Source organism: Centruroides vittatus, unplaced genomic scaffold (assembly GCF_030686945.1).
Source record: "Centruroides vittatus isolate TY-2023 unplaced genomic scaffold, ASM3068694v2 scaffold_464, whole genome shotgun sequence".
In the NCBI taxonomy this organism is placed as follows: Eukaryota; Metazoa; Arthropoda; class Arachnida; order Scorpiones; family Buthidae; genus Centruroides; species Centruroides vittatus.
Window position 1 is genome coordinate 577526 of NW_027122710.1, and position 288358 is coordinate 865883.

Below are 288358 nucleotides of genomic sequence, written 5' to 3' on the forward strand. Positions count from 1 at the left end.
TTAAGAAATTATTAAGTAACCGTTTAAAATTATATACTTTAAAATATAGAAAAGGTATTATCTAAAAGATTGATGATATTTTCTATCTAGGTACTAAATTCCCTAAAGTAAATACCTTTTTCGTGTTACTTACAGTTAGTTTCACTTTAGCAGCTAAATATATTCAGAAGCTTATGTATTATATAGTTACAAATTCTCCCTCTCCCACTGTTTATACGTGTTACATATTAAAGTAACGTTGCCAACATCGTTAAAGTTAGCAAACAATGAATGATTTTGTAAAAGACTAACAAATAAAATGTAAAGAAAAAAAAGTAAAACTGCTTTTCGTCATTGAAGTGAGGGGGGATGAATGTTGATGTCATCGATGTGAACCAGGGAAACTGTATGTACTGTCAAGGGAGAGCAAGCAGATTTCTGAGCGCCCACCAATTGCAGTTAATCTCATTAACTGACAGAGAAAGTAATGGTCCCTACAGGGTTTTAAAGTACTAAGGAATCCCATTATTCTCTTCTCTGCATAAAAGGAGACTCGTTGTTATTGTTCGTAAGTACATTATCGTCGCACTAGAGAACACGATAGAAGCATTTTTCGGTGACTTCTGCCAAAAACTTTGACTCTTATATATCTCTTGTACGTCTTTCATTTATGGGGTATTGTATAAATTTAGAACAACGACTTTATATATATTCTGTAGTAAAATATTTAATTACTTACAGATTTCTTTTCTTCACTCCACTTACTTATACATTTATTGTAAATTTTACAATTAATTTTTTTTTTAAATAAAATTCTAAATGGAATAAGTAATTTATTTTATAATTTAAATATTTGTTTACAATAAAATTATAATTTGTGTTTATTCTTGTTATAAATTTTAAGAACTGTTATTCAATTAAACATATAAAGTACATATAATTTACTTTTGATTTATTATTTGTACTTTAATAATTATATTATTTCAAGTAAATTAACTATTAATTTTGTAATTTAACTACAAAAATTATGAATTTAATTAAACATAATTGTTTATTAAAATATAACTTTAATATAAGAGACAGAACGTTATTATATAAATTATTTCTTATTTCTTAATCGAATAATATTTATTTTATTTTAAAATTAATTCAATTTTATCACTTTAAATAGCTTTAATTTATTTATTATTAACATTTTGAGATAAGTTTTGCTTGCTGAAGAATGTAAATAAGATATTTTTCTATAAAGTAAACTCAGTTTGACACTTCATATAAATATTTTTATGAATAAATGAAGCAAAAATTATTATATAAATATTTAAATTTATTATTATGATTAATCTTATTACCTAATTTAATGATCTTTGAACCCAAAATAGCAATTTCAGGAAAAATAAATATGTTATAATTGAATATCTGAGGTAAATTCATGTAAAAATGAATTACTAATTAATCAAAAATTTTAATTTTTCATAATAATATTTACAAGAAACAACATTTATCATTGATAATTCCCTATACAGTCGATGAGATTAAATACCTAAGATTTAAATTTGCTTGAATGGATCATTTAAATGTCATTTAAAGCATTTAATCTTTATAATCACCCACTTAATTAACAATTTAATAAACTTATATCATATATTAAAGATAAAATATATATTTATTTAACCAAATCTCTCTTCATACAACTGAAAGTCGTCTACAGTTTTAGGATGCCAAAAGGACCAGAAATTAAAGGGCAACTGAAATTAAATAAACACTCGATAATTATTAACGATGCGCACTTCTATTCTCCGATTTAAAAAAAACGTCATTCGTGAACAATTCTTTCTAATCAGCATCTTACGATCTTGGATCAAGAAGTGAGATGCAGAGGAACTTCAGAGAAAATAAATTCAATATTTAATATTAATACTGAAAATAATGATAGAAATCGCCTATAAATATGCAATCTATATAATTTTTTCTTTGTATCGATAAAATTTATAATTTATCACTGTAATTTTGGATTAACTCCCTCTAACAGGATGAAAAACAACCCTATATGATGTTACTCACGAGTAATTGGATTTAAAATGTCTTCACAATGTTTCCATACATGTTTATAATTAATACTATTTATTTACATAATGCTTCCTTTATAAACCTATAAACCTTGATAATAATATTTAAATGTCTTGCGAAACTTATAGTATATATTTTCAATTTAGGTAAAAGAAAAAAGCATCTAAACTTGAATGTAACACATTTTTGAATATGAAAGAATAGTGAATAAAGTTTTACTTTTTTATATTTCGAACAGAAATTTTAGTTTTTTTTTCTTTTTTCTTTTATTCGGAGTTAATAAAAAAAGAAAAAAACCAATGATGTTTTTGGAAAAGGAACAACAACGTTATAACAAAGGATTTCAAATGTAACGGTTGTAACGATTTTTCTCAAGAGGGAAAAAGAGGGCCATTTATTGGAGATTCTTTACAAAAATTTAACAATACATATTATTATTTTATTAATTATATTCATAAAAGACACCTTTTCTACAATAATAACATCACGCTTTTTATAATATAATTATAAAAGGAAGAAGAAAATCTTTACAAGGTACGCACTACAGAAACAGAATTTATGATAGAAATTAATCAAAAAAATTATTTTAAAATTCTTGAATTATTTTAAAAATTTTCTATATTGATTTTTCTTATAAAAACTTTGTTCAATTTTTCACGTATAAGATAAAAATCATTATGTTTTATTTCATTTGTTTACAATCTTCCATCAACGTAATTACCATTTATTGTATGAGCAGATATAAATAAACGAAATACATGTATTAAATTCTTGATTTTTATATGAATTAAGTATTTAATTCTAAATTTATAATATTTAAAACTAAATTTCCTAATTTCCTATCTGAAATAATATTCTAGATAAAAATGATTAGTTTGCTTTAGTAACTCGAAACATTATTTCCATACAGACTATAGCATGAAAAATTCTCTTTGGTATTGATTTTTCTAGTTAAATATGTTTATAGATCCAGTGTAAATTTCCAAAATTTTAATCTGTTCAGCTACTAAATTATCAATGTAATCAGCAGTTGTATAACCGAATAGATAACACATTTTGAATGTTATCAGCACAATCGATATAAACCTTAAAAAAATTATTTATAAAATATTTTATAGTTTTGAAAAAAATCTTAAAATAGAATAAATATAAAAAATTAAATAATAAAATAACTGCAGCATTAGTTTCTTTTCATACTTACAAATGTAACTATCTAAATTATAAGTATTTACATTTATATTATTAAAAATTATCTTTAATTACGTTTAAATTGAAGAAAAATAGGCAAATCCTATACTTAATAGTTGGCATCTGGTTAAAATTTGTTCAATTAATTAAAAGCTAACGATGAAAAATGCACTAATTGAAACGATAAGCTAATGACTATCTTTGCTTCCTTCAGCGAATTCTTTTTATTATTATTTTTTAAAATTATTTCTATTAAATTTAATAGATTATCCTATTTATGTGATTGTAAAAATCTCAACAGTTTATATTTTAATTTAAAATATTAAGAATATTAAAATAAAAGACAAAAACATTAATTAAATTGCATTTTATTCAGTTATTCTCCACTTTATAATATAATAATTATCATTTTTATATGATTATTAAACTTTTAACACCATTTAAATATTAAATCACTTATTCTTTATTTTTTTTTACGTTCATAAACATTGATTTTAAAAGACGTTTTACTAAAAAAATCATAATTTATCCTTCATAAATATGTGATTCTTTTGCTTAAAAATTTACATTAATTCTTATAAGAATGTAAAAAATATTGATTTTTTAAAAGCGATATTTTAAATATTTAAAATTTTATTTACGGTTTTAAGTATTTATAAATATTTAACATATTTTTTTAAAAAATATTTATGTCAATTAAAACAGAGCATTGCTAATAAAATTTCCGAGAAAACCCGTTATACATCAAGATCTTGATAGCTTTAGTCTAAGCTCATAAGCTTTTGTTTAAATTAGCTTTTAACTTTACTTTGTCTTATCTTTCTTTATGTTTTTTAATTTTTTTAAGGATTAAAAAATAAGAATAAAAAATATATATTTTTATCATCCACATGTTCTGTACATAAAATTGCAAATTACAAGAGTCTAAATATTCTTAAATGTAAAATAAAAACTCGTTTAACAATGGTTTCAGATGAGTTAAATTCTTAAAAATTTCTGTAAATACCCACAAATACTCAATATTTTAAAATTTTATTAAAATTCGAAGAAATTAATTTTAAATGGTTTAAAATTAATAATAAATTGATGTTTTTTATGATATAGTTTCAATGCTTGACTGTAATCTGGACTAACTTAATGAAATTATATTTAAAAATAATAATAATATTTTACAATCGAAATATAGAAAATTTAAAAATTTTTTCTGATTTTTATTTATTTTTTCTAAGGTATATTTATTTTATTTCTGGTCAGATGTTTATTTTGGGAGTTACGATATTGATATATACATATATATCGCATTTTGTATGTCTCACTTACAGAATAATATTGACACAAACAAAGCTATTGAGGTATATATTTGAATATTATAAGCATAAATTTGTTTTTCTTTTTATAAAATTTTATAAAACAGAACTTTATATTCCTTTAAAAGTGGCAATTTTTACAAGAACGTATTCTTTACATAAATTACACGTTATAAAATAATGTATAATAATTATACAAATTTAATTAATATAGTACACATAAGGTTTGTGTAATTTTAATCTAATTAAAATATTTTTATTAATATTATTATAATTTATAAAATTAATTTATATCCATCTAACTTTCCTCATTCCCTTGTTTTCTTCAGTCTAGATCCTTGAGTAGGTAGCTCTACCCCCTAATAATGTTTGATTATTTCTGTTCACATTTTATTTCCAATTATTTTAATTTATACTACATTTACAAATTGTAAGTTATGTAAATATGAGTCCACTTGGCTTATACATATACCCTTCAATCATGCTTTAATAGTTCAATAAAAAAACTTTTACTAACTATTAAAGCATGTCTCATTGATAATAAATAATTACCAAATTTTGGCATTACTGTATCTAGATTATAGATTATGGCATAGTAAATTTAATAAAATGAATTTGTTAAATTATTAGGGCGTTCTTTATTCATAATAAATACAGATATTTGTAAAATTTTTCTAATAAATTTAATATATGTAAGCATTAATTAATATGCTTTTATGCAATTTGTAAAGAGGAAAAATGAGTAAAGAAATGGAGAATATATGCCATTTATCGTGAATAAGCCACTTTGCATTCTCATTTTATTGATAAGACTGCATATTTAATATAAAGTTATTTATTATACTATAATAATAATTTTTATACTTTCTCATTCTTCTATCTGCTCAGACCCAACTAAGATTACGTCTCTCCTTACTCTCTTTCTTCATTCTCTCTACACTCTTTAGCATGCTCTACCCTATAATAACAATAAACACTAACAGATTTTATTAAATAATTATAATAAATATAAACATAAATTAATATACTATACTTGTATACAGTTTCTGATCATTTAGGGCATTAGGATAACACAAAAATATTCCCTAATCCTTCCAGTTAAATACGTCATTGAATTATTAGAACACAATATATTAATAATGATAATATATAAATAAAAATTGATGGGCTCACTCCTATACAGGGTGTCCACTTAAACATATATTCAGGGGCAAAAGAGGTCTTTCCAGCATTGCAGAAATATGTAGATATGGTGCATACTTGTTCTAGCTCTAAAATTTCACTGTTTTGTATGAATTCATGCAATGTTGTTTTTATGTTATGTTAAATCGTCTTAAATGGATTCCTTCAATTATTTTAGCGCTGGAACAAGTATACATCACATGCATACACTAGAGCATTGCTAGAAAGATGTCTTTTGCCTCTGGATGTTTAAGTAAACACCATATATACAATTTATCGCCTTCATACTTAGGGCATTATGATAAGCATTGAGTAATACCCAAAATGTTCATTATTTAGGTATAAATTACTGACAATAACACATTTCATTAAACAGTTATTCTTAATGCATAAATTGATGCGATACAAATAATTACATTTAATTTATTTCATTCAACAATTATAATTTATTACATATAACCCATAAAAAAATCTTACGAAGAGTTAAAGAATTTTGTTTTTTATTATTGATTACCTCCTCCATTCTTAGAATTAAATATAATTTAATGAAAGATAGAGTATACTGTCACTTTTATAATTATATTATCATTTTTTTAAATATAATTTTTTTCTCATTGAAGTGTTTTTAATTCATTCAAGGTTTGCTTGATTCACTTAATCGATTATTTCTTCTATTATTTTGATCAGGAAATTATTTTTTCTAGTAATTGATCAATGACAATCTGCAGCTGATTAAAAATTTTTCTTAAGAAATTACAAAAAATGATGTATTGCTTATAACTAATTAACTTTCTATGCTGGTTAGCAGACATTTTAGTAATTTAATATTGAATAATAAATAAATTATATAGAATTAACCATGTACAAGGACACTTCCATGAATTAGAGACTTATATTTTACATAAGAATTTATTTTAATACAATATTTTAATATAATACTAATATTAAATTGTATTATTACTTTAAAAAAAACTATACAATTTTATAAATTTAAATTATATTTTTTTAAATTTATTTAATGAAAAGTTGATTAAAATCTACATAAATAAAATTGAAAAATTAATTACATTTAAATTTAATTCTGTTATGTAAAAAGGATGTTATGATAATTTTTATTTTGAAAAATTTTTAATTAAAACTTTTTTTTCTTTTTTATTTTCATAAAATTTAAATTGCTTTTTTAAAATTGTAATATTGATAATATTTTTATTTTAATCAGCGTTTACTTAACATTATTAATTCAAATGTAATAAATTGTATAAGAAATGGTTGATGTAATGAAGATGAACATAAATTTCCATGAATAATTCATATTTTGACAAAGAATTAAATTTGTAATACACAAATTTTAAATATTCATAAAATAAATATTATAAAATCAAAATAAAAAATTAAATAAGTTAATACGATTTCAATTATGAAAATAAATTTTAAAAAACAAATTAATACTCAAATTACACTCGAAGAACACAAAACAAATGATTTTAAATATAGTGAAATAATTATAAATTTAAAATAATTTTTTTTAAATTTATTCTTATAAAATTTTAAAAAAGAATATTTGATTTTTAATATAACGTTTAAATGAAATGTAAACGAAATAATGATTGTAACTCATAAAACAAATATTTATTGTATATATACAATATATAATAAAATATATATATACAATATACATATAATATACATATATATACAGAGGTATTCTGTACTGAGATACAGTATATTTATGCTATATATCGGTAGAATATAAACATATGAAATATGTATGTATATAGATACATACATGAGATGTTTATGTGTATATATATATATGTATGCATGAAGAGTTCGACTATAAAGGATGGTAAACAACATATTGAAAGTTCAGAGAAAATGGAAAAATTAATTCGAACGTCTAAAGAAGTTTTCTGCTTTAGTTTCTTTCATCAGAATGAGCTGAAAGTCATATTTAAAAAGTACAGTACATATCAACTATTGTCCGTCTGTCGGTCTGTCTTTCACGATAATGGCGTTAAATAGATGAAAATCGAGATCAGATATGGAATGCGTAGGAATCGGAGGCCTTGATTAACTAAACACAAAATTCCGGTCTGAACCGGAAGTCACATGATTTCAATTCAAAATTTTCTCGAGAACAATCGAGTATGCTTCGATTGTTATCAGGAAATGTATGATGTACAGGGACAAAACACCACTTAATTCTAGATCCGGTATGTTAAACTTAGGGGATGGAAACCCTGCTTAACTGTATACGAATTTCCGGTGTGGCCGGAGGGTCGCGTAATTTTTTAAATTGAAATATGATTAAAAATTGCAGCTCGATATTGTGAATGTATCACAATAAATAATTGTTTCTATTTAAATTGAAACGCATTATTGTTTAATTGTTTAGATGTTAGCACACATTAATGTACTAATATAAAAGATGGTAAGTGCCATTTTATATATAACGGTATATATACAGTTATTAATTTTATATATGCAATTCATATAAATAATTAAAACATTTAAGAATGTATATACATTTCTTAAATGTTTTAATTAATGTTTTTATTTGAATTGCATTTATAAAATTAATAATAATACTGAGACATAATAGAAAAAATACAATTCAAAATTAACTTTTTTAATAAAAGAATTCATTTTCACCTTCTAAAGTCACAAAGTATGGTAAAAATATTCTTAATTTTGTAATTTATCAAAAATATACATAAAAATTTATTAAATAAATTTAATTTTTAAAGATAACTCTAAGTGGATTATTTTGTACATTTACTGTAAATATAAAGTTTGTGTTTTTCGTCAACCGACTGAGTGGTTATTTTGAACATTACTCTTTACATAAGTTTCCTTCAGAAATAAAGGCATATAAAATACACAAATAACATAATATATATGCTAGTATATCGTTACAGCTTAAAATTAATTAGAGCATCTACTTATTTAGAGAGAATATCCTTCAAATGTACTTGAACAGTACATATAAACACAAAATAAAGTCTTAAAATATTATTTATTTACACATATATAAGAAGAAAATTGCATAAGCACAATTAATATCTGCCCCAAAATAAAAAATATAAATATAACAAACAAATAAAATAAAAAAGTGCACAACGCGTTTTTACATTTTAATTTAAAATGAAAAATTATCTGTTAATTGTATAATATATAATCTTCACCAGTAAAAAATTTTAGTTAAGAATTTAAATATTTTCGCCTGTACTAGCAGCTTTGATTAGGATATCACAAAATAGAACGATATGTTTCGTTAAAATATAAGTGGAATATAGCTATTGTTTAAACATTTAAAACAAAAATACATAAAACATAAGCCCATAGAATTAAATGTAATAAATAAATAAAAGAAAATCCAGTTAATACTACACGATATTAGACCTGCGTGTCCTATACCAGCTTATAAAAGCATTTCCATGCCTCTGATAAGCGACTTTATCCTTACGATTTATGCACAAGTGATCTTTTGCATGCTTATAAACAGTCGATTTTTTTGGCAAATCTACCAGCATTCGTGACCCTGGCAATTTTGAAAAGTTTGGCATAAGCAAAGATCTCTATTTTTGTTTGTGCCAAACTCTCGAAAAGCCTATTCTTGAGGGGGCATAACGTAAAGATAGGGAGTAAGAATTGGAAGCCTGTACTGCCAATGCGATCTGCCAAGGGAATGCCTCCTGGGAAGACTTTCTACAGGAAACTGACCCCTGTTTACGTGTTACATACGCGAAGAAAACCCAGATAACTCAATGGTTTATTCACTCGGCCACTAGTGAGGCACTTAGTTGCTTCACAATGTGAATTAGTTTACATTTCGAATAAACCAAGAACCATTAAAAGAAACCAGATAAGAATAAGCTTTTTCCTATTTATTGAATTAATCATTCAGTAAATTAGTAGTATAATGGCAAACATTTCATGGTTTTTTCAAGCAATTGCCGCTTAGTCTATTCTATTTCTTATATACTTATTATATTCGTACCTATTTGAATGAACATAGAAATTTTTACAGTGATCAAAAGGAAAAAATCACGTTTAAATTATCAGATGGAAAGAGCTCAGAAGAAATTAAAACATTTCTATACACAAAAAGGCTACAATAAAAGCAAAATTATGTAATAAATTCTCTTATAAATTCACATTTTTGGACAGTGAAATATACTGTATTCAGTGTTGGTACGATTATTAAAAACTATCGTTGTGTATATTACATAGAAATCATGAACACAATAAACAAGACAATGTAAAAGATTGCTTGAGGCTTGATGTTGATAAAATACATCATATTCTTTACTTATTTACAGGAAAAAATTATTTATAATTGCAATTTAAGAACAAATGACAGATACAGATAATACTGAAAAACATATTTTACAGGATATGACATTAGTTATAGTTGAGTGCGATTTTGTCACATGATTAGTGAGACAATAATTCACATCATATAGCTTGCAATCTTTTTAATCAGATTGATTTTCTTTATAGAAATAAAATACAATAATAAAGTATGCTCATAAAGTATTGGAAACACAATGAGAAATTTAATCTCACAAAGTACATTATGTACAACTGTATAACTGAAATATATATATATATATACAATTTATGAGAATAAAGTGGACAGCGTCAATTTTCATTAAAACGACAAGACAATATATGTAATTAGTCAGATACTGTAAACAAAGTATCGTATGACATCATTTTGTTCGTAATATCTCTGAAACACAGCTGACCATTGATCAATTTAAAATATTATATAATCCTGATTGCCTTCTAAATTTATTAAAAATTTTATAGAAGATAAAAGCACCCTATTTTCTTAAATATTCTTATATTTAGATGCAAAAGCCACTTAAATTCAGATAAAACAGGCATTGATACATGAAAAAGCCCACACTTTATACACTGCACGTGTTAATTGATAATTAAATTTTGATTATTTGACTTTAAAAAGCTTATTTTACAACATATAGTAAAAATTACTTAATTATATTTAATATATTTATATAATTAAGGAAAAAATTAACAGAAAAACAATATAAGATAAAGCGTGTGGAGGCTTTGAAAGTAGACATTCATTTATTTTTTTAAAATTACAGAATTTTATTATTATGAGTGTTTATCGTTATTATACTCATGGAAAACAATGAAGATATATTTTAAATATCCTTCTATAATTTTAATTACAGTTTATTTACATTGATTCATGTACAATTTTTGATATTTAAGTCAATAAAACATGTACAATATGAAATGACTAATTATAAATTCCTAAAAACTTTATCAGATTAATTAATTAATATATTGAAATAATAGAATAATGAATTACTTTAATTGCTATATTAATGCATTAAAAACTTAGCTTGGTAATTTATAAAACTTATCACCATAATAATACATAAATATAGTAAACACCGATTAGTTCAGGAAGTGAAAAGCTAATAGATCGAATGATTTTACGACTATTTTCAGCAAAAAATATCATTAAAGTATTATTCTGTTGAAGGACTGTTTACATGCTTCAACAAAAGAAAGTTCAACTGAAGAGCGCCTCAGAGAGGAACCAGGAAGAACAATTTCTCCTCGTAACATTTCTTTTATTTTATCATTTTTTCTTTTTGCTTTTGCAAAAGTATTTTATTTTTGCAAAAGTATTTTATAAGAGTAAATTAATTTTAATAAATTGTTACACAGAAGTTACTAAAAATCTACGATAACAAATCCCCCATTTAGTTTTCCTTTAAGCAGTATGCAGCAATGTACTATTTGGGAGGCACGTTATACAGGATAGTTATAATTTTTGCTGATTTTTTGCATGTAAATCTCATAGTAATATTATAAATAAAACCAAATCTGTTTAAGTAATCATTTTAGTTAATCAGTTATCCCTCCTGAGACAAAATTTTATGAACATTCTTAGTCGAAAGTATATTGGTATGCCAAATCTATGTTATATCTTAAGCATTTAAAGATGCTCCCAACTTCAACTTTCAGTTCTAACAAAAGAAAGTTCAGAGCATAATGGGTTTGCTGAACATTTTTGAATATGAATATTAGAAGCCATGCTTCTGTTGAAACTATGTTTGAATTCCAAAAATGGTCATATTAATCCAAAAAAGTGTTTCATTTATTGAAGTTTTCTAACTTTTTGAACTAAGAAGATAACTCGTTTAATTACTTGTGTGAAATCTCAGTTAATATTGGCGAAATTAAACCACAATTTCATGAAATCCAAAAAATAGATCTCACAACGTAATAATAACGAGCAAAAATGTTTAGGTTGCAATTTTTAATCATATTTTTAATTTATTTAATATAAAATATATGCTCTCGATCTCAAATCAGTAGTGTCTTGCCCCTACACATCATACTTTTCCTGACAACAGAGTCCTGCCTGTGATCAACGTAACTTCATTCTGTGAAAATTTTTCGAATTGAAATCACCTGACGTCCGGTTTAGACCGTAAGTTCATATATAGTAAATGAAAGCCTTCTGCCCCTAAGCTTTCCATATCTGATATCGATTTTTATCTATCTAACACCGTCCAGTGTCCAATCTTTAAATCCTCACCGTCCGAAACAGTGAGGATTTAAAGATTAATAATTTTTTTTCAATTTGCAACCCGAAAAATGTGAAGATTTTCTTAAACAATTACGAAACTTTGTTTTTTCACTTGTTTCTAATAATATATCAACAATTATTTTAATATAATATACAGTCAAACCTTGATATAGCGCCATTCTCGTAAAGTGACAGTAAATACGCGTAAACGGATCTACTTCATAAACATTAAACGGGGGACTCCATGAATTACTAAACACGTAATTTTGCATTGCAAACGACATTGTTATCACCAAATTACGTGACGTTCAATCCCTTAAATTCAAACTTGTGTGTAGACCTGATTACTGTATATAATTTATATTGTTTGAAGTTCTTCATTTAGCGCTACAGGTGATTTAGTGCAAATTTCAGAGCGATGATAAATGGGGGTTTGAGCATTAATAACGCTATTATCAACTTATTCTTTCATTTATTCCAAAATAAAAAATAATTTTGTGGGAAATTCGGAGAAAAATTTTTATTTAACCAAAGGCAAATTATAGATTTAAAGATCATTTTAGAACACATCCTTAGGCGTTTAATAATTATTCAATAGACTATAATAGATTATAATTCTCTTCTATTAATTCCTTAATTAGAAAGAAAATTAATATTTTCTTTCTAATTACCAAAGATGAAAGTTATTTAATAAGTGTTAAGAGAGATTTTGAGAACTTATAAGATATGAAAAATAAAGAAAATAAAATTCATAAGCAATAAATTAAATAAATAATTCTTTTCTATCACTTTTATATTTATTTAACTCTTTTAAAATATGTAAATTTAAAATTAAATTGCATAAAATGTTATAAAGCATGAAGAAAATAATTTATAAATGCTTTTAAAAAGATTTACTTACTGTAAATCTACTTTATTAGTATGTGAGCTATTATAATTAATTTTAATTATAATAGTTTATAATTGTAATTATTACAAGTAATTACAGAAATGATCCCTTTAAACGTAATTGCTTTTATTTTGTGTTACAAACTGCAATATTCATATACCGTATTTTATGGACTATAAGACGATACGGACTATAAGACGCACCTGAATATTTAAGCAATTTTTCGAAGAAAAAAGTGTGTTATAGTCCGTAAAATACGGTATATTTTTCAACATTATTATTATTATTATATGTTTCTTTATTTTTAAGAGCATTTAGAGTGTATAAACCGTTAAGATCATTTAATAATCATGAAATGCTAAGAGAAAAATACCTCCAAAAACACCTCTGTTTTCTCGTCTTCTCACTTTCTTCCTTTATTATGGACTTTTTATTATTAAAAAGTAAGCTCTACTCTTTAATAATAATAATGATAATAATAAAACAGTGGACTCTCGATATAGTGAATGCTTATGGGAAAGAGCTATATAAAAAGTTCCTCTAAATACATAGAATATTCTAACAAGAGTCTACTGTATTTAAACAATTTACTTAATTATAGAATGAAATTAAATCTTCTTAGATCATAAGAAATTCCCGTAATTGACTTCAATGTTTTAACTTTTTAATTATGCGAAGATTTTAACAAAATCACTTCAATTTTATACAAGGGGGTCCACAAAGTTTTGACTATTATTTTGAGCAATACAATTTTTTCCCAAAGAAATGACTAAATTATTATAAAATTGGAAATGCTCAAAACGCTAGCCCAAATATAATGGGCTATAATGGGGCTTCCTGCTTAATTTTATAGATAATTAAAGCTCTTAAACAATTTTGAAATATTCATATTTAATTAAGTAATTGTTATCGTTTTCTAGATGAACAAATTTTCTTATTTTCTAACAAGAATAGTCTCAAGGTAAGCTGTTTCTCTTTTATTTAAGAATAGTTATGAAACAATACTTTGGAACAATTCTTAACCCCTTAAGCAGCGAGAATCTTAAATTCTTAAGAAAATTTTTAAAGAAAAGCTTAAGAGCTGTTTCAAAGAACTGTCCTTAAGAATTTATATTTGGAATTGTTCTTTCAAATGCTCTTATTCTTAAAGGAAGACAGTTTTAATGATTCAAAAGGTTCTAAATAATTTATTTTCCAAAGAATTTGTCCGACTCTGAACTGTGTTTTCAAAATTAAAAAATACATTCAAATAATTTTATTTGTAAAATTAGCTTTTATGAATGATACACAGAATCCAGAATTCCTAAATAAAATAAAATCAAACGAAATATTTTATTCATGTGGAAAAGATGGAGATTAAAATTCATAGAAAAGACGTTTCTAATAGATCTTTGAAAGAAAATGAATCCAAATGAATTTTCTCTACATCTTCTCATATCCATTCCTATATTTTCCTTATATTCATTGACTTGTTTCTCATATATTTTTCAATATATTAGAGTTTCATTTCTAAAAATATAAATAAAACTAGCATATAAAGAGTTATAATAAAATCAAAATTTTTTTGTATATAATACATCAAAGTAATAATAAAAATGTATTCACTTTCCAATAATAATTCTACAAAAAATATAATTTAAAATTTTTTTTATATAAGAACAAAGAATTTAAATATAAAAATGATTATTTTTCCGAAAAATTTAAAATTATTCTTAAATTCTTCCAATATGTCTCATAGTACAGTAGAACCTCCAATAACGGTCACCTTTAAATAACGGCCATTTTGGGGGAACGTATTTTTATGAGGGGGAAACAAAATCGCATAATAAATAATCTCCAAACAATGACTACTTTCAAAAAACGTCCAGTTTTCATGTTCTCCTCAGTGGCCTTTGTTCAGAGGTTTGACTGAATTATTAAAACTTTTACATCATAGTTCAATAGATTTTTGATTGGGCTACAATTTTGAAAAAAATATAGACATATAAATTCCCACTGTCCCAATTCTGTCTGTCCTTTCTTAATGTCGAGAAGGATGTTAGATATATGAAAGTCGAGACCAAATATTGGAAAGACTGGAGGCAGGAGACTATATACTATTATACGGTAACTATATATACTATAGTTTCTATATATGATTAACTATATACGAACTTCCGTTACAGTCCGGAAGTCAGGTGATACAATTCTAAAGTTTTATTCATAACGGATTTTAAAAGATTTAGATAATAGAGCCGGAGTTAAATAGATGACCGACATGACTCTGTTGTTATCAGGAAAACTATCATCTACAGGGGCAAGACACTACTTTGAGATCGAGAGCATATATTTTAAATTAAATAAATTAAAAATATGATTAGAAATTGCAGCAATTTTTGCTGTTTACTTTAGAAAAATAATTTTATACAATTATTCCATTGAATGTATAATTACTTTTAATCAGAATGCTGATTTATAGTACACCAAACATTAATTTATTTGAATAGTTTAAATAGAAAAACTGAAATGTAATTAAACATTTTGATTTTTCTATATTAAGAATGACCCAAAAAATTACCAAAAACGTTTAAAAATGACAGAAATTATTCTATTATTTTAAATTTTAAAATATTTTACAAATTATATATTAATTCCTCTAGAGCTAAGTGTAGCACGCATGCTACACTTTGGAAAACTTTGGTCTAGAACAATACTTTCTATCAGAAATTTCGATAGATAAAGCTTAGAAAAATCTAAATTTCCAGCATTCAGATAACAAATTTTAAATTATAAACAACAGTTTATTCTCGTATCGATGTTATTTCCTTGCCTCATATTTAAAACAGTAAATACATAAATATTGATCAGTTTGTTGCATCACTTGTATTAATTTTTAAGAAATGTATTTATAAATTAATAAAGAATATATTTGATCATTTACATTATTTAATCTTTAGATATTACAGAATTAAATTTGATTTGTATTTATAAAAATTGCATGCGAATCAATAGAGTGTTGGCAATTTTCTATTTGTCTCTATATTTTTATGCCACTTAATTCAATTTTTAATTACTTTTCCTAATTTTATTTGAAGAGTAAAATGCCAAAAATAAATATTAATTTAATTTTCTTGAAGATTTTACTTAAATACTTTATATATTCTGTTTATTTCATAGCAGACAGCACGTATTACACTTAAACTTCGATATAACGCACTTTTAAATAGCGCCACTTCCGTAAAGCTTAATTAATATTTGTCTGCAGATCTTATTATCGCATTGCTTGAGATACTTCGATTTAGCGCCACGTTCATTTTCGAAAAGAGAACAAATAGTGGCGCTAAATCGAGGTTTGACCTTTCAATGAAAAGTAATTATATTTTTGAAGTTTCTGCAGCAAAGAGCTTCATAATACACGAACGTATTCTCCACAAGGAAGAACTCATGTCAACTTTAACATGGACGAAATCCATATTTCAGCTAATTTAAGAAAGTTATTGGAGGATTTTTTTAATATTTATTTATTGTCTTCCAGCATTTATAGATGTATGATAAATCGAATTTTCTACTTGAATTCAATCTGGATTTCTTGACTTTATCTATTTCTTGTTATATTACATGTTAGGTGATGCGAACAGTGATTTTTCTTGAAGGGATAATCCAGAATGACGATAATTCAATAGTTTCTTTGGTACAAATAGTGGTTATCAGAACATTTTAATTTGTTATTTATCTTCATATTTTGTTTTATGACTTCACTATCGATGATATTCTTGAGTAATGTAGTATGTATTTTTCATATGCTGTCTTCTAAGGTTTTATTCTTACATTTTTTTTATTTAAAATTTCTTTATTGTAGTAGAACAAAGTGAAGTTCATGATTAATGAGATGAAGAAAGAAACGTCATTAAACTTGTATTGAACTGAATACAATCAATTAAAAACGAATATAAGCAATTAAGTATGATTCTTTACTTAAAATAAGAACTCTTATCAATTTAATTAGTATTAAATAATTATATAAAATGGCTACTTCATAAATTTTAAAAATTTCAAAGAGAATTGACTGAAGAGCAATGGAGGGGTTCGGAATTCTAACAAGAAGAATATATTTTTCTACTTTGTCGCACTTACAACAACAATACTTATATTTGATGCTAGTTATTCTTAACTTTTAGTGAGAGATAATCTACTTTTAATGGTTACAAGCTCTTCAAACAATGTTTTTTTATTAAGATCTAACAAGTCTAAATTCAAGCTTAAACTTGGATTCTTAAGAGAAAGAGTATTTTTGAGAATTACATATTTTTTTCCTACGCTTCTGACAAAGATTTATTTCATAAAAATAACATTAAATCTTCCTAATTCTTGCTTGTCGTACAGTAAAAAAAAAAAAAATCTCATTAAGCGCACGTTGATGCGAAAATGCTCTGTTAACACATGTAAAGAACTGAAATGAAATTTCTATCGAAAATTTAATTATTTTTCTTCGTGTTTAGATACAGAATTCTATCTATACAAATAATATTGAACTTAAAATGTATAGTTTAATTCAAGTTTATGCTTGAAATCTCCATAAAATTGAAAGGCACAATATCATCATAGAAAGGTAGGAGTCCTTCTATTTTCGATTAAAGTAGATACACCATGTTAAATCAGTTTCATAGTAGCCGAAGTTATTGCTTAACAGTCGGAAGCAACTTCAATATAACTGGAAGGAAATATCTAAGAATAACAAATACAATTACTAGATTTCCCATTCTGCTTATATATATATTTCATGGGTAAACATCTTCATATACTTAAAGTAATTTATTAAAATAAGAAATAATATGTATTTTTATAACTAATTTTTAAATATATTTTCATATTATACAAATTATAAAATGTAGATTTAATTTTATGTATATATATATTTAAAATTAGATATTAGATGAAGAAAGGCATCTTTTTAATTGTAAATAGTTCATCGGTTGTGTAATTGGACAGTAATTACTTATAATTATTAATTTAATTTTTAAAATAATTAAAGATATAAATTATTTAAAATTTTTTTTTAAAAAAAAATTAAACATTCTTGAAATACAAACAAACAAAAATTAATCAAAATTGAAGGCGGCTCAAAAATTTAACAAAAATTTTAAAAATTTAGATTTTTTCAAACTTGAAATATCATTTTTCTAAGCTCAAAAAATTTAATTTAAAAAATTCTAATAACTTTTTTGAGTTTGTTTTTTAAATTTGAATTTTTTTAAAGCTCAAAACAATCAAAACGTTTTTATTTTTAAAGTTGTTTTCAATTTTTTGGAATTTTTTTAAATTTTAGTTTGTTTTGAAATTTTTAAATTTTTTAAAGGATAAAACAATGAAAAAAATCTAAATTTTACACGAAAATTTTACGATTTACTCAAACAAAAATTTAAGAAATACATAAAAATATTAATTTTTTTTAAATTACAGCAAAACCTCGAATTAACAGACCTTGATTTAACGGATATCCATTTTCCAATTTTTCTGTTAAATCGAAGTTTGACTGAAGAGTTTGACCGAAGAGAGAAGTTTGACCGAAGTTTAAATAATATAATTATTTAATAAAAAATATATATTAAATTATAAAAATGTCAAAATAATTTACTTTTAATTTGATCTAAAGCTTGAGAAACTATTTAATTAGATACACACTTTAATGATTTATTAATATAGTTTCATATAAATAATTTAATTTTTCCATAATTACTTTCATAATTACATAAAATATTAATCTGATTTATTGCATTATAACTGTCAATATATAATTTTATTATTAAAATATAATAATAATTTATGTTGTAAACATTATATTATATTATTTTATTTAGAAAATTAAATACAAAATATTCTATTACGTTATAACACTATATGCTGTATATATTTTTTCTTATTATATACAGCAAAAGCCTGTTTAAAACAGAAACCTGTAAAGCCGGAAAAATATTCAGTACCGCGAGATTCCGGTTTAAACAGGTTTTACTGTATAATATATTTAATTAAATCTACAGTAAAACCTTTCTAAAGCATTATGAAATATTCTGTTTTCTACCGTCCGTTTTAAACAGGTTTTACCGTATTTTGTCATTATAAAAATAAATTTTATACATTTATATTAATGAATACAGTTTTAAAATTTATATTCGATTTTTTTAAGTAAATTTTATATTAAAATTTATTTTTAAGAATTCCCTGTAATTATATTCATAAATTTTATATTATTTGATTTTAAATATTTATTATTTATGTTATAAAATGATTTTATTTTGAGGAAAAATTTGACTAAAATGATTAAAATTAGTTATTAATTAATATAAAATTCATTATTTCAAAATATATTAAAATATTAATTCTAATTTATATTAAAGTTTCTAATTTTCAGTTTTAATTAATTTTAAAATTAATTTTATAAGATTTTGAACACTTTTAAATATAAACAAATTAATAATTTTATTTTGTATTATTTCTAGAGCTTTGTTTTGATAGAATTTTATATATTATTATTGGAGTTTCTACACTATAAGTTAAATCTCTTCAATAACATCATTCGTGATATTTAATAGGATTAAAATATTTAAGATTTAATTTTACGTTTTATATATTTTGATAATTATTTTTAATTATTTAAATGCTATTACAAATTGTAATAAGTTGAATTGAATATTTTTACTAAATATTATTAAATAATCCCATAAATTAGGAAAATGAAGTAATGATATTCTTATTTAAAATTTATGTCTTTTACATTAATTTTTATATGAATTTGAATTATTTATGTGAAAATATTCTCCTTTAAACATATTTTTAAATAGAAACAACATTTAGAAATGGCAAAATTGAAGCCTATCCAATATTATGTTTGTTATCTTCAGACTTTCTGGAAGATTATCCTTGTGCAAATTTCCTAATCCAGATAAAATTAATTATATAAATATCTAAACAATATATAAAATAATAAAAATAGCATTAAATGAAAAATCTCTGAGAGAATTGTAAATATAAACATTACTAATTATTGGTAAAGAATGGAAGAATAAGATGAGAAGAAAGGAATCAATATTTTCATCAAGAGAGAAACAGGCTGTTTGTAATAATAAAAGATGTTAATTATTACACAGATTTGTTAATTCTTGAATTGAAAATATCTCTTAATAATGGAAAAAATGATGCACATCTCATGTCAGTAATGTTTATCTGTTGGAACTGACATTCTCTTTAATAGAATTGAAATAATTTCCTGCTCTGTGGAGAAGTTAATGATTTTAATATCTAAATAATGTCTAAGATGTTAAATAAGATTAAATAAAACAACTATAAAATTTTAAGTGAAAATCAAACTAATATTTACAAACTTTAAAGAATTTAACAAAAGGCTATTTGGAAGATTCTTTTTAAAAGAATTCCAATCAAAGATAATTCCAGTTAACTTGAAAGTAAAGCTTAATTATTATTTAACTAGTTACTTGTTTTAAAGTTACTTTAGAAAGAAAGTAAAATAAATAATACTTATCACATTTTCTCATCAAAATTTAGCATAAGTATTCAAAAGTTTTATATGCTAATTTAATTTTTATATATTTTATTTGTTTCTTATCTATAGATACAATTTGAGAAAGTTTAAGAATGTTTTTCCATATTTTTATCAATATATTTGCTATAGAACAGACCATAAAATATATCTTCCATAACAATATACCATTAACTCAAAAACGCTCTCTACCTTATTAAATAAGTTACTAAATAATATGAGATTATTTAAAATAATCCAGTAAAAATAATAATAAAATAATGATTTTATATAAACAATCAGGATATATCAGATATATATCTTTTTAATCTTTTAAATTCATTTTAAATTAAATTTATCTTAAAAATAAGTTAATATTTAACAAGAAAATGAATTTTAGATGAAAATTTTCTTTAAAATTTCTTCCTTTATTTATGTATCAATAATTATTCACTATAACTTTTATACATATTCCTTTCTGTAAATGATAATATCCATATAAGATTTTACTTTCTATACGTTTTTACATTAAACTGAAGTAATATAATATAAAATTTGTATTATAAAAACATTAAAAAGTTTTAATATTATAAAAAAGTAACAAAATTAAATATATTATAATATTAATTAAGAAAAAATTCATAATTTTAAATAATTAATTATTATTATTATTATTAATATAAATGTTTATATGTAAAAAATACAGAAAATTTATTCAAGAAATAAAACTTAAAAGTTAATATTTTATCAAGTAAATTTATGAATATCTTTAACATCAATTTAATTCAATAATTTATATTAAATAGCTTAAAATTATCTATTTACAAGATATTTTATAATAAATGATATCTTGATATTATAGCATATGTATATTTTATAAATGATAAAAAATATTTAAAAGTTCTTCATCATTTAGTTTTTTTTATATTATTTAAAGTATCTTGATTCACCTTTTAAACTTTTTTATTTAAGTAAGTTATTTATTTAATTCTAAAATTTTAGATTTTATTTCTAGGCATTAGATGAATTAAATATTGAAAATACTCTAAATAAATTAAAACTTATTGCAGAAATGATATGTTTTATTTATAAAATTAATTTTTAAATTGGAAAACTTTCATTTTATTTTAAACTTTGTAAAAATTTAATTAATAACTGTTAATTTTATATATATTACAACATACTTTTCTCTAGCTGTAATTAATTTGTTCTAAATTAAACTTAAAAAAAACAATAATAATAATAATTTTTAAAAATTCCTTGCACTTTATTTAATTTTTCACAAGTTAACTTGCTGATGAAATTTGCAAATATTTATTTTAAAAATATTTTTTTTATATATGTTTGCAACCGAATCAAATGAGTTACTTAATTATTATATGTTCACACTGTAATCAATGATTATGCAACAAATTCTCCAAAAAAATAGCTAAGTTTATTAAATTAAATCATTAAATCTAATCAAAAATTACCACATTTACTTACTAAATCCTTCTACTAAGATTGTTAAAAGGATTTTCTCAGGTTTTAACAGTTAATATTATAATTCACTTCATTATAAGTTAATGATATTAGTTACGAAAAAATAAATAATTTCATTAAAAAATAATAGAAAAAAGGGTGATTTTTAGTAAATATTATTATATATTTTGAAATTTTCATTAAGGGTTGGTTTTATTTGTAAATAGCAACGCAATCTGCTGAGGGGAATGTTTCCTGGGACGTCTTTTATGGGAAACTGAGCCCTATTTAGGCGTTGCTAACATGAAGAAAACTTGGTAAACTACACGTGACTAGCCCGTTGGCGAGGTACGAACCCACGATCAACTATCAGTGTTCAGTGGTTTTTTCCACTCGGCCATTGTTGGGTCAAATTCTCACTAAGAAAATCTATAAAACTTATTCAATATATAACTTATTGAACTAAAAACAGGGTCAAAATAAAATATATTTTTAAGAACAATACTCAAATTGTTTTGTTTGACGAACTAATCACTTAAATTAATAATTTTTTATTTATTTACAGAGTTATGTTTCGATCTAATTTTTAATACAAACGTTATCTTTACTTCAAATCCAATTAAAAATATACAGTTTTAGAACTTAAATTATTTCTTAACTCTTTTAAATACATTGCCTATATTTTAAGCATAAATTACATCGTGAATAGGATTTAATGACAGTAATGACAATGCAGATATATAGATCAACGAGATAGATAGATCGATGATATAGATTCCAAGTAGATATGTCTTATACCTACTTGGAATCTATCATCGATGAAGGAGATAAATCCTTTCAATTATACACAATTTTTCTAATTGGACAAGCTTGAAATGATCAGTAACATGAGAAAAATCAGAAATTTAGAGAATGCAGAACATGTTTATCATATTTTATCCTTGATACTTATTCCACCATGAAGACAACACCTTGAAACATAATCTTCTTTTATGAATATCCTTCAAATATTATTTAAATTATATGGAAATAAGTCTTTTACTGAATTATTAACATTATTTTCTCAATATAAATATTCCAAATTAATGTATTAGAAATTTTATTGATTATCAAAATCAATTCAGATCATGGAACTAAAGAAGATGGAGAAGAAATTCATCCCAATTCATCATTTAGCTTATACTTATCAATAATTATCTATTAATTTAAGTTACTATATCAATTATAATTTATATATAAATCTAATTTCTAATTTTTACTAAGAAATTTAAGAATTTTTAATATATTTTTTTAATATTTTTATGCTTAAAATAATTATACACTGCTGCAATTTTTATAAGTCAATAAATATATTTGTAACAACAATTTATTTAGTTTTTTAAAATAATAGTTTATTATTTTACTTTTTTAAAACTTTATTTATAAATTTTTAATTATTTTATTATTTAAAATACAGTTATAATTATAAAAATTATATTTATATTTTAATATAATTTACTGTAAAATTTTAATTAATTTACGCTCTTTTTCCATTTAAAAAATATATATTTATATTAATTAAAATTTCCATTTTATAAAATTACTGTATTTTAATATTTTTAATTTAATTTGTAATTACTGTATATTAATTAAATATAATTTAATTAATATACAAATATTTATATATAATTATTAATTTTATTCTAATTATTACAATTTAAAATATAATTAATTAATCAATTAAAATATAACAATTCTATAAAAAGGAAATAAAATATATTTAAATAAATTACAATTTTATAATGTAAATAACTCAATAAATTTTCAAAATAAAATAAAATTTAATATTTATTTTAAGAACAATTTTAAAAAACAATTAAATTTCATTAAGTTATAAATGAATATTATCTTATATACTTTTAAAACTAAACTGTAATTATGATATTGTTATTGTTATTATTACTATTTAAAATAAAAGAAAAATTTAACGAAATTATAATTTTATGATTTCTTAAAATGATTGAAATTTCAATATAATAATAGTTTAAAGTTATATTTAAAATTTACTGTATTCTTTTAAAGATAGCATAGATTAAGTAAAGTGTGTTTACAAGAATAAAATGGATAAAGCGCACCTATCTAACAGAGAATACGAGAATAAGAAACAAAGTTGTTTCACAAAGATACTTATCCTTAAGTGCATTTGCATACACTCAAAAAACAAAACAAGGAAAAAAATAAAGGCTAAACTTTTACACAAATAATACTAAAAAATCTTTTTTTCTTCTTCTTTTCTAATTTTCAAATTCAATAAACTTAAAATTTGTTACTTAAACTTGATTAAAAGACATTATTTTATTCAATTTTTACTATAATTTTTACTTTCCTGATGTTATATATAACAGAGTGAAGTGTGGCGATCGGTCAAAAATGACCCCCCTCAAATGTTTACATTTTTGTACTCTGGTCCTTGAAACGTCGAGAAATGTAAAATTCTAAAATTTTACAGGGAAGTTTGTATGTTAAAGCCTTCATGTTATTAAATATTAAATTTTGGAGTTAAAGGTCACGAAGGAGGGGGAGATAGGAGAAATCAAGTGTTATATCTCGAATGGGGTCGAATTTAATAAATATTTTTACTCGTTATTGGCATTTACAATTTTTTTAAAATATAAAACGCATCTTTGCCATCAAAATTAAGCTTTTTGCTGTTTTATACTAATTAATAATATTTAAAAAAATTGAAAATAAATTCTCGAAACAGATGGCACCACATACAATTTTAATTCTTGCCGGGAAAGTTACGCAACTTGTTGCTTGATTTTTCATTACAAATTCACTACTTTTTCTTTATTAGAATAAAAGAGATTAATATTTACTCCTTGTCATTTATATATATGTATATATATATTTATATTTATGTATTTACACGATTTAACTTTCTAACTATTTAAAAATAAATTAAACTTTATTAAAACTTCAGTATTGGTCGATAGAAAAGCAATAAAATTTTAAATTAGAATATTAACTTAAAATATTAATTTTGTCAGCAATTTAATGAATATAGAATGAAAAATAATTAATATAAATGCAAATTAAACTGTTAATATATATTTATACTACTTAAAAATAACATTTTTAGTAGTAAAATTATAAAAAAAATCATGAAAAAATTAGTGTTTTGATGATTATTACATTGTTACCTTAGAATTAATTGTTCTAGTGTAGTAACAGTCTAAACCCTTCTAATCTAGCACTAGATTAGACCATAGAGGAATGCTTTAACCCAAAATATCTTAAATTAAACTAGCCAATAACATAATGTAATATAATTTACCGTAACATCATTTTGAGAATATCATTAAATGATTTTTGAAAATATTAAATGTTTACATGCGTAAATCCTTAACTTGACAGTTATCTGGTAGCACAGATGCTACAGAATCCAGGCAATAATCCAATAACGATCTGACTTTATATTGGAATATGATAAGTCTGCATCTTTAACGTGTATCGTGAGCAAATTGTTAAACAAGTAGCATCCATAATATAACTGTTCGTGCTAATATCAATATAATAAAAAATAATATAAATTAAACTGTAAATTTTTATACTAATTTTATAGCTGTTGATGATAAAAAGAAGGGAAAAAATACCTCAATCAATATTAAAATTATTACTTAAAACCACTTATCAATCACTCAATTATCATTAATTATTCAAGTATAGTTATTAAGACCATAATATATAATTTTTAGACCTTTAGACGTGTAATTTCACTTTGACATTATTGAATCATACAGAAGAAAATGTTTTAAAGTAAAAAAATTAAGAAAAAATAGTCAATTATTTAAACTTAAAAATATATTTCTTGTATATATTAATTTTAAATAAAATCATTAAATTTTACGATTTATTTTATTGTATAATAAAATAAATCATTCAAATTAATAATTTAACCCCATCAATGTAGTTTAATAATATCAGCCTAACCGTCTTCTAGTATAGTTTAATGGTAGTAACAATTTAATCCCTTCTAGTTTATTAATAATTTAGTAAATATAATAAATAAACTATAAAATAACTCAATAATTTATAAGGGAAAAAAATACCTTAAAAATTATTATTTCTACCCTAAAATAACTTAAATATAAATAATTAAAACTATATAAATTTATATTTTTTAGTTTCACCCCTTTGAATTGGTTAAAAATATTTAATTAAACCTTTTTCTTTTTCGAATTACTCAAATATAATTAAGAAAATTTATAAACTGATAAATGTGCTCCTGTTTATTATTATTTAATAAATAAGTGGTGGGTATGTTTAAAATAAATAAATAAGAAAGGGTTGTATATCTTGTAAATGTGCTACTCGTAAAGGTAATGAATTATAAGCTATAAATTACAGTTGAATTTACAGAATAAACGAAAACAAAGAGCAATTTTATATAAACAAATCCATATTTTTATTGGATAATAAAGTATTTAAGCAAACGAGCCCCAAAGTGATCTTTTACATCACAACAAACGTGACAAATATATAAAAGAAGCCATTTATTCAGCAATAAAATACATAGATGCAATCAATATTTAAGATATTTTTAATTAACTTTCTTAAACTTTTTTTTAATTTTTTTGAAAATGCAAGAGCTTCTACTATTCATTTTCGAAGGCATCGAGTGTTAATAAACCAAAATTTCCATACACTAACCCATTACGTGTAAGAGCTTTATTTTTTAAGTGATTTATTAATCCTAGAAGGAGTGAAATTTAAAAGAAAAAAGTATAAGGAAAAATAATTATTATAATTTATCTGGATGAAGGAGAAATATATATATTAAGAATTTATTAACGAAGAGGAGGGTGGTAAGATTGTATTCTTGTATAGTGAGTGCCTAAAGGGGGCGCCACATGTCGGTGAAAACGTGTGAGGGTAGATTTGCGGTCAATAGTAGATCCAATAGCGCAGAGCGAAGTAGAACATGATGCGTGTTGTTCGATCAGTCTTTGTTGACTTGTGTCAGAATTCCAGGGATATGTAAGTGGAAGAGAAATCCTGTTAATTGGTGTGTGTCGTAACACATCTGGCAGGTTCGTCCGTTACAACAAGCAAATGGACACTGCTAGTGTGGAAATGAGAATCAGGCTGCAGCACAGAATAGAATCTCCGTTGGTAGTGTTGGTTGTGCTAGTGGTCTACCTGACTGGACTCGGAAAATGCCTCATTGATATTGCAGGTATGTCAATTAAGTATATCCCGTTTCGGACACTACATAATTCTTGCATATATACGAACTCGAGACGAAATTGAGAGATTTAATATAAATTAAGTAATTTTTATATCGTTTAAAAATGCTAACTGTGGTCTAATTTACGTGTCCCAACTAATTTTACACAGTTCTAAGTCGTAGTATATATTATAGGAGTGCGGATATACTGTTATTAAGTACAGTTACTAGTAACAAGATTCGCGTGTTGTGTTGATGAACTTATTTGAACCTAATAATCTATATGAAAAATTGATGTAAAGATCGTCAGAAATGGTTATTTATTATAAAATATTGTCAAATAATTGGCAAGAATTGAATAATTTGTAAATATTTTTGAAATATTATTTGTAAACTTCCAGAAAATAACACCTGTTGCGGACTTTAGGATATTGGATATCTTGTAAATAATAACTTAAATTTTGTATATATTTTTTAAAAAAATAGTTGAAAAAATAGAAATTATATGTTTGAACTTTTCAAAAATAAACAATGAAATATATATATAAAAAATAATGTTTTTATTGTAATATTAAACGAAGCATAGAGATATAAACGCACCATTTACTGCAGATGTTCTGTCTGGACAAATTTGATTCTTGAATGCTTCGTAATAGTTACGAAATTAATCTTATTTGTTTCGTTGCTATAAAATTTCAAATTATTTTCCTTTTATGTGAACACAAAATTTATAAAATAAATTCTCTTCCCTAAAAGAAAAATAAATAATAAATTAAATTATTATTATTGTGCTTAATAGAATACTTATACTTAATTTCATTATTTTAATCATCCCATTATTTTAAAAGCCAAGTTATTATATATATGAAGTTTGCCATATGGTATTCATTATGTATAGCATAAAATAATATATTATTACTTGGTACAGTGTTTTATTTTATAATAAATTTAATACTTTTTACTGTTTTTCTTATATTTTTAAGTTTTTTTGAATGAAGTCAGGTTGTGTTAGAATGATTTCAGATTTAGTTCTTGTTCGACATTATCAGTGTCAAGCTCAATTGTGATCTCTCATCATCATCTGACACATGTCACTCCGACAAACGGAATTAATGTCAACAACATCTGTCCACTAGAAAATGTTTTAAATCCATAGAAAGTATGAGAAAGTTAATCCTCCTTGGCTCTATACATTGCATATAACCATTCATAGGCACTTTTCCAACAAAATTCATTCTATTTTATTTGTTTGTCTTTTAAAAAATAAAATAAAAAGTATATTTAACGTAATTTATATTAATTATACTTTTGAAGGGATTATATAACTTCAATTAGATTTTTATCTTTATATATTTTTCAGTAAAAAGTAATTGATAATATATTGGGGGACGAGTGGAAACGATCGTATATTATCGTTTTATTAAACTGCATATAAAATTTAATATAATAATTTTTTGTATACATATATATACAGTTAAATTGTAGCAAGTAAAATTATTTTTTAAAAATTCAATTTTTCTTTTAAAAAAACTGTAGAAAAATTTCATATAGATTATCTATAAAATTTTTAGATGATGCTACTGCTGCTGTTTGATTTTTCTTCTTCTTCGTTTTCCTTAAAGATTTTTGAAAAATTTTATTCTAATGTAGAACTATAACAAAAGTAGAGTGGCTCAAAGGCCAATTAACCATTTAAAAGACTAAACTTTCCAACTAAACACATCAATTTTGTGCAATTCAAATTAACGAGCTACTTAGAATTTTCCCCGTGTATACATATATATATATATACACACACACACACACATACACGTACTGTACATAACATACGATAAACTGACTTTCGGGCCATTCTGTGTATGCTTTATTTCTTTTTCTGCACGGAATATAAGATTAATCGAAGAGATTTTCGAATCTTAACAATATTTTGAAAGGTATAAAGAAAGAAAGAGAGAAAGAAAGAAGTTTGAAGTTATTGTTTTCAGCGGAAATATGAATTTCCAAATATGAGTTTATATCAAGTTTTGTTTTCTTTCTAGTCAGTTTGTATCTTCTTTTGGAGGAAAAGATATTGAATATAACTGCACTGGATAGAAAATTTTATCTTATTGCAAATTTATCTAAAAATAAACATTGCTCTTTTTAAATAAATTTTAGTAGTATGAACATATGTTTGATATTTCTATTTATAAAAGCATACGTATATATATACGTATATAATATAATATTATATATATATATATAATATATATATATATATATATAATAAATATTATTATTTTGCTGAAATAACCATTAAGTTTTACTTTGTTTAATACTTTACCTCTAAGGGTCTCTACTGTTCGTAAACAAATATTGATTATTTAATTTTCTTATCTTAATATGGTCTGCCTTTTGTCTTGGAAGGAATGGAAAACGTTTTCTTGTATCTTATTTCCTACAAAATATGTATTAATAATATACCATAACATCATTGAAAAAGATTATCTTAAACTAAGAGAAAAAATTATTTGTTAAAATTAATCTTTAATTTAAAATTTAATCATAATTATTAAATACATTTGATTGTTATAATTTAATACGGGGGATTACATTGTGGCTTTTTATTTATTTTAATTCTTTCAGATTTTTCGTGTAATAATTAAAATAATCCTACCAAAAATTTTGTATTTTTATTAAATTTTTTCAACAATTTCAATTAAAGAACTAATACTTCAGAAATTTATATTTTTTAATATAACAGATTAACCTTTAATATTATAAACTATCCATTAATTTTACAAAAAATAGATAAAACCATCGATAAAACAATAAAAAATATCATTTATTTTATTAATAAAAGCATAAAGTAAATTAATATAATTAAATTAAATATCTGGAGTATTAAATGTAAAAACATTTATTTGTTTTTTTAAACTTATTAATATTATAATAATTTAGTTTTATTTTAGGTATTCAAATTTTTTCGAATTTCGAATTGTGATTTAAAATCTATAAAATAATTTAATTAGGTGTAATTTAAAGTCAGTTAAGAAGAAGAGTTTAAAGCGGAAATGTTTACAATCAGTTGTTCGTTTACTATAGAAATTCAAGTGAAAAGTCTCTTGGATGTTGATTCTTAGAAGTTGACGATTCATTTCGAATCAAATGTCAATTGTAACAGCTTGCTATGGACATGTGAACGTTTGCAGAAAAAATCAGGAAGTAGTGCTTTGTGTATTTTTAGTATCTATTGTACACATTAACAATGAAAAGATTACAATAACAATTTATACTATAAAACATTCTATACATTTCATACAATAACTGTATTGTTCCATTTTTATTACTAAACCTTACCTATATGTATATATATATATTGCTAAAGAAGATATAAAAACAATCTCGGAAGAAAAAGGAATCCTCTTAGAAAAAATCTCCTTCTAAGAGGTTTTCTTATCTTTATATTTGGTAATCTGTAACTCTTTATTCCTCAGCTGTAGAAACTGTCTGATGATCAACTCTATCAACTTTACAATTACTGGTTTCTACAAGAGATTAGCTTTATAGCTCTCATACAATTGTACATTACGTATATATATATTTCAATCCCTGGCAGAGACCTAAGAAATTCTTGCATCGAAAATTCTATATAAATATATAGAAGTTGAATGAAAAGAAAGCCTTTTTAATAACTAATATTTAATTTTTTAAAGATATATTTAGCACAGAAATAAGAATTTTCATAACTTTTGATCCATTTCTCTTATTAGATTTTAATATTTGATTGACGCAAAGTATTTATCGAACGTATCCACGTGAATTTAAATACAAGAAGAAAATATTTTGCTATGACACTAAATCAATCCAAACACTGTTAGACTTTAAAAAGAAAGAGGGGAAAAAGTGTTCGATACAAGTTCCATCGCTGATCATTCATGCATTCTGTTATTCAACATTGCCAAGTTTACAAACGGCAACAAATATTTTGATTCACGCTTCACTACATATTGACCTCTTGTAGAGAGCTCTTACAAGTTTATGGTGAAATCGTTTACACCCATCTCAAAGTGTTGTAAAAGCAATAATGGTTTGAAGAAGCATGATATTCGATAAAATTTTTCTGCTATTATTTAAATCTATCATATTTTTTATGTATATATAAGCGAATTTGGCCATTATGTTTACTGTTCCTTCCGGAATTTGTTTAACAACCTTTTTTCTTACACACAGTTTTTGACTGTATGGTGTTACTTCTAAATATTTGTTGTAAAACATTAATATACACACACGTACTATATAAATACTTGTTACTGAATATTAATTTGATGAGTAAATATTTACACGTGAAAGATACGAAAGTAAGTGTGAATGATATATTCATCAGAAAATACTTCATATGTTACTTGTTCTTAAAAAATCCTTGCGCTTAAACAGTACCTGTACATGAAAATATTTCAAATTTGAGTAAAATTTGCGTATTAAAATGCGTGTAAACATTTATGCAAGAGTAAAATATGTAAAATATTTTAGAACTCGTGTAATTTTCTTTTTTAATTATTGACTCTATGCTCTATGGACACTAATAGACCTTTTAATTGTATCTGTTATGGGTTCAGCCAGGCCCACAATGAGAATGGCCGGCTGGCAAAGATCGGGCTTCTATGTATTTGGGATAGTCAGATCATTTCCAAAATTTCTGGTGTTGTGCGCACGTATTTGATCCCTGGTTCTTCATAATGATACACTACTACATTATATTATAGTATAGTGGTATAGTATTACTATGAAGTACAATACAGTCCAGTAGTATAGTAGTATAGTAGTATACTACTATTTTCAAATATCTTAAACCTTGCAAGAAAATATTTGCATGTCAAAATGCTACAGTAGAATTCAAATGAAGTAGTACTTGTATATATAAAAGATAAATGTGCATGAAAGTGTTTTTATATAAATACGAACTGCAAAATATATAATAATTGCATGTGAAAAGTTATTCGAGCGTAATTATTTTCACTCGAATGATACTTTCAGTTGTTAAGTTCTTCAGCAAAAATAATAAATAATAATAATTAAAATATAGAAAATTTGTAGGCGATAATTTTTTGTTAAACGAGAGTTTTCAAGAAAGTTTTCTAACATTTCCATTCTTTGTAATTTCTTGTTTTCCAAGAATTTTAATTTTACAAGAATTTTCAGGGTAACAACCATGAATTTACTCTAGTTGAAAATTATAATTCTAAACGAGATTTCTCATTTGATACCTTGTGTGTTGTAAGATTTCACTTTAAAATCAAACTTTAACTCTTGATCAAGAGAAAATTTAATCAAACATAGTTCTAATGGTGAAATCGATATGAATGCAAATTGCTGTGCAAGTGATTGACTGGTAGAGAGCTGCTGAAGATTAGTGTTCTTGTGGTACTCAATTAGCTTAATATTGTTTAAAATATTTGTTAATTGATGAATTGTAAACATAATTAATTTAAGGCATTGAATAAATTCTTGAAATGTATTGTTATTATAAAATTACATGTACTGTACATTTTATACAAGAAAAGTTGTACAAACTTTGAAAATTGCTAAAACTGCGTTTTTATTGTTAAAACAAAATTTTATTCAAGTTTTAAATAATTAATAAAATATTTTATTAATTATTTATAAATGTTTTTTGTTCTATTTAAAGCATATAAACATATTTAACTTTTATAGAATAATATAAAATTTTTATTTCTTTAAACAAAGTAATTGTTTAAACTAGAAATTATTGTTATTATTTATTATAATAATTAACTTTATACTTAGATAAACATAAGTTATTTTTTAATAAAAGTATTAAAATAAATATTTTATAAATATATAATTATAAATTATTTTAAAAATTCGAAATTTATTTGTATTATTTAAGCTATTAACTTTTACAGTTAAAATTAGTAAATTTTTATTATATAATTTATGAAATAAATAATATAAGTCGAGTAGAATTTATAAATTACAATTTAATATAGTCTGGATGGCTGTCTGCATCTGTGTTTGTATAGGTGTGGAAGTATTAGTAGATAACAGTACGTGTATGTATAATACACAGACAAACCTGCCCAAAACGGAACCTCAATAAGAAGAAACCTGCCTAAACGAGAACAATTCATCCGACTGGAGTGATTTTGCTTTAAAAAAAAAAAAACTGTTTAGAACGGAAACCTGCCAAACCGGAAAAATATTTGGTACCAATTTACACAGGTTTTACTGTATATACATATAAAACACACACACGCACAGACACACACACTCATATGTATATATATATATATATATATATATATAAATAATTTACAGCATTTTGCATTAAATTTTTTATTACTTAATTATAAATTTCATCAAGGATTTTTGCCCTATAAATCAAAATATAGCTTTCCGCTATAATTTAAACTTTAAACAATTATTTTTCAATTAATATATATATATATATATATATATATATATATATATAATTTTACATTCTTAGGAGACGTGTACATTATGGATTATCGGTAATAGTTATTCTTGAAGTATTTTATGATACGAGCTTTATATAATAAGAAATTCAAAATTAACCTGTAAAATATTATCATGTATAAAGTTCAAATTTTAATTTACAAGTTTTATTTTATTTTATTTTTTTACGTTATATTATCCTTTATTTAAAGAAAGCAGGTAACCATCGACCGTTTCTTGTTGTGGTCATCGTATGTGGGATGCACCGCACTCTTGGCTTAATCTCTTGGGATATTGAAACTTCCTCTTAACAAAGTTGTTACCTAAAGAACTTATAACGAACAATATATATATATATATATATTGTTACATTTATGCTGCATTAAACAATTAGCTAATGAATTAGTTCTGTACTCTAGAATATTACAGTTTTATACCTTGTTAAGTTAATAAAAAACTTATCTAAAATATTTATTAAGCAATAAGATTAAGTATTTTAAATGTGATATTACATAAAATATTTTTAGATTTTTCAACATGTTTTCTATAAAATATTTAGAGAATTACTCTTTTTTTATTTTAATAAAAAACTTAAAAATCTTTCGTTTAAACATTTTTATAATAAAATTTTGTGAATTTTACCGAAATTAAGAAAATTTTTTAATAATATTCAATATATTTCTGTAATTACATTCCAGAATTAATACAATTCACTTTGTTGTGTATAATATAATAACTTTCTATCTTATTCAGATATTTAAATAATTATTTAAATATTTTTAAACTAATGTTTTTACCAATTTTATTAAAGAAAATTACATTCTAAACTTAGTTTACAATTCATATTCATTAGTAAGTGTTTTTTAATACATACTAAACAAAGCACGGTTAAATGAGTTCTAGACCACTCTATTTAAAAAAAGGAATAAATATTATATGCTTCATACTAAGAATATTTCATATAAAAATATATAAAATTCGATTTAAATTATAAATTTAAAATTTAAAAAATGTATTATTCTCTGTAGATTAATTGTTATATTGAATTTACTGATATAATCATGCAAGGTTTATTATTATTATCTTTATTTTTATTTATTATAAAATATATATTTTAAAATTCAATCACAAAATTTGTTTGTTTAAACTTGGAAGTAAACATTTTGTTTCGCTTCAAGGTATTAAAAAAAAATATTGTTTTATTATAAAAAATTCAATAGTTTCAAAACAATAAATTTTTTTGGAGTTACGATTGTCTATACAACACATCAAACTGACATTTTTTAAATTAAAAAATGGATAAATCTTGAATAAAATTAATTAAAATTGTTTTCTGCTTTAAGAAATTTTATAAAAACGAACGAATTTATTTGTATTTGCAGGCGTTTATTTGATGATTTTGCGAATTTCCTTTTAATCGTTTTCTATGAAATACAATAAAATATCGAACCACATAAATTTATTGGTTAAAGAAAATCTTTTTCTTCTGGTAGCTGTCTTTATATACTATACTTACTACAAGCTTTCACATCATAAACACTTTGCCATTAACCACCCTGCGTTTGGCACAGCGTGTTCTTTCAACACCTAGTGCCAATAATATTCAATTGTCATTCATCTTACTATTTGACAAGAAAATAAAAATTTATAAATTAAAATGAAAATTTGTATTTGACGTTGATTTATTAAAATTTTTAATTTTTTTAAAATAAAACTTAATTATTAATTGGTTTATCAACTTAAATTAAATTAAATATATAGTGGTTATAAATAAAATAAAATAAACGAGCAAAAATTGCAATTTTTAATTATATTCCTAATTTTTTTAATTTAAAATATACGCTTCCCACCTCAAATTAGTAGTTGCTTGCCCCTGTACATCATACTTTTTTTGATAACACCAGAACCACGCCGGTCATCTAACTCCGTTGTGGATAAAGATTTTAATTAAAATCACGTGACTTCCGTTCTAGCCCGGAAGATATGATATAGTTAATCGGGCCTCCCTCCCGTCACCTTTCTTTCCACTTCTGGTCTAGACTTTCATATATCTGAAACCATTCTCGAGATTAAGGAAGGACAGAGACAAACAGTGGAAATTTATGTTTTCAATTTTTTTTCAAATTACAGCTCAAGTAATTAAAAACTATATTTGTTGATTAATTTAACGTGTTTTAGTTCTTTTGTTAATTAAATTACATTAATTTTATATCAAGTAAATTTTTTATTGTAATTTTTTTAATATATAAAGCTATTTTATGTATACTTTTATATATAAAACAAAGCTGTGTTCAATTAAACTAATAAGATTTTATAATAATTTGATGGATAAAATATTAATGGTCATTAATTTAAAAACAGTAGTTTAAGTATAAATAAAGGAAAATCACATTTAGCCACAGGTAGTGAGAAAATCTCGAATCGTCATTAATATTTCATTCGCATTAGGAAGACGAAGAGAATTCATGTCAAGATGCAATCTCTCTCTCTCTCTCTATGCTACCTGTATACATAGAAGGAGAATTACAGTAGAAGAGGAGTGTTTCCTGCAATTTTACGATGCAGGAAACACTCGAATAACATTACTACCATCATATTACTCTATAGTAACTACATATAATGGACAGGCATTATAAACTATCCAACTAATTTTCTATACTTTTCGAATGTAATTATTATATTCTATACTTAAATTATATTTATATTAATTTTATATACAGTTGTATTTAATATTTAAGTGTTATTTCCGCACGATTATATTTTAAAATAACTTATAAATTATTTATGAAGTACAGCTTATTGTAGACAATTAAAATATTGACACGAGGATTAGAAATAGTGTAAAAAGTAAACAGAATGTAGGTACAATATTAACACCTATTTACTAAAAGTATTTTGTAGATTATATGCTAAATATAATGTAAATTTTATAGTACAGTATACAGAGCTTTGATGACAACTCAATAAATATTATGGTAATCTTTGAAATATTTTCTAACAGTTTAATGTAATCTTCATTGTTTCTGCTCAAAACAACCTATAATATAAAATATTTACTTTTACAATATAAACCCTTATCAAGCGCCCTAAAACGGAGATAAAACCTGTATTATGAATAAATATTACAGCTGTATTAATAGTGGTAATGCTAGTAGATACCATTCTCAATTTCTTCACCTTAAGTAACAATTATGAGCTTTAAACGTATAACAATATTTACAAACGAGACCACCGCTGAGCACTGGTAGTCGGTCATAGGAAAGCATTTAGCCAACAGACTAGTCACGTGTTGTTTTCTGTGTTTTCTTCCCATGTCTAACAACCAAATAGGGCCAGATCCCAAAGGCATTTAGCCAACAAAAGGCACGTGGAATTTTCTGCTTTTTTCACATGTCTATATAAGGACCAGATTCCCATAGAAGTCTTCTAGGAAGACAGTCCTCCCTAACAGATTGCCCATATCTTGCATTGCCTTATCCCATCAATTCAATCCAATTTAATTAACATATATGTAACTATTTTAATTAAATTTACTTAAAAATTAGCTATTAATAAACTTTTAAGCAGAATCATACTTTATTCCCTCCGAGTTTATATATTCCTACAGGAGGGTTCAGAAGTTATTTATCCACCAAGTTTCTCTTATTTAAACAGTTTATTACTTAAAAATTGTTTGAAATAAGTTCTTCCTTACTCAATACACGTTTCAAAATCCTTTAAGAGTATGTCCTAGCCATTCACACGGTTAACCGACTTTTGTATACTGATTAATCAAGCAATCAAATTTTCACGAAATCTTTAAATTTTCGTAACGTATTCACTATAAAATAAATTTAATATAAACAAAATACGATTTAAAATAATTCCATTAAGCAAACAGGAAAAAAGAATGCATTTTTTAGTGTATAAGTACCAAAAAATCGTTTGACGTAAGGTAAAAAAAAAGAAGCTACTCCCTATTGAATATTGAAGTATATCCTTACCTAAATCCTTATATTTTTTAAAATTGGTGATCAGGAATATTTTATTCTTGATCGTCTAATCTTTTCTAATACAATCCCGTTTTACGATTAGAGTATAAATGAGATTAAGTTAGATTTTAATGCGCATCTAATATTTTAATAGGATTAAGAAAATCTCTCTTTCACCTGACTGAATAATCGTAAAATCAATTTGAACCTATAATTTATGTTTCTATTTACGAGAAAGTCAATGAAAAAAATATATAAAAAACAGTTATTATATATATAAAAAAAAGGAAGATATCGATGGATAGAACCATTGGGAATCTCAGTACTTAGAGCATCTCAATTATCTTTGATCCTCTTTGGAGTTGTTATATCTAGCCTCAATTTAAAGTTTTAAATTTGTAAACAAGTCATGATACTTCAAACAAGAAAAGAAAATCATTCTCAATTTAAAAAAGATGAAGAAGAAGAATTAAAGAATGTGAGGAATTTAAATGTTTTATACAGAATTCAGTATGAAAATCATTACTTAAATGTATTAACAATTCATTATTCAATGAATAATGCTTTTAATTTCTGTTTAAATAGTTTACAGGAATTTTAAAATAATTTATAAAATTAAAATACATTCTTTTCTAAAGTGTATTTATTTTGTTTTATTTTTTTACTAAAATATGGTAATTAAAATTAAATTAAATTTATATTTTTTATATTAAACTACTGTTATGTTGAGTTATTTATATTGAAATTCCGATTATAATTAGTATAAAATGATGTTAAATTGCATTGACAAATAAGTTTTAAAATAGCTTAAAATAGAATTTCAATTTCATAAGGTAAAATTGCTGAAATTATTTTATTATTTTGTAATTGTTATATATATATATATATGTAACAGAGTAAAATAGAGCAGAACCTCCAAAAACGGCCACCTCGAAATGGCGGTCATTTTTATGTTTCCGTCTGTGGTCGTTGTTCAGACGTTGAGTATATTTATGAAAAAAAATTTAATTTATTCTTTTATTGGAAAAATTGATATATAAATATATTATTTTCTATAATTATAAAAAATCTATTTTTCTAGTTTTATATTTTTGAATAATTTATGTATTTATAATATAATTAAATAAGTAAAATCAATTTTTTAAAAAGTAAAAGTAATCAAAATACAGTTATTTCGTGAAAGTTTTCTATGCTCTTGTTGCATTGATTCTTCCAAAATCAATACTGCATCATCGTACAAAACTTCAAAAACTTAAAGAATTTTACTTAAAATATTTTAAATAATTAAAAATTAATTTTAATTATAATTTTTATCAATAAATAATAAGTTGTTAAATTGTTTTTACTTAATTATTCACTTTCTTCACGAACATAATAGCATTTACGATGTTAAAAATAAGATAAAATATATATTAAATTAATTAATATGTTATAAAAATATTCATTTATAAGTAATATATTTTATAATTATAATTATAATTAAATAAACAACGTTTAATGCATAAATTATTAAGGAAAAATGCGTGTTTTGAATTAATATTTTATAACGAATTAGTTTATTTTTGAAGAAAATAATTAACGGAAAATATTTTTTATAATTAATTAAGTAAATATAACAATTAATTTAAAAAAAATTACGTCATAAACGCATTATAAATCATTATTCGATCACACAAAGGTCATTTGTAAATTAACAACTTACGTATTGACATATATCAATAATACGTTTTCATGATAATTACTTGATGTATTCGAGTTTCGAAGACAATTCGTATGGAAAATTAGTTATCATTCGTCGTCAGGAAACAAAAAAAGATTGACACAAAGATGTATTGGTTGTACAGAATGAGAAATTGTCCATCACAACCAATCGTCAACCCTTTGGTTTGGTTTCAGTTCTTGTTCCTGGTCGATAAAGAGAAGAAAATCTAACACAGCCTTTACGTAATTAATCAGTGTCAAAGGAGAACGTTTGTCGAAAGACACAACTCAATGGCGCCTTCTCTGCTTATCTAACTTTAACTAATCAATGTAAACCTCTACAATTGGGATATACAGATTAGAAATGACTTCCTTACTATCTCCTCTATGATAAGAAAAGTAAAGGAAAAAGAATTCCTAGATATATTCTAATTTTATTTACATACTAAATTAGAATCATCCCTCTCTTAGAGTAGCTTAATTTAACGTTTAGACACACACAAACACATACACACTTTGCATATAAACTTTTATAATATGATACGTATAGAATAGCATACAGGTCTTAAAATAAAATAAATTCATTTGTATAAAGATTATTTCTAAAGTAAAAATATTTGATTGAAATATATTTTATATTAAAAGAAGTAGAATTCTCTTTATAGCTATCCAGATGCTATCTGAAATATATAATGCACGATATTTTTTTTGATGCTGAAGAGAAGACCACATCCTAATGTTTCGCCACACCATAAAAATATTTACGATCCTTTTATCTAGATTGATAGTGCCCTTATTACTTTCGTATGCTTTTAAGTTTAATAGTAGTAGTAGTACTAGTACTATTACTACTACTGCTACTACTACTACTGCTACTAGTTTTAAAATAGCATCGTGTTTTCTTTAAGTATTGAGGTTATAAAATAAAATTAAAAGGTTCTGAAGCAGTCAACAGATTTCACAGAATAGTAAAATCATCTCTGTTTTGTCCTTCTCCCAGAAAATGTTAAATAGCTACAATTCACTTGTTTCCATTTGTTACATTATTACCTTAAGTAAACGTAAATTGCTTCGAAATCTAAGATTCTTAAGATATACATTTTAATAATGGTTATTAGGAATTCTATTGTACGATTTCCATTTTAAGTTGTCATTTTTTTAAATAAAAGGATGATTTTTTTATAATTTATTTTTCGTTAAATATGTCGATAATCTTTGCATAATTAATTGTATATTCTTTTCATCTTTTTTATTAAATACATTTAAATTTTTTGTGTGAAATTAGTTGTATATATATATATATATATATATTGTCTTTCCTTCTTTAAATATATTGAAGGTTTCTGTAAAATTAACTGTACATATTTACAGCTTTCTTTTGTAAGTTTCCTTGTGACTACTTGTATATATTTTAATATTTTTCATCAAAAACATTGAAGAGTATTTATATTTAAATGTATAAATTTTTTAATTGTGTACATTTAATTATTTACGATTACTTTTCAAATGAAAGTAAAGCAAAATCCTTACTTTTATTGAAATTTCTCTTACAGTTAATTGCGTAAATATTCACTTTTTTTCTTTTAAAAACACGTTAAATTTTTTCCAATTAATACTTTTATAATTGTGAATTAAAAAACTATTAAACTTAATTTATAAAATGAATAAATATTGATAAAAAAATTTTAAAAAAGCTTCAATGTATGATATATAACAACTTCCAATTTTCCCAAAATTTAAACAAATAAATTTAATTACAAATATATTTTTACACTTATTTTAAATTAAAATTAAATATTTTTACAGTATATTGGATATACATATATATAGACACACATTATTAAAAATTCTACTATAATATTTAAATTTTATTTAAAATTCAAGCTTATATTTAAAATAAAAAAGAAGCTATTTTTGTTATAAAAGTATTTATTATTTTTGTATAAAAATTAATATATCACTTATTCTTTTCACCTGTTTTTTATTTTTAAATTTTAAAATCTTTCAACTGAAGTTTATTTTATATAGCTATTGCGTTTATTTTGATTTTACAATAACCAAATATATAAAAATCGAAAATTTTACTTGGTTAAAAAATCGACAGGAATAATATATTTTATTAGATTTTGTTTCGAAATTTTCTTTTATTTATTTTTAAACAATTCAAATAATACTATTTACATGCAAAGTAAAAGTTTTTAGTAGAATTAAAATGCATAATTCATAAAAATTTCTTGTTTTATAATTTAAAATTTTAAAGTATAAATAACAATTTTTTGATAAATATAAAAACAATTTAAAATTTAAATACACTATTGTATAAGAACGAATAATAAATATTCAAATTAAATTTATGTTTGATGATGATAATGATGATGATGATTTCGTTAGGTTATTATTATTAAATTTTATTGAATAAAAGGTAACAAAATGCATTATCATCATCGTCATCATCAAGGCATTTTTGAATTAAAAAATGTCTTGATTATTATTAATTTTTCGATTAAATAAATCAGAATTTGTTTATTGGAAGAAATAAGGAAAAAGTATCATCATCATCATTTTTTCTTTTAAAAATATGATGATAGTAACAATTAATAATAATTCTTTTATTTAAAAAATATAATCAACATCATCATCAAGCTGTATTAAGTAAAAAAGAAACAGAATTTATCATCGTATGTCCTTTACTTGAAAAAAATAATAAAAAATCAAAATCGCATCATCATTAAATTTTATTTAATTTGAATTTAAATTTCTTAATAAAAATTAAATATTATATACAATAAGTAACTAAAATACAGTATTTACAATTACAAAGAAAGAAAAATATTTACATACAGTAAAACTTGTGTAAACCGGAATGGCGCGGTAACGAATTATATTTTTTGTTTAAGAAAGCTTCCGTGTTAGACAGGTTACACTGTATTATAAAGTATTAATAGAAGAGATAAACAGAAAATAACGATTTGGGCTTTTGATTAAATGTCAGATCCATTTGTTAATTAATGTAGCTATAAATGATTGTGTTATAATACCATAAATAGTCTTATTTCTCTCATTTATGATGATCCAATGGATAAATTCTGAAAGCTCTGATACCCGATTACAATAAACGTTCGCAACCATCTGGGATGCTTTATGTAGGGATATATCCCCCAGTTATTGATGGAAGTTCAATCGACATACAGGTCTTACCACAATCCTCCCCCATAAACAATTAGTAACAGATATGTTACTGACACTATATAAATAATTTATTTTGTTTTATTTCTTAAAAATAAATTCATTATTAAAGTGTGATTTTATTATATTATACAATCTTGAGTCATTTTGTAAAGTTTTCAAACTTAATTAACTACATTTTCTTATAAAATGGTGTAATAAGGTGTTTCACAACCCGAAGCATCAACTTTAAAGATCAATTAAGTTTTATCTCAATTGTGTATTCTTTCGTCTTTCGTGTACTCTAGAAAATTAAATATTAAAGAATGAAATATTTCTCTACACTTTTACTTCAGTTTTATTTAATAATAGCCTAAATGTCAAATTTATTATTCTAGTTTGGCGAATAAAGCCAGCTTTTACTTGTTTAAATTTCTATCTTTTACATGCTTGCATACTGCTTAAATTACGTGTTATACGCGGTTTAAATCCATAGATTATATATGTTTATACGCTACTAAAATCGTCAGTTTTTATATACTAAATGCCACTTTAAATTCTGAGCTTTTACATATTTTTACTCTGTTTAAATTATGAGTTTTGCATATTTTATGACACTTAAGTTGAGAGCTTTTGTGTTTTTATATGATGCTTAAATTATAAATTTTTCACATGTTATATGTGGCTTAAATTTCGAGCTTTTGTACGGTGCTTACCACTTAAATTCCGTACTCTTGCACGCTTATTTACTTTATAAATCACAAGTTTTTACATGTTTTCTTGCCACATAAATCCGAGCATTTCTTTGGCGAAATGTTTTTTGAATCGCATCTTTTTACATGTTATACATCGCTTGAATACTCAGCTTTTACATGTATGTTCCAGTTGAATTCCCTTACGTTACATCACTCTTAAGTTCAAAGTTTTTCACCTTTTAAAGCCATTTAAATTTCATATAAAATTCAAAAATTAAATTTAAAAAAAGCGAAAAAAAGCCAGAACTACAGAAAATATTTTAAAAAGTTTCTTTTCTTCTTCTTCTATAAAGAAGCACGATATATAAGTGATGATAAATGGACAAACTGCCAAATTCTGAATAGTTTCTTAAGGTCTAACGATCCCAATTAATCCCATTCTTTTCATGGCTATTGGCTGCATTGTTTCTATCGAGATGTGAAAAAATAACAGTGTCATTATATCATCCTATTACTTCTGGGCTATCATTTGTTCTAAACATAGGGCTTCACAATAGGCGCCATCAGTGGAGTTAATCGAGGCATGGATCTTAGCTGTCCATCACTCCTACTCTAGACGTGTGTGTTAGACATGCTCCTATGCTACTACCTATTTTGCTCTACACAGAACATATTTGACATTCGTTTGACATATTTCATTTTCAGAATTTAATGTCCAAGATATTTCTACTTTTTCTTCTTCATTTAACTAACTTCTAAATCAACGATAAAGTAACCTTTCACTTCTTTAATTTACTTTTGTGTTTGCCTAGAATAAAAATCAATATGTAAAATTAAAGGAAAAATATATATGTGTATTTTTATTATTAAATTAATAAATGCTTTCATTAATTTTATCATTTCTTCATTTATTACGTAGGAATTTTAATTAAAACGAATTATCGCATGTACGAAGTTCATCTTTTCTTTCTTAAAAATTCGACGTTTATAATTATTTATAATAATATAAATGTTTAAAAATTGTTTCGATGTTAATAAATTAATCACTCATAATTAATAAATTAATTTATTATTTATATGTATATATTTTTTTCCAAAAATCGGACAGACATGCGGTAAACAATGTAAATTTCTGTTATTTTTTAATTAGTTTTTCGGATATCAGTTTATAAATAGGAGTAAAATTTAGTAGGATTAATACGGAAATTTTTAAATCTAGAAGATTTTGCTGGTTAAATTTAGGGGTTTTAAACGTTAAATTTAGGGGATTTTAGGGCTTTTTAGAGATGTTAAATTTTAGGATTTTAAAAGGTTAACTTTAGTGTTTTTACGGATTAAATTTAGAAGATTTTAGGATTATTTACACTTATAATACTTAAAATACTATTTAAATAAAAATGTTTTCTTAATAATCAAAGAAATAAATTAACAAATAATTCCAGGAAGTAATTTTTGTTTTTTTTAATAGTTATAATTTCTGTTTTATTAAATTTATCAAAAAAATAAATAAATACATAAATTTTGAAAAAATATAAATCCAATTTATTTCAATAAATTTGTAAACACGGAATTAATTTCAAAGTTTCGAAAGTAATTAAAAGTTCGAAAAGATTTAATAATAAAATGTATTTTAAGAGATATTGAAATCTTTACGTTATCCTCTTTAAGATGAAGTAAAGACTGCAGTTTAACTAAAATTCAATAATTCTATTTTCATGAATTGCTCTACTTCATTTTTAACTGATAATTTAATTACAACAATATTGTATTTTTTATTTTATTTTATTTTATTTTAGAAATATATCCGATTAGCATTCATTATAACTTTGATTTTCTTCGTATAAAAAGAGGCTTTAACTGTATAATAAAACAATTAAAAAGTGACATTTAAGTAAATGGATTTTGATGGTTTTATCATCATGATTTCACATATTTTTTGTAAGATAAGAATCCTCTCCTATAAAATAACAGTGGCGCGTTATAGCTTCATGGCCCAGAAGAACTTGAATTAGAGGGCCCACGAATAATTAAAGTTTTATTTCGGGGGATATATTTTCTTATAAAAGATTAGTTTGGAGCCCCTATTTGGGGGCCCCAGGAAATTGTCCTTTTTGCACGTAGGATAACGCGCCACCGTAAAATAATATATTCTATAATAATTATACTAATTCTGTATCTAATTACAATAATTAGAATTATTTTAATTGTCTTTCTGATTTTTTAATTTAAATCCTGTTTGAAAATTTTCTTTAGAACACTCTTTTTCTACAGTTAAGTCTAAAATCAATTAGAGTTAGATACATAATTATAAAGTAATTAAAAAATTTCTAATTGTCTTTACACGTAAGCTTCATAACATTTCATAATTAAATGTTTTCATAACTCTAAAAATTATAAAAACAAAATTATAATAAGAAACACTTAATTATTCTTAAAACATGATTTTTAGTTAAAAAATTAATAATTTTCTCATTATTTTAACAAACGTTCCTTTCCTTTGGCATGCGAATAGAAGCATTTACACGAGTCTATAAATTATTAAAAGTTGGTAAATTCTTATTTGCAACAGGAATTATTTTTGATTTAAAAAATTATATAATATTAAATTCGATTTTTATAATAATTAAAAATATATGAATTCTTTTCTAAATATAGAAAAAAAATATTAACTCTATTTATATGTGATATTCTTGTTTGATGCGGTTAATCATATTTTCATCATTTGGTGGAAAGGGATGTATCGAATTTTTCGAAACCATTTTTCATCCATCTAACATCTTTTTGCTTTCAGAATTTGATTCTTAGAAAATGTCTTTTAACAGAAAAAAGAAAAAAGAAACCCGGTTCCAAATCCCAATAAAGAAAATCATTTACTACCTTCATCTAAGATTTTTATTTTTAGTTTTTCATGTCTGTACTGAGTAAACGTGTTATTGTCTCAACAAGGGAACTCTTCTGTATTTTGTCATTTTATTTTATTTTTTGTTACACATGGCATCTTTGAAAAGTTGACCTAACATGATTTCTTCCAAAAAATTATATATATATATATAAAGATATAAAGTAGAAAAATTTTCTAATTATTTATAAAAATACTCAAGATAATAGAAGAAAGTTATGTTACTTTAATTACTTAACATTAATATTACACGTAAATAACATTATATATTATTTAATTTAATTTATATAATGTATTTTTAGATAAAATATAATTCTTTTAATACAGGAAAACTTCTGAATAACAGACACTGAAGTAAACATAAGAAATGGTTGTTGTGTGGTGATTTCTATGCATTTCAAAAAATGCTCTTGAAAAACATGGCCGCCGTTTAGAGGTGGCCGTTATTCGAAGTTCGACTGCATTAAAAAATTTTAATATATAACCTATATTTTTAAATATTCAAATAAATTAATAAAAAATTAATTAATTTGATAAGTTAAATTTTATAAAGTAAATAAAAATTTATATATTAAATTCAAGTTAAACGTAATCTGATCAGATTACTTTCATTGCTTCGAATAAAAATACTATCAGATATTTTAGAAAGAAAAAAATATATATATTTTTAAAACTTGACTTTAAAAAATATTGATTTAACATACTAAAAACATGATTATTCAATCAGATTTTCGAATTTATCCAGAAGTGTAATTTGTTACCGTGATAGAATTTACATAGAAATTTCATATTTACATGATAATTTGATTCAAGTTTAACTTTATAAAAGTTTCATTATATATAATTTATATTCTGATTTATACAATAAAAATAAAAGTAAATAACATATTAAATAAAAATATTCTATTTTTTTCCTTAAATTTAAACCAGAAAGAATTTTTTTAAAATAAATTTCATGTAATTCTTCACTACAGTTTATCTTTGGAATGATGCAATTACCTCTTCACACAGTTTCCATTTAATTTTTTTTAAAGTAAAGATGATTTTTAGATGATGATTCTTTTCAAAATTAAAGAAGAATATATTTATTTTATTATTTTATTATTATTTTTTAAAATTTTACTCGAATTATTTTTATAGTAAGTTGCCATCAAAAAGTATTATTTCTTCTTGTAAGATGGATCTTGAATTTCAAGTGGTATTTTGTTAATTAAATAATTTCGACATAAAAATAATGGGAATTAATTTTTTAAATTGTAAATTTAATGATGATAATTATGAAAGTTTTTCAAATCATCATTTTTATATTTTTCAGATTAATTTCCAATTAATTCACATCGGAAATGATGATAATTTCTTAATCTTAAGAACGATGTTAAGGAAATAATATTTAAGATTAGTTTAATTTATCATTATTATAAATATCTTCATTTATACATTCGTCATCATCAATTAATTTTAAAACTATAAAAGTAATGATGGCAATGATAGTAATTTGAAACTTATTTTTATAATCAGCATCATCATATTTATAATTTTTAGAATTACTTCTACCAGTTTTATAATTTCAAAATTAATTGATAAATATGTGGGAAAGAAAACGAATTTTTTTTACATTTTATTCTAAGAATAACAATGAGAGATAATGATCATGGATTATTATTAAAGATTAGTGTAAAATAAATCAGCTCAGCTTTATTATCATCATCGTTTTTATTCTTAAAATTGTGAATTAAAAATAAATAAATTAGAATCTTGATAATCATCATCTATTCTCGTCACTTCATTTACCAATTTTAAGATGAATAAATTAAAAAATAATGTTTTATTTATAAGACCAAGAAAATATTTCTAATATATTTATCGCTTTTACCTTAAATTATGTTCATAAATGGATTTACTAACAGAATGTTAATAGATATATTCAATTCCAAAATTGCAAGCAATAAAGCTTTCATTTTATTGCTTCATAAAGGTTAATTATCTTCTGCTTAAAAAGAATAAAAGGAATTAAGTTAATTAACTGTATACGATTAAAATATAAAATATATATAAAAGTGTTAGAAAGCGAATTAAAAAAATAAATTCACATAAAAATGTTGAATTGAGCTTTAAAAAAATTGTTAAGTAATTAAAATGTAATGCAGAAACGTAGAAATGAAACAATATAAATTTTTAAATTTAATTTAAAAATTCTACGGTAAATGTAAAATAAATAAAATTGCAATACATTTAAAGATTTTTTTATTTTGAAAATTTACAGCTTAAATAACTTGGCTATGAGCGTATGATATAGGTCCTTCTTCTGGGACACTCACAGCTAAATTGGTAGCGTGAGGCCCGAAGCTGTACTTTGTGTAGTTGATGTATAAATAAACTAGCTTATCAATCCATAGATATCATTTGTTTCTGATATCCTTGGTATATTATTTGCTCATAGAAGGCCCCACGACTAGTTCTAAGGAAGGGAAGATCTTGGATTGATAACATAAGAAGAGCAATTGCATATTTACTAGCCAGCTGACTAGACAACAGAAAAATCACGCATACTAATATTAAAATAATAAGCAATGATGGCCCCAAATAGAAAAGATTTTTAAGGGAACTAAAAGGAGACGATTCTTAAACTAGCAACAATATAGGATAATAATATAATTTTATATTAAACTTTTTAATTCAGTTTTTATTTATTTTACAAAAATCTTGACAGAAACAGTCTAAGAAGAACAAAACACAAATACTTCTCTTCAAAACAATATGACCAGGATAAAAAAAAAAGAAACAAAAGAACAACGAAGAGTAAAACACAATGACACAATGAAGTAATTAATATGTGTAAAGATTTTTTACACCTTTGTTTAAAATCAGAAAAAAAAAAATCGAATCCTCGACTCCATCCATTAGTAACACGGCTGGAATAAATATTTATTATTTGTGACAATTTTTGCATTTTGTATTTTATATATATTATTATATATATATATATTTATATATATAATTTATGAAGGTTTCGAGCAATGCTTTTTATACGATTGGAAAGGCATTCGGTACTGGTGCAGTTCCCATCATTTATCTGGATTTATGTAGGAAGATTAGGATGATCCAGAAGATGTCAGATAGCAATTTACTAGATTTTACATTGTCGTCACTAACAAAGCAGTAGAATTATTAAATATATTTATTTTCTCTATAAATGATAGCGTTTAAAATATATAAATTAAGTTAAAAATAATGACTTTTTTTAGATATTTTTATATGAAAATTTGAAATAATTTCTAATAAATATTCTAAAAATAAATCGAAAAAAAGAACTTAATTAATAATTAAATATTTAAAAATAAGTTTAAAATTCGCAGCTATTATTATACACAATTTTTTTATTTTATTATTTAAAAAAATTTCTAAATTATTTAATTAAAAACTTTACTCTTAAATGTTAAGTTCAGAAAGACAATTGAAAATTTCTATTTTGTACTTTAGTAATTATTTTAATTGCAAAAATTATTAAAACGGAAACTTCAAAAACATTTTTAGAAAATTTTTAAAGTCATACATAATTATATAAAAGTAAACTGTAGATTAGTTATCAGCAATAAATTATTCCTTTACTGTTTTTAATTACATTTCATTTTTTCTCCTTACGCAAAGGTAAACTATATTAAAGTGAGGAGAGATGAATAAAATAAAGGAAAAAAAAATACAAATTTTTATGATGTCACGTAGAAAACAATAACGTTAGCTTCATCATAAAAATTTATCTTAAAAAAAATAATAATAAATTCAATAACAAATGGAATACTAATGTACAGGTTGATGTAAACATTTACTATAAGAATATCTGTAGTTAAAACAGTAGATGTTATATTTATATTTCTAAATACACTTCAAAGAATTTAATTATTTACAAACATGCTCAAAAAGATTTTATCTTTAAATATTATTTATACATATTCGAAAACTTGTAATGTTCATTAAAAATTTATCCATAAACAGACGTTTTCGATTAAGAAAAACAACGTAATGCGTAACTAAAGCTTATTATTTATTTATAATTTATAAATATATTCTATAAAATCTCACTTTAAAATTTAAAATTTATTAAATTTTATGATTATTTTTATTATTTAATGTTTTAACGCAAAGAATTTATTTTTGCATTTTTTTTTGTTGTTGTTGTTGTTTTGCGTATTTTTATTTTAATGTCTCCGTTCTCCATCTATTTTTGCAGAATTTTTATTATTTTTTTTTTTAATCTTAAATTTTTGAAAAATTCTGAGGTAAAAGTATATTTTTAAATATTATTTTACTATATTCCATATAATCATATGATCGACTAATCACCGTTAAGAATTTTATTTTAAATATTTTCTTAAAAGTGATTAGTGGGTAATTTGGTAAAAAATTCGTATTAAAGAGAAATATCTTTTGTTTAATACATATTTTTTTACCAAATTACCCACTAATCATCTTTAAGAAAATATTTAAAATAAAATTCTTAATGGTGATTAGTCGATCATATGGTTATCTTAACAAGTGATTGGTTAACAGTTTAAACGTGACAGGTGAAACGAATTCTTAATAAGTAGAATATTCCTGTATATATATTGAATAAGAAATAAATTTTGGTATGAAAATTCGTAAAAGTTTAACTTTCTTTCAGGAAATTTCAAGAAAAAAGCCAAATTTCTTATAAATTTTTAAATTAAATAGCTTTGTGTATCGACTGATGTTTTATTTTTATTTTTTTATTATAAGAGAAGTTTGGGATTATGGGTTATAGACCTTTTTCCTCTCAGAGAGTACATAATTAAAATGTTATTACGTACTTGATTTTTAATAAGTATTCTAAATATACATTTTATAATACAAGTTTTGAGATATATCATTTATTTTTATTTAAAAAAATAATAAAAATAAAATATACAATTGCAATAGAGTGAAGAATGTTCTAAAAATTTTTATATAATGTTATGAAATAAAATCCTCGCTTCGTCAATAAAATGCCTATTACAGCGTTAAATTGTTATATAAAATTGATAGACATAAATGAAATTTATTTTCTTGGTATATTCTAAACAATTTTAAAAAATTATTTCTTCCTTTCCTTTAAATTTTCGGTAATTTATTGTTAAGATAACTGTACTTCCAAATTACCATTAACATTTTGCAGCATAAATTAAATAATTAGCACAAATTTTGCATCAGAATTTTCTGTTTTCCATAACATTCAAGGCAAAATATAATTAATCTTCATTTATTAAAATTAATTATTCAATTATTATGCTGGCAATATGATTGAAACACGATTATGTTGTAAACAATTGCTGAATGGAACCATAACAGAATAAATGCTAATGCAGCCCTGTTTATAGCATCATTATATTAGTCGAATATATGAAATAAATTGTGTGTATGCAGTACAAATAGTTATGGATTAAACTGTTGTTACGTTCATTGCAAATAATAAATTAGATCAATAAATGTATACTTTAGTAATAAAATATATTTAAATCATTTTAAAATTTAAAAAGTATTTTTAAATATTAAAAAATTCAGGATATTTTTAAATGCATAAAAAACTATTTTTGAAAATTTGAAATTGTTTCTATTCACATTTTTAAAGTTTTAACCAATCACTGTTAAGATAACCATACTACTGACCAATCAGTTTCAAATTTTGAAAATTTTGAAATTCTCTGAAAACTTCCTTTTTTTAATTTAATTTAATTTATTTTTTTAAAATATTAATATTTAGCTAGTTTGTATTTTTAATTATCAAATATATGAGAAAACAGGATTACAGGCCTGTTCAGTCAGAATATAAATTTTAATTAAATATCAGATATTTATATTTAAATATTTTCTATTATTTTTAGTTCAGATTATGACAAAACTGTATTTATAGTTCAATTTTAACAAATGATTATTAACTTAATGTAATAATTCACTATAATAAAAGAAATATGTGCATTCAAAGTGCCTTAATATGGAAACACCCACGTATATAAATCTAATTATATTAAAGGGAAATTATATTCATTACATTAAAACTACTTTAACGTCAAAAATGTTATTTTTGCTTTCAACTATCGGAAATATATGTTTGTAATTTTTTACGATTTATTTTGTTATAAAATAATTTTTTTATTTTTAAATTAAAAACAATTTTTTTCCTCTCTAAGCTGATTTTTATATGAACGATGTTGGAAATTATTATTTTGTTTTTTCTAAAATCGAAGCGAGTTTATTTTTATTTTAATTTATTTTATTAATATATGTTAAAATTATTTACATGATATAAAAATGAACTGCATATGGATATATAGGATGATCCAAAAGTCAATTAACCATTATAAATATTAAATTGTTGTTTTTTAAAAACTACTACAGTACTTAATCATGCTTTTTTCATGCTAACATTAATTTTATAAAAGAACAAAACATAACCAAAACATGGTCAACTGACTTTGGGCCATCGTGTAAATTAATTTTCTAAAGTTCATAAATAATGTTTAAGCAACTTTATAAATTAATTTTACTTTAATGTAATTACATTCATATATACGAGTGTTTTCATTTTAAGATACTTATTAAAAATTTATGTTTAATATAGAAACATTTATAATTACACTAAAAATAATTATATTTTTGATTTATTTTATATAATATTTATTAAACAGAAAGATCATAAAGTTACCCTGTATATGTAATATATATTCTTAAACTGCTGTTGCATTTATTATAAATAATAAACTAAAAGTAAATAAATAAACGTATTCTGTAATAATAAACTATGTTTTAATTAAAGTGTATTTAAGAGCTTCCGTAAGCCAAAAATATTCTAACTTATTGAAAGAATATTTTCAAGATATTGTAAAATGTTAAAAAAAACTGTTAAAAAATTTATAATTGTTTCTCCGCCCATTTTGAACTTCTAACCAATCATTGTTAAATTAACCATATTATCGACCAATCAATCTTATGAATGTATTTTGAACAATATTTATCATAAATTTTACAGTAAACCACTTATACGTTTACATTTTGTAATTATGTTATTTATTTTCTTCAAAAATATTTATTATCAATCAATCAATAACTTTATTCATAATAGGCATTTGCCTGTTACAGTAGGGTGTTTTAATTATTAATAAAAATCCATAACTGATTTAAACATAATATAGTTGATCATAAACATAACGGTTTAGTAATATTATTGCCATTAACACATATTATTACTCGATTACAAAGGATTTTTGCGCATAATTATATAAATTACAAATTGTTACACTTTTTGCCGCATGGAAAATATACGTAGTGTTTTCATTGGTAATACTGCTCAATGCACAGAGATTGTATCTAAAAAATATTTATTAGTTTTAGCAGGTTAATATTTTTAATTATCAAGTAACTAAACAATGGAATATAAGTAGATGATGATTTTGATCACTTTTTAATAAATGAAATTTATGATTATTGGTAACTTTAAAATTAAAACTCGTATTTTTAGAAACTAAAAAAAATAAAATAACTTGTTTTTTGCTTTTATACACATATATAATAATAAATATACATAAAAACACTATAAAATTTTAATATTTTTTCAAATTAACTTTTTTATATAAAAACGTAAACTGCATTACTTTAATAATGTTTTCTTTTTCATCTTTTTTAAATGGCAAAATGCCCAAAAATTGTAAATAATCATTACGCTACGTTTTAACATAAAATATATGTTTACTTCTCCATTTAAATTTAAAAATAAATAAATATTAATCATTACCTGAATGCAAATACATTTTCAAAAATTAATTGTATATATTAAACATTATTTTATATAACAAATTTCAAAACTTCAATTTATTAATAATATAAATTTTCATTAAAATGATACATATCTGGATATGTTTAATAATTTTAAAATTATTATTCAATAATAAATTTTTTAAAAACTATATATTAATGCAGATCATTAGCAATTTTTTTTTTAATGAGAATTATTATATATATATATATATAATATATATATATATATATATATATATATATTTTATTGATAAAATGTAAGTCGTTAAGGATAAGACAGGCAATTTAATGTAAATTGTGGATTTTAGTAATAACATTTTTAAAATTTAAAAAATAAATAAATCTTACTCGGAGATTTTAATGATTAATTTTTTTAAAAAATGCAACAAATTTAAAAAATTTGTATTTAGATAATTTTTCAACGCTTTTATTTTTAAATTTTTATCTTTTAAGAAACAACAAAACCGTTTATCCAGAAAATTTATAGAAAATCTATTAAAAATTTATTGAAAAAATTTCGAAAGAATGTTACTTTTTATTTTATTTTATTTTTTTTAAAAGAAAATATAACAATTCGTAAAGATTTTAACAACTTTTCTTATGTCATACGAATATAAAATCCGAATGTAGCTACTTTTTAATAAGTAATTAGGATATAAATAATTTTTCAAAAATAAATAATTAATCAGTGTTAAGAATTTTTATAAAACATTTTACTTTTTTATATTATTTTTAAAATATTTTAAATAAAAAAATTTAGATTAAAAATGTGAAAAATAGACTAAATAATTATTTATATATCGATTTAAAAAAATTAATTATACATTATTTTTGTATCATTATAATTTTATACAAGTTAATATATATATATATATTTCTGACTTATGTTAAATTGAATATATTTACTTTAGTATTAAAGTAAAAAATTATTGAGCCAGACAGCATTATAGTAAATATATATTTTTATTATTATTTTCTGAAAAATAAAATGCACTAAAATGCGGTAATATAGTTTTTATTCACTTTACTTTATTGTAAAGTCCAAGGAAATATCAAAGTTTTCGTTGATGTGTGGTGAGAGAAGTCATAATTTGGCCATAGTCGTCGACGTTTGCGATTTTACAGAAACGTGTGTGGCCTAGATTCTAGAAAATTCAACTTGAAACTACTAAATTGAACTGTCTATTATAGTACATACCTTTCTTTTCCTTTTTTTCTTTCTTTCTCTGCTTTTTCAATCTGATGTGAGATCTAGAAAAGAATATTATCTGTTTCTTCAACGATAGTATAGAAATGGTTCAACTAATACAAATGATGAGTAGATTTTCGATTGTAAATGTGATAATTTATAACTGTCCAAGACAGGTGTGCATAAAGTTGACACTTTTATGAACTGTAATAATCTCAGATATATTTAAAACTAGAAATGTGCCATGAATTTATAAATGTTTATTATCTTGTATCTGTAAATCGTGTTGTGGAATTATATTAATGGATTAAATTTTCTTACCCAAAGTTTATCTATTTATTTACTTTTAAGAATAAAAAAACGTATATATAGAAATTATTTTAAATTTAAACAATTATCTAAATTAAAAATTGTGATTAATTTATGCAGTGAAGTTTTGTATGGATGCCATCTGTATTTGAATTTATAAAACGTTTAAATTTTAAACAAGTTTAAATACTTAATTCATTAGAAAATTATTATTTCTTGTTTTCTGATGGAAATTTAATAAAAAAAAAATTTCTAATTTTTCTTCTAAAATTCTTTCAAATTAATAGAATTTTCAACGTGTAACAGTAGAATTCTTTTCTAGAGGAATAGATTCTTCGTAGCTTTAGTTCAGTTCTTCGAAGAATAAGAAGAAGAATTCAAATTTTGTTATTTCTGTAAGCTTACATGCTTTGTAATTTGTTTACCTCGCTAATTACTAGTAGAAGAACTATGATACACAACAAGATACTCGAGAAACCGCAGAAGTTTCAATGTGAATAATTATATTTCTTACTAAATAATAGTTGAATGTAATTACTTATCTTCTTTACAATAGATAATGGTAAAAAATCTTAAGAGTTTATTAAAACATTACATCATTCGTGTCTGAATTTTATATTTTAGTCATTTATTTCAATTTAAAATGATTTTTAAGTTATTAAGAAATTGAAATTATCATATAAAAGTTCATAAATTTTTCAATATTTAAAAAAAATCGCAGGTTTTTTTTTACTATCATCTTTCAGTTTTGTGTCATATCACGATTCTCTTAGCAGACAATTTTGAAAGATAAAAGAAAAAAAATTTCAAGAAAGTCTTGGAAGAACGAAAGCTGACATCTGCTTGTCAAAGTTAAATGTAACCTTTTGAGTAGAGACAAGAAAAACTTTGAAAATTCTTTGTTAACTTCAAAAAGTACTTACTTGTTTAATATTACTCTCAGTTAATCGATCGAGTCATTTACTTATGATTGAGAATAAGATATTTGTACTCTTTACACGTAGATTCATAAAGACAACCATTACTTTACTTGCTAAGTTATCATTAAAGCTATTTGCAAAAATACTTCGCGTATAGAATATAATATTAGTTGATTTAGAGACTAATTTTCTAAGCATTTAGAAAAATATTTTTAAAATTTAACTTAAAAACAATGCGAATTTTTACCAAAAAGAATTATTTTATGGAATCTTCACATGGCCGGGCTGCAATTTTCAGTCATATTTTTAATTTAAAATATGTGCTTTCGATTTTAAATTTATAGTCTTACCTCTGTACATCATACTTTTCCTGATATCAACAGAGACATGCCGGTTCGTCTTTTATGTACCTAACATCGTTCCCGAGATTAAGGAAGGACGGAGAGACAGACAGAAAGACAGACGACAGTGGACTTTTAAATTTTACATTTATTAAGCTACAATTTTTTCAAATTGCAGTTTAAAAAATTTTTAAACATAAAACTACTTAATGTTTTATGATAAATCTATAGGTTGTTATAAAATTTAAAGATGTAGAAAATAAATTTTAACTTTCTATAATTAAAATTAATTATAGAAAGTTAAAATAATCTACATTTAATTATATTTACAGAATGAAATTTTATATTGTTTACATAGGAAAAACGTTAAAGTTTGGTAAAAGATAAATTCTTATTCATGAACCACCTCGGCTCTTTAATTTAATATAAAATTTAAGATAAAAAACAGAACTTTTTATACTTCTTATTAATTTTAATCAATTTTTTAATATATTCAATCACATTTATACTTGTTAAATAATGAATTTTTATAATATTTGAAAGAGAAAAATGTTAGATAAAGTTGCTATAGTAAACTATAAACATCAGAAATTGTATCAATTGAGAAGAGGGAGAATAAGCATTGCATCTCACTTGGAAAGTGAATTGACATGTCTCTTCAATGTACTTTCATACTAGTAACGAGAGATACTCTTAAAGATGCTTTCTCCATTCTAAAGGGAATTGGCCAAGAAAATGGCATTTATTTCAAGCTACTACTACTGCTGCTACCAATCTATTCACAAAACATTGAAATTTTAGCATGGAGAATTTTGAAATTCAGTAGAATTCAGAAATTCACTTTAGTACTTAATTTTAAAAAAAATAAAAGAAAATTCTATAATTTTTTTCGTACGATTTATGTATGTATATACATTTTTTTGAATTAAATTCTTTTATAACTGAATTAAATAGGTTTAAAATTGAAAAATATAATTTTTAAACACCCTTATTGTCTTTCGATATTAATTTTCCTTCTAAAATTTTATTTTTTTTTCTACACTAAACCTACATAAAAATAATATAAATTATAATTTTAAAAGAAATGTTGCAAATTTGGTCTTAAAAAATTAACTTTAAACATTTAAAAATAAAATTCAGTTAGTAGAGATTTTATCAGATAAAGAGTAACATAAAATATAAATTAATATATTTTTATTTATTAAGGTTATGATACTTATTCGCAGTTATTATTTATGTAAATTAATAAATATATAAAGTCGTAAAATCAATTTAACTGAAAATCTTTTTAAAATGTGTATATAAATTCTAAAAATAGCATAAAAATGTTAAATCTCAGGAATTTTTGATGACAGCAACCTGTGTAGGGAAAAAATCTGTTATTTTTATTAAATATAAATTTATATATTAACAATTATATTATTATTATTATGTGTTATAGCTTAATCAAAGGTCTAGGCTTAAGAAAGGAAGTGTGGATGAGAAAGGATAACAAAGAGTGTTGAGCAGATAAGATGAATGAGAAACTATAAAAAATAGATACGATATTATTGTTGAGAAATTTATCAATAATATTAATACATATGTTAAAAAATTAATTTAAAATATATAAATTAAGTATTTTAATTTAATTTTATCAGAAGTCAGATATATTCTATGCAAAATTTTCTTTTAAAATATTATTTAAATTCGATAATATTAATTATCGGTAATGGGATGCTTTTATCATATTTTTACTCCCAAAAAATATTTAATTTTTAATTTTAATTACTATACTTTTACTGCAATTTTCATTAAAAAACTATCAACCTGTTATCAGCATTGATATTCTACACGTGATTAAAAAACATAGCAATTTTTAGAATAATAAAAATTTCGAACTATAATTTAACTTTTCCTTTTTTTAAATAATTTAATTTCTGTAGATGATGAATGGAAATTTATTTTTATTTTTAACTTTTTAAATTTTATTTACAAATCCAACTTGTTATCTGCCCTACAATATTGAAACTTAAGTTGCATGAGAGTAAATAATCTTACTTTGTATGCAAATAAAAAATTCAATCTTGAATTTTTTCTGATAAAAAAATATCTTCATGTAGATTATTCTAGAATATTGCAGATATATAAATATTTATATATATATAAATCTATATTTTCTGATATTTTATATAAATGCCATAGATTTATATCATATTGAAGTAAATCATAAATCTCTTCTATATAAAATACGGTGATATTTTCTTATATCCATCACATAGATTATCATAAAAACTATAAAAATTTCTAGAATTTATATTCTTATTTATTTATATAAAGCAATAAAGAATTTATATAAGTACAACGATTGTTTGTGTGTTAGATAATAAAATCTCCTTTATTATAAGTGAGCTTAATTAATTAATTTTAAAATTTGTAAAGAATTTTTTTTTATAATTCTTTGATAAAGATGGAAATAAAACATAGAAAGAGCTTAAATAAATTTATTTTATAGAGATATGTAATTTTTATTTATATAAAATTAAGATTTTTAATTAGGAATTCATGTTAAATTATGTTAAGTTTATAAATATTTTTTTTAAATAGAAAATTTTATTAACAATTTTATTATTAACAGGAAAGTAGATTATTTAATTGGTTGTTTTCTAATTATTGACTTGTTTATTTAAAAATATGCAAAATTTTTCCCTTTTTATAGGTAAATTAAGTTGTATTGATTGATCTATTTTTTATTTTTTAAGCTAGTTTAAAAAGGAAATTATCAATATTTTCTTTTAAAATGTTAAAATTTACTTCTGATGAATTCTTATATTCATTTCTAGTGAATAATTAAGCGAGTGAAGACTCCCTAATATGACATTCTGGTGGTTCTTTAAATACAAAATTCAAAAACTATTCTTTATAAGAAAGAAACCATTCATAAGACATTTTTAAATAAGAAATAAAAAGTTTTTTTTTAAATTTTCCTTTATATATATATATATATATATATTTCTTTTAGGAAATGCAGTAGTTCAATGTTTTGGAGTTTCCAATTTAAACATTTAGAAAATTTTAATATTAATCTTGAATATATTTTTAATTTTTTAAAAAGTAATTAAAGATAATATATAATTTAGAATTTCTATATAAATACATAAATAAAAGTAGAAAATATAGAAGAATAATAGACATTTTTGCCATTATTAACTAAATAATTCGCTTGGATTTCATACAATTCTGTTATATTTCAAATGAATTCTTTCATCAGATTTAAATTTTTATTCACTTTTTAGTTTTTGAGTGGATTCTAAGGAATATAAAATATTGGAATTAATGAAAACTCATTTTCAGATAAATATACCTATTAGGCATTTACATTAAAATCCTATATTTTAATGTTGTTAACGATGCTAATTAGAAGAAACACTTTAAAAATGCATCATTAACATCTTAATTGAATAGTATGGAGGGAAATTTTGCTTTCTGGCATGATGTTTTTCTTTATATAGAGAAAGAATCAGGTGGCTCTTACCTGATAAGGATAAGGATCTGATACAATTGGGATAGGGATAAGTAGATCGTTTATATGGAATTATATCAGCGCAACATGGTTGAAGTTCACATGAGTTTCTAATAACGTAATGGAATAATTTTATAGATTAAATCACGTTATCATGATATTAAATTAAGGTACAATTCTAATGATGATAAGATCCTTAATTTCAATTTTAAGTCGTATTTAAGATAACATTGTACTGTACAATTGATTCGTTCCTTAAAGGAAAAGTGATTAACATTAAATAATAGCTAAATTATTCTAGCCAATTACACAGAAATAAATGATGTGGTTTCACATCACTCTTACATAATATATATATATATTATCGAGAATTTAAGATTTTGGAAAATTAAATTGGGGGTTAATTAACACTGTTATTTAAAAAAAAAATATACAAAATAATTTTCAAAAACAGCAAATTTTCGCCTAATTAAATGACAATTTACTACAAATTAAATAAAATTAAAAAATTTTGTTATGGCTCTTTGAGGAATAATTTAGATTTTAAATTGAATTAAGAATGTTTCTTCTTGACTTTTTAATGATTGTTCAGGTTAATGATCACATTTATAGGCTAAATATTATTTTTAAATAATAAAAATGTGTTTTATATAACATAAATGTGGCAATGAGTTGAATTTTTTCTTCTCATTCTATATTCATGCAAAATAAACTCATATTTTAAGAGCTCTTCTTGCCGTGTTGTGACGAATTATACGATAATACAGATTTGCATCAGGCAAGTATAAATAAGTTTTAATTCTTGTATTCAACAATTTTAATAAACTTTGTATATAAGAAAGTATTTGAATAAGAAAAATTTAAGCTTCATAAACTAACTTTGGTTAACTGAATTTTGGACCACCCTGTATCAATTAATACGCTCTTTTCTCAACAAATTTTACTACTGATAACGATTAAAAGTATGTTTAATAATTTTTAAAAAGTGTCGCGGCTTATTTATGTGCTTCTAATTTCCTATAATAAGATATTTTGAATCTTTAAAAACAAAAATTTCTCAAATGAATCATTAGTTTATCAAACTTATGAATCATTTATTTAGTGTATATTTGTCTATTCAAGATTTTTCAAGTCTCGAAACTTAAAATTTTCTGATGAATGATGTCATTATGACACTGATGACTTTATCTCGAAATGAATGGTTTCAAAACTGTTTTTTTTTTTTTTTAAATCACGTCGCTTGATATAATAAAACGAGATATAATAATTTACATATGAAAATTGATATTTGCATATTTAATTTGATTTTTAACTTTATATTGGGGTATTAGAATGTATTAATTTTGCCTTTAACTTCCTCAAAATAATCCTTTTTTCTTTAAAAAATTAAATAATGATGTCAAATAGTTGTGGAAAGTACTTTCCACTTTTCTAGCTATTAACAATTTAATTAAATTATTAGAAATAAATTATTGAATTAAAGTATATTTTATAAAATATTTCTTGAAGGTTAGAAACGTTTTGAAGTAAATTAATAACACAGATTCTATAAACAAGAGTAAGATAGAAAAGTTGAAACAATACATAAAATAAACAGAACTTCAGAAAAGTTTATTATCTCAACTAATCCCTCTATAATCAGAATCTTGGATTATTGAGGATTTCTCTTAGAAACATCAAACAATTCTAGCTACTAATAATCTAAACTTTTACCTGCTCTTACTTCTATTTATAAAAATCTTATATTATTTTGACAATTCACTCATTTTATAAATTCGTCATTACCCAAATTAAGGAGTATATTAAGAACATAATTATTTCATAAATTGTTGAATTATATACTTCAGATTATACCAGCTACAGACATGTATACAAGCAATAAGGATTTATACAGTATACACAAGGTTTGTATATGTATATTATATAAAACGTATTCAAGCTGTAAAAACTTGTATATAAGTTGTAAAAACTTGTTTATAATGTGTAATGTATTGTACACATTGTCGATGCTACATTCTTTTAGCGTTTTATATATACCTATATATGTGCTTATACATGTATACAAACTGTAAATGACGTGTAGCTATACAGTTACATATGTATCTAGTCAATTATAAATGAATTTTGTAGATTATATACTTGTATGTACTGTACTTGTAGGCAATTATTAAATATACATATTTAATTAATATATTTGTGTGTATATTATTAATTTGCATTATACTATATAGTTATTAACATTCAATATTATATTTTACGTGTATCCTATACTATACGTGAACGTTTTATTTGATTTTTAAAATTATATATTGATTTATATTTATCAAAAATTTGAAATGCTTTGTTAATTTATCCAGTTAAAAATATCCTTAATGTATACATAAAGGAATGTAATGAAAATGATAATTTATCCAACGATCAATGCAATTTTCTCAGCAAATTTTTTAAAAAAAATTTGACATTCTCATAAAGTGTTATAGATTCTAGAAAAAATTGGAGGAAAAAATGAAGGACATCGTCTAATATGAGGTTGACATTTCAGTCAAGAGGATTTTTTCTATTTATTTATTTTTATTTTTTATTTTTACTTACACGCTTTTCATAAAGACCGTTTGTATAAAAACGGATCCCTGAAGTCTTAATTTTCTAATGGAAAATATAAGTTTAAATTATACATAAATGTATAATGAATTAAATAAATTTTCAATTTTCACTATGATTTTATAAAATAAAATTTGCTATTTTACGAATAATTTTAGAAATCTCTCACTATTAAATATATATAAACCGAAATTAAAATAATTAATTTCTATACAAAAATTAATTTTATTAATTAAAATACAACTAAAGACAATAATTCCATTTATCCAGGACTTTAATTAGTTACGTCACGAATTACCTCATTTCTAATAACTTCTTTCCTCAACAAAAAAATTAAAAAATAAATAAATCTGTGATGTTTGATGCACTAAATACAAAATACAATTATGTAGATTAATGTATACATACAACTTCAAACATCCATTAAACTACAGCAATAAAAAATTTTCATTAATTACTTTAGTAAGAACAACAATGTTCTTAATGTTAACGTGTTTAAGATTGTTTAAATTTTCAATTTTAAAGATGAATAATTTAATAATTGATTTTGGGAAAATTTAAATTATGAATTCGTTAAACAAAATAAAAAAATTTATATTAAAGATATTCTAAGGGAAGAAGAGCTTAATTTAACGATATTTTTGAAAATTAGCTGAAGAATTTTTCGAAAGATTTTCTCAAGAATTGTAAGAATTTTTGAGGATTTCTTTGAACTTTATAGATTTTTTTTCAGCAGTTTTTGAGGATTCTGAAAAATTCCTTTTGATAGATTTTCGGGGGATATTTTGACAATCTTTAACAATCTCGGGGATGTTTTGAAAAATTCTATTTTTGATAGATTTCTCTGGGAATTTGAGGATTCTTAAAGATTATTTCTGATAGATTTCCTTAGGATCTCTTCGTGGAGAGTGCCTAACGGTGGTCGAGAGAAAAAATCACTGAATTCAGTAGTTGGTTCGTACCTCTCCAATGGCCACGTGGTTTTCCGAGTTTTCTTCACCTGTGTAACACTTAAATGGGGAAAACCCTTCCATAGAAAAATTTCTTCCTGGCAAATCGCCCAAGTGTTCCTTATACCATTATCCTCTCCTCTTCTTTTGGAAGATCCTAACCTTCTTCAGAATATTCAAGATAACAATTTACATTAAGAATTTCATAATGTATCGATTTTTTTTAAAGGATCCTCAAAAATTCTTGACAAACCGTAAGAATTTCTGAGTGTTCTAAAGACATGTATATTGATTTATACTGCAGGCATATGTCTAAGATCGTGTCCAATGACATCCTGATATTATACTCAACTTTAAAAATCATAAATAGATCCTGATATAAATTTTTAAATACGCTGTAAGTAGAGTTTCGTTTATATAATATTCCAATTTATATAGACGTACAGTTTTTTATTTTATAAAATAAAAATATATAATATTAAATTTTATATATGTATATTTATAAGCAACCTTATTTTGTTTGACTTTATAACACGAAAAAAAGTAATTTTAAAGCAGCTTAATATTTCGTTTAGTTGACAAAATTCTTTTTTAGAATATTCAAATGATAAATGTATCTCCTGTTGCCAATTTTATTTTCAATTTAGAGAAGGAAGAAAAAAAAATGTCTACTGACTGTGCTCCATTTTCTTTTTATTCATAAAATTTTTAGTAGTTAGAAAGGTGTATTTTTAGATTATTTATTTATTTTTATATAAATTATATCTAAAATAAAAAAAATTTATAAAAATAAAATGTGTTTTAAATTAACAATTTCATTAATTATTTTAAAATTATTTAAAAATTACTTAGAAATAAATTAAAATAAATTTTTGTAATTTAATCTGAATGTTTATTTTTTTATCATTAAACTTAAATATTTTATATAATTTTTTAAAAAGCGAATTTAAAAAAATATATAGCAAAAATATAGCAAAAGAATTTTTTAAATGAAATGAATTACATTATCATTTTATTTATTTTTTAAATATATATTTTAGCTAAAAATTAAACAATTTAAAAAATATATATCTTTAATAAACTCGATCATAAATTGTAAGAAAGTAATTTAATAAATATATTTTTTTATTATTAAATAAATATTTCTTCGAAAAAGTTCGATCAAATCGCTTCAAAATAAATAAATTTTTATATAGTTTTCCTCTCAAATCTCTATAATTTTTTTTTTATTTTATCCAATATCAAATAATAATAATTTTTTTAAAATTGAATTTCAAGTATATAAATTTTATAAAATATTGTATTTACTCGTATTAAACTTTTATTCATTTAAAAATATTTTTTAATTGTTTATTTTCTATTTTAAGTGTTTTATTTTTAATTTTTAACATACATTTTTATAATTATAAAATATTTTAAAATAATTTCATTATAAGCAGATACTACTGAGAATCTCTCTCCTCCTCCTCATTTTTTTTTTTTTTTCATCCTTTCACTCTCTTCCTTCCTACAATCTGAACCCCTGAGTAGGTTCTACTCCTAAAAAGAATTTTACATAGTTAATAAATATTAAATTACACACTTTTAATTGAAAAATACTTTTTAAATTAAATTTTTTTGCATTAATAAACATGACATTCACTTAGAAGGTGTGATTATTTTTTAGTAAATATTGTATTATTTATTTAATTATTATTAAAAAATTTAAATAAATATTAGTCTTAATAAAATTTAAAAAATGTAATTGAAGCAAAACTTAATAATATTTATTTAGTTTTTTATTTGTGTTTAACTGTATTAAATTATTTTAATAAGTAATCAAAGAATTATTCAAATTCGTTTTCGTAATTGTCTGCAAATTACAAATACAGTTTCATTTAATTTTCTGCTTTATTACATTTATGAAAGATAAATGAAATAAAATTAGAATATTGTCAATTTATTTTTCTGTCAAAAATTTCTTAAATTAGAAATCACAATCTGCTAGAATTCATGCAATTCCTTATCAGCCTGTAGACGTTTGTGAATGATTATTAAATGTGTTTATTTATTATTTAAAATAAATTTATAAATTGTAACAGAATATTATTATTTTATTCTTTAAATATATTTAAGTTTGATGAAAACTCGATCATTTTAATATTTAATGAAGTTTTTATTTTTTTTTTTTTTTGGTTTGTCGTTTCTTTAAGTAGTTAGGATACTTCGAAAATTATTAGGTTTCTCGGTCACTGATTGGTTGGAAACTTACAATACGTAATAATAGATTGATGATCACAGATGCTGATCACGTTGCGATTGGTTGACAAGAGATTCAATCGTTCGAAACACAATCCACATTCGCTATAAACACGCTTATTGTTACGTGTTTCTCGCTTTCAACCAATCAATAGAAAGAACGGATATCAATTTTTAACGTGCCTTAACTTTGTGTAGAAAGTACCAACCAAAAAAATTCTTTAAGGGAAATTATTGCGCTTCATTACTCACTCGCTAAAGATATGGAATGTTGCAATACTTTAAATAATTTTTGCATAAAAAGTAATTATAAACTATCATTTAAATTACTGAAAAATATTTATAGAAATTTGCTGTGATTCTTTGAATTATTCTATTGTAAGAAAATTTAAAATGCTTCTTTTCTTTCTCAGAAAACAATTGCTTTGTTTTATATTACACAACATTATATGTTATAAATTATTAAAATTGGAACCCATAAATTTCAATTTTTCTTGGTATAACTTATAAATTAATGCAGTGATGCATGGTATAACATAATAGATAAAATAGAAGGATATCGTAAAAGTTGGGATTTATAAATTGAATTTTCATGTTATATTAATGATAAAAAGCGTGAAAATTGGAACATATAAATTCCAATTTTCATGATGATCTTCAGCACTGTTTTATAGTGCTAAAGTCAATGATGAAACTTGCCCAGTTATAAAATCCAGCAACTGGTTGCGTATCTTTCCAGGCAAAAAAGATAAAATTATGTCTGACGCCATCTATTATGAGATTTTATTTTAAAAGCTTTTTATATTTTTAATTATTTTTAAATGGCAAAACGATTAATTTTGAGGATAGAGATAAATTTTATAAAAATTGTTAATGCTAAACATATATAAAATTTTCTTGTCCGACCGCATTCGAAATATGACACATGATTCCCTCTATCTCCTCACTTCCTTGACCTTTAACCACCAAAATTTAGTAGCATCAATGCCCTAATACACAAACCCCCTTGCACAATTTCAGAAAGTTTAGACAAAGGGAATTAGAGTTATTAAGCTTTAAATTTGGTGAACAAAATCGTTCTCAATTTTTCATTTATTTATTCTTTATTTTTGCATTTCTCGACGTTTCAAAGTCCTTCAGTCCCAAAATGTAAAAATTTTTGAGGGTCATTTTTTGACTGATGGCCATACTTTCTCTCTATTATATATAACAGTTTATTTTACTCTCCTCTTATATTGATTAGTCTCAGACAAATTTTTATATTAAAAAAAGAAATTAAAGAAAAAATATTAAAAATTCAAAATAAATTTTTAAATTTGAACAAAGTTTAAATAACTTTTTTTCAATATCTAAAAATAGGATTATGAGAAAGAATAACTTGTGAAATTTTTGATTGGCATCACAATCTGTAGTTCGCGATCTATCGATTAGAATTGCTTATGGTGATGTAATTGTAGAGGTTGGGAGATTCAGCTCTAGGTTATCAAATAAAGGAAGTGATACGACTAAGATAACAAGAATCTATCCGTAATTTTCACATTTTATAATGATTTAATCTTAATTAAACAATTAATCGCTTTAATTACATTAGTGGTGACATATAATTTTCAACAAATTATTTGCCTGTGATGTTAAAAGTAAAATCGAATATAACATTTGTATTCTCTAAAGGCATGTTATTTTACTTCTACTAAATAATTTAACGAATTTTTCAATTAATAAATCGTTAATTAATGTAAAATTTAGAATGTAATACTCCCTTTATCATTATTTTTTCCTTACTTATATAACGTTACAACAATTCTTTAATATGAATTTCTTATATTGAGGCCTACTTAAGGCATAAAAATAGTTATAAATATCAAAAATATGTAGTCAAACCTCTAAATAACAGCCACTAAAGGGGAAAAAATAACCACTGCTTAGAGATGGTCTTTATTAAAAGTTCTGCTGTATCAATATATATATATATATATTATGCCTTAGCAAAGTAAAGAAATTAAATAACAGTAATTAAATTTCAAACTAATTATAAATTAAAATCAAAATTTAGACTTTGTATTTATTAAAAGAATATTTTAAATTATTTAATAAATTTTTTAAATGTAAGTTATCTAATGTTAAAGTTCAGCGTAATGTACTCTTATATTTTCTTAAGACCCCATAATAAAGTAATGCTAATATCTAGATAACTGTAGAGATTTGTTATATTTAGTTACATGTATATTTACTTAAGTAAAATTTTAGAGAATACATAAATAGTATGAAGCTACCTGGAGAAAATGTAACTGTAGCAAGGATTTTTAGTTGTGATCATTATCTAATTATATTGCGAGTAAAAAAATAAAAATAAAAAATATTTAAAAAGCAATAGGATAATTTATAAATGAGAAATCGCTTTAATAATTATTGTTTTTCCAATTTTAAATTCATTTCTGATGTTAGAAAATTAATATTTCTACTTAAATATTGGTAAGCTTTCAAGTACTTGTCACGCATTTGTGGTAAGTGTATGAGATTATTTTTAATAATTTTTTTAAAGTTCTTCTGTTTAAAGAAAGCTTAATAAATAAGAATAACATACAATGAATAGAGTGGTTTGTAATATACAATTAAACCTCGATATAGCGCCCTTCTAAACAGCGCCAATTTCGTGAACGAATTATCTTCATAACTATTTAACATACAATTTTGCCATTATTATCACTAAATCGAGAGAGTTTCAAACTCAAACTTTTCTATACCTCGTTATTACATATAATTTTTATTACTTCACTACTTTAGTTTAGCGTTACATTCGAATTAGTGACAAGTTTAGAGACTAGCAAACATGACGCTACATCAAAGTGATATTGAATTATAGGCTACATGTTTAATTTATAATTTTAAAGCGTATAAACGTTAAACTGTACATTTTCTTAAATTTAATTTATATTACCCACAATATTTTTAGAAATTTACAACAAATTACAAGCAACTCACTAAAAATAACCACATTTAAAACTCAGAAACATGTTAATTATTTTAAAATGGCGATGGGTTAAAGAGATTTATAATTAAGTCGATGTTGAACTTTACTTATAACCGCGATAATGTGTAACAATTTTTTTTTTATTTTTAATTTTAAAATAAGATAAGTGCATTACTTTTCTACGTCATAAAAAATATACAGTTTTTTTCCTTTTTTTCCCCTTCTAAATAATTTCTCATAACTAATTTTTTAAAAAAAGAGAGAGATTATCTTTGAATTAAATCAATGCTTTTTATTCAGTAGTCATTAATTGTCTCCATAATTAGTTTCTAGAAACTCTTTCTTAAAGAACTAAGAAATTTTCCAATATTCAATTAAAACAAAAATTTATAAACAAGTATTATACAGGATCAAATAATATTTTTTTAAAAAAATCGATTAAAGTTAATTATAATTAATGATAAATTAAAGTAAAATTGATCAAATCGATAGTAATATTTAGAAGATTTTAATTATTTTTTCTAGTTTTTGGGGATAAAAAGAGTATAATTATGTACATGATAATGTAAAAAATAGATTTTTTTAATGAATTTTATTTTTTAAAATATATAAATGAAGTTTATTCATACTTTCTTATTCATCCTTTCTGCTTACTACCCTACTGGGACCTTCTCTCTTCCTTCTTCTCCTTTTATTTTCTTCCACATCTTTCTCTCTCTCTTCCTTTCTTCAGTCTATACATTCGAGTAGGCTCTACCTGCTAATAATAATGTATAATGAAGTAAAATTGCTATATTTATGATAAAAAAATATAATATAAAAATCAAATATGAAAAATATGAATATTCAGCAATTTTTGTATATAAAATATAAGAAATTTAAAGTGTCTTGTATCCACAAATCTGTTGATTGTTGTGTGAAAAATGCTCCTCTACACTGATTTATATATAAAAAATACAAATGTTTAACATCATATATATGTAAAATAGCTATGCGAGTGTCTACTGTATTAAAATATATGAATATTTAATTAGTTCTATAAGGAAAATATGAATATACAGTGATTTATTATGTAAAAACACGGATATTTAATGAATTCTATATAAAATGCATACACTTTATAAAACTATAAATACTTGTATATAAAAAATAGATGTTTAACAGTTAATACATCAAGTAAATGAATTATATATATAAAAATATGAATATTTAACGGTTTTTATTTTAAAAAAATATGAATAATCAGAGCTTCTTCCTACGTATGAAATATAAATATCCAGTAGTTTCAAAGTAAAAATACCGATTTTACTATGGAAAAATATGGATATTTAACGATTGATGTGTTAAAAAGTGATAAATAACAATTCTTAAATGCAAAATATTGACGATAACATTTATTTTCTCATCAGTATTTGACGACATAGAACGAAAAATATATAGAAGGTAGCCTATCGATTGAAAATCTAACCTCGATCCTCTTACAAGTTGCACAGAGTGCATTGACCAATTACACTCTCTGTTAACTAAATTCAAGGATTTTAAGTTTTATTCTAAATTAAAGGAATTAATTAATTTAAATCGTTCACACTATATAAACATTAGAATAAATACAGCATGTGCTTTATTCATTTAAATGTATAAAAAATCTGACGAAAGATATTTTAGTTAAGTAGAGTACATTGTGTTGTAAACATTTCATTTAAAGAAACGTTATATTTTTTATAAAAATAATTTAAATATTTCATAAATATTTCATTATTGTAAGAGGAGAAGAATGACAAGAAGATTGAGAAGAAATATGTAGACTTGAAAGTAGAATGTTCAATATAAAATGTTATATATATATATATATATGTAATATAGTAGGAAGAAACTTTATAAATTAAAGATTTCTGTTAAAATTTTAAAATATTTCTTATACACGATAAAATTTAAATATTGCAAACAGTTATATAAAGACACAAACACATACACACACACACATAAACGTATACCGTTGTATGTATAAAACGTTATAAAATACTCTTTTCATCTCAGAAGAGTCATCTAAAACTTCTTAAATAGACTTTTATTCATGTATTTTATTATATTTAAAAGTCTTTTATTCAGAATTCACTCTGTAGATAATTTATGAGCCGTTATTCCTCTGGCATCAATGACTCTCTTCAAAAATTAAGGAAAAAAACTATTCATGGATGAAACGTTTTTAGGAAACTTATTCTTTGACTAAAAATAGAAATTTGCCATGTTTAAAATAGATTAACATGATACCATTATAATAAAATATAGAAATTCTTTTGACTTAAATAATTTACAGAGTAACAATTTTATGGCATAGTAAATTTACAAAATGGAGAATTATTCCCTTGTTACAATTTTATTTTCTTTATTACTATTTATTTATGTACTCTTAATTTTTAAATTTATTCGTGTCTATTATTTATTTGGGTGTTTTATTTGTAAGGGTGATAATCTGTTTGAAACATGTCAAACATCACCCCATACGATAGTATATAATATATAGTCAAACCTCTGAACAACGGACACTTACAACAACATAAAACAATGGCCATTGTTCGGAGGTGGTCGTTTTGGAAGATGCGACTGTACTTTTACTATTATATATTATATTTTTAGGAATATTTAATCAAATTAATTTCTTAATTTTAAAATAATTGCTTATAAAACTGGCTTTAAAAAATTATATTTTATCAAGTAAAATTTAATTAATTAATTTAATTGTGATTAATTAAAATTTAATGTTAAAAAGTGAAAGTTTTAGTGTAAATTAATAATTTTATATTAATATTTTTAAAAATTTAATTTATTTATTTTATGTTTTTATCAGTTAAATCTAATTAAAATTGTTATTCCTATTCATGGAAAAAAAAAACATGTTCGCCCTGAAGATGTAGGAAAAAATAGTTTTACTCCATCAAGCACAAAACTATAAAGAAAAAATCAATTTTTATACATTTAATACAAATTTTCAATATTTTTAATTGATTTTCATTCTATATTTTTCCTTACACAATCAATAGAACTTAAGTAAAATAAACATTAAAAAAAAAAAATAAAAATACAGTTGACTTTTAATATCCTCGAACGTTATTCATTTACAAAAAGCAGATAAAAAAAATGTAATTACTTTTGATGGAAATTAGATTTTTTTGAATTTGAAGTATTTCGTAATATTCTGAATTATAAATATAAATTTAAAATTAATATTAATTTTTTTATGGTTTTTGTTTGTTTTAAATCTTTACTAAAATTAAATTTATATTCTTTATATTTTTTTCTTTAATTTTCTTAAATGAATCTTGTACTTTCGAGTTTAAAATCTTAATCGCGTAGCTGAGATAATATAATATAGCCAAGGAAAAGACGATATTGCTGTTATATTTTATGAAAAAAATTGTAATTATACGATTGATTATGCTAAAAATTAAAATTAAAATTATATTTTTATGTATAAATATATAAAATCAAACCTCTTTACTGATGGAAAGATAAAAAAAATATGGGTGAAGTTGACCTCTGTTTAAAGGTGGTTTGACTGTATACTCTTATGCTAATAATATAATTAATATTGTAATATTAACTATTTAATTCATTTAATAAAAATTAGAATTGTTAGTAAAATTTGTTGTAATTATTATATTTATCTTGATCTGTAGAGGATTTATTAAATTTATCTTTCTGTATACTTGATTCAGGCATGAATTAATTTTATTATTATTCTACATATAATATTGGAACGTTTTTCTATATTTAGAGCACTTTTTACGTTTCTTGAAACATAATTTCACTATTTTTACTATTTTGTAGATGGAAAACTATTTTTATAAAATTCCTTATATTCAGTACTTATATTTTTTTTTTTACTTTTCTTAACAATTGCTGTTTTCCAACATTGACTAGACAGTCAAGGTATTTGTCTAGTTCTGTGAGGGATTCGTGTTCGAACCCTGTTTAAATCCTATTATTTATTACGGGAAAGATGATTCGTCACAGCATTTCCCATTCCTCAATCATGCTGATCGATTCCCTTGTAGGTTTAGCCTGTACGTAATGGGCGTAATTGTGGTCAGTTATATAGCTTAAATGAACTGTTGTCTGGCGTTAATTCATCAATCAATCAATCAATGTTTAGCTCATCTATTGTAAAACCCCATAAAAATGGTGTTTCCAAGCTATTTAATTCATTTACCAGGCACATAAAAGTAATTAAAAGATTACTTTTCAATCTTACTAACATTACTAATTACTTTTTCTTCTTAATTAACATTAAAGAAAAGCCATTTTTATGCTGTGTTGTTGATATTTTGCTCTTTGTTTATTCTTTTATGATTAATTTACTAATCTGTAGATTATATTCTGAAAATAATTCATTAGTTTCTATCAAACTTATGAGGAATCGTTTAATTCCCCTGTTTCTGTGAACAACAAACAATAACATTCTTACATGAAGAAGGACAAGAAGAAGAATTCTTCCTTCTGAACGATCTATTGTTATAAGTGACTTTTGAAATTGCACATAGAACGATATAACCCTTATGGAATCTTGACATTATTGACATTTCTGATGTTAAAATATTACATTCTTTACTTGAGCTTAAAATAAGCATCACATCTGTAAGGTTTCAGGAAGAATATATTGTCCAAATATATTTTGGAAGAATATATTTAGAAAGTAACTGGAAAAGTATAAGTAACTAGAAATGTTAGAAAGAACTTTTAGATATATTTATATTTAGAAAGTACATAATATAGGATTACGAGGATTACGTTCTTCTGCTACATTTCTTTAAACTGTATAAGAATACAAAAGACACTGTCTAAAATATATACCTTCAATATGAATATACTTTGAGAATATGGTACATGGTAAATTCTCAGAATATATTTATATATTCTTACAAATTTAGTCGATTCGTATGTTACAAGGAGAAGTGGATTCGGATATCATTAAAGCCCTTTCTAAAATGGGCTTTCAATACGAATATTCTTCGAAGATTTACTGTACAAAAAATTCTCAAAATGCATTCTTATAATACACGAATTCAATGAATTTATACCATATAAGAAGTCATGGGTTCGAATACCACGTAAGCCATAACTGTACTTTTCTTCACTGGATCTGTCTAAGATCTAGAGAAGTGTAATTATGGCTTAAAATATGTCATCAGTGTGAATACAGTCTACAGCGAATTCTCAAAATGTAGCCTTATATTTACTACCATGAGAATTAATAACTACTGGGTTCAGATCCCATTCAAACCAATCATATTTTTCCTTTCTGACTCATGAAGCTTTCTTTGGATAGACGCAATTCTAGATTAACTTACTTCAGTGGTGGCTGCTTGTTTAACAATTGCAGCCATTAATTTAGTACATAACGAAGAATTTATTTATTTTTTAAATTCACTTTTCAAAAAATTAATTGTAAGAAATACTATTCAGAATATAGACGAAACTAAGATTGACAACAAAGAAAATGTAAGAATGAGAAACGTTTAATGAGTATCCAAAAGCATTGTTTAGTGGCTATTAAATTATTGGGATTCAAATAGAAGTTAAATGTTGTTGTGTACGAAAAAAAGCAGGAATTTAAATAAAAACAATGAAAGCAATTAATTAACCAGTTCTTTTCGACCAATTCTAACTTAAAAATAGAATTCTAATTACCATCATAATTACTTTCTTATTTTGTTGAGAGTTTTAACGAAATAAAATTGCTTATAAATTTTTATTTGCTCAAAAAAAATATACACACAAATTTAAATAATAAAAAAAATTTTATTAACAAATAATTAAATTTTATAAATAAATACGTAATTATTTTGGATTATTTACAATTTTTATTTTAAAAATTATAGGAAAAATGACTTTAACAATTAATTTAAAAAATTTAAATAAAAGAAATTTAATATATTTTTTAAAAATTTTCAAAAATATATGTAATTATATCACACTAAAACTCAACAAGAGTTAACTCTGCACTAGTTTTATTTTTATAAATTTTTAATATTTTTTTACTATTTTATATATTATTTTTTGTATTTATTTAATGTAAATTAATTTTTAAAACACTTTAATATGTTTTTTATTTTAATTTTATTTACATAATAAGTTTTCTCATACAAATAACAAACCTGTTGTTTTCTCCCTACCAGCTTAGATTTAAGACATTTAATAAGCAAAATAATTAAATTTTTTCATAAAAAAAATAAAATTTTCATGTTTACCTCATATTTAATTTATGGACTTATATAAGTTTGTAGTTTGTAGTAGAAAGAAATGATGAGAAGCAGATATTTCGAAAAACTATTTATCGACTTCTTTACTATAAATAGCATCGTTGCTATCATTTATCATTATTTATGAAATATTATTATTTTATTTTTATATATTTTTTATTAGAAAAAACATAACTTATCAGTTGATATGATAATACATAAAAACATAGTTTAGATAAAGTAAGAAGAAAGGAAAACTGGAGTTTTTCCGAGTAAAAATGTTGAAATAATTTTACTAAATTTTGATTTATTGCGTAACTATTTAAATAAAAAAATAAACATTTCTTTATTTATTAGATGAAAATATCAATGCAATAAAGTGTAAAATTTTCTCGGGCATTGATTCAAAAGTAGAAAATTTTATTACCTAAAGAAAAATCGTGTTTATTTTACTGATTTCTTCTTCTTCTTCTTCTCCCTCTTAAAGTAAACTGTGTATAACGATCTACGAAATTTTCACTGAATGAGTACTTAGTGTATGTTTGGATTTTATCTTTTATATATATATATTTTTATTGTTAAATTTATTACACTTCCTTTACTCTAAAGATGCTGAAAAAGTGATGATTTTTCTATTTTTAGATGTATTTTTTTACGAATTTTAAAGATACTGTCTGATACATCTAAGCTCTTCATACCTGATGCTTGAAACTATATGACGGATATTTTCTTTCAATCTTTCTTCAATATGAACGTTTTCTGATGTTCTTTTGAATTTCAGTTTTGTTCTAAAGAAAAATTGAAAAAGATTTATTTTAAAGATCCATTTTATATCTCTTTATATAAGGAGAGTTCTTAAATTCAAATCGTATGAGGAAATGATCATCAAGAATGCTCTTTTCACAATAATACCAAAAAATAAAATGTATGAGTTATCTTCTGAGGTATTTTTGGATACTCAAGAATTGAATTTTCAGGTTTTTAAACTTGTATATTAATGTAGTTTAATGTTACAGTGAATTGAAATTACTTCATATGTATAATTTGGGTATGAATGGTATCATTTTTCATGAAATTATATAAAGTAGTATTTTTGTAAATTGAAATACTGTATACAAATAGCGTATTTTAAAAATAAAATTTTTTATAGAACAAACCATTTTGCTTTTAACCTTTATATACAATTGATATGCATTTTCCCCCTAAAATTGTATACGTAAAAGATATTGTTTTTCATAAAATTTCATTTAAAATAGAATACTTTTTAAAATTTATATACGTTATTGGCATGCTATCTTCTAAAATTTTTTACACAATCGATATATATTTTATAATATAAAATTGGTGTATCTTTATATGTTATTTAATACGCAATTGGCTTCGTTTCTCATACAGTTACATATACAATTGGTTTGCTTTTACGTGCAATTTCATACCTAATTGACTTACTTTTTCATACAATTGCTTTACTTTTTTATGCAATTATATATACTATTACCTTGCTTTTTTATAAAATTTCATACACAATTGGCTTGATTTTTATAATATTACGTACATGATTTTCTCTTAAGATTTCATTCAAATTTGTCATGATTTCTTTTGAAATTTTACAAACAGCTGTGGTATGATCCATCCTAAAATTGTTCACACTTTGATGACTACTGAGTATTAATTACAAATAACATTACATAAAAACTATTTTTTTAATTTAATTTTTTTATTTCATTTAAGTAATTAGAAGTAATTTAATTTGTAACTTTGTTTAATGATTTATAAATTAAATTAAAAGCGTCATTACGAAACATTACGAGATCTAGAACAATTTAGAGAATGGAAAATAAATGAACTTTTTGGTATCCAATTGGTAATCATTTATCGTAATAATCTAAATTTAAAAAAATTAAATTATACAGTAAACTTATAATTAATTACTGTATACAAAAATGAAAAATTATTAACATTTCTTGAAATTTTGATTTTTCCCCCTTTCTTTTTCCTCTTCTTCTTCATTTCCAAAATATTTAGATTAGTTCTTAGTTTCTTTTTCTAATTATTTCTCTACTATCTTAAAGAATTAATTGAGGTTTTTCATTAAAAACATTATTAACTTCATTTATAAAATAAATTACATATTCAATTTTTATGGATTTCTTAAATTTAATTTATAGATTTTTCTTTTAAACACTTCTAAACTTACTAATTTTTCTAGACATTTACTCTTTTTTTAATTTTTAAATATTTTAAATTGAAATTAAGTTTAAAAAATACAATAAAAATCTAATTACATTTTTAAAATAAAATATTTACAGAGTTTTATTCTTTATAAATTATATTAAAAAAATAGATATTCTTCATTTAAATTTCTACATTTATTCACAATTCAGGTTATATAATCTTATTGACTTATCAGTAAAAGAAAGTAGAAAATTGAAAAATAAAAATTATAAAATTATCTATTTTTTAAATTAAATGAATATTGCTTAAAATTTAAATGTAATTTATAAAATTTGTGGATATTTATTATAATATATAAACAATAAATATTATTCTATGTACTGTAATTTGTTTTACTTCTTTGTTTTCCATTGTATTCATTTACTCTACAGGGAATACCCAATTATATTATTATTATTAAAGGATAGAGTCTATGTAAGGGTCTAGGCTGAAGAGAGGAAGAGTGAGGGGATGAAAGAGAGGATAAGGAGGAGTAGAGGTCTCAGTAGGGTAAGAAGCAGATAGGATGAATCAGAAACCAATGTTTACATACGTGATATAATATTATATCATTCCTAACATTACTTTTATACGATAATAATAATAATAAATGGAAATTTATTCATTCAATTAGTATAATTTCTTCTACAGTGAATATCTGCAAAGGAAAGCGGAGAAGTTAAACAAGAAATATAATATATGATAAAAATATAACTATAAATTAATAATTAAAAAAAACTAAAAAACTTTTATAATAAAGAAGAAATTATTTTATAATATTTGCTTTATTGTACATATATTTGTTTATATATTAAAACGTTATATAATAAAACAAATTGTAAAACATTTACTGCTTTATATAACTTTTAATATATAAACATAAGTTTCTGCTGATTTTTTTGTCTGTTATTAATTTATAGTTTGATGTGATATTTATTTTGGAATTTTCTCCTTTCATCTTTAATAACTTCACTTAAAAACTGAAAAGTTTAGAATTCTTTCCTTTTTATCTTTTAATTTTACCAAAAAAATACTTTATTTTATTTTATTTTTTGTAATTATTTACATTTAACTGTACATTTTTCTTCTTGATTCAAAAAACAATATATATATATATATATATATATATTTATTTATTTATTTACATTAACATTTTAAATTAATATTCGTAGATTTTAAGACTTAAGATGTAAGTTTATATAATTGTGGAAAATCTTATAATATTTAATTAAAAATTAATTATTTAAAATGTGTTAAAGAAAATTTTTATTGCTTTTAGAAAAGTTTTAATGATGCTAAAATTAAAAATAATGTAACTTATTAATTTTATAAACGTTAAGGGCATTAAAAAAATTGTTTTTCTTTTCTTTCTCTTGTTAAAATTTATCCTGTTTTTTCCCAAAAACACACATTTTTGAGAAAATTTTTGAGAATATTTTCAATTTTTACATTTAAACTTTCTCATAAAATCAGAAAAAATGTTCACAACTATAATAAAATATTCTTGATGTATATAACGTTTTTATTTAATTAAAAGCCATAAATTATTATTATTTAAAATAGTAATTTATATAAAAAGTTTATTATATAATAGCACAATTACAATTATTATATACCTGTTTATAAACTTTAAATAAATACGTTTCAATTAACTGAAATATAAGCATATAAAGCTTCATAATAACTGTAAGTTGATGTAATTTAAGTAATTAAAATTAAAATAAAATATAAGAAAAAAGCTGGAACTTAACGTTTACTGAATTTAAGAAATTAATTTTAGAAATCGATACAAAATGCACAAAAAACTAAAAGAAAAAATATTATAAACTTGATTAAAACAGAACTTAATATTCAGTTTACTAATTAATAATTTTACTTATTTCAAATTATAAAAAAGCATTTAAATTTTAATATAAATTCCTATCAACATACTCGAATTGCCATTTTTTTTTAAATTTTCGTAGAAAAATTATGTTATACAAAGCTACTAACAAATAGATCGCGATCTACTCGTTGAAAAGATGATCTTTTATTAACTCGTATTATTTACTATAAGTATGTAAATTTTAAAATAAAAATAAGATACTTTAGAAGAAAATTACATATTGAAATCACCAGCAGTCCAGGTGTTTGTGCTAACAAAGAGAAAATTTTACAAGCGCATTTACAGTAGAAGTAATTGTACCAATGTTGAAGGCACACACACACACACATACACGAACGGAAGAAGTAAAAGAAAATAATTAATGACGTGCCGTACGTTTATTAGTATTAATTACTTAAGCGGGTAATTAATACTGATTGAAAATCATTTATCACTAACATAATTATTATCGAGATATTAAAACGGTAAATGAATTTTTAAGTTTTTGAGGATAAAAGTTCACTTTAAAGTTCAATTCAATAGTCAATTTTTATTTATTTTCAATGATAAATTAAGGATATTTAAAGTAGATTTACGTTATATTAAGCCATACAATAATTAAAAAAAATAATAATAATTTTTCTGCTGCTGAAGCATGTGTTTTCTTAGATTAACGTATTTAATTTTAACCCACACCCGGATTTTTAATAAGAAAAATTAATAATATCGCCAGTAATTATTATGATTTTCAATAAAACCCATAATATATAATTAAATTAGCTTATTTTTTATTGAAATAAATTAAAATTTTCTTGCTAAAATATTAAGATATTAAGAATATAATACGCCAATTTATTTATTTATGCACTAAGTAAAATAAATGAAAATTTCTATCAATAGAAAGAATTGTATAGAAGGTAATTTATGCTTATTTTCATTCAATATATGGTAATTTTTCAAACGCAAAGGTGTTCTCGTTTACATTATTCCATTGATAAGAATCTTCTTAGTCATTTTGATCATTTGCATTAGTTTAATATTATTCAAATTGTAAGAGTTGTGAAAAGTGGAAGAGGATACTGGGACATTATCAATGTGTATACAAGAATTTAACATGCAGTTATGTAAACAACCTTAAGATACATCCTCCACGTAAACTACAAAACATCAATAGAATTAATTTTATTAATTTCCTTTAAGATATTTTATAAATTTAACGTTGGGCACGCGACTTCTCTCCCTCATCCGTGAAGCAAGCGATCGCGATCTATAAGTTGAAAACTAAGATGTAATCGATAGTTTTACTAGTGATGTTTTTTAAAATCTAATTTAAATAAAATTCAAATTTTAAAATAAAGAAAAAAATAAATAAATATTGCAGGAGTCACTTCGTGAATAAAGATTGATAAATTATCTTATATTATCTATTTAAAAAGGCATACTTTATAACTGAGCAATTTGTTAGATTCTCATTGTAATTCTAAACAGTATATATCCTGATAATCTGGAAATAACTGTTGAATTTCAAACAGAGCATTAGCAAAACATTAACTGAATGTTAGTCATTATATTAATAATGATTGTGTTTATAATGGAGTTTCGTGTAGCCTAATTATTATTGTTTTTCTTACTCTTTTATCATGAATTAATAAAAATAAAATAAAATAATAAAATAAGTAAAAAATTATGATTACTTTTAAATTTATAAAGTCTTAATTATTGCATTTATGAAATAAAAATTTAATTAAAATAAATTAAACCATTGTTTTATTTTTATTATCATATTATAGTATTGATAAATTCTCATTCACCCTATCTGTATAGTAGCCTACGAAGTACTTTCCTCTTCTTTCTCATACTTTCAGCCTAAATTTTTTAAGTATGGACTATGGTTCTACCATGAATCAGTAGAAAATATTCCAGGAGTGGCAGACAAATAATTATGTCAATAAATTTTCATTTAATTCTTGGGGGGGTTTCACAAATATCTACTTGTGAAACCACCAAATGGGGGTATAGAATACATATGCATCAATACAATATCATCCCATAATCGAAAGTGTAAGGTTACACATATCAATCACTTTTATTTTCAATTTTTAAAATTCCACAAATTTTTTATTTGTGGAATTTTTATTTGATTTCTGGGGTAAGTTGCACGTTTGTCCTCCTCTGAGGGCTCTACCCCTTATTCTTCATTCCCAACACTGGTAGATCGCGATTCAACGGTTGGAAATGTAAAAATTCTACTGTGATAATTAATAATTTTTACGTAAAATTTTATGAAAGATTCATACTGTATACATTCGTACTCCATCATATATTATCTCCGAGTTGTCTAGTAATTAGAATGGTGAAGATATGGATATTATGTTAGTAAGCTCTTATCTGAAATAAACTTATGTCTATAATTGCCTTCTCGTGTACTATCACCAGCTTATTCATTATGAAAGAGTACGTAATTATTGATTAAATAATTGAGCATTTATATTATGTAAGATAACTTTAGGTTTGTTTTATTAGCTTTCGAGTTATGACTCATAAAACAGATAAAAAAATTAGATAAAAATGATTAAAATCTCATAAGAAATTAATGTACTCGTAATATAGATTATGCGAAATCAATAGAAATGAATTGTATAAGGTACGGAAAATATTTATTCATTTTTAAAGAAATTAATTAGAATTAATTATATTTTAAAATATTAAAAATATATTTTATATTTCATAATAATAAAATAAGTAAAATTTAATTCTTCAGAAATTATTATAAAATTTTCTATGGAAAAGTTACAAAATTTCACACTCAATAATTTCCAATTTGCGTGACTTGGAATTTGGAATTTGTATTTCGTATTATTTTGCTGTGTTTTACTTTATTAAATGTAATTTTCTATAATATTTTGTAGAAATTCATTTTCATTCTGTGATGATTTCTACACATTTTACAAATTTTCGTGAGGAAAATTGAGAAAAATTAATAAAGAAAGAATTTAAAAAGAAGAAAAGATGAGAATTTCGATGAAATTTATAACAAATTTGATTTTATTTTCTTCACTTTATGAAACGTAATTTTCTATGGAATTTTCCGAAATTCATTTTCTTTCAGTAAATATTTCATTACATTTTCACAAATATTCGTAAGGGAAAATGAGAATTCCATTGAAATTCTATAGAATTTACTTCTAAATGGTATGGAAATATTTCAAGATTTTCTATTTATAATAATGTCTAACTGCGTAATTTGATATATTTGATAATATTTTTGCAATTTGATCTTTATTAAATATAATTTTCTATAGAATATTTTCGAAATTCATTTCAATTTGCTGATGGTTTATATACAATTTTCAAATATTCGCAAATAAAAAGGGAATTCCGATAATATTCTGCAGAAATTATTATAAAATTTCATACTCTCAATTGTGTGGAATTGTGTTTGGAGTTTCTGTTTAATATTATTTTTCAGTTTACTGCTTTACAATGTGTATATAAATAGAATTTAGTGATGATTTCTATATATTTTACACTTGTTTATTACATTGTAACACCACTTCAAGAAAGGAACATTGATAAATATTATTTTAAGATGAAGCTAATTGGGTTGCAATTTGAAAAAAAAATTGTAGACAAATTCCCGCTGCCTGTCTGTCCTTCCTTAATTTCGAAAACTGAGTTAGATACATGAAACTCGAGGCTAGATATGGAAAGTTTAGTGTAAATGACCTCGATTAACTAAACATAAACTTCCAGTCTAAACCAGAAGTCACGTGATTTTAATTTTAAAAAATTTTCCCAGAATGGAGTTACATAGATGACAGGCATGACTCGTTGTTATCAGGAAAAGTGTAATCTACAGGGGCAGGACTCTTAATTTGAGGACTATTAATCTGAGATCGAGAGCATATATATACTGGGTATGTAGAGGGGTAAGACACTATTAATTTGGGATCGGGGGAATTAACTATATTAACTGGGGATATACAGCAACTACTAAATTCGGATCGAGAGCATATATTTTACAGAATCTACAGGGTGAGACGCTACTAATTTGAGATTGAGAGCCTATATTTTAAATTAAATAAATTAAAAAATATAATTAAAATTTTCAGCCTGGCACTGTGACGATGTCGCAATAATTTTTGCTCCTGAAATTATAAATTTAATAAACCTCCAATAATGGCTACTTCTAAATAGCGGTCATTTCACCAGGAATTTTTATGCTTTTTGAACAGCATAATTGCAGCATAATTTGTTCAAAAAACTGACATTAATTTAAAGGTCAGTTTAAATTAATGTCAGTTTTTTACGTTTTCAATCTCATTGTTTAGAAGTTTGTGTATAAAGAGCATATACATACTGAAGAATAAATATTTACTTTTTTATATGTAAAATATTTTAAAGAATAAATATATGGTACAGAAAAATTACTTTTGTAAACGTATTTTAATTATAATTTTGCATTAATTTAAATAAAACTTATTTCTAAACATCGTTAATGTTATTCCTTACAAATAAACAATACGAAATCTTAATAATTTAAATGTGAAATGTTTTAAATTGAATTCATGAAACATTCAAATAATTTAGGAAGAGAAAATTAATTCAAAATTTACATTTTAAAATTTGATAATGTAAATTTGTAATTATTCTCTGAACGTGTATATATATATATATATATACGACTCTGTGTGTCTGGGTATGTGTGTGTACAGTGCTTAAGTTCGAAATCATTAGTCGAGTTTCAAAGAATTTGTTTAAAATATTTTAAATAAATCATGTAAATGAAATTTTTATCACTTAAAACTAACTCCAATATAAAATTTTCATTATCGGAATCATTATTTTTCATTTTGGGGTATCCGGAATCGATCGTCGATCTTATTTTCTGCTCGTTGAACAACATTCAGCCGTTTTCTTCACCCGATAATGGGCATTCCATTGACCTACTGAATATATTCTGGGATTTAATTAAATTATAGTTTAAGATAAGAAATTAAATATGTGTTTTAACTATTAAATTTTAAGAAAATATTAAGATAGTTATAATAATAATGATATAATCTTATTGTAATGAGTGTAGTAAAATTTATATCTTACGTATTGTAGTAATATGTTTTATTTTTTTTTTTTAATGTACGATTTCTGTCATTTACACCTTTATAAATCTTCTGTATAAAAGAAAGAGTAATGAGATGATAATTAATTCCATAAATTTTAAATCAGTAAATCATAAGTCTGCCGAAAGAAAACAACACATCACAGGACATAAAATCACTCGTAATTATTATATTAATAATTAATTAAGTGATAATTTTGTTTAATAATCCTTTATTTGGTTTACATTTATTAAAATGGGAATTTATAGTTTCAAAAATGTTAATTATTTTAAAATATACATATTTTTAATTCTTTCTTCCCTGCGGGCACTAAGAGGGCCTTCTTAGTCCATTATGGATTTTGTCAGTGAGGGATGAGCACTTATATGTCACGGCCTTCTAAAAATATATTATTACGTCACTTTATATATATATATAAAACAGTTGGGATGAGTTGTTTGTGTAGAAATAATTCACCGACATTTTAAAATAATATAAATATTGTAATTACACTTAATTTTACCGTATTTTTGATAAAATATACATTTTTCTTACGTGGTTTAAAAGAGCTACAGCTGTACTCCTGTAATAACTGAATAGTTAGAGTGTTATATAATAAATGGGATTTACACTTTCGGTGTTACTAGTAACGAGTAAATCATGTTTACTCGAAAAAGAAACAAACATCCAACAGGGAAATGATTTCACACAAGATATGAATCCATGTTTTTCTTATTTAATTATGGTTTATACATAAGGACATGTGGTTATCTGATTCTTACACTAAATTTACGCTATTATTTGTTATTTTAATGATAATGAACTTTACATTATTACATAAACACGTGACCTTACACACCGTATTTTCTCATGGCTCTTAAGAGTTAGGTCATTGTTCCTTATCTCTTATCCCTTATGGGGCCCAAGCAGAGTGTAGTACAGTGATACTAGGCACAAACTAGAAATTTTAAATAATTTTTTATATTTATTTTATAAATAAAAGTTCAAAAAGAAGATTTTTAATATTTATATCTTGTAATAGATATAAGAAAAGTGTTATCTAAATAATTCAAATAATTCATTTTAAAAATATTGTCGTTTTTAGATGGATTAATAAATGTGAAATTTGAAATTAAAATTATTTATATTATGTTTATTCAAATCATTTTTTCATAATTATATTTATACACTTACTTTATATAATTTATTCTTCGAAATTGTTTAATTTCTTATATTAAAGTTTTTAAAATTAATATAAATAATATAAATCATATCAAGTTATATCATTATATATCATTCAAGGTTAGATATATGGAGGATATCATTGACATGAAAGCAGAAAGGCGAGATGAACTACTAATATTCTTTTCTTACAACATATTAGAATATAAATAAGCTAAATATACTGTCTAATTACTTATTTTATTTATATATTTTTAATAAAAATATTAAAAATTATAAATTAAAAAGTCTATAAATAGCGCTTAAAATCTCATAAGTTCAAATTATATCATTATACTGTGACCAAATTAATTATTATGATGTTTTATGATCGAATATTTTTCATTCTATTTACTTTAGATAATTTAATTTTTAATTCGTCAAAATTTAACATGAAAAACTTAAATATCTCTCATTTAGAAAGTGTGCCATTCACTGAAGAAGACTTTAAAATATTTTAGTTTATTTTAATCTTTCCATTATTGGCATTAATATTTAATTTATTTAGTATTAAATTATGTAGTATAACGAACATACTTTTCGTCTGTCTATTCTAACGAATCTCTCAATTCCAAGATTTGATTACTCTTCAAAGTCGCCAATCACATTATGAATTAAATTAATTTTTTAAAATAATTTATAAAATATTAGTAGAAATGAAGTGTTTTATATTATGATATACTTATTTAATTGCAATTATATTATTAATTTCTTAAAATTAAAATTATATAATTAAATAGTTCGTTTATGTAATGATAATCATGTTTCTGTAATGACATATAAAGTTTTGTAACGGGTTACAAATCTTGATTATATATATATGTAATTATTGTATATTTGATTATATAAATTTTAATTGTAAATTTGCTTATAATTAATGATATGGAATATAAGCATATATTGAGATATGTATATATATATATATATATGTACATGTAAAATTTACAATATATGTACATTTAAAATTTTCATATATATAAATTTATGCATAAAATATGGAATAAATTAAAAATATAATGGTGATTCCACAATTTATAATAACTTTATCATTTGATAATTACACCGAATCATTTAAATGCAATTTATTTATAATTATGTGAATTATTATAATGTAAAGGATGAAAATTCTATTTTATAGAGGTGACTTTGTAACAGGAGCTATAATAGTGGCTGTTACGAGGTATGACTCTGTAATTGGGACTACACAGAGGCTGTTATGAGGTATAATCCTACGATAGGGGCTACACAGAGGCTGTTATGAGGTATAATTCTCAATTGGGACTACACAGAGGCTATTATGAGTTGTCACCCTGTAACGAATTATTCAAAAGCTATGACCCTATAACAGAGCTATTCAAATGTTACAGCTGTTTAACAAGAATCTGTAACAACAGGTGCTGTTTCTCTAAAAAAATATATAAAAAGTTTAATTATTATAAATAAATTTACATATTTATCATCTTATATTTTTTCAACATTAATTTCATAATTTTTAAATGTATTATTTTTATTTAAATAATAAAGTTAATTACACGACTATTCATCATAATAACGCACTGAAACTATGAAAACTTCAAGTGCTAAGAAATTATAAATAAATGTGACTAAAACCAAAGAATAATTATTATAAAATTTGAATATTCAACATGATTATATAAATATAGTTTCGTAAGTCTTTTGACATATTTGTAAACTGATAATTACTAACATACATCTTAATTTCTCTTGAAACAAATTTTGTTCTTGAAAGTATGCATTTATTATTTCTAAGAATTCATAATCAGCAAATAAATATTAATCACTGTCTTTTAGTATACGATAAATCACCTATCTATAAATCACAATTGAGAATAGTTTCTGAGAATAATGACGATAAATCAAATACATTAATCAGAAGTTTAATGGTCACGTATCTTTGTTGATTTGAAAGTATTAAATGTCATTAATAATGTATTTCTTTATCTCGTAAATCTTTTTACTGATAAGAATAATCAATCCAATAAAATTTTTATATACTTTTTTACAATTTAAGATAAATTAAAAAGTTTAAAAAATAATAAAATTCCGTTTCTTTATCTGTGAATAGATTTTTTTTTCAATATTCAACACTAAATGTTTACAAATGTAACGTGTAGTTTTCCATTGATTAAAAATTAAAACAAATCTTTAGAAATAAACAGCTTATACTTTTAGATTTTATAAGTTTATAAAGTTTTAAAATAAATAAAATATTCTAAAATTAATATTTAATCTAATATATAAATCTGATATTTTCAAATATAAATCGATTTATTTTTTTTTCCTACGTCGTCTTCTTCTATCAACTTATCTTCTTATTACCTCAAGGGTCCATCTCGAAAAATCGACTTAATTTTCATCAGATTAACCCACTACACAAATTTACTTCTTACTTCGTTAATTTTATTTCCTTTTTTTTGAAAAAACTTTGTATCAAAAATTAGAAAGTTCATAATATACTTTTGCTTTAGAGATTTTAATTATAAGTCAACTTTCTATCTGAAATAATCTAAGATTTTCATACATTTGTGTTATCTTTATCCATGATACAATATATTATATAATATAAAAGCAGAAAATGTATATTTTCAAATTTTAATAAGTTTTGTTTCAAAAATCCTTTACTAATTTAAATATAAAAATATGTTGATGGCTATAAGAGATAATTTACTCGTATAATTTTAAAGAATTTAATCAGATTTTTTTTTATTCATTTAAAAATAAGTATTGTACATATTTCGAACGTAGTAAAGAAGAAATATTTATATTTATGGTCATATATCATGGGTTATTCAAAGAGATATTCTTATAATAGGAGTAATCCGGAGCGTAAACCTGTAAGAGGAACTATTCAAGAGGTCTTGTAATACAGTAACTAGGAATACGACTCCAAAATCAGGCTATGACCTAATAACAGAAGCTATGATCCTATTACAGGGATTATATAGGGACTATTCAGGGACTCTGATCCTATAAAAAAGACTATTTAGGGATTCTAATTCTATAAAACGAGCTATTCAGGGGGTGTGACCCTGTAAGAGAGAGGCTTGCAACAGGGGCTCTTCTTTAAAAAAAAAAAAAAAAAAAGGAAAATTTAATAAGCTACACATATATAAATTTTATCATGATTAATAAAATTCTGATTTTATGTTTTTAAGATTTATTATATAAGTTTAAATTTTATAATTTTATAAAAGTTTACACTATAGATAATTTAATTCAAATTTCTTCAAGTAATAATAAATTCAATTTGAAATTAATATCACTATTTATTACACATACACATATATAAATATACAAATTAAAGATAATTTAATATAATAAGCGTAGTTTATTAAATTTTGTAAATTTTATAACTTTAATAAATCATAATTTATTTTATTTTATTTTTTCCTTTTTACAAAAATCAGAATTCAAGATTCAGCACATTTCTTAAGTTATTTGAATAATTAAATTATTCAAATTAGAAAAATTTATTTTAAAAAATTTAATAGTGAATAATAATAGGTAATTTGAATATTTAAGAACAGATTTTCTACTTAATGAAGTAATAATAAAATCAACAAATTTATTCAATTATTATCTAGAAAACTTTAAAAATTATAATTTTAAAATATTATTTTAACATTTTAAATATATTACTTTTTTATTTATTTGAATAGATAATATTTACTTTTATAAATGAATATAATATATATTAAAATTATATTTATATTACTAAAAATATAAATAAAATCTTTAGTTTTAAGCTTGTATTATATATAAATTTTGTTCTCTAGTGATTTCATAAAGACTTAATAAATATAAAAGTTATTTGTTAAAATTAAAAAAAAATAAATATTAATTTATTAAAATTTTCATATTTAAATTCTTAAATAAATTACTTAAATTTTTAAACTTAATTTGAAGATTATCTTTTCTCTCTTAAACTCATTAATAATGTAATTTATAAAATTTTATAAATTAGAATTTTATTTTTCATTTTCTTTAAAGCTAAATTTGAATTTTATATAAGGGAATAAAATAAATATATTTTTAAACATTTATTACATTTATATTACCTTTATCTATATCAATAATTATTACTGATTTTATACAAACGGATATAGAATTTCTCGTTGTGCTCTAAAATTTTTTCTCATCAGTCTGCAAAATCATTTTATGTAAAATTCTATTTAATTTAACAATTTCGCTTTGTTTACTTTAAAATATTTTATTTTTGTAAGGATAATTATCTGTATGCTTACAGACAATGCATAGCTCATATCATAATAACACATGAAAAACCTTCATGAGGAATTGTGGTATGAGCTATGTGTAAAGATTCCATGAAAGTTCTTGATAAGAATGTACGAAGGATCTATGAAAGTTCTTCGTAATGTATGAAAGTCCTATGAAGATTGTTCTTGAAGATTTATGTAGGTTGTTTGTGAAAGATTTGCAATATGATCTTTATTGATCATATTGCAAATCTTCATGAAGAACCTGTATGAGAATGTATATGATTTCAATGAAACTGCTTAGAATGCATGAAATCACTTCATTACAGTATAATTTTGATTTTATTTTTTATACTAATTTTGTTAAAGATATGAATTACCTTAACTTGATATTGCTTTAATACTTCAAACAATTTTTGAAGTTTTGGTGAATAAAAAAAATGAAATTATAACACTAATAAAAGCTTTTCTTTCAGAATGTAAAATTATATTATTATTTATAAATTGTTTTCAAAATTTCCAGGATGTTCAGTATCAGCTGATGTACTGTGATAAATGGAATTTAAATAACTCCTGAAACTATGCGATTGTTTTAAATGAAATTTATGTCAGTAAAAATCGTGATTATTGTAGTTAAGTTTACATTGTTATTGTACTTTTATCATTGTTTGATAATTCTTAATGCGTAGAATTCCCGGTGCTTGATGCCAAGAATCCATTGTTCTATCTATATAGTAATGTTCAAAATAACCACTCAGTCGGTTTAACGAAACACAAAGTTTATATTTATAATACAAATGTACAAAATGACACAAAGTAGCGTTACAATTAATTATGCACAAACACTAGTCCAAACAACAACCGACTATACCCGTACACGTTCGTCCAAAGAACTCCTTACGATCAAACAGACTTGTAATTAACAACACCTCCGAGTCAGGAACAAGTTCGTACTAAACCAGTGGAGTTTACTTTCCCCAGATTTCTGTAGCGTCCAACGAGAGAGACAGTTAGAACTTCGGTAACAACGATCCTAATCCGATACGATCCGATCCTCCCGACACGAACCCTCTTTCCCGCCGAAACTACTTCTTAAATAGTGTCCGGCGTTCGAACCTTCTGCCAATCAAATTCGAATGTTTCCACAACGTCCGGCTAACGGTCATATCCGCCAGCCAATCGTCCGTCGATCGTCGATTTAAAACTCAACAGTTCTTCTAACGGATCTTTCTAACGGACGCTTCTAACGGCCGTTTCTAACGGTTTTCCCGTTACGAGGAAAACTCCAGTTCCAGTTCCAGTTCGTTAACTTAAACGAGGGCGGGAATCGCGCGCCTAGGCGATTCCATACCCTACATATATCTTTTAAGTTTTGTAGCATTTATATATTGAAACATATATTTCTTTTTCGTTTTTAAGCAATTGATGGAATATGTGCATTTTTCAGTATATAATTAGAAAGAGTCATGTGTACGAAAGAACCACGTATATCTTTTTAAACTGAAGTTCTACATGTAAAATTTTCGTATTCAATTAAAAAACTAGAAATGTCACTGATTTATAGATAATAATTATTAAGACAAGCACTTTAATCATAATTTACATTATGAAGCTAATTGTTAATCGTACGAATTATTAAAAAAATTCCGTTTAAAAATTTCTTTATAATTTAATAAATTTTTCTTACTGTAAACAATTTCACTATAATCTTCAATATCATCATTAATTATTTTTAAATCACATGGCTGAAAATATTTGATATTGATGTTAATTTAGTCAAATTTCTGAACAACGTCCACCACTGAACGTTAAAAAATAGCCGCTATTTAGTGATGGCCGTCACTGGATGTTTGACTCTATATTTATTATTCAATGAAATTTTCGATGATGAACGAAATTCTGAATTAGTAAATATATTTTAAAATTTTTAAAAAATATATTTTTGAAATTTTTCTTATCTATTTTTGAATTGAAAAGATTAGTTTAAATATGAAAGAAAAATAAAATTATGGCTAACTTCCAGAATAATTTATTTTTACTTTTTGTATATTTGTAAAAGTTTGCAATTTATCTGAAACATATAAAGTAGGCCTACAATATATTCACTTTGGAATTTAATCAAATATTTATAGAAAAGTTATAAAAATCATTGAACTTCTCAGATTAGTTTCAATATAATTTCCAATTAATGTTATTTTTATTCCATTCCTTTTATATAATACATCACTAATTATATTTTCATTACTTATCAATTAATGTAAATGCCATCTATCTTTATTCTTTCGCCTATTAATAATAAATAACATAAATGATTCTTAGGAATTGATGAATATATTGATGTTTAGAATTTATGAATAAAATTCATTAGTATTTAATTAATAACATTAATTTAACATAAATATACGTAAATTTTTATATATTTAGAGAAGTGTTAAAGTGCCATTCGCCTGGGACAGCTCCTATTCAAACAACCCTCGTGCGTGTAAAATTCTACTGTTTAAAACTTTTTTAACTGAAATTGCATTTTTAAATGCAACACTGCCACTTTGCATGATTTGCTTTTCTTTGTGTTATACTGAGGCAAGTATCTTGCCTCTACATATCACACTTTTCTTGCTAACAATGAGTCCTGCCTGTTATTTACCTAACTCTGTCCAAGAGACAGTTTTTGAATTAAAATAACCTCACTTTCGGAACCGGAAGTTCGTATATATTTAAACGGGGTTTCTTGCCCTACGCTTTCTACATCTGGTCTCAACTTTCATCTATCTAACTTAGTTCCTGGGATAAAGGAAGGTCAGACAGTCACCGGTGGGAATTTATAAATCTACAGTTTTTGAAAATTGCAATCAATGAAGAAGTTTTTATGAAGTTAAGTCATTTGACAAAGCTTAAATTTTGAAAGATTAAACTGAAATTGCTTTAATTATAATTTATAATTTAGTGTTTCATTTATTTATTTTCCAACATTCTCAATTATAATGCAGTCATTGTGCAATTCTTACTTTCCTATCGTGAATTGTATATGGTTTTGCATATGGTAAACCAACACGTGAATACAATTTTGAATTTGCGTGGTTATTTTGAATTTTCTAAAATTTCTAATTTACAATTAAAGGAAACGTATTTTTATGTAAATCTACATAATATTATGTAAAAGATATATGATATTTGTAGTTGGTTCGATTTTCCTTATCTTTATTTATTCTTGTTTGAAAACTTCTCTTGCATGATTCAATATTGATTTAATGCGAATTGTTATAACAACTTGCAACAGATTATTTCGAATTTTTGATGACATTCAGCACTGTTAATTGTTTATTTTATTGTTTAATCTTCTTTGCCGTGTAATTGTGGAAGTATTGAACTTGACCTTTGTTTTTCCTACTTTGTAATATTTGAAAATTAATGAATAGATGGACGAATATAATAATAAATTATTTCTTGTAAATATGTGGAATTTGATTTGATATATTTATACACTTTATAGGTAAATTTTTAAAGTACCTCTAAAGTCAGTTAACCGTTAATAATTTTTTACAGTTGGTAAGTAATTTTAGCAAATTGTAACGTTTTAAAAATTCTATGATAGCTTCTTAGAGCTATTTATACGATTAACTGAATTATGGTTACCTTATGCAGTATATATATAATGTGTCCCACAATGCAATTAATCGTATGAATCGTCTCTCACACCTTCATATAGCACCCCTAAATATCGCTCTTATATACAGTTGAACTAGTATATTATCACCTCGATAGCTTGCTTAACGTCAAGATCATTCATAAACCAATTGTTAATTTACACACAAATAATGTAAATTTAAATTTTTTATGCCAATTTATTTAATATCAGGTTTCACTTTTTACTACGAAAACATTTCAACTTTTTGTTTCCATTGTCTGCTAATTACCATTAATATGGTGAAAATTTTTAATTTATTTAATCAATATATATTATAAAAGTAAGTGTACAATGTGCGTGCCGCTAAAACTCAAAAACGAGTCCCGGTACGATCAAGGGAGTTATGTGGTGTGGTAGCTCTCTAGCCTCCATCCACGAAAAAGGTTCCCGTTTTTACCTGAAGGGCGTGCTGTTGAAGATATAAGGGCTGGAAGTTTCGCCCTCTAGAAATTTCTAAAACAGTCCAGAACATTCGAGAGTATTCGAGAGCATTCCACAACATTCCAGAATGTTTCGGGATGTTCCCGAACGTTCGGGAACATCCCGGAACATCCCAGATCGTTGTGGAACATTCCAGAACACTCTTGAATGTTGTGGAATGCTCTCGAAACATCTATTCGTGAAGTTTTACAACAATTATAATCAGAAACTAAACTTATAATATAAGCGAGCTGGGTTGATGATTGTAGGGTATGGAATCGCTTAGGCGCGCGATTCCCACCCTGGTTTAAGTTAACGAGCTTTCGTAACGGAAGAACCGTTAGAAGGACCGTTAGAAAGATCCGTTAGAAAAACCGTTTCGTTTCAAATCGACGATAGACGGACGATTAGCCGGCGGAAAGTGACCGTTGGCCGGACATTGTGGAAACATTCGAATTTGATTGGCGGAGGATTTAAACGCCGACTGCTATATAAGCAGTAGTTTCGGCAGGAACAAAATCAGATCGGATGGGATCGGATAGGATTCGGATCGTTGTTATCGAAGTTCTGTCTCTCTCTTTGGATGTTACGGAAATCTGGTGAAAGTGAACTCCAGTGGTTTAGTACGAACTTGTTCCTGACTCGGAGGTGTTGTTAATTATAAGTCTGTTTGCGAAGATCGTAAGGAGTTTTTCCGACGAACTTGTACGGATATAGTTGGTTGTTGCTTGGACTAGTGTTTGTGCATAATTAATTAGCAATGTTCAAAATTAACCACTCAGTCGGTTTGACAGTAAACACAAATTTTATATTTACAATAAATGTACAAAATAATCCAAATTAGAGTTACAATTAATTATGCACAAACACTAGTCTAAACAACAACCGACTATTCCCGTACAAATTCGTCGAAAGAACTCCTTACGAACAAACAGACTTGTAATTAACAAAACCTCCGAGTCAGGAACAAGTTCGTACACAAACACGTAACTTCCAACGAGAGAGTTAGCTAGCACTACGATAACGACGATTCCCCTTGATCCGATCCGATGCCAGCCGATCCCGATACGAATCCCCGATACGAGCTCCGATCCGAGCTTAAATAGTCGACGGCGTTCGAACCTGTTCCAATCAAATTTGAATGTTCCCGCAACGGCCGCCAACGGTCACTTCCCGCCGGCCAATCGTCCGATGGTCGACGATTTGAAACTTAACGGTTCTTCCCACGGAAGTTCCTAACGGTCGTTTCTACCGGCCGATCCTAACGACTTTTCCGTTATGACAGTTCGTTATAACAAACAGGTGGGGAATCGCGCGTCTTGGCGATTCCATACCTTACATAATTGTAACGCTACTTTGTATCATTTTGTACATTTGTATTTTAAATATAAACTTTGTGTATGTCAAACCGACTGAGTGTTATTTTGAACATTACTATGATGATGATAATAATAATAATAATAATAATAATAATAATAATAATAACTCTCCCGTGGTCACCACCTGGTCGTGGTGGGAGAGCCCAGTAATTTTACTGATCCATAGGGCAATGCAGGCTGGAGCATAAGCTCCTGGTAGGGACACCCATGCCAGTAAGGTCTATGGGGAGAAATGAAGCTAAGAGTGACCACACCCACATTCTGTGGAGATATTTATTATGGTAATAACTAGATCAAAGTGTGATACCGGCTCGGACGTCGCCCGGGTTAACAAGGTCCGCGTTCGTGGGTTAGGCAGAGGCTCACGTTCGAAAAATAGGCCACAGTCTCCCTTGGTTACCGGTGGCGAAAGCAGCACCGGCCCAAGCATGGCTACTGCAATGCCCTCAACAGATGTGAGGAACAAACCCAGCCTTGGTGTTTCTGTGGCAATGCATCCACAGACCACAAAGGCTGGAAAACCACGCCAACGGATGAAATGGACAGTAGAAATGAACGAGTTTATCATCCGTACTTACTACACCATCACAAAACTCGAAACAAACATGACAGCATACAGACAACAACTACACCATAGATTCACACAACAGTATCCTCACCTCACTGTCACCGAACAAAGGGTTGTTGATCAAAAAAGAACAATTATACACAACAACCTTATTCCACAAACAACACTTGAACTTATCAAACAACAGGTTGCTGATCAAATACATCAACAGACAGAAACATCTAACATTAATGAAGATCATGTAACCTGTCAGGATAATCCAGCAACAAGCATTGATAATAACACACATACAACAATTACCACTAATGATACTACAGACATTTCCTCATCCATCACTGATAACATAGACATGGATTTAGTTAATACACTCTCACATATATTTCAGGAAACACTCACTAAATATACAGGCACAGATCCCACACAACGACCACGAATACCAAAAATCAACACGTCAAAGGAAGTAGGAAAAACACTAAATTACGTAAACACTCACTTACTACCACACTACATTCATTCAATTTCTACACTCGCAGACATTCATACATTAGTTTATGCTGGAGCAGTCACAGTAGTGACACACCATGGGCTGAAAGTACAATCACAGACAAACACACAGAAAACAAAATTCTATCACAAGCCTGCCTGGCAGAGAAGAATAGAAATACAAATAAATGACATTAGACAGCAATTAGGCAAGCTGACACAATACGCTAAAAACAACATAACACCCAAATTAAGGAAACAGCTCAAAAACATTTTCAAGAAAATAAAAACACACACAAAACATGAACATCACAACACACACATTACAGAATACATTGATACACTAAAACAAAAACTTGCTGCCAAAGCACGTAGACTCAAACGATACAAAACATGTACACTACGAAAACAACAAAATAAATTATTTACAAACAATGAAAAACTCTTTTACAGACAAATCAATAACAAAGCAAACACTGTTACACAGCACAGTGGCACACCAACAGAAGAAGAACTCACAACATATTGGTCTTCTCTTTGGTCCAGTGCTGTCACGCATAATGCTGATGCAGGCTGGATCGAGGAGGAGAACAGAAACTTGCACAACATACCAACTATGCCCTGTGTTGAAATAAGCATACATGATTTCCAATACACTGTTAACAGAACACACAACTGGAAGACACCTGGTGTAGACAACATTCACAATTTCTGGTACAAAAAGTTTACATCACTGCACCAGGAACTAGCTAAACATCTAACACACATCATCATCAATCCACAAGACATGCCAAATTTTCTTACCCAGGGCATCACCTACATGAAACCTAAAAACAACAATACCACAGACCCCACACAATACAGACCAATTACATGTCTTCCAACACTCTACAAATTATTGACATCCTGTATCGCAAACAAAATATACAAACACGTTGAAGAACACGACATTCTAACAGAACAGCAAAAAGGTTGTCGTAGAAACCACAGGGGATGCAAAGAACAGTTACTCATAGATTCAGTCATTCTACGGCAAGCACACAAACAACACAGAAACATACACATGGCATATATAGACTACAGAAAAGCATTTGACAGTGTTCCACACAGTTGGCTGCTACATATTCTACACATGTACAAAATACATCCATCACTCATTGCATTCTTTCAAAACACTATGCAGCACTGGAGAACAACACTACATCTCAGGGTTAGTAACACTTCCATACAAACAAACCAAATTTTTATTAGGCGAGGAATATTTCAAGGAGATTCCTTGAGTCCTCTCTGGTTCTGCTTAGCCCTGAACCCATTATCCAACATGTTAAACAACACGCAATATGGTTACAATATCAGACACGAAAAAACAACACAGTTTACACTGTCACATCTCATGTACATGGATGACATAAAACTTTATGCATCCACACAAAAACAACTTCATCAACTCCTACAAATCACACATTCATACACCAAGGACATACAAATGGAATTTGGCCTAGATAAATGCAAAACAGTTCACATAGAAAAAGGAATCCTGAAGAAAGAAGATTTTGCACTTGGAAATGGAGACATTATTGAATCCATGGAAGAGGGCGAGTTCTACAAGTATTTAGGATTCCAACAGGCCAAACTAACAGAACATACACAAATAAAGCAAAGATTAATTAAAGAATACCAAAGTAGGTTAAATGCTATTCTCAGAACACAATTAAATGCAAAACACACAGTTAAAGCAATAAACACATATGTCATCCCAGTACTCACATATTCTTTTGGAGTTATACATTGGACTCACACTGATCTTGAGCAACTCCAAAGGAAAACAAGAACAACACTTACTAAGCATAAACAACATCATCCTAAATCTGCCACAGAAAGATTAACCCTTCCACGTAAAGATGGCGGACGTGGCCTGATTGACATAGTTAACCTTCACTACAAACAAATACAGTCACTGCGAGAGTTTTTCTACAAAAAACAAGAAACATCACAATTACATAAAGCAGTAACTCTAGCAGACTCGAATAACACACCATTAAACTTACACTCACATCATATGGACACAACACAACATATAAAAAGCATAGACACCATTAAGCAATCGTGGGCTCGAAAGGCACTCCATGGCAGGCATCCTTACGATCTGGCCCAGGATTTTGTTGACAAAACTGCGTCAAACAGCTGGTTAGCTCGGGGATGCCTCTTTGGGGAGACGGAAGGATTCATGATTGCCATACAGGATCAGGTCATAAATACTAAAAACTACAGAAAACACATACTCAAAGATGCAACACTCACAAATGACACATGCAGAAAATGTCACATCATGCCAGAAACTATACAACACATCACCTCTGGTTGCAAGCTCTTGGCACAGACAGATTATTTACACAGACATAATCAAGTAGCAAATATAATACACCAAGAGCTTGCAAAGAAACACAAATTAGTAGACATCCACGAACCATACTACAAATACATTCCACAGACAATATTGGAAAACGACACGCACAAAATGTACTACGACAGAGCCATAATCACAGATAAAACAATTTACCACAACAGACCAGACATCACACTCATTGACAAACACAATAAAATCACATACATTATAGACATATCCATTCCAAACACTCACAATATACAAAACGCATGCACTGAAAAAATTAGCAAGTACACAGAACTCGCCCAGGAAATAAGGCATCTGTGGAGGATGGATGGGGTGCTTATTGTACCTGTAGTTCTCTCCTCTACAGGTGTCATACCACACACACTACACAAAAGCCTGGGCACATTAGAATTGAATAGAAACACATACATCACTCTACAGAAGGCCACTATATTGAATACATGTCATATTGTGAGAAAATTCCTGAATACAGACACACACACTGATACATTTCTTTAATTTCTGTTTTGGTTACTATGCCTTGACTCTGGTCCGGCTTAGTACACAGCCACCGGTGTTAACCGAGTATATCTCACTTAACCCAACATAATAATAATAATAAGCGCAGAGCCCAAACGGTTAGGAGTTGAAAGTTGAAATTTGGTACACAGTTAGGGTACATCATGAGAACGTACACTAAGAAGGGATTTTTCGAAATCCCCCCGCGGGAGAGAGGGAAAGGATTAAGGCTTATCCTAAAGAACTCAGCTTCTACTGTACTATTTTAGATGCAATTTGTTATTTTTAACTGCATTTTCGTAGGTACCACGTGGGGATGAAAGAAGTGTTAAGAGATAGCGACGTGCAAGATTTACAGGCGCAGATGCAAATTTTTGCGTTTTTTCGGAAAATCGAATATATTTTTAGACCCATATAAAAATTCTCTAATTAGTCTGGAAACAGGGAGGACCTAATTCTTGCATTCTGTGTAAACGGGTAAGATTGGCTATAATGTAATAATCTTAATTTTCGATTTCTTTACTTTTTGCCCGAGCAACGCCGGGCTTATCTGCTAGTTTAAAATATATTCTCTTCACCTCAAATTTGTAGTGGCTTGCCCCTGTACATCATACTTTTCCTTTAACAATAGAACCGAGCAGGTCATCTAGTAACTGCTTTCAGGAGAATACTTTGAATTAAAATAACATACGTTGCAATTCGCTTCGGACAACGTTTTTATATAGTTAATCCGGACCTGATGCCCATATGGTTTTCACTTCTATTCTCATCTTTCATCTCTCTAACTCCTTTCGCAAGAGTAAGGAAAGACAGTCAGACGGACGACAGTGAGAATTTATAGGTCTACAATTTTTTTAAATTGCAGCCCAATAAAAAATTCGGTTTACGTCAACAATATATAATTTAAATTGAGCTTTCATAATGCTACGGTCTGATAGTATCATAATTTTACTAGGAACCATAAACTTGACATTATACGTTCTGTATACAGAAGCGCTATTTGATGGGGTGCCATATTAAGATTGATGGAACGTTTATGTTGATATAGCAACCCTATACACAGTGTATATACTTGTACCGGTACATATAGCAGTAAACATATGTGTAATTATAATTTATGTGCAATAATTTGACGTATAAATACGATTTTTACGTTTAAAAAGTTAATACATTACACTAAAGAATTTACTTTTTATGTGACTAGCTTTGATGTAATGAATGAATATTAAATTCGGTGAAAAGTGTTTAAAAAAAGAAAATTTTAATATATTTCACATGAAAAATGATTTAATTTTGTTCGACCCATTTATTACATTAAACATGTATTTTTCAATCTGAATCGTAGATTATCTTTAATAGATCAATTTGAATATATTCAATGAAAGATATCAATTCGACTGAAGTTTTATCATGTTAATGTCATTCTATGCTGATTTCTATATTAAAGTGGGCAGATATTTGATACAGTACTGTATAATTTTAAAAATACTAGTCAAATGTTATAAGCGTATTTATAGGTTCTATACAACTTTAGATAAAAAAATTCTGAGATTTATTAGAAATTGAATAAATTCTTTGCTTTTGCATTATAATAATTCCATGTAAATTATGTTAAGGGATAGTTCATACAATTTACTTGCCAAGTTCAATGCAACTGTACTGAATAATGAAGGGCACATCTATAATTTAAAGGATAAGGAACCATTTACAATGCAATACTTCCACCTGCCTGTTGAGCAGTTTCGCTTCAAAATTGGAGATTTTAATTGTAATTTCGAGTGCCATTTCTTGAAATGCTACAAATTAAAACAGTTATGATCTGTCTGTTGATTATTATTATTTTTTTGATTCCACATTTAGTCTGAAAAGTTCTATTAAAATCTTTTAGACTTTTTCAATAATGCTGATATTCAGGAAGATATTCTTGGTATTCCTCGATATACGACGTTTCAAATTATATTTTGCCATTTTCTTCATGATAAATTATATGCACGTCATCTATAGCAAATTTAGGATTATAACAGTAAACATTTCACTATATTACATAAAATGATTCTTGTGAAATAGGAATTTAAAGTTGGCAGATCATTTTTGGAGTTCTCTAATTTAAAACTCAGATTAAAAAATATGATCCTTTCAAGAGATATTAGAGATACACGAAATAAGTTACTGTGTTTGATTATTTATGTATATATATATATTACTTATATGTGTAAGCCATACACTTTTACATAAGATCCTTTGAAGAAGTGTGGAACCCTTGCGTGATTCATGCTTCTTCAATGGATCTTACTTATGTACAGTACATACTAATTAATGCATAGCTAAGTGATGTTATATTCGTTTAATTGTTGCACTGTATACAATAAATTTATGTCATATACCTTATTTTCTGGCTTATAATACGCACTATTTTCCTGAAAAATACTGTCTGAAAATGGAGGTCTTACACATCGACAAATGTGTGTAAAATATTTTTTACGCAGTAATTTTATAAAAATCACAGTACTTTATGAAAAATAAAATAGATTAGAAGCGTAGTAATTTTTTTACAAGCAAAACTTATTGTGACATCTTCACAATGCCGATCTGCAATTTTCAATCATACTTTTAATTTAACATATATGCTCTCGATCTCAAATCAGTAGTGTCTTGCACCTGTGCATTATACTTTTCCTGATAACAAGAGAGACATGCCAGTCATCTATCTTCGTTTTGGGAAAAATTTGTGAATTAAAATCACGAGACTTCCGGTCTATACCGGAAATTCGTATATAGTTAATCAGGCCTGCTGCCCTTAAGTCTTCCATACCTGATCCGACTTTCATCTATCTAACACCATTCTCGAGATTAAGGAAGGAGAGACAGACAGTGGAAATTTATAGTTCTTCAATTTTTTAAAATTCCAGCCCAAAATGGGGTACGTATTATACGCCGACAAATAAGTTATGGTAACTAATTATGCAAATAATTCGCTTAATTAATTGTTTATTTTCTCATACATTTATACAAAATTTTTCTTAATAAAATGAAGCAGCATCCATTTCACGAATTTTTTTTTAATAAGAATTGTTTACATATTACTGCACTTGTATACAATACATAAGTAATTTCAATTTGAGTACACGCTTATTAATTTTATAAATAATTCTCAAAGCTAACATTTTATTTATAGAAAAATCTTAAATTCGAGATAATAAAATATGTTAAATGATCATCATAAAAAATCTTTTTTCAATTAATATTATCGTTATCTAAACGACGCAACTTGACAACATTTGTTTATCATCTCGAATAAAATCATACCTTTGAGAATAATATCAACTGATTCACAAAACATTCAGTAGATTATTTAATGTACTGAATATTTTTCGAATTTTATAAATAACAGAGTAATTTTTACAGTAATTTTTTATGTTCTTCCATTCGTTTGCATTACTTTTGCAAACATTCATGAGCCAGCAACACGCTTCAACAAACTGCTACAAAATTCATTATAAGAAAAAAATTATAAATAAAAATTATTGAAATTAATGATGAAGAAACGTATTTAATGAATTATAAACATAATTAATCATAAAATCAAAATTTTATTATAAAAAATCTTACATTCTCTTCAGTAGCAACGTTTTAGAATATATAAAGTTTTTCTATCTGTTTGCTTAAATAAACTACAATAAAATTTATTACAACAAAAAATATGAATAAAAGTGATTGAAATTAATGATGAAGAAACATATTTAATAAATTTTCATCATAATTATTCATAAATTTATAAAATAAAATCGAAATATTCGCTTTAAAATGTTGCTCTGTTGAAGAGAATCTCTTCACCAACAACGTGGTAAAATGTGTTAAAATCGTTATTAAAAAAAGTCAGTAATGATCTGTTTTATGTAAAATTTTACCATAAAATCTTTTATATTCATTCAAACAATTAATAAAATTATTTTGAATATAATAATAAATATAAACTAGAGAAGATTTGTTGAAGTTTTAAATAGTTAATGGGACTCTTACTTTACAGATTCATGAACGTTAACTTAAGAAAATTTTTATTTTTATTGCATAATATATATTTTTTCTCTTCTGAAAGACAACTTTATAACATGAGTAATCCTATAATTTATTACTAGTTTTGTTATAAACGAAACAATTGTATTGATGAAAAATGTTAATGGTTACTTTTATCATTACGAGAAAAAACGTAATAAAAGTAAATAATGCACTGAAAGTAGCTTATATTAGCATGGATAAAAGATGTAAACAGTTGTAAATTACCTTATAGCAGCTAAATTTTGACATATTATATTATTTTATAATGTAAAAGTTAGAATTTCTTTATTGTTTACTTATATACGCTTCATTCTATACGTGGAAGAATCAAAGATATTACTTATAAATCTACATTTTGATCGTTTTATTTGGCTTGAAAACAGATTCATTTATTATTAAAAATGAATAAAAATATGTTATAAAAATGGAAAACATCGTTATAAAATAATTACATCATTTTTTCAGACATTTTAAAAATAAAATCTTTAGAATTTTTCTTCCGTTCTTCTATATAAAGTTTGCAAGAATGATTCATATTGCTTGAGATGACAAACTTTTTTTAAAGTAAAGCATAACATAATTTGGAATTTTTCAACATTCCTTTGACGACTTTTAAAGGGGTGTACGTATATAAAAATAGTTTTTTCAACATTTTTCTCTTTCATGCTACTTCTATACGGTTTGTTAGAAGGAACATGAAAAAATACACTAGTATACCAATGATAAATACCCTTAATTAGACCTTTATTAACAGTGGTACATTTTTCTATGGGCAAAATTGACAATTGCCTATGACCTCAACAAAAAAGAGTGCCCCAAATCAATCATTTATAAAAATATATATATATATATATTTTCCCAAGAAATTTCCCAAAGAAAAATGTCTGAAGTCAACACTGTAAATCGGGGCTCCAAATTCAAATTTGCCTTGGCTCGATGAATGTTATAACGTGCCACTGTTTATTGATATATTAATGATTCTTAAAACCTTAAAATAATTACTCCTTTCTATAAAAATCCGACTTTTATATAATTAAATTTTAATTATCTGCATGTTTAAACGCTTAGACACCTTACAATTACGCAAAAATAATAGCCTTCGAGTATGGTTTTCACTGATATTTTTTTTTACATAAAAATATTTATAATAGGGTATTTTAATATTTTATGCAGTTTTTATAAGTAAATACGTATACATTTATTTAAAAAACGCTTTAAAAATGTGTATTCGATATCGGATCAAGGTAAACTTAATCCTGTGATCGGAGGATGTCACGTTGGAATGAATTTATGAGTTTGTTTGTTGATACTATAATGCGGGTGATGTTTTTAAGAAGAGTGGATATTGTTGGATTAAAAACAGTAAAGTGATTGAACGGTAGTGGAGAGAAGTGTTGAAAGTGTAATGTGAGATTTACGGCGATAAGCCTACTTTTCTGATGATTGTTCTAGTTTGATTTTTTAAAAAACACTTTTTATATAACAATAGAAATATTTTTACACTATTATTTTGTAAATATTTATGTAATTTTTTCTAGATTTTAACTTAAAAAGTTGTTTAAATTATTTACAAAAAATATTTGTTAATTTTGAAGGCTGTTAAAATTAGTAAATATATAAATTTTTATATTTATATAAAGTAATTTCGCTTAAATTTCTGTCTATACGTTTACATTAACAAACGTCTGTAAGACTGTAAGATAGTTAATTAATTTAATTATATATCATTCAGTGGGCCATTTTAGATTATGTTAGGCCCTTTGACTTGAGGAATTGAAGGCCCTTTTGTATAAATTGACTTAATGTTAAGTACTTTTACACGTTACTTGACATTACACAATTCTAAGATTCAGCTAGCAGTTGATTTAAAGTACTCACTGGATCAAGATCATGTATCGAAAAGCATAAATTTATGCCTACTGAGGCCCCTGAAACATAAGACCTTAGGCAAAAATCTAACTTGTCTACTGCTAAATCAATTAATTTAATATATATAATATATGAGATTCTATAGTTTTTGATATTTATAATATTAACTTGAATTAAATTTTGAAACATTAACTTAGCCCTATACTTTCATATGCATTAGCCTACCGTTCTAAGGAATCCGGGATCGAACTCAGGAGTGAAAACCATAGGAATTTTTCAAACCCGGATAAGTTAGGTTTCGTCCCTCACTACGCGATCGATCCATTACAGGCCTGCAGGAATCTACGTTGGGTCTGATTAAAGTGCCCCCAAGAAGGAAACTCGAAAATAAAACTATTGCCTGGATACATGTAGCAATACAGTTAAACATGGAGGAGTACAACAAGGTATGCCTTTAACAGACTTGCAGGTATCCAGAAAATCTGATGGAGGCCTAATTTTTTAAATTACCAGATATCGTAACTATCAATACTACTTCAAATTCCTCACACTAGCGGTCATTCTAAAAATTTATCAAGTACTGTGTCTTATAGACATACTTGACTTTCGAAGGTCCCAAACAACAGATACACTAAAAATTTCCGAAACAATGAGTCTCTGCGAGTTCTTTTATAGAGTTCTGTAGCAATTTCAAGACACTCTGGTGTCATTACTTGTTATGAAATTTGTAATTGTATAATGTGTATAGTGACATGCAAAATTTCAATGGACAAAGTAAAATGACGAATAGAATGAAGAGAATTTATGCTTTATTAATTTAAAAAATAACTTTATAATTAATTTTTTAAACAGTTTAACTAAACCCTTTTATAATCCTGTCTACAACTAATGATTTGAGTCTCTTGGGTTATATTATGTTGTCATATCTCTTTGTTATAATAGAGTAAACAATAGGAATATAACTTAGGATGGATAATAAGTAATTCCTGTTGCTCTCTCGGTAATTACTGTATTTATTATGGAGGAAGTTGACTGGTACTGTACATAAGGCAAAAGATGTCATCTTACTTCCATATCACAAGATAATTCTCCGTTTCTTGGGTAACATTTAGTACTACGTGTTAGTGCATTGGTACCTCTTGTAGCATAATTCACGAAAAATCATGATGCTGCATAGGTCGAAGGTTAAAATTACATAATAAACTCAAGATATAAGAATATTTCTTGCGCCTGCACGCAGCATTACAACATTAATTGCTCGCGTTTAAATTTTGAAAATGATTGCCTATTGTGTAGATTAAAAGGGAAATTAGTCGAAAATAATTATAAATTTAGGTTAAACATTAGGTTTATAAATTTGATTTATGTTTATTAATCGATTAATACAGAGGTTGTAATTATAGTTCGAATGTTATAGACACGAAAACGTAAATAAAATTTACATACGAGGCGAATTACGAATTTTTATAACTCATAATTCTGAATAGAATTAATTATCTTTTATTGTGAGAATAATAAATACTAATTAAAAAATATTTATTTTTATTTTCAAATAAGCGTATAAATTTGTTTTTTCTATTAATTTTAAGCATTTGTTTTATATTTATTTACTTTAACGTTACTGTTTTCTATATACTTTTTGAGAATATCTGTATAGTAAATGAACATTAAAAAATGCTCATAAACAATTGAAAAATTTTAATTTATTCGCTTATTTTCGAGAAGTTTTAATAAGAATTGATACTTTTTATGTTAATAATATTATTAAAATATTTATTTTTAAAGCAGATGATAATTAATTGTATTCAGAGTTAGCACTTTTTCTATGCTTTATTAAAAATTCTCTGTGAAAATGCATTGTTTAATATCTACTTATATTTAAAATATTTTGTTATTTACAGAAATTATTATAAAAATTATTAAATAAAATTAAAAGTTGTTGATTAGTATAATTCTAACAACTCACCTAATTAAATATGTCAACTGTGAGCTTAATTAGAATCAAACTTATACGCATTATCCGTGTTTAAATCGTTTATTCATTGAATACTTTATATGAATATATCAATCTAACTAGTTTAATATTATATTTTGATATTTATTTGAAATTTGTATTAGTTAAAAGTGAGTAAATGAGCGTATCGTGTTTAATTTCTGGAATATAAATAATTCAAGTGATTCTTACATTGCAAGCTAACGATTTATTTATAATACCTCAATATTTATAATATTTGCTGTAGTAAATAAGTAGTATAGATAATATAGGTAATATGATAAAAATAATTCTAATAATCAATAATTATGATTTATTCGAATGATAAGTGTGTAATGCTTCGTATATCAATTGAATAATTGAATATAGATGTACACACATATATACAACATATATATATATATATATTATGTGGGTTTATTGGGTGTGTGTGTGGTGTGTTATATGTTTAATCATTAAATTAAATTAGACAATATTATAATATTAAGTATATTTTGTTTCATGAGAAATTTGGATGTTATTTAGTGTATTTTAATTAATTAAATTGTCAAAACAGAAAGAAAGTATGAGTTTAATGGATAAATTTATGACAAAATTGATTATTATTCGAATATAAATTTTATTTTATTTCCTATTTTTAATTTAGATTTAAAATATCTATCTTAAACAGATGTTAAATTCGCCCATATTACCTATTTAATAATCATTCTTACATCTCCAGATATTGTAGCATCTTATCTGAGTTTCATCTCCCTCATCTTTTGGAAAATATCAAATTTTATAATTCACTTAATCATATATTTACATCAGAAACTTAATTCAAGATTTTGTTGAATTGATAAACCTTTAAAAATTCAATTACATTAACTTGTTATTTTTAATAAAAATGAATTTTAATTTTTCTTTTTTAAATTTTATTTACAAATTAAACTATTCTGTGGTCACATTTACTTTTGATAAGCATCCTTATTATAAATTAAATATAAGTACTTTATATTTTATATCCTAAATAATTTAATTGATGTAGAAATCTTTATGAGAGCAATCAAACTTCATTAGAAAACTTCAGAGAGAAACGAGTAAAATAATAAAAACTGCTATTATTTTTTATATATTAGAAATTAATTATAAAAATGTATCATTCGACTTTTATCAGAATAGATAAATAAATTTTTAAGATTTTTTCGAAAAATTCGCTTACATTAATTGCATCAACCGCAGCGTCAGCAATCTACACAGTTATGATTTTAATTTCTAAGAATTTTTAAGCGCTTAAAATATATTTTAAATTATTTTAAATATTAAAAATGCACGTTTTCTTTTAATTTGAAGCATTTAAATATATTTTTAAAGAGTAAATAGCTATAAGTGTGTAAAATTTGACTCTACAAATTAGCATTGATTTTAACTAAATATCATCAATATTAAAGAAATTTGTAATAACTTTTTAAATTTAAACGAATAGATTGTATAGTATAGGAATTTTCCATACTATACTTTCGTTAATTCGATTAACTGAAAGTCTAGCAATGTAAACAAGTATGTTGCAACATCCCATATTCAACACCAATGTAAAGAAAAAGATTAGAAGTGTCATGTAGTTACAGTCTCTCTTCTTACAACATAATCTTATTACGAACTTTATTTACTGTTTATTCATATATATATACTGAGTTGATATAATGTTTTCATTAAAATTCTATAAATATTTTATCATTTATATTATATTTTACGAATTGTGTAGATTCGACATATCTACACACACTATTTTTACTTATTAATCACATTTATTTAGAGACAGTCAGGCAGACAAACAGATTTGATTATTTTGTTGAAGAAAAACAATATGAAACATTGATTTTCTAAAATGTTTATTAAATAGCCAAATTTAAAAAATTACAAGTTATTGTTGCTCTGAGTTAAGTCTGCTCTCCAAGGGATTCACTATAGAACTTATAAAAGTCTTAAATATAATTTTAATTTTAAATATTAAAATGGTTCAAATTTACGAATATTTTTGAATCATTATCATTTTCATGGGCTGTTTCGAGTTTATACAGAGAAATCCTGAATGAATGATATATTCATAAAATTATAAATATAAGAGCTAATTTTAAGCACATACATAAATATAAAAGCATGTTTACATAACATTGCGTGGAAATAATTACAATAAATCTCGAACGAAATTACTTGCCAGTTTACTCTTGAAATTCTTGAAAATTTTGCAAAATTAAGTTGAAGAGATAAACAAAGATAGATGATAATTAACTCTTACGCTTAACTGAAACATAAAACATCAATATAATTTCTTGTATAAGAAGGTATATGTCTACTGTGATTGACTAATACCTTCCTATACAAGGTTCACCAGTGGGCGAGTGGATAAAACTACTGAACACTAGTTCAGTGCCTCGTCAGATCGTGGGTTCGTTTCTCACCAATAAGCTAGTCACGTGGAGCTCTCCAAGTTTTCTTTGCGTGTCTAACACTTAAATAAGGGCAAGTTTCCTATAGAAAGTCCTCTTAGCAGGAACTCTTCTTGATGGATCATCCATATGTTCTGTTGTCTTATTCCATCAATTCATTCCTTTCTATATAAGAAACTCTTCAATTTTCCTTTTGGAATTCTTGAAATGGCTCATAATCAGTTACAGAGATAAACAGAGATGAATGATAATTAAATTTAAACTTTAACTAAATTAAAAAACATTAAACAATTCTTTTTATTCTTTTGAAGGCGTAAAAAGTTAGTTACAATTCATATAATTTTCGGGTTCTTTCTTGAAAATAATGTATAATAACTTGTAGAGATAAACAAAGACGAATGATAATTAAATTTGCAGCTTAACTAAAACATGAAACATTAAACAGTTCCTTGTACAGGAAGGCGTAAGTCAATCACAATTGACCTATAACTTTAATCTTTCGCAGTTAATGAAATAATTTCAAAGAAATAATTTTAATTAAGAATCATAATTGTAATTAATACTTAACCCACTTAATTTCATTTAAATTAGTGCTTTACATATGTAAGAATATCTCGTTTTACTTGCAGCTTACAGCAATAAAGATTTCATTGTTTTCCTAATCTTATTTTGTTGATTGAAATCAGATCAAATACAGATTTCCGTTTACAGTAATTTAAGGATACAATGTTTAAATTGAATTAGTGGATAGAAAATGAAAATATGCAACGAACCTCGCTGCAATATTCTTATTTTATTTTATTTTCTTTTCTTTTTTTATATTCATTGCAATACGCATGGATCTTCAATCTGCAGAAATAATTTTGTTCCATTACTCCAATTCTGTTCGAGGAAAAAATTGCGGGATTTTTAATCTTCTGTATTTATTTATTTAATTATATAAATTGATTTTTATTTTACATCTTATGCATTTTAATAGTAAATATTCAAAGGGGAATAACTATCTTTCAAGATCCATCATTGCTGATAAGAAATGGCGTTGTTTAAATTAATTAATACGATCAAAGAATTTACTGCAAGATTTCTGTTATTATGGATTCATTAAAAGAATTTACAAAGCTTCGTACTGTAATGATCTCACTGTATTTTTTATATTGCAAATACAAGATAGACCAGAAATTAGTTAACTGTGTTTAATTGAACACTACTCTGGACAATGTACAAATTTATGCCAGAAGTTTGAGCATTGTAATTTGTATATCATATTAAGCAATTTTTGTAAAGTTTAAGTAATAGAGTATATGAATAAGGCAGCAATTTACTTTTTACCATGGTTAACATGATTTTTGGGCCTATATTTAAATTTATGTCTTTATGCTCTAAATATACATTTATTTTCTTGTTTTACATTTTAATTCAAAAGTAAAATGCCTTATATATATATCTTTAGAAATATATAAAATTATAACCTTGAATCATAAAGAAACTATTTCTTTAGTGTTGAAAATATCTTTTTTAAGATATTTCATGCTTCTATAAACCAGAAAAACTGTAAAATTTTGTTATTTAATTATTTAATATATTTATATTAAATTAAAATATAATTTTATTGACTTTTTAAAAGAAAAAAGTCATTTTTTTAATGAAAATTTAATTGAATACTGTCAATAATTTGTTTTAGAAATCTAATAAAAAAATTCTTCACACCTTAAAAAGTTTAAATTTAACATTTTTTTTTACTCATAAATGAATTTTTTCTGCAATTAAACATTGAGGAATTTTGTGTAAACTTTTTTTATCGCGTTTTTTCCTTCATTAAGAAATTTCTTTTTTAAAAAATCACGTCTTCATTAAAAAAGTATTTAATCTGTTATTGATTTTAATTGATTAAATTTAATTATAATTATAATTAATAAGAATTTTTTTATTTTATACTTTTTTAAAATTTCGTTATAAATATACAAAATTCGTTTTTAAAAATCATTTTATACGAGCGAATTTTCTTAAATTTTGAATATTCTTTTGAATTTCGAAAATTTATAATATAAAAAAAGTATTTTCTTTAAGCTTCAATTTTTAAATTATTTTAATTCTTCATTCCAGTTTATCATTATAAACACATTGCTTTGTTGGTCAAACTTCATGCTTCAGTTACATTTCCTGACAACTTATCTTTTAATTGTGGAAAATTTAAAGTCACTTTCTACTGATGAATTTACTTTGATGTTAATCAACACCACGTTATAATACAATTAATTATAATATGAAAACGCTGAATGTTTAGTATTTTGAAGTTATGTCAAAGAGTAAAATAAGACGAAATTCTAAAAGATAAACTATGCATAATTTTAACTCTTATATTACCGTATTAAGCATGAAATTTGAATTTGAGTTTCTGTAATAAAGCAAAATGCATTTAAATTTGTAATTAAATTAAAATTTTAATGTCTGCTACATTATCACCCGGATAAAGTATTGAGTTAATGACGTGGGGATCTGGATTCGAACTCTATCTACACCTCCACAATTTATTATCGCACGAGTTCGGGTCCATCCCTCATCGTGTAGAATATAAAATTTAGAATGAAGAATAGAGAGGGAGGATCAGAATGCAAATGCATCTCAACGTGATAGGCCCATTGTGTAACTTCACAGTAAATCACCTTAAAAGAAAGAAAGACAGCAAACGCTTAAAGGAGCTGATGACAAACATCATCTCTCCCAGAAAGAATGAGGCTAGATGAAGAAATCTGCCAGAACAAAGAGCTGTACCCACTTAGATGAGGTTCAGAGGACATTTCTCTGAAATTCAGAAGAGTCACAAAAACGACAAGAAGCTGAGGAAGAAAGTTTACATAAGCAAAATAGTTGCGAAAATGGCGGAAATTAATAATAAAACAGAACATAAAGTCTTCTTGCTTTTAGTATATCTTATTTACCCCCATGCTAATCCCATTGCAGGTCTGGCTCATTCTTAATGGACGAAATCGGAGCCGACTGGCCTTAATGTACTGATGCTTCATGTTGACTAATCAATCAATATTCTAAACGTTAAATATCGTATACAAAATTCCCGTTTACTGAATTAATAATTACATATTCAGTTCCATTACTTACCTCGGAAGTATATATAATATACAACATTGAAAAATTTTTACGTATACAGCAATTTGTGTAATTATAGATCATACAAATTTATTATTTTATGCGATATCTTTAAATTAAAGATATTTATTAATATATTCAACACATAAATTATAATATTTAATAGAATTTTACTCATAACTATTACAATTATCAATAAAAGGAGCCTTTTTAGTGTATTTTAATCCAAAAAATTTCATCTAAAATCCATGATTTAATGGTTATTTTTATTAAAATACTTTAGAAAATGTTATAGTTATCATTCACTCCATTCACTTTAAAGTTAATGTTGATAGAAAACTTTAAAAATCAGCTGTTTTCGACAGTTACAACCACTCTTCTTATCAAAAACCATTTATTCATCAAACTGATTTATGGTGTAGTTCCATCAAATATAAATTTTTTAATATATAAAACATATTGTTATATATAATATAATATCAGAAAAATATTAAAGCAATTTTTTTATGTCTTTATATGACAACTTTTATGTTTCTATATTTTAATATTCCTTATAAAATATAGGCCTATTCCCATTATTCATTATTGACATATAAAAAGTATATAGTAATAGGGCCAATATAATGTATAAAACTAAAAAAATTTTATTTATTAAATAATAAAATTTATTAGTCTCATTTTATTTTTAAATTTTATTTTTTTTTTATTACAAAAGGTGGTCCAAAACTCAATTATCTGAAAACTGGACAAGCTTTTATTTTAATAAAATTGATTTAAATAAAATTTGTAAATTTCTCCCTAAATCAGGGATATTTCCCTAATGGCAATAATATAGATTGATTGCCTTTCCCTTTTATCTCTATACAGTTTACATGATTTAAGTATGGCCATCTTGCATGTTAATAAAGTTGAATTTTAAATATTTTCTCAAATTTTTGTGTAATTTATCATCATTTATCTGCATTAAAATATTTTTACATGAATTTAAATGTTATAAAATTTAATTTTAATATAATAAACAATAAACTTATTTTAAAGAATAAATTTTGAATTTTTATGTTTGCATGTAAAATATATAAAAAACTTATCTCATAAAATTAAAAAATATATGAAGTATATAAATTTTTTTGATATTTTGAAATGTTTTCAATATTAAAATTATATTTTTATTCACTAAGAATAAGAAAAAGTGAATATAAAATTTTTATATACATATATAAAAAGTAGGAATAAATTTGTTAAAAATTATAAAAATATATATTAAATAATAAAATTAAAATTAAGAAAAGAATAAAATAATATTATAATTTATTTAAAACTTTTATATATTAAAAATTTGTAAAAAAAATTATGAAGAAATTTATATTTTATTTTATTCAAATCTTAACACATAATATATTTTATTTTCTGTGAATATATGTAAAAATATAGTTTATTATATTGCGTAGTATATAGTTATATAATATAATAAACTATTTAGAAATATTTTACAAATTATAATATTCAATTTTATTCAGTTAATTTAAAAAGAAATAAGTGCATATGAAATTCTTAAATATTAATTTTAATTTATATATATTTTTTAAATTTGATTTAGCTGTGGAAATTCTTAATAATAATGTTACTCTATAACTTATAAATGTAAAAAATTATATATTTTTTTAATTGAATTATATAGCCATATACCTTCTAACAATGGAAGAAAATGTGTTTTTGATAGCATCAGTTTGTCTACTTTGTATTTATAATACATATAAAGTACACCATTTATTTTTACGATCAATAAACTAGCCTTATAATAACATATAGAAGTATGTGTTTTATATAACTTATATATATTTATATATAATCAACATTATGTTCACTATCAACACTATGAAAGATTTCATGACTTCGCAGTAATGACGTTCCGATGACGTCACGCTAAGTGATGTTTTATGTTACCCGCCTTTCATGACATAAATTATGACATTCATTGAGTTATCCCACCCATTCGTAGTTAAAAAGTGGGCAGAAGAAACATAAAAATATAATTTAAGGGATATCAATTTGACAAAATGCATTTTGATTTATTAAATAAATTATATAAAATTCTGTATCTGAAAAATTAAGTATATTTATCATTTATTTTTAATTTTATAATAAGAGAACCTTTTTTTATGTTTAATGTACTACTTTATCCCATAAATGTAAGATTAATGGTAATTAAATATTTATAAATGTATTTTATATTTAAAAAGGGTTTATGAAATAATAAAATAAAATCCCTTTTTAAAGATTAAATTTCAGGATATTGAATTTTTTAAACACAATAGAATTTTCTAATTGAATTAATTTTATTATTTAAATTCTTGTGGGTTATTTATAAAATGGGATGATTTGTAGCGAGGGAAATTTGTACATACATTGTTTAAAAAAATAATTTTAGGAAAATAAATAAATAAAAATTGAACACATCACAGTTGCATCTGAAGATATTTGGGTTAATCTGACTTCGAAAATCATTAATTCAAGAAATAAAAATACTAAAAGTGAACATTATTTCTAGCAACAGCTATTGAACAGCTGCTGTTGTTTCCTACCACAGAAGAGCCATTAAATAAGCGGAACTCCCACTATTGGACGACCTTAGTGGCACCTAGGTAGGGCGGTGCACCAGGCACACCCATATGCAACTTATCTTTGTCACGATGCGACTTCTATCCTCTTTAAATTCAGTCATACCATCATTTCTCTAAGGGTTTTCTCTTCTTAGTTTGGTACACCTCTACTACACTTGGACAAATCGAAACTTAAAATTCACTGACTAAATTAATCATTGGCTCAGCTGTCATGTTCTCATGTCTAACATGTGCTTCAGTTCCCGTCGGTAGGAGATTGTTTTGGATACAAGACATTAACCAGTCAGTACGCCGCCCATACTGGCAGCCTCTATATATAATGTGTCGTGTGTGTGTGTGTATGTGTGTGTGTGTGGCCATTCACCTGTATATGTCTCAGATCGGTAAACTAACTCATGGCACCTTTGTGAGTAGAAAGAGTAACAGCTGGCTTCACTTAATAACGAAATGTCATGAATCTACTCGAGTCTATTAAAATTGCCATTTATATTACTGTTGACACAATTATTTTTCTTATATTCTTACGTCTTAAATTTTAAATTATTCGATGTTTTTATGATATTAAATTAAAATAACAATTCTACTTTTAAGACTCAATAAATCTGTTCGATGTGTTTAACTCACTATATATATTTTTTCTTTATTTTTATCTGTCATTTTTTGATTGATGATTCTCAAGATTGATAGTTTCTAAATGTAATAATGTTATAACCGCTTCGTAAAAATTAAGTGGTTATACAATTTAAAAAGAATAAAATTGAATTTTTACAGTTGCAATTTTTAACAATATTTCTTCATATTTCACATCTTTATCTACATTTAAATAAGGAAAAAATAAACAAAAATGCAATTTCTTTAGCTTATTTGAGTCTTTGTCTTCTTTAAGAAAATTAAAACAAATATATGTATATATTAAATCATTATTATAACATTTAAAATAGAAAATTATAGAATAAAAATATAATTTTTAATTAAATATTTTAATCGTTAAATTATTAAAAACTTAATTAAAAATAAAAAACATTAAATAGTAAAAAATCGAAAATTTTAAAAATAATTAAACATCAAAATTATTAAATATTTTTACCATTTACTTTAAAATTTCATTTGCAGATGATATTGTTTCATATTAAAATACAAAAAAATAACATAGTCTTATATATATATATATATATATATTTGGAAATTTTATAAGAAATATTAACTTTGATTTCTGTAATTATTGAAAAATTGATTTCTATGTGTATAGTACATTTATAAAAGTTCGAATCGTATCCAAACCCTTGTCCTTCTTAACGACAGAACTTGCAGCTTACGGGCATTGTACACTCTTTCATCTCTTATCTCTTCACGCATTTGATCTTGGTCTTTCGTTTTATGTTCACTGCACATCCACAGGGAACAGATAATGGCGTTCAGCAAGGCGACAAGTTTCTCCACTAACCCACACTTGACCATAAATGTACATTGTACTATTTCGTTAAGATTATTGTTTGCTTAAATTTTTAACGTTATTTTTCCTCATAAGATAATAATTAAGATGTTAATGCTTAATTTTTTTGAAATATTAACAAAATAAGTATTTTATTATGTTAAAGCACTTACTTTACTATACCTTTTACCCTATTCATCTTAATACAGTATAATGCTTTATTGTAGAAATTTCTAAATTATTTTGGTGATTTTAATTAATTAATTTAAGTAGTTTTATTAGAAATTTATTAATTATCAGCTAGTAAAAAAATTTTTATTTGTTTTATATATACATATAATATAATGCAATAGTCAGTTGGATAAATATTATAATATCAATTAAAATTTTAATTTTAGTAAAGTTAATAAATTTTTAAGGATTATTTATTTAATTATAATTTATCTGTAAATTTTAATCTTGAATTACCAATATCCATTGATAAAAATTATGATAACTTTCTGAAGATTTTCTTCTTTTTTATTCAAATAATATATATAAGTAAAAATTAAGAAAAAATGAATTTTATTTACTCTTAATATGTATTTTTCTATCGAAACAAATTAAGATATAAAAATAGTAATGGCTTACATACAATGTAAACTAATAAATCTTTATTAGTCAATGTAAATAGGGATGAAGTCTGTTACAAACTTTCAAGGTGCAAGATAGAAAATTTTTTACATCAACAAAAAAGTTAGAATTTATAATTTATGTCATAGAAATATAGGAAGTATTTTTTAAAATTAGTTATAAAGTATTATATGACTATATTATACTGTATATTATAAATATTGCTGTAGTATTCTACTGTACTAAGTAATAATGTTTACTCAGTTTACATTTCTTACTTTTTTTACTAATAAATGTCTTTAAAAAATGTATAATTTATTATAATTTCAATAGTTTAAATAACAATTAGTAGCATTTTAATATAATAAAATATTTTTAAAATATTTTCTTACCTTGTTTATTATAAATGAATTTTAAAACAGAGAAATTTATTTATTTCAAATAGAAAAGTTTAATTGTGGTAATAAATAAAACATTCCTTTTTTATTTTTTATAGATATTTATTATAAAATATTCCATATATTTTTAGAATTTTATATACATAATTAATAATAATTTTAATTTGAGAGATGACTCATTATTTTCAAATTAATTAATTTAAATCATTATTACTGAGTTAAATTTATGTAAATTTTTGTATTATTGTTACATTTAGTATAAAATTATAAATTTATTTATAATTTTATGATCAAATATTTACAATAAAATGAGGCATTTTATTATAAAGCTTTACATTAATAATTATAAGGGTATTTTTCTCAAAGTTCTAAATGCATTTAACAAAGTCTTGCACTTTAATTAATGCATTTATATTTAATAATTTTAATTATACAATTTAGAAGATTTAGTATATTCATATTTATTAACTGTACTAGTTAAACAAGGAAAATTGTATTGAATTATCTTTTACTTATATAATAATAAAGAATGTATTATAGAAATTTCATTAAGAGTTTTAAATAAATATTTGCTTTTATATTATCGAATTTTCTCTTCTCTAACTCATTCTCTACTCAGTAAATTCTCGATTAAACTAAAGTCTTACAGAATCCATTTAAAGATATCTTGTAGCCTCTTATTTACACTTAAGGAATCCATTTAGATACATTGATATATTTATATTAAGTTGCTAAAAGTTTGTTTTTCTAAAAAGAAGAAAGAAAATTTTACTTTTTATAGATTCTTTACATAATTAATTAATTTTTAGCTTGTTTTGATGATATAATTGATGATATTTTTATAAAAATCAATCAATATCTCTGTAATTTTGATTAATGTTTCCTATTTTATTTATATAAATTAGGTTGAAATTTTATATTAAAGTTGCTATAATTAATTTTTTAAATATTTATTTATTATATTTTATTTTTTAAAATTATTATTATTTTAAATATGTTATACAAGTATTTGAAAACAAGTCATGTAATTTTCCTCAAGAATTTTTTTTATTTTAAATCATTTAAAAAATGTATTTAAAAGATTTATAAATTAATTTTTAAATATAAAATTAATAATAATAATATTTAATTAAATCTTAAATAAAGTAATGTATAAATTATTGGTTTATTGTTAATAATTGGTAATTTAATGTTATATAATCAAGAAAACTTTCAAGCATCTTTGATGACCATAAAATAAAATAAAAGAAAATAACTTTATCATCAAACATTCTATTACTTTAAAACGTTGCTACTTAAATAATGTTTTTCTAAATCATTTATTTATATATTCTGTTGTTTGTAAATAAAAAAAAAAATAAGAATTTCAGTTAATCAAAATTGTGTTGTTGATGTTCTGAAAGATGTACATTGAGATAAATGCACTTCTTAAGCTAGTAGAAGGTTAATTTAAGTTTTTTAATGTAAAAAAAAATAAAATATTGAAGAAAATTTAAAATAAAATTTTTAAGTATCTTCAGATTTATCTGTCAGAAAGTTACTTTTATTAAAGAATACATCTTTATCTTTGCATAAAAATACATAAAATTTAGCGAAATTTTTATTCATTATAATAAAATTTATTTTATTATAATTTTCAACCTAATTTATAAAGAAATAAAATTATAAAGTGAATAAAAATTAGAATATTACTTTTGTTTACAGACTGAAAACAATGGTTTTTAATCCTATACTTTATTAAGAAAACTTGTATAGATTAAAGCTAATTCATATTTATAATTGAAAATTTCAGAGAAACATTTTAAAGTAAATTTTTTAAAATTTCATTTAACAAGTTATTATTAAATATTTAAGCTGTATAATGAATTAAAAAGAATATCAATGAAGTTATTTAGTAATCCTATCAGTAAAATTCAATTAATTATTATTAAAAAGATTTCATCTTAATTTTAATTTTATTTTATATCAATAAACAAATATAAATAAATTTTCCTTACTAATTATATATTTTAAATCGTATTATATATACTTATCCCATGCTAAGAGTCTACTACTAAACATTATCTGGACTTCCCTATAAAATCTTTAGGTGTCTTTTGCAACATTTCTATTTAATCACCTAAAATTATATTATATAGGCCCTATATAAGATTACATAGTGGCCCAAAAGTAGTTAACCGCGCTTTATCTGTGAAATTAAATTATAAATTAAGTTTAGAAATATATGTTCTTTCACAAAACTGGCAGAGCTTGTACTACTCACAGGTTCATAAATAGTAAAATATTTTAATAAGACAACAATTTATTCTTTACATGGATAACTGACCGTCTGACCACTTTGTATTTCATACATAACTCCATTTTAGATCATAGTTTCACTTGTATCTGTTACAATATGTCTATGTTTGGTTACATAATCCCATACTTAATACGAATATTCTGCTTCTGTATATATAATAATTTGAATATATTCTATACTTTAAAATTGCACTTTTTTTTCTTGTCATTAGCAACTATTTCAAGCTTGTCTTCTTCTTACATAGGACGTGCCTAATTATTCCATAAGTTACTAATAATGTAGCCTATACATTTACTGTATTAAATATACAAAATTTTCTCAATTTTCAGAATTTAAAATGTGCAATTTTTAGTTATAAAATTATAAAATTCGCGAACATATTTTTGTCATTAAAAAATGATATAAAATACAAAATATATTTAAACTTTTTTATATTTTAAATGTAATTTTTTCTGCCTTAATGTAATTAGAAAGTAATAATTTCAATTTTCATTCCTTAATTATTTTTTTATTACTCCAAGTATCATTTATTGCATTGTTGCACAAGTTGCAATCTGGAGAGTCTTGAATCGATTTCCAATCATTCTTCCTTTTAATTTTTGTCATTATTGTATATATCTGACATACTTCAGGCGATTAATTATAAATAATTCAGCATGTTAAACCATTACGTAAGTTTGCAAGGATATTAAAAGAACTTTAAATTATTAAACAAACCAATAATCATCTGATTAACATTTTACATAGTCCTGTTCGTAGCTATAAAACTTTACTTACTTTCTAATCGACCAATTAGTACCGTCTATTACAAGCTATAACTTTCAGAAAGCTGGTGTTAAAGAATATTTGAAATTTATTAACTTAATTTAATCGTCGATGTGTGACCGTTAAGATTAATTTTCTCATTCCATTTGAATAAATTCGAGATTGAATACAGCTGGTCGACTTTTCTTAGATTTCTGAGTAATTTGTTCTCATCCAATCTATGCCATTTCTCATCAAAGGTGTCGATTGGTCTATCATTAATCGACTCTATCCACGCCACTAGATAGCTACACATGACAATCGACTGAACCATATTATATGACCCTAAGTCAACTCTATGCAATTTGGAAATTGCTCCAAGATGAATTGCTGAAATTAGATAATTTATTACTTTTTATGTCAGGTAAATGAATAACATTTATATATATATATATATGTAATTTTTTTAAAAATTTCTGGAAAATTGCTCGATATTTATTATAAATGCAATCATAAACATTATGTTTAAATTATAATTGTGTAACTTTATAGAATATCCTAATTTATTTAGCTGTTTATTAATATATTATTACGTTAATACAGTAGTTAGTTAGTTAGTTTAGTACGTCATAATTAGATAAATATTATAATTATATCATAATTGTGAGCATGAAAGATGTCCCAATAGTTTTAGATCATGATGGTTAACTAGCAATTTGAACTTTCGATTATTAATGAGAATTAATGATTATATTTGTATAGAAGAACCTATTTAAAAAATTAAATTTTGTATTTTATCATGAAAACTAGTATATGTTATAGAAAACTTTTGGCAGAATGAAAAATGAAGTCATTGTATCTACTATGAAGAGAAAAATGGTTCATTTGTCTTCAAGGATTCCTCAGAAATAGATTCGTGATTTTATAAATTTTGCACTTATAAATAATAAATATACTTGCAGTAAGTATTTATGCAGTAAATAATATTGCTTATTTCTCGTTTATATACAAGCAAAGAAATTTGTAATCATTTATAAGCAAGAACTCTGTTGAAGTATACCAATTCTTGTATTAAATCGAGCAAACAGACCCATTTTTAAAATTATTCAAGTTTTTTCCTATAATATTTATTATTTCCAATAATAATAACAGTAAATAAGTTTCAAAAAAAGTATCATTTGAAAGTAAAATAGATAGTTCTGAACAAATGTGGACATTAGGAATGGCCACTCTACAATAAACATTCGACTTTAACAGTAGAAAATAAAATAAAAATTCACATTATGGATATATACTTAATAATAATATAAAAATAAATTGTAAAAATAATAATTTTAAATTAGAATAAATATTATTAAACGAATAATAATACTATAAAATGGCGTGCTACATTTAGGATCTGATAGAAAGAATCGCTCACAAGTATTAGTCTAGTACATGTTTCTGTACAAGAAAAATAAAAATGAAAAATACAGGTGTATAAGTTTACATTATTATCTTTAAATAAGATAATATAAATCTGTACTACTTTAAATCGATAAATATAAAATTATTCATGAATAATGTAAATACCACGACATTCAGAATGGTCTAAATCGGAACCACACGAAATTAGTATTTAAGCTTCGGTATTCGAATGTATATTTAATTCTTTGGAGAACTTTCTCGTTCTTTTGTAGTTAAATATATTTAATATTCTAATAAAATTGCTTTTTTACTTTTAGATTTTATCCTTATATCTTCTCGATATATTAACTAAGAAAATTATGCTACGTGCTTAAAAAATTGTATCGTGACTTCAAAAACTTGATTGAATTTCTCAAGAGACCTTTCTCCTTCTTTTTTCTTTGCTTCAATAGCATCATTATTGAATTTCACATGAACTTTCATCTTTTAAAATATAAAAAGCATTGTTAATATTTAATTTCTTTTTAGGTTTAATGTCTTAATCTTTATAAATTTATTTTAAAAATTAGTTTCTATCCAAAGGATTTTTTTTGTTTATAAAATTTTTCTTTATAATTAATATCTTTGAATCTTTATGGCATTAAAATAATTCTTAGATAGATAATGTTTTTGTTGTCGTTAATTACATCGTTTTTTACTTTTAAGTTTCGCTTATTTTAATGAATATTAATTTCTAAATTCAGAAAATTATATAAATATGATGTTTAATATCTAAATTTATTCGTTATTAATGAATACATATCATAATTAACTTGTAATTAAACGTATAGTTAATATCATCAAATATATATACACATATCTTTAATATGGTAATTTAAAGATTTATATATTAATCCTTGTGTTGGTAATTAATATATAATTGCTTATCACTTTAATAATAATAAATATATTTTAATAATTACCATTTTAATTTTTTATCCATTAAAATCTTCAAGAAAATATGAACAATCTTGAAAAGTAATTTCTTAGAAATTGTAATATATTCGGCTTCCAAGTAGCTTTGAAGTATGCCATCGAGTGGATATTATGCCCTAGGCATTCATCATAGAATTCATCTGGGACACATTTTCATCACAATAATATACTGAAGAGATATATTTCGGGGAGACAATGTGATGATTTGGACTCTGGATAACCTCCAAGTCTTTTGCCATTTCACAAAAGCATCTCAGTTGCAAAATTATAAAAATAGTGCACTCGTATATTGAAAGATACGAATTAAAAACATTGGAAAAAATTACCCTAATCGAAAAATAATTACTTCATAATTAGCTAAAGCTATAGGATATCGTAATTAAGTTGATCTAATTATTTATTGATTTTAACGAAAAAAACTGTCAGAGAATTTAAAAAAACAAGTATGAATAAGTTATATTCACATTGAAATAAAATACAAACTTATATTTTAAATGAAAAAATATTCCAAATTTTTAAACCGAAAAAAACATTTTTTTATTCGTAAAAGTTTTTTTTAATTAACTATAACTGATTGAAAGACAGATGTATGAGGAGTTAAAGCACCAGCCTATCGCTTTGGGTGACCCAAGATCGAATCCAGCCAGTCGAAAAACTCTAATAATTTTTCGAAGGGCGGTCAGTCTCGATCTTACCACCCAGCCGCCACATTGTGACGTAGCCAAATTCACGATAAGCTTAAAAAAAGCCCTCTTACTGCCCTTAGGCAAAATAAATAAAAAATCATGGATTAAAAATCTTTTTCCTACATAATTAGGACCTGTCAATTGTTCTAAATTGGAAAAAAATACGTCATGGGAAAAATAACGTTTTGATTAAGCAAAAATTAATTATGTAATTTTTATAAAAATACATTTAATATTATGACGTAAATTGAATTATAATAAATTAAATTTAACAGTATTTTTTAAAATAAATGTATTAATTCTGATACTAAATTATATACTAAAACTTTTAGATACAAATTTTTATTATTTTTTTTTAATATATAAAAAAAATTTGTATTTGAAAAGTTTCAAAAAGTTTCAGAGTAAGAAGCAATATCTATAGTGCTTGCTTGATACGGAACCAATCGAGAGTGGGGAAGAAATAAGAACGAGATTACACATGTGATTAGATTTAAAAATATGGAAAAAAGCTGGATGAGTTTGCATACGCTATTGAATTTTTCGTGTTATTTTCAAAATTCCCTTCTTTTTTTAAAAATTCTTTTGTTCATTAATGACCCTAATGGACTTCATTTCTATGCAGAATTTTTTAACTTCGATTTTTTTTATTGTTTAACAAGTTTGAATAATAATGAAAGTAAACATGCATACAAGAATATTTTGTTTTAATGTTTTCTACCATTTAGTTAAACTATGTGATACATTTCCTCTTAAAGTTTGCTCGACATGTTTAAAAATATCTTTACTAAAAAGTATAATTTATATTATGTAAACTTTATTTTAACAATGTAATCTTAGTTTTTTAAGCTATTTTTTAATCTATACAATTTACGTGATCTTGATGTATATTGTGAAGTAGACAATCTGAGCAAAGGATGTGTTTAACCAATAACATATTCCAATGACAAATAGAGCAAAGCAGAACGAATGATTGATCATATTTACTCCTGTCGTTCTTCGATGATCATGTTGTGGAGAAATAAATCACAGGATTTTAGCTTGTATCTAACCAAACATAACTTTTATTGCTGGGAGTCTTTCAACAACGTACTATTTGTTTGATTTAGGTTATATTATATAACTTTCCCGAAAAGAATATCAGTGCAAATATTATATCTTCGGCAATATTCTCTAATGTCATTCACAGCATTATATTTTCACTTTAGAAAATTTTATAAAATAACTTTTTCATTTTTTATAAATTCATGTTCTCTTAACGGTTTGCTATTAACCATTTAGATATAAATATTATCATTTCATAAATAAATTTTTACTGGTTTTATGATATTTAAAATGTTTATTATTAATTTAATTACTGCTCTTCACTATTGTATCCATTATTAAACAAATTTATACATAATGTATTGAATAATTGCGAATTATATAATGTGTAATACTTTACAATCCTCGATTGAAATTAATATATTTAAATGGTATAAAATTTTAAGATATAATTAACAATTTTAATATATCTAACTTAATTATTTAAATACAATAAATATAGCGAATTTAGACTTACTTTATGGCCCTTTATATATATAACCCACTATTTAGGAAACAATTTTCGAAAACCGCAAAGTATAATTTAACGTTGTAAACATATCAGAGTATTTAAGAACAGTTTAGTGATTTATTAATTAAATATCAGTGGTGCAAGTGATTTAACAAAGAAAATGTATTTTTTCACGCCATAGTGAATTTTACACGAAGTAAGAACAATATAATCCTTTTCTGCTATGTCAACCAGAAACTAATTACTGTGACTATACTCGGAATTAGTCTAAAGCGACTGAAAACTCTTTTCTAGTCGATGATACCGTGAAGTTAAGCATTTACTTTAATGCGAACACGTCACACTATTCCAGAGAGGTAATATTTTGTAACGATAGAAATAACTACTTTTTCATTTATTCTCTCGGAAAATTAATGAAATTCTGACACGGAGTTCCTACTTTGACAATTGTAATATATATAACATATATACTACCTTTCGACCTTATATTACTTTAATGCTTTAAATTAAGAAATGATTTTTAGTTCTTCATTTTATCTATGAGTGCGTGATTAACTTCTATAAAGATATATTTGAATGGAATCATCAATTATTCAATGAAATTTTTGTTACTATTTTTATAATTCGTGTTAAATTTTTCATCGATATTATTAATAATTTTTATACAATTTATTATAGTGTTTATGTAAAGCATCTTTATTATATTAATTTAACTCTTTGTCCGAGTATTTGCTAAATTTTAATAATGCGCATTATACATAATAAATGTGAATATTTAATTTCTTTTAATAAATTTTTATCATTTAATCATCGTGAATTTCAAAAAATAAAACTATACAATCAGAATTATACATTAATTAATATTGTGAATATTTAATTTCTTTTAATAAATTTTTATCATTTAATCATCGTGAATTTCAAAAAATAAAACTATACAATCAGAATAATTTTTTTTACATTGACGATGCTAAAAATTCATTTAAGAAAATAAAACTAGATAATATCACGAAATGATTATTATTTTAGCATAATTTATTGTGTTAAAATCGGTATTAATTGTAATTTGCAAACAAATAATATAAATTTTATTTTTACTCGAAAGTTGTTACGATGTTATTGTTAATATTTTTAATAAAATTTAAAGAATAAATTACCTTTAGAAACCAGTTCACGTTCACAAAATTAACAACAATTCATAAGTGCATTTAAACGAAAGCTTTGTTAAGTGATCTGAAGATTTTCAAATAATTAGGTGTTTGTTTTGAAGCGATTGTAATTATATATTGTTTGAGATAGGTGATTATTACCTGCAGTGTTTTCTCCGCATTACCCTTTATACTTCGTTTATTAATGTTGTTTATATAATAATATTCTAGGTTAAGGATTTCCAGGTTTGATATTAACTAGATACAATTGGGAATTATAAATTCTTTACAATGATATCTATTGTGAAATAAATTATATTTTTAGATAGAGAGGAATTTTTAATTTACTTTTAAACAATTTCTTTCGTATGCAAACGGACTATAATTATATTTACAATTGTTTTGAAATGAGTAAAAATAAATATTAAAAATTAAAATTAAAAAATAAAGTCGTTGAAGCAAGTTTATAAACAGCCTGGAGATTTTTCCTTGTCTTCTTAGTTATGTATTAATTGCCTAAGTTATTTTTGTATTTAAATAGAAATAATTTAATATGATGAACTGCACTTTTTTCAAAAATTTACATTTAATATATGTAAACAATTTTTATTCCATTTAATATTTTATTTCTTTTATATATCTATTTAAATTTTTAAAGAATATGCATATTTCCACTTAATTAAATGTACACAGAGGTCCGAAAGTACATTAACCGAGTTAACTGACTATTGAACTACCCTATATATTAACATAATAACGTAAATACGGTTGTTCTATTTTGGGCCACCTGTATATATCCGCCATTATCACTAAAAAAGGAACTACTTCTGAATGTTAACTTCTTCAATAGTTGAGTATGTTAATTACGAAATTCATTCTTCATAGTTAGAAATACCCAAGAATATGCCACAGAAATGAAAAGTTTGTAATTTTATATAAAAATAAAAAATAAAAATAATTGAATCAATAAACAATTTTACTTTTTATAAATAACTTTATTGTTCAATTCTCTATACTTTACTATGATAATTTCCATCATATATTTCAATTTTTCTCGTAATAAATAACCATTTTATTTCTTTGAAGAACCTTTCTTCTTTCCTCTGGTTATTTGAGATCGTTAAACTTATCTCTAGTTACTACATAATCAAAACACTTTTCATGCAATTCAGATTTCGTATATTTGAATTGATAAATGTAATGAAGATTCAGGACATTTCTATTTTTCTTTATTTAAAAAAAAGAATAGTTCGTGTATTGTTATTATTTTTTAAGTTTTTAAAATGTTCCATTGTTAACAAATTGATTTCTTTGTCACGCTACATTAACCACGACTCTATCTTCGGAAATTATATTTATGTTTAATTTTCTCGTAATATAAAATTGAATGCAACTTTAAATTCGGTATAATCTTTTATAATATTTCTTACTGTTTAAATTCAAGAATAAACCGCAATAAAAAATTGTGATTTAAAGAACAGTTTGTAAAACACTAATTTGGTTTAGTAAGAACCGAACCCACGTTCTATTAAGGCAATGGTTCTTTACCTCTTTAATTTTTAAACAAATTCTGGCACTCCTGTAAAAAATTCGTTAATTTTTTATTAAAAGATGTAGGATTGTCTCTTCTTCTCGCATGCATTTTAACTTAGCTTTAAGTAGAAATATATTAAATTTAGGATCTTAAAAATTTAGTTTTCAATTAAAAAAAATACGGGAAAAGTTTTAAAAATTCAAATAGAAAAAAAGAAAAAAGAAAAAAGTTATTCCCTAGAAAAGACGTTTCGTATTCCTGCGTATGCATCCCATGTTAAGAATCACTATTATATGACATGACATACGAAACGTTGGAATCACATAAGTTGTAGCGACATAACCTGTTTTCTATGTAAATTTTTTACTCTTTCAGCATTAATTACAATATATACATATCATTGAAAGTCATGGGTTCTGTTCCATTTAAGACTGAACTTTAACTGATATATTAACAACATTCTTAAAGTACAATATATTCTAAAGCTGTAATCTTTAATTTTCTTTTATTGCAATTAAATGCGATTAAAAACTATAATGCAGAATTGATAAATGTGTAATATATATATATGTAAGTTTTCTTCGTAAAAAATGTAATTTACTAATTTTATTCTAAATAAAAAAAAATAATTTATAAAAACGTGAATGTCATACACAAAACTTATATGAGAAATTTTAATCTTTTTTTTCGTGAAAAAAAATAAAATTAGAAAATTTTTGATTACGAAACTAATCAATTGTCTTCTTAAAAAATACATTTTATTATTTTCTAATAATTGTATCTTATTAATTTACCGAAAAGAAGATTTTTAATTGATGCCTTTTAATTACTTTTTTCATAAATTAAAGTTCCTTTTTTTCCTAAAAAAATAAACTTCTAAAAAATGTTTTTTAATTCTATAAAAACTTTCAAAAATTTTATTTTCTACATTTTTGTAAAAATTTCAAAATTTTTTAAAGATTTTACAGAATAATTTTTTAATCATAATTATCTGACATATTATAATAGGATTTAAAAGAATATTATACGTTATATTGTATATCATTAATCATAATTATTGAAGATTATGGCCATATTAAATCATTAGTCACTACTGATGCAAATATAGGTTATGAATGACCTATTTTTGCTTTATATACACATAATTTTTTGTAATTAACTGTATAATGCAGAAATATATATTAAACGCTATGCAGGGATGCAAATGAGGTATTAAAATTTGATAGAATTGCTTACTTATTATTGGTAAAATTGGCACTAAGTATATTTTTTTGAAGCATTTTATATTAACTGTAGAATATTTTATAAATTTATAATCAATTTTTGCTTCTAATGCCAAATTAAGAAGATCTGCATTGGTCTGCATAGGTCTGCATTGGAAAAATTTCAAGATATTTTTGTATATGCGTACTTATCTGTAAGCATATTTGCTCGATGTAAAACTATTGCATTTTTTTATATATAACCTCATTCGTTTTAATTATTAAAAATTTCGAAATTATTACTTTGTAATCATAGATCGGTTGCTATCCTCTATCCTGGATAACGACAATAAATATAGTATATAGGAAGTAACTAAATAAAATAGGTTGAGAACATTAACTTAATTTATTATAATTATTAATAATTCATTAAAAAATAATAAAATTATTTGTACTATTTTTATAAGCAATTTCTCTAAAATATCGATAAACATTACTTAAACTTATATCTTTAATATTAAGATAGTAAATTAATTTAAAAATTTATTAACAAAAGCTTATATATATTTTTTAAAATATATAAATTAAAAGAAAATCATCCCAATTCGAATTATACAAGAAACAACCGTTAGCTTATATCAATTCAAGAATTAATTTAATTACTTAAAATTAAGTTTTAGAACAATTTTTACTTGTTTATTAATGAATAGAATATTTTAAAAATACGAAAAATCATTTTTTTATAATGAAAACTATCAGAAAATGGAGTTGCATATAAAGAATTTAATGCGAAAGTTGGCGAAAGAAAGTTTCTGTACTCTGTAATGATGAGAATAACGTTAAGAGAAATATAGAAAAAAAATAACAAAAAGCAAGCAAATGCATCAGGTAAGAAGTCTTCAGACTGTTATAAAAATTCAATGATTGATAGTTAGGAGTGAACCTTCACTTTGAAGTTTTATCGATTGTAAGCGGAAGAGAAGAGAATAGAAAGACGAAGATGGCCAGTAGGTCAAAAGTCTGGGATAAGAAATGTGATCTATCTTGAAGTGTGGATTCGAGAGAAAGCTTTAAGTCACCAGTCAAAACTTTCCAGCTGACGGAAGAAAATAATAGCGCAGAGAAAGGAGATTTCGAACAAGTATTGTTGGCAGACATGAAATTTCTGTATTGATCCTAACTTATGTAATTGTAAGAAAATATTGGAAAGTTTAGAGAAATTTCCTTTTTTTAAGATTTAAAATCTTTGCTTGCAAAAATATTATTATACCAAAGCATAAAATTTTTACGTCAAATTCTTGCAAAAAAAGCAAATAAAATTAAAAGAAGGAAGGAAATGAAACAGAGAAGAAATGAATTTTAAAAAATTCGAATATTTCTTTCTATTTTTTTTTAAATTTTTTTATTAATAAATTAATTGGATTTTGTGGAAAATATATAATATATATTTTATTTTAATTAAAATAAAATAAAAGATTATAATTATTTAGTATATATATTATTTTAAGAATTTAATTTAATAACTTTTATTATTTTTATTTTAAATTTGTAATAAATTTAAATTGAAAAAAGAAATAAGGAATTGTCTTCGGATATAAAAATTCTTTGACCTAGAGACATGAATTTTTTCTCTTTAATTTTTATTTTTGATAGATTACGTTTCAACTTATTTTTTATGATACATTAATTTTTTACTGAAAAATCTAAAATTTATGAAGTTTGCAATAATATTTTTTATGTCGTTAATTTGTAATTTAAAATTAATGCAATAAATTCTTCCCTCAATAAAATTTCTTAATCGTGCAATAAAATTTGATTTTTTACCTGAGATATGATTACTTAAATTATTACATATTTTTAAAAATGTAAGGTAAAATACATGATTTCACTTAACGTATAATTATTTAAGTTATTTAATGTATAATTTAAGGTATAATAAAGGTATACGGGTGTGTATTATTTAAATATAAGCGCAGGGAAGTATAGGTAATTAGTAGCAGGCTCATAGATGTTTAGTCATCAAGTATCTCGACCCCTTCTCATATATCCAAATCCTATCGCCGTTCCTACGAAAGATAGCGGCATAATTTAAATTACAAAGTTGTAGAGCACATCCAAATTAGTACAAAAAGTTTTTAACCGGGTTAACATACTTAAAGGGGAAGCTGCTTGACACCACTAAAAACCGGGAGAATGAACTCTGTGAGGCTTCTCTACATGGTATTAGGCACATGAGGCCATTCAGAGAAGCCTTTGAGTATATACACGTTAAATTATATATTAAATGTTTAATTACACCTTAAGTAAAATCAATCCAAATTTATAAAGTTTATTTAAACTTTGTACTCAGTAAATAACTTCGTGTTATCATATTTTCTTTAAATTTTTATTTAAAAGAGAATCTTTATACAAAAATTCATATATATACGAATTTTTGACGTGTATATTTTATTATATTGACCTATATATATACGTCAAAGAAGAAGAAATGCGAAAGATTTATTAAATAAAATTTGCTTCAATTATATAAAAGAATACAACATTATATCTAAAGAAAGAAGAAGACATGATAACAAATCCGTTGCAAATTTTGCATAAAGTTTTTATTTATTTTTTCTAGAAAAAATACAAACTAAAATTCCGTATAAACTTATTAAAGCATAAAAGAAGCTATTCTAAGTATTAGCACAACTTAAAATAACTTATATATATATATATATATTTATGTATATTTTTTAAAACTTCTTTGGTATTGTGCCAAAACATCGCTATTCGTTCAACACGTACAGTATTCAAAATTGTATTATTCCGGATTACATAATGTTTACAAATATTATACAAGAAAATTTTCTGAAAGAATTTCTTAAAAATTGATATTATTAATATTTCAGTTTGAAAGCTTAAAATCTTACATCAAAAACTTTTTTTTCTTAAAGTTTATATATTTTTTCAATGATGAATATTGTTTAAAAGAGTGTTGGCACATGAAAAATTCTTTTTAAATTTAAATTATTGACGTATTTTTCTTCTTAAATTTTGCATTAAATTGGATGTTTTTTAAAAAATAATATTTATAAAATGAAAGTTTTGATGATAATTATTGAAAGATGTGATTATTTTGATGACAACTTAATTCGTCTTTCGTTAGGGAATTCAATCGAAATTATCTATCCACCTGAAGTACTTATCTGTTGCCTTGTTAGAGAATGCTCCAGGGTATTGTCACAATTCAATATATCTTTCTTTTATAAACTTTTCTCTATGTTTTGATTGGTTAAACGGAAATTTCCAAGCGATGGTGGTATACAAAACCTTTATTGTATATACGTTTACAAAAGGATATAAAAAAACACAAAAGTTTAAATGCCCTATTGTAAATGCTCTGTTTGACAAAACGTAACAATTACATCTAATTATATAAAAATAGATACATTATAATATTTATATACAATATATAATTTAGAAAAGAGAATTTTATAACATTCCAATATCGTTTCATTTTAAATTATAAAGGGTGGCGCAAACGTCAGTTAACTATTTGTAAAAAAAAAAATTGGTGTTTTATTTAAATACTTGAACGTCTCCTAATATTTTTATTGTGTTTCCATTCTTTATAAAGGAAAACACATATTCTTAACTTAGTTGTTCTGGACGAGAAGCACGGTTAACTGACGTTAAAAATTTCTTCATTTCTTCATTCGCTTTCATTAAAAAATAATTTTTGGTAAAAAAATATTTACAATTATTTACATTATTACTTAATATAATCAACATTGTATGTATATTATGAATTTAAATACAATAATCTATACCAAAAGTGGAGATAATTGACAAAATTCTCATAGATAAAACACCATTTTATATATATAAAACTGGAAAATATATCCTAAGATAATATTAAATATATTTTATTTAAGGAATTTTCTGTAATGAACCACATTTACAGTATAAAAAAAAGAATATAAAGATGAAAGAACGACTATAAAACAAGTGAAGTGCAGCGTATAGTTGGGAGAGAATCTAATATAAAAGGGCTATTGATAAGATGAATAGAGCGATTTTGTATAGCATCCTGAATTTTAGAAATAGATTTTGAATCATAATCCAATATATAAAAATATAGATTCCGCTGCATAGGATATATTTGGAATTTGTGAAATATGAAGAGTTTTCAGAAATATAGCAATGCACTTTACAGATGCAACTTTCATGATATCTCATGGAAGAAAATTTACGAACTGTCATGAAGGGAATTTAACATTTAAAAAAAACTGAAGGAAAAAATTGGCTGTTTTTGAATAAATTGTTACAGAAATGTCAGACTTTAGTTTTATTAAAAAATAAAAGAATAAAAGCTTTTAACATAAATTTGACTCATTGCAATGATTCTAAATGTCAAGATGAGAATAAGCCACTGAAAATGAAATTAATAGAAATTTTAATATTTTTACTGTCTTTTTAATAAAAAAATTATCATTTTATAAAAACATAGTAATAATGTCATAAAGTGTATTTTAATTAAAGTAAAGATTTTTTGTGTTTTCAATTATTTACGTGTATTTATATAAAACTATTCTTTGTATTTTTAATGTTTTATTAGTATTGTACGTAGAGAATTGTTCCACACACGTAGCAGTTCTTTAGCGGTTATATTCTATATAAGAATATAAAGAACTACTTATATGAAGCTAGTAATGTGCCTATATTCTTATTTAGTAGTAGTGCTACTATGTATAATATAAAAGTATATTTCATATAGTTCTATATAACACTATATAATGATGACAGCCGGATAATCAAGGCGCCAATCTACCGCTCTAGGGAATCCGGAATCAAACCCAGGTGAGCAATTCCACAAGAAATTTTTCATTAGAGGTTTGTTCCGGGAATGTGGGGCCCCATCCCTCACCACCCGATCGCCTCCAATGTGGGTCTGCAATGGGCATGGAAAAAGGCCCTCTAATTGCCCACAGAACGGCAAGAGTTAAATGTAAAACAAGATAGATCTATAAAGGAATAAGTTCTTTAGTAGCTTTATATTTGAATATTCAAGGTAAAACTATTCTTATATACAATTGACTTGTGTTATTTGTAATGTTCTTGTTTAATATAGAAATCTTTGTATTATAAATAATAAAAATCAATCATATTTCTTATTAATAGCGATTGTTTTTTTGGTAAATTCAATATAACGGAACTGTTATTTATTAACTTTCCACCAAACTATGGCATATCGAAAGTGATATCACATTCTATTTTCAATGACATTATTAAGGAATGTATTATTTGTAAGAATATTCCTTCGTGTAATATATCATACATCAAACATATTACATAAAATCTATCAATATATAAGTTGATTATTAATGTATTTGTAATAATAAATTAATAATTTTACTCTTACTGGATACTCCATCTAAAAATTACTTTGGATAAAAAGTATATAAATACAGAGTTATATGAAATATCAGGTCATATCACAGGGGGTATTTTGTTCAGACGTCATACATTGAGGCCTCAAAAACATGTTATAAATTATTCATTTTCATTATATTTGTTATGTATTAAGAACAATGCTTTTATTTTTTGTCAAATGTTATTAATTAAAAAATACAATACAAATTTTTAAACTCTGTTTTGTTGTATTATACTGGGGGCCTCAGAAGACCATTAAGGAAGGGCCTCTAAAAGGTCAAAGAATACCTCGCATGATATTGACTTTCTAACAAAGATCTACAACAAAATGTTCATATTATATATTTAAATCATAGATTTAAATACTATAAATAATAAAAATTTTAAAGTTTATTTTTTATTTTATTTTATCTAAATTGCCTAAAATTTATAAGGAACATAATATTAATACTCGTAAAGACACTGTTTACATTAATATATTATAAATTAATTTATGTTTTTAAATTTACAAACCGTAAACTACTTATATTCAGTTTCTGTATAAGAGATTTGTCCATTATTTCCTTGTACTTATCTAAAGTAAAATCATGACTTATATTGCGATTTATCAGATAAAAATATCAGATACTGTTATGCTCAATATGATACATCATACTGTACAGGACACTGAACATGATATTTATAATGTACAAAATATAATCTTCCACGACTCTATAAATGACCCATGAATGCACTGATTATAAATGCATCTATCTATTCTTTCTTCTTCTCTTCTCATTTTCAGTACAAGTATAACTTTCTAAGATATTTTAACTAACATATTTGAAATCTAAAAATACATTTGAAGTATGTAAAAATTCTTTATTTTATAGATCAGTATGCTTTCCTGAAAAAGCTCACTTTATACATCTGTTTGTTCTCTCTTTTTCTGCTGAATATATACTTGTAAATATAATATTTAAGAAATTTTATAAAATTTTAAATTTTTATTTAAAAGATATCTAAAGTATAAAAATTAATTTAAATTATCATTAACGCAATATTTATCATTATTTAGATTAGTATGCTTTTTGAAACGTACTTATTTTATATATATACGTATTCTCTTTCTCTATCCCTCCTCTTCTTCCTCCTCTTCCTTCCTCTTCTCCTCCTTCTCTTACTCCTCTTTCTTTTCCTCCCTCTTCTTCCTTCTATTCCTCTTCCTCTTTCTCTTCATTTTCCTTCTTCTTCTTTCTTTCCTTCTCCTTTTTTCTTTTACTTCTTTTTCAACTTTTTCTTTTCCTTTCTTTCTTCTTCTTCATTTTCTGACTATTTATAAACATATTTTAAAAAATTGTAGAAGTTTGAAATTTTTTAAAGAGAAAACATATTTAAAACCTAAAAATATATTTGAGACATATCAATTTTTTATTTTATATATCGGTATACTTTCTTCAAACGTATTCATTTCTCATTATATACTTCTAAATATTTAATTATAAAATAAAGAAAATATAAATATAAATATAAATAAATATAGTTATATTCCATCTTAGGAAATTTAAGCTCTCTATCATACAGAAAAACCCAAGTTGTCTGAAGGATAGAGACAATAGAAAATTTAAGAATCTGAGTCACAGAATGTATCAAATTTCTCATCAGATAACTTCGATCTGAATAATAAAATCATCAAATATTGTAGAAAAGTATATAATTTTTTGATAGGCAACTATATTTTTAACCTTTCTATAAGAGTATCGTATCACTACTCCAACTATTCCATTATTTATATAGAGGCGATAGATATCATGATGTACTAGCATTGGCAAGAAAATCAGTTTTTCAGATATTTTTGTCATCTTTCTAACTTCTAAAAAAAATATTTTCAAGAGAAAAAGGTTTTCAATTAAATATTTTACTAATTTTCCTTTTAATTGATTTATTTTTTTGCAATTATTTTAATTTATAAGCCTCTAGAAGTAAGCAATTTTCAAATCTTAAGTTTTAAATTATTTTAAGTAAACTAAGATTTAACAAAATTTATTTTATAAATAAAATTTTATTGGATTTATAAATTTGTTTGCAATTAATTTTAATATATTAAAGTAATATTATTAAATAAAGTAAAAATAATCCTTTAAAAAGATTATTTTTACTTTATTTAATTATTATTATTTTTAATTTTAAGTAATCATTTTCTATTTTAAAAATATTTAAAATGTTTATTTTTATAATTTTTAAAGAAAAATAAAAATTGTATTTAGTTAATTGGAGAAACAATTTCGAGTTTTACATTAATTTTAAATTAAATTCTTAATAATATTTTCAAAGATTTTTATTTTATTTTTAATCGTTTCTAATGAGTTTAGGAAATTTAAGAATTGTTATATTTAAATTTCATATAAATAATTTACATAAAAACATTATTATTAATTGTAAATTTGGTAAAAATGTTAGCTTTTTTAAAATGTATTTTTATAATATAGAACAATAAAAAATAAATTTTTAAATATATAAAATGCGCTCAGTACAAGTTAAAATATTAAGAATAATTAAAATGTATCCATTATAACTGTTTAAACAGCACTTTTAAGAGCATTAACAAGAATATAAATTCATTTTCATTTAATTCAATTCGGTATGTGTGTGTGTATATATATACACATATACAAATCGAGTAGATATGAGTAAAGCCATCCCTTCCTGATATTTGTATGTAACACTTATCAATATCGTTATCTTTTAAGAATGCAAATGGGGTTTTAGTTTCCATGCATATCGCCAGCATTTTCCGTCCTCCCATTTTACTAAGAGGTCACCGAATTCAATCTGACTTCAATTCTTTTTATAGAACATTTTCTTAGTGATGGAACTTTTCAAATTCGATTTCTTCCCTGTTTAGAATTTTGCTTTAATGTTTTTTTATTTTTTACTATTTTTTTTCTGAATAAATAAGAATTTCTCTGTCTTTTATACAAAATGGTATAAAAATTTGTAAGTTTTTCAGTTAATAATTTACTGTAAAAAGAATAATTTAAATTGATTATAATAATTTTAAAAGTGATTAGGTGTAGAAGCATCAGAAATGATGATGAGGAGTGTACAAATTTCATAATTATTGCTACGTTTAGTGGAGAAATTGCACAATTTTTAGGCACTTTATTAATAATTAAATTAATTTCCTATAATTATTTATTATTAATAATAATTTATTTAAATTAAGGTAGTTTTTTACAGATTTATTGTATGTATATAAATATATGTAGTGATTATTTTAAATATAATAAAAAAAATTATTATATAAAATAATATTTTCTGAATAGTTTTAGTGAATATTTTTAAAAGGGAATATTTCGATCCATCAGTTTTATCTTGACATTCAGATTTTAGAAAACTCGATTACGAAAAAGTAGATTTTTGCAAAAAGATTTTTGAGATGTTTCTGCATAAAGTAGGTCACCTACACTGTAAATGCCATTTAAAGTTAAAAATTTCAACATAAAAGATATCTAGAATTTCAAAGAAAAACTGTTAAAAGAATATATATATATATTCTTTCATATATATATATATGCTTTATATTTTAACTTTATACTTTAAATAATAAATTTATTGTTCAACAAACGAGAATTGTACTTTAAGTATTGAAAAATAATAATAATTCAAAGAATTTTATTTAAATTTTTAAATAAAATACTTCTCTAAAATATGTAATATTATTTTAAATTTAATACTAGAAAAATATATATGCTTTATATTAAATTGTTCGATAAAATCACCCCCAAAAAACAATTTTCTACTAAAATATAAAAGAAAACTATTATATATAAATTGTTATTTGTATTCTTATCTTTATTTTTCTTTTAGTTTAATGTCAAAATTCTTAAAAACTAAGCAATGATATTGCAATAAGTTATGTGGATAATGTACCGTTTTCGGTCTGCAAAAGGCTGAAAGTATTTGAGTAGAAAAACTAGAATTTTGACATTACTTACATAACTTTGAAGATTATAGCATATTGTAAATCATATAATATATATATATATATATATATGTAACCTCACATGGTGTTTTGTTTTGTGATATTCCAGAAGTTACGGAGACTGTAGTTGGTTTGGAAGGTAGCCAAGTCCTTTTGCCTTGTGACATCACACCACCTTCACTAGATGATGCAGTTGCTCTAGTACTTTGGTATAAAGACGAAATGACAACTCCATTCTATAGTTTAGATGCTCGACGTGGAAGTTTAAGTCAAGCACGACACGCTGCTAGTGAAGAAGTGGGTAGGAGATCTTATCTAATAATAACCAACAACCCAGCAATCTTACAACTTGACAACCTTTCTTCTGTTGACGAAGGAGAGTATCGCTGTAGAGTGGATTTTAAAAAGGCCAGATCGAGAAATTCAGTGGTTATTCTCGAAGTAGTTGGTAATACTTTTTATACTGAAAAATTGGTATACAATTTAAATTGCTTTACAATTTAATTAAGCTTTCGCGCAATATACTTTAACCAATTCTTCTCCTCCCACCCACATCAAATCTTAACTTTATACATTAAATGCTTTAAAAAACAGTTTAAATCTGTTTAAATAAGTAATTTATCATTTTTACCACTTAGTACCACCTAAAAAACCAATTATCATGGATAAAAATGGTGAAATTCTTCATCAAGTAAGCGGGCCGCACAATATTGGTGACACACTTACACTTATTTGTGAAGTCGAAGGAGGTGAATTTATTAAATATATACATATATATATTTTACATTTTTTGAAGTGTTTATGGCATATTTTACGTAATATATATTATATAAACTACTTTTGGTTTATGTACTTTAGGTAAACCATTACCCGCTGTCACTTGGTGGAAAGATACGGTTTTGTTAGATGACACGTTTAAAGTCACCCCTCATGGAGTGATAAGAAACGAACTCGAAATTAACACTTTACGACGGAATGACTTAATGACTGTCATCACTTGCCATGCCCAGAATAATAATATATCTCTTCCCATTACGTCTTCCATCACTATTGATATGAACTGTAAGTATTACACATTGAAATTTATTTCGAGTGCAATAAATTTTATGTTTAGAGATCTTAATAAATTTTCATCCTCTCTATTAATAATTTAATATTACAGTATTTAAGTATATTTTTTATTTCACTTTTAATAATTTTTTAAATAAATTATTAATTTATTCGACACGTCTCGTATATAATAATGCGGAACTCGGAAAAAATCAGCATAAAAATCCATTATTTTCTTTAAAATTTGAAGTAAAAATCAGCGAAAATTATTGTGCCATCGCCACAACGCCAGGCTGCAATTTTTAATCATATTTTTAATTTATTTCATTTAAAATCTCAAATTAGCAGTGTCTTGCCCCTGTACATTATACTTTTCCTAATAACAACAGTCATGCCGGTCATGTATATAACTCTGTTGTGGAGAAAATATTTGCATTGAAATCACGTGACTGTTGGTCTAGATTAGAAGGACGTATACAGTTAATCAGGGTCTACTTCCCCTTAAATTTTCAGATCTGGTCTGCTCTTTCATCTTTCTAGCACCGTTCTCGAAATTAAGAAGGGACAGACAACTGGGGGAATTTATACGTCTATATTTTTCAAATTACAGTCCAATTATTATCAAATAATAATTGGGCTGCAATAATAATAATTAAAAATAGACCTTATAAAACCTTACAATAGTTTATTAAAAAATAATTTAATTTTTTAAGTTTATATTATATATTTTAAATTTTTTTCAGTATAAATTCTAATAAATTCATATTGTGCAGTATAATCTACAGCTAAAAAATTACTCATAAATTATTAACTTGTAGAAAAAATCTTCAATTATAGCTAATAAAATGGCATTTTTAAAAAGAGAATTTATATTATATATTTTTTAAAATTTTATTTTAAAATATTTATTTTGATATACGTGATAGCACCTGATTATTGTTTTATCGTTAAGAATATTGGTGTTGAATTCTCAATGTAAATAGTAATTTTTTGTAAATTTAGTTTTAAAAATCTATCATTATTTTTCGATAATTAGAGTTTATTCTGTAATCCTAGAGTTTCTTGGTTCGTCAATTCTAACAAGTAAGATATAATTAAGAGAAAATGTAGTCCATCTGGTCGTAGAGTGGAAGAGGTTAGACTTATGATCGATCACTCTTGAGAACTATGACCTGATATTCATTAATTCGTTTAGTAAAGTCTACGTAATCATTTGAATTGAATCATTTAAAATTAACGTTTATTTAATTTTCTCTAATCAAGAATTAGCAATTTTATCTTCTTCCTTTTTTTTCTAAAAACTCACAGAAATGTAGAACTGAAGATCAGATGATAGCGTGTTTTAAATTTGCTGAAACGTTTCCTAGAAAGAATTTATTTTTGTAGCAAAACCGTTGTAATTTTTTAAAAATCACTTTTTTAAATTAAAAAAAATACAAGAAAAAATCAACTATAAACAGATTTTTTTTAAACTTAAAAGAGTATTTTGTAAATTAACTTAAATGTATAAAAAAACTAAACTTTAAGAAATTAAATGAAAACTTGTAAAGAAAATACATTTTTTTAGATTAATAGAAAATATTTAAAAAAAACCCTTTCAACGACGGCAACTACCTGAAAAATAAAAGAAAAATGACCGTTGTAGACAGGTGGCCGTTGTTTAAATTGTTCTCTTTGTACAAAAATCACGAATACAAAATAATTGTATAGAGGAGGTCGTTGTTAGGAGGTGGTCGTTATTGGAGGTTCGATTGTGGTTTGTTTTTAACAAATTACAACTAGCTTTACAAAATATCGAGTTTTTTGAAACTAACTGAAACAATTATTATTATTTTAAAAAAAGCACTTTTAAAATTAATTCGAGTGATTTAAACATGATATTTTATTTTTAAAAAAACAAAATAATTTTATATAATTTAAAACATTTTTTAAAAAAAATTGTGGTATTTTTCCACAATTTTATAATTTTTCATACTGAAATTTTACTTTTAAAAAATGTATTTTTTTTAAAAAAAGCAATTTTTAAAATTTAAATTTTTTTAAATAAATAATTGACATTGTTTACATTTATTTACTTCCTTTGTTTAAATCTACTTGTAACTGATTTTCCAAAAAAAATCAATTAAATATTAAAAATACAATTTAAAATGATGTTTTTTAAAATTAAGAGAAACAAGTTTTTTAATACAAGGGAGACAAAAATTCACCACAAGTTAATTTTTTTTAATTAAAAAAGAACATATAATTTTCTAATTTTTATGATAAAATTTCATAACATGATTTTCATTTGCATTAAAAAATATTTTAATAAATATCAATTATCTTATTTCTTTTGTTTTTTTTTTATTTAAAAAACAAACGGAATGTAAAATTTATTTTAAAATGAAATTTTCCGTTTCATTATGATTCCATTAAGATATACCGCATTTTAATTTATTTTTCCCCCTTTGTTTTCATTTATAAAAAGTAAAATTGAAATAAATAAAAAATAACTATTTTGTAAAGAATTAAATATTCTTTCAATATTCAATAAAAATGATTTTTACCGTAAAAATTATTTAAAGAATAATTACAAAATAAAAATTCCCAAAAATAAAATTAATTTTTTATATAAATTTTAAAGTAAAAATTTTATAATATAAATTTCCACTCAAAAAACAATTAACTATGTTTTATATTTAATAAAATTAACTTTTTATATAAATTTTTAAACGAAGATTACTCCATATAAATTCTAAAAAAGCACGATTAAATATACTTTTAATGTTTAGCAAAATTTTAATTGTTTATATTTTTAAAAAAATAATTTATTTTAAGAAAATTAAAGATTTCAAAAAATATAAACCACAATAAAATCGATTTTTTCCAAAACATTTTTTAAACAAAAATTAGAAAAATATAAATCCAAAAACACGATTAAATTTTTTTTAATAAAAAATATACAATAAAATTGATTTTTCATTTAAAAATTTTATACTATAAATTCCAAAACATATAATTAGATTTTTTTTTGTTTATATCGGAGAGCTTTCTAAAAGCAAAAATTACAAAAAAAGACAAAAAATTTGTTTAGAAAAAAATAATTATTTATATTTAAAATAAATATTTTAAATAAAGTATCGGTTCATTTTCATTACTTTTAGTTAAATAAGTAAATAAATACAGGCACTAATTATCGAAATAATCAGATTTAAAAATAAATAATTTTTTTTTTAGATTTACTCTAGGGCCATAATCATCATTATATTAATCTTGAATTTGCAGCCAATTACCAGATTTTTTAAATTATTTTTTCCTTCTTCCTCAGTATTGTAATGATAAGAAAGGATATTTATCCTATTTTTTCCCTTCCTTCTCATTAACCTTTTATTAAATTATTTATATTTTTATATATTCTAAAACTAATAAATGTTGATGTAATATATTTAATTTTATCACTTGTAAAATATTTTTTGAATCAATTAACTTAATTTTTTAAATTATATATTGAATTTTAAAATCATTTTTTATATGTTTTGTTATTATTATAATAATAAAAATTAATAATTAATTTAAGCAAATAAGTTATATTTTGTATGTTAAAGTATGATATTTTTTCTCGATTTAAATGTATTATTTTTAGTTTTAAAACGTAATTAGTGATAATTAAATTGTAATAAAAGTTGATTTAATATATTTAATTTTTCACTTATAAAATAATTTAAAATAAAGTAAAGTAGATTAATAAAATTAATCTACTTTATTTTATTACTCTACAGCATCTTTTATACGTTTTATTATATTATTAAAATTTTAAAAAATTCTTGTTAAATACATTAAATTAAAAACATTTTTTAAAATATCTTGAATTTTTTCCAAAAATATTTAAGCAAAATTCGTGCAAAATGCCATACTTTTCCTTGCTGAGCTAGAGTTTTGCACGAGTTAAACGTATTAATTTCATTTAAAAATATAAATAATGATAATAATATAATTTAAATAACAATAATTAAGCGATGATGAATATTCTGAGGTTAAGTAAAGTATTTTATAAAGTGCAAAAGTGAATCGATTCGGTTGTAAGTTTAGACAAGTACTAATGAAGCGCGGAACGAAGTGATTGAAAGTTTTGGAACTAGTAGAAAGTCGTGTAGCTCTAATGGTAGGATATGGAGTCAAACGACACACTAGACATCAAGTCAGTGAAGTTGATACAGTTCTCTAAGCTAGTTTGTGTTTTTCACCAAGCTGTGACTAAATTGAAGAGAAAAGCACCAATTGGACTTTGATGAAATCAGCTATCAGATAAATAAACTTTACTTTTCTTCTCTTCTATTAACTTTAAACATTGTCCTTCAATGATTAAAATCGTTAAATTAATTATATACTTAAATTTCTTTAATTTTATACTAAATCTGTGTAAAAATTTCACATAATTTTCATTATTTATTCAGGATAGAAACATAATTGGTTGTGTTGGTTGCTTTTTTAACGAATAAAATTATTTTTCTTGCGCTTTAAATTTATTTTAATAGTTAATTAATATATTTAAATTTAATTAGTTAAAAGTTTAATTAAATTTTATTTTGTAATTTGATATTTTATTTTTAATGAGAATGCAAAGTGATTGGGGTGTAGAGTTTGTATGCTAGGTTAAGCATGATAATAAGATGCTCCTTTAATCCCTTTGATTGTTTATTACAATTATTATAACGATTAAAACCTTAAAATTAACTTTTTTAAAAACTTAGTTATGGAGTTTTAACATTAAGTATTTAATGTTTTACACAATATTTAATGTATAGCATAAATAGTTTTAACATTAAAATTACGTTTTTAGAATTATAAATTAAAAAATTAATAAAGCACATTGAATAGTTCCTTGAAAAAACGTTATAATCAAAATTACATTCAAAATTTAAAAATTTTAACATATAAATACTGTCATATTTATTTTACAAATTACGTAAAAATTCAAATAACCAAAGCTAGATTAATTTAACTAATTTATTTATAAATTTAAAATATTTATTTGCAAACATTCTTCATTTTAAATGATTTTTTTCTTATTATTTTTAACTAATTATAAATATTTTTATTATTTAAAATAATTGAATTTAAATCTTAATGTTTTTTAGAATGCATAAAACTTATCGTAACATTTATTTAATGTTAACTAAATTAATATAAATAAAAAGTTTTATTATTACCTTTCTATATTTAATTAATTTAATAAATAATTCATAATATAATTTTTTTTATTTAAAATAATTACTTTTGTTGTAAGATTATCTTTCCATAAATAACAATAATAATAGTTTTATATTGAGATTTTTAAATTTAAATTAAATTCTTAAATATTTAAAATAATTTAATTAAAATTTAAACAATTAAAATAATAAGAAATTTCAATTCTTCATTAATTAAGTTTTTGGAAATTGAGATATTAAATTAATGAATAAGATATTAAATTTCTATTTTAATCTGTATTTAAAGATTATTTTATAAAAATTATTATTTACTTTTATAATTAAAAATTTTATAAATTTGTAAAATTTCAAATCATTTATATCAATACATTACTTTCAAGTATAATATATTGACAATAAGTTTTGAAGCTGTAAAATAATTTATTTTCTAGAGAAACTAAGAAATTTGAATCCAGAAAATTCACTAATTTTTTAAAAATTTCATTGTATTTTTTAAAATATTTTTTTTATATTAATAAATATAAATAAAATCATTACTATACTAAATTATATTAATAAACTCAAATAATATCCTATTTATTATTTGCATATCTTTTTGAAATTCTGACTCAAATATTTTAATATATTTTATATATTTACTTGAAGGAATTATTTTACAATTATTAGATTAAATAATAATAATAATTTTTCATACATTATTATTTTTTATGATTTATTTTCTTTCAAAAAAGGTAATTTAAAGGTTAAACTTACTTTATATATGTATAAGTTTTATTTTTTGAAGTCAATGTATACTTTTTTCTCATAAATTTTAGTCTTTCATGACAATGAATTTTAATTAAATACTGCATGAGAGTAAGAGTAAACATTCTCGAATGTAAGTTTCTTTATTATTATTATTTTTTTTTAATTATATAAATCCGGCTTCTAGCAAGAATAAAAGTCAAACTCTCTTAATGACAATTAACTATTTGTATAAGAACATGCCTCATACAGTCAACTAAATTTCTAAATTATAATAATAATAAAAAATTTTATTAATTGGATTTTTATTATTTTTTAAATTATCCTTTTTTAATATATTGTAACATGCAGAAAACGATCTTATATTGAATGATAAAAATCACTATATTTTTATCATTTTTGTTGTGATCAAAGAATCGATTTTGATGAAGAGAACGTTATGAATTTAATAGAGCTGCAATTTTCAAATTTCAGACCTATACATTCTTATTGTCGTCCGTCTGTGTGACTGTATGTTTGACTGTCTTTCGTTAATCTAGAGAACGGAGTTATATAGATAAAAATTGAGACTAGATATGGAAAGCTTAGGGACCAGAGGTCTGGCTAACTATATACGAACTTCCGGTCTGGACCGGAAGCCACGTGATTTCAATTTAAAAGTTTATCGAGAACGTAGTTAGATAGATGACATATAAATCTGCTAAAATGTAAATAATGAATTTTCATAATAAAATATAAGCATCATGATTAAAAATATACTTTCTATAATTTTTTAATTCTTTAAATAAAGTTATTTAAAAATATAATTTTTTAAAAGTTTTTATCTTTTTAAAACTAAATAAAAATTTTAGTCAGAATTTCTAAATAAAAAAGAGTGATTAAAAGTTGTGATTTTTCTCATTAAATAATGCTTAGACTCATAAAACTAAATAATAAATAAATTAATAAAATTGTATTTTAATAATTATTGACTAATTAGGAAAGAATAAAAAGAAATGTTCTAAATTTTAATAGTTTTAAGCGGATAATTTAAATCCTTTAAGAAAAATAAAGATGAATTTAACAACTTAGTAATTTGCACATTAGTGATTTCAATGGATATTATTATCTAATTATTTATTTTATATAAATAATAATTTAATAATTAAACTATTGTAAATATTTATTTTTCATATAAAAAAATAAGAATAATGCTTGAGATCATAAAGCATTAATAATTAATTCATGTAAAATATTTATGCGAGATATATTTCTTTCAATAATTATTTATTAAGCTTAATGTTCTATTGGTGTAAGTAGCAGTTTTTACTTAATTCTCTTCTACTATAATTTTTATATAGATAACTTATAAAATATACACTTTAAATAAATTATTTATTATATAAAGTTGGTTAAAATTATTTAATTATAGGTAAAATTAATAAGAATTTATTGAATGTATTCTTCTGGAAAATATTTTTTGTTATATAATATTTATTAAGTAAGTTTAATACAATTTACTTGAAAAACTTATTAAATTATTTATAAAACTTATAAAAATATATTCTTTTAGAAATAATTTAATTAATTATATAAAAGTAAAAGTAGTCTATATGTTATCAATTTATAAAAGATTCAAAGTGAAACGTTATCTTTATTGAAGGGTTATGTTGTATCTGATATATGTGATACAGGAAGAGATCTTGTTGAACTTTACAGTTCTATAGATTAAATTTATTTCCAAATAAATAAATGCTGTAGTAGGAAATTGTAAAGGAAGATTTTTCACAGCAAAGTTCAAAGATTTCATGTTGTATGAAAGCAGAAATGTAAAAAAAAAAATTATTTCGTAAATTTTGAAATGCTCAGATGTTAAAATTTATTTATAAAGTTAAATTGGTAAAATAATATTGTTCTAATTTTAAAATTATAATTTTATGACAAAAATAGAGCTCAAATATATTTCAGTTGTAATCTTAATTTTTTTTTTTTTTTTTTAATATTCTATTTAAGGGCCCACCAGTGGCCAAACGGTTCTTGTTCCCTCAACACTGGGAGTTCAGTCGTGGGTTCGCGCCTCACCAGGATGGGCTGGTCGCATGGTGTTTCCGGGCTTCCTCCATGTCCGTAACGCCTGAATAGGGACCAGTTACCCTTATAAAGATCTCCCGGAAGGCATCCCCCTAGGCATATTGTCCAAATGTTGCGTTGCCATGAATTACAAAAGCAAATATTTATTCCATTTAAAAATTAATTTAACAAATATTAATGATATTTTACGAAAATTTTATTTATATTACATTCACCTTTTATAATTTCATTTCCATTTAAAAAATAATAGAAGTAAAATGTTTACAATAAATAATTATTTCATAATAAGAACGTTTTGAATCACATTGCTATGCTTAAAACATCCTTTTATATAATTTACAAACAATCATAAATAGGATATTTTTATCCTTTATTCAGGAAGTTTATGAAAAGAAAATCTTGTTAATTAGATTGTAGGAACTAGTAATCTTAGAAACTTTTATATTATAAGAAAGTTTGCATTAAAGATTGATATTTCAGAACTTATACAATTAAATAATTTTAGTTTAAGATAAATTTGAACGTTCTTCATTATTTCTAATTTTCTATTTGAAAAACAAACTTCAAAAATAAGAATGGAGCCGATGTGTTGGATCTCTAAATGTGTATCACCCAGCCGTTGTAGCTAAGTAATTGGAAATTTCAACATCTCATCATATTATGTCGCGTGACGTATTTCGTTGTTTTATCATCTCAGATTTCTTGCAAAAATGTCGGAAATTTCAAATACATTATAATAATTTAAATGCATTTGCTAATTTCCTAATATATGTTCTATATATATAATGTTCTACTTAGTGAAGAACACGAAACTATTTTCCTTTGCGTATGTAGAACATCGGCTCCATTCTTATTCTTGGAAAGACTATAGAAAATCAATATTTTCTTCAAAATTAATAAATGATTAATATATAATTGTAATATTTAGTGTGTTAGCTAAGATAAAAATTGCATATTCGGAGAGACATACCGAATAATATTTGTAGAAAATAACACTTAATTTTGCATATTTCAGTGTTAAAAATTCGTACATATTTTAAGAATGTATTGAAAATTCATTACTCATATCTTCGTTATTATTATTTTATACAATTTAATATATAATAAATTAATAAGTATAACCAAAAATCTTATTGAATTTATTTTTTGTACGTTAAATTATGTTGTATAAAACATTCAATTACATAACGAAAAACCCCAAGAAAGCGGCTGATCTTCTCGAAAATCTTTTCTTTTTTAAACATTTTTTTCAGTTATACGACTTTAAATTTTATTTCGGTTACTAGACTTTACTTGTAAACTGCGGAAAGTTATAAATAAAAAGAAACTAAATCCACTTGGCAAGTCCTGATACAAGACAAATGTAATAAAGTAGAATGCGATTCCTTCGAGAGTCCATGATTCAATACTTTGGAGAACTATCATTAAATAAATTCTAAATGGACTAATTCATCAAAGAGAATTTATAATTTTCTTTTATTTATGCATTAAATTTGTAAAAGTAGCTATAGAAAAGGAGCTTGTTTATATCAATTTTGTTACTGGTCGGATCTCTCATAGTTAATGAATATCAAAATAATCTGAATAAAGTAATTAAATTAAGAATTTGAAACATAAATAGCATTCCTATAGTTCATTTAAATGTGTGAAGAATGTAAGTTAGAAGCTATAATAATAAATTGAGTTATGGCAATCATTTTGAAATGGTAAACCAAAAAATCTTTATATAAACAAGGCATCTGAGATAAGTTTAATTATATTTTTAAACATAAAACTACTAAAACTTTATTAAAAATAATCAAAATTTCTTGCAGATTCTGAAAATATTTGCACTGATTGAATAATGAAAAATAAAATTTTAAAAACTTGATTTTTGCTTATGTCAATATTATTTAAGTTGAATTTATGTTGATTGAAAAGCATATTAATGCTTTTCAATCAACATAAATTTAAAAAAAAATGCAATAAACTTGTTGCTTATTTATTTCTTATATTTAGAATATTTTTATTTGGTTATACGTAAAAAATTCTGTTTTCTTCTATTAGACTTATGTTTTTATTAGTAGGAATATGTTTAATAACTATCGTATATTGGTAATAATGCGGGCTTTTACTTCTAGTATTTTTGTTCAGTGCATTTCGTAATGATGTTTACTTAGCAAAATTCATTTTTTTTTATTTGATAATAGATAGGAAATAGCTTATCCTTCAGGAGCTTTAAGAGTTGTATTAATTTATCAAATTTATTTTATATAAAAATATCATCAACATTCTTTTTATTTGTGGTATTCGTATCATTGACAACAATGTACTTGTTGTAAAACTACATCATTACAAACGTTAAAGCTATTTTTTTTTATGAGAGTAAAAGGAAAAACTCAGAGATTTAGAAACATCATTTCTATATTGTGAAATTGTTATTGGGTCTGCTAGTTTCTGTGAAAAAAAAATAATAATAAAATAAAGAAGCAATTTACGTTCTACTGTTAGAAATTTGAATTACAGAAAAACATTTTTAATTAATATATCCTCAAAGTTCTGCAAAAATATAAAAATTTTATTTCCTTTCGTGTAAAAGTTACTTAAAATAAATAATTTAATATTGGAATGTTTGCTTTTATCTTATCTTCTCTTAGGAATGTTATTGAATATTGTAATTTACAAGAGACTTATCTAGCATATTAAGTGAATATTCTACAAATTTACTTTATAGTTTCGTGGGTCGCAGAGGTCCTATTTATTATGGATCACAATTTAGATAGTCGATTCATAATAAACAATCATTATAAGTAGCTACTTTAATTTCGAACGATTGCTGCAAACCATTAGAAATTAAGCAGCATTCTATAAAATCTACATAATGCTAAATATAACATTGAACATGATTAGAAGAGAAAACTGGAGAACTTCCAACATTTATTTAATGAATTTTGGCAGAATGCCATTCAACACCAGAAAAGAGGATTATTTTTTAATTTGTAAAGTGTTTCGATTAGTTCAAAAAGATCAAAATTTTCTTCAAATGATTAATCGAACTTTAAAAAAAATACAAATGTTCTTTTTTTAGAAGAATATATAGCCTATATATTTTTCTTTAGGATTAAATGAACAAAATATAAAAAAATCAATTCACTAATTCTATTGAAGTTCCGTTATATAAATCCTTATAATCTAAAGAAAACAAAGAATATATAACTTTATAATCTTTAAGTGTGTTTTTATACACAATATATGTACACAGTGTATATATAAATGATGAATCATAATAAGTTCTGTACGGAATTATAGAAACATTTACAATAAAATAAACAAATAAATGTGAAAAATCGATCACTGACTTAAATGGTAATGCTTTTAAAACAATAAAGTGCTATATTCTTTAAAAATTTGGCATTTCATTATTACAATAATACAATATGAAAGAAATTCCGCTTCAGAATTTAGCCTTGAGGAATAACGTAATTAGTTTTGTGTTTAGGACCTTGTTTGATCGAGCGTTAACAGTGATATTAAATAATTTTTTCATGCACGTTTGAATGAAGTCTTCCAATATTTTATGGCCCACCACTGACCGAGTGGATAAAAACCACTGAACACTAGTAGTTGGTCGCGAGTTCAGAAACTGGCCCCTATTTAGCGGCCAATTTCTTGTAGAAAGTCCTGCAGGCGGCATCTTACGGCCAAATGTTATGTTACCCTAGCTCATAACTCCATTCCAACTTTTACCATAAGAATTTTGCAAGTTTGAGAGAGTTTAATGAGTTTAGGATGAATAAAATAAGGCAAAGCAACACATGGACGAGCTGCCAAGGGGTATTTCTGTAGGAAATTGGCCCCTATTTATGGGAATTTTCACGTAGCTAGCCTAAGGCACAAATGTGCGACCAACTTATCACCATTCAATAATTTTGTTCATTCAACTACTGGTGGGCTATAACAAATTCAGATTTATTGCGATTCTATTATAAGAATTATGAAGTTTGGAATGATTCTGTAATCAATTTAAGAATTCTTATTCAATCTCATTATAAGATGTAATTTATAAAATTTGCCAATAATGTAACATACGTATGGTAAAGCAGATTTTAGAATTTTTAGTCTTAATATAAGTCATTTTCTTAACTAATTTGCATAGAGAAGTTCACAAGGAGTAAATTGAAATAATTAGAATTTTACATATACACGAATAATAGCACTTTAGAATGAATTATGAGGAACAGCAATAATTTAATTGTTTTATGAATAGAATATATTACAAATTAAAACTGTGTTATTGCTAGTTTGAAAAATATTATCGATGTTATCTGAGGAAGAATTAATTAGAAGAGCAGCACTGTTCCTTTGCGTAATCAAATTTGGTAATCTTGCGAGACTTGTTTTCGAAAATTAAACTGGTCTAACTTTAAAATTAGTTAAACAGTTAAATTTACGAAAGATCAGTGGTCAGACCAGTTTAGTCGAAGTAAATTTTCACCTGTTGCTAAAGAAGAATATTTATTTATTAAATTCTTTCTCTTTGAAATTTTGAAAGATAATAGAGTGGAATTAAAGTAGAATTGCTTATAAATGTCCTTAATTTTTGGAGAATTTGAGAAATACACTAGAGGCTTTAACAAGTTAAGAATTTAAAAAATTCCATTGAACTCCAGCTGATTTTAACAATGTTATCATCTGTAGCTTCATTATCTGTAGCTCTTAAAATTATGTTTATAACTTTATATTAAATATATTTTGGAAAATAACAATTATTTTCTACTTAAACTTGTTGATGATTGTTAGAAAAATTATAAAGTAATATTTAACAATCTACAAATTACTGATTCTCTAATTTTGCTCCTAATATAAGTAATTACTTATATTTATAACAATTTTAAATATAGTTTAAATAAATTAAATATCTCTTTCGGTTTGATTGATGAGTTATAAATCCAATTAAAGTGACTTAATATCGTTTAATATATTTTTGAGTAAATCTAAACGAACAACATTAGCACTATTAATGTGTAATTGAGTATGATAGAGCAATGCCTTATTGAACAATTGCATAAAACAAGTTTCGATTATACTTCTTAAGCTAGGTTAAGTCTTATCTGAGAGTGTGAAACAGCCACAAATCCCTCTAAGATTAGAGTTTAAGATCGTTTGAAAAGGTAGAGTTCAGATTTTCCCATGAATTATTTAACGGTTGAAAAAGTCAGTCGAACTGCCATTTTTTCTTAAGGTATATTGATGTTTTTACTTGATATTGGAGATTAAACACAAGCCAGATATCTTTTATTTTTCGAATCTCACCTCTTCAAAGATTTACAGAGAGATCAGAATTCAAGAAAATCCAACTTAATACGATTTGTGATGAAGGAGAAACGAACAAGACTAATTAAGCTTTACACAAAGTAAGAAAATAATACAGATAGAGTGTAGAATCCAGGATGATTACTGAAACGATAAGACAGTTTTCAAGATCTCAGTGTTCAAATGAGCATCATCATTTAAGATTTCCTGAAGTAAAGTTTGGACAATATTAACGATTTGTATTTAACTTTTTAACATTATATTTAATAAAATTATACTTAAATTTTTATTATTTTTTGCAATGTTCCAATATACCACATATGCCATATTCCAATGAAAATCCTATGAATGTATAATTATTCATAATATACTAAACAAGCGACGAATTAAGTGATTTGTTACGTATATTATACTGTATTAAATGTTTTAAAATAAATTAAGATCCTTTAAGTTCAAACGTTCAATAGGATAAAAGGGATCAGCAGGATAAATAAGAAGATTAGACTGAATTAGATTTTAAATCGCTCATAAAATGTATTCAAAAGTATATTATGAATGAAAATTTATGTTAATTTTTAAATCAAAGAAGTTTTTTATTCAGAGAAAAAAAATTAAGTTATAAAATATATAAAGATCTTAACACATTTTGTCTAGTTGTAAAGCTCTCCTCCAATGAATCCAACAAAAAAATGAACTATAATCATTTAAATATATTTATAATTTAATTTTACAATAATAAAATTTACATAAATTTATTACTTTTAAAATATAATTAAATTTATAAAATTTAAGCATTAATATACGCTTATATATTGCATACATTGCTTATGTGCTTAAGTATTTATACATGCAATGCATGTGTATTACTTAAATTGATTAACCTAGCAAACAAACCAACGATAAAATATTCTTATATTAAAAAAAATACTTCTAAAAAATCGAATTTTTCTCTTAACGAAGCTTTGATGAAGTAATGGATATCATTTCAAATTTTTTTCTCCATTTTTTAATGAATACTTGTTGTAATGAATTCAAAATGCATTTATAACAATTCTTACGATGATTTAATTTATAAAAAAAATATAACTTCAATCTAGAAGAGGAGTTTTTTTTAGATAGAGACTCGTGCATATTTATCTTTTATTCATATAACAACTATTCTGTTGAAGTTCTCATTAACTTAAGTTAATATTTAATATATATCTTGATTAAATATTATATCTTGAGAATTTTTATAAAGGGAATTTTTCCTGAAATCCCTCTAAAGTAAGATTTGTTTGCAAAGTCAAACTCCACCTCTCAATAACGGCCGCTTCTAAACTGTGGTTATTTTTCAGGAACTTTTATTATTTATTTATTTATTAAGTACATTTGGAAACGTCAGAGACGATTTTTTCGAACAAAAGTGCTTACAAAACAGAAAAAATAGCCGTTTTTAGGAGGCTATGTTCTCGTTAGTGGTCGTTTTTCAAGGTTTGCATATTTGTGCAGAGCAACTTTTATACAATTTTTATTCTGAAGCGTATATCAATGTTACTATAAACATCATTTTATCTCATTTAATAACTTAGAAATCAACTAAAATAAATTTTTTATAAATTTATTTATCGTTTATTATACACGTAATTGAATATATTTCATATATTAGATTTTTCTAACATAAGTAAAGTTTTTTTTTTGCTATATAAAACTCTGTTTCATAAAATCAGCAAATTTAATAAAAATAAATATATGTTATTTACTTATTCAGTAAAAAAATCATAAACTCTGTTTTTATAAATCAACTCAAACTCTCATATTCTATTTTTAAATTATTTTTTCAATATCTCATCATTCCATCGCATCTTATAATATTCTTTAGATCATAAAATAGTGAAATTTTTCGACTAAATTTTTAATAATTTTAAATTATTATTTTAGATGAATAAAGTATTCATATATTTATAAATTTTATTACTTTTTGAGTAAGATTATTATTAATTATATATTATCATCTGCTTTATAATGTGTTTATCCATTTTATTCATGTGTCAACCTACTTAATTATAATTATTTTTAAGCATTTTACATTATTTTTATAATAAAAAATATCGAATATTATTCAAAAATATTAATTTTAATTACTTTTTAATGAATTATTAAAATTTTATTATCGTTTATACAGCAAAATGTAATTAAATCATGCATAAATCTTATATGTATATAAATTTACTTTAAAAAATTAAATTTTTATTATTAAATTATAATTAACATTATATTTTTACGTAAGTTTCTTAGTTTTTAAATAATTTTTTGTAGAAATATGAACGTTATTTACAATTTTATTGCAGAATTATGTGTATAAAAAGTACACATAACGATGATTGAATTGCTTAATTTACAATAAAAATTTTATGTATAAAGTTAGTTTTAATCATATAATTTTTGAAATAATGCTAATAAACGGTAAACGTTTAAATATATATATATATTTCTATCTAAAGTACTATTTTATTTGATATGCAGTAAATGTTTCGTGTCCTAAATATTCCATTAAGTACCACGCCCTAAGCACACGTCTTACTAGTACAATTAATATTTGACCTATATTAAGTCACTTTTCTATTTTTTTCATCAAACTACTAGTAAATTAGACAGTAATTGTTACCGAGATCGCTTTCTGTGGAACACTTTATAGGGTGCACTGACCTTTACTGTCATCATACCGTATCTGAGTGAACATTGATCTATACCACCACTCACTGAGACAACCTAACCCCTTCCGCAGGATTCTTTGGCTCATTTGTCTTACACACTTTCTTTTTATACAGATATCAGGAATAAAACTTTTCTCTACTTTTACTTGCATCTTGCTTTCCATTATTTCTAAAAATGAATCCATATATAACGAGCAAAAATTATTGTGACATTGTCACAATATCGGGCTGCAATTTTTAATCATATTTTTTATTTACTTAATTTAAAATATACGCTCTCGATCTCAAATTACTAGTGTCTTGCCCCCTGTAAATCATACTTTTCCTGATAATATCAGTGTCATGCCGGTCATCAATATAACACCATTCTATAGTTTAAGGAAGGACAGACAACAGACCAAAAATTCTTAATGTAAATATTGCAAGAAGTATTTTTTTAAATATTAATTTCAACTTTTAAAAGTAGAAATTAATGAAAATATTATAAAATGATTCATTCTTTCTTACTATTTTCAATTTTTTACGCTGATTTGAAGAATTATTCATACTTGTATGCTTATTTGAGCTTCCCGCGTCATAGTAATTTAACCCTCCCAAAGATTCGAATTAATATAAAAAAGAAATAGATTAAAGTAAAGTGAATGTTTGACGAGAAATTTATTAAAAAATAAAATATGTTTGCGATGTTTTCTTGAAGCATTACTTTGTTGCAACGTGAAATTTATCTCTGTTAAAGTTTGTTTTACATCTTAAAATATACTCTTTGAGAAATTCTTTAGTGCAACGGAATGTACAGAACATGAGATAAGGTGTATTGTATATAGAAAACTCGGTGGTAAGATCTCTTGTAGAACCAGTTTCACTGATAAGACGTTATAAAGGATTTTCACATGAAAAGTAAGCTTTAAAGAAGATAAACAAAGGATCTCATTGTAAAATATTTTCAAGTGTAATTTGAAATTTAAAATCTCGAATTATTTTAATAATTATTTTACATTTAGTTAGAGATTTTGAAGGATTTATGTAATATATTTTATTACATACCAAAAAGTATATTTTTCACACAGTATATTGTCAAGTTTAGTAGATGATGCCTTAAAATAAGCTTTAACCAACTAGAATAAAACTTAAGTCAGGATTTTTGCTATAGAATGCTTTCTTGGAATATTTCTTTCTTACTTGAAGCAAGTCAAGCATGTTTCTAGCGTTGAATGGAGACGTTACTTTGAATCTGGCAGAAGGCGTAGATGACGTGGAAGAAGATATGGCGCGAAGAAAGAAAAAGAAACAGAACGTTTTAAGATGCCAATTTCTTTGAAAAATTACGCAAAAGTTCTCTGGAAAAAATTTCAAATAAATTCCACATTTTCCTTGTTTAGTCGATGTTAAGATTAAGGAATTATTTCTTTTTTCCTTATTTTAAATCTTTATGACATTTAAAATAATAAATTGTTTTATCGATAATTTTTTTCATTTTCTTATTGATTTTTATATATTTATTATATAAACATTTAGAACGTCATAACTGGAAATTATTAGTGATTTAAATAATATTAAATTTTAAAATTGGTCTTAAAATAGAAATATCGATTGAAAGTAATATAAAATGACATTTATTTTTATTATTTTGTTAACTTTTAAATAATAAAATTCCATAAAGACGAACATAATTAATTATTTTTTTAATAAATTAATTGAGTGGGTGAGGTATTAATAAACTAAGTTTCTGAAGTATAAACAATATTATATAAACATACTTTTATAAATTTTTCGTGAAAGAAAAATAGAAAATTGTTTACATAAAAAATGAACTTGTTGTTGATACATTAATGATTGAAAAGATATAAGTGACTGATTAATAAGGTTAGAACTGAACCCACTCCTGATGAAGACGTGGGTTCATTTCTAATCTAAGATCACTTATAATTTCTAAACTTGTATCGTAGTTTTTGCATAGGTTATCCTTGGTTACTGTTTATATATTGGATCCTTGAATGGCATTCATTCTTTAGTTTAGGTATAATTAACTTTTTGCTTCTTTTTTTGATACAGAAATACGTCAGGTGTCTGTATTAAAAAATACTAAAGTATTACCATGTTATAAAATTCTGTTTGTTTCTAATTTTATAAAATATTTCAAACAAAATTTTATAACATTTTATCATCATTTATTGTCTAAAATTATTACGCGTCAAAATAAAAAAGTAATAATCTTATAAAAAATTTTTCAATAAAATTTCAATAAACGTAGATTTTTACCTGTTGTGAAAGCTGTCTTCATTGATATAAACAATATTTTCAAATTTGATGTAATTAATTTAGATTTTTAAAACAAGAAATTTAAACTTTCATGAAGTTTTCAATTTTTCCAAATTAAATTCATACACATTCAAAATATTTTACTAAATATATTATAACCTGTGACCTTTTGTAAGAATTAAATTGAATAATTTCATCTCTAACACAGTTTTTTTCCTATAAAATGTATATTTACTTATAATTTAAGTAATTTATTTATAATATTAATTTATAATTTAAATTAATATAAAAAAATGTTTTAAAAATAAAATCAAAACGCTAAATGGGAACATAAAATAGCCATTGTTTAGAGGTGGCCGTTTTGGAGGTTCGACTATATAATTGGGCTGCAATTTAATACTTGTAAATGTATACGGATGCCGTCCGTCTGTCTGTCCTGTTTTAATCTCGAAAACAGAGTTAGATAGATGATACTTAAGTCTTAATTTCGAAAGAACAGGGCCACACGGTCTCGATTAACTTTACACAAATTTCCAGTTTTGAGTGGAAATCAGATTATTGTAATTCAAATATTTTTGTTAAACGGAGTTATATAGATGACTTGCGTGACTCTATTATTAACAGGAGAAGTATGTTGTACAGGGCAAGACCTTACTAAAATTGAGAGCATATAAAAATTGCAGCCTGGCATTATGACGATGTCACAATTAATAATTGCTTGTTATATAAATTTTTAATAAATTAAAAAATGTAATTTTAATATAAAATATATTATAACTTTTAAAATAAAATATTTTAAAACAAAAATCAATGTAATATAATTTTTTATGTATTAAATTACTTATTTAAAAATTTTTATTTTGTATACAATAAACATTTTGTTTTCTTTGGTAGTATCATTTACTAGAAATCATTAGAATTTATTTAAGTAAATAAATAATTAAAACTATTTTATGGTTTATAAAATTTTCTATTTATTAAGCAATGTGTTTGGTTTATGAACTTAAAAATTATTATTACCTTTTCGAGTTTATAAAGGTAGTAAATATTATTAATCGTTGAGTTACTAGTAACTGATGTAATGGTCTTGTAGGAAGATATCCAATAAAAATTTTATCATTCGCTCGTAATTTTGTAAAATATAACAGAAATTATATAAATATATTTTAATATTATTTTATGATTTATATATAAATATATGTAATAAAACAAGCAGAACAAAGCTATAACAATTTTCTTTTTTATTATCAATATATAAATCAAGATATATGAATTTTAAAAGTAGAGACGATGCTTATGATGCAACCAATCTATCGTTTCATTTTAAATTTTTTAAAAAGTTTTATATGCATAAAAGTATAAGTAAATTATATAAAAGATTCAGATAATATTTAAATTTTTAATACAAAAAGTAAATTAAAAATATGGCACAATTCCTAAACGAATTACAAGATTTTTCAGCCTTTTTAATTTGGAGAATCAATTTTATGCAATAAAAATGTATTTGAAATAAATATTTAAAATTAAAATCAATGCCATTGAAGGAATATTTTAAGGTCAATTAATGTAAAAAAATTCTTAAATTACATCTCTTAAAATTTAATAAATAAATTTAGAAAAACTTTGAAAAATGAGACCTTTTTGCAGAGAAAAACACATTTTCTTTTCTCGTTTTGTCTAATATTAGTTCGTTCGTATGTCGGTTGTTTGTCTACAAACCTTTTCTCAGATTTTGTCCGTGATAAGAACTTCAAATTTTCACTTCATGTTACAACTGTAAAAGGAAAAGTCTACAATTACATTGTACTTTGGCAAAGTTTTGTCACACTTTATAAATCGTTTCGTGGTGTAACAGAGAAACAATTTATCAGAATATCTCGTGTCAGACTTAATGTTTCGTTTCATAATAATTAAGTAAAATGTACATTATTTGAAATTTTCATATTTATATTTATTCAAATTATAAATTTCTATACTGAACTAAAAATTTAATTGCAAATAAAGAATTTATTTATTTGTTGTAGTCATATAATCTTTATTATATACAGAATCAATTATTTAATTGTAATGAGGATTTAGTAAATGGAATTTGATTTTTCACGATACAATAATCCTCAGTGTTTAATAAAAGCCCATGGTGGATTTTGAAGACTATTATGGTCATATAATAGGCACTAATTTTACTCATTATGGTGCAAGGTTGACATCATTAAGAATCATATGGGATCCATTAAAAGTGAGTTGGATCTATAATGGGCGAAGAATAGGGAATAGCTCTTAACTAACCATGAAAAATAGATAAAGAATGGAGGAAGCTTGTAATGGGTAAAGAATAGGGAACTTTGTAATAAGTAGGGATGAGGAGTTGTGAAAAATCATCAAGAATTAAGATCACGAATTCCTTATTGCAACTTTACTCATTGTTGAGATTGCCATTTAAAACCACCCAAGAGCATTTCAATGAAGTAATTGATTAAGAATCACGTGGTGCCATGTGTTCAGATTTCAAATAGTATCATTTTTAATTTAATTTAAAACTTAAATTAATTATTTAAAAATTAGTAAATAATTAATAAATGGCAACAAGCCAATCTATCAATAACAAGTTATACCAATTTTTAAAATTACTTTCTATCCAAAAATTACTCAAAATATTAAATTAATCATCTAAAAATATTTATGTAACCTAGTTAATCCAGCAATAATTGGCTTAGTTAATTATTAGCATATGTCAATCATTTAATATTTAAGAATTGATTTTCAATAAGTAATGTTTACTCACTTAAAATCGAGATTTTAATCAAAATATACCTTAAAGATTTGAAAATTTAGCCAATTCTTCATGTTACGTAATAAAATAAAATAAATACGAATTTTTACTTACGAAACCCAAAACTTCCACGTGTCCAGTTCGTTGATGGGGTGCGAACCCCTAAATTAGTGTTTAGTGATATTATCTATTTGGCTACTGGTGGGTTCTACGCAAGAGCCATTTAGCCTAAGTTTCGTATCTATAGGGACTCAAAAAATATGTTACAAATATATGTTAAAAATTATTTATTTCGATGTATTTTCGTTTTGCTGCTTTATAAAATAAGTTTGTAGTCTCTCTGGAATCTCTTCAGGCCCCTTGATATATTGAAGGCCTCATAAAAGGCAAGTGATGCGGTGATCTCTCTACTATAAAAAGGCTCTGGTGATATCTGCAAAATATTATTTACCGAAAATAATTATAAATAACATAGTTTTCATATAATTCATTAATAAGGAATTGTTATTAATTTTGTGGATTGGTTAAATATTTGTAAAGTGAAATTCAACTAAGTAGCGTAATCTGGTCAGTGTAAATATTTATTTTAAAGCTTGTACCGGATAGAATATTCTTAATTAGTATTTCATTAAAATTTAATTATTAATTCGTGTTCAAATCACAAATTTCTACGAAATTATAATAATGTGGCATATAAAATATATTCAAATCAATCTCCAAACTTCTGAATTTAATTTTTTTTAATATTTACTTATTTAAGAAAAATGTTAATTTATTTTTAATTAATTTAAAGAATAAACATAATTTTAAAATATTTTTCAAGGATGAAAATAACTTATTTATTTAATGTTTTAAATAAAATAAACATTGTAAAAGTAAGAATTAATTAATTATAATCTTTATATCTTAAAAATGAAAAATTCATTATTGTTTCACTGATGCGTCAATAAGAAATGAAAATAACAAACTAATGAATTTATTAAATGTTTATAAGTATATATAAATTAGTCATAATTATTTAGAAAGTACAGTATTTCATTCGAAAACATGCAAACTGTTGCCCTCTTAACATATAATTTGGAAAATCTTCTGTAGAATATTCTCCAAACTGTATTAGAGACTGGCTTATTATCTTAAGGGCAAAAATGGCAATTGCTTGGAGGCTCCACTAATCTTTTATATGAAAATATTTTTCCAAAAACCCTCAGAAATTTCTGATGTCAACACCATACATGGAGCCCCCGAATTCAAATCGCCTGAGCCCTGAGAAGCCATAACGCGTCACTGATGAGAAAGCATCATTTTCATATTCTATACAATGGCACTAGTAAGAAAAATTAATATTAAAAACATAAATATCTTTAAGTAGTAATTTATAAGTATGTATGTACATACACAGAAAAGACCTGCATCTAGGTATAAATCGAAAGAATTTTGATTATATGTAAACATATTTTTTATATCTCACTAAGTGTAATTAAAGCAAGGAAATAAAGAAAAAAGAACTAGAATTAATGTTAAATATATTTTTATATTAAAGATACACGTACATAGGATGGCTCAGAAGTTTATATTACACTTCTAGACTAATATGTACGTTTTATATGGAAAATATTTGAAATTAGTTGCAACACTTCATACTTTACTTCCTTACTTTAATTATATGGAGTGAAGTACAAAAGGTATGTTTACGTAGAGTCAAGACTCTAGATTTCTACATTGTCGACCATAGATACCACAGGAAACCGTGAAAACCTGTAAAAATCGATATATCAGTTGTTGATTATAGACAAGGAAGCCGTCAGCTTCCACTTTACCGGAACCACCTGCACTGCGATGTTTCCTTTCCAAATAAATTTTGTATTTTCTGCTTTGCTGACTAATGCCATTTTTTCCTTTTTTTCACGCAATGTGACATCTGGTTAAAGTTTATAAACTCGACTTATTATTAGGATTTTTTTTAAATAGTGTATTTTCGTTAAATTTAATAAATATATACAAAATTATATTTAAATGTCTTTTTTATTATGTTAAGAGAAGAATTTGTTAATTTTTTAAAGTATATATATTATACAGAGTGGCCAAAAAGTCCGTATGAATAAATTGCTGTCATAAATACTTAAGTGCATTTTTTAAAATGAAGTATTTGAATAAGGCAGCGATTGAGTTTTTACAGTGGTTAACTGCCTTTTTGGCCACCTTCATGGGTAATTTTACTTTTCTATTGATTTTGTAGAAAGAAGAAAAAAAAATATTTTAGCCTCAGTTTATGGTTTAAATTAACAAGTGTATACCTGAAACACGCGAAATAAAACACTGTTAACTAAGTTTTGGACCCGCCTATAATTAAATTATAGATTTAAAACAAAAGAAATGTATTTAAAATTTGTTTATTAATTTAAATTTATTGTTGGTGATAATGGAATTTTTTTTAATTATAAGTTTCATTCTTTTTCAAGTATAGCTTCGAGCATTAAATTTAAGATATTTGTATTTTAAAATTAAAAAAATATATACAACTTTATATTTATGATTATTCATAAAACGTGTTGAAATTATAAAAATAGTTATTTTAGTCTTTTCCAGAAAGAAAATTTGATTATTTTCTCTTGATATTTTATATGCAAATTACAAGAAACTTGATTCCAATTTCAATCTCTCTCCCTCTTTTCCCCCTTCTTCTTAATTTTAATCAAGTAATGAAAATGTTCTTGCAGTATCTTTGTCAAAATATTTTTTAAACATATATTTTAACTTTTGATATTTTTAAATTTAATAACATAAAGTTTATTTTTATAAAGTGGTTTGTAAATTTTTTTATAAAATTAATTAATACATATTATTTTATATCTTAAAAAAGTTTTTTTTTATTAGAATTTAATGATTTTATTTAAATACGTTTATTATAAAAACTTTTTTAAAAATTTAACAATTATTTTAAAAAATTAAATATGAAAAATAATGAATTTTTTATAATTTTTTACTAAATTATAATATGTAAAAAATTAACAAGAAAATATTTTAAAAATAATAAGTACCTTTTATATTAATTAATTTTTATAAGAGTATATTTATATAATTATTCTTTATTAATATTTTCTTGTTAACTTTCATTTTTATATCCTAATAATGTAACTTAAAATCAAAAATTATTAAAAATAATTTTTATTTTCAATTATATATATATAAACGTATAAAAAATTGAATTTAACTTTTCTTAAATCAATTCGTAAGTATTCTTAAAAGGTACTATGTGTTCAAGAAAAAACAATTCTGTGTAGATGCTCTTTCATACCAAATGCTTGAACCATTCTTTCAACCCACTACTTGAAACTGTTAAAACTCTCCATAGAAAATAATGGATTTTTGCCAGCTGCGCCGACTTCTTGACTCCTCTAACGTTTAGTATTTTTTCTCTTTTTTTTAAATCGAAGCCATTCGATGCTTAAAAATAAAATAAAAAAATACAAAATTTTATATAATGTCCATATCGAAAATCTGGAACGAAGAATATGAAAAGCATTAAAATGTTTGGTTATTCGTTTTCAGTGCCTCCACTCGAGGTACAAATAGAAGGCAAACATCTACCGTTGTCAGCACAGAAAACTGTGGATTTAATGTGCCGTGCTGGAGGTTCTCGTCCTCCTGCTGTCATCACTTGGTTGAAAGGGAGTACAAAGATGAAACGAACTAGAGAAAAAATCTCGGATGAAGGAAACATTACGAGCAGCATACTGACTTTTGTGCCAACGATCGAGGATACTGGAAAATATATCTCCTGTCGGGCTGAAAACCCGATACTGCCAGGCAATGCGATAGAAGATGATTGGAAACTGGAGATAAACTGTAAGAAATATTTTCTTTCTTATCTTCCTTTTACTTGCAATTTTCTTTGGATCATGCGGAACCGTTATCGCGAAAACACCCCTGTCTTTAATATGTCCTTACATAATAAATCCTATCAAAAAATCTGTATAAAGTTATAATATTCAGTGGAAAATATTATATATAAAAAATTGCTGAATAGGCTATTAATGAAAAAATCAGACAGGTGTTGACAGTCTTATTTCCACTATCTTTGTGTTTGTTATCGTTACCATGATGCGGAGTTATATCAGAATTCAATTAATAATACTGTTTTTTTTTCCTTAAACAAGCAAAATATTTTATTCTATTTAATTTTTTATTGATTTCAGTTGTTCCACAACTTACGCTGAGGTTGGGAAGTAAATTACGTCATTCGCATATACAAGAAGGAAATGATGTGTATTTGGAATGTGATATTCAAGCTAATCCGTGGGTAACTGATATAGGATGGAGGTTCGAAGGTCGCGAATTGCACACTAATACAACTGCTGGAATTATCGTTAGCAATCAGAGTTTAGTTCTACAAAAAGTACAAAGATCGACAAGAGGAAGATATACGTGTACAGCAACAAATATTGAAGGAAAAGGCGAAAGCAATTCACTTTATCTAAGAGTACAATGTGAGCGTGATTTATAGTTTACGTAGCGCTTTTTCAATTTAATTCCGGATTACTTTAAATTAAAAAAAGTTTATAAAGTTAATTTTCATTTCTAATTTTAAGAATTAATATAAATAAATTCTAAATTATTAATTAGGAAAATATATCTTCCGTGTACTTTATCTTTCTTCAATTAATAAGTAGTAATTTCTACTGAATTATACCTCAAATTTTCGTAAAAAATTTATTTATATATATAAGAAACAGAATATCATCCTCAAAAAAATGTAAACATTTTAAAGAAATATTTCAAATTTAAATCGTATCGTTCCAATCGATATTTCACATCGAAACACACACACAAAAATGTCAAAAATAAAATAAAATAATTGTAAAAATGTATGTAGTATACCTCAATTTGGACATTCATTGACACTATTTCTTCAAAATAGACTCTCCGGTATGCAAATCAGATCAGAAATGGTTGTATGGCGTTGCTAGGCATGAGGCTGTAAATGTTACATGCGAGATAGATGCAGATCCGTTAAAAGTAACATTTTATTGGAAATTCAACAATTCGGCTGAGAGTTTGGACATTTCAACATTCAGCAGTGATAACAACCTTAGTACAGCAACATATTTACCACGTACAGAATACGATTATGGAACATTACTCTGCTGGGGTAAAAATAATGTTGGATTACAGAAAGAACCATGTATATTCACCATTATTCCAGCAGGTATTACTCTGGTGCGTTGCACTGAGATTTTATTACTTTCAATATAAATTTATATTGTTTTTATTCTAATATGATATCAATTTGATATCTTTATATTCTATTTTATGTATATAGGACCACCTGATCCTCTACAGAACTGCACAGTCAGCAACCAAACGGAAGAATCTCTAGTGGTGCGATGTGTTGAAGGGTACGATGGTGGATTGATTCAACACTTTGTTATGGAAATATACGATAGTTCGGTTCAGAGAATCGAAGGAAATATGACGTCTGATATTCCTGTGTTTGTTGCACGGCATCTGCCTTCATCCACCAGCCTTGTAGTCATTGTATATGCAGTGAATATGAAAGGTAGAAGTCAGGGTATTGTAGTGAAAACTAGTACCCTTTCTCCTCCTGAAAGTCTAACGCAAAAGGGTTGGTTTCTTTCAATTTATACACGTTATGCTTCTAATTATTTAACAAATTAGTTAAACTATTTACTGCTCGATAGATGAAGATTGGCAAGTGAACTTCAGTCCAGTGTTGATTGTTCTAGTTTCTGTGATAGTGGGTCTAGTTTTAATTGCTGTCATCATTGTACTTGTAATGAAGGCCAAAGCAGCTAAAGAATGCGAAGGTAATTTATCAATTTATAACAAACATATATAACTAATTCCTTTATATTTTCTAACTTTAATGAGAATATTTTATGTATTAATTAAATAAATTCCATTGTTTTAATATAAAAATTTAGGCATTTAAAAGCCTAATTTTTAAGAATTTTTAAGATTTCAACAAGTAAAAGATTTATTAAAAAAGCAATTTAATTCCGAATTTTTAAGGAATTTATTCTTCTACGTTTCATAGAAACTCAAAATATAATTTTTATAAATCTTTTTCTGTTTAAGTAAAATATTCGAGTTTAAACTTTCATCAATTCAGACGCTAAATATTCCTTACTTGAGCTTTTTTTGATGCTTAACCTGTTCTTTCGTCTTTCATATTCTCATAGAAAACTTTTACTAAGAAGCTCTCAAACTATTTATGCAGTTCTTGAACTCCTTAAGAATAAATGTATATATAATTATAATATAAAATAAAATATTGAATCATCATATATAAAATTTATGTAAATTTTTATTAATATTTTAATTATTTTCCTTAAATTTTATGAGTTCTAATTGTGTAAAACACAATTTCATGTGAGTTTTAAAATATTTTCTGTTTAAACAGACAGACAAACAGACGAACTAAACTTTTTTCATGTAAAATGTATAATATTTAAATATAGAAGAAAGATTCTGAAAATTTATTTAATAAATAATAATAAAATAATTATAAAATAATAATGAAAAATACATTGTTTTTTATATAAGTTAATTCTAAAAATCTATTGGATTTTTATATAAATATTAATTAACAAAATTTAACTTTTTACAGAGTTTTTTTAGTTTAAAATTCTATAAAACTCTCGTAAAAATTATGATTTTATTTAAAATATTTAATTAAAAAAGACATTTTTTATCTCTTAAAAATATATAAATCTATTAAATATAATTACCTCTGAATAAAAATAAACTGAATTAAAATGAATATAATTAGAAATTAATTATAAGTACAGTACATATCCAAGAATTTCGTAAATTTACGTTTATTCTAACTGTAAATTATTGTATATACATTAAGGCACTTGTGTGTAAGAAAAAGTAGAAGTAAATCAACAAAGAATTAAATCATTGGTTCAATATTTATCCTATTATAAAGTAGAGAGATCCATTGACATGTTGGAATCAATTTAGCATCTGTTGCAAACTTATTGATCTCAAATTGAGCAAACAAACAGTGTGTTTGTTCAGTTTTTTCCAATAATTTAAGAACATTTTTTAAAATAAAACAAGAAATTTAAGGAAAATACAATTTTTAACTTAGAAATTTAACAAGAATAATTATTAAAACCTTAAAATATACCTTTAAAATTATTACTTATTTTCATTTATTAATGTATATTTTTCTAAAAGTATATTTTAATAATAATTTAATAAAAATTCAAATTTTATATATACAATATTTAAATTATAAGTTTAATTCTATTAAATAAAGTAGTGTTAATATAAATTACAAATTTTAATAAAATAAATTTACATTAAAAAATGTAATAAAAAACACAGAAAAATATAATTTAATTGCAATTAAAGAAGTACTGAAACATTACATTTAATTATAATTAACTAATTTTTAACAGAAAAATTTTTCATAAAATCTATATAAAAAATTTGAAAAATTATTCATTAAATTAAATTATTTAAGCATTTTAAAAGCTTTCTAAGTAATATATTTTCATATACAATATATAATGTAATGTTAATATATATATAGTATATAATGTATATAATTTATCAAAATTAATTAACTAAACACATGCAACATTTTGATGATATATATACACATGAATAATTAATTAATTACATAGACGAGTGCTCCTTATTCGACAAGATAATATATATAATATATTTTTAATAAAATTATATAAAAATTTATTTTTATTCTATTATAAATAATTATTATTTTTAAAATAAATAATATTTTAAGGTTCATCAGGTGTTATCACACGAGGAAACTTTGTTGTGTGCAATGGAAATTATGTCACGAAATAAGTTTTCGTGTGTTATCTTGTGTCTTACGGAAAATTTATCATAACTTGTCAATTTTAGCACTTTCATCTCGTGTTCTCTAGCGTATTCTATTTGTGATTCAAACTGTTTATCCCCTTCTCTGACACGACATCTTTGATCAATAATGTCTAATATAATTTTAAAATTTCAAAAATTTAAATTATTAATTTAAATTTTTTATAAAAATTAGAATTTTTAAGCGGAAAAAAAAATTAAATATCAAAAAGTATCTCCTGTCAAATAAATTATTTTTATCGTGTGTAGTTTATATACGTTTTTATTGGAATTTTTTTAAATAAAAAAATTGTATTAATTTATGCTGAAATTATTAAATATAAAAAATATAAAAAATAGCATTAATATATTTTTTTATTTTAAAAATAATATAATAAATAATATAAAAAATGGAAGAATTACGTGAACATTTGATAGCTCTCTCCAAGTATAACATTAATTAAATTTGAATTTAATTAAGGTTTAATTATTAATTTTTTAAAACTGTATTATTATATATAATCTTGATATAACTCTTAAAATATTAATATAATTTAACATATATTAAGTTCGTATTTTCCTCTTTTAAAATTTAAATATAAACGATTATTTTTATTATGAAATAAATATAATTATTATTATTAATGAAAGTTAAAAACTTTTAAATATGATTAAATAATTGCTATAAAATAATTACAGTATAAAATATTAATTGCAAATTAATATTTTATGAATAATTTCAACACGTTAACGCCGAATATAATATTTTCTATTGAAATTCCTGTTTAATATGCTAATGTGTTGCTTATTCTGGTTCAGAGGTCACGAATTAAAAAAGAAAAATTAAATATAAAATAAAAACACAGTGTAACTTAAAGAGCATTAAAATACACTGAAATATTAAATATTAACTTTTTATTATTTATTTTTAACGTTATTTTAAAAAAATAATTAATAATTTTTGAGTTTGAAGAACTTTATAAGGTTCATTTTAAATCTTATAACTATTCATTAATTATAAAATATTTTAAAATGAAAAATAATATATTCTGTATAGTTTATTTTTATATTATGTTCTGTAAAATTTATTTTTAAAGATATTATCATCATCGTGTTTATTTCCATACTTTTGGAATCATCCTATCCACTCAGCATCCTACTGGAGCCTTTTCTCCTGTTTCTTATCCTCTTCATCCCTTCCTTCAACCTAGATCATTGAATCGGCTCTATTCCTAATAAATTAATTAATGCAAATTGTTTTTAGTTTGTATATTGTAGACTTTAATCTATGGTATTATTTAGAATATATAATCATACTTTATAATTTTTTTCTTAAATTAAAATCCTATAGAGTCTACAATTAGAAAATTTACTTCACAATTAGAAAAATGTTTTATTTCTAATTTTGTATATTAAATTTTGATTTCTATCCTTTCGAATTTATTTAAATTTGAATTTTTCTCCAATAAAATATATATAATTTTTATTTATTTTTTAGTACTCTCAAATTTTTTTGTAAATAATTTCGAGTAAACAAAGTAATATATATTTATAAGTGTATGAATTGTTTATATGTTGATGCAGGCATATATATATATATGCGTGTGTGTGTGTATTCTTTTAGAAATTTGAAAGAATAATGAAGTTGTCACACGAATTTAAAGTCTAACTTTTGAGTCATTCAAGTAATATTGCATTCTTCTGCCTGATATGAATCTATTATGAGTTATTTGTTTCGTTTATCCTTTCGTAGTTTTTCAGTATCTAATATTTAAAAGTGATTTTTTTAATGTAATGTTTTATCGATTTAAAAAATTTCGATTTGAAATATTATATAACGGTTTATAATATATTTTAAAGTATTTTGAATTTATAAATATTTTTTATTTTATTAAATAATAATAATTAATAGTTATATGTCGTAAGCAAGCATGACACTATAAATTTGTTATAAGTTATTATTTTTTTAATAAAATGTTTTTAAATTATTAAGTATTGTGTAATTTATTAAATTTTATTAACGGGTATTAATTATTTATGTTATCAGAATTGTTTTGTATAATTTTAGCTTAACAATACAAGCTGCGGCTTAGGGCCTCGCGTTATGAGTCTATAGCGTAGGGCCTCATTTTTATTGGTATCATTATTTGGTAGAGGTAGCGTGTTTATGTTATAGCTTATGATCACAAGTGTAAGTAAACCTCTATCTATACTATATAATAAATATATTGTATTACTCAAATATGCTTGGTGTCATATTTGGTACTATATAAGAAATACCCAATCCCATATAAAAGTATCTGATAATTAAACCCATTATCAGGATTTTTTAAAGGGTAAGTTTTAAAAACCACATTATTTTTTCATAATGTAGTTTATTAAGTACAATATAGATATACAAAGTAACACAGCACAGTAGACTGAGGAATAACTGAATTGGTATACAATAAATATGTTAAATACAATATCCCAAACGGGAGGAGTTAAACCCCTAAAATCTGTGTTTATAGCCTTGCTAATAATGTATGCCTAGTACTATACAGGAAATATACAGTACGATGAATTTTCTGTCTATTGTAAATGCAGACAATAGTGTAATAAATAGCTAATTAAATATCTTTTATAAGTATATATAATTTATTACTTCATATTTTTTCTCATTGATAGCAATTCTTCCAAGGTTTTATTTCATATAAATTGGGTGTTTTGTTTTTTATATAAAGAGAAATCGTTAAATTTTAGACAATAATAGCCAAGATTCTCTCAACAATAATATATTACACCATTTTCTATCTTAGTGGTGTACATGTCAAAGTATTTTTGTTTGCTACTTTGTTATCATGTTCAACAATAGTGCCTATATCTATAAATAACTTTAACAGTTATTTTTTATTTATTTTTTCCTTCTTCAAATTAATAGCAATTTTATCTAAAAATAATTGAAATTTACTTATTTTTTAAATTGAAATTTATTACATTTTTAGGGATCATAAACATTTATTTTAATGTTAAATTATCATAAATTTTATAGCCTTTAGAGAAATTTTAACAATGTTTTATTCATAATTTCTTTAAAAAATGTAAGCTTTAGATGGATTATTTTAGATTTATGAAGGGTTTTTTTGTGTATTTTAAAAATGTATTTAATTGCAAATCTCTGAAATATGGAAAATAAACAACCAAACACAATGATTCATAATGCTGAATACTTTGCAAAACAATAAAGATTTTCGCATTAGAAGCTGATAAAAGTTCTTTTTTATCCTGAAAAAAATAAAAATATGTGTTCTTTCTAATAATAAAAGTAATGTTAAAATAATGAGAACACGTTTAATTAACTTAATTAACTTAGATTTATTGTTTAGTTGTATATCTTCTGTAGTATTGTTACTTAAATGTGCTTATAAAATATATCTTTAAATATAATAAATTATACTTTACATTTATTTATATATTTATAAACTTTATACTGTTAAAAATCAATAAATATGTAAATAAACATACTTAATAATTACATACTTTTTAAAATTGTTTTTAAACAATTAATTAATAAAACAATATATATTTTTAATTATGTAATTTAAAAAATTCTACTGTATAAGTGATGTATAATACAATTACAATGGTGTTAATAAGTAATGTTTAAATATTTTTATACAATTTATTAAACTGTACAGCATATTTTAATAAAATTATAAAATTTTTATAATGAATTAAACAATGGAAGCGTAATCATAATTACAGATACAGTGCAAACAAACATATAACTCTTAATTAAATTTAAAATTATATGTTAATTACAATATGCTAATTAATGTTTTAAAATATTTTTAAAAATTTTTAATTAGTTACGTTTATTTTATTAACATTTTACAGAACATCAAAAGCATGGTGTAGACAAGTAAGTTTATATTTAATTTTTTTATAAAAATATTTAATATTTTAAGCATTAATTAAGACTTATAACATAAAATAAACATAATATATATGCTTAAATTTAGAATCTTATTTATTTAGCTCGGTTAATTTAAACTGAAAAATCGTCAGAGAGAGAAAGAGAGAAGGAAAGGGGGAAAAAAATGTTAATGTATAATTTAAATTAAAATTTATAGAAAATTTAGAAAAACATTTAAGTTAAAGATAAACTAAACATTTTACAAATTTAAACAAAATAAAAAAGGGAAAATCTCATTAAGTTTTATCATTGAGTAAAATATCAAAGAGCAACAACGAAAACTGTATTATCCTAGATAACCATTTCACTGCAGAGCATCAACACTACACAGGGAAAAAAAAGGCATCAACGAATGAAATCAGAATTACAATTAGATCATTTGACAAATTAATATTCGTATCACATCATACAAATATTTCGTTATTCTGCTTTCGCTAAATTATAGCATATCATAACGTGATTTTTCCTATTACTTTTTCTCACCAAGTTAACATTTCATGAAAACATTTTCTGCATTATTTGTAATTGCAACTAAATTTTATTCTCAGAAAAACTTTAAGCAAAAAATACTAAATTCTTCTGTTTATATGTAAATATATTCGTGCGGTTTCATAGAATGACAAAAAAAAAAGATAGGCTATCTTTTTTTTTGTAATTTTTCCTAGAATATCTTGCTTATCAAATGAAAAGTATTTAGACCTAATGGAGGGGAATGGCTTATAAAATAATTATTTATCTTAATTATTTATCTGTTAATTCTTATATAAATAATTAATTTAATATAATTAGAAATTTAACATTCGTATGATAAGCGCATAAAATTTAATTTAATTTAAAAAGTTTATTAAAAACTGTCTTAAAGTCGTCAAATCCATTTTAAACTGATTTTTTTTTAATTTAATTTCTTACTACTTTAAATAATATGCTAGTTAATAATTAAAAATTAATTAATATAATTTAATTACCTATTTAAAGTTTTATTCACAAAAATATACTTATTTGTACGATAATTCTAATAGCTTCCAGCTTTTGCTGATTATTTTTAAATATTGAAGATTTAATTTTTCTTTCAATAATACTTTCTCCAACTTTCTATCAAATAAAATTCCATTTTCTCAATATTCAATCTCGATACTTTTATCATATCAAAAAATAAGCTAAAATCAATAATATTAAAACGAATTTAAGGTTTCAATCTTTCATCCTTAATTCTTTCTTACATCCGTTTACTGAATTTGGGAAGGCTATATATATTTCTAAACAAAATATTATATATATTAACTTTATTAAATTCCAATTTTTCGAATTGAAACAATCTGTATTATCTTCTCAGAAAAAGTTTTGTAAGTTAAATATTTATCTGCTACAATATAATAAAATACATTCGAACCTCCAACAGCGACCATTTTTTTTTAGGAATTTTTTAAACAAAAATGCACACAAAATGACCTCTAAACAACGGTCATTTTTTGGTTATCGTCAGAGACCGTTGTTCAGAGGTTAAAAATGAAAAAATATAAAATAATAATACAGTAGGGAGTCGTTAATTCGAACCCCGGTTATCCGAATCGCCGGTTGTCCGAACGATTTTCAGTCGGACTGTGTCGTGCTGAATCGAACGTTTTTGATACTAGATTTACTTCTAAAGTATAATTTTCATGTTTTTATATTCTTCAATATATTTATTTTGTTTGTACAAAATAAAGAAATAATTTTTAACGATACAATAGCCTCGACTATTATTAATAAAAATTTTCGTTAGGCTTAAAATCGACAAAAATTCAACACGAAGCGACACGCAACGGAGAAAAATTTGAACATCGGACAGATTAATATATTTTTTCGTACATAATCGGTTATCCGAACAACCCCAGTCCCCAATTGATTCGGATTAACGACTCTCTACTGTAATAATAATCTTCTCGATAGCTTGTTTATCAAACTGATAATGATTATAAATTGGTGTGCTTCGCCTATAGGTTAAAATATTTAATAATTATTTAAAAATTGTTATAAAAATTTAAATTTTAAACGATTTTAAAGTAATTCTTATAAAAATTTCTCAAATTACTTAATTTTTTTTGCATCCATACAAATTAATAAATTAAGATTAAGTTCTTATAGAATTAATCATTAATAAAAAATATTAATTAGCATAAAATATTTAATTAAATATTTATAAATTTTAAAATGTATAAAAATTATTGCTTTATATTAAATTTAATGAAAATAATAAATTACAATATATTTTTTGTAAAAAGTGTATATAAAAATATACTTTATTTTATAAATTTATGAATTATTCTAAACCAAAATTTAATATTTTAATAGTTTTGTTTAGAAAATATTTTACTACAATATACATTTTTTAATAGTAAAAAATAAAAATATATTAAATTACTTCTTATTGCAGTTTCATATGGGTAATGCATTTCTTTATGTACATAAAGAAGTGCATTTTATATGCACTAGAAACAAGTTACATATAGAAATTCGTTTTATGCTCACTAAAAAAACAGTATATAAGAAAATAATCCAAATTTTAGAGATTTTATAAGAAATTAAAAATATATTTCTGATGTTTTTTCAGTTGTAATATCATTTGAGTAGCGCAGAACATTATAAAATGATGCGGATGAATTCCAGTTATTAATTAAATTCTTGATTTAATCTTATTATGTTTCTAAATATATATTTAAAATTGAATATAATATTATTTTAATATCTCCTGAATCCGAATTTTATTCTATAAAAGATCTCAAAATGTATTTATAATGCTTAACATGTGCATCGTCGCGAATTTCATTGCATAATCTAAAGCTACGTAACTCAATTTTTCAATAAGTTACATTGGAGTAAATTCTACTTGACCTATTTTTTCCTTATGTGATCTAAAGAAAATACATGCGAACACGTACATTTCAGAGTTGCCAATGCTAAGAAATTTATTTTTTAAAATAACTGAATGTAATAACTCGTTCCGTCAAACTCGAACTTTTTAGGATTGCTATTCAGTACTAAAAAATAATAGTTTGAAAAAATGACTCTACGTATTTAATCTTAAAAATAAAAAAGTATTGCTTTGTATACAGAAACTACTACCTGTTATTAAATTATTTACATATTTTCTAAACGTTTATTCATACTTTTGCTGAAGTTTGCAATATGATACATTAATATAACTCATCTTGAGAATAGTTGTGTTAAAGACAATTTATTTCCAACTTTACACAAGTAATTCTTATTTTGCCATGTTGTATAGACATTTAAAAATCTCTTAATCGGACATTTATACCCCTGTTAAAAAATTTATAAATTAATTTCAACTCAAAATTGAAAAATAATCAACCCTCTGCTATACTTAACATGATAAAATGGTAATTATATATTTATTTTTGTTTTTATATATAAATAAGTATAAACATTTTACTTTACACAAACTATATTATAAATATTTTATCGAAAAAATAATCATTATATATATAAAACATTTTTTCTTTAGGCGTGAATTCTTATACTAATATTTTTTACCTATATTTTGAACCAAATAAATAAAATAAATATATCCTTTAATGATAGAAGAATGTTTTGGATAGACAAATATAGCTTCCTGTCTTTTTGTATTAGTAATAGTGTTTCAAACTAAATAAACCCCGCATTCTTAAAGGATTTATGATGAAACTAAGTTCAGGTCATAGGTTCACAACAATGACATTATAGAGCAAATTTATGAAGCGTATACCTCCATTGAACATTTATTCGAAGAGAAACAGGTTTAAAACCATTTCTATCCCATTCCTCTTTGAACGTGCACGATAATACAAACGATTTCCTAACAAGAAGAGTCCATTAATCATTACTTTTTCGTGAGAATACCTCTTTTGAGGATTAGAAAATGAGTCAGAGACGAACAAATGGATACTGCAACTGCAGCTATTGGGACAGAAACTAACAAAAAAAAATAATAATAAATGAATTCCACCACAGATTTCAATTATTTATACTTTAAAGATGTGATGGAGGTTTATAACATTATGCAATTCTTAAAAAAAATATTAATGACTTTCACATATAAAACTTTTTCAAAAGTAATTTATTATACTCTGTTATATTTACTGTAAGAGAAAATATATTTTAGCAGTGTTTTTTCCTTGTAAATTTTTAAAAATAAGTGTAAAATGCTTACAAAAAATAGCTTTTTATCCAGCTCTAAATTTCGTAAGTAATTACGTATAGCCTATTATTTATAATATTCTACATTAAAGTTTAGTTTATTTCATATTTAAATATAACCAAAATTCCGTAAAATAATATGGTTTTTCCCACCAGTTAAATGCAGTATCAATAAACTGATACTTGCATGCCTTTAAGTTATAAGTTAAATATAAGGCAGGTAAACACATTTTGTTGCATATTTTCAAAATATTTTGATAGATATATAGTGTTATTATCAGCATGTCGAATGAATAGTGTTTCATTGTAGGTCTACAACACCCTTGAGACAAGATACAGATGACCGAAGAGACCTTACAGTCATGGTTGCTGAAGCAGAGGGGAAGTGCCCAGATATTATACCAGGTAATATTATTGAATATAAAAATATTTTCATCTGTTTTTTTTTAAAAACAGGGAGTTTATGAAACATAAAAAAATTCATAAAATTTCTTTTATATTTAAGCTAAAAGCAGTATAAAGGAACTCCATTTACACTGCATAATGGCTACTCACATTGAAGTATAGCTAACAATAGGGTGTTGAATTGTATGTAAAATTGAATATAACGTTATAGTTGCTCAATTATGTACTTTATAATGTTAAAAAGTATTGTATATATAATAGATAATGAAGATAATGGATCTAATATAGGTTAATATTATGCATTCCCTATTAAGGGTATTTCAATAATGATCAGAAATTAGCGATATACTATGTAAATCTTGTTTATAAAGTTTAATTAATTTAATATTACAACAAATGGATGAAGATAATTTGAAATTATAAATTATTAATTGATATCAATGTACGGCTTTAATATTATCATTAAAATACAATAAAATTATACGAATTTTAAGTCGTCAGAAATTCCATTTAATGCACATAATAAATTACTTTTTAAATAATAATAATAATAATGATATTTAATCAGATAATTAATTATATATAATAATATATATATATATATTTAAACAATAAATTAAATGAATTGTTCGTACCAAGATATAAGAATAAATATAGAAAATTGTATGAAGGACAAATAATTACAGTAGGCTCTTGATGTAGTATCACTCCATATAATAAACAATTTTGTCGTTCCTTGCTATACAGTGAACCTTGATACAGTGAATGATTAGCACAGTCCTTCGAGATTTTACTATATCGAGAGTTCACTGTAATTAATAATTTAACTATCATTTATCGTTTAAAATATAAAAACAGAATAAATTGCTATTTAAATGAATATTTATAACTCCTTTCACAAAAATAAAACTTGTAATAATTATTTAAATTTTTGTATTATTTTTCTTAAATAAAAATAATGAAACTAGAGGAAAGATTTATCTGAATATTTCCAATGCGAACAATAAAAATAAGAAAAAAGGAGAGAATCCCAAGAGATCCATTTATGTTTCTTATCTTCTTGTTCAGAAGTCAAAAGACAAAATAAATGCCTCATTTACTGATGAGTAGTCTTTCTATAGAGATTAATCTTTCCCTTATTCTCTTGCTTTAGCAATCGCCAAAGAATATTGCTTTAGGTTAGAAAATATCGTTGTTTGATTAAGCGCTCGCATATAAAGCGTTAAACTTTATCAATTGAACTGTCCAGCTACATTGTCAGCTGTTGCAATACACGCAACTATTAATTAATCATGTCAAGTTCTAAAATTAGACACGAACATAAGTGTATATAATCTTTACTTTGCATTCAATTTAAAGAATACTTCTGTCAACAATTTTAAAATACAATATAAAGTTTTAAGTACTAGTCTATAAGTTATTTTTACTTGAATATTTTAAATTGTGTAATTTTAACGCGGGGTGTCGAATTCAATAATTTAAATGAAAATTTAGATAGATTTTTTTTCTTGAAGTTCTAAAATACGTTTTAAATATTGAAATTAAAAAATCTATTATCTCATATATACAGTAAACCTTTCTAAGTTGGAAGTGTTTCTTAAATTCCTACCAGTGTTGAGAAGTTTTATTCACTAAACACTGGTAGTTGTTGTAGGTTCGGGCCTCACCAATGGGTTGATCACATGTAGTTTTAGTTTTCTACACGTGTCTAATACATAAATAGGACCAGTTTTTCATGTAAAGTCATCCCGGAAGGCATCCCTCCTTGGTAGATCGTCCGTGCCTTCTTCTATCAATCTTATCCTGTCCTTTTTAAGAAGTGTATCAAGTTTAGAGGTAATATCATATAGAAGGAAAGGAAACTACATAAAGAAGATGATTTACATTTTGTTTTCCTCTTCCCCTCTGTCTGGGACTAGTCTGTAAATTAGAAACGTTAAACACAGTAGGACCACCAGGTTGTCTAACTTAGTCTAGTCAACCAGTGTATAAATTAAATATAATTAAAAATTATAGACTAATGACATATATACTGATGATGATATTTTAATATACTTTATTTTGCTTTCTTTACCAGGCGTAAACATAAATAACAGCGCTAATATTTATCGTTTTTCATTGTATTAAATATTCTAAATTCTATAATTGAAGCAGATTGTAAATTGGAAGAGTCCAAAATCCAAGATAAAGACGTGTCCAACTTGAGGGGACTTGCTCTATATATTAAAAAAAATTAATTCTTTACTCTAGAATCCACAATTTAAGATAATTTAAGTTGTTAAGCGTAATATTTCATTAATAATTACTTTATATTCTTCTTTCGTAACTTTCATTACTTTACTATTAAATGTCACTCTTCATTGGCTACAGATAAGCTTAAGTCATTCTTTTCGAGATTTTATTTCATGTCTATTGATAGGTTGGCTATAAATGGCTCTTACAACGATATTTTATCTACAATCTGTTATATAACAGATACTATATGAAATGATAGAATGCAGCAGTCGATTTTCAGCGATAAAAACTGTCAGAAACATGTCAATAAAAGAAAAATTTATGTTCCACTCAAATTGTAATTTTAAAATATTTTACTTTCGATTCATTTTAATATAATTGCCCTATAAACGTTTGCCCGAAAATCAGTTAAACGTGCTTTAACAAATGAACACAAATTGTTGAGTTAACAAGTTGTAATTTACTCTTTACAGTGGTTAACCTGTATATATATAATACGTATTTGGATATATTATGCAAATTATTTACTTAGTGCCTTCCAGTTTTTATAATTTTATTCCTTATAAATTAAGCATTAATTTGATACAGTGTAAATTTATGAATTTCAAATTAAACATTTTGAAAATCCTCTCCAAATTCCAAATTAAAATTTAGTGACGTACATTTTTAAAATTTTAAAATTTGACATTAAAATATTTCTAAATTTGGTTTATTAACCAAATTTAGAAATATTTATATATAATCTAAAGTCTAAGGACATCATAAAAATTAAATTTCATATGGGCCCATTTACATTTTTCTCACGTAATATCGGTCTGTTGCTTCATTTCTGTGGAATTATTTAAATTTAGTGTAGTAAATTTGTCTTAAATTTCGGCAATTTTTATTAACATTAATTTACAAATTTCTTTTAAAAGTCACAGAAAGAAATCCAAAAAATACTTAGAATGTTCGATTCTAAATTCAATGATATATATATATATATATATACACTTTATCAAAATGTTATGGTGCAGGATATTTTTTATATGCCGTGATATATAAACTAAGGACAACACTCCGTGACGTCTTCCGATATGGTGACGAGTTGCGTTACAATAAAGATCAAACGAAGGATTCTTGAAAACCTCTGCCTTTTTTGCTTCAGGAAAAAACTGAGATTTCAGTAAAATCATAAATCCGGAAGATTCAGAAAACACTTAGGAGATCCTGAAACTTACAATGGGTTACTGCACACCCACAATAGTAAATTTATCTTAAAACTATTCGTAAAAATCCTAAAGATTCATAGAAGATCCAACATAGAATTTCTTTTTACCATTATTTTGAAAAAAAGCGTGTTTCCCAGTTTAAAATTATTTATAATTTTTCTAAATTGTAAAAACTTTACCTTGTTTTCTTCGCAACCGCGATCACGTATACAACTAAGAATTTAAGTTTTTCTCCATTTTCCTTTATGAAAATAATGATTTCATTAAAAATTAAACAAAGAGTTCGAACTGTTTATATAATGAAAAATTTTATAAAATTAAGGAATATAAACAGGTTTTTGTAATTTAAATAGTGATTAAAAGCGTACCGATGGCCTTGTATTATTGAAAGTCGTGGGTTCGGATCACCTTTGATTATTAAACACATTTCTTCTAACTACATCTTATATATAATATATTATTTAGTTGAAAATAAATAAATACATATCGTTTAAAATAATAAATAAATAATATTATTATATATTTTCAACATGAAAGAATTCAAGAACAAGACGTTATTTATCCCATAAATAAAATTATAAATAAATACGTTGCTATTATTTTAATTGAAAATTGAAATTTCTTTTTCATTAATTTTATATTAATTCGTGACAATAAGAATATTTATTATTAAATTTTTAATTAGTATTATGGTTAATTACGTTTCTCCTCCAGTGATTTATAAAAGGTAACTTCAAAGTAAATTAAATAATTATAAATTAAATAACGTTTTTATTTAGTTTACAGGAAAAGCACCAAGGCAACAGTATATATAAAAATATAAACTGTGTTGTAGAATACGGATGTTTGACTGAGATTTGATTTTCTAGTCTTGTACCTGATCAAATATTCTAGTTCGAGAAAATGTTTCAACAGTCACCATAAATATAACTTTAAAAAGTACTAAAATAGAAAAAAATAGTAAAAGGAAACTTCTCTCTTTGTATAAATTCGTAAAAAATTTTTTTATGTAATTTATAAGACCATTTCAAAATCTTTCTAGTATTTTTCAACTGGTAGATCGTGGTCACCCGAATTTCATTTCGATATATTGTGATAGTAAGTAAGGTTGAGAAGTGTTGATTTATAAAATATTTTGTTTTATAATTATTATATTTTATTTTATTGAAAATATATTTTTTTAAATTATTCAGTTGAAATGGGATAAAATAAGTATTTATTTTAAATTAAATATTGTTTTTTCTATAATAATTCGTAGAAATTTCTACTTACTGCATCTAGAGATTTAAATATATTTAATCTTTTCATTCTGTTTTTATTCGCAAATTTAATTTATTTCTTTCTTCTATAGATTTTTTTTAATTACTCAACAAGTAGATCGCGATCATTCGACTCGTATTTACAATACACTGAAAGAAAATCGAGCAAGGAAGATTGGGAAATCGAATAAATACATTAATTTAAAAAAACTATAAGTAACCTCTTGAAGGTTTGAGATGTAATCTTTAAGCATTTTGCGTTATAGATTTCTATTCAAAATAGGGAAATTTTATGGTTTTTCTACTGAAAAATATGCAAATAATCATTTAAAATTCCCAATTTAATATTTTATTATATAGAATTAAGAAATGTAGCATCATCTTAATGAGTATTTTTAGTCGTCCATTGATAGAAATAAACGTTCTATGCTCTATAAATTTTCTTAATGTCATCCTCTTACTTTTGTTTTCAAAATCATTGCATAAAAGATATCCTTAATAGCTATTCATAAAGTTATATTTATACGTCATCCCATAATATTCAATGCATTTTCTTACAATTCAAATCGAAAATAAAAATGTCTTGAGTGCTACAGAAAGAAAATCAATAAAAATTCAAAATTAGTGATAATATCAGGAAGAAAATCATCAAGAATTTCTTCCCGATTTATGTAATGAACTTACTCCTCCTGCTCGTCTCCGTATGTTTTCATAAAGGCTCATAATGATTCATGAAGCCAAACATGACGTAAATTTATGATTTTAATGTTTTCTAGTGCTATTAAAAGTAGCATACAGTACTTGAGAAATGTTTAAGTATGGTCAAGTGAGATGGAGGAAACTGAAGAAGAGCATCTTCATGAGTGCTCTTGCTCTTCTTCAGTTTTTTATTAAATGCCTTTGTGTTACATGCTAAGAACGTCACTTTTTATATTAATAAACAAAGAAAAATCCATAACTATATAAGAAAGTGTGACGTGAACATACTGCAGAACTCTCTGACATTTTAATCATGGAGCCTTCTATAGTCTCAGATGTAAAATTTTATCACTGAATTTATACATTACATTAGGTCTAACATTAAATTTTTAATGGCTTTTCTTTCTATTAAAGAATTTAGTAGATACACAAGTCGAAGGATGTTCCAAATCCTCTTTTAGTTTATAAAATAGAAAAAAGATTTGCAGAATCCTTAAATTTATATCTATTAATGGTTTTTCTCTTTATCTTCTTATTTGAAATTTATCTCGGAGCTTCTTTAAAGATAAAAATTGGAGGCATTTTGTACAGGACAGATGTGAAATTCAAACCATAAAATGAATATATTGATTCGGAATTAATTTAAATGCAGTACACTACAAGAGTTCTATAGAAGTTTCTATAATGTCACACCTTTCTAAGTGGTAATTAATCTTATAAAGTAGCAAAAAAAAAAAAAAATACAAGTAACTTATAATGATTTTCGAATTATCATAATGAAACACGAATCTAATGGCAAAGATATCCGTTGTACAAAATGAGAAGTAGAAGAACTGGGACATTTCCAACTCTGTACTGGGATTACTCTACTTAAAATAAAAAATTATGCTATTTTAAATGTATACTCTTTTTAAAAATTATGACGTATAAATTATTCAAAAGGAGTATTACTGAATTTTTATTAAATATTTGATTAAACAAGGGGAAGAAATTCCATTATTTTAAGGTTTAGTTTATAATATAAGCTATGCTGAATAACAATTTTTACATAAATCTAAAAATATAATGCTGATGTATTAAAATTTTGAATAATAATCATTTTAATGCATTATTTTTAAAATAAATTCTTTAATATAAGTTAATGTAAGGGGTGCTGATTGATAATTTAGTAAGTTGGTGTTTTTCATGAAATTTTACAAGCGTAACAGTCACGTTCATATGAGTGTTACAATTTTCTTCTGAATCTGCAGCTTTCAAGTAATAAGTAACATATTCAAAATCGGTTACAAGCTGAGAAATTATACGATAAAACATTAAAATTATCTCTCAGCAACCTCGTAAGATAAATTTTTAAAAATTTGCGAAATAAAATTGAAAAATAAAAACAAAAAATCTAGAAAAATTTGTAATATAAAAATTGTAGAAAGATTTCATTCTTTTGTTTAGAAAATGCAATTTTTCTTCAATTCTTATGCTGAATAAATGATAGAAAATTTGCTGAAGAATTGCAAATTTTTTCAAGAAAATTTGCATTTTTTAAAAGAAAATGTAACTTTTAGAAAATTAGGATAAAAAGTGTAATTTTTCTACAATTTTTATTTTTTACACAATCGCATTTTCTAAATTTTAAAATAAATTGCATCGAAAATTAAATTGTAGTGCACTTTGTAAATTGTAGAAATTCTCGATACTTCTCTATACAATTCAAAGAACTTTTCAAAAAATTGCAAAATTTATTTCTACAATTTATAAAGAAGAATTATCATCTACTTGACCATTTTTTAACAAGAGAAATAATGATTAATACCTACAATATAAGTCTTTCAAGCATTATAAATAATGGTTTTATTAAAACCTAAGATTTATCTTTCTAATAAATCACATCTTTGTCTAAGTAACGTTATCAATTGACGTATGTTAAGTTGATGTTTGAGTTAAATAAGAATTTTAAAAAATCAACTAAAATAATCATTATAATAAATATAAAATGTAGAGTTTATCAAACGTATGAGAAAAATTTGATCAGAGAAAAGAAATATTTTTTAATGGAATGAAAATCTTTAAAGTTTTGAAAAGCCTAAAACTGTTTGATTAAGATTTGAAAAAATATTGAACAGAAACGTATTCAGCAAAAATAATTAATCCAAGTAACTAACACCTTATTCGTTGCCAAGGGAGTTTATTAAAAACGAACGTTTTCGATCTACTCCATAGATGATCTTCAGGTTGAAACATTTGAATTTGGAATAACAAAAAATAGAACACCAAATTCAAATTTAAAGGTAGATAAAAACCGACAACGTAGCAACTAATTAAAATAAAAATTAAAGCGTAAAAATATATGAATGTAAAAATAAATAACATACAATTATTAAATATTATTAAAAACCACTATCCATTAGCTAATAATAAAAATCATTAAGCTTCCCATAACACGATTGCGGGTATGGCGCAATTCATGAGCTACTTGTAAGCTTTTTAAGTTTTTTGATGGCGAATTTCCATGCTGAGGGTAGACCCTCCGCATCTCTGGCGTTTATGCATCTTTCATCAAGCTTGCTCTTGTATCTTTATATCTTTATATCTTCTATCTCTAGTATTTTTTGTTATTCCAAATTCGAATGTTTCAACCTGAAGATGATCTATGGAGTAGATCGAAAACGTTCGTTTTTAATAAACTCCTTTGGCAACGAATAAGGTGTTAGTTACTTGGATTAAAAAATATATATTTTTAATACTATTTATTATATTATATAATATATTATTATTTTATTATATAATATATTATTATTTTATTTTACTTATTTAATTTTACTATTTGAATTAAACAAAATTAATTTTTAAGTGAGTTTATTTTCTAGAATGATAAATTAATTAACAAACTCTCAAAATTTCGTGTTTATCATCGTGAACTTTAGATTAAAAATGGATGAGTATGTTTTAAAAAATGGCTTTAAAAATATAATTATAGCCTAATTTATTAAAGAAAATACGTTAGACAATATTTTTTGCTTTTACTCACACTTTTTTCTTAAATTTTAACTCTTACCCATACTGAAATTAAAGCCATTTTTTATGTTTACAAGAATGAAAACCGAATGTGAAAAATGAATGAGGCATGGGAAATGTATGACGTGTGAGATTACGCAAAACCCTAAGAAAACATAGTGCTTCGCCTTATATAAAAGAGGTTCACAAATCTATCATACGATACTTGATACGATACAAGATCTAGTGTTTCATTTAGAATATTGAGTAAAATCAACTGTGTATCGACAATGATATACACGTCGAAGGCTTCTGGAAGCCAGGACATTCAGGAAAAAACTAGATTTCCTATTGTCTAAAGCCTCCACAGTCCATCTCTATGTGCAATACTCGTATCTAATCTCCTGGTTAATTATTATATGTGTATATAATGCTACATGTTGATGCCAAATATTACATGATAAAGGCTGTATCCTGCTTTAATTATAATTAAACAGAAATTAACATTAAGTTATATTGGTTTTTAACAGATATTTTTTATATTTTAAACTATATTTAATATAACATTATTTTTCATGTAAAAAGTGAATTTTGACAGACATTTAATTAAAAATATATCAAATAATACATGAATAGTCAATAAAAAACGAAATTTAGTTTCAAATTTGACATTTTAAAGAATATATATTAATTTTTATGAGTCAGAAAAAATTTAATTTTTATCCTTTAAAAAAATTATTATTATAGTTGTATATTTTCATTAAATTTAATAAAATTTTATTTTTAAAAAATAACATTGAAAAGCATAAAATATAATACAATATCTTAGAAAATTGTATTTTTTTTAATATTTTTTATTTTTCTAATAACAATTTCTATCAGTTTGAAAGAGCCAAATTTTATAGATCTAACAGGATTGACAAAATGTTTTTTTTTTCATGAAGAAGATAAGAATTTTTTCCATTTTTATATATAAAAAAACAGAAATTTTTCTACACTTTCTGTATAAATCGTAACTATGATATGGAATTTCCAATTTCTAATATTTTTCTGTTGTCACTATACATTTTTAGATAAATAGGACAAACTGATAGAAAGATATTTGCTTTAATCTTCTTTCAAATTGAATTTTAAATCATTATTTGTTTTATTATAATAATGTTATATTAACTTGTAAAATTCCTTTCCATTGTAAGAATATTATTATATACGAGCAAAAATAACTGGGACATCGTCACAATGCCAGACTGCAATTTATTTAATTTAAAATATATGCTCTCAATCGCAAATTAGTACTCTCTTGCCCCTGTACATTATATTTTCCTGACAACAACAGTGTCATGCTGGTCATCTAGGTGACTCTCTTCAGGGAAAAATGTTTGAATTAAATTCACGTGACTTCCGGTCTATACTGGAAGTTTTTATACAGTTATTTGGGCATCCTCTCACTACTCTTTCTATACCTCGTTTTATCTTTCATTTACCTAATAACGTTCTTCAGATTAAGGAAGGACAGACAGACAGACGACAGTGGGAATTTATAGGTCTACAATTATTTAAAAATTACAGCCCAATAATTAAATTAATTAAAATTATAATTACATGTGTATAAATCCTAGTTTACCAGAGAAATCTCGACTTTACTTTGATTCCCTATCTACAATTAATAAATAGGGACTAAACAAACACCTTTCGGCACTGTATCGAATTCATTAGCAGTACCTTATTTTTAAGGAAAATCTTAATTTAAGTTTCGAAACAAAACACTTGTGTTTCAATGTACTGTATTTTTTCTTTTATCATTTCTTGTATCTGACTGTTTGCTCTTTTGTTTCCTTCTCCTATCCCATTGTTTGTTTCCCTCTTCAATGCCTTGTATCTCAATATTTATTTGATTTCTTCTTCTTATACCTTATTGTTTGTTTCCTTCTTCCATATCTTGTATCTGAATGTTTATTTGATTGTTTCCTTCTCGTATTGCATTGTTTTGTTTCCTTCTTTTATATTTTCTGTTTCAAAATTTGTTTCACTGTTTCTTTATTACGTTTCAATATTGAAATGTTTATATTTACATTTTCTACATCATTTTCTTCAAAATGTATTTTTCATATATAATGCTCATTAAATGAGTTTATAAGTTCAAATTAAATATGCTTATAAAATAATTAAAGAAAATATTTGTATTAATAATTATTAATTTTATCCATTAATAACATAGAAACAAGAAAACTTCGAAGAAAAATTAAAAAGAAGAGCTTGAAAAATGATAAAAATTTTCAAATAAAAATTTTTATTCATAAGTTTTATTGATTCTGGTGAAAAAATATATATACTTTAAGTACATTTTCCTTTAAAATGAGGTATTTTATATATAATGCCCAATGGACGAGCCAATAAGTCAAATTGAAATCAGTAAAATTGATAAATTCACTCATTTCTATAACAGCAAAGTTTGTTTTTTTAATTTTCTTAATTAAGTTATTGACTCCAATATCTTCAAAAAATCTTATATTTTTACATTAAAAGTGGGGAAAACAGTTAAAAATTATATACGTAAAGTTAAAATACATTAATCTAGAATAATATTAAACTTCTATAAAGAAAATAACGTTATTTTTACATAAGTTGGGAGTTTATAATGACGTTAGAAAGCATGAGAATAAATGGGAAAAAGAGAATTATATTTTGAATAAATGTTTTAAAATGCAATATGTTTAAAGTAAAACAGAAAAAATAAAAATAAAAATAAAAAATAAATTGTTTTGAATTTCACAATAACTTTAAAAGTGTAATTTAACGCTTGAAATACGATCGAAAAAGTCACTTTCTATGGCCTATTTTCGTTATGGATTATTTAAAAGAAAATAATAAAAAATATTTTTAAAATAAAATAACTGTCATATTATCCGAATGACATTTATAAAAGTTCTTAAAATAATACTAAAATATAAAAAATTTTATAGATTATATATATATATATATATTCCATATACATTAAGGCGTGTATGAAGCGATTTAGCGATAAAATTTAATAAATAATAATTATATAAAAATATTTAAATTGTAAAAGAATATAACTAAAATATAACTAAAATTTAATATATTAATTTTTTTTAATTTATATTGTTGAGTGAGTCTATAAATTTAAAAAAAAATTTATAAATTTTTAAAATTTATATAGCGTATTGCACGTTGATGTGATGTGAATATCGGATATTTAACACTAATTTCTTTTATAAAATAACTAATTTTTATATAAGAAAATAGTTTTTAAGGCTTTCTGGTTGTGTTTTTTTAAGATTTTCTTATTCAAAACTCAAAATTTTACATTTAAATCTGAGCTTTTCCTGCCCGATTTACCTTATCATTTCTCAGCATTCCTACACTTAAGTTAGGAAGCATTCATACATGTCTAGAATATTTGTTTTATATTTTATATTTTTAAATGTATATTTATAAGAAATTTTTAAATTCTAAAGTTTGAATTTCTGTTTTTTATAGTTTTAACTTAGAATATATTTTATCCTTTTGAATTTAGATATATGTATATATAAGTCTGTTGTATTTCTAACTCAAAGGTTTAATTGTTAACCTAAGTTTTAATAAGAATTTATGCATGAAAATGTGTAGAAAACTTTTAAGAAGTTAAAGAAAATAAATAAAATCTTTAAAAATAATCAAAATTTCTAACATATTTAGTTATAATTAAGATTAAGATGAAATTATGGATGATAAAGATGAAATGGATGCTAGAATAGGACGATATTTATGTAGTTTTATAAATATTTATTTACAAATTATAAATAAAAACTGCTTAAATTTTGAACATAATATGATTTTTAATTAAAATACGTGGAAATAAATCAATAAATAACACTATTATCAGCCGTAAAAATACCTGAAATTAGATTTTATGCTAATGTTCTCTCTCAAATTAGAAATGACATTTCGACTTCCAGATAGAAAAATCTATAAAAATTATTCATTAAAACTTTAATTATTTAATAAAAATATGCCGAAAGAAATACATAAATTGCATTTTTCGAAGTTTTCAACTAGTTCCATAGCGAATGAAAGCAGTATCATAGATCCACGCCATTAAATTGGCATTTTAGTCGTCAGTGGGAATAAAATTCAAAGCTCTATATTAAAAAAATAGAGTAAAATCATCCATAAATAATTTAATTATATAATTAAAACATGACGGAACGATATATAAAGCTATAAATTATATTTTTTCAAGCTTTCAAGTGATTCTATAGTAGGAACTGTTAGTGTCAGATTCACACCATTAAATTTAGAACTTTGTTCCTGGTTCCAGCTTTAACTACATTTCTACAAATTCTGTTTAAAAAATATGGTAAAAATTTCCTTTTTTATATAAAACGTGAACAATAAACAGTGAAAAATGCTTCTACATCATTAAAAAGTTGGATAATGTGACCAAAGAATGGCATTAAAAGTATTTAAAATTAATATAAAATTTAAAGTTTAGTTTTTAAAAAATTAAACAGAAAATCATTCGATTCTTTAACAACAAAGTTTAATTTTCTGACTAAAATAACATTCCTTTATTCACATAATTAAAGAGGAATTAAAATATAAAGACAATGTTAGAATATTTACTTCATTTAAATTGTAAATTTTATTACATCAAACGTTTAATTTTAATGTAAATCTTAATTAATTGTAATCCTAAATATATGTATTAAAATAACTTTAAAGGGAAAAAATTTATATAAAGTAATTCCATTACTTATAATGATTATAAAATTATATATATATAAATTGTTTTTAATTTAAAATTGTAGTAATTTTATTTTAATATTTTATCAAATTTATTTTTTATTTGTGAGAAGGAAGAAGAGGACTGATGATGATGATTTTATGAAAACTCTGCTCTGAAATCTTGCTCTTTGGAAGACATATGTAATTATATATGAGGTGGAAGTAGTGTATAAACATAGAAATACAGTACGGTCGCGATAATCCGAACTAATTGGAGACCATCTAGTTCGGATTAACGGGTGTATTGTAGTAAGAATACGATCATTACGCTTTGAAACCATATTTTACTATTGTAAGATACGTTACAGCAGTGGATAGAGATCGGAATTGTTAAGTCAAACAGGATCACAGAAAAAATGAGCAACAATGCTCACAACATGTGATTATTTTTACACTTGAGCTGCAATTGTACAGTTGACAAGTCCATTATTTAAGTTAGGTAAATGGTAGAAGCTGTTCGGATTAGCGTACTGTAAATACGATATGGGGCTTTAGACATAAAATAAAACTATAAATTTTTGTATAACAAAATATTTTGATAAGAATTTTTAAAAAATCATCCTCGTCGTCAATCCTCTTCCTTACTTTTTACATCATATAAGCTACGTATAACTGTTTCCGTATAACGATATGGAAACAGTTATACGTAGCTTATATGATTATAAATATATATTAGCCTAAAAAATATAGAACAAGGCTAATAAGTAAAAATATGAGGCCCTAAGCTCCAGTCCTGACCATCATCATCAATTCTGTTCTATAGACTCATAATGAGGCCCTAAGCTGCAACTTCTTTAGCTCGTGATCAATCCAACCTGTGATGATGATGATGATGATGATGATTCTTAGAGTATTATTTCCTATATCAATTGAATTTCTTTTTATATCAACGTATATCTAGGGTCAAATTATATATATTGATAATTCCAAACGTCTTTCATAGATTAGAGATCTGGTCCACTATATCACGTATGCTATCTCCTGTTTCATAGTGAAGAATTATATTATAGTTCTGTACTAGGGATTATCTCTAATGAAAGAGAATTAGAGATAATCCAAAGTGAGAATAGGATTATCTTTAATAAAACTTCTGCGATTTGTTTAATTTATCATTCAGTACCAAATACCTATATCATTTTTTTATATTTTTATCTGAGAAGCGTGTATATCTAGAGAGATATTTAACAGATTGATGATGATTGATATCGACTAACGTATAAGAAAATTGATAGAAACGTCATTTTTTCTTATTTTTTAAAATTAATTTCGGTGTAATTTATATAAAACATTTTTATATTAATTCGTGATTTTATAAAAATATTTTTTCTCTATAAATATTTAGTTATTTTCATAATGGTATCATGTATTGTATGCTAATTATCGATGGTTATACATTAAAAAATGAATATTTTATTAAATATTTAGAATATTCAAGATATTAATTAATTCATATTCTTAATATAATTAAAAAATTACAATATAATCTTTAAAATTTTTAAATTAATATAAGCAATTTGGGAAATTTTATACGTAATATTTTGTCACATAAATATTAACTTTTTAAAATATTTTATTAAAATATATCGTTAATACCTTGTTTAAAAATAATTATAATTAAATTCTACATTTAATTGATGATTTTAATTTAAAATTTAATGGATTTTTATGTTTCTAGTACTTAGAAGTGAAATTACATTACTTGTACTGTACGTATATTATGGAATTACTTGCATTATTAAAAATTAGTAAAGTATATTTTCACTTTTTCATCAATAAAATATGCTGTTTTAATTTTTAATTTTTCAGTTTATCTTAATATTTCTTGAATGCTCTTCCATGTATTAACATATATAGAATCATCGTGAGCAACAAGCTGTATTAGCATTACAACTGAATAATTAAATTCTCACTTCTCACCTCTTCTCGCCCCTTCCAACATCTATACAATGAGATAAATATGAATTCTAACATAAAATTATGGGAAATATAACAATCAGATTCATATAATATAGAAGCTATTCCAATAAGATAAAATTGCAAAATTAGAATAGATATTATAAAGGATTATACTGTGTAAATCTGATCCTTATATTAATATATGTTTATATAAAAGTAAAGGATCAAATTTAGGAATCAAAACGTAGTGATGAAGGAGGTAGATTAGTGCTTTGGAATCGATGTGGAACTGATCTGTTGCTTAATCTCTTCAATTCCTAGAAGACATGTTGAGGTGATTAAAGTCTAAGATTAGGTTAGTCTCGAGTTACTCGTGTTTGGCATCAGTTATTTTTGCTTGTTTTATTATTATTATTATTATTATTATATATATATATATATATTATATATATATATATATATATATATATATATAATTATAGAATAATACAATAAGTAGAAAAATATATACATTATATTTTTAATTCATTTCAACTGCTTGTTGTTTAAAAGTATTTAATAAAACAGTTTTTTAACGCTTGATAAAGAAACTTCCATACGTTGTAAAGTAAAAAATAAAGTTAATAAATTGAATATAAAAATTAATATTTTAGTTATATAAAATATTTATTAAATTATCATCTCGTAATCTAATGAAAATTATATCATGATTTGCGTGATTTATATTCACGTTTTCTTTATCGATTCTTGTCAGTGATATCAAAAGTTATTCTTTCAGTTATTCATTGAGTCTACTCGTAAGACAAAATGGTCAATAATTCTTATTCTCTGTAGTTTTCGTGCCTAACTGACAGCTAGATTGGCAATCTAAATCTAGAAATAAGCTGAAAGAGTTCTGTGATCAGTGTAACATTTGATGATGTAACAATTCAGTTACATTGATATCCTTTTGACAAATATTGCAACGTACTTGTCCACATCCTTCATTGATAAAGCTACATTATTAAATAGATAAAATGAATTTTGTTTCATCATCTCAATATTAAATCATCAAAAATTTAGAAAATAATTTAATTTTATTGATTTTTTCCGCATTTATTTCATCGTTATGGCCTTTAATGTCTTCATCGCTTCGGATGTTTTAAACTTTAACAAATTTAAAATAAAATAAAATAAATAAGTAAAAATCGAAAAATCACATTATTAAGTGAGAAAAAATGTTAAATTTTTTATAAAATAATTAAATCGATTTATTTTAAGGAATAATTTCTGTGTAGAAGGCTTTAAAATCTTCATAGTACTTAATATTGCAAGCAAGTAGTTGTTGTTAAGCTTTATCGTGTTTTTATTTTATAACAAACCATTAAAAATACTTATTTTTTAAACGTAAAAATACCTTAAGAACATTTGTGACTTGAAAATAAAATGAAATTTAGCAAATTCCAGATGGCTGCTTTCGATCAGTTGATAGGTTTTATCGAAGAACGATGGGAACAAGCATGTTACTCAGAAGGTTGAGATGGAAACATTACTTCGTAATCTCATGGGAGAACGAAGTGTCATTGTTTTCATGAAAGTAGAGGCTACTGTAACGATGTTTTCAGCATTCTGTTCTCTTGTACTTTACAGCTTCCACACGTGATGTCATATAGCTTGTTTGAAATAGCATCTGAGGGAAAAAACGTAAGAAGCCGCTGTATTATATATATATATATATATATAAAATAAATATAAAAAAAGAAACTTGGGGTTTTTAACAAGAGAAAAAATGCTTTTATATTTTTTTATATTTTTTATTTTCGTCGTTGAAGTTTGGAAGAAATTTCAAACTTTCTGCTTTTATTTACAGACGTAGGCGTTCAAGCGGATGTAACGAAATACGTAGAAATGGAAAAATTAAAAGTAAATAAAGAAGGTATATTATGGGAAACATCACCTTTGGATACTTTAGATCAGGCGGTAATCTGTCCTGATTATAAAGTACATACTTGGGTATGTTAACTGCATGTTTATATTAAAATTATTAATTAACTGCTTTAAATATGTGGCTTTATTCTAGACTTAACTCTTTTAAAACGATTTATCAGGCAGAAAATATAAATTAATAAGTTTCTCAACGCGTAGAAGTTAAATTTAAGTGTGTATACTTTACCGATTTTAAGGAAAATTGGATATACACGATGCATTATGCGTGTATGCTTTTAAACGTGAACACGTTAAGTACACATTAACACAATGTTCTTATTTTTAAATCGGTAATAAACAGAATTTGGTGATTTTTATCAGAAAACAGTGTTAAACAAATAACGAGTGTAAACATTTGTTAAAGAAAATCTGTTTAAATGTAATTTTTTTTTTCTCTTTTTTACCTAAAGAAGAGCATCTTCGTGTCAAATGTATTCACTTAAATGGGATCAACGAACATTTACTCCAAGCAGATGCTCTTTACAGATAAAGAAGGACGTTTTCTTTTATTAAAATTTGGCTTTTATGCGAAGATAATGCTTTTCTTTGAGTAAAGAACGTAATATAAAACTGTATATTGTCAACACCTGACGACCTTTCGCCGAATAAACGTAAACTTCGAGTTAAAGATCATTGTCTTAGTAATAAAAACATGAAAAATTATATACACACAAACATATCTTTAACACATAAGGAATAAAACTTTAAATAGATAATATTTTATAATAATTTGGACCATAATTTTATTACATTAAACACATTCTTTCCATAAAGTACTTATTAAAAACTGCAATGAAAATATTAAAATCATATAAAATTCCATTATAAAATTATAATTAATGTTGTTTATTTAACGTATAGAAAATTATATAAATATCTAATTGTATTTTCCATAGAGAATAATCTATGTGTAGTTAAATATTATCCACTTAATTGAGGATTACATCTACATTTCGATAGTTTGATTAATTAGAAAATGTGTTGGTATTAATGAGGTCCATAACATATCAAAATTAATATATTAAATGTTAAGTGTGAAGAGAACCATTCCCAAAAGCTGTTGTATTATATTACATATTCAATATTAACATATAAATAATTTAATCGATAAATAAAGTAAATACATCAGAATAGACCTATACAAAATCAAGTTAAATTTAACCAACATTTTAATACTTTCTATACAAAAAATACATTATTTTAATTAAATTTAAATTGTTATTAAAGTTAATTTTAATTAAGAATAAAATTTACTTATTTACATAATTCTAGCAAATTTTTCTCATTTAAACTAATTTTTTTGTACGAAAACTAATTAAAAATTTAATATTTTTTTATAAAAAATAAAACTTTATTCATGATTTCTTGTTGAAAATATAAATATTTAATTGGTGAATAAAGTTAAAATGTAAAAAAAACACTAAAATCTTCGCAAATTAAACTATTTTTGTAATAATTTTCATATTAAAAGCTTTAAAATAAATAATTTTTATTTTAATATTTTAAATAAGAAATTATTCAAATCTTTATGAATTCAAGCATTTTTTAAAAATATTTTCTAAATAAAAATTATAATTAAATTATTTATTTTAATTTTATCTTAAAATTAAATATAAGAAATTATTAGTAATTTTTTTCCATTTCAAACAATTAAATTAATGAATAAAATTGAAGTTTAAATAAATCTTAAATATTCGAGGATTAAACCAATTTTTTTAAATATATTTTCTACATAAAAAATTATTAAATTAATTTTAAAAAATATAATTTAAAGAAGTTAAAATGACAAAAATTTCATTTATAAACTTTTTGAGTGTTTGGTTACTTTTTAAATAATTTTTTATTATTTTATTAGATATTTGCGTGACTTAATTTTAAAAATATAATTTTTCCCCTATTTAATATAAAATTTTATTCATTTTTTAAAAGAATTTAACATTTTTAAAAGTTAATTTAAAATTAAAAAAAACATCAAAGTGTATTTATATTCACATATAAATAGTTTTAAAAAATATTTTAAAATATGATTAAATTTCTAAATTCGTTTAAATTTTTTATCGTATATTATATACATTTTAATTTAATATATATATATATATATGTGTGTGTGTGTGTATTTTTTTTAAATTAAATTTATTTTGAAATCGTTAATGCAGGGAGAAAATATAACTAAACATTGGATAGATTAGAAAATGGTTTTACTTTAAAAAATAAAATAAATCGATTTAAAAATATTTTTTAAATGAAATTTTTTACAATATTTGGCACAGATATTTGTAAAAAGTAATAATAATTTTTTAAATATTATTTTTTATACTTAAAACAAGAAAATGATGTATAAACTGACATTAAAAAAGAAATAAATTCTATTATATTTTTGCGTTTTTATAAGTAAATATCGATAAAATATTAATTAAAATAAAAATTTAAAAAATAAATTAAAGATTTTTTTAAAGAGTTTTAATTTAAAAAATTTGTATATATATTATTTTTAATAATGTAATTAACCTTATAATTATTTTATTACTTTTAATGTAATTTTTTATTAGTTATTTTTATATAAATACTGAATTAATCTTATTTATTACATTTAAATTATATATATATATATATATTTTAAAGACAAATACATTATATAAATAGGGATATATTTATACTTTTAATTATTTATATGGATTTGTATCCAATCCTTTATTTAATTAACAGAAAAATAAATATTAAAAAATTGTTATCAAATATAATTAATTTGAATTTTATTTATTAGAAACTTGATATCTCATTTCTACAGTTAAAGAAAGGAAATTTAATTGTTTTCAACTGAATATTAGTAAAAATATAATTAAAAGTCATAGAAAAATAAGATTATATAACGAAGATGTACACTTTTTTATAAAATAATAATATACAAACATATTTAATTATTATTAAAAATAGGGGAAAGAATTAATGTATTTGTTTTTATTTTTTACAAATTTGTACTCGTTTTATTTGTTTATGTAGGGAATTTCTTGACTTATGTTGTGAGTTTAATGCTTGATTACAACTGAACAACGTGATATAAATAATATTTGAGTAATGTTTGTATATTACAAGTGTTTGTCCTCAATTTAAACAATCTTTTCATCATGGAGAGCACAATGGAAGAGGGGAATTGACCGTCTTGTGTGTATTCTCCAGATGTGAATCCTTGAGACTTCTTTTTTTAAATGGAAATATCTCGAGGCTAGAGTGTAACAAACCAAGACTTTGAAGGAGCTATCGAGTGTGAAATCTTCTGCTATTCCGAAAAGACGTTCTTTAAAGTGTGATGTCAAACTTTGTGATAAGATTGGGAAAGATTTAGATTGAAGTTGAGGGCAAACTTATTGAAAACAATGGAACGAAACGTCGATTTAAATGATATTTGAGCACTATTATACCTCTTAATAAGCGTTAAATTTTACTGTACACGTTATTCTAGTGTAAATTATTAAAAACAGCACAAAAATGCATATATTTTGCATTAATTTCAACTCTTAACACGTTCGAATTTTCGCGTGTTACTTCTACCGCGTGTCAAAATAACTTAAAAAAATTAAGAATTTTATACAGGAAACGGTTCTAAATCATTTTATAATTTTAGAATAATCAGCAAAGGCTGGGTTTAAAGCAAGTGCCTTCGCCAACAATACCTCAGTTACCGCAACGCCCTGTACATCAACCATATTCTCAACCACAGCAAGCCATCCGAGGAGAGTGGACAATTCCCAGAACTGCACACCGAAATTGGCAAACAGACGTATAACGATAAAACAATCTAGGTATATATTAATCTTGTATACATTTATACATAATACTCGATACACATTCGCTTAAATGTAATGTTTAACGCAGTTAGTTACCATAAATCTCTACTGGATTCAGTTGAACCGTAATATAAACTTCAACCAGAATTCCTATACAGAGTAAATTGATTTAGCTTTATATTAAATTACTCAACTTTTATATATAGTTTGTTCGTGACAAAAATAAAAAAATAATATAAAATAAAAGCAACATTACTTCCAATTCTCCCAAATCAATTTATAAAGAATCCTTCGAGTTATCAATGGTAAGATTGCATTTGTAGCGTTATAAAATTCATCGAAGCATAGGAAATTTATTGATAAATATATTTTAAAAAATGGCGTGAAAGATTAAATAAATATATTTTAAAAAACTGTGTTAAAAATAAAGTAATATAACGATTTTTAAAAGATTAAAGTAACGTGTTTAAAATATAAGAAAAAAAAATGCGACGATCCATTTACTTGTATCTTTATCTTATTTTATTGAAAGAAAATATATCAAAGTATATAAAATTTTACTTTATTATTAAATATTTTGATGTATTATTTATCTAAAAATTTCAAATATAAGGATTTTTTATTTTAAAATAAAATAAAGTATTAATATCCCTTGCGATATTAAGGTATAAATGGTAAAGTAAATTGAATAAATATATATATATATAAAATGAAATGGTAAACTGTATAGATTTATAAAAATGTATGAAAAGTATGAAATATTTTATAAAAATTTATAATATATTTAAAGAAATTTATTACATTTTTAAGGAATGAAATCTTTACTTCGTGTTCTAAATAGTAAATACGTTGATGTTATAAAAAATTATTTTATTAATTAAATTTTTAAAAACATTTAAACATTTTAATATTATTATTAATTTAATATTTATAATGTAATAAACATTTAACTTTTTGTTTAAATTTAATTAACTATAAACACTTTTATAAGATTTAATCTAGAAGTTTAGTTATCAATCTTGGGTTTAGTTAGACCTATTTTTTTACGATTATATTCTTTTTTATATTAAATAATTTTTGTGTTATAATTTAATTTAAATAAACATTTTTATAAATTAAATAACAGGCACAAACATCATTCTATGCAGCAGGAAAAACAATAATAACGACGATCATGGTGATTTTTATATCTTTTCGTCTTCATTTTCTTGATGAATTTTAGTAGTAAATGCTTAAAATATTTATAAGTTATCTTAAAAATTCACTAAAATAATCATATTAATAAAATATTAACCAATAGCATTGTGTAAATAAATTAAAAGTGACTCTGAACAAGTTTCTCTTATATGGCATGTCTTTTCTGTTGATGTTTCTGCCTTTATTTTGCTTTAATTTCCTTTATTTTTCCTCTTAATTTTTCATGTAAATTTTATTTTTCCTTACTTTTCCAATTGATCCAGAGCATCCTTCATCCCTACATTCTTTTTGAAATAGCATCATCACTTATTTACAAACTTCCTATTCGCTTCCTACTATTCTATACTTAAGATTTTCATATGAATAATTAATTATATTTATTTATTAACTTATATAAATTTCTTGTTTCTGTCATTAGATAATATTTTTTTATCTTTATTCATGTCAAACTCGATTTAGTAATTAAAACTTCTTTAAGCTTCCACGAAAAACTTTATTTATATGAAATAAATTACCTGTTAAATTTATATGAACTTTCATATCATGTAAATGGTCATTTCTTATTTAAGATGGCAATAAAATTTTAATAGCACATTAACAGTGAAATTATAATTTGGTGTTTATGTCCTGTTATAATGAAAATTTTATATAGAGATTATGAAATTATTTTAATGTATGAAAGAAAGAATTGTCCATATTGATGTAAGTTTTAGCCTTTTTCATTAAGAATTAATTAATATTTAATTTAGTTAAACACTTATAAAAATCAGTAAATAATGAAAAATACGTAAAATATAGTAAATATTTTAGTGTTTTTAATGCATAAAAATAGGAAAAAGATCCTGTTTTATGCATAAAATCATAGTAAATGAGTATAGAAAACTGAAGGTTTTAAACATTTTAAATTTACTTAATTTTTAATAAAATAATGTCTTAAATTTGTATTTTATAACTTAATTATTTTTGTATTATTATTACTTAAATTTTGTACAGAAACATACCAGAGAATGTGTAGAATATGGGAAAAATCTACCATCTCCAGTGGAAGATACTCGACTATTATCACACGATGTCCGAGTTATGCCTTGGAGGAAAAGTGCCACCCAGTGTCGGTAGAGGAGCACCCTCTCATATATGTGGCCAATATGTGACAACCGCACTGTTCTCCATCACGTCACATTACGCTTATTGTTACATCATTGATGCTCAGTACATCACATCGCCGGACAGTGTATATCATCTACATTTTATTTCATAGTATGTGTCCTCCATTTCCATACAGTTAGTCACAATTGATGCACTTACTGACAACTTATTTGTCATTATGATGTGACAGATTTTATACACTTTTCAGTTATTCAATGTCAAAGCAGATTACTCTATCGGAGAGAGTAAATATGTGATTTATGAACTGTGCGAAAACGATCTTTTGAAAGAAATAATGTGTTGGTTGACAGACCAGTGACCTGTCACTTTATTTCTACATGAAATAAACTTTATTCCTTCATATTATAAATGAGTTTTTTCTTCTTGTTTAAATTAGTTTAGCCATATTTTTATTCACAAAACATGCATTTTCATATCGCTTACGTCCATGAGCATCCTCAAAAGATTTTTAAGGGGAAGCAAATCTTGAAGACAATTATTTAATTTTGGGGGTTTCACAAGTAGATTATGGAATACAGTGTTGCACAATACAACAAAGACAAACAAAGCATGCTGTGGTAGAGGGTGTAAGGTTACATACCTAACTTTTATTGGACCGCAATTTGAAAAAAATTGTACACATCTATCTATCTCTCCTTTTTTAATTTCAAAAAACGGACAGAATTCGAGACCAGATATGGAAAGCTTAGGAACAGGAAGCTCTGATTACGTATATACGAACTTCCGGTTTAGAATGGAAGTCATGTGATTTCAATTCAAAAATATTTCCCTCAGACGGAGTTACATAGATGTTCGGCATGACTCTGTTATTGTCAGGAAAAGTATGATATACAGGGTCAAGACACCAATAATTCGAGATCGATAGCATACATTTTAAATTAAATAAATTAAAAGTATGATTAAAAATTGCAGCCCGATATTACGATTATACACGATTGTCCCCCTCTGTGGATGCTCATGACTACATCAATATATCTCGTTATACCAAAATATATCATTTTAAATTTAAAAAAAAATTATCTAAATTTAGATTTATTTACAAGTAAAGATAAATTTTTAATTAAAAATTATTTACATACAAAATATCAAATTTTTAACAGAAATGTAACGTTTATAAATACATAAGATGTGCGATCACTCGTACAAAAAATAATGAAAAACTAACTTGTTTAAAGAGTTATCTATACAATTTTTTACAAGATTAATCTAAAATAAAATACTTCAAAAATAAAAAGAAGAAGAAGAAAAAAAAGTATTGGGTTAGGTCGAAGCTAGTGTATAAAACTAAAATAAGTAAAAGAAGTAAAAAATAAAATAAAAATAAAAATTTTGCACTACAAATAATGCGAAGAAATCACTTGAGTGGAAACCAATCTATATTTGCCAACGATCTTCTATTACTCGGTCCAATCACTAACAGAAGAAGAAAGAAGAAGAATGAAAAAAAGAAAGCATTGCGCCAATTGACTCCAACTTGACAACGGAGGAAGGACTTAGAAGAGGGACAGAAGGACAAATCGGTGTTGGGTCGTCTCGAACAGTGACTTGTCTACCGATTTTCTACTCACAATACTTCCTATTTCCCAGTTAACTTCTCCAACTCAATTGGATTGCGGTTTTTCCCTTCAGACCATAGCTCTTGTTTCCAATCTAGAAAAGTACTTCCTATAAATGGATATAACTTTGCTTTGATGTTTATTCGATTTATATCTTGATCCACATCTTTTCTTCCTTTTTAAATTCAATTTATTAATTATTAAATTAAAAATGAAACCTTCCCCCTAATTGCGTTAATAATACGCTTTTAAGTGTGACCAGAGTACTGAATATGTGAATAAATAGTCCTTAGTATGCAAATGTCAGTCATATTCGATATTCCTAAGGGTTAAATTTGCATAGTTAGCATGCCTGCAACATATTCTTACAATCAATATTCTTATAACCTAATTTGCAACTCAATACTCCTGTGCCTATATTTGCATATTCAGCACTTCTATAACTTATATTGACACGTTCAGTACTCCGATAACTTCGGTCTGCACATTAAATATTGATATAATTTATTCATATATTTAATATCTTGATAGCTTATAGGTACACTAAATGTGTATACGGTAGTACACTAATTTGCTCGTTTCATACACCTGTGATTTATGCTTACGTAAGCAAAACCCTTATGATTTACATTCACATACCAGCATTTTTACAAAAGAAAATTTGGTAGGTGAATATGGTCTATACGAGTAAAAGTATGCAAATATTAATGTTTCGAATATACAAATCGCGGGCATACTGTGTATGTATCATTCATACTTTTGTAAGTAATGGGAGTGGGCCTCTCTGAAATCGAGAAAAGCCTTTCAGGTGTCTCGCTACCATTCCTGTAAGAGTTTGAAAACATTTGTTATGTACAAATTATTCATCACATTTCTCGTGTATTAAACAGAAACCCTTTTAATTTTTGTTATGTTTTTATTATTTAAAGAATTATAAGCGAGAGTGATGAGAGTGGGGCCTCGCAGAGGCCTTTCTCGACCTCTGCGAGGTCCCTTTCTTTTCTTAATACACAAGAAACGTGATGAGTAATTCGTAACAAATGCGTTTCAGCTTTCATAAGGAAGACTCGAGCCAAATATACCACGTGACAGGACCCGAATTTGAGATAAAATTCAATTAAAGCATTAAATTTGACTTATAATAAATATCTACCAGCTAATTATTATTGAAATGCGTAATTAATATAATGACGTTAGATACTTTAATCATTCAGATACTATCAATATTGTGGTAAATGACGCAGAAAAAAAAAATACATTCCTTCCCTCTTCCCTGTCTTAGATTTTTCTTGTAAGCCTCTGGCATATTTTACTAGACAATCAATGAAAATACTTTGCAGCTGTCTTCACTCTTATGATCATTTTCATACGCCTTGGGCTTAAACATTTACTTTCAAGATAAAAATTGCATAAACATGTCCAAAGAGAAAATAATGTTTATATTTCTCATATAATAATAATAATAATAACTTAAAGCTATTCATATTAATTGATTCAAACATTTGCTTACTTAATTTTTTTTATTTTTAAAGATAAAATTTTAAATTAAATAGATTCTCCATTATTTTCAACGTAATTTTATATAAGGGAATAGTTTATTATTCATTTCACTAGTTTTAATGAAAAATTATTTTTGTATTTTAAACATATATTTAAAATTTTAATATATTTACATGAGAAAATGCTTCTATATATATATATATATATATTTCTTTATAAAGGCTCGTAACTTTCAATACATTCTCTGCGAGTTATATTATCAGAACAAACATCAATTTTCAAAATCATTTGTCAATATTTGTGTCACTGACAAAACAAAGTATTAAATGCTACTTTCCGGGAAAAAATAAACAAAAGTAAAAAATACATTAACATCCCTGTTTTATTAAATAGTGTTTTATTAAAACTACAATGTACTCTTGATACAGTGAATTCTCTTGGGACTAAGCTAAATCAATTCACTATATATATAACGATTAGCAAAAACTAACATTATATCGAATGGTCACTATATATTCATAAAATTCGATTTATACTTAAGTAGGCATAAGTTTATTATTAATAATTCTTTATAAATATATATAAACTTTGATTTAACAAATTGGACACTAGATATAGCAGTATTTCAAGCAGAAAGAACTGTCGATACATTGAATTTTCAAAAGACTGAGCTAAATCGTTTACTATATCAAGTGTTTACTATATACATAAAGATTAGCAAGATTAGCATTATATCGGATGGTCACTATATCGGGGATCCACTATAAATTCATAAAATTCAAATTAAATAGGCCTTCTTTTCAGAATTCTTTATATACAGATGGTAAAACTTCGATTTAGCGAATTTGATACTAATAATGGCGTTTAACTGAAGTATCAGAAGCGGTAAAAATTATAGCGGAAGAACTCTCGATATAATGAATTTTCAAAAGACTGAGGTAAATAGTTTACTATATCGAGGGTTCACCATATATGCCAGCATTTATAAATTATTTTAAACTTTTTTTTTAAATAAAATAAAATTTTTAAGAGAAAATGGAGAAGATCTTATCCATGTTTAAAATTATACTTTTAAAGTCTTTTTTCTCTCTTCTTACTCTAAAAAGTCACATTTTTTATATATAAGTTAAAAGTAAACAAAGTATCTTTGCCATCAAAACTTCCATTTTACTGAAAAGCAAATAACATTGATGGTGTAGTTGTAGAGTATAGGGTAGATGAAGTACAAAAACAACACTCGTATACCAGTTTCTAATTATCAAATCTCAAAATTAACTTTAAAAATATTTTTTTCAACCATTTAAATACCTTTCCTCGCTTTACACGTCTATAAAACGTTAAAATTTCTTAAATAACAAAGAGCTTCCCAACCTCCATTGAACTGAGCGAATGTAGTATCATATTAGGCTATCTGTAGGGGTTCGCGACTTACCGGTTAGGGAATGAAATAAGATTTATCAAATTTTTCAAATTTTTAAAATATATTATTAGTATAATTGTTTTAAAAAAATTCAAATTACGTCTTTATAATTAAGGATATAAATTTACTATAAGAAATTAAATTAATTATTAGTTTTTAATAAGGAAAAAAATTAAAATAGAATAAATGCTTTGAGATAATTTTTGCAAACGTTTAATTCTTATATTATATGAATTATTTACGAATATCTTAAAATTTTTGTAAGGAAAATTTTATATTAAAGTCTTTTAATAAATAAAAATAACAGTAATTAAATTGTTAAATTATTGTTTAAATTTTGAATTTTTGATGAGTTCATCTAAATTAGTATTGGACTTAGTTATAATTTAATAATATTCTATGGTCAATAATTAATAATTGATTCATAATTATTTATTAAATTTTTATAATTTAATTAACTTTTGCTAATTAGAATATTTAATTTGAAATCGATTTAATTAATATATAAATTTATATTCTATCTTATAAAAACAATTTAATTTATTAAGTGATAAAATAATTATAAAAAAAATGAAAAAAATTATAAAATTATAAATTTTATTATTAAAAAGTCTCTAAATGTCGAACTCTAAATGTCTTTTTATAACTTTTAACGTTAAAAAATTATAAATTTAAATATTAAAAAGTCTGAAAACCATGAATTTTTACTATTTTTTCCTCCATTATCTGCATCAGAAACAATAGGGTATAATAAAAATATAATAAAATTTTTATGATATTATTAATATTTATGTATATAGATATAAAATAATAAAAATTTAAGTTAAGTTTTGTTCGCTTTTTTATCAATAATTAAACCCTATTTTAACTATTGTTTGGCTTTCTTTTGCACCGTTTATTTTTTTTCTAAATGATCGCCAGTCATTTTCTGTTTTTATAACCTTATTATGGTTCAAATCCTACATAAATTACTTCTAAAAAATTTTATATACATGCTCAAATCCGTAACAAAGATATATTTATGTTTTTATTATAGATCTAATCGTATAAAATCTCTCCATTAATGTATATATTTTTTCTAAGATTAGTTTCCATTTTTGGATAAATTTACTGTTACACATGCAAGTAAGAGTTTTAATATATCGTAATAAAATTCAATTTTAGCATAAAAATACAAAGAACACAGTAAAAAAGTATATATAGTTTTAATATAGTACATCCCCGTTTTACGACATCCCTCTTCACAGTCCCTCAGTTAGACGACTGGCGTAAATTTATTTTTATTATAACTACATTTAAATACTACATTTTATTAAATTATCTATCTTTATTTGATATTTTTATCAAACTAAACTCATTAACAAAAACGGCTCGCTTTATGACGGTTCTCATTAATTTTCCTTAAGCCGATTAAGTTCTATAAGTTGAAATATATTCGTATAATAAATTTAAGCGTATTTCATTTCTAGACCCTTTTACGTAATATTATTCAGTTAAAGTTTATCTTATTTCCAAGAACGTAATCTCACTTTATCACGCTGAGCTTATGGAAAATTAATATCTCGCTTTACGACGATTCTCTATAAAACCAATTATATAATAGAAGAGAGTACTTATTTGTATTTTATATATTAAATTTAAAATATATTTATTTTTACTTACTAAAATTTGTATTTTATATATATATATATACAAACTTCAAAATTTTTTATATTTTTCTAACATTTATATATCAAAAATCCAATTTTATATATAAAAAAAAATTCTATATTTAGAGTTTTATATATCTGAAAGACGTTTAAACCATTTTTGCTTATTTAAAACGTAAGATCCTCTTTACTTTCTATCATATAAACAAGCTAAAATATATGTACTCCAGTTATCATTCTCAACTTGTCTACTTTAGAAATAAGCTTATTGCTTAACAAAAAGAAAATAAAAAAATAAAAAAGTAAAAAAACTGACGTGTGCTTCTACAGACAAGTGCTTACCTATGTTTGTATAATGGTAAAAAATATTATTTTGCTGGAGAATTCACTTAGAAAAAGTTAAACTTCTCATCTTTAAATCCAAATGGATTATATAAACTTAAACAGATGTACTGTCATGTAGCCTCTACAACTAAGATTATACCAAACTATAGGATAATCAAAATATTAAAGTACTGTAAACTAAATTTTTTTTTTATAAATATCAATTCAAAAAATCTTCTTTTCTGATTTCTTGACTGTTTGTGTGTCTGTTCGTAAGGGATGAGCTACAATTAGATTTATGCACGATTTATTTTGTAAGGTAGTTGTATTTCTGCGTGTGTGTACGTGTCATATAATTACTTAATAATAATTATTTAGATACTGGTAATAGCCGGATATTTATATCAGATTAAATAAAGTCTTGTGATCGTCGCAGTTTCTTCATCTGAAATATATATATATATATATAATATTATTTTTGCATAATTGTAATGTATTGCGCTCTAAATTCCTGTCAATTCTGCTAATTCAACGCAATTGGTTTAGAGTTGGATTACAGAAAAAAATTATCAGTTTTTTCATTTATCAAACTTGTAAATTAGATAATTTTGTGATTTTTATGACATTTTTAACACTTTTACTCGAAACAAGGACGAATGGATAAAACCACTAAACACTTGTTTGCGGGCTGCCACGTGGAGTTTTCCGGGTCATGTGTCTAATACCAAAATAGGAGCCAGTTTTTATAAAAATTCCTCCTGGAAGACACCCCTCCTTTGAATATACAGAATCAGAAGAACTAGTCTAGAATTTAGATTACAATACATTAGCAGATCGCCCAAGTGTTGTGTTGCCTCATTCTATTAATCTAAATCAATCCATTTGAGACATGTTGAGGCACCAAAGATTTACAGAATCAGTACATTATAAAAAATGCATGTGATATAATATTCAAATTAATTGTAATGTATCGTACTCTAAATTCCAGACAAATTCTCCTGATTCAAAATTTTTCATGACAATAGAATATTTTCATCCTCGCATATTTGATATCCTCAATAAGCAAATTTTCACATTTTTTATTATATTTTTGTGTTTTTAAACCTAAATCTAGTTATTTTACTTTCAAAGCCATCTTTCTTCATGTTCTTTAAATATGGCACAATTTACATCTTTTCAAGAGTTATTTTTCCTCGACAATATTAAGAAAACAGAACCTCATTTTCTGGAAGAAAAATAGATTTTGTTACAGCTGAATTAATAAATCTGTAGTTTTTTTCTTTTTATTACAAAGTGATAAACCTTGAAGTTCATTTGATATTTGCGTGGACTTGAACTGTTAAGTGATAAAACCAGAAGCACCAATTTAGTACGAATATTCGATCAAACACCACTTACGTGTAACTTGAATAACAATTAAATTGCAACTTAGCAAATTGAAAACAATTGTTATAACGTGCTCCAATCTTATTTTTAACTTTAAAATTTTGAAATTAACTTCCTTAGAAACAAGAGAAATGCAATAAAGGAATCCAATAAACAAGCTAAGTTAGCGCCTAAGTACTAATTTAAAAGCGTTATTTCTTCTTATAAAGAGAGTTAAAACTTGTAATTTCTCATTTAAAACCTAAGTGCAGATAAAAGTACTATAGTAATTTCTCTTTTTATTGCCCTGCAGGGCCACGTTTTTTAAATTAATCTAAAAATCTCGATGTTGCGTGGTGCTTCCATTGCGTATTGCCTCATTATTTTGTATTTTCTCCCACCACTATGAAGTCATATAAACTTTTCAGATTATATTCTTAATTTGTACATCATTAAGAGAAATTATGCTCAAATTTCAAATTATATGTGTCCATTTTCTCAAATTAGAAAATAATGTACACAACGTTACGTATCTTTCGTTATTACGTCATTTTATAGTGTATAAAATATTCGCGTTATTATAAATACAAATACTTTAAATGTATTTTAAACGATATGTGTGTATTATACGCATTATACGAAGACGTACACTTAAACAAAATGGAAGCTATTTTAATATCGTATTCATTAATATACATTAAAAATTAAAATTACAATGTTTTAAAATATAACTTTATAATGGGGTTAATTATTTTAAAAACTTCATTATATCTCTATTTAAATTTTATATTTAAAATAATATAATTTAAAAGTAAATTTATAGAAAAATAACAAGAATTTGGTTCTTAAAAAATTCTGAATTTTTGTGAATTTTTAGAAATTTTTGTATAATTTTTTAACTATTTTTTTAATGTAAAAATTTGCTTTTCGGCTAATTTAACAAGTCTTTAATTAAAATTAATATATGAATTTATTTAAATTTTTAACTGTGTTTTTTTCAGAAAAAATATAAAAATCATTTCACATTTTTACTTTGTTGTTTTCCGTCTTTCTTCCGGATTTTTGTTATTTTTCTCTTATTCATTCATTCTAGAAGTTATAAATAAGTAAAATACTTTTGATTATGAGAAGTAAGCCCTAATTTTGTTTTTTTTTTTGAAATACTTAATTATAAAATATTAATAAGGTATACATTCAGCATTCTCGTTGTATCTATAGCATGAAAAGCAACTTTTGATAATACTAATTAATAATAAAAAAACATTAAAAAAATAATTATTAATTTTACTTTCTGAGTAAATTTAAATAAAATTTTTGTGCTACCAAAATTAATAAAACCAAAAGTATTTCTGTCATTCTAGCTCTATAGAGGATGATCCAAAAGTGTGTTAACCTTGTTTTTTCTTATTTATCCTGGTATACTCGGGAATATGGATGGTAAACTGAGTTTAAAACAAGTTTATTTCTTATATAAAATTACTAGCAAATGAACCCTCTGGGTTCATTTGCTAGTAATTTTATAAAGAAAAAATAACAGCATAGATTAAGATTATTAGATTATTTCGTACTTCTAACCCTACTTTTATTATATTATATTATAGTATTTGATTTATAATTACTAAGATTATCTTACGTAAGGGTTTATCAAACCAAGTGCCCAATCTAAAACATTTTTAAAAACTTTTAAATTTTGTGTAGTAGAGGAATAAAGAATTTTAAAATGTGTTAGATTGGCCACTCGGTGTGATAAACTTACTTAAGATAACCTTTCTTGTTATATAAATCAAATACTATAATATAGCAAACATTAAAACGAAAACCATATAAAGAGTTTGGTTATTTCAGCCTACCATTCTCACGTTTATCACGATACTCAGATGGTACGAAATGGCACAAATTCAATGGCCAAGTAGACAGGAATTGAAAATATATCTTAAATTTTTCAGATATCATAATATTTTCTAATGTTAACTCTAAGAAACTGTACCATTTACAGTTGAATATCAAACGGTAATCTGACAACCAATCAAATTTCGAAAAACGGACCAAATATTTAAATTTATTTAACTCGGCACCCTCCAAAATCACTTAAAACATATTTCTCTGGTCGGTATAACCTCGTATTATGTAATTTTCCTATTCGAATGCCACCATGTCGCTTGGACCGATAGGAAGAAAGCAGTGTTGCGGAAGGGAGTCGAAGTTAATTCGACCAAAAGTAGTCGTTGACCTCCTCCCGGAAGAGAGGATGGTCAATGACTACTAATTAATACTGACCTACATTAAAATTTGAAAATTGATCCGTGCTAGGCAGGTTTTGATGGCCCTTCGCATGTGATCGAAGTTGCTAAACTTAACGTCCGAAAGACCTCATATAAAACTTGTTTAAAAAAAAAATCTTGTACAAATGCGAGAATAATTGTTTTTATGTGATAATAGTGTTTTATATCTTTGCAGCAGATTGTATAAACTACGTGGAAAGTATGTGCTCGCAAATATTGCATTTATAGCAGGGCTGTGGAATCGGAGTCGTCAAAAAATCCGCACACTCCGACTCCTTTTTTACTTCCCAACTTGTTATGTATATAAAACGGAAAAGTATTGGAATCGTGTCAAATTTCACCCTCCAAGATTTTTTGCAAATCTACACGTTTGGAGATATCCCGAACTCCCCCAAAAATGTCAATTAAAGGGGAAAAATTCGCGCGCATGTGTGTGTTGGCGTCTAATTTGTTTAATTTCTTTAGTCTGTTCTGAGATATTAAACAATATCTCAGAATGGGTAAAGTTTAAGAAACAAAATTTGGCACTGTAGCTTATACATAAAGGGGCATTAATGCCCCTTTATGTATAATGCATTACAAGGGGCATTAATGCCCCTTTAATAAACCAATTAATTTTAATTTAATTTAATTAAGGGAACCATATGTTATATCTCCAGTGCGGTCGAGCTTAATGAATATTTTACTCGTTATTAGCAAATTTTAAAAATAAAACTCGTCTCTATCCTCAAAAGTAAGCTTTTTGTCATTTTATAATGGTACAGTAAAACCCGTTAAGACGTTTTCGCCTAAGATTTTACAATGTGTATGGGAGTACGATTTAGTTCAACCACTTTGACGCTTAATAACTCCTGTGTTAAACCATCAAACTCCGATTTAAAAACCACAGAATTTATTAGGCTTCAAACAGGGTGAACAAAATCAAGCCCCACATACATAGTCTAACATCCATACGTATAGAAAAAAATTTCGAATCTTTTGCATATCTCGACATTTCAAGGTGTCCTGATCCAAAAATGTAAAAATTTGGGAGCAGTCATTTTTTGACCGATCGCTACACTTTCCTTCTGTTATATATAACAGCCGGAAAAGTAAAAATTATCGAATACATATTTATGTATTGACTATGTCATTACTTAGAGGAGTCTTTTAGCTTCGGAATAAAAAGTTTCTACGTTCTATTTTTATTAGAACTCTATTGAATCTTTTAATCTGAGGTCACGTGATGATATCAGAATTTCCGAGACTATTTTGATAACAAGTCCGTTCTTGGTCGGACTTGATCTGACTCCACAACCTTGGTTTATAGAAAAATTATTCGGCTGCAATTTGAAAAACTGTAGACCTATAAATTTCCATTGTCCTTTCATAATCTTCAGAAAGGAGTTAGTTAGATGTAAATCGAGACCAGATGTGGAAATCTTAGGCAGGGGGCCCAACTAATATTTGAATTGAAGTAATTTAACTTCCGATTTGGACTGGATGTTACGTTACTTTAATTAAAATGTTCCCACAACAGAGTTAGATAGATGACCAACATGAGTCTATTGCTAACAGGAAAAGTATGATGTACTGGGACAAGATCACCACTAAAAGAATTGGGAACATTGTGACGAAAAATTGCAGCCCGACATTGTGACGATATCACAATAAATAATTGCTCGTTAGCATTATGATTAAGGCAACGCAACATGTGAGTATTCTGCCGAGAGGAATGCATCTCGAGATCACTTTTATGTAAAGCTGGCTCCTATTTAGGTGTTACTAACGTGAAGAGAACGCGGAAAACTGCACGTAGCTAGCTCGTTGGCCATGCCCAAACCTTCGACAAACTAAACTAACTATGGTGGTTTTATTCATTCGGCTACTGGAGGACACATATTAAGAAAGTATTGTTCAGAAATGGAGAAAGTGGCAAGTGCTATCTGCTACCTGTCTCAGTAATTAAGTAAATGTAATATATACTTTTAAAAGTATAACCTTTTTGTAAGAATTACATTTAGTTAATTATTTTGTTAAATTTTTCCAATAGATGGCGCTACATGTGAAGCCAGTAATCAAATATAGACAGAAATTAATCGATATATAGAAATACAATCGACATTTTGGGGTGGGATGCACGACATGATCTAAGTTAGAAGTATTTGGACGTAACTATCTAGTTTCGGCTAACAATTAGTCGAACAGCCTAGGAGTATATAGAGAACAAACAAACAAACATCCCCATTTATGTATAGATTAAATTTTTGCCAAATTTTCATTAAAGTGTTCAAATATTTGAATAAGAAAATTTATTTTTTACAATGGTTAATTTACTTTTGGGTCCTTATATGTAAGTACAAACAACATAAAATTCTGTTAATTCTGTATTGGATGAAGATAAAAAGTTAAGATAATTATACCAGACAATAATATTTACCTTGATTGTAATTAAAACTAATTATATTTGATTTATAAAGCTAATAGTACACAGTGTTTTTAATGGTTTTAATCAGTAGATCTTAATTTAATTCCCGAATAAAATCGATAAAAATGTAATTAAATTAATGAAATAAAGTAAATGGTTACATTTGTTTTAATTTTTATACATTTATTAAGTTCTATAAGATTTAAATCAGATATTTTTATACTTAATACAGTTTTTCATTTTTTTTCAATTGAAAAACTGTGATTCATTAACTTCTAATTAATTTTCCGACGCATACGCCATTTTTAATCAAAAATACTCATATCTCATTTGGTTTGCCTATCGTTCGTATTGTGTTACGTGCTTCTTTAATGTAATTTCTTCGCATCTATTGCCTTCATATTGGTTTTGGGCATTTAATTATTCGAATGGATTAAAAAATTCAAAAAGCCAGACATTTTGTATTTTCTAAAGATTCTGTACGAAAATATAGATGAAAAATTACTGTTGTACAATGCTTTCATTTGATGAATTCCGCGATATTATGTATACATTGATGTATACATTATACCGCGATATTACATGTATACATTATATTACATTACATTATGTATACATTATTATGTTTTATATGAAAACTGAATACAAAAGTTAACACAATGAGAAATTCTAAAGAATGATTACGTAAAATATGCACCATCTTTAACCAATCGAATAGATCTACAGGAAAATATCTTTTGAGTATACAAATTTACATTTTTAAGTCCTTATTTTCACTTTTTTAACATTTTATACAATGTAGATTTTTGAAAAGATGTATGATAAAATTGCAATGGATTTTAAGATTAGTAAACTTCTATGAGTTGCACAATACATTCATATCAGGTACCGCACAATAGAATCTTTCCACGTGGCCTACACTCATAATTTACTATGATTTAGATTACGTTTGAAGTTCCCATCTTATATTTCAATATAATTCACCTGCTATCTACAGTACATTACGTAGCTTAAACTTTGTACAAATAGTTATATGCAACACAATAGTATTCTATCCTTTGTATGGTGTTCTGCCTCTTGTGGTTCTGGGGGATCAGAAAGTGAAAACAGATGTGATTTATGGGTTAATTTTTTCTGGATTTTGTTATTAGTCCACAGATAAATAAGTACACAACTAAATTTAATTTCGAACATAAAATTCCTTCAGTGCATTTCTGAATATAAATATCTATTCTCTTTGCTAGGTTTCTTTTGTTTATCATCCTTAGATAATACAACTCTTAACATTGTGTACAGAAACTTAACTTGTTATGAGAACTCCTTTCTGTACAGTGCAAAGAATTATCATAAACAAGATGGCAATTATACTCTTAATGACCGTAAAGGTGCCATAATCAGTACATAATTAAAATTTTAATGATTTTTTTATAATTATAATCCTCTGTACTTCTGCAAAATCCTCTGCATTTTGAGGACTCGCATGACGGTTTAACAAAATTGATGTTTTTCTTTTAGATCGAGATTAAAATTCAATCAAAATAAGTAATCATAATTAATTTTTCACTTTGGTGTTTTATTTCTGTAACTGAAAAAAGTATTTTTAATTAGTAAATTAATTGAATTAAATATTAATTATGTATCATTTATTCGCGCAACTTAAATATTAATATATGATAATTAAGTTGAACAATATGAGTTCATGAGTTATACTATAGCAGCATATAGATTCCATTTGATACTAACGTAGAGCAAAACATAGGTAATATTTTTTTTTTACAAAACTTATCTGTGTGTCATGCTCTGTATCTTAACTAGGCCATAATCGCTAAATCTACAATATTTCATTTTTCTCATAAATAAAATGAAACATTTCATTTTTCTGGACGTAAACATCATGATTTTATTTTTTCCGGTAATTAACAGAAATGGAACAGGTAAAAATTAGCACAAATCTAGTCTGTATACACGAATACAGGCATGTTCAAGTGTATAATTTATTCAGAAACATGATCTTGTTCCCGTATTAATATACCAGAGCATGGATTTGAATCTGATCTGAAACTTAACCCACGTTTTCGTATTTAGATCAATCCATTTACTGAAACAGACGTGGGTTCGTATCCAAGAACGAATCCGTTTTTATCAAATAAATTTAATATGCATTTGTATATAGTAAATTAAATCATTTTCTAGACAAAGACGTGGGTTCGGATCCGAACCCATTCCTCCAAAAGAATAATTTACTTTATTTTTTAGCAATGAGTGTGAAAATTATAATTTAAACATTAATTTTTATTATAAAATAAACAATAAGAACTGAAAGATTTAATTGTTAATAATCATCCTATTAAAATTAAATTAATTTGATAAATTATTTAAATATTTTAATAAATTTATTTAAAAATACATATATTTTTATTTATTTTCTAAACGAATTGCATTATAACTCAATTTTATATCCCATTCATTTTTATGACGACAACGACATTACAAGTATATTGTACAAATGACAATACAGAAGAAAGGATCTAGAGTGTCACACTACGGCTATCCACCAAATATTGACAGCCACAACTGAGATAATGTCATTTCGTTCAATGCCCTGTCAAGACTCTGCTTATCTTCAGATAACCTGAAACATGCTTTTAGATTTTTGATCTATGTATCAGCATGTATATATTTATATAACTTTATATACGTAAAATGATGCCGTGGTTTACGTCAAAGTTCACTTATTTTTAAATATTCGGAAGAATTTCTTCTGGAATAAAGACGCGGGTTCGGATCCGAAAATACGATCCGAACCCAGTCTTTCCAGCACGATTTTATTCACTATATATTAAATTTATTTCACAAAAACAAATTCGGTCTCGGATACGAACCCACGTCTTTGATTAGCACATGATTTAATTTACTATCCTTGCATTTATTATTTGATAAAATGTAAAAAATTATATTATTATAAAAATTATTTTATATATATTTTTCTTTTAAAAGCACATTTAATAAAACTAAAAAAATTTTAAAAATTATTAATTAAATATAAATTTCCTTACAAAATAAATAATTTTTTAATACAATGTATAAATAATTTTTATATAATAAAATAAAATAATAAATAATTTTTTTAATACGTCTTAAAATTTTCAAAGAATTAATTTTAGCAAAAGCAATAATTCAACATTTTTATAAAATTATTTTTAAAAAAAATTCATAAGAATTTAAATCTTTAAAACAGAATTAAATTTTAAATACCATCAACAAAAAAAATTTAATTGTAATTAATTAGTTACAAACACAATAAATCGATTGTAAATTTAGTAAACAATTTTTAAAATTTTGAAATAACTAAAAATGAAACAATTTAATTTATTTAAATAAATAATGTTTTTAAAAATTAAAAATCAATTTTTATTGATGTTAAAATTATTTTTATTTTAATTACAAATTTTGTTATTATTTAATGTAACTTGATCTCGAAATTATTTTTCTATCTTCAGAATTAGAAAATAAAGAATTTTTAAAAAAAATGTAAGTTAATTATCTTATTTAGCACTTCAAAAGTGCCAGAAATTTTTAATTATGGCTATTATTAGAAGGAATTTTTTGAAAAAATTCCCCATTTTTTAAATTTTTTTCTTTTTGTGGATAAAATATTTCAATTTGCAAGACGTCGTTTCTCAAGTTAAATATAATTTAATTTAAGAAAGATCCTTTCATTAAATGAATATATTTAAGAATGAATTCATTTTATATTCGTAGAAAATTTCAATAACAATTAATTTATGGAATATTTACGAAAAATTATTAAAAATATTTTTAATGACTTTCACGTTAATTTTGTTTTAAGTGAGATTCGATTACGCCTCGTAAATGAATACAAATTAATGTTTTTTTCTTTTTGACGATTTCTTTCTTGATTTTCTACTCTTAATAGAGAATAAAATCGACATTTAAATTATAAATTTTTATCAAAATTTAATAAAAATTGATTTTAATTTGTTTAAAATTTAATTCTCTGTATTGAGTATGGCTATTAGGATCTGTTCTGATAGCCAAGTCGCTATCAGGAGAATAGTCAACAATCTTGGCTCTCTCTCTCTTCTTATTCGGGAAGAAATTCTCTGCTCACAAAACAGCGTGGCCTTCTCATGGATCAGGGGCCATACAGGGGTGGAAGGGAACTCTTTGGCGGACTCCCTCGCAAAGCAAGCTGCTGCTTCCTCTGCCACCCCCACCTACTGGGAAGCCTCAGACATCTCTATTAAAACCACGATTCACAGTACCGCCATCCAGTTGTGACAACGCGAGTGGGAAGACGGAGACTCCGGAAGAGCGACCTACCAATACTTTCCAAACATCTCGTCCAGACTTCAAAACAAGAACTTCGCGCCAACTTCCATAACACACAGCTCCTGACAGATCATGGAAATTTCCGGCAATACCTACATCGATTTGGACTTAGGGAACATTCCTATTGTGACTGTGATGACATCTCCTTACAGAATGCCACTCACTTGATCTTTGACTGCACTAAACATGACAATCACCGGATTAATCTGGAAAGAGTAACGCTAAAAAAAGGGCTTCAATTGGCCCTATCGACCACAAGCTCTCGTGGAATATCCGGATATTTTTGCAGCCCAAGAAAAATTCATCCGCGCTACCGGCGCACTGGACCCTACCTTTAACTAGTTCGTCCTACTGTTATTGGACCTTTTGTATGTTTATTACTGTATTAATGTTTGTATGTTTATTACTGTATTAATGCACCCATTACGCCTTACTTAGTTTTTTCCTTGTCATTTTTTTTCCAACTTGTAACTTATGTATTCATTGTATATATTTTGTATATTATCTTTTGTTTGGTTAATAAATGCGATGCAGGCGCTCATGAGTCTTCCTACTTCACCATCTATCCTATCTTACTTTTTCTTCAACTCCCGCCTTCCTCAACTCTTCTCATCTTTCCTATCCCCCTTTCACACCCAGGCAATACCTATGAGTAGTCCTGCGTCTTCATCCCCTTTGTGCTACTGCTACTGTATTGAGTATGGCTGGTTTATAGCTTGAAAACGCCTAAAATGGATAGAAATTAATATTTTTTAGCTTCTTATCTTTATTTTCTACCTTTAAATTGCTTAATTTAAGCTTCTATATTTTAAATTTATAATTTTAACACAGATTATTCCTTGAACACAGCTCTGTTACTTCTTTAACACAGAAACATAACGGAATTTTTTAAAACTTAAATTGATTAATTAATTTAAATAATATAAAAACAAAAAATTAACTTTTAAATTAAAATTTTTAATCAAAAATTAAAGAAAGATTGATTTTAATTTGCGTAAAACAAAATCCTGAACTCTCGAAAATAAAAACAGATTGATGACTTTTAATTCTGCTGTTAAATTATTTAAATTAACTTTAAATTTTAATTTTTAATTTAAAAAATTAAAGAAGAAAATAAATAGAAAAAAGATTAATTTTAATTTAAATAAAGCTAAATTCTAAAGTATAAATTTCTCAATTATAACTTGTAAACAAATATTTAAATTGATGTTTTTTGAATTTCTTAATCTGAATTTAAATAAGTTAAAAGTAGAAAAATCAACTTTTAAATTGGAATTTTCCATGAAAAATTAAAAATAAATCGATTTTAATTTGCATAAAACTTAATTCCGAACTATTTCAACTCGATTATAGCTTGTAAACAGATACAAATAGTTGTTTAAGAATATTTTTTCCCTTAATTTCCTACTCTTAAATGGTTTTAAAATTTAAATTTTAATGTCATTTTATCAAGAAAACACAGAAGAAAAGAAAAAAAATTCAAAAATTTTAATTATTTAATTTTGAATCTTAATAAAATTCGTATTGATTATAATTTGTAAGGTGAATTGAAAAGTATTTCTTGTTAGTGAATTTAATGCTGATTACTTTAACTATGTTTATATTCAGTTTTAAACGTTTCATAAATGCGAACGTGACTTGTTTAACGAATTTAGTGCGAAGTCTGCGGCTGACAGCTTAACATCCCCTTGAAACACTTTAACAATGAATGCACAATGGAAACTCTGTAGATAACAAAATTGCATGTTACTAAGGAAAGGATATTATAAACAGAATATTGCGTGATCATAGAACTCCTTTACTGATCGATGAAGCTTGCTACTGTTGTTACTACACCTGGATGGAATCACATTACATCCTTTCCATGCATTATTCTTACTTATATAATTGTTATTTCGAAAGTTTAACATAAAAATTATTAAATATTATATATCTAAATACTTTTAAATCGCTTATTATTATTATTTATACAATCTTTTATTCCAGTTAAGAAGTTATTTAAAAGATCTCTTGTAGAAATTTAGTTATACAATTACGTGTATGCTCAGCTGTAAAGGACGATTTAGCCAAATCTAGGACATAGAAGGGCCCAAAATTCAGTCTTCTATGTAAAGTATGATAATTAAGTGACATGATTTTTCTTTGTATATGAATACAAATTTTTTTTGATAAATGACTGATTTTATGGTTTTCGAAGTGGGGCTTCATTCGTGATTAATCTATGCACTGTTCAGTGATAAGACTTGGGTCAGTTACAAATATATTCATACATGGACAAGTCAATATTAAATTTAGCCGTGAATGGCCCTTTTAGTCTTGTTGTAAAGAGGGCCCAAAAGTCTTAACCGTTGTAGATTAAGTATTTGAAAAAGTCAGTAATTTAATCATATTTTGAAAATCATGTTTTCACCAATTTTGTAACAGAAAAATGCGGTGTTTTAACACTTAAGATTCATGTACACAAGTGTATTTGGAAACAAATATACGGTTAACTGACATTTGGGTCACGCTGTATAATTTACTTACATAACTGTTTATACAGTAATTAATAAATTCTATAATCAAATTATTAATATAGCTTTAACGTTAAAAAACATGATTTTGTTGAAGAAATAACTGTAAAAAAGTGTTTTATTTTAATATTATTTTAAAACATTTAAACGATTTTTACAATATAAATACATTTTTTCTTTCTAACTAAGTATTTTTTAATTATTCTATCGCCTTAATTTTCTTATTAACTAAGCATTATTTTTAAAACATATTTCAATAAAATTAAATTTATAAAATATTTTATAAATTAAAATATTTAATTTTTAAAATATGAATATTTTATTCACTAAATTTTAATGTAAAAATATTCATTTTGAATATTTTTCCACGATTAAATATATCAAGAATAAGTTGGCATATAAGGGGAGACACAGCTGTTACTGAAACATGATCAAAATTAGTTTAACACAAGTTGTCTTGATATATAATATTCGATGTTCAATGAAATCTCCATATCATTTTCATGTCATTGAGTCAAGTTAGAAACTAAAATCTCACACGGAAATTTGACTTTACCCTTCAATTGTTCTCATTGTAAGCGATAAAGAAGATCGTTTCAAATGAATTTATGCAAATTTTTGAATTAATTTCAATTTTTGGTTGCCTTAATCGCAGTTTTCTTGCTCACGGAAACAGAAAAACAGTCGAATTATGTAAGCTTACTTGAATTATTTTACGATTAAAAAAGTGTATCGAATAACACAACTCTATAGCAACGTGTTATTTATAATATTTGACTTATGTAAACTTCATTACTAAGTATCGTACTTCATAACTAAGCAAGTACTGTACGCTCCTATAGAAATGCATTAATTAACTCTAGAAAACATAATTCATAGAAGCATACGATCCTATAGAACAATGATTCCTAAAATGGGCGCTACCACATACTTGAGGACGATAGAAGATTCAAAGAAGCCCTGGAAGTCAAGGGGTGGTAGGGGTGTTAGACGACAATAGGTTTATATATATGTATAAGAAGCAGCAATAGGAAAATATATGCAATAAAAGGGGGCAGAAGTCCGAAAAGTTTGGAAAACACTGCTATAGAATATTCATTAAGCAATTCTACATAAACATATACGAATAAAGAATTTTATAATCTTCATAGAGACGTGAATAGCTCTATATCTTTCTGTAATTTTACCAGCATTAGGAAATATAACGCTGATGAAATAACCGTAGCATAAAACCTGCTACAGTTATTTTTGGTTGTTTTATTAAATGAGAATTGGTCCAAAATTATTAAAAATTTGAAAAATTGATTAAATTTTAGAGTCATTTTACATACTTCCAGCACATTTTAAGCATATTAAATCGGTTCTCTTTGTCACAGGATTTTCGAAAATCATGAAAATCGTTTGCCTGATTGATGAATTTATTTTCTCTCGCTTCAGATAATAAAATTCAAAAAAATATATATATTAAATTGATTCAATTTTCTACTTATTTAGTAATCATTTGTTATAAAATTTATGATAATTTACTTCAAAGATTATTTATTATTACATTTTCAAATTTTATAAGATATTTTCAATAAAATCTCGCGTTACATTTTATAAATTCTCTTTTACTTTTGAAAGAATTTTACAGTTATAAGCTTTAGTAAATAGCTTTTAATCGTATTTTTTAAAAGAAAATTTTAAATAAAATTTATAAGCAAAAAATTTTTTATAGTAAAATCTTATAAAGAATTTATGTACTGTATTTGATACCAGTTCTAAAGAGCTACAACTCTCAAAAAATGAATAATTTTATTAAAGAAAATTAAAATTAAATATTCTTTTTTCTTAATCTTAATTTAAATATAATATCTGTACACCTATTTGCCGTTTTAGGGAAATTCTTGCACTAAAAAACAGACTAGCAACGACTAAATTTAATTCCTAGCGACGTCACCGTTTCTACAGTAAAACCTCCTTATAGCGCCCTCCTAAATAGCATCACCCCTGTAAAGCGCCAGCACGTAAATATATATCCTATAAAATATTAGAAAACTCTTCAATACACATGAATTACTAAATTTCGCGACTCTTAACGGCATTGTTAGCACCAAAATCATGTGACTTTCGACCTTTCGAACTCCGAGGCACTTCGATTTAGTGCCACACTCGATTTAGTGTCAATTTCAGATGAGAGCGAATCGAAAATTTCATTATATTTCACCAAATTAGCAGATTTATCATCCGAAAAAAAAATAAACTAGCGAGAAGTAAAGTTAATTTACAAAAAAAAATTAAATTCTAATTAAATTTCAATTATTAGTAACAAAATTGAAATTAAATTAAGTAAATATGTTATGAAAAGAAAGAATAAAAAAAATTGGCATATATTTTTTTTAATTAGATAAATAATCTTTACTTCTTTTCCAATAAATCTCACTTGGTTTTTTCTTGTGAAGGAAGAATTATATATTAAAATTTAAAGACAGAAAACTCCATTAAGAATTCTTTAAAATATTGATCTTGTAATTACAAGTTTCCAATTTCTTGAAGCAACAGAAATTATTTTGGCTACATTCGTAAAACAATGTCTCGTTTCGTAACTAATTATCTTTTATCGATCCTAAATATAATATTCTCATAAAAACTTAAAAAAGACAAATGAATAATAATTCACAGCTGTTGGAAGGAATAACATTGCTAGAGCTTTTGGAACGTGAAAAGGGGGGTTGAAAATCATTGCTTTGCAAATTTAACTCGTTTAAGATGTCTAGTTTATTGGAGAGAAGATAATTTAGAAAGTTGTTCAATTAATGGATTTTTGCTTTTAAATATCTTTATTTTTCTACATATATATAAATATATATATATTAAATTTTTATTAATGAAATCTTATTAAATTTTCACAAATTGAGAAAGTAGATTTGTGTATCAGACAATTTCTTAAATTGTATTGTTTCTGTAGGATTATATTATTTAATACCGTAGCAACATATAAAATTTTTTTAGAAAAATAATACAGTAAAACCTGTGTGAGCCGGAATTCCGGTTTCCGTTTTGAACAAGTTTTTTCTTCTTCTTTTAACATAGAAAATCGCTCCCCTTCGAGAATTTTTTCCTTTAGGCAAGTTTCCGTTTTATTCGGGTTCTGTTTTGACAGGTTTTACTGTATAATTGGTAGAATATGTAAGATTATTTCACAATTAAAAGAATACATTGCCTTAGAATAAGGTAATAGAGTTTCATTGCCAACATACTTTCTTAGTTGCAAGTTTCTAGAGAAAGTATGTTTATATAAAATTGTACTGTTTAATTCTATAGAACGATTTAAAAACTATGTTGCTATAGACTTATAGGGCAAAATACACCAAAGTAAACATGCTCGCGACATCTACTGTTACGTGTTATACACGTGGAAAATCACATGCCTTGATGACCCTCCTTTTCGTGTGATTTCATTAATTTTCTACGTTACGGAGGGCTATTGAGGCCTGTGAATCTATATCACAAGACATATTGTGAGTTGGAAGGACTTCTCGACGTGTATATGTAACTATGGATATATTGAACATACATTGTAACTTTGGAGTGTTTGACTTACGTGTGAAGAATTTTGGCACACTATAAAACTGAGTACTCGATTTTTTAGAAACATGATATAATTCTTGAATTTTGTAAGGTCCTTCGCTTGAGTAGGCTACTCCAAAAGTAGGTATGTCCTATGGAATTGCATTACTGTTACTGCCAGTAACATACTAATAATATTCAAAATCGTAGTATGCTTTAGAAAACAATTCTTTTCTATAATAAAAATTTATACTAGAATATTTTTCATAAAAATAAATATCTTTATGTAAATAAATATATTTAAATTCTAAAAAAATATACATTTTTATATAAAATTATCTAAAAAAACACTCAAAATACGAAATCGTTATTTCTATATAGAGATACTCATCTTTTTAAATTAGTTTATTTATCTTGGTGAATACAAAATTATTTATCGATCTAAAATGAAAAGTAAATAAAACAAATTTAATTCAGACTTGTTGAAAAGTATCCAAGATATTTTTAAATCAATATTTAAGTTGTTTTAAATCGATTTTCTTTCATTAAAACCTTGAATTAAATTCTTATAAATCAACTCTCGTTATTAATGAAGCTACTTATTGTTATTTTTACATACATAATTAATTAAGATATTTAATATAAATTAGTTAATTACAATTATTTAACAGTTTATGTATGTATTTGTATGTTTATACACTAAATATGAAGATTTTTATGTTAATATATGACGTTCTGTACTTAGAATTAATTTGTGACCACCGATGAACCTCTGAACAACGGCCACTGAATGAAACATAAATGGTCGTTATTCGGAGGTTATTCTGTGTGCATTTTTTGTTAAAATTTATTTTATATATCAATAATAATAATAATAAAATTCTCGAACAATGGTCATTGTTTAATAGAGGCCGTTATTGAATTGAAAGGTTCGACTGTACTTGTAAATATCATTTACATATATGTATAATTAAAGGGGGTCTAAAAGTCAGTTAGTCATTATAATAGCTATTTTTTTCAACTATTTAATCATATATTAATCACGTTTCAACCAATTTTGTACGCTATTCTAAATTCAGTTTGCGATTAGCATTCACAATTGTACACAAAACAAAGAAATTACATGCTCGTGATTAACTAACTTTTCGACCACCCAGTGCATCTGTATGATAATATCGGATATGTTTTAATTGAGTTTATGTAAGATAAAAGTAGAAAAAATGACCGGAAATATTGATACATATCGTATATTATGTAATTTTATGTAAATATCTTTAATTTTCTATGAAAAATTTTCACCAGAAAATAATAAAAATATATAAATTACATTACGAATTTATTTATTTATTTTTTTTCGAGCGCATAATTTTAATTATTAGTTGCTTTCAGAAACCATTCGCTAATGAGAAAAATAGGATAAAAATCAAGGAATTCACTTAGAATATTGATTGAATAAATGTAGAATTTTAAGAAGAATGTTTTCATTCAGTTCGTGTTAGAATTTATAGATATTTAAATCAACTACATATCTTGACCTTTATTTTTCTCCTTCCCCTGTGAAATCGTGTAAAAATTTCTAAAATGTAAGGCGTTGTAGGACATAATTTTGATTCATTAATACTAAAATATAAAGAATTTTAATTAGAAATTACTAAATATATATATATAATAAAACAAAAAAAAGTTTAATCGTGTAAACTTGCTGAAAGATTTCTTCATAAATTAAACTTTTATGCGCTAAAACTTTTTATTACGTGTAATTTTCATAAAGGATCTACCCCATTTTTTAAATAACAGAATAAAATTAGGGAGGAAAAAGTTCTGAAGAAGAATAATCTGTTGCTTGAAGTACACGTTTCGACCAAAATTTATAAATAAAAATATAAATAGTAGAAGGGAATACAAAACTTTACGATAGATAAGGTTGATCGTAAAGTTCATTTCACTTATAAATTCAATAGAATTATTGCATTTAAAGTTAAAATTCTTTAAAAAATATCTGGGTTAAACAAAGCCTTGTACTTATTTTATAACAGACTTTCGACATTACCGATGATTCTAAATCACCGGACTTCTCATAAACGTGTCTAGAAGAATGCATCATGGCTATCGTAGAACATCTAAGACGATTCATGACTTCAGACTTACAGAACGTTGGCGAGTGTAATCACTTACAGACCTCTCGAGCCAGTAACATTATTATCTGGCCCATCAGACTCACTTTCTCTTCACCAACTGCACACTCTAGCACTCAATCAAGCGTGACAGAAATGCTTCAGGCAAATCGCAATGTATGGAAAGCGTGCAGAGTGCACAATTCGTAGACACTCCTTGAATGAGACGATAGTAGGTACAATTATATGACTACCAGTAGGAGGCCATTTTTTTTATTATTATATTTTTTTTTTCTTTCCCCTTCTTCTTCTTATTCTTACTCCCGTATGTCGAAGGAAGCAGCAAGGAGAATAATGGAATAAATTTTTAGGGTGGACGAGAAGTTTTATGAAATTACTTTTTAGTCTTACTCTACCAGCACAAAATCATTTTTCTATAGAACGGGACGCATCTTAAGTTACAAGAGATCTGACAGCAACATCCATGATTAATGTTATCATCAAATGGACCACGAACCTGAATTGGCTGAGTACCAAGTAATATTGGGTCGATTACTTCTCACGGTAGCTACTGTTTACTACCATGGTGAATTTCCACATACTCCTATTATTTCTGCTCATCGCTACCTTTTCTATCATTTGCTTCAATTATGATAATGATATTTACATCAATAGACAACAACAGAGTGGTAATTACATTGTTACATTCATAACTATCGAAATCAAACGTCATCTTGCTCCTGAAACTAAGTAGAAAGCAACTAACATCTACCAACTTGTCTTCATTAAACGTAATTCTCTCAAAATATTTTCATTATTATTTTTTTCTTCATATCTTCGAATTAGATTTGGAATTTTTCAATACATTTAAATATTACGACTTAAGAAGGAAAGTATTATTAAAATTCTTAAATGTCTGAAAATTTTGAATTTATATTAACTAATTATTATTTTTAAACGTACAATTTGTTTTATTCTTTAATTATATATTACAATTGTTTAACATTTAATAGAATTTAATTAAAATATTTTCTCTTTAAAATTCTGTTAAATTCATAACTAACGTAGGACTTCCGCTTAATTTGTAGGATTTTTAGGATTTTTATTAAAATTTATTTTATAACTAATGCTGATTTATTGATTTTTTTTACTAAGCTTAATGCTGATATCAGATGAGATTTTTAAAATTTTTTATGCAAAAATTTTAAATATTAAAATATTTTTTGGCTTTATAAATCTATGAATTTCGAATTTTTATGAGCGATTATTATTTTTTATTAGTATAATTTGTTATAATTTTTTTCTTTTTCTTGCTTAGTCACTTGCAATTGTACAGGATGAGACAAAGTTCTTCCTTATAAAATTGATCATATGAAGTGAGGTACAGTACAGTACTTGTGATGTAAGTGCACATAACAGTAGACGTGTTAACATGCATTTACATTATTATGCATTTCGATTTCAATAAAGGATATAATAAGTAGTAAAAGTGGTCTTTTGTGTCTAACCGTTGTGACAAATCTAGTTTAAAAACTGAATAAAATAGCCAATTACCATGCATTTATATGCTCATTCATCTAAACAGTACTCATATAAATCAAATTCTGTGACTTATAATTCCCTGATAAAGCTATGTATTGTTATTAAAGATAGAACCTATTTAAAGGTCTAGCTTAATAAAGGAAGACGATGAGAAATCTTTACCTCTTCTCCTCTCAAATATACATATAAATAAGGATACAGAGTACATGTATAAAGGATATTAAAGAGATACAATATAGATATGCATACTCAGAGAGTATTCATACACATAGAATATTCAGAGAGTATTCAGACACACAGATATACAGATATATACACACAGAAGGTATTAAAAGTACAGATATACATAGGGTATAGAGTATTGAGCAGATATAGGCTTATATGGGATGAATTAAAAAGTAGTATATGCTAATATTTAATCGAATTAGTTAAAATTCCCGTTTAAAATTTTTAAATTTAAAATAAAAATTCAAATTTTATCAATATAAATTTTAAAAAGCAATAATAATGTATATTTTAGATTCATATTGAAAAAAATTTTAACTTTAGTCTAAGATACGATGATTAGATAGAATCATTTGTCTCAGGAGCATCATCACTGAAACCTCAAACAAAAGCTTCCTGAAGGAAGAATAAATGGATTACAACAATGATGGATGAAGTAATGGATAAAAGCATCATTTTTGCTATATTTACTTATTGTCAGTTTTTCAATGTTTTATTTCTGATCAGATATAAAAAAAACCCAGGAAAAAATCAGTGCAAAGTGATGTGAATAAATGCATTTGATAACATAATTAGACGTCTCAAAATCAATCACTAAAAATAACTTTATAAATTATGATTTATGTTCTAAAATGTTATATTTTAAACATAAAAAATATAAAAATACTGAATATATATAGTTTAAACATTTATAAACAAGAATTTATACCTTTTTTTAAAGTAGATTTTTCTAATGTTTGGTACAGTTTAAATATAAAAATTATATATATTATTTATTTAAAATAAGGTTATTAAATTCAATTTTAACAAAAATTTCAACAGAAATAACATAATATATTAAAATTAAGAGCACAATAAACCTTTATAGCTTATAGAAGTGAATATCTGAGAACCTTACAAAATGAATAAAACATGTGATTTCTACATTTATTTGGTTAAAAAATTTATAACTTTTTCTTACACTAATAATAATAAAAAATATCTTAAAAATAAATAAAGAACACCTTAACTTAATAAAACAAGAATTAAATTCTTAAATATAATTAGGAATTTAATTTTTTTTAAAAAGTTATTTATAACAATATTTATAAATGATGCAAAGCTGATAAAATATGTCACCCACATAGTGTGTAGTTGGGTTAGAATCATTCATGTAAAATACATGATTTGAATCCATTGCACGGTCAAATAATGCTACCACAACACATCTAGAAAGTAAAGTAGAAGCAGATCAGAATTTTTTACTCAAATATAAAAAAATGTATATATATATATATATATAACATCTCATAAATATAAAATTCAATGTTATAAAACGTTCCATATGTAGGCTATATGTATTTAATATTGATTATAGTTAAAACGTTTTAACATTATTACATTTACACAATATATATATATAATATATATATATATATATAAATATATATAAAATAAATTAACTAAATTTTTTATTTATTAAATTACATTTTTCTATAAGTAAAAATCAAATTTATGTTGTTATTTATTTATGAATATGTACGCTGTTTGGTGTATGAAATTTAATTTTAAATATTTATATAAATAAATAACAAATTCTTTTTAAAAAAATTAGTTTTTATTTTTCTTTTTCTATTATAATTTTTTAAGTAAAAGTTTGAATAAAAGATTTTTTTTAAACTTAAATTTATTATTACTATATATGTAATTAATTAAATTTTAGTATTCATTTTTATACATTCTTTAAAAAATTTATTGTATTAATTTTTTTTATAAGTAAGATTGAAAGATTTTTATTGTATGTAATTTATAATCACAGGTTTTTGCTAGTATCGAAAATTTAATTATAAATATTAAAATAAATATATATATATATATATATATATATATATAAATATATGAAACTTTAAATAGAAAAATATGGAAAAAATAAAGTTTTAATCCTATTTTTTCAATATAATTTAAAATAAAATAATTTGAATAATATTAAAATGAACAGATTGTATATACATGTGTAATATATATTCGCACACAATACAAATTAAATTAAACTTTTCAAATTTTATAAATAAAACATTTTACTTAAATAATAACAATAACCATAAAATAAAAAAGAAAGAAAAAAAAATTAATTTTTAAAAGACATTTTTATATCCATTTTATGCAAATTACCCAACACTCTGCAACACTTTCAACACTTACTTTACATAATTTTTATATTTGCATAATATATTCATATGCAGTAAAGATTTTGTGTTTATTTTAATAAAATTAAAATTATAAAAGTTTCATGTACTTAAAAAACTGCAGTATTATTTGCTATCAAAGAAATAACATTGAGTTATATATATATATTTTTATTATTTTAAATATTATTTTCAATTCTTTTACATTTGTGTTTCTAGTTATCATAAATTTACTATAACTTTTCTTCTCTCTTGAGTGTATTGTGCTTGCTTTACTTCCGTTTTAGGTCGATTGTAGCTGAGTCAGCTAGCTTTACACAGAACGATATGGTAATTCTGTGCTGTATAATAAGCATGATTTCAAAGACTTGTACAATGGGTTGTTACAGTACAAATCTAACATTCAACACGTAAGGTTAATGTGTATGATAACATTAGCTTTACTTGTAATTGTGATGTATATATCTAGTTGACGAAAGTTTTTAATATGATAATTAAAGTATATATTTAAATATTATTTTAATTATAAACTTGCATACAATTCTCTTAAATAAACAAGCATTTAATTAGCCTACACTTTATTAAAATTAATTAATTTTCCAGCTAATTTGTTATACTATTTCTATAATTTCTGTCAGTGAAACTGTTGTGTGATTATAATAATTAATTATAACATATATTCTTAAATAGTGTGTACATTTTTTTTGTTAAAATTAATTAAATTTATATTTGGTAAAAATGTACATTCAATTTTCTATTGTTTTTTTATATAATTAATCTCAATACTTTTGAGAACTTTCCATATATTTCTGAAGTATTTTTATGTGTACGTACGTAAACGTGATTAGCATAATTCATTTGTTAAATGATACGATAGTTTATATGCCAATTGAGGTGATAAGTTGAATGAGGTTATACGAAATTCATTGAACAACGTCGAGTGAAAAGTGCTTTAATTAGGTACATCGTTGGAAGTACGAAGCGACAATAATAGGGGATGCTCTGGTCACGTGAACTCTATGACATTTGTGTCTTTGTCACAAACTAGACATCGTTAGACGTCCATAATAATCATCTCTGTTTTGATAATAGCAAATTACTCAAGTGAAATATCGCCTAATGTTATTTTTTCTTGTTTTTTCAGAATTATTGATTAATTTCTTAAATAACTCAAATGTAAGATATTAATTAACGAAGCTTGTTTAATTAGATATTAAGACGATTAAAAAGTAATAATTTTATTTTTATTTTAAATGACAAATTCCTTAATTTTTTCTATTTTTTATAAATCAATATTATTAAATTTTACTCTTTTGCACCGTCAAAACGTTCGAACAGGAAAATCCTTTCAACTGAAACTTTGAACAAAAACTAGATTTTTTTTTTATTGTAGGAATATTTTTATGCTATTGATTTTTGTACATTTTTTTTATTACAAAAATTTATCAGGGGAAAAAAGTGGGGAAATTTTTACATTTACTTTAAGATACAGATCTTTCTTATTATCATTTTTCTCTTTATCCCATTAAAAGATTTAAAATGAACTGATCTAAATCCATTAACAAGTTCGTCATTTAATATATTTTCTAAGAAATGTAGTTAGGTTTATTCTTTTTTTCATGGAAAAATACAAAAAAAAAATATCTTTGAAAAGACTATTTGATGATTTCTATTGGATCAAATCCAGAATCTGAGTCTGCAATTTCTAAATTTGGAATATTCTTATTTATATCTGATTAAAAGATTTTTTGTAAAATTTTAAATATAAAATTTTTGATAAAAGTTTAATAATTTAAATTATAATATAACGAGTAATTATACCGGACTGCAATTTTTAATCATATTCTTAATTTTATTTAATTTAAAATATATGCTTTCCATCTCAAATTAGTAGTAACTTTCCCCTGTACATCATACTTTTCCTGATAACAATAGAGTGATGCCAGTCTTAGGCTCTTTTTTCTGAAAAATTTATAGATTATTGATTGTAATTATTATTAATTTGTATAAATTTGATTTTGGAATATTTAAAATTTCATAAAATAAATCAATAATCGAGTCGATTTAACACGAGTTTTAAGCTCGATTAAATTTTCCTTCAAATTAGGAGCTTATCGATCCAGGATGACAAATTTTCCTACAAATTCTGATATTTTTACACACAAAACAACGACTTTATTTGTTTTTAAAGTTACTCAAATTACATTTTAAATGATAAAGTAAGAAATATTATAACTAATTATTATATATTATAAACATTACGAAATTTGATCTGTATGTTTGTCTATTTACTAGATTGATTGCATGCGTAAGAGACACTTGACAAATTTTAAAATTATTACACTAGAGATATTACCTAAGGAAGGTTTTGAAAAGCGATTATGCAATTACTTAAGCCGTCTGTCGATATGTTGCTCTTAATAAGTTCAAAATCTGACTTGTTGACGACAACTATAACCGTGGTTGCTTAGTAATATGATTAACAATAAGAAGGTGTCCAAGTCTGATGTCTGTAAATCAATAATATGTAATGTGAGAGATGCTTGATAAAGGTTAAAGTTTATATTGAACAGTGAACTTGTTCAATTAAATCATTACTGTAGGATTTTCCTTATTCGGAAAATTTTATAGGACTTTCATTATTATAATTTTTAATCTTAGTAGCCTAGTGGATAAAACTTGAACATTAAACACTTAGTTTGTACCAGTGCGTGGAGTTTTTCAGATTTCTTTCACGTGACTAACACATGTCTAGGGGCTAGTTTCTCCATAGACAGTTCTCCCGGAAGGCACTACCCTCGGCAGATTGCCCTTGGGTGGTGTTGCTTTAAACCAGTGTTTTTCAACATTTTTCTAATAGTGGCACCCCAACTTGGTCATTTTTTTCTTGAGGCACCCTTACTTTATCAATATAGAGTTATTGCTCTTTTCTTAATCATAAGAAGTATATTACTAAAAGCAGGGTTGAAAATCACTCATCAAACCATTCTTCATTTTAGCTGGTTTATTTACTTATACAAAGTTCATCACTATTATAAAATGTATTTTTTTTTAAATTTTCTGAAGCACTAAATACTGAAAAATTCATATAAATAAAGACAATAAATTCAAATTTTTCTCTTCTCAACACATTGCCCTCTTGGTTCATGGGCAATGTATTTCTCAGCATTGTCTTTTTTCATTGCCAGCTAAAGGAGAAACAGACTAAAGGAAACCGATAGAACAGCTAAAACAGAAGGGCTCTTGTCGAGTAAGATAGCTTCTTCTTGACATTATCCAAGTATTTTGTTGTGTAGATCCTCCTCTTCTTGGTTTTTCTCTCAACTTTCTGTTTCAAGAATTATGCAGCTTTGTTTTCTCTCAACTTTCTGTCTTCAAGAATTATGCAGCTCTGTTTTCTCTGCAAATTATCCTTTTTCTTCCAATTTAGTTAAACCTGGAACATCAAAAGGAAATCAATAAATTGAGATATTAAAATTTACATTTTATTGTAATTGGCTATTATTCAGTTTGTAACACTTCGGCAATATAACCACAGAATGTATTAAACACATATTATTAAATTTCTGAGAATAATTAACACAAATATTGTTACAGAAATCATCAATAATAATGTCAGAGAATTGTTCTCTTATCAGGAAACATGATTAACCACAGAAAGAAGTTGAATTATATAGAGTAAGCAATTTTGTTAAGATGAGGAAGACAGATGAATATAGATTTATCAAGTAAATTATCATAAAATCAAATTTTAATGTACTAAATTTATAATTAGAAATTTTCATTGTTTGGGGATACAACTTTATAAATTGATAGATTTTAATAGAAATTTTAAAATTATTTTTTCGTTATATAAGGGCATTCCTTTGGTCAGAATAGAGTACACGACTTTTCCGTCAATTTTACGTCACTTCTATAGGCTTTTTTGTAATTAGGAAGGGTATAATGACGTAAAATTGACGTAATAATGCGTTTGTTTTCGTATAGTAGTATACAATTATACTCGCAAGTACGCTTATAACATAAAACAAACTATATTAAATTATTAAAATAATATAAAAATGATCTAATTTAGTAAACCTCTCAATTTTTTATCCATTGATTTATCTATTATATATAGAGCTCGGAGCTCATAAATCTTTATGTATTTCTATATAAAATACGTAAGTAGATAAGTCAAGGTGTTTAAAGACACTTCAGTTCAATTTCTTTGTATTAACGTATTAATTTTTAATATGTTAATGAAACAAATAAGAATTCTTAGAATAAATGCAATTGTTTAATTAATTAATTAATTAATTAATTGTTAGCTTTACAGATTCCTTATTTGTGTATTCTCTATTGATTTATTATTTGATTCATTGACCCACAATCATTAAAATATTGGATTCATATAAGTTATACATCTGTTGGCCATTTATTGATTTATCTGTTGTTCATTCATTGATTCACGCTGTTCTAAAACACGAGTTTATTGAAGAAACATCAAGTAACTTGAGAAAGAAAAACGTTACAGAAACATACAAGGAAAAATTCTAGCAACGAGTTGCTTAACTTTCCCGGCAAAAAATTTAAAATTGTTTAGCGCCATCTGTTATGAGATTTTATTTTCAAAAACTTTTATATAATTTAATTAATTATTATAATATAGCGAAAAGTTTAAATTTGAGGGTAGGGATGAGTTTTATAAAAATCGTAAACGGTAATAACGAGTAAAATCTTCGTTCAGTCCAATCATGACACACGAACCCCTCTATCATCCACCTCGTCGACCTTTAACCCCGAAAATTTGATAGCATCAATCCCCTAATATACAAATCTACATGCAAAATTTCTGAAATTTTTGACAAATGGCACAGGAGTTGTTAAGTTTCAAAGTAGAGAACAAAATCGTGGCCTCCCACAGACTAACATCTATACATAAAGAAAAAGCCAGTGGCGCGTTATCCTATGGGCAAAAAGGTGAACTGCTTGGTTCCATCAACAAGGATCCCAAAACCAATCTTTTATTTAAAAAATATTTCTCCAAAAAATTTCCCTTCGAAGAAAAATGTCTGAAGTCAACACTGAAAATGGGGCCCTCGACGATTCAATGTCCTCTGAATCCCAAACATATATATATACATAACAACAGCAGGGAAAGTAATAATAAAAAAAAACTATAAAATTTAAGTTAGCTTTTTTGCATTCCCCCTGTAAAATATATTTTTATTTACAATAAATATCAAATATCTTCTAAAATACCATTTGAAAATATTTTATTCTTGAAATAATTTCCTTGGAGATAATGAGATTACTGAACTGGATAAATTAAAATATTTGGCATGTGAAAAGCAATCCTATCTTCTGCACTTGTCAACTTTGTCACTGATAAACGGATATGTTCTGTTGTTGACATTTAAAGATTCCAAAAATTTTTCAATTTATTTAAATCACTTCTTTAGAAATTAAAAAAAAAACCTAAAATTGAAAACTTTTTACTATCTTTCAATTAGTTTTTTCATTTAATTCAATATATAAATAATATTTAATATTATTAATTGATTTTTTTCTTTATTATTATTAAAAATATTCTAAATTTTCTCTTATATTTTTAATAAATTAAATTAAATATTTAATTGTGTGGTTTTTCCTTATTGACATTATTAAATTTTAAATTGTTTAATAAAAACACTTTAAAAAAATCAATTCGTTTTTATTAAAAAGCTATTAAAACATCTAATTATATTAGTGCTTTACAATTTTTTTTTTAGTTTTTAATCTAATTTTTATTTAATAATTTAAAAATAATAGAGATTAATTTATTGAAATTTATTCGTAGAGATCACAAGAGCATAAATTATTATTATATAATAATTAATTTAATCTTGAATAATTGTTATAATACGGACGAACCTCTAAACGACGGCCACTGACGGACATATAGAAAATGGCCATTGTTTCGGGGGTTATTTTTATGCGGTTTTCTTCATTAAAAAAGTTCCTGAAAAAATGGCAATTGTGTAGAATTGGCCGTTGTTGGGAGGTTATTTTTAATGCAATTTTGTTCAAAAAGAAAAGGTTAGTTCCTGAAAAAAAAATGACCTCTATGCAGAAGTGGCCGTTTTGGAGGTTCGACTGTATATTAAAAAAAGAAAAATTATTTAATATTATATATTTTATAAAATATATTTTTTATATTTTGATTAAAATTAGAGTAAAATATTTTATAAAATAAAAATAAACGATGTTTAAATGCGAATGTGTAAAATGACGTCAAATGAAAATGCCACCTAAATAGTCTTACATATTAAAATATAATTTATTAATTATATTGTAGAATAATTTATTAAATAATTATAAAATATTTTATGAATTTTTTGTTTGTTTTAGCCATTGATTCATCCATTTGTATATAATTCTATGGAGGCTTTGAATTTATAGGTTATATGATATTTTTTTTAAAATTATTTCCTTTTTGTTATGCAGTATATAACTTTTTACATGGGTAAAGAATTTTTTCCATTAAGAATTTTCCGATATTCTGCTTAATATTCACATTTTTGATGGTTATACATGACTTAACTAGTTAGAAGTTAATATAAAAATGTCCGAGTATAATTTATTATAATCAAAATTAATCAATTATAATGATTTTGGCACTAAAAATACGTCAAATTTTTCTCGTGATATTTATCGATTTTCATTACAATGTGACTTTTTTCTCGCATCTCTTCGCATATCGTCGCGTCGCGTGGCGTGGGAAGTATGATTTTTATAAATATATTAAATATAAAAAATGTATATTATTAATTTTTTTTTAAATTCATTTATGTACATAAATCTTGTGTATTAAATGACTATTGGTTTAATTTATTTATATTCCCTAGTAAATCTCGATAAACTTTAAAAATAATAATTTTTTATTGTAACTTTTATATTTATAGCATATTTAGAAAAAGAAAATCATGCACAAATTGGAAGAAAATAGATTAAAAACAATAAATAAAAAGATAATTATAGTACTTAACAAGTTATGCAACAGTTTTAAATGTGATGAAGATTGGGATGAAGATGGAGATGAGAGGAGGAAGAAGAATATATTTAGAAAACTATATAACAAGTGTAAAACATTGTCCAAAAAGTTAAAAAATATACTAAATTTAAGTGAATTTTCTAAAAATAGTGAATATTCTAAAATAAAGTTGTTTTATTTCTTTTATTATATGAATATTTTAAAAATTTTGAAAAATTACTATGCAGCTTTGGACATAATAAATGTATTCAAATCTATATGCTATAATATATATAAAGGATATCAATAAATATATCTAAAGTACACATAAGTTTAGTACATAAACTTCGCATACGATTGATATTAACGTCTTATAAAATAAACATTTTCTTGTATATAGTAAACAATCTTAATGAGATGCGGATCGAATAAGTCTTTTAAAAATGACTTGTTCATTATTGATCTGGGTCTTGTATTGTTTGTTCATTGGCGCCAGGTGTAGAGTTGGCAGATATATCAATCATCGTCACTGCTGACATGGCAACAGTTTACCTACCCTCAAAAAGATATATATATATATATATATATATATACACATACACCTTTTCGCACGCTTAATGGAAATACGTTGTCTTTGAATCATTTATGCTGTATTATTCACTCGAATAAACTTGTTAAAAGTCTAAAAATAATTTTTTTAAATTTTATACATTTAAATTTTTATATATAAAATACAAGTATGTGTATTAGCACTTAGAAAATAAAAAGTTTTTGTAATATTGTAGGAAGTTATGTATTAAATTAATACGAGAAGCGTCACATATCTTTCTTAATGTCACATATAGTTTGTTTTCTTTAATTTATTTCTATTTAAAGGTAAAATGTAGTGTTTTAACGGTAAATATACAGTTTAATTTGCTAATTATAATCGTTTTTTCAGTTATCAATTGAAAGTTATCTTAAGTATACGAAAAGTAATCATAATGATTGCGTGTGTGTACAATACAACACTCACCATAATGAATAGCGGTTCGACACGTCGTCACCAATTTAAAAAAATGCCACGCGATTCGATTTCTTCTGCACTAAAGACGAAATTCGTAACAACTTGTGACTTTTTTTATTGTATTCTAAAAATAATTCTCGCTGTACGAAGATATTAAACTTTAAACATAAAACAAAATTTATGTTTAAACCATTTTTCAGTTTATGATTTTAGATCATCATTGAAAAATAACAGGTGTCATCTTGTGATCATAAAAATTTTTTTATGTAGAAAATTATTTTTTCTGTCTTAAGCCATTTATGATTTATAGTGAACACATTGAATTTCCATAGACACATATAAGAGACAAACATATATTTAAAGAAAATACAAATTTGTTTACATTAAGCATACTTTCAGGATATATCAAAGCACGTTTCGCTCGACGTTTCAACACAATTTACATATAAAAAAATAATAATAAAATTTCTGATATAAACACTAAATTCCTTACCCTTCAAGTTAGATATCGACACAGAAGAGTATAAGCGATTATTATGAATAAATTTAACATTATGACCTTTGAAATAGCTTAACACCTCTCCCTGATTCACAATAAAAATGCTTTATTTTTATTTAATTTTGTGATTATAAAGGATTAACACACAGTTGTACGTGTTAATCCTGTATGTCACTAGTGGAGAAGACCGGGATTAAGAGGATGACATCGGGAGAGGATGTCAATCCCTAGATTAACGTGTACATTACTGTAATTAATATATATAGAAAACATTTAACGTAAGAAAATACCTGTATACAGTAAATTTTTTACGGTTTTTTTATACATGCAAAAGTCTACATTACGAGAAGTCAACAGGAGACTTTTATGTTTTTATATAAAGATTTATACATGCAAAACTGTATAAATCTTTACAGGAAGCAACCTCCATTCCTCCATAGAATACAAAGAATATATTTAATGATGAATATATAGAATATTTACTCTTCAAAATATGATGAAGTACTCTCGCGTGTATCCTTATTCAGACGAAAATATTTTCAATGGAGACGTCATCCCTAAGAACGACTTGAATATTTTCAAAATAAAAATTTATAATTTAATATTTAAGCTAATTTTTTAGTTAAAAAGTATACAGTAATACGTAGGAAATTGAGTTTTATATTATAAAAATATATTTTTATAATCGTTTAACCGGCCGTACGTTTGTCTGTATGAATTTTTCGAAACTTTTTCTTAATTTACAATTAGAATAATGTTATACTTATAATAAAAAAGAACTAAAAATAATCTTATTATAAAATTATTAAATAAATAATTAAATTATATTTTGTATAATTTAAAAAATAATCTCTGAACAACGGCCACTGCCGAAGACGTAGAAAGTTTCCGTCGTTTAGAGGTTGCCGTTGTTGGCAGGTGGCAGTTATTGGAGGTTCGACTTTCTAATTGTAATCGACAGATGACATTTTAAGCTTTCAAATTATAATATCTATTTATATATAATTATATAATTAGTATATTTTAAAATTAATTTTTATATATAAATGTTTATTCAATTAATTATCTAATTTGAAACGAGTACAGTACATTGAATCTTTTAATGTAAAATTTATTTGTACAAAATATTAAATTTATTAAAGTGTAAATTAATTCTTATTTAATTCTCAATTATATTATTGAAACGATAAACATTTTAAATGTAAATTTAAATTGTGATATTATCAATTAGTAAATATATTTGAAGGGCGGAAAATAATGATTTATTTCTTTATAATTAATTATTTTTTTAAATATAGAGATTAGTTGTTAGATGTTGATGTTTGATATTTAATTTGAAAAGATGTATTCTACTCAATCAACTCTCAATTATTCAATTAGAGGATTAACTTTGATGCTGCTAAATAGTTGTAATCAATCAAAACGAATTTAAGTCTCTTTAAAGATGAGTTTATGGCTTTTAAATGATTTCCCAGTATAAGTCAAAAGTTATAAAAGATTTGATGTTTTATTGATTAAAAAATAATATATGTATATTTTTTTTGGTTGGTTGATTGAAATTTATTCCTTCAAACTTCAAAAATATCTGTTGAAGTTTTTGCTTTTTTTTCTATTAAATTTTTAAGCATTTTCTTCAATTTTTCAAAGGAAATTCTGTTATTTTATTACCTATAAAACTGAAAGAAGTTCAACCATATCATTGTCTCTTCACGAAAGGAAACTGTGATCTTGTGATGAGATTTAAACACAGAACTATAAACAGAAATGATAAGAACACGAAGAAAGTATGTTAAAAATTTCGAAATTCGAAAGAAATTTTTAATAAATTCAAATTTTAATTTAAAAGTTGAGCTGTCGCCTAGTAATCATTGTTTCTTGACCTTTATTAGGCTGTGTTCAGTCAGGCTCTTCCTGCGTTACGTCACGTATAGCCAATCAAAGAAGTGTTATTTTAGACGTTATTTCTGAAGCCTAAAATAACACCTTCTATGATTGGCCAGACGTGACATAACGTAGGAAGAGCTTTACTCCTTTTTACCCTCTGTCACCTGTATCTAATGAGTTTGGGGTATTGGATTCTCAGGCACTAATTGTTTATCCAGACGGTTTTATAGCCAAAAAATCAGGGGATTTAACCTGTAATCTGGCCAACATAAGTCCGATAAAGGGGCGATATTCATAATACAATTCTTCAATTACTTTATTAATATAATATATATATTATAAACTTATATTTTGTAAAGGGTAATAGAAGACTCAACGGGACCTTCCAGCTCCTTCTTAAGTCTTCAATATAGATATACTGTACATATAGACAATGGATCTATTCATGCATCTGGAAAAGGTACACTAGGTGGTAGCAGACGCATCAATATTAGGGTACTTCATATTAGCAACTTGCATAAAGGATTTTATTCTTGCAATGCGGAATAACTAGCATAAGGTTGTCTTCTATTTTATTTTTGAATTATAAAATAAAGTGTACTGAGTCCGGGACATTCGAATTTATCACACAGTTTTAACAAAAGGAAAAAATATCTTGTTGGGTATGGTTTTGCAGTTTCTTAAGACGAAACAATTTTTCTTCAGGGAACCTGAAGCATTATCTGCTGCCAGAAAGCGCTCGCCAATATTTGGTAAGTTGGTAGCTTACCTGATGAATATGACTTATACAACAAATCAGGTTCAATTTTTAATGTAGATTAAACGGGAATCCAATTGATAAACTGTCTAGAGAAAAATTGGTTGGAACAGAAGGAAACAGACATCTGCCAATGTTGACGTCCAATGAGAGATGTGAAGCAGTCACCGTTCTTGCGTAAAGAAGTACTGTCTGCCACGTCACACTGTCATACGTCAGCACACAAAGGGAAAACGCAAAGGATACGAATTACAACAAAATAATCAATTTTTTGGAGTTGTTATTAAAGACAATTAAGCCACAAGCTTATTTCTTCTCTTACATCATACTTTCTATTCTAATGTGCCATCGTGTCAATACATTTGAATATGATGAGTGAAAATGCCTTAAATTTTCTAGTATTTTACTCTTCATTACACAAAAATAGCATAAACAATGTTTACTGCAATAAAGTTTCCACGTGTGTCATCACTCTAATGGCACTAACTTACAATACTATACTTTATAGTAAGGTACCTCACAAACTTCGATATTATATTATACTAATGAAGAAACTTATTTTTTGTAATGGCTCTACATTCTGGATATAAAACGTATTCCATTTAGTTGAACACTAACTTTCCACTTTATCAGAATAGAAATCAAATGCTTCTGACGACTTCAATACCAATCGAATTCTATTTGGGTTTTATTAATGGGATCTTCTTTATAAACCACTCAGAACAATGGTTAAATAACCATTATATATTGGTACCACGTGTATTCATTCAAATAACTGAAAACAAAGGTAACCTATTATCAAACATCAAATGTGTATTATTGTGATATCTTCATAATTCCCTAAATTACATATAAGTTTCCCTAAATTATATATAAGTACGGGCTCATCTCCCACCAATGACTAAGAATTACCTAGAATCCAGGTGATAGCTTAGTCATTAGTGGGCATTAATGGGGCCTTCTGCCTTATATAAAATTTTTATAATGCATGTTAAAAGTTTAACAGTTACTAATTTATGCTGATGATCTCAACTTACGTCATAGAATTATTCACTACACTTAGTTTAAATACGCATTATCTGCACAATTTCAGTATTATTCACTTCATTCTCTGTTTAAATATTTAAAAAATTATAAAGCTTGTCTTCTAGATATAAAAAAGATGAACTTTTTTTGAAAAAATACAAATTTTCGCTTCAATTATTTTATTCGGTTGACCCAAGAAAGTCGTGAAAGTTTGATCGTGCTGAAAATATCAACCATGTTTATCTGCCAATTAAGAATAACCAATCGCAGGGGGAACCGCAGAAAATTTTCCAGGGGAGTAAACTTGTAGACAAATAATTACATCACTAAATTTTTATTTTTGGAGATTTTTTCACAAGTAGATTATAAAATACAGTTATAGTCGAGGGTGTAATGTTACATATCTCAATTACGATTATAGTTTGTGGAAGTTTTTACTAGATCTCAAGGGAAGAAAATTGTTGCGGATTCTCTTAACCTATCGTAAATTTTATTTTAAAAAATAAATAATAATATAAATGTTTTAACAAAATTCCTCACAAATTTAAAATTTAATGTTCAAATCCTTATAATTTTTTTTATGAGGTAGATAAATTGCAACTGTAATCTTCAGGCCTTCAAGAGTGATGAGTCTGAATCTTTAACCCCTTCTATGACTTATATAATACTTTATATTTTTGCATACTGATTTTTTCTTTCCTAAATTCAATATTCAATTAATTTATACTGTTAATTTAACGTTCATAAATTTTTTTATATAAAAAGAAATTAAAATACTATTTAAAAGCTAAAAATTCTGTAAAAATAAATTTAAAAGAATGATATTTTAAAAATTTTGACAAGAATTTATTCTGAACAATTAAAAAAAATGAAAAAAAAAGAATTGTAATTTCACCTTTCATTAAATGTTTAAATCAATTTTTAAAATAAAAATCTCTCTGTCTATTTTATTTTTGTAAAACGTTAAGAAAGAAAAAAAAAATTACTAAAATACAAAGGCTAATGGATAAAAAAATAAAAGAATAAAAAAAAGGGGAAACCGCACTTTGTAAATGCATTTATCTGTTGCTACTTTTCTGTAACAAATCGTAAATTATTATTGGACAGTTATGTGAACAGTAAATATAAAAATAAATCTTGATCAACCTTTTTTCCCTGTATTTTTTTTTCTTACTTAATTTTGCATGATTTTTTTTATGTTTTATAAAAATATATTAAAATAAAACCAGTAAATACATTCAAATTGTAACTACAAAGTTTTAAAAAAGTTAATTGTAATATGTTTAAATGTTAAAAAAATTTCTGAACAGAAAATAATAATTATTTAAGGGGAGACTATTGGATAATTAATTATGTTTATTAAATAAAATTACTCAAAAAGTTGAATGCTTTTTATAAATAATTATTTAATTATTTATAAGTTTATTAACCTCTTCATTAGCTGAAAGTAATTAAATTAATAATTATTTTATTTACTTTAGTGTTTCTTTTTTTTAAAATCAGGATGCAGTTAAATTGAATTATATGTTGTGTGTTTGAATTTTTAAATTATCTTATTAATAAAATATTCCGGATGTCTGTTTGATGGGATGTAACGACCAGTAGTCTGAAAAAGAAAGATGAAATAATTGCAGTTGAATCTTTATAAGTTATTTTCATTATCAGGCATCATCTTTATAATAATTGTATGCGAATAGTTGCAGAATTATTACAATATGTGCCATTCATTTTACATTAACTGGATTTGAAGTGTGCATTAGATCAATATCAACTATTTTTATTTCCAAAATGGCTCAGTCAGATGCATCTGCAATAGCAGAATTCTATAAAGACAGGTCTGTTTTTATAACTGGAGCAACGGGTTTTATGGGAAAGGTCTTGGTTGAAAAACTATTAAGGTGTTGCCCAAATGTTAAAACTGTCTATCTACTACTGCGGTCAAAAGAAGGACAAGATCCAAGGCAGAGGCTTGACGAATTATTAAATGTAAAGGTAATTTTTTTAGTCAATTAGATTTTCGACAAAATTAAAAAAGAACAACCTCATGTGCTCACAAAACTTGTTCCAGTTCATGGTGATTTAACTTCCGCCGAATTAGGTATTAGCCAGTCGGACATTACGTTATTAACCAATACAGTATCAATTGTTTTCCATTCTGCAGCCACAGTAAAATTTGATGAACCTTTAAGACTTTCAGTAGAGCTGAATGTTTTAGGAACAAGACGACTTGTAAATCTCTGTCATAAAATGGTTCATCTTGAAGCTCTTGTGCATGTGTCAACAGCATATTGTAACTGTGATAGAGAAGACATTGAAGAAATAATTTATCCAGCACCTGTAACACCACAAAAAAATAATTGATGCCACAGAATGGATGAACGCTGAATTAATGACAGCTCTCACTCCTCACTTGATCAAAGGACGGCCTAATACATATACGTTTACAAAAGCTTTAGCTGAAAATTTATTAGTAGAAGAATGCGGAAATCTTCCAGTCGCTATTGTTCGACCATCAATTGTTACCGCAGCTTGGAGAGAGCCTATTCCAGGATGGGTTGACAATTTAAATGGTCCTACAGGCTTGCTTGTGGCTTCCACTAAAGGTATGTTGCAGACTTTACACTGTCGTTGCAATGGAGTTGCAGATTTAATTCCAGTTGATGTTGTTATCAATCTGATGATAACAGTTGCATGGAGCACTGCAGTACACAGGACAAATAATAATCTATTAATAAAATATCTTTAATTTCAATTACATTTTAGTAATAATATGCTTTATATGTCTGTATACAATGTATATTTTTATGAAAATTTAATATTATTTTTTAAATTTGGGATATAATTTATTCTACAATGTAATAATTAATTCTATTAATATTAGTTATTTAATCTTATGTTTAATGTTCAAGTGTTCTTAATTATCACTCAATATCTTTTCTAAAATTTTATTAGATTGATGCTGTAAAGGTCGCTTTTAGCGTCCTAAGTCGAAAAGCCACGCGACAGAGATAATTGGACCCACCTGGCGTTGGGGCCATAAACGGCCGGAAAGATCAAAGGAGTAGCGGTTTCGTTTAGGGGTCAATGTGTGTGCTACGTGTCGGCCGGCTGGAGAAAAAAATGTAAACAGGGGACGGACGCGAATGTGAGCTACGTCGGCGGGAAATAGGGCGGACGTCTTTGGAAGCTCTCAAAAAAAGAAAGGAAGGAACTGATTGGTCGCGGGTGGTCGCAGCAGGATCCCTTAAATTGGAAGGGTGGCGGAAAAACGAGGAGAAAGGGCGAGAGACCGGATACGTGGTGGTCTCTGACACTAGGTAAGCCTTTGAGGTGTATAGAGAGAGCGTTCTCCTCTTGGAAAGTCCTCCGGAAAAAGGTTAGTGCAGAGACGGACGGCCACGCGGTTGAGCCATCTCCGGAAAAGCGACTTGAGTTCCCCGAAGCTTAACAGTCCCCAATAGACAAGCCGACTAGCGATACTACATCTTTGTAGCATAGTGTATGTATTGGTGTCGAACATTGTACATCTTGTAAATATTTGTTGTGTAAATAAACTGTATATATTTACTTGTTGAGTGTGGAGGTGTAGCTTTCCTCGAACCATCTTACGGACATTCTCGAGTCGCAAAACCCAACTCGAGACAGAACATCGTAAAGATCACAACGGAGTAATAAGGATCTTCACTGATGCAATCTTAGCAAATTTTTTTATAGTATAAGATAGTTTTCAAGAACTTCCGGCCCACCAGTGGCCGAATGGATTAAACAACCAAATCCCGGTACTTTGTCACGGGTTCGTGCTTCGCCAACAGGTTGACCACGTATTTTCTTGGTTTCCTTCGCGTGTTTAACACCTAAATAGGAGCAGTTTCTAAAAGAAAGTCCTTCTGAAAGACATCCTATGTGTCTGATACCTAAATAAGGACCAAGTTTCCTGTACAAAGGCATTCCCTTTGGTAGATTGTCCCCTCCAATTCCATGAATCCTCTCAAAAACTTTTGTGCTTTTTTATTTATCTTTCTTATAAATGACACTCATCATTAGTTGAATAATGAAAGTCTTCGTATTCACATTACTTCTTACACTATAACATCTGAATTGTAGCACTTAACAAAAATAAAATTATGATATAAAATCAACGCATTTGAATTCATTTTTCTATCAAAATAAATTAAAATTTCATTTCAACAAACCCAAGAGTGTAATCTTTAGAAAAGGATGTAGCAGTAAAGTTTAAAATTCTGATCCATTCCTCCTTAATAATATTAAAATAGATATCACATCACGAAGAGATTTCTGAAGAATTTATTTCTGTTATTACACATTTATCATTTCAATTTTAAAATGGATCAATGCTCTATTATGTCTTCTGTACAATTTATTTTAACCTTCTCAAGGGATATAACATTCAAATTTCAATAACTTTTTTAAAATAATTTCGCATGATATTATCCATCACTTTCTCTTGCGCCGTTCCTATTTGGATAATAGATCTACAACTCTCTGAGAAAAATCTAATAAACTTTATGGATAAATATAAGGCAGTATGATTTTAAATTTTCTAATTTATGAAATGAACTTAGAAGTGGAGACGTATTTTACTTGGAATTTTCAGAAATATTATTGATACCACGAAGCATCTCATTGCAAGTTTCATCATTATTTTCAATTGCTCCTCTAAAAACAAGAAAAAATCAATTGGTTAACAGAAACTACAACGTTCTCAAACTCTTTGATGTTCTATATGGATTCTGACATAGATTTAAAATAATATCAAATCTTTATATAGCAGAATTTAAGAATTAAAACACAAGAATAATATTCCTCTACAACTTCCCAATTTCAATTTCAGAAAAGGTGGCTTTGGTTTCAATTAATTAGCTTCTGGATTGGATTGCGATTGAATTAACGCTACATTAAATTGTTATGAATAAATTGTGCAATTATTAGATAAAAAATTAAGTGTATCATGTATGTAGAGTAAAATCTGTTCAAAACGGAACCTTAATAAAACAGAAACCTGTCTAAAGCGGAAACATTCTACGAAAGGCAGCGATTTTTAGTGTTAAAAAAACCTGTCAAACCGGAAAAAAAATTCGATACCGTAAGAGTCCGGTTTACACAGGTTTTACTGTATACATACTGTAACATATCAAATGTAAAAAGAAAATTAATGCAAAAAATTTATTATATTACAACAAAGGTCATTCCTGAGAATTAAGTTCTGTTGTAAATACAGTAAAACCTTTGTAAATCAGGATCTCACAGAACAGAGTTATCTTTTCTCGTTTAGGCAGATTTCAATGTATAGTAAAATTTTTCTGAAGCTAATCTTACCTTTCCTGAAATCAAAGTTACCTTTTCTGGAATAGAATTTACTTTTCCTGAAATGTAAATTGAAAAAGTGTAGAAAATTGTAAATTTTATTCTGGTATTTTCATGCACATCCGCCGAGAATCTGAATAAAAAAAGAAATATTTCTAGAAGACTTAAAATATCAACAGAAAATTGCATTTCCTGCTCAAACATCAATCAAATGATTATCTTTTATGATAAAAACACTTGCCTTTTCTGTAAGGAAATTCGACATAAATAGCACCCATCTTTTTATGAAATGTCAGCAAACATTTTCTCTTCGCAAAAAATTTATCCTTACATTTTTATCAACTATCCTGAGGATAAACTTCAGTTTGTACTCAACAAATCGGAATTTTTTAATATTCACATCTATGTTATTTATGTTATGTTTACACTTTACCAATGACACATTGTTCTAAGCACAATTACTACTCATATTCACGAATAAGTTTGGAATATGAATTGAAATATTAGAATCCATTTTCTCTTTCTCCATCAAAATTTTTAGATAATGAACAATTACCATTTTTATTTTTGTAATTATTTTTCTTCTTTAATTAATTACTTTTTAATTTTAATGTTTAACTTTTCGCTTATTTTTTATTACTGTAGTATCTGTTGAGATATACAAATTTCATTTTTAAGTAGTAGTATTTTATTTTATGTAAGCTTCAATATTTAATTCCATGATGTACATTTACATGTTTTGTTAATAAAAAAAAACAAAATTGGAATAAATATATTTAAGTTTCTACATAAAATTTTTATAGTTGAGTAAATATTTTTGTAGAAGAAAATTCTTTTGTATAAGAATAAAAATTTTAATTAATTAGTTTTTTAAATTTATTCTTTAATTAATTTTTTTAAAGACGTAGAATCTAATCCTCATTATTATATCTTTTATCCCATGAAAATAAAGCCATATTTTGTTGTTTTAGTCTCCCATTTTTCTAACATTTGAATACGTGGGTTGAAATTTTAAATTGCAGAAATATACCTTCCCACTTTCGTCCGGCTGTCTGTCCATCGTTAATCTCAAGAAAGGAGTTAGATAGGTGAAATTCGAGACCAGATAAAAAAAGCTCCAGAACTTCGGTGTGGCCGGAACTCACGTGATTTTTTAAAATTAAAAATGGCACATATAAATTAATATATTAACTGAAACATGTTTTTAAAGTAAAATCACATATATCACATGTAATTTACTAACTCATTATTACGTGATTTTTTTCTTTTGAATCTTACTTTGACCAATCACGAAATAATCTCATTTCCGATTATTACGTATTCTGTTGTTTCGTGTTTTTAACCAATCAGAGAACTAAATGATATTTATTTCTAAACTCTTCTAACTTTCTACGAAAGTCTCGACCAAACGATATTAAATATTAAAGTTGTGTTTACCAAACGATATTAAAACATATAAATGGTAGCCCAAAAGTAAGCTAACCATATTATTCTCTTATTCGAACATTTATTTATATTTTTATCACGTCTCTATCAATTTTATTGAAGAAAAACACACGATCTAAACTCAATTTATATACAACTCATATTCTCATTTTGTATATCCGAATACGATTAACTTATTTCTTTATGTTATTCTGCGTATTAATAACGATAAGTATTCGAATTTAGATAAAATATTAGTTATTTTAATTGTACTAATAACGTAAAAATGTAGTCATTTGAATAAATTGTTATTCAAATTTGTGAATTGTCTATAAGGATGCATTAAAAAAACACGACATTATTGCCAAATTGGCAATTTTCAATATCCAATTTAGTTGAAACTTAACAACAAGATTATGTCATTAAAGTCATAAACAATTTTTTTATATAGAAAATAATTAATTTAATTAAATTATATTAACGAATTTTTACCTGTTTTATAAAATTGCCACTTAATGTTATGTATAATTACATTACTTGATGAATTTACTTGACGAAGTGTAATGGGTATTTTTTTTCTTTTATTTTAGACAATAAAATAATTTTCTGTATAAATTGCATTAACATCTTTAATTGTATTAACAATTTTAAAATAACAAAAGTAAATTGCATACAATATGTACCTATAAAAAAGATATTTTGAACGAGGATTTAAGAATTTTCTGGGATTGTAATTGTGTACAATTCTCGATTATTTATTTGTTATAATTGTAATATTAATTACTAGTTCTCCCTGTAACAAGGTAACCATATTACAATAAAGTGATTGATTATTATAATTTAATTATTTATTTGTTATATTTAAATAGCATTAAATATATATATACAATTAACATTATTTGTATTACAAACTTTTAAGTGACGTGCAAAATAATTTGAATAATTTAATTATTATTATTTTTTTTAATTTTTTGTAACAGGTGATACGTTACGCTAAATCAATAATAATTATATCTAACTTTAATTCATTTATAATTAAATAGCACAAATGTATAATTTATAAATGAATTTTTCTTGATTACCTGATTTTCTTAATTTACCTTAATTCCGTAATATTTTATTCATTGTTGATTTTCTAATAATCAAAACGAACATCGTGGCATTTATTTTATTTATATTTTTTAATTTATTCAAAGTGTTGTTGGGCTGCAATTTGAAAAAAAAACTTTAGACCTATAAATTCCCACTGTCGTCCGTCTGTCCGTCCGCTTGTCTTTCCTTAATCTCAAGCGGTGTTAGATAGATGACCGGGCACGACTCAATTGTTAAAGAAAAAGTATGATGTACAGGGGCAAGCCACTACTAATTTGAGGTGCAGAGCATATATTTTGAATTCAATTAATTAAAAATATGATTAAAAATTATGGCGTTTTGACAATGCCACAATAAATAATTGCTTATTTTTTATAATTTATGTTTCATTTAAAACAAATAAGTTAATTAGATCATATAAATAAATTATTATTTATTATAATGTTAATCAGCAATAAACATTTCCATTAAACCTAGTAATATGGTTCTTGTGAGGGATCTGGGTTCGAGTTCGAAATGTTTTGTTTGATTTATCTGTTTATGCCAATGCAACATGTGAGCGATGTGCCTAAAGGAGATGCCTCTTGGAGGACATTCTATCGGAAATTGGCCCCTATTTAAGATATTACATTTGTAACATCCTAAATAGGGGCCAATTTAGGATGTTATAAACGTTTAGGATCCAAAAACGTGAAGTAAACCTGCAAAAGGGTTACTTCACGTTTGTAACATCCTAATTTTTTAAAATAAAGGAACAAACAGAAAAACTTTTTAATAACTTTTAAACATTTCTTAATTTATTATTTATTAATATTTATATCTTACTATAAATTCAGTTACATATACTTATATAGATTAATGTTTATTTTTCCACTAAATATATATTTAGAAAATAACTTATCAGATAAAATTTTATTTATTTTACTTATTTATTTCCATAACAATCATATTATATTTACAATTAATAATTATAATTCCATCAAATACAAACAAAACTCTCCCATTTAATATTAGTTTTATCAATTTATAACAATTATAAAATTCTATTTAGTGATTATAATTATAATATAAATAAGATTACTTATTTATATATATTTTTTTAATCTTGTAAGATTGATACTTCGATTAGAAATTTCAAAATAAAAATTGGAAGAAATTTTAACAAGGAAAAGATTGATGTTCGAGACGTCTAAAGAAAAATATGAAGCTGAGGAACTTGTTTCTTTATTTATTTATAGAGATATCGATGTCAATTTTACAAGAAAAAAATATAAAAAATAAAGAATGTAGTTGAGATAGATTGTTATTAATAGGACCAAAATAATTTTGGGAGATCACGAAACAAGAATTCAAACTTATCTTCTTCTCCATCAATGACACGATGTACTGTACTTTAATACAATTTTTCAATTTGAACTACTTCTTTATCCTCGCACGTTATCATTTATATATCGAGATAACTCATTCATAAATATTTAAATATTAATTTGTTATTGATACTACTAAAGATTTCTTCCTTTTTATATATAAAAACATGATAAATACCGATATGGATAATTATGTTACTGAACGATACAAAGAAAAAAAAACATTCAATTTACCGGTTGCCATTCAGTAGAATCATCTGATAAACAGTAAAGAGATTTTACTTCTTTTGGTTAAATAAAATATTCGGCAAATACTTATATTTATTTATTTATAGAACAATAAGATGCTGTCATGTAGACGATAATAACATCTTCCATTTACAATAAAAATGCAGAAAATTCGCTAGAAATTATGGAAACAGATATCAGGAAACTTACGTATAAATAAACTAGTTTATTTTATTAAAATATGTAAAAATTAATTTTATTTTATCAATAAAAATTTATGAATATATATTTTAAACATCGATCATGAAATTTCACTTAAAATTTACCTGTTTTCACTTCAAAAAAATAAGATTTTTTTACTTATGTTATTCGTTAAAATGGTAGATTTTACAGCATTTCTCTCCGTTTTGTGCTTTCATCTTCATTTCTAGCAATAATTTTGTTACTTTACTCTTTCAGCTGTTGAATATACGGTCATTTCTTCAAGCAATTTCGATCTTGACCTTTCAACTCTTCTTTATGTCATGTCGTTGTATCTTAATATATAATCCATTCATCTACCTCGTATGTTTAACGTCTTTAATATAAATTTTCTTACCAGTTCCTGTTAATATTACTCGAATTTCTTTTTCTGTCTGTCCATTTTATCATGAACACGTGTCTCCAATTCCAGATAAAATGTTATATCGAGTAAAATAATGAAGAAATTTAATATATCCTTCCAGAAATGTTTTCTGTATTTTAAAAAAAATTTAAATGTGTATATAAACATAAACAATTTAAATTGATTTGTTTCTGTCTTTCATTAATTTCAGATAAATTCGGAATGAAATTTTCGAAAGTAACATAAATGAAAGGAATTTTTATAAACAAGTATGTTTGATAATTAAATTGTAGAAGACAAAATCAATAGGGACATTATTCAATTTAAAAAAAATTACTTTTAACAAGAAATAACTTAAGTTTACAAATGTACAATTTCGAAATTTAATCAGTACTTTCGATCGAGTTTATTCTTAGAAATTCTCTTGAATTCGAAGTATTATATTCAAGTACTATAGCTAAGAATATTCAACAATACTTCTCTATTATCTTAGAGTTTTCAAGTATAAATTCTAAAGTAGCTTATAGTATTTAGGTCCATTTAAACATAATATTTGCTACTTAACTTATCAAGAAATTATACTTAGTTAATTAATTAATTAATTAATTTCCATTTAATTTAATTTAAAATATTCTCTAGAATTTAATTGATAAAAGGTATTTTATAGGGCTTCTATTATGTGGGATGGTCTTTATTTTTTTCAGAAATGAAAGTGATAAACTTCATAAAATTCTTTAATTTTATAGAATTAAAAATATGTTGATAAATATTTATAGATGTATAAATATATCAACATTAATATCAATTTTAATACGAATAAAAAAATATAAAATATCTTGAGAGAAATTTACTTAAAATGTTCTGTTTTAAAGTATTAAATTCTATTTTTTATAGCATATAAAAATAACGTAAAGATTATATTATAAATTTAAATTATTCATTAAAACAAGTAATTTAAATTTGATTATATAGTTACTACAGTATTATGGAGGTAAAGTTGAACAGACACACGGACGAGTCAGATAATGCCCATTTTTAGTATGAAATCGAAGAAGTTTTGTTGATCTTCGGTAGGATCTTATAGTTCAAATCGTCCACTTTCAGAAAAGTTATTGCACCCCAGATGGATTGAATCACTGCTAAAGTGTATCGATAGCATAAAGTGCTGAAAAGGCAATTGTTATGAAAGTATAGGCTGCTATCTCTCTACATTTTATTGGAAAGATTTTCTTCTTTTTCTCTTTCTATATAAGAAAATAATATTAAATAAAATGAAAATAAACAATTCAAATCATTTTTTTCTTATCTAATAACATTCATATAAGAGAAAACAGGTAAAAAAATTAAATTTTGATGATAAAATCTGAAAGTAAATATAAATATTATATAAACTTATATTTACTTTATTTTATAATTAATTTTTCCTTTATAAATTTAATATATAAATTTACATATTCTGCATAATAATTACTTTAAAAGAGAAGGTAATTATTATTATTTTTTTTTAAATATTTACTCAAATTATAAATAAGGCAGAAGTGTATAATAAAATACACAATATCTTTTATATTATAAAATAAAATTTTTATTAATAAGCGCTATAATACTTTATTAAATTTTAAAAAGTTAACTGCTTTTTTGCTTTGTAAACAACAAAATAAACTAAATTCAACCATAGAAATTAATAAAATAACATAAATATTAAGGTTGTAAATGCATATTTTACATGGAAATTTAACAGTTTATAAATTTTTAAATAATTGCCTAAACTTTTATACATTTTAAAATTAAATAAAATCTGTGTACAAAGACATTAAAGACCAGGTTACAAGATACAATTCTTCATATATATATATGGATCGAAGAATCATCGATTGTATGACTTGTATGAGGAAATGATATACATGAATTTTGGATGTCAAGTGTTGTATAGAATGTAATTCATATCTCTGAAAAATGTGGACCTATAAGGGCAGCCTCTAAAATTTTTATTTATTTATTTGCTGGAGGCATTGTAAGCATTTCTTTGACTCACAGAAAATCTCAAATAAGTAAATATTAACATTATAACTGAAAAAATAAATTTTAATTATAGAATTGTTTACAGAATTGAGTTATCATCAAACGTTTTACATGATGAATTTGAGTGCTTTACAATGGAGAAAAGTATATAATAGATGATGTACACAAATTCAGAATGTTTTGAAAACTTTACAATTAATTAAAGATTTTTTAATATTTAAAAAAAAAATTCTTTAATTTTTTGAGCTATAAATTATCATATATGTGGGTAGCTTAATGTAAACATTTTTAATGTAAAATAAATTAAAACATCATTTAATAAATTAAAGATGCTTTAGATTGAAATCAAAGTAGTTCATGTAATTACATTTTTACATATATTGAAGTTTAAGATACCTTTTGAAGAAAATACAGCAGCTAGATGAAGATAATATATTTATTAATTGAGTTTGAGTATAAAAAACAGAATAAAAATAATAAATTATAATTTAATTCCTGTAGTTCTTCTTGCTTTCAAAACAAAACTGGAAATTTTACACATAGACAAACAAATGGACTTAAAAAATGTATGCTAAACTGTCTTTATAATTATTAAAAATAATTTTTTTAACTAAATAATATTAAGAAATGGAAAATTTAATACTTTATAAAACAGAATAATTCTGTAAGAGTTATAAATATTGATTTTTCATCATTTTTCCATTTGAAAAACTGTAGAAAAGTCAACAAAAACAGCAACAAACAACAAATAAAATATAAATGAATGTATAGAAAGTAAAAACAAAATAAACTATATTCATTTTTTCAGATTTTATCGTAATGAAATGCATCAAAACAAAATAATATATTAATTACAATAAATTAAAAATTGCATTACTTAACTAAATTAAATCATTTATTTATTTATTATTATTTTAGTACATTAAATTATCACACCTATCATGATTTAAACTAAAAAAAATATGAGAGATTTTCCACATTAAATATCATTTATTCATTTTTAATTACTTAACTATATTAAATTTCATTAATTAATGTATCCCCAAAAATGCAAAAATAAATTACAAAATTCTGATAAAATATAAGAGAAAAATTCAGAAAACTTTATATTAATTTTTTCTTTTATATTTTAATATTAAATAATGTAAAGCAAGTTTTATAAGTTGTATAATATAAATAAAATTTTAAAAATTTGAAAGTTGTAAATTTATGAGAGAAACATTTTAAAAATTTTTGATAAAGATAAAACTTATTTAATTTTTATTATTCTTTTTTAAGTATAGAAATTTATAGAATCCATGCAAAATAAACAGATAAACAATATAAAATTTTTTGAAGTTGGAAATTCAGTATTGATGCAGAACATCCTTTCACCATAAGTGAAAAAAGTCATAGATTTAAAGCAAGAAAAAAGTAAAAAAAATTGAGAATTGAAATGTAAAAAGTATGTAAAAAGTATTCACACTTGTTCAAGAAAATATTTGATAAAAATAATTTGCAAAAAGCAGTTTTACTTCCATATCAAAACAGTAAAAGAAAGGACAAGAAGAAACATCAAAAAAATAAAAAATAAAAAAATTTAGGGGGAAAAAACAAAGAATATTTTATAGATTTAAGAAAAATATATTTATTCATATGCTAATGAAGTAAAAAGAAAGAGCAAAAGTTGAATAATAAAATGGGTATATTTATTTTCAAATGGACAATGTTAACAGATGTGGAATAATAAACAGACAGGTTAAAGATAGTTTGAAAAATTTTTATTGTTATAGAAGAGTCATAAGAATGACAGTGGAATAGATTGTTGAAGGGTTCAGAGAAAGCAACAAGGAAATAAGATTAGGTTACTCAACAATTGTGGATGAGGCTACAATGGAATGATAACATGTGCCTAGGTAATTAGGTTTTACTAGATATACTGAGTTATAAAGCAACATTGGGAAAATAGAATAATAGCATTGGATTGATAAAGAATTTCTTTGCCAATCTACTAACTATTATTCTATTTTCCATTACAAAAGAATGAAAATATCTGCTGTTTATTTATCATACTTTTCAGAAATATGTCCTCATTGACCTACATGAACTTGTAAGTGATTCTTAGTTTATATGTTTATATATATATAATAACTCATCATTAAATATAATTATGTTTCAAAAATTAATAAAGAATTTTATAAAAATTTAAATGTATTATAAAAATTTAATATTAATTAATTAAGTTTCTAAAGTTGTATATAAATATTTATAAACTTAAATTATTCATCATTATGAATTAATATGAACTGTTAAAGGTGCTGTCTTGCATGTTTTAATATGAATATTTAATTCAATTAGCTGTAATAAAAGGATACTCTTTACTAACAGTTATGGATAAACTTATCTTTGCTTAAAAGAAAATATTTGTGTAAAGTATAAGCTGTTTTATAATTTTTAAATTGTAAAATGATATATTAACTTACTATATAGGTTAATATTATAAATTATGAAACAAAATAATTCATATATTTATCATTTTTACTATTAATTTATATAATAAAAGTTGAAATCTATCTGTTAAGAAGTAGTAAAATCTTTTGCAGAGCAATATAAATATCATCTAATTTTTATACATTATTAAAGTTTGTATTGTTTTTATTATATTTTTTATTTTTAAATTAGATATTGTTTTTAATTTATTAATCTTTTAAGGATTGAGAAGAGCAAAGAGATGTTCTCAATCCTCAAAGGTTGAAAGCATAACCTTTGCTTTCTTGGAATACTGTACTTATAATTTAAACACTGTAATCTCAACTCATACAAAATAATTTTTCTCTAATTATTCACAACTTTTTAAATATTATTATTTTTATTATATTTAATGGGTATATTTTAAGTGAGATATAGATTTGATTTTAATTAAGCAAACAATTCCAATCCCACAAGTGATGCTTCAAGAATCAAAACATTAGCATTGACTGAAGTAAATGCCAAGTCTGTCTAACTTATTATTTCAAATTGACCTCTTAGGAGTAATCAGGAAAGATACTCAGAAAATGTACTGTGTATACATATATGTTTACAATTACACATACAAATAGTCAGCTGTTTGTAAGATTATACAGAACTGAATTTACTGTACTTCATCTTGTTATGATGAGACACTTAACTGATATTATAATGAGACATACAAATACATTCACTGGAAACTTCAAAATAATTAAAACAGAAATGTTTAAAATAAGAATTTAGATTTTAGAATAAATTTGAAACTTATAATAATTATAATTTAAATAAGAAAAATTATTCTCAGACATCATTTTCATTCAATTAATCTTGATTTAAATCTGTATTTAAATGAAGATTAATTTTTATAAATTTAATTACACTTAATTAATTAATAAATAAATAAATTATTCTAAATAAATTGTAAAATTTTATGAAATTTTGAAGTATTTTAAGAATTTTTTTAATATTATTATTTCATGCAATTATTTTTGCTAATGATTTTAGCAGTTATGAATAAATTTAAAGCCCTAAATTTAATTAAATTTAATTAGAAATTCATTTTAAAAAATTAATTAGTTACGCTTTTTGCTCTATGAGATAATTTTAATTAGAATTAGCCTCTAATAAAATGATTTTAGTATAATTAGAAATTAATGTTTAATAAATTCCTTTATAAGAAAAACATGTTTTTTATTAATTCTAATAGTAATAAAATCTTATCTATATCTAGAAACAATTAAAAAAGTAATAAAGTTAAACAATTAAAATTTTTAAAGATAAATATTAAAAAATTAATATTTTAAGCTATAATAATCATTAAAACAAATCTAAATAAGAAAATAAAATTGTAATTAATTGAAGTAAAAAATAATAATTAAATTTTATTTATTTATTGCAATTAAAGTCAATTAAATGTATATTAAACATTATTAACTGATATAATAATTAAATTTCTTGTTTTTATTCATTTATTTTAATTACTTTATTACTGTGAATTTTATTTTTATTGTTTTAAAGAAAATAAAGTAAAAATAAAAAGGAAAAATCTTTCCTCTCTTAAAATTTCAGTTAAACTATATAATTTATTGCTTTACTTTTTTATTTTTGCAAAACTTTCTTTGTGAAAAGGAAACTTCCCTACAAAAATAAATTACTGGAAGCAATAGGCGAATTACAAATATAATTTAAAATAAAATTACAAATTTTACTTTTATTTTATAAAAAAAAAATTATATATTTTAATTTAAAAATATTTATTTTAATTGTAAAATAATATATAAAATTTTAATATTGATTTTTAATCATACACAATGATTAATGTCATATGCTCCCATTTCTCAAGGTTTATAAATATTTATATATATATATAACTTATATATATAAATATTTAAGTAGAATATATTAAAATATATATCAATATTGAATACAGAATTTTGATATTTTGTAATAAAAATTACATGTTATTTTGTAGAATAAAAATAAGGAAATTTTCATATCTCAAATTCCATTTTCTATAATGTTTCTCCTTTGTATAAGTTAATAAATTTTATTACTGTATCAAGTATTGTTTCAGATGTTTTTAAAAAAATATCCATATAAATAAAATATCAAAGCGTTTTTAAAAATTGATTTTTAAAGGATTTTCGACATACATATATATTTTTTTCCTACTTGTATTGTTATTAACAGATGCTTTTATTGAATCATTCTGATTTTTTTTTACTGCTAAAAGTCAAGGAAGATAAATAAAATAAATTTTTAAATTGTTATGTTTCAAAGATATTTTTAAAATAAAATTTGAATATTAATATTTATTTTCAAAATTCCTTTTTTCCTTTGCACGTCCACGACTTTCTTTTACAGTCCTAACCTTGCTTTGATAGTTTTGATACCTCTTTGTATTTGGATACAGTTAGTAGTATGCTCTTGCGTCTTCCGTATCCAGCCTAGATATAGCTGCTTTTGGCTTTTGGCCACATTTTTTTTTTGCCCTGTAAAAACTCTGTGGTAGCAGAGTTTAATTTAAGTAATATGTTTGTTCTGGTTTTGCACCTGCATTCTTAGCATCTTCTGCAATCATTGGTTTTAAGGTCACATAGCACGTATCTACAGTCTTTGGTTTTCTCGGAGCAACCTTACACGCAAGAGTTACCTTCTCACTTTCCATCACCAGCATCCTCCCATCCTCTTCTTCTTTTCTTCTATTTCCTCCATCTTTCTGTCTTCTCAAGTGTCTTCCAAGAATTAACGGTTTCAGTAGTGCCCAAGCGTACAAATAAAAGCAAAAAAAATATAACCACGTTTATTTCCAATGAGAAAGGAATTTTTTTTCCTTTCCTTGCTTATGTGCCAAATACATTTACTTTTTCTTTATTCGTTTTCACATTAAAATTTTGATTAATACATCATTATTAACTTTATTAATAATAGACTTACTACATTACGGTACTCTTGTTTTATGCAGGGATTGATTGTCATCAGATACCACGTACATTTATTCTCCATCCCAAGTAATACCAGATAATTGCCTAGAAACTTATGCAACCATTTAAAATTAACAGAAACACGAAAAGTATAGCGTTTTAAACACGTTCTATCATTTTACTATAAACCGAATTTCACAATAATAATCGTGACGATCAGTGGCCGAGTGGATAAGACACTGAACCCAGTTGGTCGTGGGTTCGCTCTTCACCAATGTAAAGTTTCCTGGATTTTATTCATATTAGCAACATCTAAATAGGGTCAATTTTCTATAAACGTCTTCCGAAAAGGCTTTTTCCATTGAAAAATCGCTCCCGTTAATCCTACAATTCAATGGTAAAGGGCATCAGGCTCCTATTTTCTTACCTATTGTAAGAGATGAAGAAAATAAATAATACTCATATGTTAAAGATTATTATCTTTTAAAAATATAAATTTTTTGATGTTATCTAAAATATTTTACAGGTTTATAGTTTTTAATTTATGTTGAAACTATTCATTTGTTTTAAGAGAACGTAAAAGTAACTCAGGAATTCCAAAGATGTTTACTTGAAATGCAAAATATTTGCTATCGTATGAATCAAATTAAACACGTTAGTAAGAATAAAAAGCTTTTTTAAATAAAAATTACTTAATTAATATAGAAAGAATTTGCTTTTAGAAGATGCTCTATTCACTTAATTATGACTAAGTAGTTCGGCAACATGAAAAGTTATGAATATAAATCAAGAAGTTACCTGAAAGAAAATTCAAAATTATCAACATAAAAACATTAAAGTTAAGTTTTAAAATTTCAAAGAGCTAAATTATATTATTTACGTTTCATTATTTTTCTAATTTAAGCAGTTTGAATAGCTAAAATGTAATCATGAGTTTCCATTAGAAATACTTGATGTTATTTGAGCTTAAATTTTATTTATATTTCTATTTTTAATGAATGAAGAATGTAAAAGATATCGTATTTTCTATATTAAACTTCATTTTGTACAATTAACATAAAACTTTCTTGTAAATTTGATATTTAAATTCGATTTAAAGTATGTATAATTTCAACTTACGTTAATTTGATAGTTTGATCGATCTACATTTACATTTTAATGCATTCGATAGTTCTTATTCTATGCTCTAGTTAATTACTGATTGTTAATAATCAAAAGTACTTGGATTTATTTATTGTACATTGGGAAAAAATCAAGATACAAATCAAAAATGTCTGCTGATTTAAGGTATTGGGAACAGAACCTGTGACAGCATGAGGCAAGATGTTGTTGGGTTCCCTAACGATACCAAAAGCATTTTTCTCTTATGTTGCTTTTTTTCTTTAGGAAGGAACCGAAAAGACAGGAAAATGTGACCACATCCTGTCTGTCTGGTTGCTTTCTCCAGGAAGAAAGTAGTTACAAAGGATGGAAATATATTGTCTATACATATGTTCTTATAGTGTCCCTGTTATTTATTTATTGAAAATTTATCCTCATTTATTTCAAAAACATATATGACTAGAATTAATTGTTCTTAACTGAGAAATATTTAAATAAATAGAACTTTTCTTCGAGTACGTAGTTAGAACAGAGTTTATTTGACTTCATTTCATTTATTTTACGTTGAATATATCGTTTATACGTTAATATTTATATTTTACACGCATATTTTATAAGATAAATTAACTTTAATGTCAAAGAAACAAATTAATTAAAAGAATATAGCGTAAAAAATTAAATACAGGCTGCGATGGATAAATTAGATTTAATGTAGAAGAATTATTTAATAACTCAAATCTTTTAATATTGAATCTTAAGCAAAAATTAATACCAATACTTTCAAATTGTGTATTTCTAGAATTAAACTTTAATATTTGTTAAAATTCTTAAAATAATTTTCCATTTATCATAGTATATTTTAAATATTTACATTTAAAGAAAGCGAAGACAAGTTAAATAAACACAATTCTGGAATATAAACATTTTCTAAAATCAAAACTTTTATGTATAGAGTACGGAGAATGTTTCAATAAATATAATATCATGGATTTAAATTTAAAGTTTTAAATCAATAAATATACAGAATTAAATCAATAGTGTTGAAATTATAGTAAATTTTGTTTACTTTACTGTTTAATTTCAATTTGTTTATGTTTACAATAGAAACTCGATTATCCAAAACTTCGGATAATCCGAAATTTAAAAAAAAAACAAAACAAAAAAAACAGAATGTGTAGCATCGTACACATTACAGAGTATAATTATATAGAAACCAAACTCTTCGTGTAATTGGAAATTACTACGTCATCTGTCGATTGTAGCGCCGCGAAACTAGGTCATGTACATAACAGTACGTTAGATTTTGAGTAAATTAATTTCCTTTCAAATACAGTAATTGCATTACAGTATTTATAGTTCACGAAACTTTAAATGCATAGTGCTTGTTGTACGCAAAACATAAACACAAAAGAATTTCTAGATTATCTAAAAAACCCCTGGCCCCATCAAGTTTGGATAATCGAGTTTTCACTGTATGTATAGAAATCAAGATGTTTTTTCTTATTTATTAATTAAATAAAAGTATATTTACCTATAAATCATTTAAATGTTACGAATTTAATATCGATACAATACAATGGATATAAGAAAATACAGATTATATTGACGTAATGAAAAAAAGATCCATGCGTCTTGAGTAATATAATAGGAAATGATACAATATATCTAATTATACTGAATCATTACATAACCGTATTACGTAAAGAATATATACAATGTAATGTCCAAATGTGATGAATATATTGAATACAATAACGCAGTGGACGGACGAACGGACGGCCGAAACCCAGTGTAACGATTACAGTATATACAGTACTATGTCCAGTATGATAATTATACACACAGAATACATGTTATACATATTGAAAAAACTAAATCTACACATAAATCTTTACCTAAAAATTATTATTTAATCATAAATTAATTAATTTTAATATTTTTATTACACTTTTTAACATTGTTTTTTCAGTTTAAAAAGTAATTTTGAACTAAAAATGGCTTTATATTTTGTTCTTTTTTATGTACTATATAACACACATCAAACAATAAATTTGTGAGTTAATATTTTAGATTTATATTGTGTATACTGATCGAAGTTCAGCATTGATAAAAGTGACAGTATATTCAGTAAATCTGCTTTATCTACTAATCAGTAGAGAAAGTAAATATACTGTATCTACTATCCAACTAATGGAATGTTTTCTCTTTCTCTGTTCAAACTGTACATTGTAAATTATATATAAACAAAATCATTCTTTATTGTACAAATAGTAAATGACACTCGCCGTTTAGTATTTGTTCACGGTGTTTTCTTAAATGATAATACTAATTATCATTTAAGAAAAACTGTACAAATTTTTAAAAATTACTCTAGAATTAATGTGTTGAAATGAATTATCTGAAGTATCTTGACATATGGCTGTGAGTCGTCAGCACTGAACAAAGCTTTAATGAGCAAAATTAATGATTTCGTAATGTGATCCTATAGAAGAATGGGAAGAATTAAATGGACTCACCAAATCCTGGAAAAGTTTAAAACAGAAGCCTAGAAAAGGTATTAATGCATAGGAAAACAGCTTATACAGGGCGCATCACAAGAGGGTCTTCGAGAAATTTAATAATGACTGTGCTTCGAGGTAAATTGGAAGGAAAGAGAAGAGGAAGACCTAGACTTGAATGAGAAGATAACATCAACGATTGAACCAAGAGTAGAATGGCAGAGGTCGCTGTGGACAATGAATATTGGAGGAAAATTGTCCATCACCTTCAACCCTCCGGACAGAGGATGCCACACGAAGGAGGAATCATATTACTGCTTAATTATTATATATAAGCATGATTTTTTTAATTATCTTCTATTTATAATTAAAGCGCACAGAAATTATTTTAGTTAAATATCTCATATTATAAAAATGAATTAAAAATCAGTAAATTTTGTTGTTAAATAACAAATTGTAAGAATTTTGGAATCATTAATCGTGGCTTATTTGATTTAAAATATGAGGTATAGTATCTATGCCTGTATGAGATAAAAGTATTCTTTAACTCTTCATTAAATTACTTAAATTTTAATTGAAATTACTGTGTTTAAGTATAATAAACTAGATTTTTATTAATTATATATTATTTTCATAGATATATTTAAAAGATTTACAAGAGAGTTTACTGTTTTTAAGTATACAATGCAAAATTCTCCATAGAACGATTGCAAAGTTTGAATGAAATAGTTGTGTTGAGCCAATAAAATAAAAACTTTAATTAAATTAAAGTAAAAATAAAAAATTTTATAATCTAAATATATCATTCGACTTCTTAACAAATGAAGAAATGACTAAATTTAATTATAAGAACAAAATGGTTTTGCATTTCCTCCCTTTGAATGGTCACTTTAGAAATTTGCTGTTTTCTAATTATAAAATGCAAAGAATTTAATTTAACTTTCTTAAAAATATCATTAAAATTTATTGAGTATTATATGTAAGAAATTAAAATAATTTAAGATGATTTTTAAATTAAAAATTTACGATGATTTTTAAATTAAAAATTTACAAACATCACAGACCCATTTGTATAAGAAACTTTAACTTTAAAAAAAATAGTTAATAATTATTATTTATAAAGTTTTAACTATAATGTAATTAAAATCAATTTATATTGTAAAATATATAAATAAATTAATAATATATTTATATAGCTAATAAATTAAAATTCTATTATACCTTAGCTTACACTACATTATTACTTTAAAGCCCACCTTTACATAAAAGATGCTCTATAAAATATTTATAATAAAACTTTAACAATTTATTTACTGAATAATTTTATCATCTATTATTTAAAATAATTAAAATTATTAGTATTTATTTTTGTAACTTTTTATAATCATTTTTTTTTATTCTTTTACTTGTACATGTAGCCGTTCCTTTTATAAATAATATAAGGAAGAAGCTATATATATGAAGCTCAAGATAAACGAGAATAGGTTTATTTTGAGTATGACAGAGCATTCTACTAGAGAAAGAGAAAAGTCTATATATTTTATTACTGACAAAAAGGTTGCTGAGGTATATTTTTGACTTATACAAAAATAAAAAATAATCATTTAAAAAAATATATTTTATATAATTTATTAATTATCATCCTTATTGAATACTTTATAAAAATTGCTTTCAATAATTAAAATTATTTAATAAAATATGTATTTGTATGTGTTAACTGACATTAGGGTCTCCCTGTATTGAAATTATAAAACTTTTTATATTACAAATTGTACAATAATTAAAATTATTTAATAAAATATGTATTTGTATGTGTTAACTGACATTAGGGTCTCCCTGTATTGAAATTATAAAACTTTTTATATTACAAATTGTAATAAGTTTTATAAATTTAATTTAAATTTACTATTATTTGTCAAATCTTACTTTTAAAATAATAATAATATTCTTATAACGTACAGAAAAAAGTATAATTAATTTTATATTATTTTAATTACAAATTTATCATGTTTACTTTATCTAACAGGTCTTTATAATAAAAATTAATGTTTAAGTATTGATTTTTTGTTAAAAGAAATCCCAGATTATATATTTTTATAGTATATACTGCAGATGCTTTTGTATAAAATAGATATTTTAAATAATAATTATACAGCAATTACTGAATCTGGCAAAAGAATATAACACATTAGATTCTAGATAAGTTAAACTTCCTTAAGCCGAATTTTAATAAATCCGGAGACTATTTTCTGCATCTCCCTTTGTACACGTAATTAAAACGTGTACAATTTTGAGCAACTTTTGACTCCCTCTCCTACTATTATGTACAATTATGTACTGTACTTTCGCCATACTTTCTCCCTTTTAATTACGTGAACAATAGTTCATGACCCTTTGAAATTGAAGGAATGAATTTTAAAAAGTTCACTATTTTCTGATAATTTAGTCGTATGACACCTTATAAGGTAACACCTCTTCTCGTTAAACTGCACACATAATTAACGAAAGGTCCCTTATTGGCTAATCAAATTTATTTGTTCGTCTTTATGTATCTCCTTATTTGGAACTAACATTCTTATGGTAAATTTCAAAACGCATGTTAAGATTTTTGTGGTTGATAGTGACCTGTTAATTAATGTATTGACCATTTTCATTCTGAAACAGATAGAAATGGAGAAACGAATGATTTAGTCAATAGCAGAAAAGTCATTTTTCATAAGGACCGCGGAGGAAAACAAGAAGACATGATCAGAAATTGCGAATTTGACAATCCATTGAGTAGACTCATAGAATTTATGTGAAGAACTAGGAGGGGATTTTAAAAAGCTTCAATTATTCTCAGAATCAGACAGTAAAGGAAATTAAGCAAGGACAGTTAGACAGACTGACAGACGACAGTGCGAATTTATAGATCTACAATTTTTTAAAATTGCATCTTAATGCAGATGTTGAAGAGTGCCAGCTAAAGTTATTTGTTCAGTATAAGACCAAGAATGTTCCTGACAATAGAAAACCTTTTAAATTAAAAGCTGGACGATCTTCCGGACACAATACACCCCCTGATCGACGAAATAGCAAACTGTGGCCTTGACATCAATAAGGACCAAACTTCCGTCCACCCGGCAAACAACATTACCTACGACTTTGACCAATATCCACCACTGCCCTTGAAGGGACTCAGTTTCTACACGGATGGCTCCAAGGCCCCAGGTGCTGTCGGTGCAGCCGCTCACCTGGTGGATCCCCAAGGGAAACTTTTTTGGAATGCTGCTTACAAACTGTACGAGAATTGCTCTGTGAATCAAGCAGAGTCCTTAGCAATTTGGAAGTCTCTCCAATATATCCACAACAATATCCGGCAGTTCACTGGGAAAAGGATCAACATAATAAGTGACAGCAAAACTGCACTGCATCAGATTAAAAAAGGAAACCGTAAACTCCCAATCATAAGTAATTGTCTGGACACATTATGTGCCCTTGCTGGTGTGACTCTCATTACCTTTTACTGGGTCAAGGGTCACTCCGGCAACATCGGCAACGAAACTGTGGACAATTTGGCAAAGAAGGCTCATAAAGTAGCCTCCAAGTACTCCTACACCTCCGTTCCCATCTCCTTCCTCAGGAAGGAACTCACCGCCATCACTATGTCAAGGTGGCAAAATGACTGGGACAGTAGCCACACTGGACGGAATACCCACAACTTCCTCCCGGATGTCAACAGTAGCTCCCGCCCCACTTTCCTGAGAACGACTCATTCTATTACGCAGATTCTCACCGCCCATGGCAATTTTAAGTGCTACCTTCATCGTTTCCTTAAAAAGGGAAATGGACTTTGTGACTGTCTTGTAAAGGAGAGGGACGACCCTTTTCATCTAATTTTTACTTGCACCAAGTTCATTCAGCATCGCCAACAACTCAGAGACCTGACAACCCATAGAGGGCACACCTGGCCTTGCCACCTTAGTGTATTCCTGGAGGACAAGGACATATACACCAATTTCGTCAAATTCGTTAACAACCTAAATTTATCAGACTATCATCTCCCTACTGCTACTCAATCCAACATGCCAGCTATCTCATCGGATAACCACAGCCAGACTCCATAGCATCAGGACACATGGTTGGCAACCTTCAAAGGACCACACTTCAAGGACTTATTTGGTTTCTCCAATAGGGTGCTTCTCCCTCCTCATTACTCTCACCGGCACCATCCTATGTTTGCAATTGTACTGTAAGCCATACCAAGGCGCCTTTATTATTGTTCTGTTATCCCACCTATTAATTCTTAGGTACTGTAATTGCATTTTGTAATTTTGCCTTTCTACGTCTTAACAGGCGGTTCCCAGCAGGCACTCTCATCCTCCTCTTCCCTCCTCTATTTCCTTTCCTAATCCCCCCACCTCTCCTTTCCCACCTTCTGGCTCCTCCTTCCCTCCTCTCTTCTTGTAGGGCTATACCTCCGAGTAAGGCCTCTTCCCCTTTCACTTATTATTATTATTATTATTATTATAAAGTGGGATATATTCGGATTCAAAACAAACAATGGCAGGATAAAATTTAAGAAGATGCATGCAACAGCTTTCAAAAGATCTTGTAGGGTTTGGAATCGCTAGGCGAGCGATTTCCGCCCTGGTTTATTATAACGAACTTTCATAACGGAAAAGCCGTTAGGATCGGCCGTTAGAAACGACCGTTAGAAGAACCGTTGAGTTTCAAGTCGACGACAGACCGACGATTGGCCGGCGGGAAGTGACCGTTGGCGGCCGTTGTGGAAGAATTCAAATTTGATTGGCGGACGATTCGAACGTTGGGTCTATTTAAGCCGTAGTTTCAGCGGGTATCGGAAGTTCGTATCGTGAGCTCGTATCGGGATCGGCTGAGTTCGTATCGGGAGGATCGGATCGGATCGTCGTTATCGAAGTGCTAACTAACTCTCTCGTTGGACGTTACTTGGTTTAGTACGGACTTGTTCCTGACTCGGAGGTTTTCTAATTACCGGTCTGTTTGTTCGTAAGGAGTTCTTTCGACGAATTTGTACGGGAATAGTCGGTTGTCGTTGGATTAGTGTTTGTGCATATTTAATTGTGACTCTAATTTGTATTGTTTTGTACATTTTACTGTAAATATAGATTTTGTGTTACGTTAAACCGACGAGTGGTTATTTTGAACATTACTGATCTGTAGTAAAGTGCAGAAATATGAGAGAATGATTGTGAGAAATGGTTGAACAGTTTACCAGAAATTCTACCAAACTGCAGTGTGAATAACGTTTTCAATTCAGGATAAATGGTTTATTTTTCTAAATGGCGGCTAGAAAAAGTAATGATATTCAAAAGTTATTCGTGTCATGGAGGTTAAAAACAGTAAGGAACGTGTAATTCCGCTTTTGGGCGTGAACACGGAAGGTAATGAAAAAACTTCCATTGTTATTAATTGGAAAATCTTCAAAGCTTGGACGTTTCTGCAATGTCAAGACTTTGCTTATATAATATGCAGCAAATAAAAAAGCAGAGATGATGTCAGAGTTTTTTTCTAACTGGTTGGAAAAGTTAGACATTCTCATGATTGCCGAAAACAGAAAAATTATTCTTTTCATGGCCAATTTCTGTGCCCATTCTAAGATTTTCGCTCTGAAAGACACAAGAGTTCAATTTTTACCAACCTTTCAGTTCAACCTTTACATCAGGGAATCATTCAAAAATAAATTACGATACAGAAAGCATATCGTACGAAAGATGTTACGTGTTATTGAAGGCAGATAGGACCCCTTCTAAATGCACCATTAAATGAATGAAGTTTTACAAAGCACCATTGCAAACTGCCTTACAAAAGCGGGCTTCAAATAAATCGAAATTCTTCGACTGTATCGAAGAAATGGGCCGATCTGAGTGATGAAACAGGTGTCATTCGAAGATTTTTAACGTTGACAATGGCTGCTGCGGACACTTATCTGAAGACGACATCTTGCCAAAGTGAAAAATCAAGCGCAAGAAACAAGAGATGAAGATGAGGAAGAAATAAATCCTGTCGAGGACAAATATCCTGCTACCCCTACGCGTAGAGAAGCCAGAAAAGCTCTCGAGCTCTTAAGGGGCTTTCTAGAAACCGCATCATTCATAAAACAAGATGCTTTCGAGACAGATCTCATCGAGGCTACTGAGCAAGAAGCGATGACAAACTCGTGTAACATGCTTTTTAGTGTCGATGTTTTGTCTTTTTTTTGTATTTATGTATCTAAAAAATAATAAAATATAATATATTTAAGCTTAAATATATTGTTTACATTGTGGTATTTACGATCTTATTAAAATAATGGTAGTTTTCCTAATGGAAGTTTCGTTAACTCGAAGTTTTTTGTCTCTTCCACTTCGAGTTATCGAGATTTTACTGTATATTTATAGAAAGTAATAAAATATATTTATTTATTTTATATGATTTTTGTTCAAAAGAAATTTCCTAAAATAAAGGCCACTGTTTAGAGGTAATTTTTGTTCAAATAAAACAAAAAATGCTGAGTAAAAGACCGCATTTTAGAGATGGTCGGAGGTTCGATTGTACATGTAAAATTAAAAACGTCAGTAATAAAATTTATTTAATTTACCTCACATATTGATAAATAGGGAGAATTTACATATATATATATATACTTATTAAAGAAAATAACAACATTAAATCACGTCTAGATCCATCATTAATAGGACTAATTTGAATATACTGTTGGAGAGATTAAATTAATTACAATATATAACACGTTTATGGTATTCAAATATTTATTGAATTGATCCAATTGCGGTTTAGTTTGTCAAAATGTTCATTTAAAATAAACATTATCTAATTCGTTGTTATTAACTTGTCTTGATCGAGTGTCTTCAATCAAGCAAAAATAAATTACACGAATTAATCCGATTTATGTAATTTAAATATCTTCATACTTAAAATTTATTTAATTTATTATTTTACTAAATGATTAGATTCTTGTTAAACTTTATTCTTTTATCTTTTAACAAAGATGGCTCGAATGAACTCTATGGACAAGTTAATTGACACAACAATTAATGATTGTCGTTATCTCTTCTTCTAATCCTTAGCAATTAACTACTGAACATTTGTTGCCTTACAGTAAACATATTTGTTGTTTGCACTTCCATGTATCTTACTTCTAAACATTTTTACTTCCCGTCAAGTATGGCGACCGCACAAAAAATGACCTCTCCCTAAGATTTTTACATTTTTCAACTCGGAAGACCAAGAAACTTCCAGAAATGCAAAAAATTGTTCGGATTTTTCTGTATATATAAATGTTAATGTGTGCAGGAGGCACGATTGTTTTTCACCTACTTTGAAGTTTAATAACTCTTGTGTCTTTTGTCGAAAATTTCTGAAATTTGTCAGGAAGGTTTGTGTATAGGAGAGAAACATTTTCAGAAACTTTTAAGAAAATCGGGTCATTGGTTCGGGAGATATGGCTCATCCCCTTAATATCTCCCGAACCAATCTGAGAAGTTGTAACGAGCAAAAATTATTATGACATCGTCATAATGCTGGGCTGCAATTTTTATTTAATTTAAAATATATGCTCTCCACCTAAAATTAATAGTGTCTTGCCCCTGTACATCACACTTTTCCCGATAACAACAGAGTCATGCCGGTCATTTATGTAACTCCATTCTTGGAAAAGTTTTTGAACTAAAATCACATGACTTCCGATCTAGACCGGAAGTTTGTATACAGTTAATCGGGGCCTGTTGCCCTTAAACTTTCCATATGTAGTCTCGACTTTTATCTAACACATTAAGGAAGGACATACAGACATCCTGACGAAAGACAGTGGGAATTTATAGATCTACAATTTTACAATTACAATTATTACAAATAAAAATAAATAAAGAATGCTAGCAACAATATTTCCAGCTTTATTTATTTTTATTTTATTACTAATTATTCGTATAATTTTTATAAATATCGATTAATTTAATAATTAATAATGCACATGCTACTTGCCTTATCTGGATAGGAATATAGGAAACTTTAAGTCAATAGAGAATTAATTGATTGATTGATTGATAAGATCTTATTATACTTTATAAATGAAAATAATTAAAATATAAATCGAATTTTAAAATTCCCTAAACACAAGCTTTTTTTAAAACGACGTCTAGGGATTTTGCGAGAACTCTTTCAACTCTGTAATTTGTACACTGTGAACTCATTGCAAATAAGGAGTGACTTTTATTAAAATAATAAATTTAATTAATTTAATTAAAGCAGAAGTCAGTTCTTATCTTCAGGAAGTTTGTAATGTAGAATAAGAGTTTTAGAACATTTCTTTTGTTTATTTATTTACAATTACATTTTGAATAAAATCCCCTAAACTTATGTTTAGGATGTTTACCTCCAATTATTCTTAGGGATTTTTTCATTTAAAACCCAAAAACTAAGCATGATTTTTTGGTAATGAGTCTTAAATTTTTTAAGTAATTTTTGGTCAGCTTCTATTAGTCTTTTTTAATCTGTATTTAGGGTTTTTTCGGTGAATTTTAAGGATATTTAACTTATGTAAAAGTAAAATTCATAGACATATGTCTAAAGATTTTGTTTTTACATAAGTCAAAGTAAATTCCTTAAACGTTAGTGAAAGTAAAACTTCTTCAAACTTATGTCTAGAGATTTTATTTTCAGTTATGTTTAAAGATTCTTAAAAAAATACACCAAATAAATCCTCCAAATCACTTATTTTTAGTGTGGACTTCTTACAAATAAGGATCGACGTCAACTTAAAATAACAAAATCGATTTCATTAATTAAACAGAAGTTAATCCTTGTTTTTAACGAGTTCATATTGCACAAGTTGGAGACTTGGAAGATTTCTTATTTTTAAAGGAAATTCCCTAAACATAAAGCAAAATCCCTAGGCATACATTTAAGATAATTTCACTTATATTTAGGGATATTTATTTTCATTTAAAATAAAAACAAAAACTATTAGAAGTACAGTACATCTATATATATTGGGATACAATTTTCAAATTTCAGATCTAAATTTCAGAGTTAAATACATGAAAATCGGGACAGGAGCTTAGAGTACAGAGGGTTAACTACATACGGACTTCCGATCATTAGCGGAAGCCAGGTGATTTTTAAATTAAAATATGGTTAAAAATTGCAGTAACATTACTCGTTTTATTTTCAATTAATTTACTAAATAAAAATAAACACTAATCAAAGCCAATTAAATATATTTAAGAATGTTTTCACTTAAATCTAAAATTTTTATTTGTGTAAAAGAATTTTGTTTCTACTTACATTTGTTACCTTTAATCTTCTAAACATGAGCGAAGGTAAAATTCCAAGGCAAAAGTGAAAACAAAATCCCTTAAACATATATCTAGGGATTTTTCTTTCGGTTACATTTAAGGGACTTTACTCACTTGGGCTTAGACTTTGTTTACACTTTATTTAAGGATTTTCTTTTTCACTTACGTTTAGGGAATTTTCTTTTTATGTGATTTAGACGATTTGCTTTCCACTTAAAACATAAGCTTAAGTGAAACAAAACTTGCTAACTTACCACTTACATTTAGGGAAATTTTTTCTTTGTTTACATGATTTGTTTTTCACTGAAACAAATGTTAAATGGAAAGAAAATATAAATCAAGCAAAAAATTTATTTATTTATTTTTTTACTTAGATTATTTTTTCCCTATTTAAATTTTGTTTCATTTAAGTGGAAAGCGAATCATCTAAGCCAAGTAAAACAGAAAATCCTTTAAACTTAAGCGATTAAATTTAAAGGATTCAAATTCAACGATCCTTATCAAATTTAAGAATTTCCTTTTCACTTGGTTTAGATAAATCGTTTTTTTTTTTTTTTTTTTGTTCCACTTTAGTTTGCTTAAACTCAAGTTTAAAGTAGAACAAATAAAGCAGTTTATCTAAACCAAGTTAAAAGGAAATATCTTGTATGTAAATTTAATAAGTTTTGTTTCACTTTAATAAGTTTAAGAGAAACTAAACATATTAAAATGAAACAGGACCTACTAAAGGAAAACAAATCTTATTAAATTTACGTATAAGTAGTTTTTTTCTTTTACTTTAACAGATTATATTCGACATTAGTTTCGTTTAAACTTAAACTTATTAAATTTGTTAAAGATAAACAGAGCTTATTAAAATGAAACAACAAATCTTATTAAATTTAATATACGGGATTTCGTTTCACTTGAATAGATTTACTTTAGCTTAAACTTAAATTTAAACTTATTAAAGCGAAACAAAACTCGTTAAATTTAGGTATAAGGCACTTTCTTTTAACTGGTTTTACATAATTCGCTCTATTCGTTCCACTTTAAAATTAAGTTCAAACAAAACTAAACTTGTTAAAGTGAAACAAAAGCTATTAAAGTTTGTATTATTTGCTTTTGTTTTCAAATCACGACGAAAATATTTATATTTCGTAGAAGAAAACATTACTAAGTACTGCATTACGAACCAAAAATAAAAAACATATTGTGGTTTACTCTCTTCTGACACAGACTAATGCACATATTTTCTCTCTAGTTCGTGTGAGACGATAAATTGTTAATTGTAGAGTCACGAAACGTAGGAGTCATGTAGTAAAAATGTTAAATATAGCATGAATCTATTAGCATACGAGGAGACTCCTCTACTGAAAACGTCAGATCATAAAAGTCAATTAGATACTTGTTTATATACGCTAATCATATTTCAAAATTTCCTTCTCACTACGCTACTACATAATACATTTAATTTTTTTTCCATTGCCGTACACAACAATAAATTATTCTACCCTCATAATACACACCATAAAACAGCGCAGAACAATTAGATTTAAAATTGTGCAATTAATTATGTTTTTTAATTGTACATTGAACTTTTTAATCCGTTTAAATTAATAATTAATCTATTATACTGCGAGAAATGCGCTCGTATTGTTTTTTTTTTCTTTTAAAGAACAATTTGAGAATTTTGGTGATCGCGATCTCCTGATTGGAAAGTTACAGTATAGAAAACAAATCTACGTTGAATTCAACTTTTAAAAAAAGTTTAAACGAAGGATAATTTAGTATTTTTTTAGTAAAAATTAAATATTGTAATATAAATATATAAATTAAGGAAATTATAATTTAAAATGATATATTTTATAAAAATTTTATATATGAAAGCTGATAAACCGTTAACATAAAGGATGAGATATTAAAAGGATAAGAAAAAAGAACTTGTATCTTTTTTTTAACAGATTGATATTATAAATAAATATATTTATATAAATATTCTTAAGAGGAATAAAAATATGAAAAAAGGAAGAATGAAATATATAAGAGTTGAATCTCTAAAGAGTACAAAACCACTTTTATCTATTGTGAAGTCAAATGTTTCCTTGTCAACTATTATATCGAATGTATCAGTTATGTACAGTACATGCTACAAGCCCTTTGCTTAAGATATTCTACCAAGCTATAAATCATTGAATATGTTGATTCTATTGAAGAATGATACGCTTTTTTTTCTTTCTGTTTTCTTCTTCTTCTTCTTTTCTTCCTTTAACTTTAATGAAAACTAAGAGAAGATTTATGTGATATGGAAATCATCTTTCATGTGATAACCATCTGAATAACGAAAACTCTTTATCTTTAATGATCGTAAACAATTTTTATCATTTCTAGACAGATAAATTTATCAAAATTTCATCAATTATTATGTTCTAACAATATTGAAAATAGTGTTTTTTATTATTACTATTGTTATGAAGCTTAAAAAATGTGTCCTTTCATGTGAATGATGTTTAAAAAATGATACAAAATAATGTGTAATTTATTGTGTGTTATGCTTCTTGTTTACTCGAACCTCGATAAAGCGCACTCCTAATTAAAGCCATCCTCGTAAATCGCCGTTCACAAAGCGCTAATTGTTGCTAATCCACCCTTGTGGACATTAAGAGGGCCCCTTTCAGGCCCACGATGTATAATTTCGCATGGAAAACGATATAATCACACGATCCAAACCACATTACTTCAATTTAACGCATCCATACTCGATTTAACGTCAATTTCTAAGCTTGATGGAAGGAATTAAATCGAATTTGGAGTGTAATAATTTCTCTAAGGTAATTAAATAATTAGATTTATTATTATCGAACTTTTGTAGTAGTAACAACTAAGTGTCGTGTGTTTATATAGGCGCTTACATAAAATGAAAGCAGTGTTCTCAATCTGTACCATGAATCAAATTTTCATTGTCGTGAACAAATAACTGAAAATGTTTTCGGCAAGATTGGTGTAGCCATATTTCTTACTTTCGATCGTACATCACAATCAGCACGTAAAAGTGCAGCCTCGTGTTTTATTATCTCCCTTGAGAAAAAAAGATGTTTGCCTGGGGTTCAATAAGTTTTCGCTATCTTCTAGAAAACAAAAAAGTTTTTGTTAATGTGGTTACAAGAGAGGAATCTTTGTCTTCCTCCTCCTCTTCCATTTTGTCTTTTCTTTCTTCTTTTTTTTTATACAATCCATACACGTCATAGAAAATGACAGTTTCAGTCATCTGAAGATCAGCAACCACTTGCTCAATGCCAAGACGTTATGTGAAGTGGAAAACCTAGCCAGAGACACCAATAATTGCCATCCATCATTTTTCACTCTGGTGTCTAAGCATACCATTTACTGGCAGAAGTCCATATAAAGCTATTTGTATGTCGTATCTACGAGGGTGGATGTACACTATACTGTACACTATACGTAAACGGGAAGCGTACATAATTTATTTAATACGTTTTCTGTGGAGTACGGGAGGAAGTTTTTTTTGTTTTTTAAATTTTCTCGATCTTAAAGCGATTAAATGAATTCTGCATCATTAACCACTCGAAATTGTTATAAAGATTATATAAAGTATCTTAATTATTGGTGATATGTTTTGATCTACTGATGGTTTTTTATGTGTTTTTGATGTAGCTGAAGAACGAGGATAAAGTTAAATAGAATTTAATTTTTTTAAAGTTTTTATAACAATATGACGAAGTTATAAAGAATGATAAGTTATAAAGAGAGATAAATGTAAATGTATGTAAAGGGTGAATTTTTACATAAATTGTGAAGGATGCTTTTGTAGGACGCATGTAAAGGGCAGTAGGTAATGGGCTCACGTAAATGGTACTTGTAAAGAGTACAAGTGCACGTAGTGGGTTCATGCGAATGATACATGTAGAGTACGTAAAGGGTTCACATAATGGGTTCATGTATAGGGTACAGGTTACATATGTTATTACATATGGGATAAGGTAAAGCATACATGAAGAGTTCATGTGAAGGGTGCATGTAAAAATATTAATGGAAGTTTAGAGAAACGAATTAACTGTTTTGCAGTGAACTATTCCGACTGTTAGCGTATAACCCTCACTAGAAAAGTAATTGAAAGCCTTCTAAGTCATTGGTTCAGTTACCAGTTAAAGCTGTACTTAAAAAATAAAATAAAAATCTCATCTAAAACAGAAAAGTAATATAACAGAACATTTCCGATGTAAACATTGCCTGGAAGTCTTGTATTCAACTTAAAAGTTGACAATATTACTCTAAGGGGAGTAACCATGACAACTGGAACAGACAGATGACTTTCTGTTCCAAAAAATATCCAGTTAACTGTCGCTTTGGACATCGGAAATATCATATATTTTGATATAGTACTGTACTATAAGAGTATATTTTGATGGACATATCGTAAAGGGACTCGTTCGAATAGAAAATTTTGCAAAAATATATTTTGTAAAAGTAAAACAACAGCAGCAGCAGCAACAACAACAACAAATAGTAATAATAACAATAACGATATAAAGAAGGTAACACATCTTTAAATCTGTCGTTTCGCTCCATTTATGTACCACTTAATTAAATTTTTACATGTAAAAGTCTTTAAAAATATATTTTAAACTATAAAAACTTATAATTAATTAATTAAACTTTTATATTAAATTAAACATTAAATTTTCAGCTTTAATTCAGTTGTTCTTTCGGTTTTTATCCATAAAACATCCCAAAAAATTAATTTAAAACTATAGAAAATTATAAAAGAAATTTACTTATTTATTTATTTATTATAAAATATTTATTGATTTTTTTAAAAATTATTTTATTTTCATTTAAGTTTAGTGAATAGAAGTAAATCTAAATGGAAATGAAATTCTAATGCATTATTATGCAGGAAATAACTTTCTAAAAGTGGAATGATATGAAAGGAAGAAAAATGAATGCTTGAAAAGATTAATGTATATGGAAGAAACTGCATAGTTTATGTATTCTTTCAAAATTTAAGGCAACACCAACAAATTACTGTTTCGTGTAGTATCCGGGATATGTTATTACAGCATAAACTACCTTTAATTTTATGCAAAGAATTTAACTTCCAAGCGATTTCCACGTAAAAGCGCATTATGAATAAACTTCTATCATCAAAAATGTTATATTATCGATAAATTTACATTAATTTTAAGCGTTAGAAAGAGTGGATTTGAAAAGTTTCGTCTGTTTACTGTTTAATTCTTTCGATTTTTTATTATTATGCGGACAAACAAACGCACTGGTGATGTAAATTTAGCTCTAGAAAGGTTAAATTTGAGAAGATTCAGCTGTTTATTGTTTAATTCTTTCGATTTTATTTATTTATTTATTTATTTTATGGACAGACAAATGCACTAATAATGTGAATTTAGCTCTATTATACAGATTTGTTTATAATACAGGTATTATTGATAGATTTACATTAATTTTAAGCTTAAGAAAGGTTAAATTTGAGAAGTTTCAGCTATTTACTGTTTAATTCTTTCGATTTTTTAAGTTATCTTGCGGACAGACACGCGAACTGGTGACGTAAGTATAAAAGTTAGTAACGCTATTATATAAATTTCTTTATCTTACAGGTATTATCGACTGAATTTACATCAATTTTATGGTTTAGAAAGGGTGTATTTGAGAAGATTTCCATATTTTAAATTGTTTAATTATTTCGAGTCATTGTTTGGACAGAAAAACATGTTGACGATGCGAACATAAACGGTAGTACAACGTTGTATCACAAACAAATTTGTATAATAGAGGTATTATCGATTGAATTTACACTAGTTTTAGAGTAAATTATATATAAAAACAGTTTTGAATTGTTTGATACCTAATTGTATACAGAAAGTAACCTAACTTCAAATAGTTTAGCTGTCCGTTTGTCTGTTCACAAATGTAAATATAAAAGCTATTACCTATATTACAAATAAATTATATAATAAAGGCATTATTGATCAAATTTACATTAATTTTAAGGTAAAAATATACTAAAAAATCGTGTTACGTAGAATTTAATGGGATGACTTTCTGCACACGAATGTTTCTGACTTCGAATCGTTTACTTCTTTCGAATTTTGAGTAAATATTTAGCGAGCAGACAAATGGACAGATAATGTAAATATAAAAGCTAGCAGTTGCATTATGAATAAATGAATATAAAGGAAACGTTATTGATTGAATATAAAAATGTTGAATCGCGTGTAAAACAGGAATGATTACTTCTTATACAATTACTTCACTATTCCCAATTGTCTAATTCTTTCAGTTTCCAAGATAATTTGCGGGCAGACAAACGAACAGATAACGTGAATATAAAAGTTATCAGAAGAACTTACAAATGAACTTAAATAAAGAATCGTTATCGATTAAATTTACCAAAATTGCAGGATTAGAAAATGAAAAAGTAATTACTTGAAGGATGATTATTCACTAAAGTCTAGGGAATAATTGTTTAGGGCCCAAACTCTGAGGAATAATAGTCCTTTGGAGATCATCTTTTAGGGCCTAAACTTTAGGGAATAATCATCCTTAGGGATCTTTAAGGGATCCTTTGGAAATAATTTTTCTAGGGTCTAAACAATTATTATGCTGTTCATAACTGAATTTTTTAGTTTATAAGAAATTGTCTGAACAGACAAGCAGACAGACAGAATGAAAATAAAAACTATATTGGTTTAAGCTTATAAAAAATGAACTCTTATAATCTGTTATAATAAAGTTTTCGATGTTTGTTCATTGTTCATTGTTAGCGGATAACGAAATAGGTCATAGTTATTATAGAGAAGTGATAAAAGTTATCCTTACATTACAAGAGATTTAGTTGCTAGTGAGAAATCCTTTTGTATTGAGATTTAATCTATAGAAGAAGTCGTGTAATATGATTAACCAGATTAACGATCGGGTCTTTATTTTGTAAATATCTGACATATTCTCTTTATATACGTCATGACGTTACCTTTATGTTAATTGAATTATAACAATAAAATATTAAATTTTAAAATCTAAAATATAATTTAAATGAAGATTAATTAATGTATGTCTTTATTTTAACCTACCATTCTTACGTTTATCGGGAAATGTCGAGGGAATGAAATCGGGGGTCGAGAGAAGTGGTTTCATGGTAGCCTGTATTTGAAAAATTTGGTCCCCATTATATCCAAGGATTTAGGAGTTAATGAGGTATGAAATATCAGTTTCATGGTAGCTTATGTTTCTTTGTGGTTCTAGAGACTAACTCTGGAAAATTTGGTGTAGAACGGTCTAAGGGTTTATGAGTTAATGGAGAATAAAATCGGTATGTAAAAAGTCAAAAGCCAAAATTTTCTGCATAGTCCTAGAAAAAAATTTGGTGCAGATTAGTTAAAGGGTTTAGAAGTAATTACTGAGATTTTACATTATAATTATTTCTTTAATTACCACTGTATTTATTTCCGTATATGTTTGATGTACATCTTGATATTCTTACCCCATATTACATCCTACGTACACATCACCAGTAACGTAACAAGAGGCCAGGGAAATAAATGTATGAAGAAAAAAATCAAGTAAGCACAGGAAAAATATTTGAATGTGACAAACACACTTATACATATTTATATATAACATATAAGAGTTTACTCTTCGTTGACAGGGATGAATTTACATTCGCACGTTCTAATTCAGGGAAACCTGCAAGAGAAATTAAATAATAATAATAAATAAATGATGTAAAAATTATAAAATAAAATTTTAATTTAATACTTGATTATTTTCCAAGAGATTTTTACGTATAACACTTTAAAAAATTTCATTGAAATATAATTTACATTTAGTGAATAGGAAATAAGATAAAATCTCGTATTACAAATAATTATTAAAAAGAATCTTTTAAGATTATTTAACGAACGATAATTATAATTCGAGTAGAAATTTTATAATTAAAAATCAAATTAATAAGATTAAAATCGTATAAAAGAAAGAATATTGATATTAAATAATAATAAAATGTTATTATTTATAATAATTTTATTTATAAATATATATGTTTTAATTGTTTTTAATTAATTGTTTTTTGTTGGATTATGAAATTGGCACTAAATCGAGTGTGGCGTTAAACTGAAGTATTCTCAAACAATAGAAATTAAATGTAGTAACGAGGTCTGCACACGAGCTCGAGTTTGGAAGTTACGTGCTTTGGTGACAACAATGTCGTTGACAATGCAAGATTATGTATTTAGTAATCCATGGATACTGAAGATTGGCGGTTTATCGAGGTGCTATTTAGGAAACGCTAAATTGAAAGTATACAATGTAATAGATAGAATTATACAATTAATATATACAATGTATAATATGCAAGTGCATGCGTACAATGTATACAATAGTATTTTAATACAATAATTAGGCGACACTAAATTGAATATATATAGAATTATACAGTTAATATATACAGTATATATAGCTGTGTATGAACACAATATACACAATAGTATAACGTGTTAAATTCAGTTTAAATATTTAAACTGCGTTATAAAATTACAAGAAAGGACGATACAATTTCGAGTATGTGTTAAGGATTTTTAAGGATTCTTTATTAATTTGGAAACTTCTACTCGCTTGTGAAGTTTACAACAAGATTGGATTAAAGATGCAATCTTTTTATAACAAGTTTTGTAACAGCTTATAGCAAAAGTTTCGCCAATCTCTATACTCAAAGACGAGTAAAATTCATCGTTGGTGCTGTCAATAGCGACGCCAGGAAGTCAAATCATCAGCAGCAGAGAAGGGTTTGTCAACACTCCTGAAGAAAAACATCATTTATCGATCGTGCAACAGAAGATATTTTAGCAAAAATAGAAAATTTCATTTTTCGATAAACTTTAATACGTTTATAATTATTTTCTACTCGAGATGAATGAAAATTTATATATCTACACGCGACCTCTCCCTCCCCCGTTTAAACTGTAATTGTAACTTATGTAAAGGATGAAAGTATATGACAAATGGGATGAGATTCTATGTTTTAAAAATGGCAGCGATTAATATATAACACTCACGTAAGAGTTGTAGCAAAGTTGTCATCAATAGATCAGTCATAGTCACTTGGTAGTTATCTATTGTTAAAGTGGACAATGTAACTAACAAGGCGAAACAAGCATCAATTACTGGACCTAGACTATATTATACGTAAAAATGGCGACAAATATTTATTACAGTCACGTAGAATGGTACACGCCCAAAATTGAACGTTTTAGTTAAATCACATGGGGAAGAAAAACGACGAAATATCTCATTCTAAAATGCAAATATCCGCTTATGACTAAACACACCAGGGATTTGTTGCTTTAGTCATATTTCAAGCTACAATAATAATTATCGTCTGTGATATCCACTAGATATGCACAAGAGAATTGATTGATATAATAAATTAATATGATTTAATGCTACTTCCTTTATAATAAGAATTTTCTGTAATATTACACGAAACGAAAATAATAATAGAAAAGTAGTTATTCAAATTTTCTAGATTTATTTTAGTAATGTTATACTTTTCGTAAATTATTTTCGAATTTTCTTAAAATTCCCCCTTCTTCCCCCTCTCTCTTATATTAACGTTGGAAGTCTTTTAGGTCCAACTGAATCATTATTGCAAATAACAGTAAGCCAAAGTTGTCATTATAGGATAGGATACTGCCCTGGTAGCACCATCTATCAGCTGTCAAAGTTGTTTATCACACTGATCACGCCCTTCCCCCCTCCTATTGATCTCTAGAGTGTACAATCTGCAGGGTAAGTAGGAACGTTGAGTGATATTTGTGGACAAGTAAACTAAATATGTAGTACCCTGAGGACTTCTACCGTTGCTGACATTGCAATCCCCTTAAATACAAATTGTGCGACAAAAGATAACAGGGTTATCTGCTTAGCTCTTTTCTACTTTTCTCAGTTACGTGATCTGTCTGAACTTAAAGAAACTTGTCTTAAAACTTAGTTATCTGTCTCCATAAGTATAAAACTATGTATTTTGTTTACTTCTAGAAATTTTAGAACCTTAATTTCGTGTGAAACTGTCATAAATCATCCAATGTTTACTGACAAAAAATCGAGATATAGGTCCATAATTTTTTTTTTAAGCTTTATATATTTTTCAATAAAAGCAAAACTTTCTTTTGCTTAAAAAATAAATATATATATATATATATATAGAAGTTAACTTTGCAGTCATTAAAAATATATTTTTATATGGAGAAGTTTGTATTTTTTTTTAAAACATTAGTAATTTTAATTATATATAGATATATTATTATTCTTATAATAAAATCTTTTAGAAAAATTAATTAAAATTCTTATAAACATTTAATTATTTAACTAAAAATATATTTATAAAATTTAAACATTTTTTTAAAATTAAAATGCCATTTAAATTATAAATTTAGTTAATTTAAATAAATTTTTAATTATTTTAATTTTTAATATAAAATTATTTATTTTATAAAAATTAATCTTCAAATACAAATTCCTTTATATATAAAAATTATTATATTAAATAAGAAAATAAATTATAATTTATGAGTTTTTTAATTTATAAAAATAAAAATGTGTTTTAAATTGCTAACAATTTCAAATTTATAATAATAATAGAGTAAATAAATATGGTTTAAACAATTTATATTCTTTATTAAATTAATTAAATAATTTTTTTATCAAATTATAAACTTTTTTTTAAGAAAATGTTTAAGAAAAATTTATTTCCTTTCTCATCTACATGATAAAGCTATATTAAATACAGTACATTATAATACAAAAGAAATATGTTTTAAAAAATACTTATTTAACTAATTTTTTAATTATTTTAATTTTAATCTAAGATTAATTACTTTATAAATTAATTTTATAACCTTTAATTTTCAAATTTTTCTATATAAAAATATAATTTCTGAATTACTATACTAAACAAATTGGTTTTATATATTAAAAACTTAAAACAAAATATTAGGAATTTAATATAAATTTTTTAATTTCAAATTTGAAATTTAAAATTAAATAAATATGTTTATTAAATTAATTATTAATATAAAATTGAGCATACTTAAAGATCTAGATTGACAAGAAGGGATGAGGGGATGAGAAAGATGATAATCATTAATTTAATAAAATAAGTTTTATATTATAATTAAATAAACAAATATGAAAGTTTCATTTTGAATAAATTTTCTATCAAGTTATGAATACAACTTTTATTTTTTTTAAGAAAATATTTAACAGAAATTTACCTTCCTTCCACTTTTCTCTTTATTCATAAAGTATTTTCTAAGTAGCATACTTCAGTGTGTTTTTTATTTTATTTTTTATATGCATTCTATCAATCCATCTCGTTCATATTAATTGATTTAGTAGTTGCTTTAGACATGATATATGTCTCGAGATTTATTTTCTCGTTTTCCAAAACAGTCTCGCTCATTTGGCTGAACATATATTTCTTCATTTTACAACCAGAACTAGATGATAGATAGCTGGTAATCAACTTTTTCTTCATCCTACACATTATACAATATGTATAGCTTATTTTATAAAATATCTTATGACATATTTGCAACGTCGAATCTTATTTTCATCAAAATACACTATGTAATCAATTCGTAAAGTCTGAATTTATCCTGAATTTTATTTCTTTTTTCCCCTCCTCCTCTTTAATAAGAAAAATATATTATAATTATAATAGTACAATTTATCATTTTGTATCCTCTAGATAATTTATCAATTATTAAATAATAATTTATATATATATATATATATATATAATATAATATAATATAATATAAATTATTATTATAAAAAATAAAAAACATGACTCATGCATTCAATAATGTTTCTAATAATTTAAATCTATGATAAATTTTAAAGAAACATATATTTAAATATATTATTTTTAATGTGTTAGAAACATATATAAATATATATATATAAACACATTAAAAATAATATATTTAAATATATGTTTCTTTAAAATTTATCATAGATTTAAATTATTAGAAACATTATTGAATGTATGAGTCATGTTTTTTTTTTTATTTTTTATTAAAATAAAAATATTTTTTTAAAATATATTAATTTTTACACCTAAAAACTGTGTATTTTTTATTTATTTTACTTTATCTCTATATAGATATAAAGGGTAGTCCACATCTCAGTTAACCATCCTAAAGATTAAATTGCTGGCTTATTTAAACATTTAATTACATTTTTATCTCGTGTTTACCTATTTTATTAAGAGAATGTATTGTTTTAAACGTATTTTAATATTTATATACATTCATAAGTGTATCTTAATAACCTTTAATGTAAAAACTTGAAGTTGAATAATGATATAAATTGTAATTTAAAATATTTAGAAATTTAAGATGTTATTACTTAAAAATTGTAAAAAAAAGAAAAATTATGATTTAGTCATTATCAGTTTTAATTTTTAATTATTATTATTATTATTTTAAGCTCCAATAATGCTGTAAAGAAATAAAACGAAGAAAATATGATTTTTGAATTAAACTTATAAATTAAGCAATTAATTAAATGAAGAATTAATGTATAACTTTTTTCTTAATTTTAAAGTCATAATTAAAGTGTAAAGTTGCCAAAATAAAGTAATAAAAATTAATATTAAAAATAACTTTTAAAAAGTTAGTTTAATTAATATATTTTCTCCTTTTTTTTAATTTCTTAATGGAGAAAAAACAAATTATTTATACCTTAATTAAATCAACTTCATAATAAATTTTATGTTTGTGCAATGTTTTTTAAATGGCAAAGGAAAGTTTATTTAAAATTTAAGAAAAAAAAAGCAGGATCTACACATTTTAAAACTCAATATTTTTTGAAGAGTCTCTTAAGTAAATTAATACACCATTACTCAGCATAAATTTATTCATAAATACAAAAAAAAAAAAATATCTGATTTTATAAGCAGGAATAAAATTACTAAATGCCATTACTTAAATGTGTTACAGTTAATTTTTAAGCAATTATTTTGTTTTATTTCAAGCAGAATATAAATTCAATCTTCCTCCTTCATCATGTCATCCCCCCTATCTTCTACACTGATCCCTGGCAAGAAGCCAATATCTCCTGTTCTGGATATGTCAAATTTTATTGTTTTGTAACTGTCAAAAAACTTGAATGATAAAATTATTATTTTCTTAAAAGGATCGATGAATATTGATGCTATCAAATTGTCTTTAATAGTAATACCTTCTCTAGTTATGTTTCTTATATATTAAAGAAGATACTCACAAAAATAAAAAAAAAAATTCTTTCAAATAAAAATAGAGAGATTCAAACAGAAAAATGATCATTTATCAAAGAAACTAATATATTTTATCATTTTATTTTTAATTTTTTTGTGTATGGCATCTATTTTTTAACATATATTTATATGAAAAATGATGAAAGACCAATCAGTTGATTAAATTATTTTTTTCTTTAGATTTATTATTGGAGAAAAATAATCATGAAAACTTTTTCAGAAGTTAGTTAACTTCTAAAAAAATACCTAAAATTCATTCTCAACTTCCAATTTTATCCTAACTTTGAAAAGAATTTTATAGGATCATACTCTATCTCAATTATTATTTGTTGATTCTTGAGATTGGAATCCTAACAAAATTCCTTTCTAAATAAACATTCAAAGCAACATGTTTTATTCTTAATTATTATTAAGTAATGTATAATTATACAAAATCAGTAAGATTTGGAGCTGAAAAATATTCAAATATAAATTAATTTTAATAAACTTTAATTGAATTTATAACTTGATGCCTCAAATGCTTACTTTTACATATTATTAAAATAATAATAATTATATTTTTTCTTGATCTCAAGTAATCATATTAGCAGTTTATAATATGCTGTAACTATCTACTTGTTTATGTACTTTAATAATCTGTTCATTTGTATATTATTTCCATTAATTTATACCAAATTACTCTGTAGTCCTTGCTGGAGAACATGCCTTGTGTAGCAGCACAAATAAATAAATAAATAATATAAATCATATCTAAAAATTTGACGCCCTTACAGTCTTGTACTAAGTTTCATGCATTAAGATATTTCTTAATATAAGAAATTGATTTTTATAAATATTAAAAATCTGTATATATTATTAAATTAACAAGAATTACATCTAAAAAATATAGATTTAATATCGTTTATTGTTTTATAATGGTTAGAACATGTGTCTTGTTTTGATACTTGTGATGCTTAACTTCAGATACTGTTAAAACAATAAGAATTAAATCTAAAAATTTATCTAAAAAATTTAAGAAATATTCTATAAAAATGTTTTTTCTTTAGTTAGTTTTTTTTAAATATTTAAATATTTACTCAGAATGATTATTTATTTTAATCCAAGAATCATTTTTAGAGATTATAACTTATGTTTCACTACTACTACAGTCATTATTCCACTTGAGAATAAAATTTTTTCAAGATTTAAATGAATAATATATTAAGATTAACAAATTTAATTTTAAAAAGTTATATATTTTTAAATATTTAAATATTTTCTTAATGATTCTAAAAAAATGATTCTAAAAATAATTGTATTATATATATGTTATAAATTATAATTCAGTATTATTAATAAATTCATGTAATATTATTTTTTATATGGCAATATCTGATAAATAAATAAAATGTAAATTTTTATTATAATTTTTATATTTAATATTTAATAATTTTTTTAATTAATGAAAAATATTTTAGTCTTTTCATAGCAAGAAACAAAAATATACTTTAATTATTCTAAAATATATATCTAATTTATATATTAAAATCTTAATAAATGTAAAATTAAATGAAATTGAAAAATTTCTCTTATTATTTTTAATATAATATAGATATTAATATAATAAATGCTTTTATTTACTTATCTTAACAAGAATTCATTATGAATTCTCTTATTTTAAAAGCTTTGTAAACATTTACTTATTACTATTTTCAAAACTTTTCAATAAATTTTGTATTATTTTTCTTTTCTACTCCCTTGAGAATTCATTCTCTTGAAAATGTAATCTCTTGAAAATCATTTTTTAATATTTGTATACACATATATATATTTCAATATTTACTTTTAATAAAAGAAAGTTATTATTTATTTTTACTCTGTTTTTCTTTGTTTTATTGTAAATTAAGCTCTTTTATAACTAAATTTATATTATAATGTATCTAACATCTTTAAAATACTGATGATATTGTTAAATTTTTATAGTTTAAAACATGATTTTTAACAAAATTTCACTATTTCCATTTAAATTATTTTATTATATACATATATATATATATACATATACAAATATACAAAGGGTTGTGTAAAAATAAATTTCTACAAACTTGAATTCAAATTTAAGAAAAATGATTTATTTTTTATAATTAAAGTTTTGCACAAATTATTTTGTAATTTTATCATCTTATCTACTCAGTACCATACTTCTCCTTCTTATTCTCTTTCTCATCCCCTCTCTTCCTTTCTTCAGCCTAGACTCTTAAGTAAATTCTACCCCCTAATAATAATAATAATAATTGCTAAAAATCTTGAATTTAATATTATATACTTAGTGAAAATGCTATTTATTTAACTATTTTTCCTGATACGGAGAAAAAAAAATTGAAGTGGATAAATGCTATAATCAAAGATCAGCAGATATTTATTATAGTTTTTTTCTTTGCTCAATATAAAAATAAAGGTAATTGAAACTAAAAAACAATTTAATATTTATTCTCCTTAACATAATTAATATTTTTAATTATTTTCTTATTTATAATTAAAATTTTTTGTTTAATTTAACATAAAATTTCTGCTTTATTAACAAATTTACTGTTTATTTGAAGCCTTATATACACATATAAAATAAAATATATTATTTAAAAAAATAAATAATTTTTTTGATTTTTTTAATTAATTAATTAATTCCATTAATCAAACTTTAGAATTCAAATTAAAAATGTAAATTATTTTGTATTATCTTTGATTGTTTTTTTTCCTCTTGATTTATTATTTTATTTTATTTTTGTAATTTGATAAGGAGTTACGTAGAGAATAATTTATCGTTTACAAATTATTAACAATGTTTGTATGATGTGTATGTGTGTGTGTGTGTGTCTAAGGCAACATCTTAACAATTATTCAAGATAAATCAAAATAGATAAATGGTAATCTGGATATTTTCTTATCGTTAACAAAACACGAGCAATATGGTTACTTTGATAAGTCTTTCGGAGATTTATATATATATATATATTTTTAGTATAATAAAAACAAAAATCCGTGACCGATGTTGAGT

The 288358-nt window shown here is 24.6% G+C and overlaps 2 protein-coding genes across 3 annotated transcripts; both read left to right on the forward strand.

Annotated features, from left to right (window-relative positions):
• The first annotated feature begins 27110 nt into the window (after positions 1-27110).
• LOC136989317 (neural cell adhesion molecule 2-like) lies at positions 27111-200847 on the forward strand. Of its 2 annotated transcripts, XM_067287438.1 has the most exons (14): positions 27111-27384; positions 138961-139299; positions 139490-139600; positions 139710-139913; positions 164471-164767; positions 165118-165408; positions 165840-166127; positions 166242-166544; positions 166621-166746; positions 172652-172676; positions 177214-177308; positions 194234-194376; positions 197972-198149; positions 200325-200847. In XM_067287438.1, exons 1-13 carry the CDS (start codon positions 27261-27263, stop codon positions 198131-198133), a joined length of 2508 nt encoding a protein of 835 aa, XP_067143539.1. In that variant the 5' UTR covers positions 27111-27260; the 3' UTR covers positions 198134-198149; positions 200325-200847. The 2 variants fall into 2 exon arrangements, with proteins under 2 accessions (XP_067143539.1, XP_067143541.1); XM_067287440.1 differs by lacking the exons at positions 194234-194376; positions 197972-198149; positions 200325-200847 and adding an exon at positions 177409-177682.
• Positions 200848-243416: 42569 nt separating this feature from the next.
• On the forward strand, positions 243417-244374 carry LOC136989293 (putative fatty acyl-CoA reductase CG5065). The gene is given in 3 exon segments (XM_067287414.1): positions 243417-243503; positions 243642-243976; positions 243978-244374. Coding segments are annotated over 3 exon segments (819 nt in total).
• The last annotated feature ends 43984 nt before the right edge of the window (positions 244375-288358 follow it).

Bases quoted from the DNA above. Each gene is read 5' to 3' on its own strand.
- LOC136989317 (XM_067287438.1), top strand. From the start codon at position 27,261: ATGGACACTGCTAGTGTGGAAATGAGAATCAGGCTGCAGCACAGAATA. The intron at 166,128-166,241 runs GTATTACTCTGG...TTATGTATATAG, and splicing joins ATTCACCATTATTCCAGCAG to GACCACCTGATCCTCTACAG. The intron at 172,677-177,213 runs GTAAGTTTATAT...GTTTCATTGTAG, and splicing joins CAAAAGCATGGTGTAGACAA to GTCTACAACACCCTTGAGAC.